Source organism: Ambystoma mexicanum, chromosome 9 (assembly GCF_040938575.1).
Source record: "Ambystoma mexicanum isolate Mex_15411 chromosome 9, UKY_AmexF1_1, whole genome shotgun sequence".
Classification (NCBI taxonomy): domain Eukaryota; kingdom Metazoa; phylum Chordata; class Amphibia; order Caudata; family Ambystomatidae; genus Ambystoma; species Ambystoma mexicanum.
This window is the reverse complement of record NC_090931.1, coordinates 370,846,598-371,134,955: the sequence shown is the minus strand read 5'-3', so window position 1 is coordinate 371,134,955 and position 288,358 is coordinate 370,846,598. Positions and strand designations below refer to the sequence as shown.

General features: G+C 46.8%; 2 protein-coding genes across 2 annotated transcripts; both read left to right on the top strand.

Annotated features, from left to right (window-relative positions):
• Positions 1 to 52,147: 52,147 nt before the first annotated feature.
• On the top strand, positions 52,148 to 281,362 carry LOC138488079 (claudin-4-like). The gene is made up of 3 exons (XM_069614824.1): positions 52,148 to 52,229; positions 196,443 to 196,571; positions 268,539 to 281,362. The coding sequence occupies exon 3, from the start codon at positions 268,562 to 268,564 to the stop codon at positions 269,204 to 269,206; it is 645 nt and encodes a 214-aa protein (XP_069470925.1). The 5' UTR covers positions 52,148 to 52,229; positions 196,443 to 196,571; positions 268,539 to 268,561; the 3' UTR covers positions 269,207 to 281,362.
• On the top strand, positions 207,796 to 211,889 carry LOC138488078 (claudin-4-like). The gene has a single exon (XM_069614823.1). It carries the CDS (start codon positions 207,878 to 207,880, stop codon positions 208,505 to 208,507), a length of 630 nt encoding a protein of 209 aa, XP_069470924.1. The 5' UTR covers positions 207,796 to 207,877; the 3' UTR covers positions 208,508 to 211,889.
• Positions 281,363 to 288,358: the final 6,996 nt, after the last annotated feature.

The window sequence follows — 288,358 nt, the reverse complement described above, 5'->3', positions numbered from 1 at the left end:
CTAGATCCATAGACAGAAGATACCAGACAGAATTGAGCAGGTGCGCCAGCACGCATGAGGCTAAGTGGGAACGTAGATCCCTTTATGAGGTATGCTCTTCAGAGTCCAGGCTAGGTGCATAGTCAGAAGATGCCAGACAGAATTGAGCAGCAGCGCCAGCACGCCTGAGGCTAAGTGGGAACGCTGATCCCCAGATCGGGGTGAGCCTCTTCACCCAATCGGCTGATGAACTTCTTGATTTGGATCCAGTTTTTAGGGTGGCCCCTTCATTCGCCCTTAGCCAAGATTCAAATGTTATTCAGCACCTTCATAAAATGGCCTCCCTTTAGATATCATTTTTCAATCCAGAATAAGAGCAAATACATTTAAACTAATGTGCAGTGAGAGAGTGAGCGCATATGGGAGCTGGGGGTGGAGCGTGACTTGCATTGGCAGGCATTGCTGAGGTTTGGCTACTTTTTTTTTTTTATTTTTATTTATTTTATTGGTTTATACAAACCTTTAAAATGCATCCAGTTTGTCAGAACCCAATAGCCAATACAAAGCAAGACAAGACAAAACAAAGCAAAACATAGGCATGAGATAAAGTTCTGTCCTTTTGACAGGGATCAAGCCTTTGGTGCCAAAGGAGCCTTATCGGGGAGTGCCCAATGTGCTTCATCTGAAGGTTAAGCAATGTTGAGCACTACCCTGAAGTCCCTGTACTTCGGCATCAGATAACTCAAGGCTCCTTTCAATCTCATGCAGAAACAAGGTCAACACCCTTGTCAGTTTTGAATTGGAGCCCATAAACATCAAATGCCACCATTCTTCAGCACTCCTCAGTGAGTATTCATTTAACATTTGGCCAAGGTGTTTAGTTCTTAGGGATCTGTGGAAAGGGCAGAATAGGACAAGATGTTTAAGTGTTTCAATGCAGGCTTTACAGATCCTGCATACTGTGTCTGACTTGTCCTTTCCAGCCCAGTTCTTTGTTCGTTCTTTTGTTCTAAACAGATTTAGGCGAAATCTCATGAAGGTGGCCCTCCTCCTGTTGTCTGGGAATAAGACCACGTAATTTTGCAGTTTGTTAAGCGCTCTTGCTTCGCTAGGGGCGTCTCTCATTGTTTTCGAAGACCTTCGGTCTGTGCTGGTTTGAATCCAGTCTAATTCCCAGATCTTTTTCTTTACCAAAAGTGGATTGTCCTGCAGCATTTTGGTATTGGTCTCATACATGGTCAGGAGCTCTTCACATTTTTTTGACCATATGGCTAACCGACAGTCTGGGTTCGCGTTTCCAAGTTTGCTCAATATTTTATATTGTGGAGCGGCGTCTGGCAGCGTGATTTTCCTAAATAGAGCCAGAGCGTTCCACGCAATCCGAGCCTCAATGGATATCAAGCCTAGCTCATATCGTAATCACACTGTTGAAGTGCTGTTTGGTAGATGTAAGGTTTTCACCCAGAAAATGTGTTCTAGGGTTGACCAGAGTTCCGCTGGACACCCAAAAGCATTTTCGGCTCTGTATATGAGAGCTGGGACAACCTTCTGTTGATAAAAGGTTATCACTGGCTTGAGCGAGAACTTCCCATATCTTTTGTTTAGAATCAGGGCTTGGGAAGCAAAGTTTCGGCATTTTGTTTTCGCAGTCTCCACCCAGGGGCTATCGTTTAAGTTTGTGTTAATTTGCATGCCGAGATATATTGTGCTTTCCACCGTGGTTAATTTTTCTTTTCCTAGATGCCAACTAAATTTATTGTTTTTCCGATGGCAGCCCATTTGCAGATTTTGCAGCGTCAGAATTTCACTTTTTGTGTTATTGATATACAGACGTTGTTTTCCACATAGCGTTCTACTGCATTCATTTTACGCTGAAGGCCGATTGGAGTGGTGTCTAGCAAGATTAGGTCATCAGCATACAACATCCAGCTCAGGGCAGAGCCATGTATTTTGGGGGAAAAGGATCGAGGCTCATCAATTGCGATGCCGATGTCCGAGAGGAACAGATTAAATATGATTGCCGCCAGGGGGCAGCCGTGTTTAACTCCACAAAAGGTGTTGATTTCCTCTGTAAGAGTTCCACGTTGGTCAAGGCGCACTCTGATGGTGGTTGCAGTGTGGATTTCTTTAATGGCGGCTAATAAGCTCTCCGGACAGCCCCAGTTTGTCATCTTGGTCCACAGAAGTTCTCGGTCGATGGAATCGAAAGCATGGGAAAAGTCTACCAGGGCTAAGTAGACCTTTTTGCCAGATCTGATTGCTTCCATCTTTAGCAAATTTATTAGCAAAAGGTTTAGGCCGCAGCCGACCCCTTTTACAAAGCCCGTCTGTCGTACGTCAAAATGATTGCTATCTGCAATCCATTGTGACAGTTTCTGTTGGAGCATTGTTGCATACACTTTGCCTAATACGTCCAGGAGCGCTATTGGTCGGTAGTTTTTGGGCTCGAGGCGATTTCCTTTTTTGAAGATGGGGACTATTATTGCAGATTTCCAAGAGTTTGGAGTTGCGCATCTTCTGCTGATTCGGGCGAATAGTTCTTCACAGAACTCTGCCCATTGCTCTGGACTTTGCTTTATAGTAAAGTCAGTGAGGCCATCCGGCCCTGGAGCCCTTGAGGCGCTAACATTCTTAATAATTTGAAGTAAATCCGCTTTGGGGAAAGTGAGGTCCCATTTTGTTAGATTTGATGTCATCGGGGACAATCATTTCCCTTTTTTGCTATACAGATTTTCAAAGTGTGAGGTCCACCCTGCTTCTGAAACCATGTTTGTCATCAGTGCACTTTGAGGAGCGCCTTCGTTGTTAATTAAGCTCCAAAATTCAGACGAGCTTTTGTTTCTCATCTTTTGCAGCATCAGTTCAGCATCGTTTTGGAGCACTAGAGCCTTATGAGATCGAATCCAGTTTTTGTAATTCTGTTTTGCAGCGTGTTTTCCTTGCAAAAAAGTTGTGGGGTCTCTGAATTTTATGTGTCTGATAGTTGCGCGAAGTTCCCTCTTTCTCCTCATAACCTCTACGTCAAATTTGTGTTTGTTTGCGAATCCAGGGTTTCTCGATCCATGTTTTTTTTCCACAAACAGTTTGAGAAGGTGGACATATTCCACTCCAAGGTCAGTCTTGATAAATGTCTCTGAGATTTTGGCGACTTCGTCAGGGTGGAGTGAGAGCCTCACTCGGTTAGGCTCTACCAAGATCCGGTGATTCCAGCATTTGTCAGGTGGTTGTTTCGCGACTCGCAAGATTAGAATTATCATCTCATGATCGCTTTGAGTCATCTGCTTTACTACAAAAGACAGAGTTGATTGTTGGATCTTTTCTGAGACGAAAAAGTAATCCAAGATAGATTTTTGTGCGCGTCGTCTCCATGTTGGTTCGGCAGGTATATCGCAGGCGGTGTTTCCGTTAAGCATTGCCAGGTCTCTGGCTTCCATTTCCACCATCCATTTTGCGGCCAAGTTATTCGGTGCATTAAGGACTTCGTTGTTTTTCCGTCTTATGTCCATGCAGTTGATGTTCAAGTCTCCGCATATAATTATGTTGTGTGACTCATTTTTAAGCATTAGGTCGTCAATTATTGATGAGACTTGATCTATAAAGGGAATTGTGCCGGCCTGAATGTGGTTCCAATATAGATTCAATAGATGGAAATGAATCACATTGTCCGGTTTAGGCCCTGCTGAAGCTATTGTTGTTACTTGAATAAATGGCGACAGATTTGAAGTGTTTATAATACGGCATCCAGAACTTTTTTTAACAAGTGTCAGCAGACCTGCCGTGGGCCTTCCTCTGTTTTTTTTGGAGGCCGGATTAAATGCCACTTCATAGGTGTCCACGGTCAGACAGGTAGTTAGCCATGTTTCCTGGAGACAGACCACATCAAGCTCATCCGGCCAGGGATCTTCAAGGAGGTGGGAGAAGCCCCTGGTGTTCCAGGATCCAATCCTGAACTCCAGTTGCTCCTCTACCACATGGCATTATCTTCTTGAGGATCTGCATAGCGCTTCCGCCAGCCAGGACCAGTCTTTTTGATCAACACTTAAGTTTTTAAGGGTTTTTGAGTCACCACAACTTTGTTCAGTGGCACCAGTACCTTTGATAGTGATCTTGATGTTGTCGTCTTTTGAGAGTTTTCCTGAGTCGTTCCCAGTGAGACTACAGGATGATTGCATTTTCTTATTGTCGGGTCCAAGATGTAATTCGCTCTCACTAAATATTTCTGAATTATGGTACGAAGTGATTTCGGAGTCTCTATTTGCAGAAGACAGTTCTTGGTGCACATTATCCGGTTTAGATTTATGAGTTTCTGGCGTATGGTCCGTTTTGGCATTCTCAGACACTTCTGAAATGTCGTAGCCCATGGACATGAGTGCAGATGCAGCATCCGTGACAATATTCAGGACGATTCTAGATCTAAAATGGAGGATGACTTTATCATTTTGATCCTCGTTCTTAAATTCTACGGTCTTGATGTCGTCGGAACGAATCGTTCTAAGAGATGGCACATGCTGGAATAGGCATAGAACGTTTGTACGATTTAAGATGAGATTGTCGCCATTTTCTATGCGTTCTAACCGGGCTTTGTGAAGTGATAGGCCTTTTTCGCTGCGTCCTTTGTCCATCCTGTTTGTTTGGCACCATTCATTTAGGTCTAAGCCATGACCTAAATCCTTGGTCTCATGTCGGGCCGGTCTTGATCTAGTTTTGTTCTCTTTGTTAGGATCAGGCCCGTCATAAGTTTTTCCTTTTGGGGCGCCATAATTTCTTAGGCCCTCTTCCAGATCTAGAGCCCTTTTCGTCATCAGTTTAGAAGTTGGGTGCAAATGCGCAAGAGCTTTTCGTCTGTCCTCCAAAGTTCTAAAAGTAGGACTCACAGGGACGGCATTCTGCATCTCCTGTACAGTGGACATTTCAGGTAAAGTACATATTCTTGAGGCTCCAATTGGTAGTTGGATGATTTCCAGATCGTATTCATCGTGTGTTTTTTTTTGTGATTCAGGGGCAACTGCCTGGACATCTACTCCTGTGTCAGCAGCTAAGACCTCGGATTCCAGGTCCTCATACACAGAGAGATTAGTGAGGTCAATAGAAGGTTCGTCGGCAGGTTCAGAAGACAATGTCGGGATCTTACTTTTTACAGTTGCATTGTCAGTGGGAAGATCTTTTTTCAGTACAGGGCCTCGCTCATCTGTGAGAGTGTTGTTAACAGTGACGTTGACAGTTTTTAGGTTCCGGAGAAATGTTCTTGAGTTATTTCCAAGTCTCTGGTTTTTAGTTTTTTGATGTTTTGTTTTTTTTTTGTCTGTCCTGGTTTGGAGGCCCTTGGGCCTGAATTCTGAGATGCGGTTCCTTTAAATATGTCAAATATTTGACTTTTTGGCTCATCTGTTTGTGGAATTGAGGATACCCCGGACACACAAAGGACACCCGTGTCCGATGTAGATGCTGATGTCGAGGGTGTTTGTGGGTCCAGCGTCGCAGGGTTATGTGAGCTCTTGCTACTTTCCAAGACAGTAGCAAAGTTCGTTTGTTTGAATACGTCGTCGGTCGGTTTTTCTAGACCGAGGGCAGGGGCCTCCAGCAAGGATTTTGTGGTGTCAGGTGTTGGGCCCTGATTACACCAGATTGTAGGTGCTGAGTCAATCAAACTCCCCGTAGAGCTGGCGGGTTTGTTTGGGACCAAACAGTCAGCGTTTTGTGCTGTTGTTTTTAGAGCTTCTGTTGGCTCGCCAGAGAGCTTTGTAGTTCCCAAGGCTTCTATAATGATTTGCGGCCTCCGAGCTCCAGTGTCCTTATGAAGGTTGCTGGCAGATATGGGGACAGGGAGGTCAGTGAACAATTGCCCATTGTAGTTTTTATGGTGGCATTGGGGCTCCAGTCTCGCTTGTTGGTTCGCATCCTGATGTAAGACCTGCTGGTGTTTTAGCGCGCTTAGTGCTTCTTTGGTGATCTCAGCCAGAAGTTTTCTGTCCAGTTTGTTGTTTTCTTTCTGATCTGTTAGTGTTTGCAAAGCCAAGGTTGTTTTGGCTTTTATAGTCTCGTTTTCCCTTTTTTCAGAGTTCAAATCTTTTTCGATGTTAATTAGTTTTGAGTTCATAAGCGCCACTAACGTCGACAGGTCCTTCACATTATCATCCAGTTGCTCATAGAGCTTTAGAAAGGGGGCAATCGAAATTCCAGTAGATGACATTAATACTGATTGAAGATCTTTTATGCAAATCGCGTCGAGCCTAACGTTTGAGCAGCGATCTTTTTTATGTAGTTGAGCTTTAGATCTTCTGACTTTTGGATAATCACGTTCTATGAGTGAAGAGACAGAAGAGCGGGTCTCAGGCGTGGACGAACTGGAAGGGGAAGAATCACTTGCCACGCCATTTTGTGTACTCATGTGTTTTACACTTCTAGAGTTAATTGGTCGCATTTGCAGAGTGTCCTGCCTTTGAGGGGCCCGTGCTAGAGAGCAAGATAAACTCGGTGAAGCCGGACACACAGATTTTTCTTGGTGAGGCGGTGTGTTATTCAGAGTGAGCATCGAGTTTTGGTATAAGGTGGTCCTGTCTGCCCCTAATTGTGCATCATGAAGGGGCACTGAGGGTGTCCACTGTTTTTCTCGACCAGCTGGAGGGCTGACTCTTCTAGTTGCGAGGTTGCGGGCTCTGTTTATTTGTGAAATTCCCTGTAAGATTTTATTTACCACTTCAAGTGAGTCTCTCCTGTTGTTCATGGGTGCCGGAGAGGCGCATCCTTCATGTGGTGTGCTTAAGGGATGTGGGAGCGTGGCCAGGGGACGAAATACCTCCTCTTCCATTTCGCAGTTTTTCTCAGCATTGCCAAGCTCTAAGTCAATTTGGGCACAGGCTTTCGAAACTGCTTTAAATGGTGCACAGTGTGGGGGGCACATTCGTGACTCAGAAGTCTCTGACCGATTTAGGTCCAGTCCGCCCTCGATTTTATCAGTATTTCCACAGTTTTTCACTGTGTGGGCACGCCAAGCTAATACCATTAGTTTAGGCAAGGTAGCTGTAGGAGGGTTTCCGGCGTGGTGCAATATAGAGGGTGGTGAGTAAAGTGTGTTCAAACTCGTACAGGGAGCACTGGGAGTGGACACAGCTTCCCGTTCCGTGTTGCACACATCCGACATAGGTGCGAACACACGGGATTCCACTCCAGACTTTACCTCCCACTCAGCGTCCGCTGTCGAGTCAGACGCGGACTCCTCCAAGGCAGAGGCAGGGGCAGAGGCAGGCGAACAGCAACGGGGAGCAGCCCCGTCCACGTCCACAGACCCGGCCAAAGGACCGCACTCGTCCAGAGCGACCCCGACAGCCCCGACAGCCCCTCGAGCCAAGCCACATGGCCCAAGGTAAGCGGGGTACGGCGGTCCCGGGTTTTCTGCCGTGTTTTCGGCCTTGAAGCAGTCTACTTGACCGCCGGTCTCCTTCCCCTCACACCCCCCCTCCTTCCCCATACACGGTAACAACACTCGCAATGAGGGGTCTTTGGTACCCTCCACAGAATTGCATAGTGGAGAGCAAGGGAGAGGGGTGGGCAGGGTACCAGGCGATGAAAAATGCTTTGGGTGAGGGTGGACACACGAAGGCATGTCTGCAGATGAAGGCTTGGAAACCAGTGATGAAGTTAGAGGCTGAAGGGCGTGTTTCTTCGCCGTTTGGTTCTTAAGGCATGGCTGAATCGGCTGAATCGAAAGTAGGCCTGCATCTGCATGAACTCCAGTGAGACACACATGGAAGTCTTTTACAGGTTTCGTGACGGTGTCGTTAGAGTGAGTTAGTTTAGTACTTACACGAGATGTGGTCAATACTTCAGTGCAGTTGTGAACCGCCACGGAATTCCAGCGCCGCCGCTGCAATCTAGTGTGGGGGGGGAGGGCAGACGGTTGATGTCAGCTTTCCTGCGGTGGTAGGACAGAGTTTCTACCATCGATGAAGAGCTACCTGCCCCTCACCCTCACCTCCACACCAGAACACCAAAACACACTGTGCACACCGCGCGCTCCGCGTGTGTTGGGGGTTTTGAACTACTTCCTCCTGGAAGCAGTAGCAGTAATGGTAGACAGACTCCAGGTAACAGGTAAGGCAGCAGAAGAAAGAGCCTGGGCAGTCTCAGGCTCACCAAAACACACTGCGCACATCGTGCGCTCCGCGTGTGTTGGGGGTTTTGAACTACTTCCTCCTGGAAGCAGTAGCAGTAATGGTAGACAGACTCCAGGTAACAGGTAAGGCAGCAGAAGAAAGAGCCTGGGCAGTCTCAGGCTCACCAAAACACACTGCGCACACCGCGCGCTCCACGTGTGTTGGGGGTTTTGAACTACTTCCTCCTGGAAGCAGTAGCAGTAATGGTAGACAGACTCCAGGTAACAGGTAAGGCAGCAGAAGAAAGAGCCTGGGCAGTCTCAGGCTCACCAAAACACACCGCGCGGTTTGGCTACTTTACGTCTTTAGGTTATTTAGTGCTGATGGTCTCCTTCCTATTGGTGTATGCCACTGATCTTTAATTTCACACAGGCAGGGCCCCATCAAACCAATTTACTCCCTTTACTCTTTTTTTCTTAGCCTCACACCATTTCTCGCACAGATAGTAAAGAGGGAGTCAGCTGTTTACACATCTTCTCTTGTGGAAGCACCGCCAGGTTCTTTTGTGGTCCGCTGACTTATTAGGGTGATCAGGGCAGGCTTTAGGTATGATTGAGGGGTGCCCCTGCACAGGGGCGCAGGAAGTAAAGGACGCACTGGTGCACTGCATCGCCCCTTAAGCTGTCAAGCTTTCTGAAGTCGGGATGCATGTGCTCCAACTTCAGGAAGAAATGATCTGGCTTCTTTCGGAAGTAGTGAATGCAACCAGACTTCAGAAAGTAACGTTGTACTTTTTTTTCTGAGCATCTATGATAAAGCAAGCATGGTATGCCTTATTACTTGGCTAGACTGGCATTTTGGCGCAGGCAGTCTAGCACGTTCTTACTGTGGCATGACTTTTAATGCACCCAGTCCAGCAGTTTTTTTCTATTGTGGCATGGCATTTTTTTCTATTGTGGCATGGCATTTTTTTTCTATTGTGGCATGGCATTTGTTTCAGGGCCTCCTACGTGCACACCAAAAAATCTCGCACAACGTGTTGGGAGACCACCCTGAGGTTGATGGCCAGGTGCCGGGGGATTTCCGTGGGCATTCTTCACTCTCCTCTCTCTCGCTCTCTCTTTCCAGATGTGGCCAATCTCTCTTCTTGCTGTTGCGTGTCATATTTCTGAACAGTTCTGCTTTTCTCATTACTTTTTGGACGCTTTCCCTGCTGGGATTTTGAAGAATGCACATGTTTTATGGGTTTTGTTTACCTTAGACATCGAGGTTAGTGTCTCTTATTCCCGTGTAGGAGCCTCTTTCCTTTGTATATCAGCCCTTTCTCTGACTACTAGATTATGTCAGAATTGAAAGTGAAATGTTTCTGTATCTCAAAGGCTGCTGTGCCTGGACACCAATGTCTTTGGTTTTGTATTCTCGCTTTGTATTATTTTATTTTGTTTTCATTTTCAATCAAATACACTTGTCATATCATAAAATACATATCTTGCAATACAAGCAATATTTTATATTGAAAAATGCTTTCCTGCAATCCACTTCTAAAAATCAATGATAATATTCATAGCGCTTTCTGTCGGCTCTTACCGCTTCGAAGCACTGGTATTATCGAAGCACTGTAATGATTTGAGCCATTACCATATTTAATGGTTGACAATTTACCCTGTCTGAAGGGTACTGGGCTGTACCTGCCCTGTCGAGATTTGAAGTTGTGACCACAGGACACATATAAATATCCAGAATGTGTGTTAAAAACGTTGATCGTTTTAACCAGTTGTATAGCAGCAATAAACGGGTTAGAATCTCATAGAAAATACTACCACTGTTTTTCAAATAAACGTGTACTTAGAAAAAGATAGTCAAAAACTCTCTATTTCTTTAGTTGAATTGGCGGAATTATAGAATTATTCCAGGGAATTATTAGTAATGCTTTTAACAAGGGCCTCCACGTATGTCCTAAACCTGAGATGTGACATGGGGCAGACCCACTCTGCCCAGTTCTTCTGTCAATAACAAATGTCTCTGAAATGTCACTATTCATACAGAGTATGGCAGTAATTGATTCATATAATGTTTTGATCCAAGAAATACGGGTTCCATGTAATGTCCCCTCAAAATTATCGGCATGCAAAAATATCGCCGAAAAATGGCAGTTTTTTGTGGGTACATTATTACGTGGAACATGCGGGAGACACCCCCGCAACCCTCAAACGCTTTTTTTTCATGGGGAGCGGGGGACACCCCCGCAGCCACCCGCTGCACCTGTCCCTATATATATATGATCACCTATATAATGTTGCCACAACCTTTTCCCGGTGACATTATATACGGCAAACATATACAGGGATAATTTTACCTGATACAAAAATATGTGCATCCCTTGTCCCTAGTTTTTCTGATGGTGTCTGCAAGAAATACAAAGAGACTCTTTCGAAGACCTTTTAAGCGCTTAATACAATAAATGGCAATGCTTTTGCATTACAGTGCTCACCCCTCAGCCCCCCCTTAGTGAATCTGCTTATTAGGGAGTACATCCGCTCCCTTGCAGAGAGAATCATTTTGTGAAGTGAGAGTACACACATGATTGCTTTTGGGGGAAGGTCAAATTATAGGGCGTTTAGAGGCAGCATTGAAGATATTCTGCTCTTGCAGTGTTTGCTGAGTTCAGTTTTCTTTATAAAAAAAAACACATGTGGCACATCTCTCATAATGAGGAAATCAATAAAAACAGAAACTATTTGAAATACCATCTGTTATACCCACACCATCCATAATGGCCTAAGTGAAAACCCCCTACAGCCAGCGAAAAGCACCAGCAAAAAACAAAAGAAGCCCCAACTGAAACCAAAGCCAGTGTAAAGCAGGCCCAGGTGCCCTGCCCAAGCCTCAGCAGCATGCATTCCAAGCAAATGAACAACACAGCAGCAGTCCAGCTCAGCTGCACGAAGAGGAGCCCAGCACACTGAGGCCAGGGAAAGAAAACCTAGTCATGATACAAATGACTGAAGTGCAGATGGAACCCGCGGCCCATCACTGGGAAGACCCTGTGAAACCAGCCCTACTGTGACAAGACCACACAGACCAAGACGAATACTAACCCACGACTACATACTCAACCCGAGAAGATGGAGTAATGAGGCTCAAGCCTCGGTGTCCAAAAATCACGCTGATGGATAAAATCTATCAGCAAGAAGAAGCAGAAGAAGCGAGCGGAACCTGAAAGCGTAGGTGACAGAGAGATACTCGCCCGGCCCTGGGAGTGCCATCCGGAGTGACCTACCTAGCGGCCATCTGCATCAGTTCTTTTGTTCATCTTGTAGAATGGGGAAGTCTGGGATTTCTTTTCAAGATAGAGTCTCAGGAAGTCTTCCTATAGGTTTGTCTTCACAGGATGTCTTTCTACAGGTTTGTCTTCACAATGGAAGCCTCAGCACCCGGACCAATGTCAGTCAGCATGAGAAACGGACAGTCCCATCCCTAATCTGGTAGTTTTTTTGGACTTGATCCCTCCAGAGTCTGGTTCAGGTTGAAGTGCCATCCATTCGCTAGGCCCTAGACCTCCTTCTCCACCTCTAAACATGGGATTACCATGAAAGAACGGAGAAAGAAAATACCTTTTGAGAAATTCCCGATTTTTTTGTGGTTGAATTTCTTTTTAGTAATGCAGGGGGAGACCCCTTGTTTCCTCCCCACTTCCCCCTACCTTCACCTTTACCCTTACCCCACCCCCACATCTATATATTATTAAAAATGTTTAAAAAATACTTAACAAATTCGACCAAAAAATTCGGTCATTTCTCCTTAGGTACTTTTGGATTAAATTATTTCTGCGGATAACGTCAAAATGTTGCTGCATCTGCCATCTTCGTCCCCATGGCAAAGGCCGCCCAACATTTCTCCTTATGACACTTAAGCATTTTTGCCTTAATCCTTTTACAGGCTTGGCAAGTACTCACTTCCTAGTGACTTGAGTATCTTTTATTAATATTCAATATCGCTAGAGTTTACTTCTCTTGTGGGTGTCAGACTTTGGATGTACTCAGCCATTTTTACTATTACATTACATATCTTGAGTGTGTTAGGTTTATTAAGGGGGGGACCTCCTAGTCAATATAGTAATCACATACTACAATACATAGAACACACCTATCGATACATACACCATATCTGTGATATGCATATAGCTATATGTGCATATCATACAGAAAGTATGCATATACAATGCATAACTAATACCTGATCCCAGCAAGGTAGTTTTCCCATAATGTTGATGTTTCACCCACTGCAGGAGATCGATTTCCACTGCAAAACAAGCAATACACCTGCTTAAATGATCAGTTTCAGAGGGTGAAGCTAAGAAAGAAGGGAAATGCGGAGAGTGAAGCTGGAGACAGGACTTCATCATAGACCAGATCTGCCAGCATTTGAAACATAAAAACTTGGAGATTCGTTCCCCTGCCCACGTGCCCCCACACACGAAAGACTCTGTCCACTTGCTCACCCATTACACCCACATATTTTATTTTTAAAAGGGACACACCATGGTTAGATGCCAGATATGCAAAGAATTTCCGCTGGTATACTGTGACTCCGTCCAACACATCCATGTGATTGGCCACTAGCAGTCTGTTTGTAGAAAGTGACATGGAGGTGTGGGCGTAATTGCTGGCGCTACCGGAAATCCCAGAGACTCCAAGCTCTTCCCCGGATTCCCGAGAAGAGCCTGGAAACCCAGAGTCTCCGGGATGAACACGAATACTAGGCAGGTCTTTCATAGACCGAACTCCCATGTTTCGAGTCGTTCCGTCTTACCATTTCTATTTGCCACCATAACCACTCACGTCTGCCAATATGTGATTATTGCTTCAATGCCCTTTCTCCATGGTGGATGTTTAATTACATGGTAATATGTTCCTGCTAGCTTGATGCCCATTGCAGACCCACTGGGGCCCTGCTGGATGCAGGCACATAGAAAAACATCTCAGTATTGCTTTCAAAATCTTCATTGGGCAACCACAGCAAAGAGCAGAGAGAATGTGGGAGGAGCTACTTAATGGTTTGGTACCTTGAGGGTCATTCAAGGGGAAAAAAAGCAAACTCGGCTTTTCCCCCTCTCATATCAGGAACAGCCATTGGTGGAATCAATGATGCGGATACAGTGATGCAGTGATTACAGCTTTGAAGTTCAGATCTCTTAAAATCTCACGGAAATACAACTTTAACAGCGACACCTGTATTTTCCTGCTGAGTTAGGAGGTTAAATTATGCCAAGAAGGAGCATTTCCTAGTATTTATTAGGTACAGTAAGTGCTTCTTTGTTTGGTGGATATTTTCTCCTGATTATTGTCAACATAAGGAAATGTAAATTGAGGCAACTGTATACAAATGGCTTAAATCGAAAAGAGAAATTGAGCATCAGACCCGCCCCCACGCTCCTGCAATTCAGATAAGAACTCAAGACCCACCTCTTCAAGGAGTCTCTCCTCCTCAACGACTAGGCCATCATGTCACCCCATGTGACACCTGACTCGCTAGACGCCATCCGCCCCTCCCCTCCAGCCACCCTGTACATCTGTACCCCTCCTTTGTGCCCCTCTGTATCCTACGTTTGCTGTATATCTGTTCTTTTGTTACCTCTGAAACGCGCTCCGTTATGCATCAGTAGTGTTGTATACCTCTGCAAAGTGATCCATTGCTTCTCGAGGACAGATCTGCACTAGATAGCATACTAATAATAATAATAATAATAATAATAATAATAATAATAATAATAATAATAATAATAATAAATAGAGACCGCTGGGCACACAGGAGGATCATGAGCTTGTACTCCTTTTGACTGACCTAGACTACTGCTTTTGTACTTAATGTATCTTGGACCTGTATTCTGTTCCTACTGCAATTACTGCTCTATGTATTGCTACCTTTATACTGTAACTGATTTCTTGCTTCTGTTGCGCCCGTCTACCTAAGGGCTTGGTGCGCATTAACAAACAAATAAACAAACAAACAAACAAACAAACTGAAGGAGAACCATAAAATATCAAGCTCAGGAAATCCTTCAAGAGAAATGACAGGGTATGAGGTTGGTTAAGCAGCAGCTGCGCAACCAGAACTATTTCTTCCGCACAGCTTCTCTTTGTGCCTATGCCTTAATCCACTTGTCGATCAACTGGCTCTTTGGGATAAGTAATGATAATGATTTGTTTATTCTATGAACAGCCTAAGCGCTGTACATAGAACATATTTGCATACATCATCGTCATCCCAACGGAAGTTGGTACACATTTATCGACCTCGGAAGGATAAAAGGCTGAGTTCGCCTTGCCGGGATTCAAACCTGCGACCTGCAGATCACACATTGATCACAGCAGCAAGTGCTCAACCCGCTCATCTATCTTACCAGCTAAGTACTTTGCCTAATCACTTTTGAACGTTCCAACAATTTATGAATCTGATTCAATTGTATCAATTTTAAGGTCAATTAACTTACACTTTACATTGAAATGATTCTCCTTTGTATTGTGCTTATGCACCGGAACGGTGTTCTTTTTATTTTCTGCTCGTATGGAATCGTATTGAGGTCCATCTGTGTCTGTCACTTCTGAAGGGGACAGATTTGCTCTGTCTGCTGTAAAGAAGGTTGTAATATCAACCGCAAGCAGTGGTGGAAATGGGAATTACCAACTGTGGGATCCCGACAGCGACAGGGGGGATGTAAGGTTCATGAGAGGTAGCGTTATAGGGTATGACTCAGGACATTGGGGGTCATTCCGAGTTGGGCGGTAAGGGTTTACGGGCACCGGTAAGGATGCTGGTGCTGGTAAACCCTTACCACCCTATTCCAAGGTCCCTTAGCGGGTCCCAGCAGGAACGGCTGGTCTGACCACCCGTTCTCTGCGGGTCCCGTCAAGGGACCTTTGAGCTAATAATGGGCCTGCGATTTGCGGTCCCGTTATTAGCGCCTTCCCCATTCCCATTGAGCCCTATGGGGGCTCAAATGGGAATGGGCAATGGTTTACTGAATGGGGACTTACCGGGTCCTCCAAGGTCGGAATGACCCGGTAAGTCCCCATTCAGTCAGACCGGACCCGGGTTTGGAGGCAGCCATGGTGCTAATAGCACCATGGCTACCTCAAAACTCGGAATGACCCCCATAGTTCTCATTCCCCACATAAATAAACATGTATTTATTTATTTATTCACATTTGTGAAGCGCATTTGCAGCCCGGAGGCATCGAGGCGATGTTACAAGAGATTTTACGCAGTTGTGATTAATTTGAAAGACAGCAACCAGAGGTCTTGTGGTTAGAAGTAAACCCTGCATGCAGTACAGGAATGTTAAGGATTACATAGAGTTAATACACTTACATACTAGTAAGGAGGTCATGTACATTTTACCTGGCCCAAAGAATCACCATGCACACCGCCACAAGACCTCTGAGGAAGGGTTACTGCAACTTGATTCTCACCCCCAGGACTCGTAAAGTCCGAGCGGGGGGATCCAGCTTTCCGACACTGGTTGCTACCCATTGGAATGCGTTACCGAGTCACCTAAGAATGATTGAGTCCCACCAAGCAATCAAAACCAAGCTTTTTGTCTGAAAGTAAAATGTAGATGACCTCCTTACTAGTATGTAACTGTATTAACTCTATGTAATCCTTAACATTCCTGTACTGCATGCAGGGTTTACTTGTAACCACAAGACCTCTGGTTGCTGTCTTTCAAATTAATCACAACTGCGTAAAATCTCTTGTAACATCGCCTCGATGCCTCCGGGCTGCAAATGCGCTTCACAAATGTGAATAAATAAATAAATACATGTTTATTTATGTGGGGAATGAGAACTATGGGGGTCATTCCGAGTGATTCTTTGGGCCAGGGTGAGGGGGTGCAAGGTCATGGAGGCATTTGTGGGTGAGTGCAAGGGTTTTGAACACAATTCTCTCTTTGACAGGGAGCCAGAGGGCCTGCCTTCTAATTTCAGAAATGTGATCTTTTCTAGATGTTCCTGTGGCTGCCCGGAGGGCGTTGTTTTGAACCAGTTGGAGTTTTGTGAGATTTTTTCAGGATGTTCCGGCGAGAAGGGCACTACAATAGTCCAACCTTGAACCAATTATTGCCCTAGCAATGGTGAGGCAATTTTGGCACGATAGGAAGGGTCTGGCAGCATTAAGAATCTTAGAGTAATACGCTGACGATGAGGCAATGGCATTCACCTGTCTATCGAGCGTTAGGTCGGAATCAAGGTAGACGCCAAGTGTCTTAACGTAGTTTGAGACTTTGATGGGGATGTTGTCGACAGTAAATGAGGAGTACTGTTGATCGAGGTTGCCCAGGGTGGTGGGTGACCCAATGAGCAGGAGTTCCGTTTTTCCGCGGTTGAGGCAGAGCCAATTGTCTGCCATCCAGGGTTGGATGCTGGAGTAAATGGTGGTGAGTGTGTTCATATCTACTACACAGTCACCCGTAAGAGGGATAAGCACCTGTGTGTCATCTGCGTAATTGGTATACGAGATGGCCATGGAGTCAAGGATTTTGAACAGAGGTCTCGTGAAGAGGTTGTACAGCGTGGGTATTTATGGGGGGAAAATAATAACAGATTACTAACAATTGACTAACCCAAGAAAGGAGAAGCGTTTCCTATAATGTTGCAAGGACATTTTAAAAGGTGCACATTTTTTAATCGTAGAAAAGAGTACAATGATTACAGGCATATTCAGAAAGATTCTTATCAGACATTTCAGTGGTCTAGCTGGTAAGTCAGTGCCACCTTTGGTAGCAAAGACAGATCAATGACAAAAGAGGACACACATTTGCTTCCCGGGTCCGAGATCCGGGAAAACATTTTTTGCAGGATCCCAGACCAGGGAAAATCCGACCCAATGACCAGCGATGATTGCAGGATATAATTTCCCTCTCTCTGCTGGCCAGTTCCAGCCCCTCCTACAGAAGGCTGGGGGGTATGTCCACTAGTTAGTGTTTAATGAGATGGATTTACCATAGAATAGGCAACTTTCTTTGAATCTGTGGAAATAAAATCCAGGCAAATCCGAGTATTTTCTTTATTTGAAACAATGGATGTCAGATTCCTTATGACAGGATAATAAGTATGGGCTGTAAGAGCTTTGGAAACCACCTGAGTTGCCCAGAGGTCTCTAGCTGAGAAGGTGTCAGCTAATATGGCATCTCTTCACCAGTGACGTGGCGTAAAGGACTAGGGAGGGTTGTACTGCAAGATAATCGACAGCAGGACAAGATGGATAATGAGTCAATCTCAGTCCATGAGGTTAATATTGATATTAATGAGGACAATGAAAAGCCAATCCACTGACTGCGAGTCGGTGGCTTGTGCGACCCCTGAAATCTGATTGGCCACCCCAGGTGCCATCCCATTATCCTAATCTATGATCATTATTTTGTGTGTGTACGTGCACACGTTCGTACTTCATGGCACCCCTGCATATGTCAGTGCCCGACTTGGGCCACCAGAGTCAAAATAGTCTGGACACGCACTGCTATGAGTGCACCGCAGCGAGCCCCTACACAGGGATTGCCCACCAGAGGAACCCTACTGTCACGAAGCAGAGGCTGAGGATTGTCTGGGTATACTGACAAATCTAACACAATCAGACCCCATCCCCACTAACAAGAATTATAATTACCAACGCATCTGTGCACCTGGCAACGGCCTGCATGCTCACATGAAGTCCTGCCGGTAAGAACGGATTTCAACCCTTCATGAGAAACGAGGTAATACATCATCAGAGACATATTGGGCTTCATTACGAGTTTCCGGTCTAGAAACAAGGATGCCGGTAAGTTCACCGGCACTCTTGTTTCCGGATCAGAAATTCTGGGTCTGCATGCCGTGGCCGCTGTGCCCGACAGGACTGACCCTGCCGGGTGCAGCGGCCACGGTAGGCAGACTGGTGACGGAAGCACCTGCATCATTAGCAACGGTGCAGGTGCTTCCGTGTCCCCACTCCCATAGAGTCCTACAGGACTCTATGGGAATGGGGACTTACATTTTTACCGGCGCCTGACTTCCCGGCCGCTGGACTCATAATGAGCCTGTGGCACCGGCAGGGTTACCGCCGGACCTGTAATGAAGCCCATTGTATCAAATAATAGCCGTGAGGAAGCGTCTACTGCGCCAAACATGTTTCGGGCTAACCAAAAAGAAAGCATTTATAATTCTAAAATGAAAAAGCCTCAACACAACAGACTGAATGTGCTCATTGACTTTCTGTAACCATATGAAAAGACGGCCACAGCAGGCTTTTGACCAAACACAGCATATAAACTACACAGTTCTTGGGAGGAATTACAGATGGGGCCCTTTGCTCATCTGTACGGATCCAAACTACAGTTCGATAAAGAGCAGCGCCACAAAAGCATCGCCATCCATCAATAAGCACAAAGAAAATCCATAAACTAAGCCTACTCCTTTCTTTTCCTTTCTATTAAGTGCATATTGGATTCATACAAAACCTTCCGCAGTGCAAAAGAAGACAAGAAATTACAAAATACAAATTGTAAGGAAAATCAAGTTACAAAACTAATAAGCTCCAAAAGTACAATGTCAATTTAAAAATGTCAATTTTAAAAACAATTGAAGAAATAAAAGAATAACCTAGCATTCGTTTGTAACTTCCCCAATGAGAATAAGGGCCACCATATGAGCTACACAGCAGCACTGATGACAAGGCTTTCAGCAGAATACACTGCACTCCAGAATTGGTCACTCTCACAGCTCACCTGTGAAATCATGACATTCCCATATCCCTCGCCATATCTTGCGCGCAGTGTCGGGCACAGAGTAAGGATATGCTGGGTGGTCTCAATAGCACAGCAACACAATCGGCAGTGCCTGTCAGCATAACAGACTCGCCCGCCATGCTCCGGTATACTCAAATGTTGGCAATATGTGTAGGCGAAGGTACGGCACAGAGCTCCTGAGGGTGACAGGGCTCAGCTTCAATAAGTGGGAACATGGAGCATTGGGACGGAAGCCTTGTGTGCTGAACTCGATGTACCTACGTTTAGCGCTCATTTTAGCAATATTTTGTGACCTGTCCCAGACCACAGTTTTGGTATTTAGTTCTTGAAAATATTGATAGGGATAAACACCGTCAGGGATTGAAAGGCCAATAGGATTGAGGTGAATGGTGACCGTATACTTCAAAGCGCAATAAGTTTGATTTGAAGAGTTGTTTAACTCGTTAGGTATGGTGGCCCCAAGCAAGGTACTAGTCTCCCTGCTGGCTCAACGCAGTTTAGGAAACAATTTGGTGCGTTGGATCAACGCCTCAAAGCCTACTCGTAGCCAGCTAGACCAGTCTCTGCTGTGGCCCTCGAAGGAGGCAAATGTAAGATGATGCCTAGGAACCTGATACAGGCTACGGAAGGGTCTACCAGCTGCAGGAGCATCTAAAGATCAGAGATGGAACTCTAACATGGTATGTTATGCAAGCTTGTAAAGCACACTCCCACCTAAGAGCATCTTGGCACTAGGACAACCAGAACGAAAACCGAGGCCTATAACCTTGCAGCTAGAATAACAGTGTTTTTACAGAACGTCTAAATTCATAATGATTCTCGATACAACTGAGAGCAAATGGCAGATAATTCCACAATTTGAATGCAGCAATCGAAAATGCACGACCTCCAATCCTGGATAGCCGGAAGCATGGAACAGTAATCAAACAGGCATTACCAGAACAAAGGGTGCACCCAGGGCATTAAGGAACAAGCATATCCTGTAGGTAGTCGGCCCCTTGGCGATAGTAAGCCCGTTATACTAGACACAGAGACTTGAATTCCACCCTCTTGGGTACATGCAACCAGTGCAAAGACCGGAGCACCAGAGTAATGTGGGCCCCAAAGGGAGTGTTATTAGCAACCCGAGCTGCCAACCTTTGGAGTAGCTGCAGCCGATGCAACAAGTAGTGAGGCTGAGCCAAAACAAAAGTATTACAATAGTCCATACGGCTGAGAACCAAAAAGGCAACAACCAAAGGGCGCAGATGACTAGGTAGGAATGGCAGCACCTTGCGAACAATCTTTAAATGGAAGTGGCCTGCTTTACAGGCCAAGCTAACCTAGGCAGCCAAAGAGAGCTATGCTGACAGGTAGATACACAAATTCTCAACCACCATCACTGGAATGGAAGAAACATGCAAAACAGGTGGCCAGAAACAAGACGTCCAGAAAGTAGAAATAGATGGGAAACCCACCACCAGGACCTCTGTCTTGTCCCCATTAAGCTAAAGCCAGTTGCCGTTAAGCCATCCGTCCGCAGCCGCCAGGCACTCACACAACTGCGACAACACCTCAGATTGGTTAAGATCTAATTGAACAACAATCTGGGTGTTGTCGGCATAAGAGTAGCACCGGAAGCCAGAAGAACGGATGAGAGCAACAAGAGGCTGTATATAGATATTAAAGAGCATAGGGGACAAGGCGGAGCCCTGAGAGACTCCACACAAGAGCAGAAAGGAAGAAGAACAGAACGAGGGAAGAGAAAGAGATTGGCCCCTGTAAGTAAAAAAATAAAAAAATAAAACCAGGACAATACTGGCACAGAGATATCTGCCTGGGCCAGGCGAGACAACAGGAGGGAGTGGCCAACAGTGTCAAAAGAGGCCAAAAGATCTAATAATATCAAGGCTCCCACTCCACCCTGCTCGACCAGCCTGGCCAGATCATCCACTACAGAAACCAGGACACTCTCAGTGCCACACCCGGGTGAACCCAGACTGAAGGGGTCCAAGAAACTGGAAGATTCTAGAAAAGAACTGAGAAGAGAGTTAACCAGAAACTCCAATAATTTCATTAAAAAATGGAAGAAGAGGGATAGGATGGAAGATAACAAAACTAGATGGGTCCAGCGTAGGTTTCTTAAGAAAGGGGATAACAAAGGCCTGTTTTAATTGGGCTGAAATAGAGCCAGACTGGCAGGACAAATGAACAGCCTTCCTAACACAGATGACTATATTCGGCATAATGTCAAGGGGATTGGGTCTGAGGGGTCTGCTGATTTGAATACTAACTCAGAAGAAAATACTGGGAAATGGGACCAAAGAGGCAAATGAGCTGCTTCTAGAACTGCTAGGACTGGATCGCCATGGTCCCGACTCACCAATCAAATATTATTGTGCATGCCTACAATTTATGAGACAAAGAAATCAGACAAAGAATCGCACAGTACTTGTTTAGGAACAATTCTAGGAGATGCTTGAGCAGTGGATGAAAGTGACCTAACCACAGAGAACAATTATTTTGGTTGGTTCAAAGCAGTTTCAACTTTTTTAGTGAAGAAAACATGCCTCGCTTTAGATATAGATAGATGATATTGTTTGGTGAGCAGACAAAATAGCAGCTTCTCAATAGATCCATGAGATAGACACCAGTTGCGTTCTGCTTGTCTCATTTTCAGGCGCAGAGCTTTAAGGTCAACAGTAAGCCACAGCTCTGAGGACAGCAGAGAGAGGAACTCAGAATCAGACTCAAAGTGTGCTTTGCCTAAGTCATTACTTTGAGAAAGAGCCCAGGGTGCACATAAGCCCATTCTTTTTCTTTGTATCAAACCATCCAGATGGGTTACATTTTCGGTTCATGATCTAAACCCTGCATACAAAAGACCAACATTACGCAAGGCAAGCGCAAAGGTCAACTGCATGCAAGGTCAGTCTTTTGTCTCCCCTTTCCACCCCCTTGTCAATTTTGGGAATTCCATTAGCACCCTTTGCTGCTGTATGGCCCCACCACCACCCCCTCTCCCTGTGAGGAATTCGACCATCCGCACATGGAGTGTGGGCTTGCCTGGGCTTTTTTGATTTTTTTGGTAATAAAAATGAATGATGGGAGATCAACCTCCAAAAATGTGTGAGGCCATTCCGCACACATTTTCCTTACTCACCACACGAAACGCATTTTCACGTGTACTCCGGGAGGACACAGCCTACAGGTGCCATCCTCCCCTGTCATGTTCAGCTGGAATGTGACAGCCACAGGAACATCAAAGAATCTCAAGGAGGGGGAAGGCACACCTTCCTCCGGCCATGGGCAGCCTAATTAAAATGCCAAGGCTACCTGGATCAGCCTTCTTGCTATCCCAACTGCTGATGGCAGCACATACTGATGAGAGTTGATTGAGGCAAGCCGGTTAAAGTCTCTTGGTCGCAGGACAGACACCAGGAAGGCGGGGCTAACACCTCTTTGGTATGCAATGTGTCGACTTGAAGTTAGTTCCCACCCCTCTGTATGAAAGGCATCTTGTCTGGGTCCATTATTTACCATGGGAAACCCATGCAGAGTGGACCCCTTTCAGAGGGAGAGGTATGTGATTTAAGGGAAACAGGAAGTCTGCTCTCATCACAAACTTCAAGGGAGATCTGCCCTTTGATCAAGAGCCAGAGAGGGCTCAGTTAACCAGAGAGACACTTTAATCTACAACAGACAGGAAGATGGGTGGGACTTAGGAATATATGTTATCACTCCTTACCTTTCCTGGTGCAATGCACTCTGGTTCTGACATCACGCATAACAGAAAATTGTTGGTGGGGACCCAGGGTTGGTTCATTAAGGTAGGCTTAGCCTGCACCGATCACTGGGACCCATTTAGCTTTAAAAGAGGACTGAACCCCTAACTTAGCAGATCATCTGAAGACTGTGCAAGGAGTAACAAGAAGGACTCATTTGGATCCTGGCTGAAGGTACAGTCTGCCTTAAATCTTCTGCCAGTGAAGGAAGGTCAGGATTTCCAAGTGGGAAGCAAAATCCCACCCCTTAACATCTCACAGGTAACAGAGGGAGATACCAGACTCAGAGGACCCGTCCAGCAGCTTCAGAACCGGTACCCAGCCAGCACACAGCATGCTCTGCTGGATTCTGCTAGCAAGCTTCCCAGCTGGGAAGTGACACAGAGTCTCTGAACAAAGAACAAGGCTGTTGCCTGCAAACACCATCGTCAGTTTTGGGCTGTCCACCTTGAAAGGACGGCACAAGCCCTGTGAAGAACCTAGGAGGAGTGCCACACAAGCATCAACCAGCGTCCATATTTTAAGGACATTTTCGAGGCATTCAAGCCCTCGAACTGCGGCTGCATCACTGATTGTTGTCACGCTGCAGTCACTAAAGCCATCCGAGACGTCCCGACCAGCGTTCCAGATCCGCCAACCAGCACAGAGACAATGACTCTTGACCCCAAGCCTCCGTGTAGGCCATCTGCAGCCATCCGTCAAGCCTTGCTTGCCGAACTGTCTGCCGCCTGATACCGGCAGCTGTCTCCCATCTTGACCTCTGTCGCAGGAGCTGCAAAGCATCCTGGATCCGACTCAACACTTTCAAGCACCAGGTACATTGTGGTCCAAAGGCCCCTAGTGACATTTACGATCCCTTGCTCCCTTGGTGCTGAAACCAAATAACCTTGAACAGTTAGGACTGATTGCTTTACCGACTACCCTCCTGTCAGTATCCAGAGTGCATCCCTTTCCTTTGTGAAACTGTCTGTCCTCTGTGTTCCTTTGCAGGGTTGGTTGTATTTTGTAGTGGGCTGTGCTAGAACGGTCAGTTGTCATAATAATAAAGTAGATATTTGTATACAACCTTCACTGGACAGTCCCTTTTATGATTGGGTAATAATTGTATTTTCACTGTGTTGCAACTAACCAACGATCCACGACCTTGCAGAGATAGGCCTGCCGTTCTATCCACGTTACCAAAATTGGACAAGGAGGTTTATAATTTACTTGTGTTCCAATCTGTTCAGTTCCCTTCTGGTGTATTAGAGGTATGAGGCTGATTGATGGTTTAGAAACAGATATTCATCCCTGGACCACTGGTGCCCCGGACGTTGATTCGTCACGCTCCCCCGACCCCACTTACCTTCAGCGCTCGGACACATTCTTCCGGCTTACCTCCAGGCCACGTCCTCTGAAGTCCTACGTACAGGAGGCAGCATTCTTTTTGTGGCCTTCTGTACATTGGCCGTTAAGGGGCTTTGCCTAGAGACTGCAATCAACACTGCATCACATGTCAGTCAGGCAATGGGTACTCATATCAACCCTTAGTCTGTTCCCAAATAGTATATGTTGTAATTGATTATCTGGATGCAAGGGAAACATGGGGCTGTGGTGTACAATAGTTTACATGGGTCGTTTAGAGGCTCGGCTAGAAGTAAGAAGCAGTGTTCCTGCCAACACCCGGTAATGTGCTGAAGGCATTGCTCTTAATGGAGCCAACAGTGTCTTTAATTCAGGTAGGGCTTTTATACCAGGCTACATGCAGTTGCAACCACTTCAAAGTGGTAAGAAAAGGGTGAGTAGGAAAGGTAGTGGGAGGGAAAAACATCTGGATGGGGGAGGGGGCATATGAGAGGAACGGGGCGGAAAAAGAATGCAAGGTTTTGTGTGAGCCCAGAGCTGCTGGGGTGAAGGTCGACTACTAGCTGGTAGTTAGGAGTAAAATAATAATGTTCCTCAGTTCCCTTCTCTTGAGTTGAGGGATGTCCTGTGGTCTATGGTGAGGAGAACAAGTGGCCAGGAACCTCTAGTCTCCGCTGGTCTAGAAAAAGCCTGTGATGTGCTCCAGTGGAGTGACCAGATTTCCAATAGAGAAAACCTGGGACAGACCACCAACATAAAGGTAGGACTACAGCCTGTCAGTTCTAGAGTTCAGTACTGGGAAAAGGGGCTACAGGGAGTGTATTGCAAGTATTCCCCTGGATATAACCTGTGGATTTGGCTGTAACTCTAGCCATGTTTTCGCTCTCTTTGCTACTCGGTCCTGGCTGTGAAACGTGTCCCAAGTAGTCTTTGTGGCACAACGGGGCTCATTATATATATGCCGGTCTGGTAACAACAGTGCTGGTAAGCTACCGGCACTGTTGTTACCGGACCGGCATACTCCGAGTTCTGCGAGCGGGTGCCTTTCAGCCCTCCAGGTCTGACCTGGTGGAACAGCACCCGCTCATAGACATTGGCAGATACACCGGCACTCTTGCACACAGTGTCGGTGCATCCGTCCTCCCCATTCCCATTGAGTCCAATGGGACTCGAATGGGAATGGGGAATAATTTTTCCCGGCGCCCGGCAATGGGGAATTACCGGGATGGTTGGGGCTGTAATGCCCCGGTACGTCCCCATTGCCGGGCGTTGGAAACAAAAATGACTCCGGTGGCAGCCGTGTCGTTTTTTCCAGCACTTTTACCGCCAGGGTCATAATGAGGCCCAATGAGTTAGTGCATGTGCCTCTTAACAGAAAGGTCGGTGGTTGGGACCACCCAGGAAAGGTGCAATCGTGTTAAGTGGAACAATCACAGAACCAGTAATATTTACTTGGGTTGTTCTAATTATGTTGGTTGCTATGTAAACGGCGTGCCTGGGGTGAAGATGTGTATTCTCTCAGCTTGGATTCTGTAAAAGCGGGGCAGGGGTTTTAAATTGAAAAAAAACTCTCGGGATTGGGGGGCAGAGGGCCCCATTCCGGGACAGTCACTACATTTAACCAGGACGTCTGGTCAGCCTATGCTCTGACCACGTTCCATGTTTTCTAGATGGAGTGGCACGGACGGGGCTGGAGATATGCAATATTCTTTATATGGGGGTTTCTTTGAAGCAAGTGCTGTGGTTACGGGTGAGGAGTAATGTTTCAGGAGTGAGTATTGGGGATCTGGAGGTGATCATTCTGTTGAATGTGGCCTGGAAATCTGGGATCTCAGTCTGAGCACCTCCAGACAGGCCCATTGTAGCTGTTCTGGTGCCCGTAGAGGAGCATACAGGCTTCTGGGCAGATTGGAGTCAGCCTTCAAGAAGAGCAGAATTCCATAATCCTTCCAGAAAATGATTTTTCTCTGGAGTTACAGGCTCTGAGGGAACTGACAGCATGCCTTGGGACAGCCCACACGTTACCTGATGCCTCCTCCGCGTTTCCACCTGTATGCACAAGAGACACATATTGGATGAACTTAGGTTCATCAGTGTCGAGCACCGTCCCAGTTCCTCTGTTAGCTAGTTGGGTTCTCGCTGCTAATTCCCTGGTGGAACTACATTGTGGAACACTGGAGCTAGCAGCGCCGCCATGAGGCTTGGGCTGCTTCACAAAGGAAAGTATTAAGCAGCCACTTTGCAACATCTAAGGAGTACCTGGTGGATGAGGAGACGTTCATGGGTCGACTATTGTACTGAATTAGCTAGTGGTTGTCCTGCATTTTCTGCAAGATGCCTTCTGGTGTAGTGGATGCCTCAATTCTAAAATGGTGGCCATTGTGACAAGGTCATGGGCCAATTCAGGAGGGTTCAGAAGGTACAGCTCCCAGAATAAGCTCTGGAAAACATAGATGGTCAAGAGGTGCTGGAACATCTCATCTCGGAGGCCTTCTCGAGAGACTACACAGTCTCCTGCCTCAGCTGTGGGCCACAGAGGGGTGTAAGGTCAGAGCTTGAGAGAGGAAAGGGTTCTTGCAATGAGGACTCTGAAGAGGATGTTTTTAGACAGCCTTAGGAGTCCTGCGCCAGCAGAGGCCCAAGAGTGGGGTGCAGCTCTTAGCGTGTTTGGAGTCTACTAGCGGCATGGTTTGCTGGATAGTGAATGATCACAGAGTCCTGCATGGGATGTTGGGAGCCCTCCTACCAGGGAGCAGTGGCGAGAAGATCCCTACAGAATGAAAACGGACCCTATTGGGGTCTTATTTAGGCATATAAAGAGATGATCAGGTGGGTAGTACCTATACTGCTAAGCTACCCCTGAAGGCAGAATCTCCCACAGCATAGACCTATTCTTGTTACCTAGTCCAGAGTGAGCAGTGGTGGGTATCACTGCCCCAGGACATTTTAAAGATCACCATTTGATGTTGGAGGTGCCCCTAGTGGCACTGGACTTACTATTAACGCAGAGAAGTTATGTGTGCACCCTGATTGCCAAACCTTTGCATCCCAAGGGTGCACATGAGAAATCATACAGGAGTACCGCGCAATAGCGCTTACTGGAAAGACAGTGGTTGGTGGTAGGTGTATGTCATTAAAGGGCATATCAATCCACACACCTCAAATGTTAAGGTGTTGGCAGGACACAAATCCTAAAAAGTACATTGGGGGTTAATTAGCATACAGATTGTGCAACAGCAAAGGAAGTGATGTCAGCAGACATGAAGTCACAGCACGGCACTGTAGTGAATGTGAGGGTGGTGTCGACCCGGGGGGAAATGCTCACTTAATAGACAGTAGAATATATGCATGGAAATCAGCTAATGGGCACATCCCAGCGCACCTAGCAATGTTGGCAAACTACTGCACACTCTTCTCTACTGTCACTACTTGGTCATTCACATATATATTTAAAATTATGCGGAACCTAAAAGCGAGGCTCTAACAGCCTACGTTTTTAGCTTTTGTAATTTTCAATTCCTGTAATATACCTTTATAAAGGTAGGGCTGTAAGCACTATCATCGATAGTGATGAGACCTTTATAAGCAAGACTAGCTGATCAACTTGCACCTGGCAAGGGACAACTTGACATCTGTGTCAACTCTGAAATCACTTCAAAGACTTAAAGGCACACTCCAAGGAACCTGTCCGAAAGCCCCCGCTTTTAGGCATATGGCTTGCTTTTAGGCACAATGAGATTCAACGTAGAGCTCAATGGAGCAAATATGTTTTTGTGCGTTAAGCAAGCAGTCACCACGGCCCTGGAATTCTGAACAGCTAACTGATTTTATTTTGTGTTTGTTTTCATGAATGCAGGTAAATATTGAGCAGCCAGGTGTGAGCAATGTGGGAGTTAGGCTTGCAGATGTGGACGTGAAGACAACAACCACTGTTCAAAACAAGCACACAGGGCATGGTAACAAGAACTTGCAGCCCAGCATGAGACCCTGCTGGGGTGCATGGGACCACAGGCTGACACTTACAAGGGACTCGTTCCCTCCATACACGGTTGGCCTGAGTGGCAACTGAATACCCTCTCTAAAATAGTAGGAGGACACACAGTTCACTCATGTGTACCCTGCACTTGTGCACAAAAATAAGGTCATGGCCTAGTAAATGAATAGTTATCAGACTGAAAGATCCAACGGCTTTCAGGATCCCCCTGGACCGAGTTGGTAACCGATAACAAATTGTGCATGAGAAAAAGTAGTGTCTTGCAGGGGTTAGAAATGGCCATTTACATTCCTTGACTCACCTATGGTACCAATGGTCACACAGGGCCTCATTACGACCCTGGCGGAGTGGGTTTACGCCAGCGGTATTCGCGGCAGACCCTTCCGCCCTACTACGAGTTCCCGTAGCGCCATGGAGCCGTTTTCCGCCTGGTTTTTCCGGGCGGAGAAATCCATGGCGCTACGGGACCTTGTTGTTAATTACGCCACCGTATTTTATGGTGGCGTAATTAACGCCTTCCCCACTCCCATTATACCCTATGGGGCAAAAATGGGAATGGGGAAGGGTAAAATGGGGATTGGGGATTTACCGCCCCGCCAAGGTCGGAATGGGGCGGTAAATCCGCCAACCCCCATGGCGGTATTGGCAGATTTCCGCCGTGCTCCATGGTGCATATTGCACCACGATTTCCACCAGGGTCGTAATGAGGGCCACAGTCAAGACCGAAACTATATTGAAGGAGTGTCAGCTGCACTAAATACAGTTCTACAAAGTTGTTACCCTGGCCATAAAGCTGAATGAGCAGTCAGCATTAGACACGTTATTTATTTATTTATTGTGATTTTTGGTTTACCTCAAAAGCGTACACAAGTAAAACCTAAAACACAAAAAGGGAAAGGAAAAGAAAAAATAGATGACAATACAAATTCATTTTCTTTAAAACAGTAATCTTTAAACATTGCTTTACAAGCATTACATCTTGTCTAAAGCTTAAATAAATTATCCAGCACAAGCCTACGATAAGAATATCTGTCTTTCTGCCCTAAGGGAGCCCAAAAAGACTCTGCATAGCTCATCATTTCATTATATACACATCGTTTAAAATCTTTGATTGTGAAATCCTACAAATAGACACAGTGAATGCAGAGATGGTTTAATGTTTCGGTTTTGTTAACATCTCTACATATGAACGAAAGAAGTATTGAGACATTGCAAAATCACTATACGATACGATCCTAAAATTGCACATGTATGAAGACGACACAACCTAAAAAGTAAAACCAGCCTAGCACAAGGTCTGCAAGGAAACATTCCTCTTGGAAGCTTGATGGCAATGGCATTTGGAGAAATGACTAACATATTCATAAAACACACATTTTTACCGATAATTCTATTTTATAATTAAAACCAATTGAATTCATAAACTTTTCAAATTCTTCCCCAAACTTTGAAGACAAATTAAAATCAGGATTAAAAACCTCTAATTTACTTAGTGCAAGGGAAGTATTTTCATATGCCTGAAATAAAATGAGCAATGCCTTATCATGGCAATAACGCACAGCGATGTTCAGCTCGATTCCGCCTTAATCGCCTGGTTTGGAAGAGCAGGAGGTGTATCCAACAAATACTTCCAAATTCTACCTTCAAGCCTATTTCACCAAGTTTGATTAATTCTGGAGTACACTTCGATAACATAAAATAATTGGCAGGATTTTCTGTTCATGTGACAGTTTAGCCATTGCATCAGGAAACCTCCAAACCTGTCATAAAACCTATGAACCTTAGCGAATAACGGCCATGGTTTTATCTTTATTCATTCATATAATTTTTTGTCAGATCTTTTATTAAACTAGAAACAAAAATACATCGATTCAGGTTTCTCCTCCGAGCGGGACAGCAGTGAGATGGCAGTGATACATTTTGTATTGAACAAGTGCTCCAGTGGACCTCATGATGTCATTTCTTTTTACCGTTGGTAGGTTATTTGTCAAACTCTATTTAGCACTCTAGTTAAACGTCTTTGTAAACCAATAGGAGTTTGAGTCTAGGATTACCAGTTCATTAGCATAAGCAAGCCAACTTTAATACCTTAAAAGAAATTTAGTTGGAAAATGTCTCACTTCCTTCAGTGTATTGGGCCTCATTACAAGTTTGCCGATCCGGGAACTACGGTACCAATAAGCTTGCCGGTACTGTAGTTCCTGGACCGGCAAAATACAAGTTGTGCTCGCAGGTGCCTTTCAGCCCGCCAGGTCGGACCTGGCGGGCAGGGCAGCACCCGCTAGCACAGCATGTCGGATGCACCGGCACCATTCTGAATGGTGCCGGTGCCTCCGACCCCCCCATTCCTATTGAGCCCAATGGGGCTCAAATGGGAATGGGGAGTAATGGATTCCGGCCCCTGGCAATGAGGACATACAGGGTCCGCCAAGTTTGTAATGGCCCTCTATGTCCCCATTGCCAGATGCCGGAAAAGAATGCAAGTTTGGCGGCAGCCTGCCAGTTTTACCAGCAAGGCTACCACCAAACTTGTAATGAGGCCCATTCTCTTTATCGTACATATATGGGTAAGAAGACAGGGAGCAAGGATTCACCCCTGTTTCAGTCCTCTATTTTTATCTCTATCACTGGTATAGTTTACATCATCTGATTCTTATAGTTAGTTTGCAAATGGATTAGCACATTTAAAAAAAAACATGGATATAACCCAACCATGTAACTTATAAAAGAGATGATTCCTATCAACAGAGTCAAACGCTGAGGCGTAATCTAGAACGCTGCATACCGGGCATAATTAGAAATTGGCATAGCTCGAGATTCTACAATGCAGGGCATGAAACCATTCAAAAAAGTGAGTAGCCATACCATGCCTGAAGCCTGTCTTGGCTAAAGCCAGTATATTGTTTTCTACATCGCAGGTTTCAAGCTTCTTTAATATCAATGATGCAAATACCTTTCCAGTAACATCAAGCAGGGTGATTGGACGGTAATTACTTGGATTATTTTTGGATTATCTTTTTTAATAAATGGAAACCATGTCAGCCTTGCTCCAGGAAGAAGGCAGCATATTTGTGATCAAAACACTGCCATACAAAATATAGAGGATATCGGACAATAGAAGAGGGTCTGCTTTCAACATTACATTAGCCAGGCCATCAGAGCCAGGTGCACACAACTCTTACATTTGTAATTACTTCCACATTATTCTCTTTTCCAAACTGGCCTTTCAGAGACTATGGGCCTCATTACAACTCCGGCGGTAGCCGTGCTGTTAAAATCGACACGGCTGCCGCCGGAGTAGCATTTTTTCCGGCACCCGCGAATGGGCAAGAACCGGGTCATGCCGAGCTCGGAGGACCCAGTAATTGCCCATTTGCGGGTGCCGGAATCAAGGGCCTCCCGATCCCCATTCTGCCCCGTAGGGCTGAATGGAGATGGGGAGGTCGGATGCACCGGCACATTCAGAGTTGTGCCGGTGCATCCGACGTGCTCTGCTTGCGGGTGCCGTTACACCCGCCAGGTAAAACCTGGCGGGTGAGACGGCACCCGCGAGCAGAGCTGATAGTATGGCGGTACGGGAACTACGGTGCCGGCATGCTTACCGGTACCGTAGTTCCCAGACCGCCATGCTCGTAATGAGGCCCTATGTGTAGTTCCCAGCCTCCGGTGTTCCTTCCTCAGACTGAGGGGCCCTGCTCTTAAGAATGCTTTCAGAATTACATTTTTGACAAAATTGATTCATTACAAATGTAGCCCTTCTGGCCTCACAAGTTGGATTGAAATCTGGCTGCGCACAGTTACTTTCTTCCTCATACAGTAGCGTCTAAGTCTACTAGCACCCTCAGAAGAGGTAGTAGATATCGCGTCTTGCCAGTAGTAACTTACAGTCCTCTTTTTATGGGTAATCTTCCAGTTTTTAAAATGTTGATTTAGAATGCATTTTTGCCTCATGATATTCTTCCCAGGTTAGGTCCTTGATCAATAGGGATCTACAGAATTTTGAAAATACACTTTTTTCGCTTAAGAACTTCTTGATCAAAATAACACCTTGTCCGAGTGCGATGAACTGGGGCAGGATCACTTCAAAACGACTATAAATAGTTGTCCAAGTAAATAGCATTTCCGTAGAATAGCTAAGGGGCAACCTGCTCGCCTTGGAAGCAAGAGACAAGGAGCACCACCGGTTCGAGACCCGGGTCCGCGCTTAGAAACCTCTGGGTGTCTTGCATTATAATTAACCAATTATATCATAATATTCACTCAGAACAATTGAGCCGATGTAGCTACGAAGATGGCAGAAACCAGTCGCGAATTGAAGAAGGAAAAGATGTCTGAATTGACCGTCATTTCCACCTACACCCTCTTTTGACCCCTGGGATATCGCCCTTTGCTTGAACAGGGATCGTGATTAATCCCCAAGTCCAAGTCAGGCTTGATCACATTCAGAACACATCAAGATCATGTACAAAAAAAAAGAAGTGTCCAGGAAGAAAGTTATAGGTCTCTAGCCAGTGGTCGAAGTGTACAAAAAGAAGTAGTGGAATTATGTTCGCTGCTGGCCGGCCACGCTCCCCACACACCCCATCGCTGCGCCCCCCCCCACACACAATTCAAACCCCCAAACAAACACACCTGCTTTTTAAATAAATGTTCAGTGCACTGCACTGAAGTGCAAGCTTCAACTTCTTCCTACACTTTTATTTTTAAACTAAACCATTCCAGAACGGTTTAGTTTTAAAATAAAAGTATCGGAACAGTGAAACTTAAAAATAAAAAGTATAGGAGCAGCGCTCCCGACCGCTCCCGCCCACTTCGACCTCTGTCTCTAGCCCTGCCCATTACAAGATCCTGAACCCAAAGAGGCGTGGCTGCAGCCCGCTTAGAAAGGCCCGTGGCTACTGTTGCGCTAATGCTTTTTTGTTGCACATCTGGGGCAGAGCGCTCGTGGGTGATGGAATATGCCCCTTTCTGATTTCTGTGCTGCGGAAATTGACTTTTGGGTTGTTTGTGGGCAGAGGCGTTGCTGGGGTGGAGGCTGGGGGAGGGGCTGAGGGGGCTATAACCCCGGGCCTTTTGGTTGCAGTCCCTGATAGAAGGTCAGGGGTTACAACCAAAAAGGCTAGCTGGCCCCCAGTCACGACAGTCCCAAAATTAGCATAGCCCTGGGTCTTTTCCAGACATAGCAACACCCCTGTTTGTGGGCTTTGAGTAATAGCTCCCTCGGTCTAGAAAGGATGGGGTATCTATGGGTGCAGTTCTCTGTTGCTTCTTAGTACTTTGCTGTTTTGGCTTCTTATGTCCCTCATTCGGGTTACACATGGTTGCAGTTCTTTGCTGCATCTTAGTAGTTTATTCAGGCACAGCAATGACCTTGCTGTTATGGTTTCTAGTGTCCCTCATAAGGGGTACTCGTCGTTGCAGTTCTCTGGTGCTTCTTAGAAGTTTGTACCGGCACAGCAATGACCTTGCTGTTATGGTTTCTGGTGTCCCTCATAAGGGTTACTCGTGGTTGCAGCTCTATGGTGGTTCTTGGTAGGTTATTAAAGGTGCAGCAGGAACCATGCACTTATGGTTCTTGTGTCCCTTGTTAGGAGTACTCATGGTTACAGTTCTCTGGTGCTTAGTAGTTTATATAGGCACATCAGGAACATTGTTGCTATTGTTTCTGGGATCCCTCATTAGGGTTATTCATGGTGGCAGCTCACAGGGACTTTTAGTGCCTTACAATTATGGCTGCTCTGGTATCCCTCATTAGGGGTACTCATGGCTGCAGTTCTCTGTTGCTTCTTAGTTTATTCCGGCTCAGCAGTAACCATCCTGTTATGGTTTCTGGTGTCCCTCATTAGGGGAACACAAGGTTTTAGTTCACTCTTGCTTCCTGGTAGTTTATACAGGCACAGCAGGGACGATGCTGTTCTTAATAGTTTATACAATGCAGCAGGATCCTTGCTCATAGTTTATACTCATGGTTGCAGATCTCTGTCACTTCCTGGTAGTTTATACAGGCACAGCAGGATCCTTGCTCATAGTGTATACTCATGGTTGCAGATCTCTGTCACTTCCTGGTAGTTTATACAGGTGCAGCAGCAACCTTGTTGCTATGGTTTCTGGTGTCCCTCATTTAGGTTACTCATGGTTGAGGTTCTCTGGTGCTGCCAAGTTGTTTAGACAGGCGCACCAATGTTATGGTTTCTGGTGTCCCTCAATAGGGGTACTCATGGTTGAAGTTCTCTGGTTCTTCTTAGCAGTTTATAGAGGCGCAGAAGGAACCTTGTTGCTATGGTTTCTACTGTCTCCCACTAGGAGTACTAATGGTTGCGGATCGCTGGTATTTCTCAGTACCTTGCTGTTACGGCTACTGGTGCCCCTGGTTTGTGTTACTCGTGGTTGCAGTTCTCTAGTGCATCTAAGTAGTTTATACAGGCAGGACAAGAACATTTCTGTTATGGTTTCAGGTGTCCCTCAGTAAGGCTACTCATGGTTGCAGTTCTCTGTTGCTTCCTGGTAGTTTATACAGGCATAGTAGGAACCTTGCTGTTGTAAATAGTCTTTACAGGTGCAGCAGGACCCTTCCTCACAGTTTATACTCATGGTTGCAGTTCTTTGTTGTTTCTTGGTGGTTTATGGGATGTGCAGCGGGAACTTTGTTGCTATGGATTCTGGTGTCCCTCAATATGCGTACTCATGGTTGTATCACTCTGGTACTTCTTAGTTGATTAAGTCACAGCAGAAACCTTGGTGGTATGGTTTCTGGTGTCCCTCATTAGAGGTACTCATGGTTGCAGTTTTCTGGTGCTTCCTAGTAGTTTATGTGCATATGAAGCAAGAACTTTGCTCATTGCTTATACTCATGGTTGTATCTGTTGCTTCTTAGTAGTGTATGTGCATGTGCTGCAGGAACCTTATTCCTATGGTTTTCTGGTGTCCCTCCATGCGCAGGCTCATGGTTGTATCACTCTTGTGCTTCTTAGTAGTGTATTCAGTCGCATCAAGGACCTTGCTGTTATGGTTTCTGGTCTCCATCGTCAGAGGTACTCATGCAGTTCTCTGATGCTTCTTAGTAGTTTATACTGGCACATAGGGAACAGTGCTGTTATGGTTTCTTATATCCCTCATTAGGGGTACTGATGGGTACAGTTATCTGTTGCTTCCTGAAGTTTATAAAAGCGCTGCAGCAACCTTGTTGCTATATCCCTCATTTGGGGTACTCATGGTTGAGGTTCTCTGGTGCTGCTTAGTAGTTTAGACAGGCGCACAATGGCCTTGTTGTTATATTTTCTGGTGTCCTTGATTAGGCTTACTCATGGTTGCAGCTCTCTGGTGCTTCTTAGTAGTTTATAAAGGTGCAGCAGGAACCTTGGTACTGTGGTTTCTGGTGTTGCTCATTTGAGGTACTCATTGTTGCAGTGCTCTACTGCTTTAACTACCTTGCTGTTATGGTTTCTGATGTCCCTCATTAGTGATACTCATGGTTGGAGTTGCCTGATGCTTCTTAGTATCTTGCTGTTATGTAACTCATGGTTACAATTCTCTGTTGCTGTGACGAATCAACTTCTGGGGCACCAGTGGTCCAGGGATGAATATTGGTTTCTAAACCATCAATCAGCCCCACACCTTTAGTGCACTAGAAGGGATCCGAGCAGATTGGAAACACAAGTAAATTATAAACCACCTTGTCCAATTTTGGTAACATGGACGGAACGACAGGCTTATCTCTGTAAGGTTGTGGATCGTTGCTCAGTTGCAACACAGCAAAAATACAATTATTACCCAATGATAAAAGGGACTGTCCAGTCAACGTTGTATACAAATAACTACTTTATTATTATCACAACAGAAAGTTCTAGCGCACTACAAAATACAACCCACCCTGTAAAGGAATGCAGAGGACAGTTTCAAGAAGGAAAAGGGATGCACTGTAGATACTGACAGGAGGATAGTTGGTAAAGTAATTAATCTCAAAAGTTCAAGGATACTTGATTTCAGCACAAAGGGAGCAATGGGTCGTAAAATGTCACTAGGGGCCTTCGGGTACAGTGTTGAGTCGGTTTCAGGGTGCTTTGCAGCTTCCGTGACTTTGCAGTTCAAGACGGGAGACAGCGGAGGGTATCAGGTGGCAGGCATTTCGGTGAGCATGGCTGGACAGACAGCTGCAGGCTGGCCTACACGACAGCTCAAGGTCAGGAATTGTTGTCTCAATGCTGGCCGGCAGGTCTGAAGCACTGGTCAAGGTGTCTCGGACGGCGTGAGCGACTGTAGCATGAAAACAGTCAGTGGTGGAGTCAGTTGCAGCTCGAGGGGCTCGACTGACTTGAAAAAATGTCCTTAAAGCGGACACAGGTTGATGCTTGTCAATGCACTCCTACTAGCTTTTTCACTGGGCTTGTGACGTCCTTTAAGCCGGATGTCCCAAAGATGAGGAGAGTGTTTCAGTTAACAGCCTTGTCCTTGTTTTGGTTCAGAGACTCTCTGGCACTTCCCACTTAGGAGGCTTGCTTGCAGAGGCTAGCAGGGCACACTCTGTGCTCGCTGGGTACCGGTTCTGGAGTGGCTGGAGCCTCTTGGTGGGTCTTCTGGATTCAGTATCGCCCTCTGTTCCCTGGGAGATGTTTAGGTGAGGGTTCTTGCTTCCCTCTTGGAAATCCTGGCCTTCCTTCACTGGCAGAAGCTGTAAGGCAGACTGTACCTTCAGCCAGAGTCCAAATGAGTTCTACTTGTTACTCCATGCAAAGTCTTCAGATGATCTGCTAACAGAGGGGTTCAGCCCTCTTTTAAATTCAAATGGATTGATCAAAGAGCAGGTTTCCCTTGAAGTTGTGGCGAGAACTGACTTTCTGTCTCCATCAAATCACATACTTCTACCCTCTCAAACGGGGTCACCCTGCAGGGGTTGCCTACTGTAAACAGTTATCCCGGACATAACATTTCACTGCCCTTGATACTGATGGGAAGGGTGTATCCATGGAGTCCTTGATATTTAATTAGGCTGGCCATGGCAGGAGGAAGGTTTTGCCCTCCCCCTTTTAAGATGCCTTCATGTTCTCCTGGGGGTCACATTTCAACTAAATATGACAGGGAGGACTGCGACTGTAGGCTGTGTCAAACCATAGTAGACAGGTCTATGGGTCTGTTGGCGGTGAGCATAGGAAAATGTGTGAGGATTAGCCCCACACATTTTCCGAGGTTTATCTCCCATCATTCAATTTCTTAAAAAACATCAAAAAATCTTGAGCAACACACCGGAGCTTCTAAGCATGAAGAGTTATCCATAGTCGTCCAGAGAAGCCAGGCAGAGAAATACGACTCCTTATCTGATCATGGCCATATTACTGTTGGAAAACAGGCCATCTTAATATGATCTCATACATTCTTCATGGAAAACATGGCTTCATTGTTTAGGCATCCTGGATTGTAATGGGGTGGCCTGCAGTCATCACCCCTGTGTATAGCAACCAGAATGTACCCACATTTTAGGAAGTGCCACCAACCAGGTAACAGTCATGCACATAGGCAGATGAGGGTACTTGCCTTCGGAAAATGCGGTACATAATATGTAATGGCTGCAGACACATCAGTGAGCTGGTACTGGGAAGTGGGCGGCTATCGTCATAGGGAGGTCAGTTAAGAAGTGTAAAATGTGGGTGATTAGCCATGGGGGTGCATAAAGGTGCATGCTGTGGCAAACAATGACAACGAGCAGGTGATTATACCATGCATTTTCTTCCACTTCATTTCTTTCAGGCTTGATATTATAGTTTAAAACCCAGAGGATATTGTTTTAGGCTCACGATGCATTCCGTGCTGGTACGTTCAGGCTTCCATTCCGGACAGTCAAAAAACAAAGCGACAGTCATACTATTTCCCATCAACATGTTATGTTAACACTGTATATATTTTTGTGTCTATTTATTATATGATTTGTTAATGTCTCAAATCATCACAATAAAACAGTGTTATTTTACTTCTGTGCTTTTTTACACTTTTTAAAAGAGCATCACTTGGCTGCCATGACTCTACTCCCAGCCTGACAATCGCTCCAGTCACTTTGCAGCCCCCGAGGAGGTGGATTTCCAGAGTGTTTTTCCATTTACATCGCTGTCTCACAACGAGGCGGAGTCACCTAGAGGTTATATTTGATAAACTGTGTGTCGTGGGCGCAGCAGAGATCAATAAACCGTTTTTTACCACCCTGTCCAGCATGTAAATAGGTTTGGTACACAAACGAAATCACTTAGAGTAAAAGGAAGTGGTTTAGAGTAAAGCAGTAAATTACAGTGGCATATGTGTATACAGGTCACCAGAAGTCACACGGTGCATACAACAACAGAGTCATTGAGACTGCAATGATTACTGCTGGAACAAAAGGTATTCTTTTATGCACCTTGGGTATTTGCTTTGGCAGCACCTGCCGAATTTGTCGTGCAGATAAAGAACCTTGTGTGCTATTGTATGGGCAACAGTATAGGAGTAGGATCAGAAGAGAATGCACTCGGAAAGGACGAAAGCAAACGGCCGGGAAAGGAGGGCCGGGGGGCAGGAAGGGGACATAGATACCAGTGAGGGCCAGGCAGCAGGACACGGTGAGGGGAGGATGAGAGGGGAAGAGAAGAAAGGGAGAAAGGGTGAGAGGGGAGGGGATTAACAGAGAACTAAGTGCACAACCCACATCTGGGCCACAGATCCATGCGGTCTCACGTCCATCAGAGTGCCCACTCTAATTAAACAACATAGGAAAAAGCAAGCAGACATGTTCTCAGACCTCGACAGATCCTCCTAGGGGAAACATTATGCCTCTAACCACAGGTGCCCCTGTAGAATCTGGGGGGTACTCAGGCATGAGCAAGTAAGCAGAGCAATAAGTAGCTGGTGGACCTAGAACGTGTTGCCCATCAGTCACACATTGAGGCATCCTTTAGTTCCTCAGACTCATACGAAACACGAATGCACACCTCATGCCAACAAGAAGGACACCAAGGCAGACTACACAGGACAGAGCAACACTGCCCTTTACCAACACACCCTGGAAACCCCCAACAGAAGCTTATTTCCCCTCACTTATTTCAGAGGGCTAATTTCTGGGGACACTGCATTCAATTGGCATGTTAATGAGCTCCCCACACTTCCTTTTTCAGGATTTCAGCAGGGCTTGATCCCTGCTCTAGACCCACATCGAAGAGCACCAAACAACTCACAACACATATACCACTGCCAACCTCCAGTACCCAGAATCCATTCCCCTAAAAAATTCAGAATCCTGTGGAAAAGCACATTATTCTTAGCCGACCGTGCAACATGGCATTGCCAACAGTCGATGTATGATACAGAAATACCAGCAGGGCTTTCAGTGGGCCGGAGCTAACGGGCAAGTCCAGGCAACCTCCAGTAACTGGCCACAAGCCGGGGTCTTCCTCAGTGACCTAGCATGCTTTTTCTTGACTGCGAGTCAATTGTCTGAAAGGCCTCGTAGGAGACTGGCGCTGGTTTATAATGGAACAAGTTGTGACCATCCTCCCCTCCACGGTGAAAGGGAAACCTACATGGAAAGCAGAAGCCATTTTCCGCTCCCGCCAGACAGTGAACCCCTCACGCTCAAAATGAGTACATGTGACTCGCGCTTTGCAACCATTTTACTATTAAGTTGTTATCATAAATGATTTAAGCAGGCAGGCCAGTGTGCAATCTGCAGGGCTTTAAGTGGGGTGGGGCTAACGTGGTCCGAGACTTGTCAGTCTCCAAAAACGACTCCAGAGCCAGGGCTCCCACAGTCCCCCGCGATAACCATCTCAAGTGATATTACCTACTCACACCTGTTAGAGGTCTGAAAGCGCAACGGGGTGATTTACAGCAGAATATTTACAAACAGTGAAAGGAACGCGTTTAGGGCCGTTACAAATGTGACAGCGCAAATGAAAAATCATTTACAAGCAGTAAAAGAAACACATTCAGACAAATGTGGACTAGCCTTCTACTCACGCACAACAACCCAAGCCCAACCCAAGCCTCTCATACAGACACGGAGGCTGAATAAGTACGCATATATGGCTCATAGTTCGCAAAGGGTGAGTTTTTTGACAAATGAAATCAGTGCCAAGACCAATGTGCAGAATGAAAACAGAAGGGTTGCATGCTTGAATCCCTTTCACACACAGTTGTCAAATATGAACATATAAGTACTTATTCTTATGCTCCCCGAATGCTCTTTGATTTTATGCAAATGAGCAGGGCCCCCATATTTTTTTTTTGCCCTGTTCTCTTCCTGAAAAGAGATGCATTTACAGAATTAGAGTGATTTCCTCACTGAACTAATTGTTTTGATACTGAGTGATAGAGGTTTATTTACAGACAGCGATTTATTTACAAACTATGCCAGAGGCGGATTCATTTAGAAGATGCAGACTGGATGCAAAGAAGACCACCTGCAGCTGATTAACAAATCTGCAGGTTCTCAAGTTGCAGCTCACAGGCCTGGACATCTGCAAATGTGATGACGCCCACCCAATCAGTGGGGGTGACCACATTCAAAGTTCATGGGCTGCTTCCTGGCCTCTGTCTCAGGCGTGGACAGAGACTTGATTTGCCCAGAGATGGCAGCTGTTTCTGGCGCGTGCAGCCCTTGCTCCCAGAGGCAATCAGCATAAATGACCATGTATGGCCACATACCTATCCCACTCACTCATTTGTAGAAAAGGTGTGCAGTGGATTTGCACTGTATTCACAAGTGTCATGGGTAATGGATAATCCCTGTGAGATAGACTGCACCCCACAAATCCTATAAAGGCTTTTGCTAACCAGTAGGGCTCGGACGCCAGCCAAGTGAGGACACTAGAACAGACAAGTACCCCGATTTTCTCAGGGGCATATGCTGTATTTACATCTCTGGTGACGTCTCAGAGAAGGGTTCATAAAGGAAAACGTTGGTAGGAAGTGCAGCGAATACACAGGGCCCCTGCGCCAGAGTGGCAGGGTGTCATTTTTAGGATCCTACTTTGACCATGGCACACCAGCGGCACTACCACAAAGGGTACTGCTGAATGCCATTGCAGGTGCCTTCTCAGATGTCTCGAGAGACTATGTCTCAAAACTCCCTCACTTTCTAACCAAACCTCTTACTTCTCTTACCACGCTATCTACGACTCTTGTCTGACCTCCGCTAAATCCTCTTACTACTCTAACCTACTGCAATCTCAAGCAACTCACCCTCGCCGTATCTTCCAAACTCTCTCTCGACTCCTCTCTCCCCCTACTCCTGATCCCTCCTCCAATTCTTCACTCTCTCCTTCTGACTTTGCTAACTTCTTCTCCTCTAAGATTGTTACCCTTGGGCAAAAAATACCCCCCCCCCTTTGATTTCCCTTCTTCTCCTCCCCCTCCCTCTTCCTGCATGTCCATCTTCTCTCCAGTCTCCCCTTCTGAAGTCTCCACCCTCCTATCCAAAGCCCACCCCATGTCTGCCCCAACTGACCCTCTCCCTTCCCTTCTCATCCCTAAGATTTACCCTCTTCTTATCCTCTACCTCACCTCCTTCTTCAACATCTGTCTCTCCTCAGATACCTTTCCCTCTGCCTTTAAACATGCCACGATCATCCCTATTCTAAAGAAACCTTCTGCTGCTCCACTTCTCACCTCGAATTTCAGACCTATCTCTTTCTCCCATTCCTCTCCAAGCTTCTCGAACGCCTTGCCTACTCTCAACTCTCATCCTTTGTCACTAATTCCTCTCTCTTACCACCCTTCCAATCAGGCTTCCATTCTAAACACTCCACTGAAACTTCTCTCACCTCTATTCTTAACTTCCTTCTTACTGCTCACCATGCCAAACAATCCTCTATCCTTATTCTCCTTGATCTCTCTGCAGCCTTTGACACTGTTGATCACCCCTCCTCCTTCATACTCTCTCCTCCTTTGGCTTCAAAAGCTCTGTACTCAACTGGTTATCCTCTTACCTCTCTTCCTACTCCTTTACTGTCTCCTGGGTTGGCCGGTCCTCTCCTAACTATCCCCTTGAATATGGCGTACCCCAAGGCTCGGTACTCAGCACTTTCCTCTTTTCTCTATACTCCTCCCTCATTGCTTCTGTTATCTCCTCGTTTGGCATTTCCCACCACTTTTATGCCGACGACACTCAACTCCTTCTCCTCCTTCTCAACTGACCTCCACCTACAACTCTCTTCCTGCCTTACTGCCATTAAGAACTGGATGTCTTCCCGCTTTCTCTCTCTCAACACTGACAAGACAGAAGTCGTATTCTTTCCCTCTAACTCTCTCCTCTCCCTCTCCTCCCCCTTTCATTCACTTTCCTCCCTCCAACCTTCCTATCTCTCTTCAAGCTTGTAATTTAGGCGTTCTCTTTGACTCCTCTCTCTCCTTCTCCCAACACATCTCCCTCTCTTCTCGCACCTGTCGCTTCCACCTCTTCAACATTCGCAAAATCCGTCCCTCTCTCACTTTCCACGCTACCAAACTCTTAATCTCCTCTCTCATCTTCTCCCGCCTCTTCTACTGCTCTTCCTTACTCTTTGGACTTCCTACTTCTCACCTTGATCCTCTTAAATCCATCTACCACTCTGCTGTTCACACCCTTTGTCTCCTTACCTCCCGTGACTCCACCTCTACCTCTCTCTCCTACCTTGGCTGGCTTCCTTTTCACTCCCAACTTAAATTTCAATTCCTCTGCCTTTTCTTCAAATATCTCCATGGTCTTGCCTCCCCTTATCTCTCCCCCCTTCTCTCCTTCTACTAACCCTCCCATTCCCTTCGGTCCGCTGACCATTTCCTTCTCACTGCACCCCCACCCCTGTTCCTCCTCCCGTTTTCGCTCCTTCCAACTCCTAGCACCTCTACACTGGAACTCCCTTCCTCTTGCTATCAGTTCTTCCCCCACCTTCACTTCATTCCGCACTTCCCTTAAATCTCTCCTTCTCCATTCTCCTCCTTGAAACCTCTTCCCCCTTCTGCTTCCCCCTCCTCACTCTTTTCCCTGGCTTTCTCCCCTCCCCTCTCCTGCCTCCCCTCTTCCACGCTCCCCTTTCCTCCTCCCACCCTTCTCCTCCACTCCCCCCATCCTGTCCCATCTCCCTTTCCTCCCTATCCGCTTCAGTTAATTGCTCTTCTCACTGTTTTATTGTTTGATTGATTCATATTGTAATTGCTTCAACTGTTATATCGTTTATGTTTTATGTATTATGTTGTTCCATGTACAGCGCTTTGGCGTAAGGCGCTTTATAAATCAATAAATACAAAATACAAATACACTGCTACTGGCAAAGCCGCCGTTTCAAATGTGCCACCGCTACTTTGCTTGCGACACCTATAAGCCAAAACCATTGCACTAGACTAGAGAGAGGGAGAAATGGCATATGAGGAGGGACACACAGCTTCTAGGTGTTTGGGTATTTTCCTACGCATGGCCATGTTAATCCCTGTAGCCACCCAAAACGCCTCCTCATGGGAACTCTTTGAGTTTGCTTTATTCAAGCCTTAGCATCAAACTTTGCACTCAAAGTGCTAGTCAATGTTCTTGGAGATGTTAACCCGCTACTGGTGTAATAAAAAGGCCTTCACCAGGTCTGGCTTCAGCCACTCGATTTATCAGCACTATGCTTGTCATTCCATGAAGACCTGCTAAAAGCAAGCATTGGCAAAGCCATCCGTTTTGGCTTGTGCATAAGTATTAACCATTTGCCAGGCACTGCTAATAGATACCCAGGTACACATACCGTTTTGCAGCTGCTACCATTAATGGGCAGTTAATACCACTAGGGCTGTGCGTGGCAAATGCTTTTACCATACCCACACAAACGCCCAAACTGTTGGCATTGCCAGTGCTCGTTTTCCTTTTGAATGGCACCACACCCCATTTGGAAGCACAGTAATAGACTTTTTTTGGGGAATGATTTAAAGGATGCATGATGTTGCTTTTCTTCATTCTAAACGTGGTGCTTGATGAGGGGACCTCTATGTTACTATATCTTCTTTGCAAATGGACTTTTCTACTAAACAAGAGTAACTTTGCACTATACTGTTTGAACCGAGGAGCCCAATTACGGCTGTGAATGCGCATGTGCAGTGTATCCTGACTTCAGATATTATGTATACACAAACAGGTGTTTTAAAGGTGGAGTAAATAAAGAATAAAGTAATTATGTCATACCACTTGATGTTCGTAACCTGAACATATGTTTTCAACAACACAGATAACACACTTTTCACAGTGGTCTCGAGAGTCACTTGTGCAGTGCCCATCCTCCCAAAATGTGCTTATATGGATAATTTGCACAACCCCACCCACCACTCTGAAGGGACACACTGCACTATGAATGCACCCCATTGAGAGAGCTTGCTTTGGAGACAGAAGCAAGGAGAGTTCCCAATTATGTACCCTTATGCACCCTTATGTAATAGAGTTCATAGTGCAGAGCAGTGCATTTCCATCAACAGAATGACAGTTCCTTAATTTACCATCAGTTTGACAGACAAGACTTCATCTTATTGCGTCACTCAAGGGCTGTTCTGCCTTGTAATTCCGAGTTACTTTTTAATCAAGGTTGCGACGTGGTGAGATTGCAATGGAGCGCTGTGTGATCCTGGGCAAAACGGTTCCAGAACCTTGCGTGCATGATCAATACCTTCCTTGACATGTGGAAACAAGATGTATAATCATGTAGAAAACACATCGGACTGTACTTACAAGCAACCAAATGCTTAACTATTGCATACCTGGTTCTATACTGTTCAGAAATGTGCTTTGTTTTCAAATAGGCTCCCCTCCCCCGACAATAACCTGTGAACAGGACTGCATGACACTTCATTTGCTTGTTTACTTTCGTTAATGAGACGAGTGATAAGATGCACTTTGGGTTGTGAAAGCTGTCAAAGCCCTCTCTGACTGTTTCGAGTAAAGCAGGCCTCAGTGAAGCCAGCGTATGCAGAAGAAAAGCTCGCTTTGCATAGAGGAGGATTATCATGTTAGCAATGTGATGACCTGGTTGCTCAGCCTGCCCAGCTCGCGTGCTCTGTCTGTTGTCTTGTTGTGGGCAAACCCGTCATTTGGCAGCCATTCCACAACAGTACGCCAACTTCCCGACACGCCAGGCGCTCTGGGCGTTGCTTGTGGCACTGGGGGCGGGGCGTTTAGGGGAGGGGGACTAAGGGGGATATATCCCAGGGTCTTTTGGTTGTAGCCCCGGTTAGAAGCTCAGGGGCTACAACGAAAAGACCAGCTAGCCCCGAGTCCAGTCAGTCACGACATTAGCGTTGCCCCGGATCTTTTCCAGACATCGAGGTGGTGAGAGAGCACAGTTTAAAAGCCTTGCAACATCACCCAACACGTGGCTGATGCCAGCAAATCATTTTTCACATAGCACACTTCTTTGTGGTGTCTCTCCTTTAATAATTTCCGATGACCAACTTATGCTGTATTCTACGTTGCACAAACAGCACTGCCTACCGCAAAACCAGCACATTGCAGTGCACTGCCCTGTAATCAAAAATGGAGTCACAGACCCAGCTGCCTCAATATGTCACTGTAGCCCTGAGAACCATGGAGGGCACACTGGATAGACTGCCTGCACCGAGGGTCGACCTCAGGACCTTTTAACATTTTGGGCCTCATTACGACCCTGGCGGTAAGGGGTTAGCGCCAGCGTTAGCTGCGCCGACCCCTTACCGCCAATTACGGGGTCCCTTAGCGCCATGGCGCTTTTAACACCTGCTTTTAGCGGGTGTTAAAATCCATGGCGCTAAGGGACCATGGAGTTAATTACGCCACCGTAATTTACGGTGGCGTAATTAACGCCTTCCCCACTCCCATTATGCCCTATGGGGCAAAAATGGGAATGGGGAAGGGTAAATGGGGATTGGGGACTTACCGCCCCGCCGACCTCGGAATGGGGCGGTAAGTCCGCCAACCACCATGGCGTAAACGTAGTTTACGCCATGGTGGTAAAGTCACGGCCCAGGCGGTAACTTACCGCCTGGGTCGTAATGAGGCCCTTTCAGTTTAAATGGGCCCCCGAGCCTCAGGGGGCCCCTCAGAAGCCCCCTCCCCCATGTTGGCAGTGTTATGAACCAGCAACATCTCAGCTAAATAAGGACATTAAATGTGCTATACAGAGCCATGTTTACAGCTCTGCTGTTGCTGCCACCCTCTGGGAGTCCCATCAGCCTCTTGTAGCAACGTTCTTATCACCTTGGTGCCTTTTTCCGTTGCTTCGTCTGCATAATTGCACTTTGGTAGCACGACGCAAACTAGCTTTTTAGCAGGCATTTTGGGCTGCATTATGAGTTTGGTGGCGTGGCCAAAAATTGTGGTAATGCAGTTGTGTGCCAGAGTTGCCACTGCATTTCTGCCGTATTACTGCACCACCGAAGTATGGGTTTGGAGGTAAGGTGGAGAGAAATTGTACCATCTTGCCAACAAAAAACTGCCATTTTGGCAGAATTAATGCCATTGGTAATTAGCCAAAATCCCCAGACTAACACTGGCACACCACCACTGCTTATTGTGAGAAACCCAAAGGTGTCTCACCCGCTAGTCCCTGGGGATCTATCATCCAGGTGATCAGGAAGTGGCCATCATGTTTGGATCCAGTTCCTGGGGGTGGACCAGTGTGGGAGAGTCACCTGGATGAGGGGTCTTCTGGGAGTGGGATGCCGGATGACGGGACGCGTTATCGTCTTCCCTGTAACACCTTCACCCCATCCAACCAGGTAAGATACTTAGGAACTCAACCCCCTCCCCCAATTCACAACACAAACACTTTCTCCCAAACAGCTCACTATGAGAGAAAACAACTAACACCCGAGCAGTATACCTGACATGTCCCAATACAATGGTCAGGTAGGGTCAGGAAATTACTGAGCATCAATCATGCACACCTGACTTCCATTACACTTCCCCACACGCATAAAAGGCAGAGCAGGAGAGCACAATCTGAGCGAGGCAGAGCACACGAGGAAGCAGCAGTTGCAAGATGGCAGTTTAACACGAGGAGAAAGACGACAAAACAGAAGGGGACCGCAAGGAGGGAAGTTCCCTTGACCATTTCGACAAGGAACCATTACTTTCACGAAACCTTGGGAATAGAAAGCGTAAGACACCGGAAACCAGGTTGAAGAATCCTGCACTGTGTGGTGGAGGTACCTGGGGCCCTTCTGTGTTGATAATCAAGGCGGGCAGAATCGCCTGCTGCCATGGTACTGTCCTTGGCTCCTACAACGAAGCAGCGCCAGTGAAATCAACACAGTGGGTGAGTTGGGGAGACCTATACCAGACCAGTCTGTGTTGAAGCTAAGGTTGAAAGTGGCAACATTGTATGGTGAGTGCTGAAGGAAACCATGTATGAAACACATGTGATAACCAACACAAGAAAACTTGAGCAACAGATGAGTGATTGAACTTTGAAACCAAGATACAATACCTTTAACACGTGCATGCTCATTCAAAGTTCTCTCTAAGGCATCCAACTGAGAGTTGACAAAGGTGAAAGAGTGGCGAAGAACTGTGCATCGAAGTGGTCCTGCAACGGGTCAAGCAAAATCCTGTGCACAATCGAAAGTCTTCGATGTTGATACTGCCAAGTAGATGTCAAAGTAGATAAAGTTGGTCTGAGCCCGAACTAGGGAGATCAATTGAAAGCTTTGGGTTGAAGCAAGTTTGTGTTAGAGTGAATCAAATTGGTCAGAGCCCGGCAGAGGGGGGCTGATTGAACATTGTGTTAAAACGGATCTGAGCCCGGCTAAGGGGGATCCGGGGTGAACCATGAATCACCTGAGAAATTGGATACATGAACATCCTACGAGTATTGTGTTAAAGCGTATCTGAGCCCAGCTGAGGGGGATCCGAGGTGAATAGTGAATCACCTGAGAAATTGAGTATGTGTGAAATCCTAAGAGGAAAATAACGTATTGTTTGTGCCCTTTAAAAGAAGAGACTTTGAAAGGCAAAGAGACTTGGGCACGGAAGACCCTGGTGCTATTGTTTGAACTGCATCCTCATGCTAGAGAAGCCAGAGAATGTGCTAAGCTTCAGTGTGCCACTTTGCCCCGTGCTGAAAATGTGGGGAAAGGAGGCAAACAGCCTGAATGTCCTGACATAATTTCTTGAACACTTTTTTCTTTTACAGAACATTGTTTCCCACACTATTTGTATTAAGAAGTAAGGATTGGCAATAGGTTTTTTAGTATGGGCCATTTTGTTATTGAAAGATTAAAATAATATCGAGGCTTAATAACACACAATAGAAATACGCCAGTCATGAGTACTAAGGTACAAGTACACTTTATTTTAGAAGAACAGCTGTCTGGCTCTCAACACTCAGCAATGTGTGCTAGCAGACACCGTGAGATGAGAGAGTGCTGGACATTTCAAAAACATGGGTATTTATACATTTTTCTCACAATTCCAGAAACATCATCGAGCCCCTCTTCATGTAACACATTTACCTAGGGTACATAGCCTTTCCACATAACTAATACATGTTAAAACATTCTTGAACAACTGGTTGTTTTCTGTTAAACACTTCATATGTTTTTCAAACTTTGGACACAAAGGTAACCGTCCTTGTTTCATTTACTTATATTTTTCTACCATTTGTTCTTAAGTTTAAAGTCAGATTAGTTTCAAGGAGCGAAAACAAAGATTTCTGCAAAAGCACATGTTCGGCTATTCATCATTCTGTTTCGCTATTTGAATGGGGAAGACACTGTTGGTACAGATGGCATCTAAATTACTGATTAGCACGGCTCTTGTTTAACTCCAAGGTTTCCTTATTGCAGGACAAACAATCCACTTTAGCAGCTTCAGCATGTTTATCTACGTTGACACAGTACAAAGTTCATTTTGTTCTGCTGGAGCCGAAAACACAATTTCTAACATGGGACAGAAAGCAGGAGTTAATCAAAATGGCGGCTAACTTAAAACGGCGGCGTAGTCAGCCTATTTCAGGTTCATTCAAATGCGATTTACAGTGCAATGCGAATGTGCTTAGGTCAATGTTTACTATCAGATGGTATTCATGCAAAATACACTTTTACATTTTGACAAGACACCTGTAGGACTGCGTTATTATTATTATTTGATGGCCGTAGCTTGCTCCCATCTGTAGATTAAGGATTAGATAGGTGTTTTTTAAACCCAATTTGAAGTTCAATAAACACCATTGAACTGTGGTCACTTGTGTCTGTTTTACTGTTAATACCATGCCTTCCTTACATAATCTGGCGTTAATTCCGCCAGACCAATTGACGGTAACAGTAAATCTGTTTGGCGGTAGAGATACCACCGAACTTGTAATGAGGCCCTTAGTGTTTTTGCTCTCTACTGGCAGCCTATCCCAGAGAAAATCAGCAACTATTAACCCATTGCTGCTTTTCTCGCTATGTTATAATGTAAACACCCCACAGGGTGCCGCACACTGTTTGACCCAGCTATAGGCAGGGGTCTCCATACATAAGGTTGAGATGAGCCCCCCCACAAGCCCTGACAGATCTTCTGTCGGCCTTGGACATGCCACTTCTACACAAAGCCAAGAGATAATACCTATACAACTCATTCGTGGAAAGGCTAACCCTATGTGTCCTTTGATGGGTGGCAGCTTTTGTTCTCAAGCGTTGCAGTAAGAAAAGATAACTTTTGGCATCAGACCAGCCTGGTAACCCTTTACAAATAGAAGACCACAGGATACAAAGCTGCATTGCTTCCTCCCCATGGTCATTTGCTTGGCAGAGCTATTGAGCATTTACAGTACCCCTAAATTAGTCTTCATGGCCGAGTTGTTGGGTGTCACTCTCTGTTGGGACTTTGATTGCTGAGAGGAGAGTAACTCCTCTGGGTGGGGGCCACAGTAATGCGGCTCAGGTTACATCCTGTTGCTGGAAATGGATGCCAGTGAGGGGGCGTAGATTTCAGAGATTTCCCAGCCTGCATCGCTTCTCTCAAAGCCAGCAATCCTACCTCTCCCTGATCACATATGGACTGGGTGGTGGCACTCAAGGTTTTGTGTGTTATGCATCCTCATTCCTGAAAACGAGGAAAAGGGTGCTTTTTGAGTGATAAAGGTATTTTGTTTTGTTGCTGTTGTTGCAGATATCTTTGAAGTCTTATCTTTTATTACCTGGCCGGGGCAGACATAAGTGTGAAATGGAGAATGCTAAAGGCCGCTTTCGTTGACAAGTCACGGCTCACTGGGAAGGGGCCATTAGCATTCCAAAGCCCCTCATTCTGTGTGTACTCCACAGTAAGCACTTGCACCACATTAACCTGATTTTTGGTTTTAGCATTATTTTGTAGCACTTTAGCACCCCCTAATACCAAAACATTGCTATTGTAAGAGGAGTTTCGGAGCAGTCTTGTGTTGGTATGGCATTGGCCGTCACTTACGGTATGAAACGGCTGAAGCACCAGCAGTGCCTTCATTTGTTTCCAGGAGGGCTGTGCTTCTGCGATTTCATACCGTAAGCGTCGATGGTGTCGAGATTCACAGCATTGAAGAAACATCTGTCTTGTTTTCTCTCTCTGCTGGAACCGACACTGGTTGGCTTAGCTGTGCACCATCCAAAGGATCCCCTCTCTTGCTCATTCCTTGCGTGCTTGCTAGTTTCATGCTTAATAACACCCTATGCAAACCTGCATACAACTCAACTTCTCTCATGTACTCAGTCAAAGCATTATGCCCCACTTGTAAGACCCTTAATCCGAGGGTCTTGTTATATGCGATAAAAAGCAATGGGCCCTTTTCCTTGATACAAAACTAGTCTACTGTTCCTAGGCACTCCCCCCCACCCATGTTGTAATGAATGCAGAAGTGGAGAGCCGGGCTGGAGTGATGGCAATTACCAGAAATCGGTTATTTTGTTTATCTCTACAATAGCCTTCTAAGGCTAGTAATGTACATCTGCTGGAATCGTACAAAGCAGGCATTTCAGGATTGCATTCACATTTGTCAGTGAGAAGGTGGCTGAAATCGTATCACCGGCAGTGCTCTTGCAAGTACACTTGTCCATCATTTGATGGGAAAGGTCAACCAATAGCTGTGTTAAACCTTAACAGAGGTGCTGTAACTCGAACAAACATCAAACACACGTCCGCGAAGCGATAACCTGCTGTATTGCTGTCTTCCTTCTTCTTGCTGATAGATTTTATCCATCAGCAGTGATTATTGGATACCGAGGCTTGAGCCTCATTACTCCATCTTCTCGGGTTGAGTATATACTCGTGGGTTAGGATTCTTCATGGTCTGTGCGGACTTCTCAAAGGAGGCCTGGTTTCACAGGGTGTTCGCCGTGGGTAGCGGTCTACACTGATGTATTGCCTTTACAATGCCACCTTGCATCCTTGCACCGTAGAGCTCTCCTCTACCCCGGCCACATGAGGAGAGCATGGGCACAGCAGCTGCAGAGAGCGAGACTGTGAGCAGCCGGGATTTACTGTTGACTTTAATATGTAACAATCAAGTGGCCCACAGTTGCAAACGGCAATTCATTCCTTTTGTGAGAGACTGAATAGTACCCAAAGGGTAGGTTTTGACGAAAGGTGATGCAAATTGTGTAATTTAAAGAATATTCAGCACAAATTGTCAAAACTACTAGCCGCATAGTGAAGTAACTCATCAACTTGGCCCGCGTAGGACAAAAAAGTGGCCCATTTTGACAAAGAAAATGTCCCACAGTAGCATTTTGCTTTTTTCGTTCAGACATTGGCCTATTGCCCTCTAGGCCAGTCCGAGCCTGCACACACAGAATATTCTATTAATTGGAAAGGCTCATAAAACAAATGTCATAATGGCGAGCGAGCATCTGAACGCACGGAGAACTCTAACTTGTGAATGACTACCACCTCTTAACATGTAGCGCTTTTATTGTAAGTGGCGGCAGTAACTTAGCACTGCTCCTCAAAATTCACCCAAGATACAGCAATTTACTGTAGAGGGAATCATGCCATCCAACTTTGCATTGAATAGGTCTATCTGCTGGCCTGCTTGCTTCACTTGGGTGCTGTGAATGGTGTGTGTAGGTTCAAGACTTGCTGATATTTCAAGTGCGCTGAAGTGTATACATAGCCTAGCGCCTGTTATTTGGGGCTTTATCCCTTTTCTAGTCGCTAGCACTATGCAAATAGGGGAACTTGGGCACATGGTGCGTCGGAGCTAGCGCATTGCAGCAGATCACACAGTTTATCATCATCTTTTCCTTTGCAGGAAGCTTTGAAGGCTACAGAAGCATTGGCTCAGGATCAAAAGTGGATGCACCACATACGGAAGCTCCTTGAGGCACAGGTACTCCACCTAACTGTCGTTGCATGTCTACTTGCAATACCAAATGCTTTAAGATGCACAATTTTCAGACAGATTTTACCCCCGAAAAAACTCCTCTTTGGGTACTTCTCAAACTGCTAGTCACTTAAGGAACGATTGGACATTTACAACTGTGGGCCACTTTTTCATTGGTGCCCGAGCCAATTTTATGCCTCTGTCCCACCCTAATGTTAAAGGCTAAAAGTGTTCTCACCGCTGGAATTAATTAAGCAGGAAACTCTGTGCAATTGTTTGATGTTGCAATAGTGTTGATAAGTGCTGCGTTTAGTCATTGTGAACAGAGAGTGGGATTGTTTCAATTTGGGGGATTTTGTTTTGATCACGCATAAAAACCAGTGCTTAGCTTCCGTTGGCCTTTTTCAGTTTCAGCTATTAGGTTGCACTAAAGCGCCACCTATAAGTTCCCCCCCTGCCCGCGATCTGAATGACACCTGGCCTAGTAGGATCGTTGTCTGTCTCCCCTTGTTCGCCCCCTGCCTCATCGCGCCTTGAAACACTTGTGTATAGGCGCGTTACAAATGCCATATCATATCATAAATGCCATATCATATCATAACGATTGTATTACCGTACAGCTAGAGAGAAATGGCATATGAGGAAGGACACAAAGCTTGTAGGTGTTGTTTGTTTATTTACCCACTCATTGACTGCCCATGGCTATGCTAATCCCTATGGTCATTCCCACCCACTTCCTCCTCCTACCTCTTCCCACTCACATCAGATCATCCTGGAATCTCTTTGAGCTAGCCTAATCAAGCCTTACCACCAAACGTTGTGTCTGCCAGTGACTTTTCAAAACAGTCTTCTCGTGTTAATAACTTAACTGGAGCTGTAAACGTGCCCCTGGTTTAATACACATTTCTTAACAAGTCTGCCTTCAGCCACTCGATTTATAAGCACCATGTGTGTCCTTCACTGAAGTCCTGTTAAAAACAAGCATTGGCAAAGAGAACAGTTTTGGGTTATGTATACATGTCAGGCATTTGCCAGGACCTGTTATTATAGCTATCAGGTAATAGTATCCCCATAAATAATGTCGGCATACATATAGTCACCGGGAAACGGCATAGGTGACATTATTTAGGGGGATAATATATGGGGTAAATGAAATGAGGGTTGCAGGGGTGTCACCCGCTCCATTTTAAAAAATGTGGGGGTTGCTGGGGTGTCCCCGCAGGTTCCATGGGGTAATATTGATGCAAAAAAAGGTGCCATTCTTGTATGGTGACGGGGGACATTATCACATGGAACCGTATTGTATGCACAGGCACTGGCACCATTTTGCAACGATGGTCAGTTAATAGCACTGCGGCATTGACTGACGTATGAGTTTCCCATGCCTACACCAAAGCCAAAACTGTTGGCATTGCCAATGCTTGTTTCAAACGGATGTATACAAATTGTTCGAACTACAATTGTTCGAATCACAATTGACCTTTGCACAATTGACCGAATTGTGAAGGTCAATTGTTACATATCTGCGGGGGGAAACCCCCCGCATCCCCCCTTTATATATATATATATATATATATATATATATATATATATATATATATATATATATATATATATATATATATAACCAAAGCAAAATATATATATATATATAACCAAAGCAAAATATATATATATATATATATATATATATATATATATATATATATATATATATATATATATATATACGGTCAATTGTGCAAAGGTCAATTCGGACCCTTGACTTTCGATCAATTGGGTCATTTGAACAATTGTGTTCGACCAATTTGGGTAATACCTTTCAAACTAGTCTGCGACGTGTCTAAGTTGACATGGAAACAGCGAGGTAATAATGCATACACACTTGCACATTTTATTCAGAAGATGCGTGTGCCAAACAATTCCGGGAGTGAAGTAGGGCAATACACAGAGCTGTCTGGTTGTCCTGTTCAGGTTAGTAAATGTCACACATCAGGGTGTTGCAATTATTTTACGGACTCTTTGATTTCGGAAATAAGGGGTGTTTAAAATGAACGTTGAAAACAAGTAAAGGGAGTGTTTTAAAAAATTGGAGAGGCACAACTTTAGACTGAGGGTGCCAGCACCGGGCATATGGACCACAGGAAGAAGAGCACTCCAGCTCCCCATTCTGACCAGCTTGCTGGTCTGCCGGCAGAATAGGGAACACGTGACAGTTTTGAACGAAGGTGCACAGTGTGTGATTGTTTCGTTGAAATGAGCTGTGCCTGGCTCTCTGTCCAAAAATTGCCTGTCTGCTGTCTTATACCTGCCAAAAAGGCAAGTGTGTCTAGACCGCCTTGAATGTCCATTTGTGCTCATTTCATTGTTTTGCTGGCCCGCACACATGCTAATTTAGTATGTTCTTTAATTATTTTGTAGACTTTCCCTGAAGGATCCTACCTTTGCTTTTAATTGATCACCCCTCTCTGTCTCCCTCTACTGCTTCTAGTGGCATCAGAGTTTGACGGCCACCATCTTGGTTGGGCTGGATCAACGCAGGAGGTGACTTCCTGCTTACGGCCTTTGTGGCATGTTCCGCCCCGCCACTATGCACCTGGATTCCCTGTTGTGTGATGAAGGGAAGCCCAAGGCAGCGAGTCTCAGCCATTTCTAGACGAGGGAAGATAGCTGGATATCCAGAGTTGTTCCTCACCAACTCATCCACCTTCCTCATCCTCTCATTTCCACTCACGCCGTGCTCCTGTCCTGTCCCCATCCCACCAGGTACCCTGTTACTTATAGAATCTCTAGGAATCCCTTATCCCTCTAATCCTCCAATCCCATATTTCTATCCTTCTGATGCCACTGCATCACATTCCCCGCCATCTTGTTTCATGATTCACTGCCACTCCCTTGTGTAATTCTAGATAGATGTGCATGACTTAATTCCTAATTACCATCTGGATTCGGTTTTCTTAACAGAGCGTTGGCCACTCTCCTTGGTTCATGCTATCCCCAACAAATATTGCATTTTTTAACTTAGTTACCTATCTGCTTTTTCTGTGCTGTGATTGTTTGCAAAGATAGCCTGTGTCTTTAATTGCTTCCCCTTTCTTTAGGTGCATATATGGAGTCAATGGGGCTCATTACGAGTTTGGAGGTAGCCATGCCATTTTTAGCGGCATGGCTACCTCCAAACTCGGGTCCGGATCCCACAAAAGGCGACTTCCCTTTTGCGGTACCTGGACCCGGTACATCCCCATTCCCATTTGAGACCCTATCGGGCTCAATGGGAATGGGGTGATGCTAACAACGGGCCTGTTAATGACGGGCCCGTTGTTAGCATCCTGGTCTGCTAGCATGTCCCGCTAAGGACGTCTGGTCTGGCCAGGTGTCAAAGCGGGACCTGCTGCAGACCTCATAATGTGGCGGCCCGGAATGAATGGTGCCGGTCCCTTACCAATATCATCTTCCTTGCATCACCTTCAGTCAACTTTCATCATCCCTTCCCCCCTGAAGCACTCCCTTGTGCACCCTCTTCTAAAGAAACCCTCTGCAGACCCTTCCTGCCCGGCTAACTATCGCCCAATCTCCATAACTCCCTTCCTGGGCAAGCTCCTGGAGAAACTGGCCATCTCCCACCTTAATCTCCACACTGAATCTGTTGGTTCTCTTCATGACCATCAGTCTGGCTTCAGAGCTGCCAGAAGCACGGAAATTGCTCTCTTGAACATCCGTGAAGACCTGCTCACCAACCTTGACTCTAATACCCCGTGCGTTCTCATCTTGCTTGACCTCTCTTCTGCCTTTGACACTGTCAACCATGCATCCTGTTCAACCGTCTCTGTGATAACCTGGGTATCACTGGTCAGGCTCTGGCGTGGCTGACTTCTTTCCTCTCCAACCGACTCTCCCAGGTCCAACCTGGGTCCTTCCTGTCCGACATCTTTTTCTCCACCTGTGCTGTCCCCCAGGAATCTAACCTCTCTCCCTGGCTGTTCAACCAATACCTGGCACTCCTTGCCCACTGCATCGACGCTCTCTGTCCCAAATTTCAGTGCTATGCGGATGATACCCAGCTCATTTTCAGGCTACCGTCGGCCTCCTCCTCTCCTTCCCTCTTCTCTGACTGTCTGTCTGCCATCCAGCAATGGTGTGCCGCCAACGACCTCTGTCTTAAGGCCAGTAAGACTGAGATTCTACTCATCGGCACACACACTCCCTCCTTCAATGCAGCTCTCTGGCCGGCCTCCCTTGGCCCTCTTCCTACTCCCACCTGCAAGGCTAAAAACCTCAGTCATCTTCAACTCTACACTCTCCTTCTCTCCTCACATCTCTGATGTCTCTAAGAAGTCACACTACCAGATGCACCTCCTTAAAGGTATTCTCCCTTTCCTCTCCTTCCCCCAGAAGCTCACTGTCTCCAGAGTCCTGGTCCTCTCTAAGCTGGACTATTGTAACAGCCTCTATCTAAATCTGCCTGCCTCTACTCTCCACCCTCTGCAACTTATCCAGAACAGGACTGCAAGACTTGTCCTTGGCCTCAAGCCCAGTGATCGTATCTCTCCAGGACTGAAAACTCTGCACTGGCTCCTAGTAGCTGCGAGGATTAAGTTCAAAACCCTCTGCATTGTCCACAAGGCCTTCTGGGGTCTGGGGCCACAATACCTTCAACTCTCTCTTCTTAAATATCTTCCTTCTCGATCTCTTCGGTCATCCGCCTCCAACTCCCCAGTGTCAGTCGCTTCTCCAAGCTCGGCTTTCTCTCCCCCTCTCCCCTGCTCTTTTCTTGACTGAAACTGCTCGGGTTACCTGGCCACCCTTTCTGATCTCTGGCCCAGGCCCCGTCAACTGCCCACTTTCACTGCCTCCCTGGCAACCCCTGCACCTGGGGACCATTGTTCTGTATCCCTACAGTCCCCTACAGTCCCCCTACCAGCACTTTTGTCTGCACTTCCTTGCACTTGCCACCAGCTTGCCATTTATTTATTTTCTTATTTATTCCACTTTTTCCCCATGTACTGCACTTTCCCCTCTCCCTACACCCGCGCACTTTTCCTTTTCCCCCCTTCCCATGCACTTGCGTGATCTGAATGACACTTGGCCTAGTAGGATTGTTGTCTGTCCTCCTTTTGTCCCCCCCACTTGCCTTGTCGCGCCTTGAAACACTTGTATATAGGACCTCCCCTCGCTTGATGCTTGCCAAACTATTTTCCACAATGATGACCTGTTAAGACTCTTAATACCTACCAGTCTGCTATGTCCTTATTTTCACAGCTATGCCAACACAGGTTTCGGCTCTAGGGACATTTTCAAAGATTAAATTGTTTCTGCCAGTATGCTAGCATGCTACAGGATTGAAAAAAGAAAGAAAATTAAGTATATATGAGGTGTTTGTGGTATTCCATCATAGAATTCATAGATAAAGTTGTCTACTGTAATACATTGTTCATATAATAATTAGGTTAAGTCCAAAACCTTACCCTTAAATATCTCGGTTGTGAAGTCACCGCTTGCATAGAAAAAGCATGTTCAGCTCCGTGTCACACTAACGCTATGTCTATTGCTTCATTTCAACTAGTCCAACTACAATGGCAATGCAGGGCACACAGTGCCCGCGCCGAAGACTGCAGTACGAAAAACAAACTCACACAAAAAAACCACCTGTTGGCTCCATGGTGGCCCTTTATGAAAGCCACCTCCATGATCTAATGAGTGGGGTTGATAAACTCCTTCCTACCCGCTTCACATGTGTGATTAGAACGCGGATCCAACCAGAATCGAGTGCACATGTGTTAGAACAGCAACAACATAATTGTTCGGTCTCACGTTATGTATCCCTTTCCCAGTTCATGAAAGCCTCATCAGCATACATTAGTTGGTATGGGGTTTCCGAAGGATATCCTGTGATCGCTCTCGGATTACCCACAAATAGGCATTTTTCGTGGATCGGTTGTCTCTTTGTAAGCTGATCATCATTCTTGGTTCTTACAAAACGTTAGGACACATGTAGTAATTAAACTTTTGCTAAATTATTTGAAGTCAAAAAATATTACATTGTTTGTTTATAGTATTCATCCAGGTCAGTCCTTCATGAAACATTTCAACCATCACGTATATATCAAAGTAAAACAACTATATATTTTTCATTGACGAACCCAATTCTTATTGAGGTGTTGGGTTCCAGTATATCGTGATGTAGGTTTTTGTGGGAAGCATAGGTGCCTTGCATGGCCCCCATAGTTCAATGCAATTCAATCACCGGGCAATAGAGACGCATCAGTTTACAGGAATCCGCCACCCAGATTGAACGGTGCAGAAAGGGGGCGCAGGCAATGATGCCTCAACAAGAGAACCAGCTGCAAAAGATTGGAATTCAATACCCTGGCATTTGAAATAAAATTAGCGGCACCCTGCATTTAAATGATGGAGATTCACAAGCAATGCCCAGAAACGTGCGCTCGCCATAATAACCTCATAATATTCAGACTACCCGAGGGCATTGAGGGTCTGGTGATTGACCATTAATAGCTTAGTACCCGTTTGTTCTCAGAGCCTCTTTCAGATACTGTTTTTGGTCCCAACCTAAGATAGTGTCTTCAGGTTTTCCACGGTTAAGGTAAAATGCAGAGTGAAGCCTCACTATATTATTCTGAACTTTTGACATACCTTACTAAAGACAAGTGTTTTGCAATATGTAGGGAGAGAACGAATATTGCTTTGAGGACCAACTCCTGCCAACTAATGCCAGAGTCTCACAGAGTCTCACAGGTCTCTGACACCTCGCCAGTCCTCTTGCACTTCCCTCCGGGCCTGCACTTGCCTCATTGCTACTGCACTTGTTCAATGACCCATGAGAATGGTCATTCTCTCAGCAATTACCCAGATTCTTTCTGACCCCTTAGTGCACTTGATTCCCCCCATAACCCTCCTCCCCTCTCCTGTACTGTCTGCGCGTTGCATGATCTGATCTTACCATGCCTCGAAGATCGTCCATCCTCCCTGTCTTCCCTCCTTGCATGGTGGCGCCACAATGCACTTGGAAAAACTGCAGAATTGTCATCAGACTTATTTGCTGTTATCTACATTGTTGAACTATATGCACTTACTCTGCCTGTGCAGACTTGTATCGTTCAGAAATTCAAGGGCACTGAATGGCTGTTGTTTTATCCCCTTGTTCCCTCCCTCCTTGTGCGCTTAGAAACACTGCCTTGTGTATAGGTGCTCTACAAATAAAAATTACCATACCATACCAGATGAACGTCCTGGAGCCACCAAGCATAGAAGGGAACTCAAGTGTTTAATTGCAGGATTTGTGAAGATTGTTGCTGAGGTCTTTCGTCAGTGCTCCATCAGACTCAAGGTCAAGGGTAGAAACGATACTTAGATTTGACCAAAGAAGAGGTGGGTGGGTGCCACGCGTGTTAAGTTGAAGCATACAGAGGTGGTTATCAGGCTGAATCTGCACAGTAGGAGACTCATTCCCTGAATGCAAGAACACATGTTTTCCCTTGGTAGGGTGACCAGATTTCGAGAAAAAAAAAGGACAAGCCACTGACATAGACGTAGGACTACAGCTTCAGCAGTGAAACTGTAGTCCTACTTCTATGTGGGTGGCCTGTCCCGTGTCATGTTGCAGCGTGGGTGGTGTGGGGCTAGTTAATATTAGAGGAAATGATGGCATTGTACCTCATTTAAGGCAAGACCTTCAGGAGCATAAAGCATCGAAAAACAAAAGTATGAATATCTTTGTCTGATCTAGTTCATGGTCACCACCTGCTGGATGTCCCACACTCTCTTTTCACATACAGAAGAGAGTAGTCATTCCATTCAAGTCCTCATCAGCAAAAATCTTGGATTGACTTTACTTTGTGAGTAGGGATTGGGAACAATTTGCTGTAACGTCTTATTTGGGTGTTCCTTTCTCTCATCACTTGCCTTGGTCTAACTCTCTTTGCTGAAGGTGTAAGGCTTATACTAACCGACAGTGGATGTTCAATCGAAACATTCCTAAAAGGTTAACTTTTGCCCGTAGGTGGTTAACTCTTTTGCTGACTATGTTTTACTTAATTGGAGCACAGCCTGCTGCATTATAATCCGGGATGCCCTTGAGCATAACAAAAGAGGTGATGTCTGGAAGCTTTAGAATTAATCTTAACCTCTGGCATTGCTCTGGGCAACCCTCCAGACCATTGTTCTTTGCCTGCCAAGCTTTTTCAAAAGGGGAAAGACCATATGTGATTTAGGGTTGGTCCCACCCCAAAAGGCGCAGTCCAACCCGAACTTCTTGGTCGCATCCCTTCTACATGAGACCGCAAGCATCCCCAAATATGCTTCGGCCTCATTGGTCCCCATCAGTGTGGAGTACCTTGGGTCTCTAGGCCCAGCAGGCACGGGACCCACATCTGGGGATGCCCGTCCCACTCTGGCGATGACAGCAAAACAAAAGAGTTGATGGCTGGAAGGTTTAGAATTAATCTTAAAGTCAGGTATTGCTCTGGGAAACCCTACAGACCATCATTCTTCACCTGAGCAATGCCAGAGTTTAAGATTAATTATAAACCTTCCAGCCATCAACTCTTTTGTTTTTCTCTGGGGTGCCCTCAAGGCATGCATTAGAGGTTTTGTAATATCTAATGTCACCCGACTGGGTAAAACAATGACCAACTCATTAAGTCCATTAGGAAATTAAAGCAAGATCATAGCATGTTGCTGTGTACTGGCTGGTGTGACAACTTTATAGTTCAGCATTTAAACTGACATTGGCTAAGAGCATTGATAAGTATTGAGGCCGAACTTTTTTTTACGATCATCTAGAAGTATAAGGTTTGAGGCTGGAGAGAAGATACTTGCCTCACTTGCAAAATATCGAGCTTCTGAGAATACAACCCCTAACATTATAACTTAATCTCATAGATGAAAAAAAACAGAAATATGTTTTTCCAATGTTATAGTCAATTGAAATCATCCAATTCAAATCCTCCATGCCTTGAACTGAACAGTTTATCTCTAGCAACATTATTCTCACAGGGTCAAATGCCAGAAATGGAAATGACGTATGCGTTTAAAGTATCTCTCAGTGTCAACGCTGCAGGTCAAGGTGGACTCCTGCCAGAATTTGCCTGGATTTTGCTGCCAATATTCTTAAAGGTTACATCATGAATAATATGAGAAAGATCATAGCAACAAGCCAATGGCCCTCATTAGGACTCCGGCGGAAAACCATGGTGCTATTAGCACCATGGTCGATGCCGGAGTCTGCCATGGCGGAATGGGGAATTACCACCCCATTCCAAGGTTGGCTGGGCGGTAATTCCCCATGCAACCATGGCCCTTCCCCATTCCCATTTTTGCCCCATAGGACATAATGGGAATGGGGAAGGCCGTAAGTACGGTACCACAAATTGCGGTACCGTACTTACCTCGAGAGTCCCTTTGCGGGCCCCTACTTTAACGGCTGGTCTAGACCAGCCGTTAAGGTCGGGTCCCGCAAAGGGACCTCGTAGTAAGGCGTTAAGGGTTTAACGGCGCCGACACCTTTTACGGCGCTGTTAACCCCTTAACGCCAGGGTCCTAATGAGGGCCAATATTGTCATTTTCCCCAATAGAGCAGGAGTCCTATGTTAGTTTCCTCATACCATCCTATCTCGTGGTTAAATGTGGACAAAATCTACTTCAGGTTATTCCCCAACTCTTAAACCACGTTTTCTTAAAGGTGATTAAGGAAGATCAACATGGCTTCATTCCTCCTTTGGTCAACAACTAAGCATACAAATGTGGCTTTCCTGATTACCTAAGGGACTACCAGATGAACTTCCCTCTCTCATGCAACTTTATAGACACAGAAATGGGACGTTCTTCTGGGCAGCCATTTTCACCAGTAGTTTTTCTGATAATTTTACTCACATGATTCGAAACTCCTATCATGAACTGGGCACTGTTGCTGTTGAGAACATACAGGTAGATTTCTTCCCTGTCTCCTCTGGAACCTGACAGGGGTGTCCAATATCTCCACTCTGTTTCACCTAAATATAGAGACCTATCCCTAGAGAATTTTCCAGATCTTCGTGAAGAAACCGAAAAAAAATAATGAGGCCGAAAAAAGCAAGGGTTTTTTGGTCGAATAGTGAAAAAGTTTTTTGGGATCCTATCACTTTTTTTTAATAATGCAGAGGGAGGCACCCACACCCCTCCACTTCCCCCTACCTTAATGTATACCCTTACCCCACCCCCATATATTTTTTTATAAAAACGTGCAAAAATCCTGCAAATATTCGACTAAAATAACTTGATCTTTTCAGCCTCGTTTTCTGATTCGGTTTTTCTGGACATTGCCAATTTTGCCAAGAGCATGTATTTTAAAGAGGCAGGACTGTCAGCTCCGGTATGGAGAGCGTTAGAAAATATTAACTATCTGCGAACAAGGCAATCTGACATTCCTGCCTCTGTACCCCGGAGTGTGCCGGTCCGGTAACAGCAGTGCCGCTAGGCTTCCCAGCACCATTGTTACCGGACCGGCACACTAGTAATGAGGCCCATATGTCTTTTCCAAGGTCTACTATACGCTGTCAATTTCAGTCTGCAACATGAAATTGGCATTCTAATTGTTTGCAATATCTATGCGCACCTGCTTCTTTGTAATGCTTACTAGCTTTAATTTGTGAGTGTTGAAGCTATTATACTTGCACTTCTGTTTTCTGTTAAAGATTCCACTCCGCCACTCCGGAATGTGCGGTATGCGGAACTCATGCACGTAATCTTCTAGAGGCAGGGGTTATGTTGGCTACTGCTCACAGAAAGCAGGTCTGCCGGTCCTGGTGATCTTCTACAAATATTTGAGTTTAATGATAAGAGCCCGCCCCCTTCCCTTGTTCACGTGAAGCTTCATAGATCTTCTAAGATAGCGACTCGATTATCCTTGTTCTTCTTTTTGCTTTCTTTCTGTGAGCGTTTATTGACACCGGCATGTGAAAAAGTACAAACAGAAAATGTAGAATGTATTTTTGTTTTTACAAAGAAAAATTGGAGTTTCTACAAGGTTCTCTGCATGGCCCGATGTGCCCTTAACAGCATGGGTCCTGTTTTCATGAGAAGACATTTCTCCTGCATCATTTCTTCTGTTCATCTACCAATAGTGGCAGACAGGCACTACACCAGACCACTTATATTACATTACATTACATCACCAAGCCCGCCATCCGCCACCTGGCTCGCTGTGGTGGAGTCCAGCGCATCTTAGGCCTCACCTACGAAGAGACCCGGGGCGTGCCGAAGGTCTTCCTGAAGAACATGATCCGGGACGCCGTCACCTACACCGAGCACGCCAAGGGGAAGACGGTCACCGCCATGGATGTGGTCAATGCCCTGAAGCGCAGGGACGCACCCTGTACGGATTCGGGTGTTGAAGCTCTTTGACGCACTCCACCTGTGCATAAGAGATGTATAAATGAACAATAAATAAATAAAATAAAAATCTTCCCTTAACCTACGATCTGTACCCCACTTTTGGTGGAACCAAAGGTGGATGGTCCTAATGGGTCCTGAACCCACACATTGGAACTCTCTCTTCCACTGATTTAAGCCATTGAGTATCGCATAACATTTCCCTGAAGCTACAAAGGCCCAGCAATTCAATATTTTATGATCCCACCCCTTCTGTACCAGGGCTACCATATTAGTTCTATCTTTGTGCTATGAGAACCCTCTTTTCTGTGCCATGGTTTGTTTGGGAGGGATTCCATGCACACTTCATTGTGCATCCCCAATAGGAAGTGTGTCTGGATTTCATGCACACTGCTCTGCTGTATGCAGTGACTGTACGCTGCTTCGGTGTACCCCATGCAAGGAACTCTGGCGTGGCTGGCTCTCGCTGGTTTATGAATTCATACCACAGAGGGTCCCGCTCATTACGCAATCATTGCAGCATGGACTTGAAATGGAGTGTGTTAAGCAGATTGAAGTAATCAAATGGAGAACAAGTAACATGAGAGAAACACATTGTAAATGAGCATTGGCGATGCTAACAGGTCAGGCTTTTGTGTAGGCAAGGAAAAGGCACTTGCCGGAAATTGGCGTAGTGGTAGTAACTGGCCATTGATAGTGCAATAGTGCAAAATGGTGCGAGTACCTGGGTATCTAATAGTGGTGCATGCCAAATGCCTAATATGTATAGACAAGCCAAAACTGTTTGCTTTGCCAATGCTTGTTTTAACAGGACTTCAGTGAAGGACATGCATAGTGCTTATAAATCGAGTGGCTGAAGGCAGATCTGGTTAAGACATTTTTATTACACCAGTAGCGGTTTACTGATCCAATTAAGTCATTAACTCTCAGAAGACTGCTTTGAAAAACACTGACAGGCACGCTGAGCGCAAAGTTTGATGTTAAGGCTTGAATAAAGCGAGCTCAAAGAGTTCTCAGGAGGAGATGTTTTGAGGAGGAGGGACAGGAATTGGTGTGAATGGCCATAGGGAGAAGCAAGCCATGGGCAGTCAAAAAAAACAAACAACAGCCACAAGCTTTGTGTCCATCCTCATATGCCATTTTCCTCTATTTGAATTTTAATGGAATAGTTTTGGCTTACAGGTGGCGCAAGCACCACTTAATAGTGCAACTAAAAAATAGCCACTGTGCAAGTGAAAATCTGTGGTCTTCGAGCTGTGTGGCTGGCTACTCTAGGTGTTCCTGGAGGATGTCTAGGGGGCACAAAGTTCTTTCAAAGAACAGCAGGGTGCCTGCTTTTAATAGTATATATACACGTCTTTCATTTCGGAAGGCCACCAACATTCTTTGTACTCAGGAGTAGGCTAGGTATACAATGTAACCAAGTATAATTACAAGTAACAGCGCCGCGATGCCTAGGGACTGCTTTGTGCGCTATACAATTGTAAGATAAATAAATAAATACATGTTTGGGAAGCACTCCTGGTCACTGCATAGAGAGATGCAGGTTTAATGAGCAGTAGAATGCAAAAACAAACCTTCTGGGCGTTTTTCGCCCAGTCCATAAAAGCTTACACTAGAAAGTTGAGAAACGGGAGCAATGCAGCGCGATGCAAGGCAAGTACAAAGTGCGTTTTTGCACGTGTGAGCTGTGTTCAGGTGTGAGGAATGTGAGGCGAGGAAAAACGGTCAGATAATATCCTCAGAAGGTACGAGACCCTGCTCTCCCACCCCTGACCTGTCGCCGGGTAGTGATCATGCTGCTAGTCTTTTGTACCAGGGTCAGCCGTGCTCATCAGACTCGAGGTGCAGCTCGCTCTTGCTGTCAAACCCTTCAAGAGTGTCTGCTCTTCCACAGCGCCCTCCTTTCCGTGTTCTTTTCTAGGTTTCGGGTTCAGCAGTTCAGGGGCTGTGGTTATTTCCACTGCTGGCTTTGCAATGCATCTGCCCTTTTCATGTAAAGGTTGCAAACAACACGCGGTGCAGTGACTCTGAGGGAGGCCAGGCGAGCGAGTTTTCAAGTGAGCATAGACAAAAGTGGAGCTCAAACAGGCCTTAATTGAATACATCGGCCTCCCCTTGATAAAGAGCTCCCGGGAGGTAGCTGGAAGATTGCTCCAGAAGCAGGCTTAATCTGAAAGCAGAAGTGCAGTGTCAGAGTAGGAAACACAACTCTGGAGGATAGCTCGGGGGGCAACGTGCTCGCCTTGGAAGCAAGAAAACATGTAACAACACAAGTTCGATCCCAGGGTCCGCCCTAGAAACCTCTGGGTGTTAAGCGCATTATAAATAACCAATCATGTCATGCCAATACTGGCTCGGTGCCAATGAAAAAGTGGCAAATGGCAATTCTTTTTTTACAGACTGTTTGAGTAATACCCATTTGTGTTTTGTTGGTAAAATGTGTTGAAAATTGTGTATTTTAAAGAACATTTGTTCAGTAACATTGGTCAAAACTAGGAGCTGCACAGCAGAGTGGCTCATCAAACTGATCCACTTGTGCCAACAAACTGGACAGGTGTTGGGGCTGCACTTCAGACTTTATCCTCTCCCGAGCCTTCAGAGGGGACACCGTGCCAGGAATGAAACACTTGTGACACAGTGCCTACCCGAACCGAGAAGCTATATGGCAAACAATCTCACATCTGACGCAGCACCAAGATGTTCTCCCAACCTGGAGGACTTCAGCCTCTGCTGTCAGCCTCTCGCTCCTCCATCTTCCCACTCTGAGAAAACCCCCAGGCAAATCAGTTGCAAAAGCCAAACCAGAGGGAACATGGCAAAGGCAATCATGGGCCGGGGAGCTGCATGAAACACTTGTGTATAGGCGCGTTATAAATGCCATATCATATCATATCATGTGTCGGCCACCCGCGTGCTTGCTAGTGGTGCAACTCCCATCACCTCTCCACCCCAACTGAGCTTCACCTTCATCCAGGGGCTGCGTAGCCTGCTGTGGCCCTCACTGAGATATGAAACCACTGAGCAGAATGCCCTGTGCACCTCAGACCTGAGCTTTCTGTGGGAATCTGCATAGTCTGCATTGCCACACTAACTCCAAGACATCCTAAACTGTGCAGCTCTTCCAGGCAAAACTGGCCCAAAGGCGCTGTGCAATTTTGATCCTTTCCCAGGCTCAAGATCCATGTTGTGTCATGTTTATATGCTTTTATACTGTGCTACACCACCTCCATTGAAGTATCTGAGTTCCTAGGCCCGGCCATGGGTGGCGCTCTGCACCTCCAACCAGGGGATCCAGACCTTGGTCTGCTGGAGGAAGGACAATGGCAAAGGGGAAGATAAGAGGATGGGAAAGCAGGAAATAGAGGCTGCAACATAGAGACAGGGGATGCAGCGAGGGCAGAATGTTTTATTATAACATGATGAAATTGTCTGGAAGTTCGTTTCTACCCCTTCCTACAAAGCAACCCATTTCCTTCAACCCACCTTGTTGCAGAATCCTATTCCTGACCTAAGCCAACCTTGTCGCACGACTGCGTGAAGGATCCGTGACAGAACCAAACCCCCCTGAGTCGCGTTGCATGTGTATTCATGCTCACGAGCCTGCACGCGGATTCCCCCAAACTAGGAGGAACTCTTGTTTGCAGATGATGCGGTCCTTGTTTCTTAAGTGAACTGCGCGGGCAGGTGAAAGCGTTTCACAAGGGTTGTATTGATAGTGGGCTATTGAGTAAGCATGACAAGCTATGGTAGTTCACCCACCCCACACAAGAGGCCACCAAAAACTCAGTCTAGAGATTTAGGGGCATACCATTGAGCAAGTGAAATGTTTTGACTACCATGACATTGTAGCGAAACGCCTCAGTGCTCACACCAGAATAAATACAACCCACTAGGGAAAAAGACCCAGTACACCTCTTTCAAGGACACATTTTTATTTCCACAAAAATAGAAATGTTCCAGCAAAGTGCTATGGTGACACGGAACGTTCTGGCAAAATCAGAATGAGCAACACGTTATGAAAGCACGTAGCATCATCAGTGATGTAAATTACATAATGTACAAATCCAAATGTCTGGTTGGTGCGACCCTATAGATAGGCTAGCTGCTCCATAGGGGATACCAGGCCATTGGTTCCAGCCCCTTTCGTCCATCTTCTTCCATGTGGGCTCCTCCTTGTGCATCATCAGACATGAAGCAACATTTAATTGGCTATTAGGCAAAGAAAAACAATGCGGGCTCTATCTGTAACCTGATGTGCACCTGGTACTGCAGACAAAGGCTGAGAGGATACTTCGAGGCCATTGCATTGTACACACTAACTCGATTCCAGACAGGTCGGTGCCCATCCAATGCTTCCCACCCTCATTTAGCTATGTTGCTTTACCCCTCCTGGCAACTCACAGCACAAATCCAGTGCCCTAGGGTGAAGGCAACTGGTCCCTGTTTTCTGATCTTTCCTGATCGATTGAGGGTCTAACAGTTTTATAGTTGGTGGTCTGGGACTGACTGGTACCTTGGAGGTCTGTGACTGACTGGTACCTTGGAATGCTGGGGGTCTTGGGACGTGGGCTTTGGATGCTATTACTTGGTGCTAGGACAGGGAAGATTAGAGGCTCGTGCCCTCCTTCTCATGGGATCGCTATTCTCAGAGAGCTCTCAACCCTCTCGTGGCCTTGCAAGGTGCATTCCTTCTAGGATACGAAATGTTGGCAAGATGAAACAATGAACGTTCTATGAATCGCTGTAGCTCTGGCCTTTCTCACCAGTGCCCGAACTACACCATATTCCTGCATGCATGCACTTATCTCCATGTGTGTGGCTCTGGCCTGTAGTCCTGGCTGCAGTGCAAAGCTAGACCTCGATTCCAATATGGCTGCTACTATCTCAGATGGTGCTTGGGTCCCCATATTCGCTAGAATAAAAACATCCTCCATACTCCCCATACCATGGCCCTGGACACCACCCCCTTCGGCCCCCGTTCCTCTTCCAGTCTCCCTACAGCACACTTCCAGACCTCTGCCTCATCCGAAAACCCTGGAGGGCCTGGGACGATCGTCCCCCCATTCCAGCAGCATCCGGTTTGCAAGTAATGGCAGCTGGTCTAGCCAGGTGGACAAAGCCCTACTAACTCTTGGAGAGCATAGTAATACCATATTGAAATGTACCCATGATCATGGGAAGGGTGCATTTTCACAAGACTTTCAGCTCTACAACCTGCAGGCCCGAGCCCCTTCAATGTTCAGGCTACTCGAATACTACTAAGCTGGTCACCATTGAAAATGTGTTTCTGCAAAAAGCATTGGGCCTCATTACGAGTGTGATGGCCAGAACATAAGGGTGCTGGTAAGCTTACTGGCACCGCTATTTCTGGGCTGCCACACTACAAGTCTGCCTGGAGGGTCCGTTGCACCCGGTAGGTCTGACACTGCTGTGTGCAACGGTCCCGGTAGGCAGAGTTGTCATGGAAGCACCGGCACCATTGCTATGGGACTCCACGGGAATGGGGACTTACCAAATCCAACGCCTGACTTCCTGCACCACCGGGACTTGTAAAGTCCTGGTGGTACCGGGAAGTCAGGGGCTGGAAACAATGTTTCGGGGTTCCCGCCGCCCTCGTAGTGAGGCCCATTGTCTTTACCTCCTAGTACACCCAACACTGCACTTCGCCTAGAGTTGCACTAGAGGCAAATATCTGATGTGATCGCCATGAGTCCAATCTGTTACTGACTGAGGTTATGGACCTCATCCCTCTTAAGCAAATATAAAGAGGCGCTGTCAGATCCCATATTCCAAATTGGTGGGCTTGACTTTAAATGGTGTCGCCATGTCAGGTCCCAGTTGATATCAATGGGTCTTGAAGATCTTAGGCACAATCTGCATTCCATAAACAGGCAGTCAAAGTCTATCCTTTCCCCAGGCATTTAAGACCACATTACGAACCAAGCAAAGTATTGCCTACTGCCAGTCCACCATGGCAGCCATGTACTGCAGCATGAAACAGTGCTTTGGGTACAGAAACAACCTAGACTTCATTTCCCCAGGTTATGCGCAATCCCTTTATATTAATTTTGCCTAGGCACTTTGCCATTGTGTTCCTAACAGCTTGCATGGCACACGTGTACTTCAGACCTGTGCCCATCATGTCTGGATGCCAAAGAAGACACTATTCATTTTATCTTCTTCTGTGCACAGAGGAGTTAGGGGATTGAGGAAACAAGCCCTATTTCAGAGGTTTTTCGTGCAACACCCCAGGGCAGCCCTATCTTTATGCATGTCCACCTTGAGTGTCCTAGTCGTTTGCACTGTTTCCTCATGCATACATAGGGCTTGGCAGATTGGGAAAAAACATCTCTTGCCAACCACCCAACCCCATCCCGCTGACGTCATCCAGTCGTTTCTTAGTTCATATAGTTTTGCACCCACATTGAGGGCATTCTTGGTTGAGAATAGTAGCCCTATAAATATTTTTAGTAATGCTTTAATTGTTTTTTGAGATTTTATTGTATATTGTGACTACATGCACTTTGCACAGGCACTTTACATTTTCTCTATTTGATGATTCAAATCCTCTCCATAGAAGCTGGCGAGTTCGATAGTTTTATGCAAGCTCGTCTTCCACGTTTACTGGTTGCTCATCCACATTTGCACTTTAAGCACTTGCACTTTCAAAGAACTAGCTATACATCATGGAAGAACGATTATTTATTCCACCAACGCTTTGGCAGATTTTCAAGGAGATTTATCAAAGGAAGCAGAATGTTGTGGCTGCAATGTTCGATTAAGTAGCAGTCATAACAACAGTACATTAGGAAGTACATTCATGTTTATTTAATGATTGTTGTTTTGATGAACTGGTACCTTTATGGCCGATGGCGAATACATTTAATACTTAGTGAATTCATGCTATGCTATTGAAAATTTTCTTTAAATTTCTGTCACAGGGGTAACTTTTCTTTATAACCCATTTGAACATTGAACATTTTTTGTTCTATAGATAGGGCCCGATTCATGGAAATGTGCGTCTTTTTCCCACAAGTGCCATGCACCGAGATTGACACTGCGCAAACCTGCGTGCAGAAAAGAAAATGTGTGCCTCGTGTATTCATGGAATTTACTGCGCAAAGTAACTGTATTCACAAGTCGCAACCGGAACGCTTCCGGCACGCCCTCACGCAAAGCATAACCAGCCAGAACAGCTACATTTGCATACTCAACCGGGCACAATTATACACTTCTTTCAAACAGTGCATTGGGGCCCCCGCAAGCAGGCCTGCATCTCGGGAATCATGCACAGGGTCCCCCGTAACTATTGCCGGCGCCCGACAACATGTGTATGATACTTCGCAACTCAGGTAAAAATCCGAAAATCTATGTGCAAAACCACATAAACCGTATCTGCACTCCGCTCCACTGCGTACGCGCACCCCTAAATTAGATCAGAACCCTGTCTGCATGCACGCACCCCTAAATCCAACATGCGATCCCACCTTTACACAGTGATTCCTATGCGCAAGTGTCTGTACGCCCGCCTTTGCGTGGCATGGAGATTGAGGTATTTGCAGGCCATTTTCACTGTCGAGAGACTGTACGGGTGGTTCTGTGAAAACGTGTCATTAGGCGCAACTGGGGTCGTGCGAGGGACTGACTGTGGGCTGTCCCTCGTAATGCCCACTTTTTTGCAGGTTCTTCCCCATTTTCTTTATTCCGCGCCCTTCCCAGCCCCCTGCGCAAGCCACTCCCACGCTCTGCATGGTCCCTCGCGCAAGGCACTCGACGACTCACCGAGACGTGCAAAGCCTGCGCAAACTCCACGCAAGTCCTGGATTAGTCCTGTGAAGTCGATTCCATGAATCGACGGACAGGGATTTGCATGCTGAATGGCGTGCAAATCCCTGATTTTCCATGAAATAATTCCATGAATTGGCCGCATAGTCTCACCATAAGTGTAGATCAGAGGTATCCACATAGCACCAAATCTATCCGCCGTACTACCTGGTGGGGACTGTTTTGGATTTATATAGAGTAAAGATCTGATGAACTGGGTAAAGATGCACATTTTTAGCAAATCACAAAACTCCTCCAATACTCTGGGCCATGCTAGCAGTATATTGTCCGTCCAATGCAATCTACCTTTAATTCTTGAGTTTATACTCAGTTAGGATCCCCATTATCTGTGTTGGCACTTTCTCACTGTTGTGAGAAGATCCAATCTGGTTTACAAGCTTTTACATATCAGTTTCTATGATTTTTCTCGGGTAGTGTCTTTTTTAAAAACCTTTTTGCTACTTCTATACTTTCTTGCTGGAAAACAAATGTCCCTTGAGCAGTTGGGGCTTAATCTGAAATCTGAAATCTGAAAAGGGTAATCAATGTACAACTCTTTGGATGCCTGCTATTCGACATGATGCACAGTAGGTTTGCTGGTTTCTTTCCTGAAAAGAAGAATTTCAAGTTTGTCAATCATTGTTAACCAAACATCCAGAAAAAGAAATGCTTTCTTTGCTACATTCAGATGTGACTGTCAGATTTAAAATATGCTCATTAAGGCTAGATTGTTTATTTCAGAGCCACTTTTTTACAAAATGATAATCTATGTATCTGACCCAAATGATTATCTTCTCTGTCATTTCGCAATTGACGATCATCGATATATCTTATAACTCCCAATGCCTTTGAGCCCGTCCTCCCCGGCTCCTATTGGTGCAAGTTAGGGTCACGTGACCTGGAACCAACTACATAACTGCACCTTCAGGTGTAGCCGGCGACCGGCAGATGCTTAGGGTACCGCCTGTTTAGCTGTTCGCCTCGTCCCCAAGCCTTATGCCGACTTCTAGTACATAATCTACTGAAATTAGATAAGGCCGGTGACAACTTTTCTCTACACCTGTCACACTCTCATTCTTCTAAAGCTCCTCAACCTTTTCAGCATGTCCCCCAACTAAGATCACCTCTAGGGCTTCAAGGGCAAGGGACACTTTTCTGTTTCTACATTGTGTCATACATGGGGCTCACATGCTAGTAATGAGAAATTGCTGTATATTGTGCTAACTCGTACTTATCCCTGGGTATAAAACATGCACTATTGGGCTCACACCCAGTTATCCCCAAGAATCTGGTTGCCCTATTTTTAGCTCTATTTGGCTCTCATCTAGGTATCTCTAAAAAAGTACACTGTTTCACTTTATATTGTGTTCACATGTAGATATCACTAAGGCATAGCTCTCAACTTATTGTGTTTGCCAAGGCGGGTGAAAATACCTGATTTCGTTTTTGGCGGGTGAGAGCCCATTGAAATGAATGGGCATGCAGGAGGCTTGGCGGGGGAATCAGTTCTTTACAAGGTGGGTGACACCTGCCCAAAGCATGGGAGTTGAGAGCTATGCTAAGGCAGTGCATTGCTTCATTCTTTATGGTGCTCTGCTGTGTTTCACGTTGGTGTATCTCTGTGAAAGCACACTGCGGTGTTCTGTATTGTGCCTCACTTCTAGGTATGCCTAAGAAAGCAGATCACATTGGGCCTCATTACAAGGTCGGAGGTAACCCTCTGGTGCTACCGGCAAGTTGACGTCGAACTCATAACACTTTTCCGCCGCCTGATATCCCGGTGCCACCGAGACATTACAAGTCTAGACGGCCAGGATGTTAGGTGGCGGAAAGTGTAAGTCCTCATTTCCGTGAATAGGAATCCACTGGAATTGGGACAAGGAAGCATTGGCACCGTTGCTAACAGTGCCAGTGCTTCCGTGAAAAGCATGTCTGCAGTCAGACCTGCTGGGTGCACTGGCCCCTGCAGGCATACACGTAGTCTGGTGGTCCAGAAAGGGTGCCAGTACGTTGCTACCAGCCCCCTTTTTTCCAGACCGCCAGACTTGGAATAAGGCCCATTGTTCTACATTGTGATCAAATCTAGGTATCCCTTAGAAAGCACACTGGATTTTTCTACCCAGCGAACAGTTCGGTATCTGTAACAAAGTGCATTGTATAGTTCTACATAGTGTCTTACACATAGGCATCCCGAGGAAGGAATATTGCAATGTTTTACATAGTGTCTCACAGCTAGCTATTGCTAACGAAGCCCTTTATATTCTTTCTATTAAATACTCTACTGTGTTCAACTAGGTATCCATAGGAAATCGGCTAACAACCTCAAATTCAACCACCCTCACTCACCACATGCTCACCAACCAGACCAACACAAATGGCTAGACAAAAGCCTCTTCCTGTACCAAAACACTCACAGCTCCACATCTGTACAATCAGCTTCAAACCTCACCAAACAGCTCAAGCATGCTGATAAATCAAGCACTCGCAGTCCCCCATCTAGAAACAAAACAACTCTGGTGTATGAATCAAAACTGACCTAGAAAACACAGACACCAGTTGCTCCTGGTTATACACAGACTAATAGCTAGGCACAGCTCCTTGCCTGTCCCTTCTTCTCCCATAGCAAACCATCCCCCACTTTCCCTTTCTGATCCACGAGCGCCTGGAGAACCTGCTGATGGGATTGGTGCATAGTATGAATCCTAATACATAACATGATAATAAAATAGCTTATGTTATTGTTTTTAAACTTAAGCAAGACATTCTTTACTAGAACCAGTGGTGCTTGGTGTGGTACTGTATCTCACCCACTCTACCTCCTACTAAAGAGGTTCAGGTTGATGCTGGACCGCGCTACCAAAGGTAAGCAAATTAGGTGTAGGGAACATAGTCTGCCTCTGACTCTGAGTGGTTCAAATCACAGAGTCATCAGCAAGTTCGAGTAGTGCCCCTGAGGAGGCGTCTAGCTCCCTTGTTGCACCAACCTAGCCCACTCTTGACAAAGTGCGCTGAATATTAATAGATAACCAATAGAGGATTATGTCCCAAAAAATCGAAAGCACATGCATGTTCTTTAGACTTTCAAGAAGTAGTTAAATCAATTTGGCACACAGGATGGGCCACGCAACTCCTCAAAGTGATACAGAGACAAAGAATTGCTTAGTTTAGTTTAGTTTATTTGCTTATGTAGCGCGTTGAACCCAAAGGTAACTAGGTGCTCCCACTCCCATATAGAGTGCAGTGTGAACAAAATACGACCTACTCTTTCAAACAGGGTCATCCAGTGCTTCAGCATAGTTCTAGTGGTCCCATGTACAAACCACCTGCCAAACATATTGGGGAAATCAGCTGTCCTGGAAGAAATCTCTTAGAAAGGAACAAAGATGGCCTTGTCCTCTTGTCCCAAAAATAAAGAAGCTAAAAGAAAAGTGCAAACTATATAACCTAAAAACATGCAAAAGAGACAGAAGTTGGTTTCACAGAAACAATACAGAGCAGGAAACAAGCATTACCCACTTAAGATCCATGGAAAGAATACTGCGCACCCAACTATTTGGGGATAAAACTCAGTGACTCACAAAACTTGAACTAATAAGTTAAATTCTTCCAAGAAAGGTTCATGGAAGCAGCAATCTACTATAAACACCAAGGACCATATGATCACATCTTGGCTTGGAGCAAATAATTTAGCACCAATGGTGCTGCTCAGAGAATACAGCGTTAGCCCTAATCCTTATTTTCTAAAACAATTTCACAAATGCGAAAATGAAGCAGGCTACGTCATTTCCTGTATTTGCTTCGCAGCATGAAAAGTAATGCAGTCAACACATTGTTTATTTATTTTGTCCCCTTTTCTTCTCTTCCAACCCCTCCCCTTTTCCTCGCGGACTATGGTCCGGAATAAACAGGTGGGGTACAGTGCACCACGTTTTCGAAAACACCTAGTTGCTCTGAGACTACTACCTTGCTGATATATCATAGTATAAAACATTATAGAATAACATAACATAATGTCAGAGGCATTGTCAAATGTCCAAGTTGTGAAGTGCACAACTGTGGTACTGTCCATTGAATGGTAACAGCTGATGTCATTTTCTGGCTCATCACACATGGAAAGTATCCGATTCTTGAACACTTCTCCAGAAGATACACATTTCAACAGGAAAAATAAAGGCTGTTCTTCATGATAGTGATGACCTTCCATCATCAGGACTCCACCAAAAATTGGAATTCCCCAGAGTTCCTTTTCCTGTTTTGCATAATTGCATAATGTATGCACTACTCTATGCTTTCATGGTTCCATAAGTACTATTGGATACTAAAAACCCATCTTAAACATAGCAACAATTGAAGGACTTTCACATTAAGACTATGATCAGAGAGAATTGTGAAGTCACACTTTGGTCACGTGGTGCATGAGGACACTGTTGTTTTCGGATGGTGCGCACGCCCTGTCCTAACATCTTTTGCACCTAGGAGCCTGCTTTCCTCATCCTGGTCTTGTCAGGATTTAACTTCATCCATTTCTTCATATCCACCTGGTCAAGGTGAGTCAAGCCAACTGGAAAGTCACAGTGCTGTGCATGTACTCATGCAATTTTACATGCTTAGACCTGTGTGGCATCACCATACTGATGGGCCATATCACCCCATGACAGCACGACCTTTTCACAAACTCATCACATACAAACTCAATACTACGAAAAGAGCAGAAACGTTCAGAACACTTGGGGCTCCGAAGCCCCTGCTAGGGATTTGTCTGCTGGAAAGCTGAGTCCCAGGGACATGGTGTGGAATAAAAAAGTGGGAAGGGACACATGCATGGAGGGGAGCGAGGGGAGTTCAAACACAAAAGCAACAATGTGTGATCACAAAACAACGGAGTATGGTCTGTAGGATACTCATGGACACATACAAGGACGTGACAGAGGCCAAGGGTACAGGGTTGAGGGGCACCACCTGAATTCAACTCTTGGTATGCACAGACTCGACAACTATGGTGAGCGATTAGACAATCTCCTCTCCTGCTCCACCAGATAATATCGAAAATCCACCTAGCACATTACCAGCTACACCAAACTACTACTAAACTAAAATGCATTCTCTCTTCATCCTTCTCAACCTTACCGTCCTATTCTCGCCTCCTGCTCGCTCCAATCATGCTACATCCCCACCTTTCGTATCTCTAATAAAACGACTCGCCACTCGCACTACATCATCTCCATATCAACCCCACTTCTGACCAACAAGGCCAGCCAACAGACCACTGCGCTCCTATCAACTATCCACCCTACCTCTCTGACTCTGAAACTAAACTCCCTACTCCTCACTGCCACATTAACTGAACATTCCACTCTGGAACGCCCAGTCAGCTCGCAAAAAGACTTCCTTCATCACTGACTACTTTCACTCTAGCTCTCCTTGCTATCACTGAAACCTGGATCTCTCCCTCCCACACTGATACCCTGCGAGCCCTTCACGACTCCAAACGTTCCTTCTCTCAAACTCCTCAGTTGACAAGCAAAGGCAGTGGTCTCAGGCGTCTATTTTCTTCTTGTCTTAACATCTCTCACCCCCCAATGGCACATCTCCTCCTACCTTCTTTGAATTAAACTCAACTGTTGCCTTCCCTCACTCTACTCACTTAATTTCCATCTCCCTCCTGGCCCAACTGGGCCATTATTCAATTAGCTTGAGCAGCTCCTTGATTCTCTCTCCCTGTCACAGCACCTCATCCTCTTAGGTGACTTTAACCTTCCTTCTAATTTATTTTATTTTATTGAGTATTTCTAAAGACCTTCAATCTTTTCGCAATAATCACGCTATCCACTCAATTCATAACCTAATCACTGATTCTGCGGGTAACTCTCTGGACCTCCGTTCATCTCCAACTCTTTCTCAGCAACTAACACTACTGTCACGCCATCTCTTTTGGATCGCTCCATTGAATTCACCACCATTATCTTTCCCCCCTCTAACCTTTCCTCCCCACCTACCACTCCCATTTTCAAGACAAAATATAAACCTTCTGCTATTCCTATCTTCCTCTCTGACCTTCAACTCTCACTTTCTGCCTTCTCCCCAGATCCTTCCTCCACTATCACTGCTTTCTCCACCTTCCAGACCCTACATCACAACTCCATCTCTTCTCATTGCTATCTTTCACCCCTAAATCCCAGAGTCTGCAACCTTGCGTCTCCCCATTCATACGTGGTCTCTGTAATGACTCCTGCGCAGAGGGTGGCACTCCCACTCTCAAGAGGACCTGCAACTATACCTCTCTGTCCTTGACTCTCTCAAGTCTTCTCTACATAGTGCTAAACGGGATTTCTAACATTCTCTAATTGATAGGCACTACAAACATCCTAACTGACTCCAAGGCACCCTATACTCTACTATTAACTCTTTCAGCTAGTGACCGTGCTGAATACTTTGCTTCCATAAACAGGGAATCCCTCCTCACCCTCCTCCTACTTTCTTCACTCCACCTACCCTACCATCTGTCACTGCCTCTATCTCACACTTCAGTAATACCAACACCGAGGACGTCTTTGCACTGCTGATGCAGGTTAACACCTCCTGTGCTCCATGAAATCCTCGTATGCCTCAGCTTGTCAAACTTATTGTCCCTCTAGTGGCCTCTCCTCTCACTAATCTCTTAGTGATATCTAATCAACCTGTTTTTCGACTCTGCTTACTTTCCCCATACTTTCAAAATGGCCATGGTCAGCCCTATCCTGAAAAAGCAAAGTGCTGAACCAAACCTGCCAACCAACTTTCAACCTGTGTCACTTCTTCATCACTACTCTAGGGTGTTGGAAAGAGTTGTATTGAACTGCCTTACTAACTTTGACGCGCACAACCTTCGTGACTGTTCTACAAAATGTCTTGGGGGCGCTGGGTGCCTGTCCTTCGTGGTGATTGCTGTGAGGAAGACTCCAGTCTGTCATGAAATGTTGAAAGGATGAACTTGCAACACGGGGCACCAACTCAACACCTCCCTGATAGGAACAAGCAGGCACTGGATCAGCTCCCAACGACACGAGGTGGCACTTCCCTGATTTACATGGCATCAGAAGGGAAGACCACGATGAATGTCCAGTTGGAAGTAGCTGATAAACAGGTGGTGTTGTCCAGAAAGGAGCATTAACAAGTTGAAGTTCCAGAATGCAGGGAATCCAGGCAGAGACAAGAGGCAGAGACAAGCACAAGAGGTAGCAGAATTAGTAAGTCTGGAAGCCCTAAAAGGAAAAAGGATAACAGGAGACCAGGACCTAGCGGGCAGGGCAGGAGCACATAGCCACTGAGGGCTGAAGAGGGGGACAAGGGAAATGTCAAGGCCAGGAGAAGGGGAAGGCAGGCATGAGGTTACAGGGAGCGCAGGAGGTGGCAAAGGCAAGAATCTGGGCCAGGACATGATCAACATATTAACCACGTTGAGAAGAGGAGCAGAACTTCCTTGTGAGCCCTAAAATACCCTTATGAGCAGAACGAGGCTTGCACAACAAGCGGACGCCCATGCAACACCAGGAGGACTACGCATGCTCGGAACGTTGAACATGCGCAGACCCAAAACAATGGCACGCACAGGGAGAAAGAGATTGGGACAGAATGCGCCTGTGAAAGGCGCCAACGAGGCTAGACCCTCCATGACGGGGCCGCTAGACCGGAGACCATGTCTCCATAGAAGGGTATGTGGGGTGACAGTGACCCGCTCCAAGCTGGTTCCCGTACTTGCCACTCAACTGAAACTGCTCTCTTGAAGGTCTCCAATTATATTGCCTCAGATAAACATTCCCAACTTCATTGCCTCTACTAAACATTCCCACCTATTCCTCATCCTAATCCTCCTCTACTTATCTGTTGTCTTTGATACCGTCGATCACTCTGAGCTCCTAAGTACTCTCTTTCCCTGCTGGGTATTCATTATCAAGCACTTGCTTGTATCGAGTCCTACCTGGCACCTCATCAATTTTCGATTTCCTGGTATAATAACACCTTTCAACTCACTCCTCTTACTGTTGGTTTTTCCGCCAGGTTCTGGCTCCTGCTGTTCACACTGTACAGTTCTGATTTTGAGGCACTTAACTCCTCGTTTGGGTTCTCGTACCAACTCTACACAGATGACACCCAAATCTTTTTCTCCTTTTCTGAACTCTCCACTAATCTATCTACCAAAACCTCTTACTGTCTTTCTGCTTTTAAATACAGGATGGCCTCACACACTGTTATGTAGAACTGCTCCAAAACACAGGCGCTTTTCTTTCCTAACAAATCCTCTGTCTCTTCTCCTCCCCTGCCTCTCCAGTTCCCACCTCACACTCTTCCTTGCTGCTCTTCAGCCAAAAAGCTTGGTGTCATCTACAACACTTCACACATTCTATACCTTCTTCTCTAAAACATGGAATGGTGGCTCGCCCCACCCTCCTAAATATCAGGAAAATCAGACACCTCATTCCCTACAAAATCACCAAACATCTCCTAACCACCTCTTCGCTAAACTGGACTGTGCCAGTATACTCTTTGGTCTTCCAAACTATGCATTCTTTTCCCTTGACAAGATGATTAACTTTGGGACAAGGACTCTCTTTGAGCGCCCTTGCTTCCCCCCTACTTCCTGATCTTCCCAGCAGTAGGCTGGCTGGCTAATAAGGCAAAACAGGGCAAAATTCCAATTTCTCCTACTAGTGCATAAATCCATGCACAGTAAGGCACAGTCATATACATCCTCTTCTATCAAGCCCTACAGCCTTTGCTTTGCATCCTCCCCCACCCTTGTGGCACCTCACCCACCCTGTGCATCCACTCGCTTATGCTCTTTTACTCTTCTTGCTCCTTGTACTTGGAACTCCCTGCCCTCTGAAATTTGATACATGGTCCGCATGGATGCAATCAAAAGAAAATTGAAAGGCCATCTCCTCAATTCTGAGATAGCCTCTTGACTCTTGGCACTCCTATCCAACCTTACTACTTACACCTTCCCTCCCCACTAACTGGACTCTTCCCTCCCTTTTACCCACCACACGGTATCCAGTGATAAAGTCGCTGAGGAAAAGGTCATCAGGGGGCGATACTTTCCCAAATTTGCGCTCCCAAGAAAATGAAGCACTTTCCCCAAATATTCTAGGACTGTAAGTAATACCAGTCCTAAAATGTGTTGGAGAAGGCTTTTAGTGGTGCAGGAATAAATAAATAAATATCCTTCTTGATGACCTTTTACCTATCGAGATTATCACATAGAACCTCACCATACTAGCACCCAATAGTTTTAGGTCAGAGCTCATCCTTAGCAGGCTAGACTGCCTGCCCGCTGACACTTTTTTAAGTTTGTCCACAGTATTGTGTTCCCGGTATCTGTCCAACCTACTCCTTCTTAAACCCGATCACAATGCCACTCAAACTCTCCCCATTATGAGAGGCTTACTGCCTCTCGTGTATCTGCTATACTACCTTTTGTATGCTCCTTTGCTATCAAAGGAGCTTGTTTCCATGTATGTATGTGTGTAGGTATGAAAATAAATAATGAATTCTGGAAAAATATATAAAGAAATAACTCTTGCCCAAACCCCCAAAAGTATTTACAAAGCACCCGTTGGCCACATTTGGTCACCACGTAGCTAAATCTTATTTAGAGATGGAATTTCAAAATATTTCCTCTTTCTATCTTTGTCTATGAGCGTCCGAAATGCAGACAGACAAGCTCTGTAAAGTCCCTTTGCTCTCTACACCAGAGGACCGACCTGTCCAACAGGTTGGAAATGAGGCTCATGAAACCTGATGCCAGAGGTTCCATCACGGAGAAGGGTGGCTTGAAGCAGTTCTTCGTTATAAGAGCTGGAAGACGGTAGCGAGCCAAGAGTCTTCTACCAGACGATGTCTTGGAAGGGATAAGATCAATCACCTTTCACAATCAGACCAGCTCGACCAATCAAATTGTAATTGTAATTGGTTATTTATAATGCGCTTAATACCCAGAGGTTTCTAAGCGCAGACCTGGGGATGGAACCTGTGTTGCTCCACGTTGTCTTGCTTCCAAAGCGAGCGCGTTGCCCCTGGGCTATCCTCCCAAGACCAAAGGGTTAATCATATTCTGCAAGTAACACCAGTTCTAGCAACCAGGAAGTTCATCCTATTCTCTCACCCAGATTCGACCTATAATACATGTGTAGTGACCACCTCCCACGTCTATCAAGCCCGGGGATTAATCACCTCTCCCTACTCAGAGGAGTGAACTAACTACTCACGCTTAGTCCAGTGCTAGCGAATAGGGCGTGTAACACACAACGTACAAATGACAAACACAACCAACTCTCGGCTGAGGGGATGTATTAGATTTGTCAGTACGGTTGGCACTGGTTGTATGGGAAGCTCCTACCGTCTCCTGTTTTGTAAAACAGTCTGGGGAAGCTTCTGTTCTTCTCCCATATTCAGTGTACAGACTCTCCTCCTCGTTTACTCCACCCGGTGTTAGCCCCTGGTGACTCTTCCAACTTCTCTCTTATCGGGATCCTTTCCAGGTGACTCTTCCCGCTTGTGTTCCCTCTTGGGTAAGGTCTCTTCCTTTTCCTATCTTTCCCATTTGCTCACCTTTTCCCTGGTTTTGTGCTTCGCTCTTTGTTGTGTTTTAGACCTCCCTTGTCCAAATCTCAGCCTTTGCTTTCTCTGTATTTTTTGTGGCCAAATCGACTTCAGCCTCTTTCTCCTCCTCTTTGTTGGGCTAGACCTCAGGCCGTTCCTCTCTGTGTCCTTCACTGGACCCCAGATTCAGATTGGGTCTATACCATTTTTTCTTGGCTGGCAGATTCTGCCAGTTTGCTAGGGACAGCTTCTGACTTCCTGGACAGGGGTTACACAACCACACCACCTATCTTCTCCTATTAAGGGGAGAGGTCATGGTCCACTGCCTTCCCTCTTTCTGGTTTTATCTTCTTCTACATTCCTTCTCCCCCCACGCTTCCCTTTTTCCATCACCCTAATCCAGTCCCTTGACTGTCCCCCGAGAGATGTCTTCCTTTTCATTTATGTCTCCAGAGATTTCACCTTCTGAAAATGCACTCCTCTTTCTTTTGCTTTCTAACATAGTTGTTTCCCAGGACTAGGTCAGGGTCTTTCTGGACCTTTTCTTTCGCAACCTTCCTTTGTCCCTCCTCCTGCACTCGGCTATTTCATTCTGTCCTCCTAAAGGCCGCCCTCGTCACCTGCACAATCTTCTCTTTTGCTCTTTCCTGTCTAGTTTCTGTCCCTGCCAGGCCTTTCATCTCTCCCTCCTCGGGGGGCCATGATGGGTTGTTGTTCTGTCTTCTCTTTCCCTCTGGTCTCATCCTTCTTACTCCAGTGTCTCCTTGAAAATCCTCTCCTTGGTCCCACTTTCCTAACCCCATTAGCTGGCGGATTTGTCGCATTCCTTGTTCTTCGCTCTTTTCTTTCACTGATATTGCCTATGTCTTTCGCCTAGTTCATAATCTCTTGGTCGTCCTCCACCTTTCTCCTTCTCTGCCCCTCGAGCTGCCTTGCTAGTAACCCATGTCTTATCCTTACTTCAGCTCACCATTTGGTATCATCTTCAGATTCCTCTTTCAATTTCTTTCTTTCTTCCACTCCACAGATGCACTGCGGGTCACTGCCTCCTTCCCACTATTTCACCATTGTTGGCACCAATTCTTTTTCAAATCCCTCATCTCCCCAACCCAGGCATGTATTCCTCCTGCAGTCCAGTGACGATTCCAATTTTGCTGCAGACCTTTTTTTCCATCAACCCATTGGTTAACAAGGCCATACCTCCTCTCTTTACATAAAGCTCTGTAGGCTCTGGCGACCTGGAAGATGACAAGTCTAATTACGGAGAGTTGCTCTAGGTCGTCTTTGTCAACACTAAGTCAACAACCCTCAGGGTCATCTTCGACTCATCGGCACTCCAGCACCTTCCTTTCCTGCCACTCTCTGGCTGGCCTCCCTTGGCCCTTTCCCTGCTCCCACTTGCGAGGCTAAGAACCTCGGGTCATATTTGACTCCACGCTTTCCTTTTCTCCACACATCTCAGATGTCGCTAAGAAGTCAAACTATGAACTGCACCTCTTCAGAGGTATTCTTCCTTTCCTCTCCTTCCCCCAGAAGCTCACTGTCTCTAGAACTCTGGTTCTGTCTAGGGTGGACTACTGCAACAACCTTTTTCTAATTCTGCCTGCCACTACTCTCCGCCCTCTACAACTCATCCAGAACAGGACTGTGAGACTTGTCCTTGGCCTCAAGCCCAGGGATTGTATCTCTCCAGCCCTGAAATATCTTAATTGGATCCCAGTGGCTGCAAGGATTATGTTCAAGACCCTTTGCATTGGTCACAAGGCCTTCTGGGACCTGGGTCCTCAATACCTCCAACTCTCCCTTTGGAAATACCTTCCTACTCGGGCTCTTCGCTCCTACACCACCAACTCCCTCAGGGTCAGTCGCTTCTCCAAGCAACGAGTTGGTGGTAGATCTCTTTCTTTGGCTGGGGCCTCCCTCTGGAACAGCCTCCCTGCCTCTCTGAAACTTGAGGAGAACCATCTTCGGTTCCGGAAGCAGCTCAAGACCTTCCTTTGCTTCTGCCTTTGCTCTTACTCCCCCCTGCTGATCTGTCTACTTCGGCACTGGGCACCTGGCTACCCTCTGATCTCGGGGCCAGATTCCTGCCCACCCAGCCACAATCCCACACTGCCTCCTGGCAACCCCTACACTTGGGTCTGTATCTGCAACTCTACAGTCCCCTTCGTGCACTTATTAAACTCCCATTGTCTGTGCCTTATTCTTGCACTTGACTCCTGCTGGCCGCACTACTTGTTGTTTCAATCACGTGTTCAACACTTTCCATTCTTCCCTTGCCCCTTGCACTTTTCCCCTTCCGTCTCCCCCTGTACTTGCCCGTTCTCAATGTCACTGGGCCTAGTAAAATTGTTGTCTTTTCCTCCCTTTGCACCCATCCCTTGCCAAGTGTTTCACGGCACAATATAAATAAAATATCCTATCATAAGTGGGCGATGATTGGCTGATTTCTGCAATAATTCCTTTGCCACTGGATCTTTCCCGTCACTCCTCAAGCACCCCCTTGTCCAACCTCTTCTCAAAATGTCTTCTGACGACCCTTCCTGTCCATCTAACTACCTCCCTGTCTCCATTACCCCTTTCCTGGCCCAACACTTGGAGAAACTGTCCATCTTCCAGTTTATCCACCACACTGAATCTGTTGGATCTCTCCAAAGCCACCAGTCTGGCTTCAGAGCTGCCAGAGGCACGGAAACTGCACTCCTGAACACCTGTGAAGACTTTCTCTCTAATCTCCAGTCCAACTCTCTTTTGGTTCTCATCCTTCTTGACTTTTCCTCTGCCTTTGATACGGTCAATCACTCCACCCTTATAAATCGGCTCTGTGATACCCTTGGCATCACAGACCTGGCTCTGGACTGACTGACCGCCTTCCTCTCTGAACGACCTTCCCAGGTACAACTGGGCCCTTTCCTCTCCTCCATCTCACTCTCGACCAGTGGTGTCACTGAGGGCTCAATTCTTTCACTTTCGCTTTTCAACATCTACTTTGCCCCCCTCGCCCACTTGATCTCTGCCTTCCCTCCTAACTTCCAGTGTTATACGGACGACACGCAACTCTCCTTCAAGCTTACCTCGTCTTCCTCCTCCTCCTCTCTCATTCCTGACTGTCTGTATGCTATTCAAGCATGGTTCTCTGCTAATGATCTCTGCCTTAATGCCAGTAAGATGGAGATCCTTCTCATTGGGACTCCAGCTTCCTCCTAGACTCTGGCTGCCCTCCGTGGACCACATCCCCTCACCCTTCTGTTAGGCTAAAAACGTTGGTGTCATCTTCAACTCCTCTCTCTCTTTCTCTCCTCACCTCATGGACGTCGCCAGGAAGGGCCTCTTTCAGCTGCACCTCCTCGCAGGCATTCTTCCTTTCCTCGCCTTCTCTCAGAAACTCAATGTTTCCAGAGCTACGGGCCTCTCCTGGCTGGATTACTGTAACAGCCCCTTCCTCAACCTACCTAACTCCTCCCTTCACTGCCTGCAACTAATCCACAATAGGACTGCAAGACTTATCTTTGGCCTCAAGCCAAGGTACCACATCTCCCCAACACTAAAATCTCTCCACTGGCTCCCAGTTGCTGCGAGGACCAAGTTAAAAGACCCTCTGCATCATCCGAAAGTCTTTCTGGGGCCTGGTATCTCCCTGTAATCAAAACTCTCTCCCTAAATACGTCCCAGCTAGAGCCCTTCTGTGTTGTAACTCCAACTCTTTGCAGATCATACGCTTCTCTAAGCAGAACGTGCGGTATAGATCTCCTCCGCAGGTGCCACCCTCTGGAATGGTCTCTCTGCCCCTCTCAGGCTTGAGCCATATCTCCTCCCTCCTTTTCTCTTCTTGTTTGCACTCACCTAGCCCCTGAAGCACACTTCCCTCCCCCTCCTCCACCACCTCTTTTCACTTGCCCTGCCTTCCCTTTCCACCCAAGCACTTCGCATTTGCGCATATGGTTACTCCCTTCCACTCTCCCTTGCACAACTTGTTACTGCACTTGCACGATCTGAATGTCACAAGGCCTAATAGAACCGTTATTCTTATCTTTCTCCCTTGTACCCCCGCCCCCTTTTTGCCTTGTGGCACCTTGAAACACTATTTGTTGTATAGGTGTCTTACAAATATCCCAAAAATAAACAAACAGGTAAATACACATAGGGCCTCATTACGAGTATTGATGTAGCCATGCCCTCAATAAGATTAACCTCTGCCTCTGACATATGAGATGAATATGGTTTGAGTTTTTTGACTAAGCATCACTTTTCCCTTACAATTATAGTTTGTCTGACCCATTTGGAAAAAGTGGATTTTTGAAAATAACTCAGCCTCTTTGTCATTTATGTAAATTTCACAACTCACTGAATAATTTAAAGGTAACATCACTCATCTTTTTACATTGCTTACAGGAAGGGACTCATTTTGGGACCCTAGATAGAATGGTCATTCTACAGAGTTTTAACGTGCTATTGTTACACTCGCCTGGTATCCACGGGACGCCACCCAGCCCTGGTTGGATGATCAAACCCTCTCCCGGTCCCTTGGTAAGGCCTCTGGTTAAACATGGGTCTTAATATTGTAAAAGGTGTATTCTCCGTCCTGCTCCTCGTGGCAGGGGCGCGTAGATGTGGGGGGCGAGCAGCGACCAAGTTACTTCACTGGTGCAAGCTCCCCTGTGGGAATCCAGGCCTGCTGCGACTCCGTAGGTTTGCTGCTTTACAGTCTTTATATGCAGTTCTTATGTTCCTCTTAGTTCGAATAATAATGCCTTGCTTCTTTCCTTTTAGGTATGGAAAGGTATTTTGGTGTTGCCATGCAGTTTGAAGATGAGCATGGGCTGGTAGGCGAAAGCGCGGAATGCGCGATGCTGTCTGGTGAGTAATGCGCGATGTGCAGCGCTGTTTAGCCTTTCATATTGCTAACCTGTGTCTTTTCTCTCCCTGCAGGTTGCGATGTTCCTCGCCGAGCGCCGTAATGTTCCAGCAATGGTACTGACCAGGCAATGACTACCCAGGTAAGAATTGTGTGGCTTTCTTCATTCGGGAGGAAACGTGAGTAAACGCTTACTAATGCTGTCTTTCTTTCTCCTCTTTCCAGGTTATGGTATTCCAAGATGCATGCAGTGCCGGAGGATGGAGTTCGTACCTTCAGGTGAGTGGAAATGAAGTCGGTAATGGATTGAAGACAGGATACTGTTCCAGGTAAGTTTCGTAGTGTTCTTTCTCTCTCTGCAGGTCCTTGGTTTCAGGTAAGCTGACATCAAAGAACTGGACACGGTGAGCGTTACGCTTCCCACAGCAGAATAACGCAAAGCATGTTCTGCTGTTTGGGTGTGGTTTAAATAGTCTCAGGTAAAGTAGTCCAGGTAAAATAGTCCCAGGCCTGCCACACCCAAAATAGTCCAGGTAAAGTAGTCCCAGGCCTGCCACACCCAAAAGATTACACCGCATAGCTCAGTTCCTTGTAACTGACTTATGTGTGTGCCTCCATGTTGGCTGAACTCTCCCAAGTTAAATAGTCCCAAGTAAATAGTCCCATTCTAATGTTGGTCTTCATGATGGTTATGAGCCTGGCGCAAAGGCGCCAGGACTGACTCCTAGAGAGTCTTGGATGAGGTTTTAAGGCCTTTGACCTGGCCCTAACTGGAAGGCTGACTTGCCAGTGAGGGCCAGGGGCAAGGGTCATGACAGCACTCACCCCCGAGGCCCCTTTCACGGTGGCACTTCTGCCTGGTCCTGGTCTTGCTAGGTAATTCTGATGGAACTTTTTAATTAAGCGAGATGCATGGATGTATTCACTAGGTTCCCATGATCTGCCTTAAGGGCCGTATCCCTTCCAATCAACTAAGCAGTATAGTTTGGATCTGGTGTATTTTGAGTCTAGGATATCCTTTACTTCAAACTCTGGTTCTCCGTTAACTAATACTGGTTTTGGTGGTATTGTAACTCGAGTATTAGGTTGTACCGGTTTCAGGAGTGATACCTGAAACACAGGATGAATCTGCATAGTGGGTGGTAGGGCTAATTTAACTGCCACTGGATTTATTATGGATTCAATAGAATAAGGTCCCAGATATCGGGGCCGAAAGGTCCGAGTCCCTTTTATGGGCACATATTTTGATGCTAACCAGACCTTGTCTCCAATTTGATAGACAGGGCTTTATTACGATGTTGGTCAGCAAATTTCTTTTGTCTGTTCTTGGCTTGGAGTAAATGTTCTGCTGCTTCTTTGAAGGCCTGGGAAATAGTCGTATGTAGGGTTTTAACCGCTGGCATTTCCAAAGGGGTTGGGAGATCCAATTCTGAAGTACGTTGATGTCTGCCATATATAGTGTAGAAAGGGGTTTGTCCAGTGCTGGTGTGTAATGAATTATAATATGCATATTCAGCTATCCATAACAAGTCCTTCCAATTTCTTTCCACTTGATGTAACATGCAACGTAAGTATTGTTCGAGGGTTTGGTTTGTTCTTTCTGTTTGGCCATCTGTTTGAGGATGGTGACTTGTGGATAGTCGAATGTCAATTTGGGCCATTGAACAGCATTTTCTCCAGAAGTTGGATACAAACTGACTACCTCGATCTGAGATCAAGACCGATGGAAAGCCATGTAGCCGTACGATTTCCTCCAGGAATACTTTTGCTAAATTGGATGCATTTGGAAGACCCTTAAAAGGAATTAAGTGTGCCATTTTAGAGAACAAGTCTACAACTACTAAGATGGTGTTGAATCCTTGACTGGGAGGTAGATCTGTAATGAAATCAAGGGACAGTGTGTGCCATGGTGCGGGAGGAATTGCCAATGGTTGGAGAAGACCAGCTGTTTTCTGCTTTTGGGACTTGTTTTGTGCACACACACCGCAAGATTGGATAAATTGTATGATGTGTTTCCGCCATGTGGGCCACCAATAGTTTTGTTTTACTTTAGCTAGAGTTTTGGCAATTCCAGGATGAGCTTAAATCAGGGAGTCGTGATAACCCAAAATAACCTGCTCTTGTAAATCTTTACTTGGCAAGTATAGACGGTTCCTAAAATATGGTAATGTTCTCCTTGAGTACACCACTCTTGTGAGAAAGTGGGATCCATTAAGAGTTGGGTCTTGTTTTGGAGTTCACCCTGTGTCAATGTTGTCGTAAGACCCAGGAGTTTGTCTTCTGGAATGATGGCTACTGGCTCTGGAGTTATGTATACTTTTTCTTCAACACCCATGCGGGACAAGGCATCAGCCTTTCCGTTTCGGACTCCTGGCCGGTAGGTGATCACATAGTCATATTCAGCAAAGAAAAGAGACCACCGCAGTTGATGGGATGTTTGAGCCTTTGCTGTTTTTAGGTATTGCTGGTTTCGATGATCAGTTATGACCATGACAGTATATCTAGCACCAAGGAGATAGTGTTGCCATGCCTTGAAAGCTGATTTTATAGCCAAGAGTTCTTTGTCTGTGATAGCATAGTTGAGTTCGGAGGTGAGAATTTTCGTGACTAGAAGGCCACATGGTTTAACTGGCCTGTTCCTGTGTCCCTTTGTGAGAGAACAGCTCCCAAGGGAGGTCTGGGCGAGGATGCCGTAGAACTGGAGATGAAGTGAATTTTTTCTTAAGTTCTTGAAAGGCCTTCTCTGCTTCTTCGTTCCAATGGAACTTTGTATTGTTTTTTTCTCAATAGTGATGTAATTGGATGCACTATTTGGGAAAAATCTGGGATGAATCGGCGGTAAAAGTTTGCAAAGCCCAACATACTCTGGATTCCTTTAAATGAAGTTGGTGACGGCCAGTTAAGAATGGCATCTACCTTGTGCCTATCCATTCGGATACCTTTTGCTGTGAGGATAAAACCGAGGAACTCCACTTCGGTGACATGAAAAGAGAATTTTTCAAGTTTAGCATACAGTTTATGTTGGCAGAGTTTAGAAGGGTGGAGCAGACATGCCTGACATGGTCTTCTTTTGTAGCAGAATACACTAAGATGTCATCAATGTAAACCAGGGCGCAAACGTCGATTAATTCCTGCAAAACATCATTCATAAAGTACTGGAATGCAGCAGGAGCATTGCCAAGTCCAAAAGGCATTACCTGGTATTCATACAAGCCATATTTGGTACGAAAGGTGGTTTTCCATTCGTCTCCTTTCTTTAATCGAACCAGATGGTACGCCCCCATAAGGTCCAGTTTGGTATAGATTTGGGCGTCTTTGACTTGATACAATAATTCAGGAATAAGGGGCAGTGGATAACGTTTTTCTACTGTTATCTGGTCTAATGCGCGATAGTCGATGCAAGTCCTCAAATCTCCTTCCTTCTTTGGTACGAAGAATAAGGGACTGGCTGCCGGTGATTTAGATGGGTGGATAAATCCATTTGCCAGGTACTGATCAATGTAAGATTTCAAATGGAGGTTTTCTGGTTCAGTAAGTGCATAGATTCGACCACAAGGAATTTGCGCACCAGGTATGAGGTCGATCTGACAATCGTAGGGCCTGTGCGGGGGTTGCGGGGGTAGAGTATTGGCTTGTTCTTTCTGGAACACGTCTTGAAAATCTTGGTATTCATTTGGTAGAGTACTCGTCTCACCTAGTACAATCACCGCCGTACTGGGAGTAGCAGATGTACATAAGTCTGTTTTCCCCTTTTCTTGGTAATAACAGGTGTGAGCACAATCATCCGAAAAGGCCAACTTCTTGGCATGACAATCTATTAGAGGGTTGTGAGCTACCAGCCATGGCATCCCTAAGATGAGTCAAAACTGAGGAGCTTTGATGAGGTCGAATGCAATAGATTCTCGGTGTCCATCCTGGCACAGTAGGGTTAGTGCTGCTGTGCATTGGGTTACTGGTCCGGAAGCTATTTCTGTCCCATCAACTGTAGTAACTTTTTCAGTAGTCGACTTAGAGCATAAGGGAAGCCCCATCTCTGCTGCCAGATCTTGGTCTACATAATTCCCAACTGCTCCGCTGTCTATGTATGCTTCGACAGCATGCATCTGAGAAGGTTGTTGGTGATTGATCAAAATTACTGGTAATGCAAAGTGTGAGGTCTGTGGCTCATCCTTCTCGCTCGACAAGCGGACCTCTACGCTTGCTGGGCTTGGTAGTTTTCTGACTCCTTGTTATTATCTTCCTTCCCTGTGGCTCCAACAGTTCTCCTTGGTAGTTTCACTGGACATTCTTTGAGGATGTGGCCTGATTTTCCGCAATATAAGCATAATTGCTGTTGCCTTCTCTTGTCTCTTTCAGTTTTAGTTAAAGGGGGCCGTACACCTCCGATTTGCATGGGTTCTACCGTGTTTTCCAATGTACGTGGAACATTATCCTTTGACCGGACATACACAGCTTGAGTGTCTAACCTTATCCGGTCCGTTTTTCGGTCTTGCAATCTGCGATCTAATTGCACCACAAGGTTGATGAATTCTCCACAGTCTTTAGGTAGGTTAACCACTTGACAAGGACATCCTTTAGTTCCCCTCATAGACCCCGATGAAATAATGTGGTCCTTTTTTCCTCAGGCCACCCACCTTCAACGACTAGTCTGTTAAATGTTGCTATCTATGTAAGCAAGTCTTGACTTCCTTGACGGAGTGACAAAAGTTTGGGTATGACGAGCAAAGAGTTTTTCCATTTCCATCTGGAAACCCCCAAAGTCATGTAACAATGGGTTATCCTGACTTACCAATGGTACCGATCAATCCGCAGCACTGCCACTCAGATATGACAAGACAAAAGCAACCCGCGCTTGGTCGTTAGGAAAAGCCCCAGGTGGGAATCCAGGCCTGCTTTGACTCTGTAGGTTTGCTGCTTTACAGTCTTTATATGCAGTTTTTATGTTCCTCTTAGTTCGAATAGTAATGCCTTGCTTCTTTCCTTTTAGGTATGGAAAGGTATTTTGGTGTTGTCATGCAGTTTGAAGATGAGCATGGGCTGGTAGGTGAAAGAGCGGTATGCGCGATGCTGTCTGGTGAGAAATGCGCGATGCGCAGCACTATTCAGCCTTTTATATTGCTAACCTGTGTCTTTTCTCTCCTTGCAGGTTGCGATGTTCCTCGCCGAGCGCCGTAATGTTCCAGCAATGATACTGACCAGGAGATGACTACCCGGGTAAGAACTGTGTGGCTTTCTTCATTCGGGAGGAAACGTGACTAAATGCTTACTAATGTTGTCTTTCTTTCTCCTCTTTCCAGGTTATGGTATTCCAGGATGCATGCGGTGCCGGATGATGGAGTTTGTACCTTCAGGTGAGTGGAAATGAAGTCGGCGATGGATTGAAGACAGGATACTGTTCCAGGTAAGTTTCGTAGTGTTCTTTCTCTCTCTGCAGGTCCTTGGTTTCAGGTAAACTGGCATCAAAGAACTGGACACGGTGAGCGTTACGCTGCCCACAGCAGAATTACAAAAAGCATGTTCTGCTGTTTGGGTGCGGTTTAAATAGTCTCAGGTAAAGTAGTCCAGGTAAAATAGTCCCAGGCCTGCCACACTCAAAGTAGTCCAGGTAGGGTAGTCCCAGGCCTGCCGCATCCAAAAGACTAGACTGCATAGCTCAGTTCCTTGTAACTGAGCTATGTGTGTGCCTCCATGTTGGCTGAACACCCCCCCAAGTTAAATAGTCCCAAGTAAATAGTCCCATTCTAATGTTGGTCTTCATGATGATTATGAGCATGGCGCCAAAGGCGCCAGGACTGACTCCAAGAGAGTCTTGGATGAGGTTTTAAGGCCTTTGACCTGGCCCTAACTGGAAGGCTGACTTGCCAGTGAGGGCCAGGGGCAAGGGTCATGACAGCTATCTATGTTACTCAGCTTTTAATGTAAATTTCAAACTTGTGCGAATCACATTTTAAGTGATAATTTGCTGATATTGATGGGCTATGTTCAGACCTCTTGAGTGTCATCTTATAGAGTTTATCATGCTCTTTATGTTATTTTATGTTGTGCTATGTTAATTATCGTTTCATGCAATTTGTTAACCGAATCACACTTCTAAGGTTTCCTTCCTGGCGGATACATTTCACTGATAGTAAGGGGCTACTTTTGGAACTATAGAATATCATATGGAAATGTAATGTTACATTACTCTGCCTTTATGCTAATTAAGAACTTGCCTGAATCACACTTCTAAGGTTTCCTTCCTCGTCGGTATACTTTGCTGATAGTGAGAAGTACCTTTGGACCTCTAGAATGTCACCTCAGAATTGTATGCATTGTTTATGTTATCTTACATCACTTAGCTTTGTGTGCTACTTATGAACATCACTGAATCACAATTTTAAAGTGTGCTTCTTCACCCTGTGTACTTTGTTGATAGTGGAGCACTACCTGTGGACCTCTAAATTGTTACTCTACAGAGTTGCATGAGCTGTTTATGTTAAATCTCTCAACTTTTAATGTGAATTTTGAATCTCACCAAATCACGCTTTTAAGGAATCCTTTCTGATCAGTAAACTTGATAATTGGGGGCTACTTTTTTTACCCCTAAAATGACATCTTATCGAGATGTATGTGCTGTTTATGTAATGTTATATTAATTACATTTTAAAGCAAGTTTCGAATGTTCTGTTGCTCACACTTTTAAGGTGACCTTTGCACCCAGTAAACGTCACTGATAGTGAGGGGCTACTTTTAAAATGTCACTGCATAGAGTTTAGTGTGCTGTTGATGCTAGCTAGTTATCTCTCATCTGTCTGTCTTCTCTCTCTCTGGTGCAACAAGGATCTGGCGATAGGCAGATGAGTTGAGGGGGCAGCATGAAGACTCCACTCATTAGCATAATCAAAGTGCTAAGGGTTATGGGAGGAAGGAACGTTTGGTTCAGAGAAAGGGCTGCCTGAGAAATGTAGACCTCAGGCACGAGCTTTACACTGCCTACTATACTGGTTGGCAACCTGAGGGCCATCGCAAACCTCACTCTAACTTGCTCAGGTGCTTTGCCGCGTGGGCTGCCGGGACTTCCCCCTACCCCCGGTCAGTACCATGAGCAGTGTTGGTCAGCCATTTGTCATCGAAGTGCACCCGCGTGTTTCCAAAAAAGCCTCAAAATACTCTGACACAGTAATAAGCCGCTAAAGAATTTGCCCCGCCCCCAACCGCTCTCCACACCGATAGAGGGCAGTGGTGTAACTTGGGTTTTAGAATGACAGAGTTCTTTCCTGTGTCTAATCTTCATGAAAGAATGTACACTGAGCACAAATGCTGGCACATTTTTTTTAACATGGTTGCTACATGTACCGAAGCAAGTGTGGGATATGACAGTATGGCTCTACAGTCACTTCTTGCAGCGGGCGCGCAACGCCATTGAGCTAACTGGGCTTCAACGCTCATCCCCCCAAAATGTGAGCTGAAGGGAGAGGCTTACTTACATAGCTTTTTATTAGTGTAGAGAAGCCTTTCCTGAAACCGGCGCTTAAAGCAGAGGTCCTTTTTTCAAAACCCTGAAACTCCCAGTCCTTTGCAGGAGCTTTAGTATTTTTTTTTAAAAAGGCCTCTGCTTCCAGCGGTCTCACGTTTCTCTCCATAATGGTGGCACGGCGCCGGCCCACGGGCATCTCTTGCTTGAAAGGATGCCTCGCTGGTGCCGGCCCCACCATTATGGATGAAAGGTATTTTTTTCTGAAGTCTGAAGCTCTTGCACATGAGCGAGAGCAACAGGCTTTAGAAAAAAAGCCTTGTGCTCTAGCGGCTGGGGCTGCCAGGGGTGATTAGTGAGCCCCAGCAGGGCCCCGCCTCAGAATGAGATTTTTGAGCCTGCCGGGGCTCGGACCCTGCTAGCCCCGGCCCACTTAAAGCCCTGCTGGTAGATCCCTGGAAAAGTGTACATTTCGAACTGAGAAAATGTGGCAGGCGGAACTGCTGCCAAATGCTCTATCACACTTTTAAAAGTTTTGAGTGTCACATGTATGTGCAGTTTTTAAAATTCACAAGTTGGCAATCGGATTACTGCCCTTCCGTTCCTACCAGTGAGGCGTAAAGGTGGAAAACGTTCAATCTGAGCTCCGAACGTTCAATCTTTTCTTCAGGCTTTGCTGTGCCTCTGTGAAGCTTTGGCGGTTGAAAGTCAGAGGGGCGACAGCTCCTAAAGTTCAATCTTTTTTTTCAGCCTTTTCTGTGCCTCGGTGAAGCTTTGGCGGTTGAAAGTCAGAGGGACAACAGCTCCGAACGTTCAATTTTTTTTGTCTGGCAACAAAGCTGGCACGGATGTTGACATGGGTTTTGGCAGGCTCTAGAGGCACGAACAAAGGTGCGTAGTATGAGGCTGGCCCAGAAACCCCTGACACTTCAGGCCCGACTCTTCAAGGAGGTTGGCGCAGAGGACTGGCAACGAGGCTCGCTTGCGCCACAGGTATTGAAGCAATCGAGACTGGCAGAGAAGGCCAGTCCCGCTTCAGATCATCTGGAATATCAAGATAACCGCTGACTGGATTACAAAGCTGGCTAGTGAGGCAAATAGACCAATGCTTTATGCCTGAAGATAACTCAGCCTTTCTATTTACAAAAAGTACATTAAAAAACAAGTTCCTGCTATCACTCTATGTAACTCAGGGGGTCAATCTGATTTGTGGTTTCCATGCACAGAAGTGGGGGAGTGTCCACATTTCTCTAGGTGGGTGTTTCAGCTGGGATGTTAAATTCTGACAGAGAGCCTGGTACACTCATCACAAATAAGAAATCCTCGTTGCTACGTATAGTAAGTGGAAGGACATGCAATGTTTATATGTATATTAATTCATGCAAGCAAGCCTTCTTAACAGCGCGGCGATGCCCGAGGGCAGTTATGCGCTTAACACATGCAAATAAACAAATAAATAGAGAATAAAGACCTCTGCCTTCTTCCTTCTGCTCCGCTCGCCACAAATGCCACACCTACTCGTTCAGGAAGTTGGGCTCCTGAGCTTGAGATAATGGCATAGGATTCACCCAGGACTGCAGACTCGAGCCAGGGGCTTTTCAGGGACTTTCAGGGAGCGTGGCCTGGTAGGGAGTCAGCGTCTCAGTTAAGGGGCAACACTTCCCTCACCTGATTGCTGCCTGTTAAGCCACACCCCCGTAAGAGTCCTGGCTCGATTTTGAAAAATGGCCTGGGCCATGGCTTAACTGCCAGCATTCAGGTCAGGTAAGCATTGCCTTGGCTTTTAATTGCAGCGCTGACCCCCTGCCATGCACCCATTTCACTAGAAATGGGGGGATGATTACCTGAGGGACATCATTTAGGGGTCGCCAGAGGTCGCAACTGCGACCTCTGAGGTCTCCTTTGCTACTCCTGTGGTCTCCCTTGCTACCCCTAAAAAAAGTGTCTTTTTTTGTTTTGTTGTTTTTTTGGGGGAATGCAAGCTCCTGGCCTGTGGCCAGCACCATGTGGCTCTTTACTGCTGGAGTGGCTGGCTTTCTTGTTCAGGCCTCTTAAAAAAAGAAAAGAAAAAACTAACACGTTCAGCACTGACCCTAAATAAGAAAGAATAGGAATACCAAATAATGTGTCTTTCTGGAATTCTATACAATAATTGCTAGACTCATTAAAGGTTTATTTCAGGCACACTTCAGGGGGTGAGTCACTGATTTAGTCTGTTCTTAAACACCTGAACTCTTTCATTCTTCCGAGGTTGATAAATGAGTACAAACACAGTTGGATTTTTTCTATATAAAGTGCAACACTTCATTATCATTTGGCCATGGACATCTGCTTGCATTTACAGTAATTTAGTAATATGGGTCTATACACACTGATCCTAACGATACATATGGTGATCCATTCTTGTATGAAATGAACATCACATTACAGTGATATCGTAACCATATTTTTCGTAATGTACTTAGGAACAATGCTATGTGATACCATTTCCTGTTTTGTCAAGGGGTGAAAGGTCGTGTTCCATCGCTATCACTTTGGGGTGGGGTCAAATGACATCACTTCCTGTGATGTCATCAGAGTTCAAGGGTCGTGTGAAGTCACTTCCGCTACCCCTGGCATTTTGGTGAAATGACGTCCCTGGATCACCCTGTCACCTGGGCTGCTGGGTGATGATTCCTGCATCTTAAGGAAAAGGGGGTCAGTGACACAATCAAAAAGCAAAGCTTTCTTTTTTATAAAGGCTGAAATTCTTGCAGGAGAGTTTCAGGCATTACAAAAAAGTCTCACATTTCCACAGAGTCGCTGACCCCCTGCCAGTCACCCCTTTCATTAGAGATCCAAGGATCATCAGCCCTGCATCTCTGATGAAAGGTGTTCTGGGATCACAGTGGGCACGACAAACGAAAGGTGAGTTTTTTTTATTTCTAAAGCCTGAAGTTCTCGCTTACACGTGATTCCAGTCTTCCTGGCAGAATAGAGCCCAGGGAGTTTCGAGGCAGGACCCCAAAATGTTGAACAGACTCTCTGTAATACCCCTCTGGATGACATCCAACTCTTTTACGACAGCAAAGTGCTGTTGTTCCACAAACCATACATTAGTGAGAGACATTCAACATCATGCTGTTCATCCATTCTAGCAAATTCTGAGGCCTCATGTTTCCTTTTGAAATACTTATGTATTTATTTATTAATATCTGTACATCACTTCACGACCTCATATGGAATTTTCGGAGTTATAGGGGGTGCAAAGAGGAAGGTGGAGGTCTGCCATGTATAGCACACATTACACAGCGTCTGAGTAAAAGTTTGTGGGATTAACACGTCCTTAATGAGTACTACAGAGCCAACTACCTATATAGGTTATGCTAGGATGGCCTTAACTAGTAAGGAGGGATAAGGAGAAGTATTTTGTCAATATCAGGGGCGCCTGGAGCAATAGCCAATGTGGGCTTCATCCCCAAATGTTATGCCAAATTGAGGAAGCGTGCCTCTACGTGCATGTGTGGTGGGAGGATTCCTCTTCTTATGTATGTAATATGTCACAGGGATTGGTGCAAAGTAAGCCTGCTGTAGGGGGTCCAATCCAGGTGGCTGTAACAAGTACTCCTTGCATTCTGACATCATACCCGAGTGCCTTGTATACAGGAAATGGGGGAACAGGGAGAGGGAGAGAGCAGCAACAGAACACAAGACAGTGGCCTCGTTCTCTCAGACCACTTTTCCCTCCTGCTACTCTAACTCTTCCCCCTTCTCAAGCCTGCTGACTTCAAGTGGACCCCAGCGGTCAGCACCCTGGTTTGAAAGCAGCATGTGTCATGTCAGTGCTGCCTTTGAAGCACCAGTTCCCAGGAGACCTCTTGGGGGACACTGTCGTGCATTAGGAGGAAGGCGGTGGCCTTGCCCTGGGGAATGAAAGATGCACCGTCCTGGCCATTGTTCCACATGAAGACCGCTGAATTATACACATTGCAAATGTTTTTGAGGAACCCCCAGATTGGTGGACCAGCGAGTGTAAAGAAGCGTGTGCTGCACGCCACCAGATAGAGGGATCTGGGAGAAGGCGGGTGTAATACCGCGCAGGAGAATACTAAGTTAAAATAATATGGTGACGATCCAATACTGGAACAGAGGCTACACAATGGATTGTGAATCTGACTCTGCATTTCAGCAACCCATTTGGATTTGGTTTTGGCAGATCTAACGTATGTGGCTGTGCCAGTTATCTTCCCAAATTGGCGCGAAGGATTTAGCTAATAGAAGGTAGGTGCTACCTCACTATGCTGGGTAATGGTGGCAATGGCAAGGAGAATTGCTGCGGCCAGTTGGAGACACTTAGGCGCTGATTGGATTATTTAAGAGTCACAAGCACTGCCCGCTGCAATTTAAGGTAGTGTATACAACCCAATACTACTATAACAAAACAACGTAGTTTTGAGCGATAAGTATATACTAATGCCAATGTATTTTATTGTGTTACTCGCAGGTCTAATATGAAGAATTGAGCAACCAGAAAATCTGCTGAACAAAGACAACATGTATTTCTTTAATACATTTGGTGCAAGTCACTCCGTATGTCTGTTTTTTTTATTTTTTATAATTGGATGCTTTTCACAATAGGTAATTATTTTAAGCCGGTCCTCCTGAAGAAGGGTTCAGTACTGCTGACATCTAGGAACTGAAACATGTTGAGACGGCAATAGGCAGCATATTGATTCTGTTGTTGGAATTTGTTTCGATATGGGGGAAGTATATTGACTATATTTTGGAATAACATTTTGTTGGATAACACACCTTTTTTAGATTTGATTTCTCTGTGTTTTATGACATATGTTTTTTTTTATCATTTTCTATTTTTTGTAATGTAAGACCAATTGTGTTTTTATTTAACAAACATTGGCTCAAAAAGATAATTAAAAAGTTTCATAATCATTTAAAAATGGTCAGCTTGAGTCAAGTTGTAATGGACCTGAGAGTTCTAATCTGTAGCGTGAACTGTGGTTATGTAAATGTTTGATTTGTCTGGGGTATTCACACCAGAGTATAATATATCCCAGTTCTTCCATTTTGTATTATATACATTTCTGCACATGGCAATAATGGAGACAGTCAGACGAGACGGCAATGCAAATCAGTCCAGTCATAACCGTGCCCACTCACAGAGTTGACACTACAGTGATAGAAAATTGCTGTGAAATTGTATGCTCTTTGCAGCAACCATTCACCAAGCAGGCATGACTTCATATTTAAAGACGTGTGTGCCATCAGACTGACTAAGGTTTACAATTTGTATAATTTAGATCTGAGGTTAACACAGTTAAAAAGCCACCTCTGCCCGCAGGAACTTTGTCTTTCAGTAGCTGTCAGGAATGCACATGTGACCTTTGCGCTGGTTCTGTGCCACTACAGAGCTGCGGCTGAGGGGGCCTACAGCTGATCCCAGCAAAGGCACGTTTGGCTGAATTTGGCATGGAGAATTTTTCAAAGAGGTGTCTGGTTAGTAGACCACCATTTCAGAAACAGATTTTCCTGCATCATTTTTTGTTAATACAAATAATAAAGGCAAGGCTTCCACAACCTCAAAGATTACAATCCGTCACAATACACCTCTCTCTGCCAGCACCCTTCATTCAAACTCTACCTCTCACTTTCTGTCCATGCCCCTCGCCCCACCCTGTATAATATCTTTCCTACAGCTCCATGTATAAAAACTTCCCTAATTGCCTTGTATCCATAGCATCATCCCCTGTCTTGCTGTTTACATGCCTCTCTCTCTCTAATCATCCCAAATCCATGACAATCATTCTATCTATCACCTTGCATACACACAAACAGCTTTCCTCGATCAGAGGATATCCATTACTTCACTCCTTTCAATCACCTCTATTCATGAGGCTGAACCATTGCACTATATCCATTACTGTCTCCCATCACCCTACTGCCACACATCTTCCAAATCGCACTACACCGATGACCCTTTGCTATCAACCTGTGTCCATGACTCTCCCTGCTCTCCATGAATATATCCCATCACACTATATGTATTGCTTTTACTCCTATTAGCCTGCATCCACACCACCATCACCCTGAAGCAGCAATGTTCTCGTTTCACCGCTATCTATGACTTCCCAATCAACCTGTGTCCGCACAAAGCATCTTTGAGAAACAAATGTCCTTCTTCAATTGCCAACATTTCAACCATCCAGTTAAACATGAAATCAGATCCACACATTGGTGCAGCCGCTGACACCCACAATTTTTTGATTTCACTCATGATAAAAAAAATAGAAATATCCAAGACCCTTTCTTTCTCCAAGAAAGCCAGCTGTAAGTGGAGACATAGATAGTCTGAGCAGTTAGTTTGGGACTAATATTGTTGCAGAATAAAAAGTGTGCCCTTCGCCCCGTCATCACAAGGCTTATTAGCTCCTTTCTGGTAGTTGTGGAGGTTTGGCAAAAATCAAGCGACCTGAAAGGTTTTGTTGATCTTAGTTTAATTAGGTTACACAGGATAGGATTTGGATAAAAGCCAAAAAGGGAATGGATCTTCAGTGGAACAAGAAGACTCTTCCTGGACCTGGTCTAAACAAACGAGGTCAGGATTGGATAAACTATTATGTTTTTGGGTTATTCCTATCTTGGGGATACCGGTCTCCCCCAGGAGCTCCAAAGCATACCAGTTTCTGGTGCAGATCACCCAGCTGTCCCCTGGCTTATAGTTTCACAGATTTGGCCCCCAGCCACTTCATGGCGTCCAGTCTCATGGATATCAAACCCTCCAGATTTTTGGCTCAGTCCACAATCGAAGGGATATCTCCACTTTACAAAGCGATAGTGCTCTGCTTGCCCTTTGTCTTCCACTCCAATAGGACAGTGTCTGCACTTTGGTCCCTGATCCAGGGTTAAAGTGTCCCAGTTCTCTAGGCGGGAAGAGACGACCTCAGTCGGATTACCATCTGGACATGATGCCCCTCTGCCATCCCTCAAACTAACACTCTCACCTATCCAGAAGTGATATAGGGTCTTTACCATTATCATTGGATCCCCCCCACACTTTATCCCAAGGGATACAGTGCCCCTCTCTCTCATGATAGAACTGATGCCCTTTACACCAATTCATGCTACTCATATTCTCACTATCTCTCTCGTAACAGTTATAATGCCATTCCTTCTCACTAAGTGGAGGGATGGGGTTGACCACAACAGCAACGATGCCTAGGGTTCAGGAGTTTGGGCCTCAGCTCCAGGTGTACATACCCAGGGATTTCATGATTCAATGCCCTTGGCTCCCTCTGAGATTCCAGGCTCTCCACAATCATTCATGATAGTGGGTACTGTGAGGAATTCGACTATCCGCACGTGGAGTGTGCAGTCGCCTGGGCTTTCTTGATTAAAAAGAAAATGAAAATGAATGATGGTAGATCAACCTCCGAAAATGTATGGGGCTAATCTGCACACATTTTCTAATGCTCGTCGCACAACAAACACACAGTCCTCCCGGTCACATTTATTTGACAGGTGACAGCGAGGGGTGCACAAAAACATCCAGAGGAGAAGGGCAACACCTTCCTCCTCCCATGGCCAGCCTAATTAAATATCAAAGACTCCATGGAACCGGTCTGTTCTATTGTCTAAGTTCTGTGTGGTGGTGGCACATACTGATTAGAGTTAATTGAAGCAGGCCTACAAATAGGCCTGGTCACAGAACCTAACCATGGGCAGGAAAACGAACACCTCTTTGATATGCAATGTGTCACCTTCAAGCTAGCTCCCATCCCTCTGTATGCAGGACAATGAATGGCATGTCTGGGTCGACTATTTACTGTAGGCCACCCCTGCAGAGCTGACCCCTTTCAGTGGGACGAAGTATGTGATTTCGGGGAGACAGAAGTCTGTTCTCACCACACACTTCAAGGGAGACCTGCACTTTGATCAAGATCCACAGAGGGCTCAGTTAACCAGAGAGACACTTTGATCTACAATAGACAGGAAGATGGGTGGGATTTAGGAGTACACCTTGTCACCTCTTTCCTTTCCTGGTGCAAAGCACTCTGGTCCTGACCTCAAGCATAACAGAGGATTGTTGACGGGGACCCCGTGTGGATGATTGGATTCCTCACATGCCCCCAGCCTCAACATGTGGACCACCACCCTACTGAGGGTCTGGTTCATCATCCAGGCGAAAGTACCGGACGAGGCCATCTGTATTTCCATGTTGGGAGCCTGGCTTGTGCTGGATGTCCATATCTAATCCCTGTAGGGATATGGCCCAACGCAAAAGTTTAGGGTTCTCCCTTTGCATGTCCATTAACCTTGCAGAGGCGGTCGTCTGTCTGGATCGTAAAGTGAGGCCCAAAGATATAGGGTTTCAGCTTCTTTACAGCCCACATGACCGTGTACGCCTCTTTTTCTATGACAACCCAGTTCCTTTCCCTTTTGGTCAACCACCTGCTAATGTAGGTGACAGGTTGCTCTACCCCTTCAGAGTTCAGCTGCGCTAACACTGCTCCAATCCCCAAATCACTGGCGTCTGTCTGGATAATTAACTCCTGACCATAGTCTGGCACTTTCAGATATGGGGCCCTACACAATCAATCCTTTAAATCAGTGGTCTTAAAACTTTTTATGCCAAGGCCCCCCTGAGCAAACCATAAATTGTTTGGGACCCCCCTGCCTCACCCCTCTGTGCTGGTGTTAATTTTTTTATAGCGATGGCTGCGAAATGCGTGATGTCCATACACAAGCACACTGGAATGTTTTGTATATGAGACTCTGACGAGCATGCCAATCAAAGAAGTTGCCTCACATTGTAAATCCACTAGGTCAAGCGCCCTTTCTACGCTGGCACTCCATGATTTTCACTAGCTGCAGGCCAGCACTAATAAGAGATGCTAATGCCAGCTCTGTTAGATAAAGCATGCCCCTCCTCTTTTTTGCCGAAATAACCCCTGAGGCCTGTGTAATATTGAGGCGGTAGTGGCCGAGGATCTGTGGACCCTCTACCATGCATTAGAAGACGGTTTTCTTTAAAACACTCCATCAGCTTATTACTGGTCAGGATAAAGTTTAAAGGTGGTACAATCCTTTCTGTGTAGCCTTTCTGTGCATTGTTTATTGGGTCTATCTTGTGCTGTATCCTACCCTGTCTGTAGATATAATTCCCTAAAGATGTTTCTATATTGGGGTTGGGCAAGCCCAACTGAGACCCAGCCCTTCCTCCTCTAAAATTCTTCAGAAACAAGAAGCAAAAGAAACCTTGTGCCCCATTTGTGTGGCTGATGTTGCAGCCATTTTATACTTCCATCCAAAAATGTAAGCTGTCCAAATGAGCATGCATGGCTCATGGTTCCTAACATTTTAATGTTAGGGTGAGTATTGTGAACCGTGATGTGAGCACCAAGCCATGCATCAGTTATGAATTTAGAGATTCACACATACAATCCTTTTATCACAGACTTGTTTATCAAATGTAGTGATCTCTGATCACTGGTATAGTCCTGAAATGCTCTGTGATTTAATGCAAAGCATACAGGAATCCTCATTGGTGCTATTTGTACGCCTTCCCACTCTCAGAGAGGTATTTTGTACAATAAGAGTGTACCAGACTGTCTATTTTGGAATGATAACCTTTTATCAGAAAATAATTCATATGGTTAGTCTAGTATTGCCCCTTGTGAAATACAAGTGAGGTGGTACAAACAGAACATCTGCAACACAGGGCTAGGCTAGTGGGCCCTCAGACCCCGGTAGGCTGGTCACTCTGCAGTGTGCCAGTACGGACAGTTTGAAACTGCATTCAGGCAAACATTTACTTGGGCAGCAACAGCTGTGTTTTCACATTAGAATTCTTCTGTAAACTACTTGAATTACAAAATGATGAAACTAGCTTAATTTATATAGCAATTATTTATTCACATTGAGGATGGGTTTTGTCACACGACAGAGGTGTAGTTTGAGAGTGGTGTGTGCCATTTGGGGGGGTCGCATTCTGGGCACTAATTTGGCTAGAAACTGCCCTGACGTTGAGCAGGAGGTCACCAGAAAGGCTGTTAAAGAAAAAGCACACACCATCTTTTGCCGAGATCACTGGTCATCGCAGCAAAAGAAGGTGTGTGCTTTTTCTTTTGTCTATATAAATAGGCTCTTAATGGAGCCGGAGGCCGCACAAATGCCTGGCCCCTGTACTTAGTGCAACAGGGGCTGGGCCTTTCTGTGGCCTCAGGATCCATTAGGAGCCTTTCCATGAAGACAAAAGAAAAAGTACACACCTTCTTTTGCCGCGTTGACTGGTCATCATGGCAAAAGAAGGTGTGTGCTTTTTTCTTTTGTCTTTCTAAATAGGCTCTTAATGGAGCCTGAGGCCGCACAAAGGCCCGGCCCCTGTCACACTAAGCATGTGTGACAGGGGCCGTGCATCGGGCTGCTGCTTGATGAAGCAACAGCCTGATCCTTTTGTGTCCTGTTTTTTTTTTCTTCGGGCTATGGGTGCGCGCTTCCCTGAGCATGAGGCTGCGGCCCACCAAGGGGCGCACCCCACAGTTTAAATACTGCTGCTTTAAATCCTGAAAGGAGGTTTGACAGGCAGGGATCCAAGTTACTTTTTTCTGCATCTTCTTGGAAGTTACATCATTCAGGGGCATGGCAATGGTCCCATACTGTTGAACGACCAGTAGTACCCGGTGAGACCTAGAAAGGCTCTCATCTGATCTGTGTGATGGGGATGTCCCAATCCTTCAAAGCCTGTACCTTTGCTTCGAGATGTTGTTTCTTACCTCTACCGACCAGGTGGCCTAGGTAAGTTACTGTGCACTGCGCTATCTGGTACTTCATGGCCTTGATAGTCAGACCTGCATTCTGCAGTGCCTGAAGCACTTCTTTCAGGTGGGATACGTGACCCTACCACGTGTGGCTGAAGACAGCAATTTCGTCTAAATAGGTGACACTGAAATTCCCCATACCCGAAAAACCTGGTTAACCATACCCTGAAAAGTGGCTGGGGCATTCTTCAATCCGAAGGGCATCACAGTGAACTGATAATATCCTTCCGGGGTTGAGAATGCTGACCTCTCTCTCTCTCCATTTGTCAAGCCAACCTGCCAATACCCTGCTGTGAGGTCAAAGGTACTCAAGTACTTGGCAGCACTGAGCTTGTCAATGAGCTCATCTGCCCGAGGAATGGGGTGAGCATCTGTCTTCATGACAGAATTGAGCCCGCTGTGGTCCACACAAAAGCAAACTTCAGTCTTCGCACCATTGGTCTTTTTAGGGGCCAGTACCACTGGGCTATCCCAGGGGCTGTGGGATGGCTCTATCACACCATGGGACAGCATTTTGGAAACTTCCTCCTTGAAGGTGTCCCTGACCTTATCGGACATCCCGTGAATCCTACTCTTCACTGGCTTTCTGTCCACATCATGGGTGCATCAATCTGTGCAACCGGCAGTCAGAGAAAATAGACCGGCAAACTGTTCCAGTAACCAGCGACAGTCTGTAAGTTGCTGTTCCGACAGGTCAGTTGCAAGGTTGACACCTGCAACTGACCCATCTGTGGCTTCTGTCTGCAAGAGGTCTGGGCGGGGATCGGTCTCCTCCTCAGTTTTTCTGTATGTCACTAATGCCATGACAAAGTCATCCCGGCTATAATGGGGTTTTAGCCGGTTGACGTGAAAGACCCGGCACATCTGTTTAGGTCCTTTCACGTCAATGAGATAATTCACTTCACTGACCTTTTCTAGCACACAGTAAGGTCAAGTCCACTTGTCCTGAAGGGCACTGGGTTTTTGATGCTGCATAATTCACACCCACTGGCCTGGAGAATTTGCTGTCACTGTGGCCTTCTGGTGTACTAGAGGTGTGGGGCTAATTGATGGTTTAGAAACTGATATTCATCCCTGGAACACTGGTTCCCTGGATGTTGATTCGTCAGGGGTACACCTGCCGCAGCAGCTCTCCTTCTTCTTGCAGTTCTCTCTGCTCCTGGACTAGATCAGGAGTTAGCTGTCCCCGCTCTTTGTTTTGTGATGCTGTTGGCTCTCTGGCTCCCACACCTGTCTCTGTCTCTCCCTCTCCCCTTCACCCTCCCCATTACGAGGTTGCCCATACTTTTTATAGATCCTGAATCCTCAGAGGGTTTCCAACCCTTTCCTGTAGTCAGGCTTTGTCCCACTCCATTAAATGTATTCCTACTTCACCTTCTGCTGATCGGACAAAAGAACCAGTGGCCACTTTCGAACCGGACAGATGTTATGCCTCTATGGCTTTTTGTCAGTCCCCTGGCCTCTCTGCTTCAGGCCACCGATGGTATTCCAAACTCCTTGACATTGCTTACCCATTACTCTTGTCCATGCAGCTTCACAATCACTCACTAAGTCCCCCTTCTCTGACTTACCTTCAGTGTGCCATGAGTGAGCATGCATTTGTCTGGCTGTTCCATAGGATGTTTTGCTGTGGAGACCACTACCCCCCCCCGTCCTCCTTTCTCACAGGGATCCAAGAACCTCTGTCAGATCTTGGCACTAGAGTTGGTATGTGGAAGCATGGTAGCTCTGCCGCAAGGAGATTCCATCCGCAACCTAAGCACGGGTGTCGGACTGCACGCTTCCCTTCTTCCTCCATCTGCAGGTCAATATTGAGATATCTTCCAGGTAGTGCGGGGCTCATAGGGAAGGCCGAGGACATCACTTGGACCTGGGCACAGACCGTACATGGGTGGGATGGGCGTTCTTCAGATCCTCCAGATACAACTCCCGGACGCTCGTGGATTTTGCTATTAAGCACCGGAAGTCCATCTTTCTCTTCCTCCATTTCAAATTCTTCAAATAAACCCCCCCACTGTACCGCTGCTCCTTCACATCATCTCCATTTCCAAGAGCTACGAAAGGGCTGGAAACTGTCAAGAACCACAACAAACACGAAGTAGTACTCTCTGCTATTGCCCCATTTCAGGTTCAATCTGTATTCATAGATCTCTGCAAAACATTTAATTGGACATATTCCATCACCCTGCATTCATTACTTTCATTTCCATCACTCTTCATTGATGATCCTCTTCCAGTGCCCTCTAGCAGTTCGTTTCTTGAATCACTCTTCATGTAAGGCTATCCTCCTGTTGCTTTGCAGATATGATTGTCTCCCACCATCAATTAGCACGTGTCCATAACTCTTTGTAATCACCCTGTATCCATGTCTCTCCTCTTAACTTTTATCAATGACTCTCCCTGGGATCCTGTTTCCATCCCTCCCTCCCACCGTCCTGACTCTATACTCATCGTCTGTTCGTGGCTCGATCTCATCGCCGTACCATCTCTACTTTCATGCCCATGACTTCTCTCCTGATGCACTGCTTGTATACCTCTCCCCATCGCCCTGCACCCATGGCTCTATTTCATTACCCTAACTCCATCTCCATGTGCCATCAACATGTATGTATGCCCCACACCCAACACCCTAGATTCATGTCCTTCGACCGCCTATTTACATTACTCATATCTATCACCTTATATATGGTTCTCTTCTAAAAAGATGAATCGACCACTCTCCTTGCATAATGATGCATTCATACCTCTCTACCATTTCCCCACCTGAATGACTATCTCTTCCCCCCCTGTATAACTGACTACCACTCTCATCATCATACAGCAGGAACGAAGATCTCCAACCTCTGTCTGGATATGGCTCACTCCCGTCAACATGTGTCCATAGTTCACCGCCTATGACCCTGTACCCATGGCACCCCAATGAGGTGGCATCAATGGATCTCTCCCATCACCCAGTACCCACAACTCTCCTACTCCTGGCTGTATCCATTACTGTCTCCCAATGGCCTGTATATATGACTCTCTCTACCATTGCACGGTATTCAAGATTCTCCTCTTATCATCGGACGTCCATCACTCTCCCGTCAACTCATATCCAAGATTTCCGAGATCTCTCTCTGAATCTGTGCGCTTTTGTCGGTTCAGGAACATTTTACAGATCCTCGTGTACCAGGCCCCACTGAACATCACTGAAGCATCCCCCTACTCCTGTGTCTGTAACTTTACACCATCGTCTGTATGTACGTCCCAACAGTTCAGAAACCAGCCTGCCAAGGTGGAGGCATAGTTTATTTTTTCTTTTGGAGGACACACCTAGGCGGTGGAGTTTCAGGAGTGGAATTACACATGTTTACAGGAACACTTGTAGAGGAACTCCCTGAACAGGTGAGTCCAGGCTGTGTCCTGAACCTTAGCAGCGTAAGAGCAAATTTGCTTTTGACGTGGAAGCTGTACCGCCGTCTGGGAACGTGGACTGAGATTTTGCAAGTCTACTGTAGTAGGTGGGAGTAAGAGTCACTTCTGGTGTTGTGATGGCTGCTGAAATCTGTGAGTTTCCCAGAGTGACTTGCTGGTGATTCTGTCATTACTGCTTTAATGGTGATGCTGCACGTTGCTTGATATGTGTAAAGCAAGGGCCTTTCATTCTCATAAACTTGAAGTGCTTTGGGTTGTCTAGTAGCTCATCAGACCTTAGCCTGGGCATTCATGATAGAAAGTTCAGCATTGCAGGAAAAGACAATTACTTGCTATTACACAATGATTGTAAGTAAAGGACTGTTTGGCAGAGGTGACTAGTACTGCAACAATATATTCAGCGGTTTTATGTTTTGGGTGTCGTGTGCTGTGTCATTGGCTGTGTCAGTGAATGGACTGAATTAGTGGGATGCAATACAAAGAAAAGGTAAAAAAAGCACTGTGTTTGCATGCAACTATCTCACCCTAGTGCAACAGATCACAGTTGTGGGTTCTCCATTTACATTTAGGACATTACTTTACATTACATGCATACTTAGCGCTCGCTGCTGCGATCTGAGCATGATCTGCAGGTAGCAGGTTCGAATCCCGGCAAGGCCAACTCAGCCTTTCATCCTTCCGAGGTCGATAAATGAGTACCAATTTCGGTTAGGTGATATTGTATGTAAATATGTGCTCTGTAAAGCGCTTTGGATTAAGGCGCCATACAAATAACACATCATTATCATTACATTCACTGCTGCAGGCAAAAGACAATTCTGGCAATGGTGGCTAGTAAAGTACCATTATATTTAGCAGGTTTAGGTATTGGGTGCGATGCACTGTGTGATTTTGCTATGCCACTGAACGTGTATTTGCAGTATTTGGAATGGGACTCAGCCAGCTAATAATGGACACTTCACTAAAAGGTGAACCAAGCAGCGTGTACAGAAAACACTATTCATTGCTTGGGCACCTGATTACAGTTGAGGGCTCGGCAATTACATGTTGGGCAATAGTTCATATTACATTTATCTTTGGCTAATGAGTACATTACAATACGGCCACGTCAGGTAGACAGATGCATGGTTATACAGTTGCAGGAAACTTGTTGAGTTTAGGTAACTTTTTACCTGTTAGATTCCAATCCATTTCGGTTCATTGAATGACATGGCCGTGCATTGGTAACCAGTTAATTGAGATCAGTATGTGTGTGACAGAACCTGCATTCACCTTTATTGGCGCGTGCTGCAGTATGAAACAAGCATTGACAATGCCAATAGTTTGGGCTTTTGTGTAGGCATGGCAAAGGCACTTGCCAGGCACAGTCGTAGTAGTGTTAACTGCCCATTGATGGTAGCAGGTGCAAAATCGTGTGAATACCTGTGTATCTTATAGCAGTGCCTGGCAAATGCCTTATACTTGTACACAAGCATCTGTTGGCTTTGCCAATGCTCGTTTTTAACAGGGCTTCAGTGAATGACAGGCGGAGTGCTTATAAATCAAAGGAGACTGAAAAGAAAGCATTTTCTGTGTGTTTCCATCAGGTTTTTGCTTTCGAAAATGTGGTCCCCCCTGTGTGGATTGTGCTGCTCATGACAGCAGCAGAGGAGAAATGTTTTCAAAGTATTGCAATGATTTTGAAGACACAAGGATTCCGCGCCATTTTAATACATTAATATTCTAGTACTGGAACAAATTGAAGAACTCAACCTTGTCCGAGACAGCATCTTCAAAAGCTGCTTCATGTTACTGCCCAGCTTCTCCCGCCTTGCAAGGCCGTTTGCCCACCTGTAATTCTTAATGCTCGTCATGATGAAAGAACAAAAAAACACAAAAGCACTCGCAAAGTCTCGGAAACTTTCACTGGAACTGATCAAGCAACGCAACGATGCACCTGCACTCTTCCATAAAACCTGCCTCCTTCTTTCCCCAACCCGAACAAAATAAAACCAGCAGGCTGGCGCCTGACGTCAGTACGCCGCATGAACGGAAAGGCTTCATTAAAGCGAGCTTGCAAGCTCAGAGGTCCCATGAGGGGGACATTTGGGCGGGGTGAGGCAAGAATGGGTGGGAATGGCCATAGGGATTAGCATGGCTATGGCCAGGCAATGGGTGGGCTCATAACCAAACAACGACCATACAATGCGTGTCCCTGCTTACATGTCATTCCTCTGTGTCTCGACATATGCCACTCCTCCCAATCTGTACTTGAATCAGCACTCCAATGCAACAGTCTGTGCTTTATAGGTGTCACAAGCGCAAAGCACAAACTAAAAAGGACCAGGTGAGCCAGAGAAGACTGGGATATGCAGCAGAAGCCAGAATATTCTCAATCTAGCAGAAACAGGAAGAGGGTGTGCGTGGTTGCTTGCAAGTTCAATTGTGGAGGCAATGCTTGGTTTTGGGTAGCATGCCCAGCTGGTACTAAGCATTTTCTTGTGTGTGATGTGTGTTTGAAGAGGATGTGGCTGTCCATTTTAGAAATGTGTCACGTGGGGTCAGGTAGAAGAGGCTGCGCATTTGGGCACAGTCCCCTTCTTTCCGTGTAGGGCTTCTGTCTTGTTTGTTTACTGTGTTAGGGGATAGTTCATTGGTAATTTGTCCAGACAGTGATTTCCTCCTCTTTGCCCTTGACCCGTGAGGATTAGAATCCTGAGGGGTGCGGGGGTTGGGGGGTCCGAGGGATGGGGGGACTAGTAAGATCCACTCATCTGTCCACTTAGCCGTCTTCCTCTCGAAGTCTCTTTATTTGCTGTGAAACGCCAACTGGCACTCATCAGGAGGCTTTTAAACACCCTCGTACTTTGAAAGTGCTGTGGCCCAGGGGCAAGGTGAACCCAGGATTGGTACTTTCAGAGTGTATGGGGACGCACCACTTACGTAGCCCCACTGTCCTTTACATTTTTAGGGTTTTAGAAAGATCAAAGAAAGTTTTCTTGGAAGAAACAGCTTTGAACAAGGAGCTGAACTGAGTTGCGGATGTTTATAGAAGATTCCAATGCATGCTGTTACAGTGCTACCGAAAGAAAGGAGGTAGGCTTCCCGAGAAGGGTCCTGGTGGAAAATCTGGGGCCCCCTTCATCCCCTCTGTTCTCCAGATCAAGGACTAGAATGCAAAATGTCAGTGGGCATCCCTTATGCACAGATCAGCCTTTTGCCACATGCAGGCCAGCTTTCCGGGCAGAGAACATTTTCTATTCCCGAGATATTGGCATCACCCATATTGTAGCTCAAGGGGCTCTGTGGATGTCGAGCACTACCACAATATAAATCCCAACATTTGGGAACTCCCATCCCCTGTACACTATCACAGGCCTAATAACAGCCAAAACATTAATATACAAATCTTCTTATATGGGAAATCGGACGAAGTGCAAAATGGCTGCCATATGTATAAACAATGTGTGCGAGATGTGATGACGTCATCACGCACGTTGCTTGATGTCACTAATGTAAATAAACATTGTTAGCTGCTACAAATGCGATCAGAATTAAGCTTCCTGGTATCACGTGGGATACAATATCTCCAGTTGACCTAAGGAATAGTATTCTACTGTGTACATTTGTAAGAAACAATATATATAACAATAAACAAAGGCATGTATATTTTGTATATATGTTTTTTTTACTGTGCACTTAGTTTATTACAAACTTTAGACATATTTAAGAAAATACAATCACAGCAAATAAAAAGTTAAATAAAATATGCACACAATGCAATTAATAAAATAAAATTCACATTTGATCAGCGACCTCACTACATTTCATTTCACCCCAAGGTCTTGTTATGGACAATAAAATTGCTGCACAAGTATATCAGTTTATGCATTTCTACAAAACTTCTTTCCATATATTAAAAGCAGCAACCGTAATTACTATTGATGATGCACCCAGTATGGCAGACCAAAATTGGTCTCCGACACAGTTATCAATATTTGTGAGAAATTCATTATATCCACGAGAATAGAGAATATGCATTTTCAAGTGATTTGCATATAAACAAGTCGTCATATGTAGCGACTTGTCTCTTTTTCCATGTGGCATAATCGGCAAAGACGTTCTTCATGTGGATTTTTTTGCTGAGCTCTAAGAAGATCTGCAGTAGGGAGCAAGTTAAAACGTAAATACAGAATAAAAAGTTTAAATTCATTAGTACAAAGCTTTAACAAATATGTGGATGGTGAGTGTTTATGAAAACCTAATCTTGAAAAGTCAGAATATCTAGTTTTAACATGTAATTTATTTACATTACTTGCCATATCCCAGTATCTACCTTTTCTTTTATTTTTTTCTGCGTAGTTAGGATCGGATGTCAATACGTCAGCAGCCAAACTCAATGCAGAATTAAAAGTCATTGTGATATTCACGAGTTCCACAAAGAAACTATTTTTAGCACCATAATTTGTCTCTTTGCCCATGAGTAAAAATACATTATTTGAGATCATTTTACTGCCCAAAAACTTTGCGTATAAAAGATTTCTTTCTATGTACCATGAAGTTTTCAGTGAGGTGGCCAGGTACTATAATCGCAAAACTTCTACAGGGATACAATTAGGGACGTTTATGACCATCTCAAAATGTTGCCTTCCACCTGTTCTAACCAAGCGACCTGTTTGTTGTTCAGTATCACCATACCGTATAGTATAATGGGCGCCATACGCCATACTAGTACGATACACTTCCAGTAATCTTTCGATGTTGTACCCACCCCGATTCTTAGTAAAATATTTAAGGGCTTGCCATGTTCTCCATGCTTTCAGAGTGATTTTTTCTTAATAATAAAAGTCCCCAGGATTTGAAGTGATTGGGAAGCCCAAATAATTGTATTCGATCACTCTGTCCAAGTGGGTATCGTCTATATACCAAGTGTAATTGCCCTTATCTGTGCCTTTTTTGCTTATACACAGTATTTTGGATTTAGACATATTAATCACCATGGCGTTCTTTTTAGAATAAGCTGCCAATGCTTTGACTGGGGTGATGTCAAGCATCACAATATCGTTGGCATATGATAGCCACGGTATCTTAATGCCATTTATACTAGGGGTGGGGGGGAGTTGTTTAGGGGTGAGAAAACTGTACTCAAGTCCGCAGTGAACAAATTATACAGAATCGGTCCCAACACACAGCCTTGCTTAAGGCCATTGTTAGTTTGTATGTATTTAGTGCAAGTACCCTTCGAATTCAAGCGAACTGTAATTGAGGTATTAGTGTACAGTTGCTGTATATAGTAAAAAAAGTCACCATCTATACCTCAAGCTATGAGTTTGTCCCAGAGTAACGCTCGTGGGATAATGTCAAAGGCCTTACTAAAATCTAAATAGCAGCAGTATAGATGCCGTCTATTGAGCTTCTTTGTTTCCCCAGCTAAGAATTGCAAGGCACTTATATTAGTTATGGTGTCGTTTTGTCTAAAGCCTGTTTGGAATGGGCTCAGTATGTTATCTTCATAACTCCATCTAGTAAGTTTATCTAAAAGAATAGTGGTAAATATGTTTTGACTCGTGTCCATCATGGATAGTAATCTGTCATTTTGAGGATTGAGTCTGTCAATATACATTTCTTATTTACCTAATTGTCTTGTGCATGTACATGAGATTACTTCAAGCATTCTATTGACCATATTCCTTATCAGAAGATTTGTATATTAATGTTTTAGCTGCTATAAGGCCTTTGACAGTGTGCAGGGGATGGGAGTTCCCAAATTCTGGGATCTTCACTGTCATATTGCATATATATATATATACACAGTCCATATGCCTGGACCAGGTTTTCTCCCCGGCACCTTAAGTTTTATACTTCACTAATTTAATTTCACTAACAGTTATCTAGAATTTATCAGTAAATGGTCTACATATAGGAGTGTGTTGTCAGTAACCTTTTATGATGTCAAGCACTGCACAGGAACCCTGAGGGAGACATCTCTGTCCCATCACCTTCTGGCTCTAGACAACTCTCCCATTGTGTGACTTAGCAAGAAATAGAAATCACCTGTTTATTTCAAAAGCCTGGCAGACACGTCTATTGAATCCAGACACCAGCTGAGAAAGGCTGATTGAAGTTGCAGTCTTGCTCGGATGCCTTGTGCTCACCTTGGCATATGTAAGGTATTACCTAAATTAGCCATGATTGACTGACTGAATTTCTTTTCTTCAACCGGGGATCTGAAAAGTGTGAATCGCCCGGTGTGTTGGAGTGCAGGTCCCGCCGTCCTTAGCTGGCATAGTCACTGGTGAGGGATGATAGCAGCATAGGTCCACAGCATCTTGAGAGACACTGGCAGCAGAACCTTCCTCAGAAACAGCGGGAGCATAGTGCTCATTAGCAGTAGTAAAAGATCCCACCGGGCACCTTCTGCATTACGCACTGCACTTTCTCAAGCAGGCGCCATACATATGTGAGGGGCAGATACGTTCCTTCAAACTTAACCTACAAACAGGTTCTTTGGTGATCTCAGAATCGAGACATAGCACAAGAAATGCATGTTCAAGCTTGTGTTTACATGTTTCACTTTGTCAAGACTGTGTGCCTTGTTCTGCCACGAGGCTTGTTGGAGACTTCTGTCTCTAGCATGTACAGAGCTCTCAATGTTCCCCAGGCCTTGCACAAGGCAATGCAGTCCTGTTTTTGCTCCGAATTCTGGTACTTTTGGTTTTGCTAGAATTCAAAGGGAAAAGAAATACAGGAATGGATGGCCTTCTCATGCAAGGCTAGGGGAACTTGAAATCTCTGCAGTTATCAATTCTGGACTGATAGGGTCTTTAACTCGTGGCTGCACAATGTTTCACAAATCTGTGTTTTCAGTGACCTCCCCTTTATACTCCAGACCTCCCGCCTCCTCTCCCCCTCTTCCATGTTCCTGTATTCAGCATATCACTGATGCCTACATACTCTTCAGGACTTTTCTCCGCTGGTTCCTGTATCTTGGTGCATTATTTATGGCATATATTCCAACATTGTCCATTCCATCCGGGAGACACTAGTCCAGTCCAGGTTTTACCTTTGCATTCTTGGACTTGCAGTCCAGGGTTTGTAATGAGGGAATGCAAAGTTAAAACCAGGCTGGGCGTGTGTTTACAGAATGGAATGGATATGCTAGCAGATATGCTATAATTTCAACATGCCTTAACTCTCTAAGTCACTGGGCCTCATTACGACCCTGGCGGAAGACCATGGTGCTAATAGCACCATGGTCCATGCCGGTAACTTACCGACTCCGCCATGGAGAAAGGGGGAATTACCACCCCAATACAAGGTTGGCGGGTCGGTAATTCCCCCTTCCTCCATGGCTCTTCCCCATTCCCATTTTTGCCCCATAAGGCATAATGGGAATGGGGAAGGCGGTAATTACGGTACCACAAATTGCGGTACCGTAATTAGCACCAAGGTCCCTTTGCGGGTCTATTCCTTAACGGCTGGAAAGCCGTTAAGGGGGGAACCCGCAAAGGGACCTGGTAATCAGGTGCTAAGGGATTACCGGTACGGGTACCCTTACCGGTACCGGTAATCCCTTAGCGCCAGGGTCGTAATGAGGCCCACTGTCTGGTACATTCACTGCAAGTTTCAGCATAGGTTATTCGCTGGATCACAGTACCCTGCGGGCAATGTTCCCTGCATGTTCGATCATGCCTTACGGTTTAATTTCAATGTTACAATTAAACGTTTTTCTTCGGCGCACTACAAGTCCCAGAATGCCTCAGTTTCAGTATCACAATCCATCGATTTGTTAGGTTCACATGTTCTCGGCAGGCTTTGGAGTCACAATCACAATTCACTGTTCTGTTAGATTTATTACCAGCCCCTGCAAATTGCATTCATTCATTCTCTCCCTCCATCTCTCCCCTTCTCCTCTTCTCCACTTTAACTTTCAATAGCTGCTCCCTTGGAAAACATTATCCCCCCCACCCCCCGCCCTCTACAAGATGTACAAATAAACAGCGATACACAGTACACAATTTCAAAGCAGAAATATATATATAATTATCAAAATGTAGTTGCATATTTAGAAATTACAATGACATTTGAAACACGTTTTTTAATGAAAACATGAAAATGTACCCATTGCACAACAGCTTTCTTTTTATGTGTGTCGATTTTTTACAACATTTCTAATTTGAACATTAGAAAATGGGAGGAATTGGGAAGGGTAAATGAGGCATACGAAGACGACCCCACAAACACCTCATCACCCTAATAAAACGCAGCTAGCTGAGCACATTCCGGCTAGCTTAGGCGTTCCTCAGGCCTAACGCAGACAGAAACCAGTCTGGGTGTCCACCCTCCAGGCTGCTGAACACATCCAAATGATTTCATCAACACCACACCTATCGCTATAAAGCAGCTATCATCCAACATCCAACAACCACACCAGCTGCACACATATCCGGTGCACCCACGCACCATACGACACTCCTTCTCTCTACTGACTTGAACTACGGTTCCCGAGGGCGTTCAACCTACCAGCGCTTTGAAGTCATACCAGTGATACATAAGGCGCTATATAAATGCCAAGTAACATAACATAACCTATGTGTACTGAGCCCATGAAACAGGAAGAGGGTCTTGTGAGCATTATAAAAAAAAGAACTGGGGGAGGAGTGCCCGCGGCTTATATGCAGGAAGCAAATGAAAAGGGAAAACATACAGTTTTTTAGTCAGTGGGTGAACCTAAAATGCTCACAATTCCAATGACCTCACTCATTGGCTCTGGATTCCACATTTTCTGCCCATTAATGACTGGCTGCAGTCTGTTTTCCCGGCTTTACCCGCTGAAACGTAGGTATTCGTCGGTACGTCATGCATCGTTGCTTCCTCGCCCCTCCTTTCACCCATGTCACCATTTACCTTTCCTCTGACATGTCCAGAAACCTTCAACATTGGATTAAAGTCCCACTGGTTTTCAGTCTCACTGCTTAGAGTACAGTCTCACGCAATTTGAGTGAGTTTCACAGCTTGCATCACACTTTCACTCAAAGGGGGTGAGTCTCTGAGCTAGGAGCGGAATCACGCCCTGGGTGTGACCTTCCCAGTGTGGAGTACATCTTCGCTCATGGGGCTTGAGTAGAACAGCCTGGAGGGCAGACTCAATGAGCAATGCGGAAGTCACAGTGCCATACTGTGGAATCAGAAAAAATACAATATTACGGCTGTCAGACCGAGCAAAGGAAAATACACCGACACAGGCTTATAAAGATTCCCAGAATCTTTATTACAAAACTGAACCGTATTCAACAAAGTACACAAATAGCTATTTGGCCGTCAATACATCACAGAGACCATCAGCAGGGTTCAATGTAAGCAGTGACAGAATTTCCTAGATGGACATCGACGCATTTATACAATTTGTAAAATGATGTCCAGCCCCTTTACAGGTTAATCATGCACTGGGCTAGGGTCACGCCAGGTTCACTTTCCTAATTTACATATCCCGTGCTTGTGGTTTACTTCTTTCAATACATTTACTAACACACTCCATTATTCTTCAATTTAACATTTACACTCTTTATATATTGCTTTAATACAGACCAAACAATGTTTCGCATATTATATTCGGATAGCATTACTGTTCTTGTTTGCTTGTAGTTTAACATTGCTAATTCAAGTAATCCCCTGCTCCTGAGGTCAACAAAGGACAAGATCTACATGACCATAACATGTAGCCTGAGGGCAGGTTGGACATTAACTCCCCTACAGAGGTTGGAGAGGTTAAGGCAAGAACAAGGACACACGAGACAACCATTTTAGATTACAGGGTGACTTTGTATAAAACCCCAAAATGGCGGTTTCTAACCTAAAATGGAGGCTTGATTCAAGATGGCAGCTTACATCAATTTCTAAGGTCAAGACCTTGCCGCAGAGAGTTATTCGCGTACAATTTTTAAGCAACTTGTCATAGGCCAATATACATACAAATCGTTTGTAATAAGAGGCATAATTTAATATCCGGTTTGACAATACATGGCCGCGTGTCGTGTTCCATTTGCGAGATGCTGCTGGCTGAGTCCATTTGTCTGCATTATGGTACTTGAAGTCCTGGATTTAAAATGGTCAATCTGGGACCATGATTGCCAGCAGGGGTGGACTGGCCTACAGGGAACTCTGGAGACTGGCCTGTAGGCCTCTGCACCCTGGGCCACTTTTGTGTAGGTGTTTCCAAACGTGACCATAGGAAAAGGGGTGGGCTTGCTCAAAATTTGGAATTGGGTCCACTTTCAGAATTATTTCCATGGCCTCTTTTGGTTCCTAATCCATCTCTGAGTGCCAGAATTTTAAGTAAATAACAGGACTAAACCACCAGAGTGGGGGATGCCGGTAGGTGGTCACAGCTCGGAGCAAATTCTCACTGCACACAGACCTCTGGAATTTCCCAGTTCCACGTGTGAAAAAGAAAAAACACTCCCGTTTCTTTCTTGAAATTCGGGAACTTTTTAATTTGTCAATTTCATTATAAATGGAAGGGTACAAATCCCAAAATTCAAATGTTTTTTTTATTTTTAAAGATATAGACAATCTGTTGGGAAATGTGAGCGTTCTGTGCACATTTAGTCACACAGGGTGGAGCAAATCCTCACTCATGCGGCGTGAGTTGCACCGCTTGGGCGCACACACTGCAGAACGAGTCTCACTGCTTGGAGCACGATCTTGTTCACTATGTCGGAGTCATAGATTCGAGCACAGGCTCCTTTAGCAGGAGTCTAGCAGTGTGATGCATAATATCGCGCATTGGGTCTGTTTCACAGCAAAATCACTCACTGTGCAGTCAGAGCTCTCACGGTTACTGCTGACGTGCGCGAGAAGGCCACCCAGCCCTATGTGTTACCTTTGGATTCTAGTACCTGTTGCTTTTTCTTTACCATTTGAAATTCAGTAAAACTCCCAGTATTCAAAGCAAAAACAGGACTGTGTGGCTTTCTCACGCATGGCCATGGGAAACCTGCGAGCTCTGTGTTCGTGTCACGGCTTGCAGCACTGTGTCACAGCTTTCAGCACCGTTCTCGCTGCTCGATCTGTGTGCGTGTCACAGCTTTCGGCACCGTCTCGCTGAAAGGGCATGAGTCTCGTTGCTCGATCTGTGTGCGTGTCACAGCTTTCGGCACCGTCTCGCTGAAAGGGCGTGAGTCTCACTGCTCGATCTGTGAACGTGTCGCAGCTTTCAGCACAGTCTCGCTGCTCGATCTGTGTGTGTGTCACAGCTTTCAGCAACGTCTCACAGAAAGGGCGCGAGTCTCGCTGCTCGAAGCACGATTTTGCTCAATATGGATGAGAAATAGATTGAAACACAGTCACCCTCATTAAGTCCCACATCTTGGGGCAGTCACTGCACAGTCTCGTTGGGTGTGGGTCTCACAGCATGGAACACAGCCACCGCTTGGAGCACAGTCTCACTCAAAGGGCGTGAGTCTCGCTGCTCGTGGCATACTACTGTATCACACCATGTAAACTGTTTCGCCCAAGCAAGTATCCTGTAACAGCTCCGCGATGCCCCAGGGCCGCTGCACGCTTTATAAATTCAAATAAATAAATAAATAAAATAAAAAATGATTTTGCTCAATATGGATGAGACATGGATTGGAGCTCAGTCATGCTCATTTAGCTTAAGTCCCACATATTGGGGCAGAGTCACTCACTGCACAGTGTCACTCATTGGGTGTGGGTCTCACAGCATGGAACACAGCCACCGCTTGGAGCACAGTCTCACTCAAAGGGCGTGTGTCTAGCTGCTCGTAGCATACTACTGTATCACACCATGTAAACTGTTTCGCCTAAGCAAGTATCCTGTAATAGCGTCACGATGCCCCAGGGCTTCTGGGCGCTCTATATATTTAAATAAATAAAAAAATAAAAAATGATCTTGCTCAATATGGATGAGACATGGATTGGAGCTCAGTCATGCTCATTTAGCTTAAGTCCCACATATTGGGGCAGAGTCACTCACTGCACAGTGTCACTCATTGGGTGTGGGTCTCACAGCACGGAACACAGCCACTGCTTGGAGCACAGTCTCACTCAAAGGGCGTGAGTCTCGCTGCTCGAAGCACGATCTTGCTCAATGAGACGTAGGTTGGAACACAGTCACACTCATTTAGAATAAATCCCACATCTTGGGGCAGTCACTGCACAGTCTCACTCATTGGGTGTGGGTCTCACAGCATGGAACACAGCCACCGCTTGGAGCACAGTCTCACTCAAAGGGCGTGTGTCTAGCTGCTCGTAGCATACTACTGTATCACACCATGTAAACTGTTTCGCCTAAGCAAGTATCCTGTAATAGCGTCACGATGCCCCAGGGCTTCTGGGCGCTTTATATATTTAAATAAATAAAAAATTAAAAAATGATCTTGCTCAATATGGATGAGACATGGATTGGATCTCAGTCGCACTCATTTAGCTTAGGTCCCACATTTTGGGGCAGAGTCACTCATTGCACAGGTTCACTCGTTGGGTGTGGGTCTCACAGCACGGAACACAGCCTCCTCACTGGATATAACTTCCACAGGCTGGACACGTTTTTACAGATTGGAGCTCCTTCTCACACGTGTCAATCTCATAGCTTCCAGCCTATTCTCAGAGCGCTCACATTTCCCATGGCCGTGATTGAGAAGGCCACCCCGTCCTATTTTTGCTTGGAATTCTGCAACTTTAAATTTCAAATGGGAAAGAGAAAAACAAGTCCCAGAATCAAAAGGCGAAAAAACGGGTCTTAATGGCTTTGTAACGCATTGCAAGGGGACACTCCAGAGCTCTGTAATCTCACTCGCATAGCACAGGAGTCACTCAGCTTGAAACACAGTCTCACGCTTGGTCTTTGCAGTCTCACACCTACTACAATAATTTCTTCATAACATAATGTAACAGCCTGTAACCATCAATCATTGGTTAAAGCATTAGAGTGTGCACAGCTCTCATGCTTCCTGTGGCCATGGGTGAGAAAGCCAATCGGTCCTGTTTTTGCTTGGAATTCTGGCACCTGTAGTTTTACTAAATGTCAAATGGCAAAGGGAACTGGAGGGCCTTCTCAAGGATGGCAATGGCAAACTTGAGTGCACTGCTTGCGACCTACAATCCTCGCACCTCCCTCGAGTGGGCCAAATGATCTTGAGACCTCTGATTCGAGCACGGCCCGTGCACAGGAGAAATGCTGCGGGTGAGACTTCTCGACGAGTTTCGGCCTGCGCGCCGTGTTTACTGCACCAGAAACCAGTTCCACAAGTCCCAGCCCTGCGTCAGGATCATACGCTGTTCCCAAGAGTAACCTTTGCTGTTACTAATAACAGCGCGGGGGCAGGGGGGACAGGGCTAGCTTTCAAGACCTGCCAGCTGTAGAAATGGGTGAAGGAGAACAGGTGGGGGGAGGCGTGGAGACGCGCAAGATACCAAGGGTAAATAGTAATGTCAGTGGTCCAAGTGTACGAAAAGAAGTAGTGGAACTATGTTCCCTGCTGGCCTGCCCTCCTCCCCCACAAACCCCATCACCACACCCTCCGACACGCAATCCAAACCCCCAAACAAACACACCTGCTGTTTAATGGAATGATCAGTACAGTGCACTGAAGTGCAAGCTTCGCCATCTTCCAACACTTTTATTTGAAAACGAAACTGTTCCGGAACGGTTTCTTTTTCAGATAAAGCATAAGAACAGTAAACCCTAAAAAAAAAAAAAAGTAGAGGAGCACCACTCCCAACCGACCCCGCTCACTTCGAACACTGAGTAATGTATAATATATGTTTGTGTGCTTCTGTAGTGTATCCAGGGCTCCAGATATGAGTTTGAGGGGAAGCGTTTTACCCCTTACTTTTGGAAATTTGGGGTATAGGGATTTTTCAGGGTGTAAACAGAGCAGTTCTCATTGTCAATTGGGGTCTTTTTAGGCAAGTAAAACATGCATTTAACATAGCTTCCAAGTTGCTTGATGTCCCGTGTGACACCTCAAACTTGTTCTGGTTCTTCCCACTGCATTCTGGGATTTGCAGTTTTGTTTTCCCATTGTAAGTGCAGAGCTCTCAAGTTTCTAGTGGCCGCCTGTATAAGGCCATCAAGTCCTATTTTTATTCCTTTTGGATTCTGGCAGGTGTAGCTTTGTCTTTCCCATTTGAAAGATGGGGAAAACTACAAGTCCCAGAATTCCAAGCAAAATAAGGCTTTATAGCGTGCTCAGGCATGGTCACAGGAAACTTAAGGGCTCTGTAAGTATGTGCCTGCAAGTCACAGCATGTTCTTGGGAAAATCCCAGACGGATATGATACATATCAACTTTAGAACTATTATTTAAATTTGAAACATAGGTATTATTGGTATTATTGTTGTAACTCTTAATTTCTGTATGCCCGGGAATTACCATAAATGAATCGCTTAAAAAGAATCTTCGCGACCATTTCAGAACAGTAAACGCAACAGTAGAGCTCTCCCGTGTTAGATGCACTTCTGATGGCTCTGGTCTAACTTAACACATGAAAAGACATGCCTGCCTTCAATGTATCAGTCATTAGTCCATGGGTTTCATGCCTGCCATCAATGTATCAATAAGCAGTGTATGGGTTACATGCACTATGTATCAGTAATCAGTGAATGGGTTTCATGCAGTGCCATCAATGTATCAGTAATCAGTGCATAGGTTTCATGCACTGCCGTCAATGTATCAGTAAACGGTGCATCGATTTCATACACTGCCATCAATGTATCAGTAAACGGTGCATAGTTTCATGCACTGCCATCAATGTATCAGTAAACAGTTCATGGGCTTCATGGCTGCCGTCAATGTATCAATAATCAGTGCATGGGTTTAATGCCGGCCATCAATGTATCAATAATCAGTGCATGGGTTCCATTGGCAGGTGTGAAGTGTGCATGAATGGTGCTATTACACACATTGCTCAGCCGTACTGGCCAGTATGGCCTGCTGACCTGGGTGTTATCGCCTAAATATTCCTGTATACAACAAGGGATTCTTCTAAAACCTTCTTTAGCCTGTCAGTTCCATCAATTTTTTTAGACCGTTAGCCCTTGGTACTAATATTTTTTTTCAGTTGCGAGACGCATTGCGTTTCGCAGGCAGATTTTTTTTTTTTAAATGCCCGCTACAGACAGGAAAACATAGTCTGTTTTCTATTTCCGTGGCGCCATAGTAAACAAAAAAATGGCTGCCATGAAAGGAGAGAAGGGACTACACGTAGTCCCTTCTCCCTTTCCATTGCGGGCATTATACCAAAGGTGAAAAAAGTAAACAAATAAATGGCCACCATGGAACAGGGCTCCCTTTCCATGGCGGCCTCATCGGAAAGACGAAGATGCGGCACATTGTGACCGGGCTTACCATAAGGTAAGGCTCGGAAAAGCACCTTAGATTACAATGAAAGTTTGGCACGCCGGGTACTAATGCCAATGAGGTGCTTTTTTATTTTACTAACCCGTTTGTGGACTGAGCACAACCCTCTATGTAGGGTAACAAGTTATACAAATGATACAAAATATGGCTTGCGGCTAAAATAAAAATAGAAAAGCTCTTTAAACACAGAAAGAGCCCCATTTCAATTTCCATGGTGGGCAAATTGTGACCCAGCAAAACCATTGAAGCAGAAAGAAGGAGAAAGACACCAGTCATAATCAAGGTAAGTCAAACTAGCATTGCCAAAGCCAACAGTTTTGGCATTCATGAAGACATGGGATAGGCATTTGCTGGGCCCTCTCAGAAGAGTACTACCTGGTCATAAGATGGCAAAAGTTTGAAAAAATGTGTTATTACCTCGACATATGATAGCAGTGCCTGTCAAAAGCCTATACACAAGCAAAAACTGCTAGCTTCCTTAAAGGCTTCTTTTTATTAGGACTTCAGTACACAGAAAGGGTATACATTGAGTGGCTGAAGGCACACTTGGTAAAGACATTTTTTATTACAGCCATAGCACATCATTTTAAACAGACTTTTTATGCTTGTAGAATTGAGGAAATGCCAATTGAATTGATACGAATATAAGGTTTTCCTTGATAAACGTAAAGTGGAGCCCCCCCTTTGCATGGCATCAGCATTTTATGTACACGTCACTTTATGTTTCATTGTACTGTTTAACTCGGCACTTTCCAATTAGCAAATTTGACTAATTCCATCTATTTTGATGTTTGAGTTATTGGACTACTTTATACTATCTATTTTACTCATTAGCAGCCATGGTGGGGGAGCCAACCAATCAGGTTGCTCGGAGCGTGGGCTGAATCCCATAATCTCTGGCATATTCCTAACAGCCTGACAGCTGCTTCTCCACCCCGCCATCTTCCCCCGCACTCCTATACCCTGCGGAGCAGAGCCCCGGCTTCCAGAGCCACGGCAGCCATCTTAAGTAAGTATTTTGTTTGAATGAATGGGAAAATGAGAGCCGTTCATTAAAACAAAATACATTGCTGTTAGTACCCCGGGTTTCCAGATTTAAAACCCAAGGTTCTAGTAACAATAACACCTGATCCGGTGGATCGGGTGGTAACTGTGCCGAGGGCCATCCATAAAGGGCATTAATGATGGGCCCTGGCACCCTTACCACCCAATCCGGCGTGCCGGATTTAGCGTTATTGCTAAATTGTTTTTCTGCATAGTACCAGCCACACATTTACTGACTGGGCCGTGTTAATGTATAGTTATTTTAGCAAACATTCTCTTTTAATATTACTGAATGAAGGTTTTTCCTAAATGTTATAGTTGTGATTGAACGATAATTGCATGTTGTTATAAAATGTGAAAGGGTACATTCACAAACCAAATCGCAATAAAAAAATAAAAAAAAAGAATGTGGGCTTTTATCAGTAGATAAGGCCCGTGTTCTGAGTTCTCTGCTATAATGCAGCAGCTGGGCGCTATTTCGCTAGCACTGTAAATTCATCTTCATCCTTTTTGTGTATTGTTAGAGTGCAGATTGGATCAAAGTTAGGTCGGATGTGAATCCGCTGCCTTAGTACTTAGTTATTAGGGTTTCTGACCAGGGAATATTCAAGAAATTCTCAAGAACGTGCAAAGAAAAACTTCAACGTGGCCCTAATCTATTGGTAAAGGTGTCTGGAAGGGTCAAAAGGTCCAAAGTAAATGTTTTCAGTTCTTGTTCGGGGCGCTGGCCCTTCCAGACTGCCTTTAAAAAAAAACAGAACCACATGTGGGAGTAAGTACCCAAATAAAGCATCATGAATTCCAAAAAAGGCTGTCACATCCGTGCTGCTTCAGTCTGTAAGTAACGGTGTGTGCAGCCACCCCAGCGGCGTTCCTAGGCAGCTAGAGGTGTCTGGGGGGCCCACTACCCCCAAGTATCAAGCCTGCAATGTAGCCTGTTGTGTACTCTGCAGTGGGTGTCACCCTCCAGCTGGCCTTACACTAAGCCCTGGAGCAGCCGGTGGAGAAGAGGCCATGCTAAGGTCTTTACAGGACCCGTCCTAGGCCTCTCCCAACCCCTCCCTCAACAACCTGGTTCTACCGCCTCCCAGCCCAACCTTTCTCTCCTCCTCGATGTTCTATCCTGTGCTCGTACCTAGCACACTGTCTCTTATTCCTTCCCTCCTATTCCTCTTCGTCCATGTGCTTCTCCTGCACCTGCTTGATGTGTTGCCTCCTCCCTCTCCTGTTCTTCTATTGCCCCCTGAAGGTCACCTCCTCCTCTTCCTCTCCCCTCCTCCTGGGGATTCCCTAATTCCTGCCTCCGTCACTCTCTTTCACCCTCTGCTTACTGTTCACCACCTTCTATCCAGGCACCTCATCATTAGGCACTTTTCAATTAAGGGCAGGCCTTTTTACTCCCCTCCTCTGTGGTTCCTGTCACCAACGCACCTTAACTTCTCTCACCAACTCCATTGCTTCTCTCAGGAACTCCTTTGCTTCTTTCACCAACTCCTCCTTAGAAACCTTTGTAACCAGAGCTAAATGTGTAATCCCTTTCGTCCAACTTCCTGAGTCCTTTTCTTTCCACTCTCCTGGCTCTATCTCGCCCTGCAGTGCCCTGGGTCTCTCTCTCCCCCCAGTTATCTGGGTTCTACATCGCCAGACTACTCAGTATATTCCCCTCCTGCCCCCCAACCTCTTGTTTTTTCTTTCTTTATTTTTATTTGTTTCTTTGTTTCCTTTTATCACTCTCTTTCTCTCTCTTGCTTTCTCTCTCAGTTCCTAGGTTTCTCTCTCTCCCTGTCCTAGCTCTCCTCCAACCCCTAGCATCCTGGGCCTCTTTCCAGTTTCTGTTCTCCCAATTGACACTGTCTCCTAGTTCCTACTTTCCTCAGACTTCTGGGTCTCACCTCTGGCCTCCTGTTACCTTTCCCTGCTCTTTCTGCACCCATATGTGAATGAACTCCTTCTCCAGACACCCATAGCCTTCTGCCACATGCCCTTCCTTATAAAAGGTCACAACCCTCTCCTCCCAGCCTCTCTCTCTGGCCCAAGGGGACGCAGACGTTCCCCTCCATGTAGCTTGTATGTGGATTAGCTGATGGGCTCTCCACCTGGCAATGGCTTAGACATCTGATGTGGGACGTGGCATTGCTCACTACCTCCATATGTGTGCCACTCTCTGCTTCCACACTCTGGTCCTCCCCACAGGAACGACTCGTTCAGCCCAATTGTTCAGAGTTGTATGGGTATGGAGACATGATGTGACTGGCTGAGAGCTTGAGGTTTCCACATTAGTTCAGGCCCTGCCCTTTCTCTGTGTGGAAGTCACTCCACTCTCAAAGATTGTCCCCAGCTCTTCGCCATAGATACCAGTCAGCATTTTTAGATCTGACTAGCAATAGACATCCCCGGCCAGATGCAATCTACTTTGGTAATTCCTTGCGGCTGTCAGATGGTAAGTTTCAGCAGCTCTTTCTCTCTCTCTTTCTCATAGTGCATCCACCTTCTTTAGCAGTGATGACACCATCAAGTTTACAATCTAGGGGAGCACCCTGCAAGAGTTCTCACAAATAGCATTGGACAGTTAGCCTTCTCTATACGTCCAAATCCAGCCCATCTGTAAGGACTGGTTTAGGAGTCTGGAGCAGAAATATCGCAACTGCCATAATATGTGTATATTCTGATTCAGCTAATCAGGGGAAATGCAATAAAACAACAGGCCAGGTTTGCAACATTTAGCATGGTCGTTTGGCAATTTTAGGCCATTTTTACAAAAAGCATAACAGTTAGGAACATGTAAATTATTACCCATATTCCTAACTTTACGCTCCACCCAGTCACCAACTATCAAATTTGGAAAATTTTCAGATCAGCCAGAAACCCATTTTAGAAGGCCATTACAGTTCCCTGAGTTGCAGGTGGATGCATTTTCTATCACCAAAATCACCTGGAAATTACCTAAAGATTGAAACATATATCAAGAAAGTACAACGTATGGTTGCTCAGGAGAAGGCCTAAATGATAATTGTTCTTTTAAATTTATGGTAAATATTTGGGATATGCAGATTGGAGCTTTACTTCCTTCAAGCCATTTGTCATTTGCCACTCTGAGCCAGCCTGTGACCAGAGATTTGTATTAGTCTCTTTGAAGGTGGTTGTTTGTAGATCATAAATGGGGGATGCATTTGCTACACAGAAATCCCGCACTGCAGACACCTGGCATATGGTCTTCTTTTCTGAAGGGAACCACTTTTTGATCCGAAAAGCTTCTATTTTATTGTATTATTTTTCTTTTCAGAGTTCAGCTTTGATTATAGCCTCTGTGTTCACCTCCCACGTACATTCTGGACATGCACCCGCCAGAGCATTTGGCCTGCTCAGAACTGCCCTTTCAAAGACACAAGTTCAGGGAAAGTCTGTTTTCAACATCTCTTAGCAGCCACACTTTATTGCAGTTGTAAATAGGTGGTGGATGTAAAAATCAGTCTTGCAGTGGAGAGTTCTTTGTGAAGTTTGCCCAACAACAAGCCAAAAGGGTCTGCCTTGGGGGTAAATGAAATCTTCATGTGATCCAGGTATTTTGCATGTGAAGCATAATATTCTTGTCTTGTCTTGTTAAGGCCCAATGTGCGTGTGAACATCTTGTTTACACGCACATTGGGCCTCAATACGGGTCTGGTGGTAACCGTGCCTGTACTACCGGTGGGTTGCCACCAGACCCGTAAATATTTACCAGTGCCTCACTTCCCTGTGCCACCGGGAGATTACAACCTCGGCGTCCCGGAAAGTCAGGGGCAGGTGAAAAATGTTGTTCCCCATGCCCATAGGAATCTATGGGCATGGGGAACACAGAAGCACCGGCACCGTTGTTAAAGGCGCCGGTGCTTCCATGACGGTCTGCCTACCATGGCCACGGTGTCCGGCAGGGTCAGTGCAGTCAGGCACGGAGGCTCTGGCAGGCAGACCGGCATACGTATGAGGCCCCATGTCTTTTCCATGGCCCTTCAGTTTCATGGTTTGGGGCCTGTGATTGCACCCCACATATTTAAGTACCCCGAACAGGCAACCATTGGTTGTGTTAATGCTCACTCTTGATCTGAATGTTCCTTAGCTGCATTAGGCTCATTTGTTTACAGTGCCACAACCTGCTATGAAGCAAATAAATGGCAGCGTGCTTAGCGCTACATGAGAACACTGCAAAAAATATCCTATTATGCAGATGAAGAAAATCATTTTAGTACTGTGAAGTGCCTAGATGGATTGTGTTAAACTTTATCAATCTCCTAAAGTGTCTGCACACTTTGGGCCTCATCACTAGTTGGGCTGTAGCCCTTGAATGAGGCAGTAACGGCATTACTGCTGCATGTAAGGGCTGGACCTATCACGAGTTGGGCACTAAATGGGCTGTTTTACCTTCATCTTTCATTTAGAGCCCTGTTTTCAGCAGTATTACCGCTGCCTGTATTAGCGCACAGTATTAGCTCTGCAAAAGGCCCCATTGGATCCAATGGACCCAATGGGGAATGGGGATTTATCGTTAATGCCCAACTCGTGATCCAGCTGTAATACCACCAGACCGGTGCGTGCTAACATTATTACAGTCAGGCGGTATTACAGCCGGGATACTGTCCAACTCATAATGAGGCCCTTTCTCTGCTGATCTCAACCATGCATGGCAATTGTTCTTTTCTTAAATCCTCTCCCTCTGCTCGAGACCAATGGACCGGCGAAAGATGGCTAAACAAGCATCACACTGACACAGAGTTTCTTCCAATACCAGTGGATGGAAGTCCCCGGACACGGACACTCTCTGTATGTGCAAAGGTGGCAGTTTGCTGATACCCCTGCTACCCCTGCATCCCCAACACCTAATCTGAAGCCAAACAAGGGGCTACCAGGGGAACCTTGTTCACGTTTGTTAGCACTGCTGAAGTCTCAGGTTGCACATTGTAGGATGCAGTTAGGGGGGCTTAGATTACAATACAGCACATAGATGGAATTGTAATATGTTTAATAAACAACATTCAGCTTTTCAATAACTGTAATCATTATTGGTATTATGTCAAATACATACTTCAGAAGTGAAGGGTCATCTCTAACTGGGCAGAGTGCCATTTTGGCACGTTACCACCTTAATCCAGTGTCCACTGTTACACCTTAATCCAGTGGTCTTCAACCTTTTGCTCTCCATATGTTTTGTACTACAATTCCTACACTTTTTAGCCACTGACTATAATGGCTAGGGTTTATGGGAGCTGTAGTCCAAAACATAGTCAGAGCCAAAGGTTGCAGACCTCTGGTCTAGACAATGTCAAATAACTAAACTGTCTTCACCACAAGACGAGCGTCGAAATGGCTGCTATCCCAAGACAATGCTTTAAGCAACAGCCAGAGTGCGAGAAGCACCACTTCATGGTGCTGCTAAGAGACATCTGGTACCAAACAAAAACTAAAGGTGGATGATCTGCAAAGGTAGGCCTTTGTACATTGTGGCAGACCTTTGTGTATAGGGGTCACAGACTCTTCTGTTGGTCTCTGACGGGAAAACACTTTAAGGGGTTTCACTCTGCACAATTTCAAAGGATTTGCAGGATCTCATTGACAAGACAGACATCTGTCCATGGGGCGCCTGGTTCAATTCTTGCAAGTTGGCAGGCTGTGGAGCCTCCCCGGGGCCAGATAGCCAAGATCAGAGGACTGGTCCTGCCTCTCGGTCAGAGCGCTGACACTGGCTGCCCAACAGTGGAACAAGACTGTTAGCCCTTAGTGGGGGCGCACAAAGAAAAGTGAGAGGGTTCACAACCCAATGAGGGCCAACATTGGGGAGGAAGAATAGCGTAGGACAATGTGTTTGGCTTGGAAGCACGACAACGCAGCGCAACACACGTTTGAATCCCGATCGCGCGTTACAAAAGAACAATTATAATTATAATTCATTATAACATTCCAAATGGATTTAAGTAAGCATATATTTTAAAATTGTGTTGTATTTATGAAGATGACATCCAATTTCAGAATAAGGTAAAGACAAGGAAATGTCTACATCAAGTTAGTGAAAAGGCAAGCAGGTTAAGTTACTATCACAGCTGCAAAAGGGTCAGCAAAGAAAGTTTCAAAGAAAAAGGGATAATCTCCCTTAAAACCCCAAATGGACCCATTCATGAATTTAAGAGGGAAAATTCTTGATTTCAATGTATGTAAGAATAATTTAAATTTTATAATGGATGTTTGCTTGATACCTTGAAAAAGCACATAATAGCAATACACGTGTGTCAAACAATAAGCCAGTCCTGTGTTTGGCTCAAATTAGAATTTGAAAAAGTTGATTACAGAGTGAGTAAGCAAAATAGTAAAGAGATTTCGAATAACAACGATTCTTACACACATTCATTTGAGAATTGAATCCCTTTGGTTCACAAATGGGCCCCATTTGATATCCAAGGGAAGTTTTGCCCTCGACAAAACATCACAAAAAGCACAGACCGGTGGTGTCTTATTCTTCACCGCACAATAAAATGAATCTTGAATGAGAGCAGACCTGCCTCTGGTAGCAGTTCTCCCCGCATTGCTGTCCCCCTAAAGGAATACTTATTTGGAAAAGTGTGATGGTCCTGTGTCTCATCACGCTTCCTGTCATTAGGTTCAGCTGCACTAGCAGATTCTCTCCAATGGCAGCTTCCTGTCCATAATATTTGGGGCTCATGTGGCATTTTTCATTGCAATGTATCATGACATGACATAATATGTCATATCATAACATTGCATATCATGAGACGGGTGCTACATTGACGCTATTGCTCATTTCAGTGCTAATATTGATGTACATGCTGATATTTGCCATGGTTAGGACCAGCCATAGTTGGTCATTGTTCTGGGGCTTAAATCGCAATGCAGGTGTGATAAACCCATTTTACATTTGTGAGCATTTTACGCTTAAACTTCAAATAGATTCTAACACAACTATCTGGGTTTTGGTTGCATATTGAACCCCAGGCAGCACCCCTCTTTTTGAGGAACAATTTTGGACGATGTTAGGAGATTTTCTTAAATTATCCACCCATATGATCATCCTCATAGTGGTTTTAATCTCTGGGCCCATAACCACACTGACCACGATGCTGAAACACTTCTTTCCTCTCTCTATGCCATGCGGTTCATCTTAAATATTGATCGCCCCACTCACGAAGAGGGCAATGTCCTCGATTGGATGGTAACTCACAACCTTTTTGGTTAACTCCCTTCCTATTTCATCATGCCCATCGTCAGACCACTGATCGATTTCCTTCCTCCGTCTTCTCCCTGGTTCTTGCAATAAAGTGAATTCCCACCGCAGAGTTGTCACTAGGGGTGAGAAGCCTTAGAAAGGCCTCACTGGAGGCTTTTGCTAAACTCGCTCAGCCTATGCTTTCTAAGAGGGTACCTTCTAATGATATGAATGCTTTAGTCCACCAGTTTATTGACACCGCTTCGAGCATCGTTAACACCCTAGCCCCTGTTCATGTCAACCCTAGCCCGTCAAGATCGCTAAGAGTGAAGTTCTCTGCAAGACATGGTTCACCGCTGATGTTGTTATGCACAGAAACATTAAAAGACAATGCGAGAGACTCTGGAGGAATGATCCTTGCCAGGAAATATTATCGACATATTGGCACGTGGCTTCAAGTTAACAAAAGGTTATTCTTTTCTCTAAGAAGAACAACTGTAACAGAAGCATAGCTGCGCTAAGTCTAGTCAGAGTGAATTGTTTTCCATCGTCAAAGTACTGGAAGGTAAAAAGGTGGCTGGTGCTACGGACAACAAAGTGATTCTTGGTGCATAAACATCAAGAATTAATTTTCTAGGAAAATCGAGTTACACCAGGTTGCTATTAAGACGCGGCAAACAGGATTACACGCCCTTTTGACCTCTCCTTTACCTGATCACAATGGACTGGTTTTCTGTTCCCCTGTTCCATCTAAATTTCCATTGCATCAAGTTACGGAAGTTGAGATTGTTAAGATAGTTCAGGGACTGAAACCACATACTGTGCTGGTGATTCTTGTCCTGCCAGCATTATTAAAACCTTGATAGGTTTGCGTAGCCCCTCTTGTTACTAATAGTTGTACTGCCTCCTTCTCTTCTGGGGTTGTTCCATCTTACCTGAAGGATGTGTTAATAACGCCCATTCTCAAGAAGGAGTCCCTTGATCTGGAGGCTACAGGCAACTAGTGTCCAATCACAAATGTCCAGATTCTTTTAAAAATTCTTCAGAGGACTGCATATCTGCAATTACACCAATCATCTGCTCGGCAATCAGGCTTTCACTCCCGGCATGGTAGAGAGACTGCCATATTAGACTTACGGGCTAATTTGGTTGAGATCGTTGACGGGGCAGCGCTGCTAGTTGCTTCTCGGCCTTTTGGCCGCAATCAATTAGCTGACCATTCTGTGTTGTTGGAAAGGCTAAATGAGATTGCCAACTGTTCAGAATCCTTCATATCTTGGATGGCTTCTTTCCTCGACCCCTGGACTGGACAGGTATCCGTCGGCGAATTTAAGCCACCCACTGAGCTATTGTCTTGCGGCGTACCCCAGGGTGCTTGTCTCTCTTCTACCCTCTTTAACATATGCACATGCCCTCTTTTCGATCTATTGCATAATGTCAGAGTCAAACATACCAACTACGCCAACGATATCCAACTGATCTTCGAGCTCACAGGGAAATATGACTTGGAGACCACCTATAGCAATCACACATATGGATTGATTCAAAACTGGATGGCCATTAACTCCCTAGCCCTTAATAACAAACCAGACCGAGCTGATGCTTGGGGGCTCGGTTCACCATATGCATAAACAGGACGCTAATTATGGCCAGTTTAAAATAGCCAATTGTGTTATCACAGTTGATCCATTTGTGAAAACATTACAAGTCTATCTGGAGTCTTGTCTCGTAATGAAAAAACATGTTGCACATGTTAAAGCCTCCTGTGCCTACACCACAAAACTGCTTTGACAAATTAAGCCGAAGCTGTCAAAAACCAACATGTCACTCTTGGAATACGCCCTAATCGAATCAAAAATCGATGACTGTAACAGCCTACTGGTGGGCACCGCGAAAGCCAGTCTGAAAACCTTGCAGGTCGCTCAAAATGGAGTGATTAGAGTCTTTTGTGGGTTGGGGAGGAATTATCATGTTTTAGTGGCTAGAAGATCGCTCCAATGGTTGCGTGTCCGCCATCGGATATCCCCTAAAATGTTATCTCTTACTCATAGATGTCTATCTGGAAAAGCACCTAATTATTTGTCGAAAGAGCTGCGCAAAGCTAATGTCATCAGAACCCTTTGCTCTAACGGTAGCAATAAACATTTTCCCCCTCGGATCAAGCTGAAAAAACATTGGTGGCACAGGCTTTGGTGCTTGTGCACCAGGCTTGTGGAGCTTGCGTGCCTCTGATATACGGGCCATCTCATGCCTCATCAGCTTTAAACAGGCCATAACACCCCACTTCTTTAACTCCAAGGACTAGCCTGCCCCTTTTACATTCGGTCTCTTGGTTTGGGACTCTTGTATTGGTTCTATGATGGTCTGTCTTCTTTGTGTGCACTGAGGCCTATGGGCATGTTGCGCGTTAAAAGTAATATGAAGTAATAATTAATAACGTGTCATATCTGTGGGGAAGATAGGAAGTACGCTACTGATTTTACCATTGCAAATTGAAAAATGGTGTCTTCCACAAACCTAGGCATTTCACAGGTTGGGAAATGGGGTTTGGGTTTGCTGGACGCCAGGAATGGGTTTTGTGTTGCAATGTGTGGGGAGACATGATGCCAGGCACAGGTCTTGGATAGAAGGGGGTGAGGGTGCTGTGCGCATACCAAATTACATAAAAGTGTACACATTAGAACACAAATTAGTCAACCCCAGCTTACTTCAGAAAGGTGCTGCCTCTCTCTTTTCGTCTCCCATTTGTAGGGCAAGCAGCTTTGAATGGATGAGGCAATACCTTGCAGGAGATTACCAGTGGGGACACCTCACACCTTGTCTATATCATAATCCCTGACTGCACCCCCTGATCTTGGGAAGGACAGCCCCTCAAATCAGATGAAATCTGCAGATGTTCCCCTGCCCTGGTTTCAATATTTAGCTGCTGCACAAAGCTCTCCAAGAAGTTGTGGCAGAGATCATTACCAAGCAAGGTGCCAGAGATACTGCATTGGCACTGCGGTTATATCCTTTCCTCCCCGCCCAGGCGCCCTTTCTTTCACTATGATTATACTTCCCTTCACTTTCCTATGGCCGTTGCACCACCTTTTGGCCAAGGGATGGTAGACCCAGCTTTGTGGGGCACTTTGAGGAATCTCCAGTCCCCCTTTTATCTTTGATGCTATTCACTTAATCCTCAACCCTCTACAGCATTTCAGCATCATTATGAAATTGGAGATATGGAGCAGCAGCAACACCAGGCCAGTGTGCATTTCTGGTGGTGGTGGGGATGTCCCTTTGGCCTGTGGCCATGTGCACTGTGTGAGAGGAGTTTAAGGCTTGTGGGAGACACTTGGATTGACCTTTGGAAGAAATGACCGGGGATTCTGCTGCTTGTCCTGATCACCTCATAAATACCTGCCAAACGCTATTCGATTCCCCAAAAGGCTTTGTCCCAACAGGAAAGGGTCCCAGAGGCCACACAGCACAACACACAAGGCGTTAGAGTGAGGTTTGAGGCAGCTTTCAGCCAGCCAACTAATATGGTAAGGAAGATTAAATGGGTGCATGGAGTCCTCATGTTTCAAGCAGCCCTTCCTCTGAACCCAAACCCTTTCCTTCCCATAAACTCTAGCCTGTAGCTTATGGTAATAGTGGAGTCTCCATACTGTTATCTTCCCTCATCTTCTCGTCTGCCCATGTTCAAATACTTGTTGCACATGGTGTAGAATAATCCAAGATATATATACACACATATATGTGTGTGTGTTTTTATAAATAAATATATATATATATACACACACACACACATTGGCAATGTGAGAAAATCAACAGGACGTTTTACACGATAGCACTGGTAAGAGTGCACGGAGTAGACAGTGTTGTTCTGCCTTGTAAGGCCAAATGCCCTCTTCCCCTCGACTCACCGACTCCCCTCTAAGATCTTTCACCACCTTACACCACCCCCACAAATGAACATCACACAGCTGTCATCACATCAACACTAATCGCGCTATGAGCTGTGTCAGAGCATGTCTCCACTTTAGCCATCACACTCCACAACATCAGCAACTAGTAACTAGACCCAAAGCCTTGTAGTCTATCAGATCTCGGGCTCTCCCATTCGGTTTACACACTCCCAAGAGGCTGTGCCAAGTCCATAGAAGCAGAATAGCACTTGTGTCTCAAATACTTATGTAGGAGGAAATCTAATTGAGAACTCGAATCTCAGGTGAATATTTGATCGCAGTAATGCCGAGTGAACATAGAAACAGAAAACACAAATTGTGTTATCCACCACCCCATCCAACTTACACTGGGCCTCATTACGAGTTGGGCCGTGTCCCGGCATTAAATCTGCTGGAATACCACCCACATGAATTACTGCTAAAGCCACAAGGCCCGATGGAATTTGCTCTGGATTACAACTGGTGGTGGTGGTATAATTCTCCATTTAATTTGAGTCCATTGAACTCAAAGGAGCTTTTTTTGTCAGAATTACTGTGGCAGAATTAACACTGTGATAATTCCACGGATGATTTTTTGGCGGTGAGTTGGAGAGTTCACCTCCAGGAGTTTCCTGGAGGCAAATCTTCTTCAGCTGTACCACTTACCGCCAAACTCGTAATGAGGCCCATAGATTTTTCAAGACATGCAGCCAGCAGAAAATGTTATGACTTGATGAGGGAAAATTGTACTCCTTCCAATTCGTACAATGGCCCTCTTTGCGGAGGGGGACATGCCTTGGTCTTCCAAGGTTACTCCTGGCGCCTTCACGAGATACCAGCACAGATGTGCATTCATTATTCAATTAAAGCACATACTTTCTTATCACTAGCCATTTGAAGTGGTTTCACTCGATACATCACCATCCCCTTGGCAGAATGAGCGAGGTTACATAAACGTGTGCTGAGGCGCACCTAGGTGGCATGCTGGTAAAACACTGCCTTTGCAAGCCAAGTTTCCAAGTATTTATGTAGCTCAAAATGGAGTCTGTCTTTTGTATTGTTTATTTATTTATAGACTATACCAGGCCGGTGAACTGAATATAAGGCCCAGTTTGTTTGAATCAGTGTGCTTTCTCAGTTTTATTTGAATTCATGGACAACTACATTTCAATCAACATCCTTTTAAACTTTTATTACATGCAACTACATTTTCCTCCACATTGCCTAGCTGCACCCATCAGCACAACACGTTTTGCATCTACCTCTCCCGCTATCCCATCAATATCCTCCCCTCCTTGCTTCAACCGCCACCCATAGCGAGGCCAACCGACATGAAAGAAGGGGACTCCATAAGAGCACCTTAACCCCTTAAGTATCAGGCTATTATGCAAGTCTATGCAAAAAGGACGAGCATGGTAAACCATGTACGTGTGAGGTTTCTTGTAAAGTACAAACTTAGTTGATTCGCTTCTGATCTCCATTTTCACAGTCAGGGAAAATAAGGTTTATTAAGGTTAGGTAGAGTAATTTGCAAAAGTCCCTCGGATGACAGATTGGGCATCTGGAGACCCAGGCTTTAAGCCCAATTGTGTTTGGGTTTCATGTTTTTAAATGTTTAGACTTTCAGCTATTCACACTATTAGACTTGCACCGACATACTACATTTCTGCACAGCTGTCATTGGCTAAACTAGAGCTCTGTGCGTGGGTTTCAAATGCCATATTTTCTGCATGGAGAGGTGGGTGGACATCCAAGAGCCCAACATTTGATGAAGCCCGAAGTGATGCTTATTTACACTTCTGTTTTAAAATACACAATAAAATATACAGACACAAAGATCTTAAGTTATTCCATGGACGGGTTTAGAAGTTCAAGCATTGAGTTTTTGGCAAACTCTGTTCTAGATTCTTGCACAGAATTTTGAGTTTTATATTCACAGTATAAAGTCCGGACAGCAGGAGCCTATATATCAACACTGTGGACTGCCTCATCACGAGTTTGGCAGTAACCCTTAAATGCGGCGGTAACGCTATTACGCCGCATTTAAGGGTCCGCCAAATCATGGGCTCGGCGGATTTACCCCCAGCTCTAAGCTGGGGGCAAATCTGCGGCGATTTTGCTGATTTTCTGTGCTATTACCGCCAGAGGTAATAGCGCCGAACATTCCCCATTGGGCCCAATGGGGAATAGGGAATTCCCGAATGGGCCCATTGGGGAATGGGAAGTTACCGTTCCACCAAACCCGTGATCCGTCGCCAATAGCGCCGGGGGGTTGGCGGTAATGCTATTACCGCCGGGGTTACAGCCCAACTCATGATGAGGCCCGGTCAGCATCTCACGCCTGACATGGGCCCACTTGCGATATCTGTTATCTGCTATCTCGGTTATACATGGATGATAAAGACTCTTGCTTGTAGTCATTGTTTGATGCAGACCTGCAGCTTATTATGCATGTTGGAAATACTAGGACGGGACAATGTACCTCCACGAGATCCGTTTCACAGTCCAACCACCTAATAGTTTGCACGCTGCAAGAGACATCACTCACTGCTCTAATTCACAATGATATATATCTGCAAGAGAAGGTGGTTGAATAGCAGAGAGCTCCCCCAATGCTCATCTCCCTAATGTACAGCCAGCACCACCGAGGCGGTCAGCTGAAATTGATCCGTTTGACACACCAGGAAGACCTGTGGCAATGCAGAATGTGAGAGCTAGTGCTCAGAAGAAGATGGCGTATATATGCTGGGTATACTACAAATAAAATGTAACACACATTGGCCCTCATTACGACCCTGGCGGAAAGGGGTTTACGCCGGCGTAAACCATGGCGCCCCTTTCCGCCAGAGTACGAGTTCCCGTAGCGCCATGGTGATTTTTACGCCTGCTTTTTGCAGGCGGAAAAATCCATGGCGCTACGGGACTTGTTGTTAATTACGCCACCGTAATTTACGGTGGCGTAATTAACGCCTTCCCCACTCCCATTATACCCTATGGGGCAAAAATGGGAATGGGGAAGGGTAAATGGGGATTGGGGACTTACCGCCCCGCCAAGGTCGGTATGGGGCGGTAAGTCCGCCAACCACCATGGCGGAGTTGGCAGCTTAGCGCCATGGACCATGGTGCAAATTGCACCATGGTTCTCCGCCAGGGTCGTAATGAGGGCCATTATGTTTAAGAAACATTGTTAATTTAGTAACGCAGTGCATTTGTTTGTAATCTAATTGTGATTGCTTGCAATAGGCTACAGATTGCTTTCTCGTGTGAGATGTCTGCTTTAAAGATCCATTGAGCCTGCAGCCCAATTGCACAGTGGCCCTCATTACGACCCTGGCGGAGGACCATGGTGCAATTTGCACCATGGTCCATGGCGCAAAGCTGCCAACTCCGCCATGGGGGTTGGCGGACTTACCGCCCCATTCCGACCTTGGCGGGGCGGTAAGTCCCCAATCCCCATTTACCCTTCCCCATTCCCATTTTTGCCCCATAGGGTATAATGGGAGTGGGGAAGGCGTTAATTACGCCACCGTAAATTACGGTGGCGTAATTAACAACAAGTCCTGTAGCGCCATGGATTTTTCCGCCTGCAAAAAGCAGGCGTAAAAATCACCATGGCGCTACGGGAACTCGTAGTCTGGCGGAAAGGTACGCCATGCTTTACGCCGGCGTAAACCCCTTTCCGCCAGGGTCCTAATGAGGGCCAGTGACTGCAGGGTGCGCTGCTTGTAGCAGAGAAAACAATCCAGGAACATTGTAATTGAGATCTCTCCAGAGACCCCGTGTTCTGATGGCTCTGCGGTCGCCCTAGCTACAGGGCGCGCACAGCACAAAGGTGAGAGGCATTTGGCCCCTCCTGCCCCCAGTTCCTCCTACCATTCCAGTGTGTCCACGTATGTATGACACTGGCTTCTTCCCGGCTGCCCCATGGATACTAGGACAGCCTGGGGTGTATTTGAGAGGGCAGTGAGGAGGGGGATCTTGGGGGAGGGCGGTGCAGGTGGCCCTGCTAGTCCATCTGTGAAACCTCGAACCACACACCCTGGAATCCGGTCAGACTGGCAGGACAAGGGTGGAGGCCGGTTAGTTCACCCTTGGGTGAGCCAATCTGTTTAGCCGATCCACTGGTAAAGCTTGTGCCCCCTCCCACCCTCCTGTAGGCCCCAATGAAAATGCCTGCATGTCTGTGGGGCATTCGAGTTGCATTGGTGACAAGCCACACCTTACAAGAGCCAAACACCCACTTGGAGCCATTATGAGTCCATGCCTCTGGCTCTCCAGATGTGTTCACTGCAGTGCTTAATTTGTGGGGGTGTTTGCCAGGACTCAGCCCTGGCACCTATTTCTGAGCCCGGCACTTATTGTCTCAGACTCAGCTTGATTATGAAGTGAAGATAGCCAAGCATCCATCATCCCCAATGAATAGGTGCCAGCTCTAGTTTAACCCCTTATGTGTCAACACTGTGGGGAGCAGCGGTGGGTGCTAGCAGCAATGGTGGGGAACTGCTTGCCCACAGTTTCACAAGCGTGCTAGGAAATATGTGGGTCCTAGCACTTTTTTTCTTACAAATTAAGCACTGGTTCACTGTATTTTATATGAATTTACAGGTCTCATAAGACATATGCAAGAGTGAGGAGCTCCATTCCTTAGGGTGACCAGATGGCCTGGTTTTGCCGGGACTGTCCCGGAATTCGGAGCTCTGTCCCCCTTTGTGAAGATTATGCTCCCATTGGAAACTGCAGTCGCCCCGGTTTTCGGTAGTAGGTCTTCATAGCTGGCAGGCACAGCTCGCACATAAGAAATGCTGCATTTTACAACTTAAGATATGTTAGTTTGTGAAAAATGAATGTTAAATTGATTATAATATGTGTTTATTTGAACAGTAACACTTAAACCCCCTTCTCCAACCGCTAATTCAGTGTAGTGCCTTGACAGCCACTTTCAAGCGTTAGTCCTACTTTTATGTTAGTTGACCTGTCCCGTTTTTTTTACTTTTAAATCTGGTAACCCTATCATTCCTCCTTCTTGTCCTAGTCTGGTGCACACCCTGTGGCAGTTACCACCACATGGCTACCAGCCCTTCCCAAAGGTTTCCACCCATGAGCTAAATGCAGGAGCAGAATATGGGGGCATTGTTCCCATAAAAGACTCCATCAACTGCCTCTTGGTGTTCGCCATCGATAGTCAACGGAGCCCGCTCAATACAGTTTATGTTGCTAATGGCAATACACATCTCAAGACAGGCATTGCAGAGTACATCACCGCTGCCCACATCAATGACAACGGACACCCTAGAGCCAGTCTCTTTCCTGAATATCATCCAAGGGATCAGAATTTGAGAATGTTTTATGGGACTGCATAGACTTTACCCACGCAACGTGGAGGCAAAAGAATTTTGAGATTGATACAGTCCCACTTCTGCTGGATTCTGTGTTGACAAGGGTCTTAACTCAGAGAAATGAAAACCTTCCTTCCATAACTAGACCCGTGAGTAGCTGCAGTCTCTTCTGCTTTTGTGCTTCTGTCCCTTCATCTTTGAGGGCTGTCTCACCTCCCTTCTTTCCTCCCCTTCCTCTCCCTACACCTCAATGTGTCCTCCCTAGACACTCTTCCTTCTCTTGTTCCTCCCTCACTCTTCTCTCCCCGTATCCCCTTTTATCTTTTCTCCCTGACTGCCAGGCACAAACCAACTACAGGAATAGGTCAACTACACGTTAATGGGCACTTTTTTTTCACAAACTTCATTAGGAACTATGAGACTTGTTCTACTGAGGCAAGTTACTCAATTCCAGAAGCTTCCACCATCCATGCTTATTGTTTCTCTCTTGACTTTGCTTCTTTTAGTCCTCATTTTTCTCTATATTCCCTTCTTTGCACTTCGCAGGCATTGCCCTAGGTCAGAAGTCTTCGACTTTTGGCTCTCAAGACGTTGTGGACTACAACTCCCATCAGCCCTAGCCAGCAGTCAATGGGGAAGGATCATGGGAGTCCGAGTCCAAAACATCTGGCGAGCCGCAGGTTGCAGGCCACAGCCATAGGGTTCATTTCTGCTCTGGTAGCACACTACCCAGGCTTCTTCCAGGTTTTTTAGGGATCTGTTTTTACTTTTCATCTCTACTTTTGCACTGTCTTCTAGATTTGAATGTGATAATAACTCATATTTACCCCATGCTGTTATTTCCATTTACCCTAAATACTTCATGATTAGTGGTCATTTAAAACACCTTGTTTTAACCTTACTACCGTGCCCATGACGCGGTCCCAAATGTTTCCACTGTTCAAAGATAATTATGAAGCCTTATATGCGTCTGCTGTTCATGATTCAGTTACATACACTCATGACTCTATCAGCGGCACATCAGCCCCAGGTACCCACCAGCGATAACATGACGATGAGCACTGATGCAAGAGCAGGTTTTGCACACAACGTGCAAAGGGTGCATTTCTGAAAATTGAGGGTGCACGTTTTCAGATCTGCACCAGCATTAACACAGACATCCCCATTTGCAAAGGAAGGGCGGCGGAGGGGGCTGCATGCCCATGCCCAGGTGCAGCATGTACCCTGTTACCAAAGGGAAATTCCACCATTGCGTGCCCTCTTCTGCTGCTAGCTCGAACTCTGACTGAAGCGAGGACACGCTTATTTTGTACCACTGGGTGCAGCGCATGCTACGAAAGCCGCCACAATCATGTACAGAGGTAGGTGTGTGGAAAAATAACACGTGCAGTCCGAAAATCAGGAAGGCAGGCCCTTTAATGCCGCCTCAAGATTTAGGGAGCCACGCATCATAGGCAGTGGCCACCCGGCTGCCACCATCTGACCACCATCCATGGTCCATAGAAGCTCTGCTTCCGTGCATACCTCAATGGACCAGCAGCATCAATATGGGCCCATCAGGCATACCCACCTCATTGCTGCAACATGGAGCTGGGCCCAGAGTTCTATGAACTGAGACCACAGTTTAATTAATTCCTACTCAATTGATTAGGCAGGCTCCCTCGACATCCTTACAGGCCTCACTTTTCTATTATTGGTCCTCGTAAGACGATGTGGGATACACAGTCACATTACTTAGAATGCAGTCCATAACTACTGGTATTGTAATGCTTTGGCATCTACCTCAACACACATAGATTACATTCATAACACTGACCGTTACCACCGTTAACTTTGTCTTTGGAGGATAGCTCAAGAAGCAAGCTGGAAGCAAAATGATGAGGAGCAACACAGGTTCGATCCCGGGAACATCATTTGTGATGTCATCTTTGATGTCCTGGGTGTTAGTCTTAGCAGTGCACAGTGCTGGTGCACGTTATGGTTGCTTAGCTTAACATAACTGGCGAATTTCTGAGGTTTTTTGGTTTACTTATAACCATAACGTCCCTTTAACAAAGGTTTTTCAGTGAATGTCATGGGTTTTTACCAGTGCATGCTAATTTCCTATAACTTAATAATATCATACTTAACCCAATATAGCAATATTTTTGCCCACTTTACAAAGTTTCATCTTAAAACTCTGCCATTTCCCACTGTCTAGCATATTTTTTAACACTTCTATACACTTTTTTGCAACTTTTTGCACTGTTTTTGCATTCGTCGACATCCGCAAAAAATCTGACATCATCGCTGACTTTTCAGTCACATGACAAATAAAAGGTTCCTTTAGTAACCAAGTTTCACAGTTAAAAAATAGAACTAAAAAAGCGAATCTTATAGACTCTGTCTACTTTACATTTCTCAGTAAAATATATAGGGCCTCATTACGACCCTGGCGGATGGACCATGGTGCTAATAGCACCATGGTCCATGCCGGTAACTCTCCGACTCCGCCATGGCGGAATGGGGAATTACCACCCCATTCCGAGGTTGGTGGAGTGGTAATTCCCCCTTCCGCCATGGCCCTTCCCCATTCCCATTTTTGCCCCATAGGGCATAATGGGAATGGGGAAGGCGCTAAGTACGGTGCCGCAAATTGCGGCACCGTACTTAGCACCAAGGTCCCTTTGCGGCATGGTTTTTAACACCTGCAAAAAGCAGGCGTTAAAATCACCATCCCGCAAAGGGACCTTGTAATCAGGCGTTAAGGGTCGGCGCCGTTTACGGCGCCGTAAAACCCTTAACGCCTGACTCGTAATGAGGCCAATAGACTCAATAATATTATCCACCATTTCCATTAGCATTTTGCGTTAGTCTAATGGGAATAATGTGGCGGTAATCCTCCGTTTCAAGGGTCTGGATTGGGGGATAACGGCCCGGCAGCCCAAGTTATCGACCAAAGCAAAGCGAGGGCGGATAACAAAGGCTCAGGAACGTTATCCCCCGTTCCATCCCCTGAAATGGGAGATGAAGGCCATTAGCACCCCGGGTTGCAAAAGTGCTAACCCATGGTGTTAAAAAAAAAGGATTTTCCTTCCGACATCCATGTGCCCTTGAACTTTGGCTATTGAATGGAAACAATGCTATTACGTATGATCAATATATTCAAAATAAAGATGAAAAATCCATATAGGTTGTGCAATGGTGAATGGACAAACAGGATGAGACACAGAAAACCTCGAATGCATTACATGCTCGATGAATTTGGTTGAACTTAGTTGCTTTACACTCTTCCGCACACAAAACATAATCATGACTTGCTTAAGTCTTGTAAAAAATAGTTCAATAACTTCTTTGGATGCAACAGCCAGTTGAAGGCCTCTCCCAGGGTGGAACATCTCTGCTTATTAAGTCAAATGGTTTAACTCTAAGATGCTGGTGACCAACATACATGATATATGAGTGTGGTGCCTCGGCACGGGTCATGACACCGAGGGGTGTTTGTCATGCGCTAAGATGAAGCCGAAATCGGTGAGCCAGCGGGCAGCTAAACTCGTGATAGGCTGACCGCCTTTGAAGTCTCCTGCTTGGTTGACCGTCCAGTCCTCTGAGACCGAGGGGCCTACTCCTGAAAACAAAAAAGAGAAACATTGGCATAAGACGGAGAAGCAGTCCCACTCGAGGAGCAACTCGGCAGGAGTGGGAAGACTTTAATGTCCAAATTCTGGAATTGTTTCAAAAACATGCCACTCCAGGTGCGGGTGCACCCTCCAAGCAGCAGGCCTCGGAGGCAGCAGCCGTGCTTGGTACACCCGACCCCAAGCAAGCTCTGTTGGTGACCCCATTGGGGTCTAAGAAGCTTTCGGGCTCGACAATGAAAAAGGCACTGAAACCCTTGATGCTGGGCCTTCCCACCAGCCGCAGGTTTCGGGCATCCCTGCTGCCTCCTTTGTGCAAAACCCCCGTTCGACACCAACAGTCACCTTATCGGCACCAAAGTATGAGCCCTCGGTGCCGGCAATCGCCGAAAGATCTTTTGCCCCGCTCTCCTGATTCTTCTGTTCCATGGTGTCCATCTTTGGCGCCGATGGCAGAGATGATCAAGGGGACATCGATCCTGTGTACACATGGATGAGTGGCATCGACTATTTAGTCAACCAAGCTGACCTTTTGGCATTGGCACAAGGGCTCCAGGACGCCAGTGGGATGGATGCAAGCCCAATGTTACACCGACACCCATGCCAAGTTTGGCTCAGGGTGCACTCGACCATAGGGTCTCTGCATCGACGGCCTTGCAAAGGAGTTCCCAGTTAGGGATATTTGTTGTATGACAACATGGTCGTCACTACATACATTTACCAGACACTACAGTCTGGACTTTACCTGTGGGGCTGATGTGCATTTCGGCAGAGCAGTGCTTCAAAATCTGTTACTGTAACTTTCGGCCCGTCTCCTTTGTCTCACTGCTTGGGGAGTCTATCAGATGAGGACTCTGCAGGAGAAAGACAACCCATTAAAGGAGAAATTACTTACCACAATGTTCTCCCATAGATTCCTCATCTCCCCTCCCATCTGTCCTGCTCAGAAAGTGTTGGCGGTTAGTGCGCGTCTATTTTGGTGAGTGGACACCAGGGTATGGTCCTAGAGTAACCGTTTATTTGTCTGATATGCTGCATGCTTTCTCAACCATAAAAAAAACCTATCCACAAGGTTCTTTCTTCACATCGGGAAGTTTGTTGTTATTTTTAACCTCTTATGGGCTGTTCAGCCCTTTTCTCTCACGGTTTTCCTCTGCAGCGGTCGAGCATGGGAAAAAAGGGGGGAACTCTGAGGTATGGAGTGTAGTGACATGGTCTACATACAATGCCAGACATCACGTGTGGAACTGATGATCGAGCACCGAGCGAGATGGATCAACGCCCGAGTCGAGGTCCACTATGCCCCTGTTGAAGAGTTTTCCGAGCAGCAGAGCTGGATGGGTGGGAGGGGAGATGAGGACTCTGCGGGAAAAGAATCCATAGAAAGAACATTATGGTAAGTGATTTCTCTGTCAATGGATTGCCTTTCTCCTGAAGATTCCTCATCTGATAGACTCCCCAGTCACTGCCTCAATGCCAACAACAGTCTGCCCGCAAACCGAATATTGCTCTCATCAATCACCAATGCTGACAGGCTACACTTCTGCCTGTTTTTATTATCCCCTTGCTTAATTTTCGAGTGTTAGTCCAGAAAACCACTGTTTATCTCCAACTTCCTGCCACTCCTGCATCTCTGCTGCCCCCCCGTCCTCCACTTAACCTACCCCTCAGGGCACACTTACCTGTTTAGGGTCATGGAATGCCCCCTTGGCTTTGCCACGTCTTGTTGCCCGATGGGGTACAGGCAGAGTTTCCACATTTGCATAGTCACGTATGCCAACATCCTCCAACCGCCCCTCACTGTGAGGAAGTCTGGCCATCGGTGCACCTTGCCAGTCAGGGCCGGCCTTAGGGCAGGGCAGCCTGGGCGACTGCCTGGGGCGTCATTAGCACCACGCCATGCCAGCTCAAGGTCTCCCCCAAACTGGCATGGTGGGAGAAGGAGTGGCAGGCGCCCTATTGAAATTAAATGCACCCCGCTCTTGTGCTGGCACCAGGCTTTTCAGCGCGGTAGCGGGGTGCATTTAATAACATTAGGGTGCTGATGTTTCACATCAGTGCCTATTATTAACTACCCGCTCTTTTGATGGGTTTTTCATTAGAATAGGGCGCTAATGCATTAGCGAATTGGGATAGGTGGGGTGCCAACTGTTTGTTTTACTGCCCGGGGTGCTGCTGCCACTAATTTCGGCCCTATTCCCAGTGCACTAGTTACAGAGCAAGCAAAATGACTGCCTTTGGAATAATTTCAGGCCACTTCTGCTTGTTAGATGTAGCTGCTGTCACCAAATACATCTTAGATACTATTTAGCCGTGTAATTAGATAGACATTGGGCCTCATTACGAGTATGGCGGTAAGGCAACAACACGCCGGTATCGCTACCGGCACTGTTGGTACTGTACTGCCATACTAGGGGTTCTGCACGCGGGTGCCCTTGCAGCCACCAGGTCTGACCTGGTGGCCGTACCGGCACCCGTGAGCAGAACCTGATGGTAGCAATGGTACCATTATTGTCTGTACCGTTGCTACCACCCTCCCTATTACCATTGAGCCCTATGGGGGCTCAAATGGGAATTGGGATCTACCGGGCCCGGCACCTGCGCAAGGTGAATTACCGGGTCCGCCAAGCTCGGAAAGACCCTGTGATTCCCCTTTTGCGGGTGCCGGACCCGGATGCGAGTTTGGAGGTAGCCATGCCGGTATAACCAGCAAGGCTACCTCCAACCTCGTAATGAGGCCCATTCTCTTTGTGATGGGTCCCAAGCCCTATCACAATGCTTGTTATTATGTTCGGTGGGGCCTAGAGATATATGTTGTGTCTTTTCTGTTTGAGTGCACAGACTGAGGGTTTTCAGTGGCATCTTGGCCTCAATGATATCTGAGGCTGATATCTGAATAGTCCATATTGTACACTGGTGTATTCAAACTTCAAGTACACCGGGATTGCGCAAGCTAGGAAGCGACTGGAATTTCAAAAGAGAATATACCAAGGTGTGCAGAACTGGCTGGCGATGTACTACTTGAATTCTTAAAACATTGACTGGGATTTTGTGAAATGGGTGTATTAGTGGTATTGTCAGTCTGGGAATACCCTGGGATTGTGTAGAATCATATTGCTATTTTACAAATTTGGGCTATGCTGCACTTGAATAAAAGTGCAATTGGAGTATACTGGAATTGTGTAATAATAATCTAAGAATACTAGAATTCTGTATTTGTAAACGGCGAGTAAGCTGAAACGGTGTATACTGAAAACAAAAAAGGAAACTACCTTGAATGTACAATTTGCATAATTCTGGCCTAGTGCACACTGTGAGCATACTATATTTCTGAAAAATGTGTTGTAAAACTGTGAGCATGCTAGATTTGTTCAATCTGGGAATATACCTGAATCGTACACACTCGAGTAAACTGGTATTTCCAAGCTAGCAATACACGGATATTGTGAAACTGAAAAAATAAGAATGTGTAAGTGCAAGCGCTTGAGATTGTGCAAACTGGAACGTCATACTAGGAGCATAGTGCTCTTTCTGGCAATAGAAATCTGGGAATGTACTTGCGTGACGAAAACTAGAAATATGCCGCGTTTGCAGAAAATTGGAGGATTACTGGGATTGTGCAGACAGTGAATATACTGGAAATGGGCAAACTGTGAGTACTTTGGGATGGTCACATTGGGAATATACTAGAGCAGTGATTTGACTAACTGGAAATGTACTTTGTTATTCAATCATACTAGGACTATAATGAGATTGTGAAAAACTGAACTGCCAAACTGCATTCTACTTTCATTGCGAGTATACTGGTATTGTACAGGCAGGACATATACTGGTACTTTGTAAACTGGGAGCATACTGGAATGATGAAACGTTATACTGGGAATCTGAAAAAAGGACTGAAAGAACTACATGAACTGGAATTGAACAGTCTAGTAATATATTAGGAGTGCACATGCTGGAGAACATTGCATAAAATATACTAGGGCTAGCAAACTGGAAGACACTGGAATTGTTAAACGGCTAATGTGCTCAACATGTACAAATTGCGAGTACATAGCAGGGTTCTGTGTCATATAATATAATGCAAACTAGTCTTAAATAGTGCATCTTTTACACATGTGTGGCCTCTTGGCACATACAAAATGTGATGTACTGGGTATTTCAAACTAGGAGTATACTAGAATTGCCACACTGCACGAATACTGGTATTGCACAAACTGGATGTAGTCCCCAGATTTTGAAACTGGACATAGTCTGGAATTTATAATTTTGAGTACACCGGGATAATGCTGGCTGAAATTCTGCATTCGTGCACTGGGAGAATTATATTTCAAGTACACTTCCAGTGTAACACCTCAACAAAATTCCCCCATTTTCCAGAATTTCAACAAACTGGAAGATACAAGTGTTGTAAAATTTGAGATGATGCTGACATTTGCATTTTATAACATACTGGGATTTACAAACTAAGTATACTAGCACAATCAAATTGGATAAAATAGGTGCCTAATATTGGGATTATAGGATTGGCATCCTCAGAATGTATTATGGTTGGGCATGTTGGGACATTATCTGAATGGGAGTGCACTGGGATTGAACCCTCATGTTCTTGCCACACTGGAAGAATACTGCTTTAGTCAAATTGGGAGTAAAATAGATTTAGAAAAAAATTATAAACTGGGATTGTTAAATGAGAAGCCCGCTTGCGGTGTGTATCTTGCATTGTATACACTCACTCTTAGTGTACAAGGACATTGTCAAATTGGCAATGTACTGGCTGGAAAGGTGCAAACTTGGAATATTTTGGGGTTGTCAAAATAGGAATATAAAAAGAGTGTCAAAATGAATATGCTGAGATTATCAAATTGGTATATACATGGAGTTTCCAACTGGGAATGTACTGACATTGTGAACTCTGGGAATTTTGTGAAGGGATCTTATTTTTGTGAAGGGTGCAACATTTCCCCAATACAGGCATCCTGGCACAGGGAAGGGGGAAACAGAAAAAGGACATTATTCACAACAAGACATATATAAAACACGGCTACTCAGAGTCGGTCCAGCCATAATTTTCAATCAATCGTGCATATTTGTTCAGTTTTCATTTGTAGTGTATTCTTGTGCGGTGTCTATTTTGGACTAACTGCACCTATCCACCAATCTTCCTACCTCCCTTAAGTGAAGCTTGTATGCTCTACCTAACTCCCTTAAGTGAAGCTTGTATGCTCTACCTAACTCCCTTAAGTGAAGCTTGTATGCTCTACCTAACTCCCTTAAGTGAAGCTTGTATGCTCTGCCTCCCTCGCTTAGGTGAATCTTGTATACTCTGCCATAGCTACTCATAAAGGTAGTTTGGTCTGTATTTTGCTTGGGTCGCTGTGTACCCTTGGAATAGACGGTTTCACAGCCTTCACCAGAGGGCTGTGCAGAAATGCCCCCAACAGTTAGCATTTACAAGTGTAGATTTTACAGTAATCCAGCTCCAGTGTTTTGCTTTAGCTCACGCACAAGGGGTTTATCAAAGCAATTGGGACAGTTAGCGATACTAACTAGATGCAGGCATCACGCTTCTGAACAATGGTTGAAATATTACAAATATTTGAAAGGGAATCCCAAGTCTCTAGAATTGTGAATGAAAGTGTGTAGAGGAGGTCCCAGACATGGCCAGCACCCCAGCCCCCCATTTGGAGGTGGCTGAAGCATACTCGCCAAGGTATGTGACGTATAAGGAGAAAATAAACCAACAGAGAGCCACAGTGGGGCTCTGTCCAGTACCCATCAGAAGGACCTGTATACCTGTGGAAGCACCAATCACCAGACAACCGTGGGCAGCACAGTATCCATTGAGACAACCATACCAGCAGCTGACATGAAGTGAAGGCTACTTACAGACGGTCCCCGAAGAGGCACACAGAGCCTTAATGGAAGGCAATTGGTGACAACATAAGAGCCAGACAGACGTACAGATAAACATAAACGATGATCGAAAGATGACACACAAGGGTGAAAATGCAAAGAATGATGATGTAATAGACTTATAAGAAGATACAATGGTGCGGCACGAAGAACGTAACCATGATCGAATTATGCAACTGGCTGAATGCATGTAATAGGCTCAGAACGCAAGATGCTAAGTAAACGGTACTGCTTGCAATGCTTAGTAGAAGAATAGAGCGGCATGCGCCAATTTTATATCTACCTCAATGATGGCCAAACTCGATGGTCAACGCCTATAATGACTCCATGGCTAAAGCTATCGACACCATTGCCCCACTGAAAATGCGTAAAGGGAAACCCAAAGCGCACCTGAATACATGGTACACCCCAGAGCTCAAACTTCTCCGACTACAAAAAAGCAAACTCGAATTACTATGGAATTCGGTGCCTTCAGTAGACAATAGAACTAACCTCACCAACAGCTCCACCCACTACAAAAATGAGATCACACGTGCCAAGAAAGAATCTCTTAATTCCAGGATTTCACAGGCAGGCTCAAGCACAAAAGAGCTCTTTAACATCTTAAAGGAATTAGAAAACCCCACTCCTCCCGAAGATACCTGCACAAAGGATAAACCGTGGTGCACAGGGATCCAGAACGCCCTGGCCAACAAAATCTCAGGGCTCCAAACTAAAATTGGAAACAAACGGCAACAGCTCACTCATGACCCCACCTCCAGACCCACCCATCCCCCACCCACCGCCACTAGCTCAGGCTTCACCTTCAAAAAGGTCACCACACCTGAAGTACAAAAAATTATAGCATCCTTGAAACCCTCGAACTGCAAGGGGGACAGTTGCCCCGGACAGATTATCAAGGATGCTGCCAGGGATCTCTCCCCTTTCATCACCAAATTAATAAATTTGTCGTTTTCCAACAACATGGTCCCAAGTAATCTGAAACAATCCTGGGTCCTACCCTTGCTAAAAAAACAGACCCTCGACCCAGACATACCCACAAATTATAGACCCATTACCACTGTCCCATTTTTACTAAAGATTCTTGACAGAGTGGCCTATCTACAAATTCAGGATTACCTTGAAACTAACCTATTACTAGGTACTCGCCAATCTGGCTTTCGTCCCCAACATGGGACGGAAACAGCCCTTGTTGATCTCAAGAGCCAGATAGACGAAATTAAAGATAAAGGGAGGGCTGCCATCCTGCTTCTCCTCGACCTCTCCGCTGCCTTTGACCTGGTTGACCACAAAATTCTGTGCAACCACTTATCATCGGCAGCACACTTCTCCCACTCAGCGGTCACATGGATCCAATCCTTCCTGGACAATGGGACCATGCGAGTCTTCTCACCCATAGCAGCAGCCGACCCTATTCCCATTACCTGCGGTGTCCCACAAGGATCGTGTGTTTCACCCACTTTGTATAATATATTTACAAAGCCCCTATTCGATAAACTGGACCATCTGGGTGTCACCTACACCAACTACGCAGATGACACCCAGATACTCCTCACTTTATCAGGCAACTACAACGCGGACGCCAACAGGATCGGCGAAGTCTTCTCCATCGTTCAGGCATGGATGGCCACACATGGCCTCTGCCTGAACGATGACAAGACTGAACTGCTCCTTGTCGGCTCACCCAACACTATCCGGAATCTCAGCCCGAGCTACTCTAGCTTCATCATCGACGGCAACACTATTCCCACTGCCAAAAGTGTAAAAACTCTTGGTTTCTATCTCGACACTAACACCAACCTCGCCAAACAAATTAATATGACTGCCTCAGCCACTGCTTACACTGGGAAACTAATTAGAGCCTGCAGACCTCTGATATCCCCTAACAATTGCCTTACTCTAGCCAGAGCACTTATACAATCCAAACTGGATTATTGCAACAGCCTGTATGTAGGTGCCAATAAAACGGTTGTCAACAAACTGCAAGTCCCACAAAACAACGCACTCCGTGCCGCCCTTAATATTCCCAGAAGAGAACATATCTCAGCCACAAGAATCACATGCAAATGGCTCTCCATCCAACAAAAAATAGACCTAAAAACTATCTGCCTCACCTACAAAGCTCTTAACCACCTGGCCCCACCTTATCTAACCGATAAATTCATCTTAAGACAGAATATTAGAACCACCAGATCCTCTAATACACTACAACTGACAGTGCCCAAATACTCCCTCAAAAGAGCCGGTGGCTCCAGTTTCCCAGTTCTAGCCTCACAATTATGGAACACTATTCCACTGGACATCAAATCTACCCCTACATTTCAACCTTTCAGAACTAAGATCATCACCTGGTTACTTAACAATTAACTAGCACTGTATGTATGCATGTCACTAATTCTACTATAACTGCTCTCATAACTGATTTTGTAACTATACTTATGCTGCACAATTGTACAAATGTTCCTACCTATGCCTGTAACCTGATGCTTAAGCGCCCATATACCTCTGGGTCAGGAGCGCTATACAAATAAATAAACAAACAAACAAACAATGAAGCACAGTATACAAGTGCGACTCCATTTTGTAAAGCAGAATTAAGCCCATGTTGCAAAGGACTAACAAGGCCAAGAATAACATTCCAGCCAAAGCCAAAGGAAAGAGCCGAATCGAAACTCAGTAAGAAGCAGCTCATGCCTGGGTATTCTAGGTCAACCTAAGGAGGGGAGGAGAGCAGCAACCTCGGAGAATTGAAACTTCATAGCATACCAGCCAGCCAGTGAAAGTCGAGATAAAGAGGCCCCAGGCAGGTGGCGAGGCCGAAGGAGAATTAAATACACGAAAAGAAGGAAAATGAAGCAGATTCACGATGAACAGAAACGTGACCAGCCAAGGGCAAAGAGGTACCAACGTCTGATGTCACCAAGAACCCGAGGATGCCATAACTTTTCCTGATAAGAAGCTACCGTTTTGAGGCCATCCTCAGCCAACTAATTGACACATAGCCCTAAAGGTACTGATTGATGGAAGGGAGGCAGGGTGAATCTTGGGGCATTCCGCATCTGGGTGTCCATTCTGCATGCTGCTAATTAAAGTGGAGATGTATGCCTAGGGGTGTAACCCACCCAATCACAATGGACCAAATAATCTGGGGTCCTATAGCTTGTAAAACCAATTAGATGTTGTGCATGTAGTGACGTCTATCATGAGTGATGTAGTGGGATGGGCGTAGACGGCCACCCGATAAGAATTATCCAATCCTCACGCTCTGTTACCATATACAGATATAGCACCTTTACTTAAGTTACCTTTTCCAACCAATAGAATTGCATGACAAACTTATGAGTGTTACACGTCAATGATGACGAGAATTCAGTATAGCTATTGCTGTCTGAATGAAGAAGTAGGGAGTTGAAGCGAGACAGGCGATCGCAACACTGCTGATTTCCATTTGTTTCCCCATTTTTTTGTACTTATCATTAAACGGACTTCCCTTTGCCAAACCATTGAGTTGTCCTTATTGATTGGTGTTGGAGTAAGAGAATCCTGCACCCCATTCTCCTCAAGGTGCAGCACATCTCGTTTTAAGGTGCTGGAGGGCAAGCTCTGAATCTCAATTGGCCCGTTCAGAGGTCGCTCCGCCCTCCAGTACACTTGGTAGCAGAGGATGGTTCTGACCATCAACTACTGATTAATTATTACTAAGACACCTATTGACCCGTCGACACGAAGTAACTCTAGGTCTTCGGCAATATCACAAGTCCTTCGCTATCCAGCTGAGTAGACTGACAAGCTTCCCGTGGACAATGATAGTATAAAGAACATAAAGGAAAAAATGCAGTAAGTCTGAAGGAACCTGCCTTTCAAAGCATAACCCTTCTCATTCCTACGGGCAGCTGATCGGACAAAACAACCAGAAGAGGCAGTAAAGGAGGGGCGGTGATCCCGAAGATCGAGAGAGGAAACATGCGAGCGGTGAGTGAACTAAGAAATTGAACACTTTGGCAAACGTATTACAGACATTAGAACAAGTCAGGGAAAAGGCAACAGAGGGTGGCAGAAAATAAAATAGCTAGAAGCAGAGAAGACTATATATATATTTAAGGGGATAATGACTCGAGCATAACAGAGAAAATAGTGGTTACTGGGAGGACACCCGAGAGAAAATAGTGGTTACCGGGAGGAAAACCGAGAGAAAACAGTGGTTACCATAGGGGCACCCAAGAGAAAAACAGAGGATACCAGGAAGGAAACCTGAGATAAAAAAGTGAGAGGATTCGCCTTGTTCCTGCGCTTTAATATAGTGGTCAGAAGAAACGTGAACTCAGAGCCCATATAATAGGGGACGATTAGGCTACTGTGACGATTAAAGACGTCACAAAAGGGGCTCGTTTAAACTCCATGTCGGGGTATTGATTAGAAGGCAGAGATATATGTGTCCAGTTGGTGTCTGTCTAGTCTGTCAAATGTCTGTTGTACATGTTCCGTTGTATGTCACATGTAAAAAATAGTGTAATCATTGATTGTTTGAAATTAAGTGTTTGGGTTTTATGCAATTCTGTAACTGAGTGGGAATCACACACAGATTGATGTTCTTGAAGTAAATTAATGGTATAAAATTTTGACGAGAAAATACTGGATTGGAGCTTGCGGTATTGGTGCTTGCTCATATTGTTGGGAGTGGGGAAAGTGCATGAAAGTATTGCTAGAACCAGAGTACAAGCATGGAAGAGGTAACCCTACTCGCCCACTTATGTAAGCAATTGCCTAAACATGCACTCAAGCTTAGGAAGTATAGTGCAGAGTGGATTAAGGGTACCGCCCACAAAATGTTTATGCCGTAGCCACAGAACGGGTCTTTATCCAAAGCTGTTTTACAGCACATGACGACTTATTTACATGCCACATATACAGGTAAAAAACAAGAGAAACGTGTTGCTGTTCTTGAAATTTGGAAAATGTTTGAGCAGCCGAAGGAGGAAGAGCCACCCGCAGACTGGATATTAAATGTATGCACGGAGGGGGGTGAGATGCATACCGCACCACCAGCCCCTCCTGAGCCAGAGATCGAGGGAAGTAAGTCAGAGGGTCTCTACTCGCAAAGAGAGCTAAAGGCAGCTGCGGGGTATATCAACCCCGCATATGAGTCACCTACATACAGTAGTGACAAAATCAAGGGGAAGGATCAGGAAATTAACCTTACCTTCACAGTCCCGAGGGACAAGGAGAGACGAGATGATGAAAGGAAGGATCAGGCACAGATTGGTGCACCTCTCGATAAAGAGAGAGAAGGAAAGAAGTGGAAACGAAGTGAAGACAGAACTGATGAGATAGCATTCGCAAAAGACGAATGGATGGGAGGATAGATATTATTGAAACTCGATGGTAAAGGAAGTGATGATGTGAGACAGAGAGAGAGGTCTGATGAGGCACAGAGAAGGGAAAAGGAAATAAGGGACGAGAGAATAAGAAAGAAAGATAGGCTAAGGCGAGAACAGCTATATCGCGAAGAGCAAGAAAAACAGCTCAATCGCAAACAGAAGGCAGCCTATGACCAGTATAGACAGAATCAGAAAAGGTTGGAAGAAGTATGTGAGAAAAGGATAAAAAGGCGAAAGGATGAGGAAAATGAAAGGGCAGATGAACGTAGAAATGAAAAGAGAAGATAAGAAGATAAGGACAGAGAAGAAGCGAGGAAGCGCAAAGAATTTGACCATGACATAGAACGTAAGCGTAGACAGAGGGCACGAGATATTGAATATTTGGAGCGGGAAGTTAAAAAAAACAATCCTGTTGTAGAATGGGAAGCTATCAAAGAATTCTTCCCTGAAAATGAGTCAGTATCAAGCACGAATGGGGCCGATATCGAAGATGACTTCGACACCAGAAGCATCAGCAAAACGATCGATAAGACATATGATGAAATGGGGTTAGAGAGAATATCTCAAGGAGAGGGGGAAGACGAGCGCTTGGAAAGCACTCAGCTGTATGACACCGAGGATATCACTCAAAGTAGCGGGAGCAGGAGACTGTTTTTGGAAAGACTAGAAATCAGTAAAACTGATGATGATGCAAGGAGTTGTGTGAACTGGGAACAATCAGCATCCGACTCCGGTGAGGAGATGGAGGACGAGGCACATGAAGAAGGGAGATGGCTCGAGAAACGGCTCCCAAGGGACAAAGGGGTACGATGGTCAGATGCCAGTGAGTCTGCCTCTAGGGCATCAGAGTATGCCGCACAGCCTGGCCGACATGAAGGAACACCCCAAGGTCAGAGGGCGGTGTCACCACCTGCCTATGTAGACAGATTGAGGACATTGCCAGGTAGACAGCATTGCAGGAATGCTACTCCAGCAACGGACAGGAGAGCCATGGGGAAAGAGAAGGCGGTCTGCACATTCCAATTCCCGCTGCTAGACAAGGGGGGACTAAGACCACAATATATTCCATGGCCACACATGGACAGAGAAAACCTGAAAAACAAGCTTCCAATGTTGACATCGGGAGCCAGGAAGTGAAAGAGCAGACAATGTATGGAAACGAGCTGGGTACCCTGGTGTAACCATAATTAACACTACTCATGACAGAGCACCATTTAATAATTGTAGAGCAGCGGTGTGGAAAGCACTACGAGTATAGTACCCAGACACTTCTGATATGGGAGCTATAATGACTCAAAAAATGAAAGAGTCAGAGGATCCGTTGATTTATATCCAGAATTTTCAAGATGCATGGGTGCTTGAAACGCATGAATCTTGGATGAAATCTATCCCTGTATTCTATCATATATTGTGCCATGGGTTGCCGGAACCGGTACAAAAACAGCTCAAGAAATTGTAGGAGTAGAAGCTGAACCTTGGGCCAAAATACATTTGACAATTGCACATTACTGTAGATTGTTGCAAGAAAAGAAAAGAATCGAAATAAGGAGGCAATTCGTAAGGGTGAGGAAGCGAAGCTGGTGCAAAAGAAACTCTCAAAGTATGCTCTTGAAGGAGCCCAGCTGAATCGAATATACAACAGGCGACTAACCCATCACAGAATAACCAGAGTAACACGGGATTCTACTCGAGGGGTAGGGGATTTAGAGGAAGAGGATGGCAGAGTAATCAGGGAGGTTTCCAGAATAATCAAGGAGGCTTTCAAAACGTGCAGATGGGCAATCCAGATATGTCATATGGACAGATAGCCCGGCCACCACCAGTTTGTTGGCTGTGTAGTATGACAGGGCATGTGGCACGTGCGTGCAGAAGCCAAAGCACGTGGCAAAAGGGACAAGCAATCGGAGCATGCACGGTGAATCCGCCTGCTATCCCACAACAGGGCGGTGCACAAAATCACACAGTGCAGCAGCAAGAACCAGGCTGGCAGCAAGGTGCTCAGCAAGGGGTTCAACCCTTGAACATGGGGAACCTGCCACAAGGGCAATCCCAACAGACACCACTGCAAATGTCTCAGGGCAAAACTCCGGAAGGGGAGGCAACCCTCGGAATGGAGAAAATACACAAGCATACAGAGGACCGAACTATACATGAAATATGACAGCTCGCTGGGAACCCTGATGTGTTCTATCCTGTCAGTGACACCAGTCCCTAACAGGGAACCAAGGGTACATGTCGTCATATGGGGGAAAGAATATTCCTTCTTAGTTGACACGGGTGCAACACGCTCATGCATACGAGAAGACAGGTTTTCCTTGTCCGGCCAGGCCATAGATACTCAGAGTTTTACAGGAGCACACAGCAGAGTTCCCTTTACGGACAATCTCCCAGTCTCTGTAGGAGATTGTGAGATGAATGTGCCTTTACTATATTCATGTCAGACCCCAGTTAACATTTTGGGTCGAGACCTAATGACAAAGTTGAATATGACTATATCGTTCACAGAGGAGGGTATAGTATGCTCCACTCCAGGAATACATTATTCTAATGTGTGCGAAATGATCAGAGCATACTCCAGACGCATAGCCATGAGAGCTATACTATTAGAACCAGAAGTCTTTGCATATGGCGTGCGGGTGCTTATGGCAGGATTGGCAGGCCTCGCAGATAGAACTATGAGAACCCCTGACGAGTTCTTATTCAGGCCAAGAATACCTATGCATGAAGAAGAGGGACAAGTATTTCCCTTAACGATACATATTGCAGCAGTACGAGGGAAAGTAGTAATGGTCGAAGGGTTCGACAACGAAGGCAGACAATGGTGTGGGATTATCGACATTGAAGAAGGGTACTGAGTGACTGATGTCACAGATGACGATCTGTTCGAAGGGCACCCTGACTTAGAAGAGACCAGGGTGGAAGTAAGTCTCATATTCTGGGTCATAATGATCAAACGAGAAGTGCCTGAGAGAATGATGTTGGCGCTGATCCGCCCCGCATACTTTGACGATGATATGGCCCAGGTGCCTGTCTTAGTATGGACTACAGGACCCTGTGACGTAGGCCTCCTAAAGGGGGTGGGAGAAGTGAAAATCAAACTGAAACCAGGAGCAATTTTACCAAGAGCGCAACAATATCCCATGTCCAGAAAAGCAGATGAAGGGATCGCAAAGATAATTTCCGCCATGATGGATCAGAGCATCCTAGTGATGTCAGAATCACCCTGTAATATGGTGATTTACCCCGTCAAGAAATCAAAGGGAGGGTCGTGGTATTTAATCCAAGATTTAAGAGCATTAAACGATATTGTCGAAGTCGAGTTCCCTTTAGTCCCTAATCCCTCTATGATCTTGTGCAACATACCGATCGAGGCAAACTACTTCACGGTGATTAATTTGAAAAATGTCTTTTTCTCAATCCCATTACACCGTGACTCGCAAGATCTGACGTCATTCACATTCAGACAAATGCATCTGAAGAGCATGAGATTGCCACAGGGGTCCCCATCCATTTTTAACAGAGTCCTGCAAATGGACCTAAGCAACATTGCAGTAGATAGTGTTGTTTTGCAGTATGTGGATGACATTCTGATCTGCAGCACCACTGAAGAGCAATGCAGGCACGATTCAATCCAGCTATTGACTATACTGGCAGAGAAAGGATATAAGGTTGACAAGGAAAAGTTACAATACTGTCAAGAAGAGGTACTGTACATAGACCAGTTAATCTCACACGAAGGGAAAAAGGTTACCCCAGAAAGGGCTGAAGCTATCATGAACACGGCTAAGCCGCTCACGATAAAGCAAATGCAGAGCTTCCTAGGCCTGTGCAATTATGTTAGAGCATGGGTCTTCGACTACAGCTCATATACAAAGCCCTTGCTCCAGGCCCTGAAGAAGACCCAGGCGACAAAGGAAAACATTTAATGGGCTGAGGTAATGCAAAAAGGGTTTACTGAACTCAAGAGAGCAATTTGCACGGCTCCATTTCTCAGGATTCCTAACTATGCAGAGGAATTTTACCTGTTCTCGCACACAGATGGCAGAGTTATGACGGCAGTGCTCGCCCAAAGAACCTCATTGGGGTACACGCCCCTGGCGTACTACAGTGGGAACCTGGACCCAGTAATGAAAGGCCATTTCGCAATGCGAACAAAGCTTAGCTGCCGCGGCGTTCGCCATAGGGAAGGCAACAACTATTGTAATGGGATGCTCCATGACGTTATACGTCGAGCACTCATTAGTCTCCATCTTGGAGAAACCAAAAGGTACACTGACATCTCAAAGGGCCTATGCCTATGAGGTGATCATATCAAATCAATTGATTAAAATAGTTCGATGTCAAACAGTAAACCCAGCCACGTTCATAGCTGAACCAGTCACTGAAGGTGAGCCGATACATGACTGCGCAAACTAAGAAGAATTCTATGATGAATTCCCCAGGGTGAAAGAAAATGCCCTGGCGGGTGGTGAGATTGTTTTTATTGACGGTTCTTCGAGAATTCGACCAAGAAGACGGACAAAGATATACAGGCGTTGCCGTAATGAAACACATAGAAAACAGAGAATTTCGGATACTCGTCAGTGCACGGATAATATCTCATTATTCAGCACAGGCTGCAGAGTTATTGGTGTTGATACTCGCCATTGAGAATCATGCAGACCAGGAAGTAACTGTATACAGTGACTCCGCCTATGTGATCTCAACAGTGGACACAGGCTTGGCGCACTGGAAAAGGAGGGGCTACCTCCAAGCAGACGGCACGCCAGTGCAGCATGCAGCCTTATTAGACAGGCTGATCAAGGCACTACAGCTGCCGTTGGGCATAGTGGTCGTGAAATGCGCCGCCCATACTCACAGGACAGATTTTGTGTCACGCGGAAATCACGCAGCAGACATGGAAGCCAAGCGTATGGCATCCAAAAATGAGATGATCATGGAAGGAGAAGTGGCACACAATCCTGAATGAATGATGGTAGCTCTAGCCACACCAGAGACCTACAGTAATATGGGGCAGACTCAACTGATGGAGCTTCAAGGGGAGGCACCGCAGGACGAAAAGAACCTGTGGAAGCGTCGAGGGTGTTCTTTAAACCCCTCAGATGGGTTATGGTGGCAAGTCAGCACTGGTAAACCAGTCATGCCGGTAGCCCTATTGAAGATAGCACAAAAGAAAATCTTGCTGCAACGCTTGCAGAAGACTTGTTTATACCAGATTTTGCGGAGCACGTTGCATTCTTCATGGTGAACTGCATAGTCTGCCAGCAATTCACCACTGGGCACACATTAAAAGTAGTGAGAGGAGTCATCCCCCAGCCAAATGGGCCTTTTTAGCACTTGCATGTCGATTATGTCGTCATGATTCAAGTTTGTAACTGGTACAGGTACCTAATTGTAGTGGTGTGCCCATTTTCTAGATGGATAGAAGAAGGTCCCTGTACATACCCAGACCCAACCTGTGCTGCCAAATTCCTGGTGAGAGAAGTGTTCCCTAGATGGGGGGTGTGTGAGGTGATGAGGTCAGATAATGGGGCTCATTTTGTTAACACAGTCTTCGAACAGATCAGCTTGTTGCTTGGTATAAAGCACAAGTTCTCATTGGCTTTTCATCTGGAAGGTAACAGTGTTTGCAAGAGGCTCAACGGCTTGTTAAAGGAGAGGATAGAAAAGTTGAAGCTTACTCTAAAGAAGGGATGGCTGCACTGTCTACCACTGGCATTGTATGCTCTTCGGAACCAACCAGGCTCCGACCATCACCTTACGCCGCACGAGATAGTCATGGGAAGGAGAATGAGGACCCCCCTTACCCCTCGAGATAGAGCTAGATGTAATGCCCAGCCAACCCGAGAGGTCCTGGGAACCAAATTGTCGGACTATCTGAACTGCATGACATCAAGCCTTCTTATCGTTACAGACCAAGTACAGCGACAACGAAAAGGGTGCAGCACAGCACAAGACACAGCAGGAGGCACTGAGACATATGCAGTTCAAGGTCTATGTGCGCCAATCATCTTCCCTGGTGATGCCGTGTTGGTGAGAAACCACAAAAGAAAAAGGTGGGATGAGCCAAGATTGAACGGCCCGTTCATCATAGAAGACTGCACTCCCTCAGCCGTCAAATTACAAGGCACGAGAGCATGGATCTTCCGTAATGACATTAAACCCTATATTGGAAAGATCCCTCTAGCTGCATCTCACCGCAAAGAACCTACAGACAACGGGGAAGAACCTCAGCACGTGCAGACGAGATCGATGATGAAGAATAAGGACGCTTCAGCAGCAAAGCCAAGACAAATGAACTCTGGTTGAAAAGTGTGGCTTTAAACTGGACATTTCCTCTAAGCAAAAAAGGGGATAAGGACATAATGGACACTCAGCGCATCTTAGTTGCAGGGTGAAGAAGAGAATTGCGCATCTAAGCCACAACGCATTTACAATACGAACTTTTGAACCAAGCCACACTTAGGCATGTTGAAGAAACAAGACTCTGATAGACTGTACACAAGGACTTTTCATTAAGAGCTTATCACAGTAACCTGAAGCAACCAGCACCAAGCCGTTGTTTGCAGAATTCATGGTATCTCCCAGCAGAAATCTCACATGGGATGTACTCACCTACTTCCAGTTAGTGGTAATATCATACCTGTCACTTGTAGGGAGGGTCACCACTGTCACAGACTTTATTCAAGATCCTGCCAACAAGAAAGTAATCTGGCAACTACTGACTGTCATCACGGAAGTCTTCACAGAATTACCCGAACACAGTGATAAAGACACAAATGCTTCCACCACAGGTAATCATTGATGAACTCAATTATACGCTTTTCTTTCGAATCATAGAGGAGTGCCCAGGACTAGTCCGGAGAACCACGGACACACTAACCTACATTAGAGACCCAAGAAACACTGAACATTTGAATCAACTGTGGATCAAGCTCAACTACGTAGTGGCAATCCACGCAGCAGGAAAGTGTAAAGACTGTTCACACCAAAAGAAAGGCCTATGATTTCGAAACCAGCAAAGCAGGACAATGTCCCTGTCACCCGAGGACAGCAGGCTGGCTGACAATGTCCTATTCCGTCTAGTCACTGACTATCCTGAAATGGTGGGGAGACCTGCCGAGGTTGACGTCATCACCTTCATCAGAGATCCAGCTAATGTTGCACAGATGGGAACACTCCTCCATGGGATCATGCTCCAGGTGGAGCTGTCCAACTTTCAGCGAGAATATCTATGGAGATTCCAGTGAAACCTTCCGCCAAAGGACAGATCCAAGAGACAGTGACACTGTTCTTCATCTTTCCGCTAAGGGACAGATCGAGAGACAGAGACACTGTTCTTCATCTTTCCGCTGAGGGACAGATCGAGGGGACAGAGACACAGTTCTTCGTCTTTCCGCCGTGGGACGGATCGAGAAGAGCCGAGAAGAGAACTACACTGTTTTGTTTATTTTTAATTTTATTTTATTTTTATGTTTATTTTACTTTCAAGTGATACCACTTTTCCATTTTTCCGCATTCTAGAAGGTTCCAGCATGTCCTCAGGAGTGAAGCAGATTCAGGGAGTACATTGGGAACTCACCTTTTTTGAATATGCGTAATGAATGTAATTTACCAAAGGTGTTAGTCTATTCTTTTTCCATAGTCCAGTATGAGAACTATTTCACATAACCAGAGACAATCGTCAACCACAAGAGAGGCACACTCGAGAAGCACTTGACACTTTATGATACAAATCTTTTGAGAACCAAGAACGGAGAAAGCAAAAAGAATTAAAACACTGACAATTGACTCATGATTGAAATGGGGGCCCGGAACAGTAACTTGGTCCTCCCACAAATAGAGGGGCGACCCCGCTTCCCTGGAAGGAAATGCTGCAAACTGTCATATCGGTCGATCATGTGTATATGCATAGTAATTGTCATTGTTTATCTGTTATTAACAATCAGAACTGCATTTTTCATTGGTGCACGAAGCATCCCAATTTAATTGCACCCACCCGACAAGGTACGTATGAGTCCCACAAAAGCCCCTAGACCCTATATAGTAATCCCAGTCCCAAGAAAATCTGATGGTAAGGTAAACAAAATAAAATTGAATGTAATTAGTAGCGATTCATACACACTTGAGGTAACGAATGAAGAAAAAAGCTGGAGACAGGGTCAGCGTGGAATGAATGAATGAATGAATGAATGAATGAAAATGTAGCACTGACCACTACATGCGCGCATACACTGAATGCACATGAGCAAGGGCAAGTGTCAATGGCTGCAGAACCTCGAACGATGGCAAGAGAAATTACGAGACTGCCCACCAAACAACCAGTCCCTGAAAATAATAAAGGCGACCGAGAAGAAGCAAATGAAAGACCAACTAAAGAAGATATCGCAAAAGCCCTCAAGAAGACAGAAGCGGCTACGAGATAATTCACTGCAAAGACACAAATGCTGGTAGATCATTTATTCCCATTTATAGCTAAAGCAAAGAAACTACACGAGGAGCTGAAAAATAAAACTACAGAGACTAGAGTGACGAGCATGCCAGTTCCAACACAAGAAACAAGCACCAGGCCCAAGACGCAGCCATACGAGGGACAGATGATACACAGGTGGTGGTTGAAGGAGCTCCACGAAAGGACACAAGAGGAGAGGAAGAAAATTGCAAAACCGCCTCTTATCACAGCGATACAGACAATGAAATCTGCCTCACCGACAAGCATGGCTGAGAGTCCTCCAGCAAGGAAAAGTCACACTGACGCGTTTAGAGATGTAGTTATGGCAAACTACAGAAAGACACTAAGAATGAAGAGAAGCCCACACAAAGACAATAATGAACTGAACGATTACCTGGACAGCACTGCACATCTAAGAAATAACATTTGTACGGACACATGAAAGAGGTCGGAAGAAGAAAAGCTGAAGGAGAATGCTACGTCTGTGCACTCCTACCGTACAGCATGGGAAAATCCAAGATCTTCGCAGCTGTAGAAATTGATGTTCCGACAGCACACTGCTTGTCACACGTAGCAATGTGTAACACCTGAGGACAGTTTATGGGAAGAGATGCCTCACTAATATGGGCAACAGAAACAGCATATCCCGATGAAGATGATTATGTCCAGGACATTAAGACAAGAAACAGAGCCCATACCAGGAATCACGTGATCAGGTATGCAAGGCCAGAAGTGAAAGGAGCAGGCACGAGATGGGAAATTAACCCGAGACTGAACATCCAAGGTAAAACTCCAGAGGAAGCCCACATTTGGAAGAATAGAGGCCAGATGCAGATTTGGGGAACAGTGCTTTCTCCGGCCGGATGGATGGGAAGAAGGAGTAGTGATATGCCGAGCATGGATGGTCCTTGGAGCCTGCAAGGAAGCAATAGAAAACTCACAAAAACTGTGCAAGCCTCCATGGCCAAAGTTGGTGAAGTTGCTAACATGGGTTGAGAACAGAGGAGGACCCCTACAGATAGTAGCACTGTAGAGCCCAAAATTATGCTTCAGAAACAATGGTACGAGAAAAATGGGGGAGAATCAGAACTGCGGACGAATTTTCGAAGCTCCAGGAATGACGCAAGGAACTGCAGTAATTATGGATCATTACTGGGCTTGTGGATCCAAAGCATACATAAGGCTGCCGAAAAACTGGGGAGGCATTTGCACGATAGTGAATGTCCACGTTCCTGCACTAGTGATCCCAAAAAGTGACCTGAGTATTGACAACTTACCAAAAGCAGATGCTCACCTAAGGAAAAGGAAGTCTGCGGAAGTGATATCCCGTATGAAGAGGGAGAATTACTTTTCTGCAAAATCAGAAGAAGCATTTTATGTGATACCTTACGAGCACAGGCTGTTCAGCCTCACCTCATCAGTATTCACAACAATGCTATTGCCACACATCCAAATTGGAGTAAATACTAAATGGTTGCAGATAACCAAATGGGAGTTATTGCAGACCATCAACCCCACCATAAAAGGATTTAAACGCAATCAAAGAAGAACTAAGAGCAAAACGATTGATGACCCTCCAGAACAGATATGTACTTGACATGGTCACAGCGATGGATGAAGGTGTCTGTGCAAAAATCGGAGAATCATGTTGCACATTTATACCTTCGCATGATGAAGAAAATGGAACCTTAACAGATGCTATAAGTATGCTGACAAACCTGCAGAACCAGATGACTGATGAAAATGATGGAGTAGATAAAGACAGCTGGTTCAGAGCATTATTCTCTTCGGTCCCACAATGGATGGCGGACATATTCAAGTTTCTGGGAGCCGTGCTATTGATGATACTGCTAGGATTCTATGTTATCAAGATAATCATCACACAATGCCAGAAAACTGCGAAGAAAGCCATTGGGATGAAAATCATGGTCAATGTTGAACCAGGATAGAAGCCCATAGACCTGACTGATGAAGAAATAAGAAACTTTGTGAAGGCCAGAAAATTTGTGCCAGAAGGAACAAAGTTTGCGTACCCTAGAAATCGATGAAGATACGAAGGAAAATGGATCTATTGCAGCCCAAATGGACAATGTCAACTCATGACCTGGAACAAAGACGAACATGTAAAAGCAGCAAGGAAGCTTGAAGGGAGTGATAAAAATATGGACCCCAAAGAAACGCACATTCACACCATCATGCACAAACCCAGAAGACGATGAACAAGATACAGAAGAGCCATGTAAAATGAATCCAAAGGAAGAAGCAGAAGTGGTCGATGAAACGACCAGAGGGGGCAGTGTAGAGGAGGTCCCAGACATGGCCAGCACCCCAGCCCCACATTTTGAGGTGCCTGAAGCATACTCACCAAGGTATGTGACGTACAAGGAGCAAATAAACCAACAGAGAGCCACAGTGGAGCCCTGTCCAGTACCCATCAGAAGGACCTGTATACCTATTGAAGCACCAATCACCAGACAACCGTGGGCAGCACAGTATCCATTGAGACAACCATACCAGCAGCTGACATGAAGTGAAGACTACTTACAGACGGTCCCCGAAGAGGCACACAGAGCCTTAATGGAAGGCAATTGGTGATGACATAAGAGCCAGACAGACGTACAGATAAACATAAACGACGATCGAAAGATGACACACAAGGGTGAAAATGCAAAGAATGATGATGTAAAAGACTTATAAGAAGATACAATGGTGCGGCATGAAGAACGTAACCATGATCGAATTATGCAACTGGCTGAATGCATGTAAATAGGCTCAGCACACAAGATGCTAAGTAAACGGTACTGCTTGCAATGCTTAGTAGAAGAATAGAGCGGCATGCGCCAATTATATATCTACCTCAATGAAGCACAGAATACAAGTGCGACTCCATTTTGTAAAGCAGAATTAAGCCCATGCTGCTAAGGACTAACAAGGCCAAGATTCACATTCCAGCCAAAGCCAAAGGAAAGAGCAGAATCGAAACTCAGTAAGAAGCAGCTCATGCCTGGAAATTCGAGGTCAAACTAAGGAGGGGAGGAGAGCAGCAACCTCGGAGAATCGAAACTTCAGAGCATACCAGCCAGCCAGTGAAGGTCGAGATAAAGAGGCCCCAGGCAGGTGGCGAGGCCGAAGGAGAATTAAATACACGAAAAGAAGGAAAATGAAGCAGATTCATGGTGAACAGACACGTGACCAGCCAAGGGCAAAGCAGTACCAACGTCTGATGTCACCCAGAACCCGAGGATGCCATAACTTTTCCTGATAAGAAGCTACAGTTTTGAGGACATCCTCAGACAACTAATTGGCACATAGCCCTAAAGGTACTGATTTATGGAAGGGAGGCAGGGTGAATCTTGGGGCACTCCGCATCTGGGTGTCCATTCTGCATGCTGCTAATTTAAGTGGAGATTTATGCCTAGGGGTGTAACCCACCCAATCACAATGGACCAAATACTCTAGAGTCCTATAGCTTGTAGAACCAATTAGACGTGTGCGTGTAGTGACGTCTATCACGAGTGATGTAGTGGGATCGGCGTAGACACCCACCCTATAAGAGTTATCCAATCCTCACGCTCTGTTACCATATACAGATATAGCACTTATACTTAAGTTACCTATTCCAACCAATAGAATTGCATGACAATCTTATGAGTGTTACACGTCAATGATGACGAGAATTCGGTATAACTATTGCTGTTTGAATGAAGAAGTAGGGAGTTGAAGCGAGACAGACGATCGCAACACTGCTGATTTCCATTTGTTTCCCCGTTTTTTGTACTTCATCATTAAAGGGACTTCCCTTTACCAAATCATTGAGTTGTCCTTATTGATTGGTGTTGGAGTAAGATAATTCTGCACCCCATCCTCCTCAAGGTGCATCTATCTCGTTTAAAGGTGCCAGAGGGCGAGCTCTGAATCTCAATTGGCCCGTTCAGAGGTCGCTCCGCCCTCCAGTACAAGTGTTCTTCTTTTGGTGGAGAGAATTGAACTCTTTATATTTTTCAAAATATTCAAAAGATTTAAGGAACACCTCTATATCAGAGGTCTGACACGGCAGTTATGAGTTAGGCTTCAGCAGTTTCTCACTTGTTTGATACAAAAAGGGCACAGATTGCGCCGAGCGAAAGTCAAGGCTTAGACCTAGTGTGACTAGACGTCTCGGTTTTGCCGGCACAGACCCAGAATTTGCCCCTCCGACCTGGTGTTAAAAAAAAACCCAGCCACAGGATTTGAGGGTTGGGTGGAGACTGTCCTGGTTTTTTGAGAGACCTGATTGAAAAATCCGAGATCAGGCTATCTACCGCTCTCCCTACTCGATTTTCACCCCCATACCTTCTCTCTTCCACCAGGTCCTCTCTCCTCTAATCAGTGTTCTGCGCCTTTAAAATGCACAGACAGGCCACTGACATAGAGGTAGGACTACAGTTTAATCAGCATCCTGTTTGTGCTTTTGTCCTTTTTTTTAATCAAGATCTGGTCATCGTAGTTCAGAGGTGTTGAAACTGTGGGGCATGCCAGACCTCAGCCTAAAAGGTAAACCAAAAAGAATGATAAATAAAGAATATAATTTGTTTTGTTTTGCTTTTTTAGGGAGGTTAGAATAGGCGGGGCGGTGTAGGTGTAGCTCATTGATAATGGGCGAGGGGTGCTGACCCAGTGGGCCACTCACCCATTATGGAGGAGCCGGGGAGCCAGCCCAGTGAAACACTGAGCGCTCCCTCAGCTGCTTTTACCAGCTGAGGGAGTTCTCCTGAGCTGGCTGAACTGTCAAAGAAAACCACCATTTTTCTTTGACAGTTCAGTTCCCCAGCGACACATGCTCAATGAGCCATGCAAGGCTCAAGGCGCTTTGCTTCATCAGCCTTGCATAGCTCATTGGAAATGCTGGCTCGGGACTGCATGTCTGTATGTGCGATGGGGAGCTCCTGCGCCGCCTCGCACATGCAGACCAGGCGTTTCAGCACCCAGACTCAGGCCCCTGCACACATGTGCAGGCACCAGGTAGCTTTTGCTTCCCGATTCCTGTTCATGATGCAGGTGCTGGAGCAATGGGGAGGAAACTTCAGAACAGGGGCAAAAGGTACATTTATGTTCACTTATTTTTTATTTTTTATGTGTATGGATGTGTGCATGCTTGTGTTATGAGTGAGTGTATGATGATGGGTTGCTCGTGTGATAGAATGCTTGATGTGTGAATGGGTGGGTGTATGTTTGTGTTGGATTGTAGGGCTGATTTTGGCGAGTTGTGGATGCAAATTCACTTTATAAATCACTATGAGCACAAGTTCACCATATATCTGACATTAAGCAAAGAATGTATCTTTTCTATGATGAATGTGGAACAATTTGAACAAAACATAACAGTGTATAAACACTAACAAGTGTGTACCTCACAATCTCTATAGGATTGGGAACCTGTGAGGAAGACAATTTTTGAATGCGCATAGGCTTACATAGGATATCCCTCCTCCCTCTTGTAACCCACATAACAGGCCGACAGGTGAATATCAGTCTCTAAAGAGCCATGCAGCCTCTGACCTCCAATTAACTTGGACCAGTCAGCTATTAAATAAATACTGGAACACAAAATAACACTAACAGACAAAGAGTGGGTAGAGCGCACAGACTGATATTTTTCACCAGAAACAACAAAACGGTTCTGATATGCGTGTTGCGTGTATAGAGTTTTATGCCACAGGAAGGTCACCTCATAGCACTGACACGCAAATGTGTGCACTGGAAGGCCCCTCAGCCACAAACCACCTGCTCTGTAGAAGGGATAAGTGGGTGAGCCTGAAGACACTTCCATGGTAGGGTGGCCTTCAGTATGTAGGTTTCCTCCTGAGAATACAGCCTTAGGACTGTTGCCCAAGCAGTCATTCTGCCTTGCCAGCAAGCCTGGGAGGACTCCAGGCACTGGGCGTCGCATAGACAGTTGCTGCGCTCCTATAGGATCAATCAGCATATATACCACTGCTTTCCAACCACATCCCTGAGCTGCAATTGCCTAGATAAGTTAACAAAGAGGCGTAGGGGGCACCCAGATAACTTCACGAAAACCGTTCAGTTTAATGGGCGACCTACTCTTTGTACAGGACCAAACTGGACCAATCAAATAGCAGAAGTGAGTGAGAGGAAGAGGGTAAGCATAGTACAGGGAGGTGGATGGGGTGCAACATCTGTATCCAAACCTACTTGCCCACCATCAGGAAATGGACTGTTCCCCTGGGAGTGGCTATGGTATATTCCACAGAAAGACTGCACAGGGAATGCTCTGCGTGTGGTGGGATGTTCAGGTGTGCTGTGCACTGGCGTAACAAGGGCCCCCACAGCCCCCGCAGTGTGAGGGGCCCCGCTAGCACATGTCCTGGGAGGGGCCCCACTTGGAAAAATGTTTTTAAAAAATATTGTTTCTAAATTATTTATTTTTTCTTTTTGAAATCACTTTGCCTTCATAAAGAAATTATTTCTGTAACAGAAATAATGTATTTATGAAGACAGAGTGACTACAAAAAGAGAAGTCCGAGGGCTGCACCTACCCCATGACATGGAAGACGCCAGGCTGGAGGCATCCATGTCATGGGGTGGGGGAGCCCTATGACTTCAAAAAGAAATAGTTTATTTTTGAAGTCACTCTGCCTTCATAAAGAAATGATTTCCGCTATGGTTCGGTCCTTAACAGAAATAATCTCTTTATGAAGTCAGAGTGATTTAAAAAAAAACAATCAGCCTCATTACAAATTTTGCAGTAGCCTTGCCGGTAAAACCGTCAGGCTGCCGCCAAACCTCTGCTTGTTTCGGCACCCACGAATGGCCAATTACCGGGTCATTACAGCCCCGCCGGACCCAGTAATTGCCCATTCGCGGGCGCCGGAATAAAATGTTCCTCATCCCCATTTCATCCCCATACGGTTCAATGGGAATGGGGAGCTTGGATGCACGGGCACCATTCAGAATGGTGCCGGTGCATCCGACATGCTCTGCTCGCGGGTGCCGGTACGCCCGCCAGGTCAGACCTGGCAGGTGGGAAGGCACCCGCGAGCAGAACTCGTAGTTTGCCAGTCTGGTAACAACAGTACCAGCAAGCTTACCGGTACTGTTGTTACCGGACTAGCAAACTTATACTGAGGCCCAATACTGTTTGAAGAAATAGGGCTCCCCTCAACCCAATGACATGTGCGAGTGTTGTGAAAGGGTGTACACTTAAATGTGAAGGTGGCTGGCTGTGTGAGTGTATGATGAAAGGGTGCACACAAATGTATGGGTGACTGGGTGTGCGTGTGTGTGTGTACGGTGAAAGGGTGTACACTTAAATGTATGGGTGGCTGCCTGGTGTGCCTGCATGGTGAAAGGGTGCACACTTGAATCTAAGGATGGCTGGGTGTGCATGCGTGTATATGGTGTTTGTGCTTGTGTTCAGGGGCGTAACAAAACCTACATTTTGGGGGGCCGATCCTTCAAATGTTGGGAGAGGCGCTAACTTCACGGGTGGTGGGGGAGGCAAACTTATTTGTGTGGAGGCATCTAAATTCTTTATGCATTTTAAAGAGACTATTCTAGTGCAGCTTCAATGTTTTTTTTTTTTTAATTGTAACAATTAGTTTATAAAATAAACTTCAATTACAAAAGAAGAATCCAATTTTCACATATACAACAAAGCAAGAAGAAAGGCAACAATACAACCAAAGCGAAACAACACATTCTAAGAATTCGCAGGAAGGAGAGTAAAAGAGTAAAAGAATAATTGAGTAAATGAATATTTCCAACATATTGCCCACATATTGCCAACATAATCCCGGTTAGAGCATATCCTCAGTCAAAATGTTTTCCACAAACTCACATACTGCACATGTGAGCGAAACATTTGAACCAGATAGGATCCAAAACCACCATCTGTCTATATCTTCATCAGCTGGGGCAAAAGGCCCAAGGTAGCGAGTTCGTTGCTGTGATATGTTGGAGCACTCACTGATCAGATGTTTTACTGATTCAATTGAGTTTCCACAGAACCTACAGAGGTTATTCTCGATCTTAGTAGTATTATTTCTTCGTCGCCATTGGATCTCCTTAGTTGTAATGACGTTCAACCGAAGTCTCATAAATTGATTACGATGTTTTCTTGATGGAAATTTTTGGAGATATCTAGGTAGTTGATCTAGACGATTTGTTAATGGCCCTAAGTCGATTGATGAAGACAGAAGATTTCTATGTTCTAAGTTTTGGATCCAGTTCCACTTCCTTAGTTTCTGTTTCGCAAGTTGGGGAGTTGCTATTAATGTTTCCCACTTTATATCTGCACAGTCTAGAATCTTTTTTAAACTGCTGCACCACGATAACATGATACCACAAGATTGCTGTTTGGTTGCATTTGCAAAGATTTGATAAGCCGGAGCCTTGTCTGTCATTGACATTTTCCGCAACAAGGCCAGCGATTTCCAGACAACTATGTTGTACATTGATTCGATTCCAAGTTCATGTCTTATAGAAATCATTGAGGTGCCCTTTGGAAGCTTAAGGATGCGTCTCCAAAATAAGCCTTCGAGGGTCGGCCACAGATGATAGTCAAGGTTCCAGCCGGCCTCGGCTCCAAAGGTGATTGAAGGGATCACCTTTTGAATATAGAAGGTTAGTACTGGTTTTAGGGTAAATTTCCCGTATTCAGCATGAAGCTTTGCCCCTTGTAGCGCAAAGGTCAACATACGTTGTTTGAGATCAGATATCCAATCATGTTCTCTGATTGAGGTATTAAACCTGATGCCTAGATACCGAACAGATGGTACAAGTTGTAGCTGTAATGCGTCGAGTTTCCATCCGAAGTTTTTAATTTGTCTTTTGGAGGAATTTCCAATCGCCATGATCTTGGTTTTCTCCACATTGATATGTAGCGAGTTGTCACTCAAGTAATTTTCAAGGGCTAATAAGAGTCTCTGAAGACCAATTGGGGTTGCGTCCATTAGAACAATGTCGTCTGCATAAATTGTCCAACTGATACAATTACTGTCGATGTTTGGGGGAAAGCATCGAATCTGGGAGAATGCTTCAGATATATCAGCTATGAATAGTTTAAATAATAAGGCGGCAAGGGGGCATCCCTGTTTTACTCCTTTGTTCGTACTTATTCTCTCAGTGAGTTCACCAGCCTCATTAATTCGTACTCGGATTGATGTTTTATTGTGGAGGGCCATAATGGGGCACAATAATTCAAGCGGACACAACCAGGTAATCAGTTTTTTACACAATTTTGTGCGGTCCAGAGAATCAAACGCTTGTTTCATGTCAATGAATGCGATATACAGGTTTTTGCCTTGATGAAGTGCTTTTAATTTCAATAGATTCAGAATGGTTAGATTTACCTCAGTTCCCACACCCTTTGTAAAACCAGACTGTCTTATATCAGAGTGTCCTGAGCTAATAGCCCACTTTGCCAGCTTCTGTTGTAAGAAGGACGCAAATATCTTACCCAAGATGTCTAACAGAGCAATTGGGCGATAATTCGCCGGATCGTCTCGGCAACCCTTTTTAAAAATAGGAACTATGATAGCCGAGTTCCAGGTATCAGGAATTAGCTTTGTGATAGCTATCGCTTGGAATAGATGGTAAATAAAAGTTGTCCAATGCTCAATGTTGGCTTTTAGAGTGACATTGGAGAGGCCGTCAGGGCCAGCTGCTCGAGAGTTTTTTAACCTTTTAATTGCAGATGATATGTCCTCTCTTGTTTCAATTACATCCCAAGACTGGACAACTTCACACCTTTGGTCTGTTGGCCGATTTACCACAGTTCCAAAGACCTTGGCAAAGTATGATTCCCAACTGGACTTGGAAATACCATGATGCAACTTTGCTTGATGGAAAATTGCTTTGTGGTTTATGATGTTCCATAGGTCCTTTGTCTGATGACAGATGATGATCTTCAGAATACGTTCTCCTCGTTCTTGATCTCTCATAGTTTTGAAACATTTCAACCAATTTCGGTACTTCACCTTCAGATGTTTCATTTGCACCATAGCCTTGGGGTCTAAGTTTTTCTTTAATTTCCTTAATTCACGTTGCAGTTGTTTTTTTTTTTAGAGATACCAATGGACTAAATTCATATTTTTTTAAATATGAACATCTATTTGAATGATTAGATTTTATTTGAAAGTCTACCAGCAAGGCAGTGTAATTTAATTTATCATGTGGAGCTATTTCTTCAGAGGACATCATTTCGTTTAGATTTCTCAATTGCTTAGTGTTTATTTTTAGTCGATTTCCTCCTTGATTTACTTCGATCGGCTGGTTGAAAAGCTCTTCATTTTGTGGCGAAAATGCCCTTAGAGTTAATTCGAGCGGATAGTGATCGCTCAATTTTGACTTCAGAACCGTCAACTGGACGATGTCGTGAGACATAGTTTTTGATGCCCAAACATAGTCAATAATAGTTCCAATTCCACCACGCTGCCATGTAAAGTTTGGGGGACAATCTCCTTTTGTATGACCATTGAGCATATAACAGTTCCTAGCATTCATTGCTGACTGAAATTGATAACCTCTACACGAGGTTTGTGGTTTCTGCTTAAATTTTATCGTTTTCAGGGTATCATTAAACCACGAAAAGTTCAAGTCACCACATACAAGTACTTGTAGGTCAGACAGCAATTCCATGGAATCATCAATCAGTTTTGTTATCGATTGGATAAAATGGCATGAGGAAATCATTGCTGTGTTCCAATAGATGTTAATGAGCAAAAGATGCTTGAATGTTAAGCTCGGTCTACAACTGTTTTGAAGAATTGTTCCCTGTACAAACAAATTTGGAGAAAAAGAATGCAAAATCTCCCATCCGGAGGCGTTATTTATCATGGTCAGGAGCCCAGAGAATGGTCGACCAAACTGTTTTTTCCCAGCTGGATTTAGGACGATGGAATACCCGTCTCTGTGCGGCGACTCCCTCAACCATGTTTCCTGGAGGCATAGTGCAAAACAATTTTCTAAAGATGGTTCAAAATTTTCGAACAGATGCCGGAATCCTCTGGTGTTCCATGATAAAAGGACATTCACGTCGTCCTTAATGTTTTGCGATAGCTAAGTCCTGTTCGAATGAATCTGTGAGGTACGATTGAAGACGGCATTTTGATGTCCGACTGATCTCTGTCTGATATTAAATTGTTGTCGTAAGACTTCACGACGTTGTTCGTGAGTTTGCTCTTGATCGTGAGGCACATCATTGCCTCTTCTTTCTCTTTGTGGGTTGGTTTCTAATGTCAAATCGAAGCCATACGACAGTAGCTCGTCTTTTGCTGCCAGCAAGGCATTTTCAACTGCCTGAGAGGTGATATGCAGATAGACCATATCCAGAGAGTCTTCATTGATGTATTCCACGATGGTTATATCGTTGGACGTTATCGTTCTTAGGGATGGAAAATTATGTAGTAATCGCATCACATTTCTACGGTTTAAGTTGACCTCATTTGAGTCTGAGAAAATATTCTCGAGTCTTAATCTCCATAGATTTTGTTCCTGTGCAGTTTTCACAGGTGCAGTTGCTATTGGATGACGTTGCTTTTGCTTTTCCCATTGTGCAGCTGTCATCCTGGGATTTAGCTTTGTAGTGAATAGTTTTTTTTGATGTTGTGCAGCAGCCTTTTCGCGTTCTCGATTTTGGGATTGTGAGGCTGCACCAGAGGTGCTGGCATTTGCACACGTGGGGGTCTTCTTTGTTTCAACAATTTTAGATCTGGACACCTGATCAATTTTTCCCGGACCTTGGGAAGATATTAGAACAGGGCGAGGAGTTTCAACTGCCTGTTCTGATTGCATCAATTCGACCGATTTGTCTGAGTATATCGAAAGATCGCATAAATCAGTGACACTTAGATCGGAATTCTTTGAACCAGAATCAGATTCACATCTTCGTCTTTTGTTTGGATTTGATGGTTTGGCTGCTTTTATTTTAGCGGTTTCTTTCGACGCAAGATTTCTTGAGAGAACAACATCTCGCTCACCCTGCTGAACATTTAATGGATTGCGAGAGAAAAGTCCTAGCTTTTGTGGTGTCGAAAGATTTCTCACAAACTGTTTCGTTTTTATTCGAGCATTGCTCATCTTAGTTTGCCGCTTATTTACTATCAGTTTGTTGGCAGGGGTTTTTGTGGATTTTGCACAGGATTTGGATGGAAACGAAGGAACAAAGAGTTTTGCAGCTCCACTGAAAATGTCGAAGGTGTTTACAGGTCCTTTTGAGAGTGGTGCAGGAGGGTTTTGTGTAGTTTGAACTTCATCTACAACAACCGCAGACAAGTTGGAATTTTGTGGTAATGCGTCTGGTTTCGATTGTTCTTTATTCGAATGAATACGGTCAAGCTGGTCACCCAAAGGCGGTGCTACTTGTGGTTCCAACGACACAACAATTTCGGTGTTCACGTTGTCGAGTTGCGATGTACCAGGACTCTTGTCCAAGACGGTACTGGAATTGGGAATGTTATTTGGACCGCTTTGCTCTTCTTTTCTTCTTGAGATGGTGTTTGGTCTTTCTGAGTGGTGAGGAAGTCTCTCTTTCAATGGACCTTCAAATGCGATATTGTTCAGGGGGCGAGAGTGCCGACACCACTTCATTATCTCTAGGATCGCATCCATTTGATCATTTTTCTCTGTGTGGTCTTTCATTGCGAGGTCTCCTAGTCGGTTTTGCCATTGAAAGGAGATCTCCGCTTCACGTTCCACTCTAGTCATTAGATGAGTGTTATTTTCTTCCAATGATGAAACTTTGTTTAAGAGATTATGCAATAAAGCATTTTGATCTTTTACAGACTCGTTTAAAGTTTCAAAAAGTTTGATGAATGGAATCAAGGCTAAAGATGAGGCCGCCAAAACATTATTGTGTATCTGGATCCCAGCTGCAACAGATAGATTTTCTTTGTTGCAAGGAATTGACTCAAATTCGGAAATTGAAGGTTCATCATTTTTGCTAGAGCTCCTTTCAGTTCTTAGTGAATCAGAGGCTGCTTTAGAACTATGATGAAAACGCAGGTTTTCCATCGGGTCCTTTGAGGAGCACAGTTGAGATTTTCTTGTCGTAGGGGTGCCTGAGTTACGAGTACTTGGTACGTCTTTTTGCTGAGGTGTGCTTGTGCAGGATTTAAACATGCTATTTGACTTTTGAGTGATCTTTGCGTCTTTCACACTATGAATTGGCGACTTTACTTTAGTTGTTGATGTGATTTGCGGAGCCATCGAGAAACTGTGAATTAGTTTGTTTTTTACGGCCTGATAGTCCGCTGTCAGCCGCTCCGTCAGCCGCGCTTCTCGTCCCGCTAAGTCCACTTCTTGACTTTTTTTATGAGTAGGCATAAGCAGAGGAGGTAAAAGGGGTCGAGATACTGTGGTTTCTGATAGACGTGAGATTTCACGTCTTTGTAAATCCGATTCGAATGCAGGAGCCGTCGGAGCAGTGGCAGTGCTACTGACTATAGAGTCACATGAGATATCATTATTTATAGGCGGAATGAAAGAAAAATTTGTTTGAGTTTCGGGTCCATTTGGTATCTTCAGGGCCAGTAGTTCTGTGTCCGTTACGTCAAACGGCGAAAGAAAGGAAGCAGTATCGATTTCGATCATCACGTTTGACTTTGGAGGATGATGCTCATTTACCATGTTTGTCATTGTGAGTGAGTTTGATTCGGCCAAAACTGTTTGCGTTTTCATAATGTTTTGGCACACGTTGTCTAACTCACTAGAGTGAAGGACTTGTGTCGAGTTGTCAGCCAACACGACTTGATTGATTTTATTATTTTCATCACCGTCTGCTTCAGGCGGCAGGTGAGATTCCATATCGGAAACAACAAGTGGCGCAGTATTTTCAGACAGCGAACTCGCTGTGTTTACCGCGGCACTTTCAAGAATTAAGGTCTCGTCGTTGGACGTGAAGGTAGGTTGAGCTTGCGCTATGTGAGTATGTACAGCTATTACGTCGACCACAGACACAGCTTGATTGATAGAAACGAGGGATGTTTTTGTTTCAAAGTTTACTTCAAAGTCGCTAGTGCTGGCAGCGTGAAGTTGTGTTGAACGGTGTGGAAGGCTTTCAACCCCAGCTTGATCTAGGTAAGGGGGGGGCGAAGGGGGTGGAAGAGGAAGAGGAGCACAAGCTGTGATGGGGGGGAGGGAAGAGGAAGACGGGATGGGTAGGGAAAAGGGAGGGAAAAAGAGAGGTGCGGACGCGTTTGTAGAAGCACCGGCACCCACAGCTGGCAGCACAGGTTCGGTTGAGTAAGAGCACGCACCACGGTTCCGAGCATTTAATGTTGATTGGCGCGTCTGGGGACGAATGTCAGTTACCATGGTATCTCTTACCGGTGGTTGTCAGACTCGAGTTGCAACTCGGCGCGTCCTCAGCGATGTAGGCAGACTGGAGGCAGACTGGACTCTGCACCGGACTCCGTGCCGCGCTCCGCGCGCTGGAGGGGTTTTTAAACAGTTAGCCCAGTGAAGAAAGAAAGAGGACTGAACACGTAGTGCAGCTCCTCAATGTAGCACAATACAGCAAGGACTGGAGGCAGACTGGACTCTGCACCGGCTTCAATGTTACAAGCAGTTAACTCTCTCCTTTAAGTGTGAAAGCACCCACTTATGAACTGTTGTGAGAATGAACGGTCTCCTGTTCCCTTTCTACCCTTCCAATCACTTCCCTGGCATGAAAGTACTAAACCCACATCACAATTGCCTAAAAAATGTGGCATTTGAATGCAGGTACTAACAGTGAAATGCTTTACGTTAGTAACTGCTGGGCCCTTGTTAACAGCGAAACCCAGGTGTCATTTAACATCTGTGTCCTGTTCTGTCCGCAACTGCCCTGAAGGTCAGCCAGGTGAGTCAACATAGCCCAAAACGTCTGGGTGTGATTGCTGCAGCCCAGTCAACTGAATACTGTTAAACCCCTACTTGTGTTTAATGCCTTAATTACTTTTTGGTAATCGTCATTACTCCTATCCCTATTCTTCCTTGTCCCCGTACTTGTGTATGAGGCAGTACTTTTGTATGAGGCTGTATGCCTCATACACAAGCACTGGGATGAGGTAGAGGTACATGGAGGTAATGCCTGATTTAGCTACCTGTTTATTCATTACTCGTAATCCCACTCTTCCTCATCCCATTACTTACCTATGAGGCAAGGAGCCTCAAATGTAAGCTCTGGGACAAGGAATAGGGATGTGAAGGTAATTCTGGGCCAAGGAGCTGATTTTGGAGGTTGGGGCAGGGCATGGGAGGGAGAGGGGATGTGGGGGTGGTGGGATTGTGGGATAAATCATTATGGTTGTCCATGTCCAGGCTAAGCAGGAATGATATATGGTATTAGTGGCTAGAGAGGCATTTTGGTGCAGCCAGTCTAGTTATTCCTCAGTTTGGTATGACTTTTTTTTACTGCGCATTTCTGATAAAGCACTCCTGCTAAATGTAATTACCTGGCTAGATTGGCATTTAGGTGCTGCCAGTCTAGCCATTTCTCACTGCAGCATTTGAGCATCTATGATAAAATGATATGATAAGTCTATTATAAGACGCCTGTCCACAAGTGTTTCTTGGTGCGACAAGCAATGGAGTGAAGATAGAGGGTGGACAAGACAAATGATCTTAGTAGGTCTTGTGTCATTCAAATCGTGCAAGTGCAAGAATGAGAAATGCAAGAGGAAAGGGAGGAGGAAGTGCAAGGAAGAAGGGAGGTGAAAACGGGGCTGTAATGCTCTGAGTAAGTGCAGCCAGGACAGTGCGGCTCTCAGTAGTGCAAGGAGAACAATGGACTGTAGGGTTACAGTTACAGTCCCTAAGTGCGTGGTGGCCCGGAGGCAATGAAAGGGAGACTGATCAAGAAAGAGCCTGGACATAGTGAGACTCTGAGGGTAGCCAAGCAACCAGTCGGTGCAGCAGACAGGTAGGTCAGCAGGGGAGGGGGCGAGCAAAAGCAGGAGAAGTGGAACATTTTGAGCTGCTTCCGGAACATCAGGTGCTCTGCTAAAGCTTGACAGGGGCAGGGAGGCCATTCCAGAGGGAAGAATCTGCAGAGGAAAGAGATCTAGCCCCCACTCTCTGCCCGGGGAAGCGTCTTGCCTTTAGAGAGTTGATTGATTGATTGATTGATTGATTTATAGAGCGCTTTACACCAAGGCACTGTACAATGGAACAACATAATACAAAATAACAACAACAAATAACATTGGGAGCAAACATTTACATCTTGAATTATTCAACAAAACAGTGCAAAGAGCAATTAACTGAAGGGGGGGAGTGGGAATAGGTGTGGGTGTAGGAGATGGATTGGACGAGGGAAAATGGACGTGAGAGAGAGAGGAGTAGGAGAGGGGAGAGAGGAATCAGATGAAGGGAAAGTGGGGAAGTAGAGAGGGCAGAGGGGGAGTTTTCAAGGAGGAGAATAGAGGAGTAGGGATTTAAGGGAAGTGCGAAATGAGGTAAAGGTTGTGGTAGAGCAGATTGTGAGAGGGTGCGAGTTCCAGCGCAGAGGTGCAAGGAGTTGGAAGGAGGGGAAACGGGAGGAAGCGCAGGGAGATGGAGGTACAGTGAGAAGGAAATGGTCTGCGGAACAAAGGGAACGGGAGGGGAGTAGAAGGAGAGAAGGGAGGAGAGATAAGGAGGAGTAAGACCATGGAGGGATTTGAAGACAAGGCAGAGAAAGTACAATTTTAGCTGTAAGTGGAAAGGTAGCCAGCCAAGGTGAGAAAGAGATGGAGTCACGGGAGGTAAGGAGGCAAAGGGTACAAACAGCAGAGTGGTATATGGATTTAAGAGGGGCAAGCTAAGATATGATATGATATTTTATTTGTATCGCGCTCGTAGAAGAGCAGTAGAAGAGGAGGGAAAAGATGAGAGAGGAAATTAGGAGTTTGGTGGCGTGGAATGTGAGGGAGGGACGAATTTTGCAAATATTGTAGAGGTGGTATCGGCAGGTGCGGGAGGTGAGTGAAATGTGTTATGAGAAGGTGAGAGAGGAGTCAAAGAGAATGCCTAAATTACGAGCTTGGGGGGAGATAGGGAGATTGGAGGGAGGAAAGTGAATGAAAGGGGGAGGAGACGGAGGGGGAAGAGAATTAGAGGGGAAGAAAAGTTGGAGGTAGCCGGGGGAAGGGCTCGAGAAAAAAGGTATTTTGGTATAGAGCGTTGGATGTAGTGTGGGCTCAACCCCAGAAAGCCTTGTGGACAATGCAAAGGGTCTTGAACTTGATTCTTGCAACCACCGGGAGCCAGTGGAGAGATTTCAGGGCAGTAGATATATGTTATGTTATGTTACCTGAAATTATAGAGTGCACAGTCGCCCAGAGGCATCATGGCGCTGGTGAGGAAGCTACTGACCAGGAAGTACAGTGAAAAGCCGGAGAACTAGAATAGAGTGGTTTTCAAAAATTTCCTGAAGGCCAGATGGTTAGATGTAGATTTGAGTGGCAGTGGGAGCGTGTTCCAAAGCTTGGCCGCAGCAATGGAGAAGGCTCTGCCGCCAAGTCTTTCCTGGTTATACCTGGGAACAGCAAGTAAGTTGGTGGCCGAGGAGCGGAGATTGCGTTCCGGGATATATCGGGAGAATTCGGATTGAAGGAACTCAGCTCCTAAACCATGAATGGCCCGGTGGACAATACATAGTGACTTGAACTTAACTCGCTGGGCCACTGGAAGCCAGTGGAGTCGGCGAAGCACTGGCGAGATATGTGCACCATAAGGAGAGCCAGTGGCTAGTCTGGCTGCCAGGTTCTGCATACGTTGGAGTCGTTGGAGGAGGCCCACCAGTTGAGAAAGGTACAGAGAATTACAATAGTCCAACCGTGAGAGGACTAGCGCAGCCACCACGGGAGGACGCATAGCTACCGGGATCATAGGGAGTACCCTCTTTAGTACCCTGATCTGGTGGTGGGCGACTGGCAAATGGCTGTTACCTGATTTGACATGGATAGGGAAGCAGAGAGAAAACCCCCCAGATTCTTCACTTTGTTGACTGGGCAAGGCAGAGGACCCAATGACGTAGGCCAGAAAGCGGGAGTCCATAATGAGGGGCTGGGGGGGGAACCCACCAGCAACACCTCCGTTTTGTCGCCATTGAGCTTCAGCCAGTTTTGATCCATCCAGGCACCGGCCAATATGATCCCTGGCCTTGTGGCCAAGGATAAGTCTTGCTGTCCTGTTCTGGATTAGTTGCAGAGGGCGGAAAGTAGAGGAAGGCAGCTTGAGAAAGAGGCTGTTGCAGTAGTCCAGCCTACAGAGAAACAGGGCTCTGGAGACAGTGAGCTTCTTGGGGAAAGTGAGAAAGGGAAGAGTCCCTTTGAGGAGGAGCAGCTGGTAGGTAGTGGGACTTCTTGGCAACGTCCGAGATTCAAAGAGAGAAAGAGAGAGTGGAGTCGAAGATGACGCAAAATGTTTTTTGCCTCGCAGGAAGGCAAAGGAAGAAGGTGGGTGGCCAGAGTGAGAGAGGGAAAGCTGGGGCAGGGGCCCCAATGACAAGCATCTCCATCATAATGGCACTAAGGTAGATATTGTTGGAGGTGCACCAATCCTGAATCACGGGTATGCAGTCAGGAATGAGCAAGAGATGAGAGGAGCCTGAAGGAAAGCTGAGTGCCATCCGCCTAACACTGAAATTTAGAGGAGAAGGTAGAGATCAGGTGGGCTAAAGGGGCCAGGTAGAGGTTGAAAAACAACGGTGAGAGGATAGAGCCCTGGGAAATGCCACAGGTAGAGGGACAGGTGGCAGAGAGAAAGCAACCAAGTTGGGCCTGGGAGGAGCAGTCCAAGAGGAAGGAGGTCAGCCACTGCAGGGCCTGATCTGTGATGCCCAGGTTCTCACGTAGTTGATTGATAAGGATGGCGTGGTTGACTGTGTCAAAAGTAGAGAAAAGATCAAGGATGATTAGGACAGAAGGAATGCTGGAATCAAGGTTAGAGAGCAGATCTTCACGGGTGTTCGGGAGAGAAGTTTCCATGCCTCTGGCAGCTCTGACTCCAGACTGATGGTCATGGAGACAATCAACAGATTTAATGTGGAGAGTAAGCTGGGAGATGGCCAGCTTTTTTCCAAGAGTTTGCCCAGGAATGGTGTGATGGAGATTGGGTGATAGTTTGCCGGACAGGTAGGATCAGCAGACGGCTTCTTGAGGAGTGGGTGCACAAGGGAGTGCTTAAGGGGAGAGGGGAACGTTCCAGTGGTGAAAGAGCGATTACAGAAATCGGCCAAGGTGCAGCGAGGGTGTCAATATGGTCCTTGATGGTTCTGGAGGAGCTGGGGAGCACCTGTTTGGACGACACTTTCATGGATAGAACTTGTCTAGAAACCTTGTCAGGTGCTGTCAGAGAGAAAGAGGAGAAAGTAGGAGGAGCGGTAGAGATGGCCAAAGGGGGGCCAAGAGAGGAAGAAGCAGAGGAAGAGGAGATAGTGGACCAGATGTCCTGAGTTTTTGCAGAGAAGTGAGAGGTCAGAGCCATACCGAGGGCCTGGGAGGGAACAGGAGAGGTGAAGACCGCAGCAGGGGTGACCAATTCTGTGCAGATTTTAAAGAGTTTGGCAGTCTTGTTAGAGGCAGCAGAGACGCAGGCTTCAATGTGAGATCTCTTCTTGATGAGTGTTACTGCTTCGACTGCCATTTTGGTGCAACCAGTCTAGGTATGTCTAAATGTGGCCTGGCATGCTTTACTGTAATGTTATAATGTGTCTACAGTGGTCTACATTGTGCAGCCAGTGGGACATGTTTTCATTGTGGCATGGCATTTTTAATAGCAAAGCATTAATGTTCCTATGCACTGTTGGTGACTTGCATGTATTGGAATGGTGTTACCCTACAAACCCTTTGAAAAAAACAGGCAGAATTGTATTAAAACCTATCAAAAAAACAAATGAATTGGCTCAAGCGGACTCTGAGAGCAGGCCCTTTCACAGAAACAGGATAAACATAAATAATATGCATTTGGCTATTCAACACGTTTGCAAAACAACCAGAATCCCTTTAAAAACACATGCATTTAAATTTAAAGCAGTGGAGCCCACACTAATTTGCTCCAAAGGGAACTCCCAAACTAGGCCCGTTTTCAGCGGCAAGAGAAATTAAGATTTGGGCAGTTGATGCACTTGTAAATCTGCAATGCATTAGAAACTCTCAAAACGCAAAAAAAAAAAACTCTCTAAAGACTAGCTCATGAACAAGGCACATTCCGCAGCAGAAGGAGAGATCTTATGTGTAGTTAGGAAGCATTTCAAGAGCTCTTCACTGCCATTCCTATGGCAGTGAAGTGCTTGTGCAGTCTGACATTGCATTACACAATCACGCAGCACATTGCATAATATGGGTGAGGAGTTGCACATGAGCAGTGAAACTAGTGATGCTGTGTGAAAGAAAGGCGCATGCATGGCCAGTTCAGACGACGGCCAGTTATCCAGGTCCAGCTCGTTGATATAGATCGCTATATCTGGTGTGTGGGTCTGCAGCTAGCATAAGATGGCAGTGACTTGTAATGTATGGCTGTGCTGGCATAGGAGAAGGCTGCACTTCCATAGGAGAGCGGAACCACTCCCTATGATTTGCTGGGTACCGCTAGCATCGTGTGACTACACCCATCAAATATTAAGGAAGCACCCAATTTAAAATATGGTTAGTAACTAAAATAAATGTGACTTATCGCAGCCATTTAATGTATGAATCCTTACATGTATTGTAACTTGTAAACATCCGTGATGTCACTTCATGTGATGTCATCAGGGTCAGACAGAGGTCATGTGATGCCACTTCTTGTAATAACACCATATCCAAAGGTCATGTGATGTTACTTTCTTTTTAATGTATTTATTGTGTTATACAGTTGAAAATGTTAACTTTTTACAGAACTAACACACTAAGAATCATAGAGAACAATTTCATACAAATCATCCAGAACAATATCCTAAAATGTATTTTAGGAACTCAATGGGCCTCATTACGAGATAGGAGGTAGCCATGGTGCTCTTAGCACCATGGCTACCCTCTTACCACATACCGGGTCCGGGTTCTCGGAATGGGTACTTACCGGGTCATTCCAACTTTGGAGGACCCGGTAAGTCCCCATTCTGAGAGCCATTCCCCATTCCCATTTGAGCCCCCTTTGGGCTCAATGGGAATGGGGAAGTAGCTAATAATGGTACCGCAATTTGCGGTACCGTTATTAGCTCTGAAGTCCCTTAATGGGTCCCGTCCTTAACACCTGGTCAGACAAGGCGTTAAGGAAGGGACCCGCTAAGGGACCTCGGAATAGGGCGAAAAGGGATTACCGGCACCGATGTCCTTAACGGTGCCCAGTATCCCTTTGCGCCCACCTCGTAATGAGGCCCAATGACAGCAATCGTCAGAGAGATCTCAATCATTGACATTTAAAATTCAAACCCAAAATCGATCCGAGGAAATATCTTCAATAGGTGCAAAAATCAACTATATTTCTTCCTACAGATTTCAACTATAGCGCATTACGCAACACATAACCTCTGAATTGCAATATCGACACAGTGGGCCTCATTACGAGGTTGGAGGTAGCCATGGCGCTATTTGCGCCATGGCTGCCTCCAAAATCATTCCGACTCCGGTCTGGTGGATGGAGCAATTACCGGTCCATTCCGAGGTCGGCGGGACCGGCAATTCCCCATTCACCAGAGCCATTCCCCCATTCCAATTTTAGCCCCTATAGGGCTCAATGGGAAGGGGGAAGGTGGCAATAATGGTACCGCAAAACCAGGCGTTAAGGAAGGACCCGCAAAGGGAACTCGTCGTAGGGCGGTAAGGGATTACCGGCAGCGGTGCCCTTACCGGTGCCGGTAATGCCTTACCGCCCACCTCTTAATGAGGCCCACTCTTTTCCTTTTCCTTTCTATGATGTCACCTGTCCCTTGATGCCAGCTCTGCTATTCCTTTTAATTTGGTGAGTCGATGTCCCTTGGAGGAACGTCCCTGTTCTGTTGCCAAGTGAATGTAACTCACAGCAATGCTTTTCTAGAGAACCAATCGTGTCGAGCCCGCTAAGCCAGGTTTGGCAAGTCATTTTCACAACTATATTTTTGAGGCCGTTGTCGCTTTTCCCACTTAGCCTGCGAAAGCTCATGGGGAGGGCAGGGATGAATTTTGGCGCCAATACACCACCACAAAAATGCACAAACATCACTACGACTCACGGGACAGCTAAGACAAATTCCAAATAAAGGCTTTGATAGCAACAAGCTACAGCAATAAAAGGCGTAGTCACTTGCCCCAGGGCTGGTGATGTCAGTAGCGAACACAAAATGAGACGAAGTGCAGTTTGCAGTTTCACTGAGTGAGGTAATCAAATAAGTGATGCTTATTAGAAACACTGCATGCAGAAGTGACAGTCAAGATGTATGCAGTTTTCGCTTGTCTTTTCTGGTTTCAGGAGTCTTCAAATAAGAAAGAAAGAAATCAATTGGCAAGCAGCAGCAGGCAGTGGCTAGAGACAGCCAGGGGTGGACTGGGAAACAAAAGAGGCCCGGGAAATAATTTTCAAAGTGGACCCATATTAGACATTTTCAGCCAGCCCAACCCTTTTCCTATGGGAACAATTGGCAATACCACACAGAAGAGGCCTGGCGTGTAGAGGCCTACTGGGAAATCTCCAGAATCCCCTAAAGGCCAGTCCACCCGCTGACCACAGCAGTGTGAGCTTCTGCAACACATGCCTGCTTCTGGGGCGTGATCAACGCTCTGCCCACGCGACCCACGAATATTCACGGGTCTTCGCTTCAAAAAGGGGGGTGGTGGCCCACGAATTTTCACAGACCATGCAGGTGGCAGATTAACTTCCTCGTAACGCCCTAGCCCTAGCCACAGGGCTCCCCCGACCCCTACGTAACGCCCTAGCAACATAGGGCTCCCCCCTCCCTCTCCTGAAGCACCATCAAAGTTCTGGTCATTCTCCTCTGGTAATTCCCCACCTGCTTATGTCCCCCCTTAGATATGCTCCAGCCTTACTAACGGCTTGACAGGAACTTGTGGAACACTGCTATTTCAGGGTAGGTTGGCCCACACGCCTTACAGACAGAAAAGTATGTTTTCTATTTCTAGTGTGATCGGGCCTGTTTGCTCTGAATGTAGCAAGCCGTATTTCCTTTTGTGAGGAAGCCGGCTCGTGTTATTAGAACGCACATTCGGAAAAACAACATTTATGTGTCATTGTCAACCTAGCGGGTGTTGTACAAAACATGCCCCTAAGTGCTTTGGCCCTACGGTGGCCTGCTAGCCCCGGAAGGGCAGTAGGTCATGTTCTTATTGCCCCTAGTGGGTGGCAGATTGCTCTGTTTTGCAGTCCTCGTTTTGGATGAACCCACGATGTTTTTGCTGCTTCCCCAAAATAGTTAAAACGTGCACGACCCAGGTCTACCCAAAAAGTGGGAGGTTTAGCCTGGTTCACTCAAGACTAATTGCCAGGAGGTTTACACTCCTAGGTGTTACATCACAGAAATGCTCCTGTTGGATAAAGCTTGGTCCTAGGTACTGCCATGGCTCTGTGAGAGGGAGCTCACTCACCTGATGAAAGGCTGAAGGCCAGCGTAATGTCCCCTTTCTATGCCCATCTGTCTCAGGACATAAGGACAGGCATTTCACCTGTCCCCTTTTTACTCCTGTTGTGGGTTGCAGCCCGCCATGCAAACCTAGAGGCGGGTTTACCACCTAACGTGCAGTTCAGAGTTGGATATTAAAGAAGGTTGACCTACACTCCTGGCTCCTGTGTTTTATTTGCTACGTAGTTTCCTTTCTGCCTGTTTAGTTGCATCTGCTGCTGCGGATTTAATATTGGCGACGAGGCTGAACCACTGTGCATCTCATATGTTGGCGGCCTCTGGTTGCCGCCATCCGTGAGCCCCCCACCCCCCGTGACAGAGAGACACGGAGACAGGAGTGCTTCCAGTGTGGGCTCCCCGGTGATTGTGATGTCACCGGGAACGCCCCGTTTATTTAACAGCGCACGCGACGGAGTGCACGTCACTCCGTCGCGTGCGTACCCTTAAAGGGCAACGCCACACTCCTCCTTTTCCATAACAACAAATTGGAAACAGGAGGGACTAAACTATCACACATTTATAAACACACCACTCTATCAGTTCCCCAAACGAACCCCCATTTATTCACAGCCACCCTGGATCCCCCGCGGGTACCTGTCTTTACCTGACCATTTAACCCCGGTCAGCCATGCCAGCTCAGTCCGTAATATAGTCTGTGAGACGGGCAGGTTTCCCACGCCCTGTTCTCAGCGGGTACCTCCTGCCAGCGTCCCTGGCCGGTGTCTCTTGACCGGGTCTGCCTCGAGCTGGAGAATCCACAGCGGGTCCTTCTCCCCCACCTTCATCCAAGACACCTTCACCCTCTCGGTTGTCCGGGCTGTCCACCCTGGGGTCGCCAATTCTCCTGAAGAACGAGGCATTCCTGGTTACAGACGATGTCCCGTCAGAGGCTGTTACCATAGAACCCTTGACCGCCACGACATCTAAGGGAGCGGGTTCATACGTGAGGGACAGCTTTCCATGTGGGTGGCGATTCCTCACCAGCACCTCATCTCCCAGTGCGATGTGTGGGGGTCTGAGGCCCCTCCGGATGTTTTCCATCTGTGTCCTGATTCGTCTTTCCTCTTCGACCTGTTCATTGTCAATGACGGCAGGGTCCCTGTCCCCCACCTCCGGTATGACGTCTCTCGGGCACCTCTGGAACAGCGCCTCCGCCGGGGCCACACCAGTGGACGTGTGAGGTGTGGTCCGGTATCCCCGCAGGAAAACGTATAGGGCCCTCTGCAAGCACTCGCCCTTGCCATGAGCGATCCTGAATACCTTGTTGAGGGTGCGCATCATGCGCTCGGCCTCCCCGTTGGCCCGAGGCCACAGTGGGGTGACCCGCCGGTGTTGAATGCCATATTCCCTCATGAGCTCGGCGAAGCTCTCGCCCTGGAATGGTGCCCCGTTGTCAGAGCACAGCACAGAGGGTAGGCCATGGGTGGCAAAGATCTTCTCCAGCGCCACCACCACGTTCTCAAACGCGACAGACTCTATGAACCCGACCTCTGGGTATCGAGACCACTCGTCCACCACAACCAGGAAGTGAGTGCCCCTCGACGTGGACCCGGAGTCTGCGTGCACCACTTCCCATGGCCGAGTCCCCCTGGGCATCGCTTCGATGGATGGTTCTCGTTGGGCCGGTGCTGCAGCCTGACACCATACGCACGACGCCACAAACGCTTCCACCTTCCGTTCGAGTTCCGGGAACCACACTTTCTGACGGAGGCGAGCTTTGGTTTTGGGCGCGCCTTGGTGACCCTGGTGCGCCAGTGCGATGACCTGTGCATCTTTGGCCTGGGGTATCACGATTCTCTCACCCCTCAGTAGCAGCCCCGACTCCGAGAATGTCAGTTCTTCTCTCACTCTCCACAACTGCTCGAGGGCCACTCTGGCTTCACATGTCCTGCGTTCCACAGCCTCCAGCACCGTCTTCCAGGTGCCCCTCTGCATGGCTTCCTTCAGGATGGCGAAACATTCGTCGCCTTTTGATGCGACCTCGAGCTCCTCCACCTGCATGGAGTTTGGGGTGGCCGTCTCCACGACTAGGCGGACGTGCTCGTCGGCCTCCTCCGCGGATGCAGAGTCCTGCGAGTCCCCTCTGGGGTGTCGAGAGAGGTAGTCCGCCGCGTTGTTAGCCCCGGGACGATATATCAATGACACTCCATACTCGAGCAAAGCGAGCATCCAGCGCTCAATTCTCACTGGTGGACGGGATGATGAGCCCGCCATGATCGGCAACAATGGCTTGTGGTCCGTGACCACAGTCACTGGGCGCCCCAGAATGTAGAGGCGGAAATGTCTGCAACCCCACAGCACCGCCAGGGCTTCCCTCTCAATCTGAGAGTATCTTTGCTCGGTGTCGGAAAGCGCTTTACTGGCATATGCTATGGGTCGAACTTCCTGATCATTCCCCACTTGTGTGAGAACCGCCCCCAGTCCGTACGGGCTGGCGTCCACCACGATCTCCGTCTGCAGGCTCGGGTCGAAGAACGCCATGGTGTCTTCCGCCGCCAACGCCCCTTTTATGTCGTCGAATGCCGCCTGCTCAAGGGGGCCCCAGTGCCAGGTGACGTCCTTCTTCGTGAGCGATCTCAATGGCTCTGAGCGGGATGCCAGGTTCCTAATGAAACGGCCACAGTAAGTAACCATGCCCAGAAAACTCCTCACCTCTGCGACATTCTCTGGAGGACGCGCCTCTTTTATGTCCTTCACTTTGCGGGGATCCGGCGACACCCCATCCACCTTGAAAACGAACCCAAAGAATTCGATCGTTGTTTTCAGAAACTCGCACTTGTCCTTGTGCAGGGTGAGGCCCAGCGAGCGTAGTCGTTCAAAGGTCTTGGCCAGGCGTGCCAGATGCTCCGTTTCCGATTTTGCATACACCAAAATGTCGTCACTGATGTTAAGGACTCCATCCAGATCCGCTAATGCCCCTCTTATGATGTTTTGGAAGACCTCCGCCGCGGAGGACACTCCGAAACTCAACCTCTTGTAGCGGTAAAGCCCCCGATGAGTAGTAAATGTTGTTATGTAGCGGGTCTCGGGGTGCAGGACCACCTGATGATAGCCCGCTCTCAAGTCTAGTTTGGAAAAGAACTTCGCCCCTTGCAGTTCCGCTATAATGTCATCGATGGTAGGGGTTAGGTGTCGCTCCCTCTTTATGGCCTTATTGGGAAGCCGCATGTCCACACAGATCCTCACCGCCTCTGGCTGTTTGGGCTTGCGCGCAATGACAATGGGAGACACCCACGGGGTGGGGCCCTCAACCTTTTCAATGATGTCTAGCCCCACCAGACTGTCCAACTCTCGATCCACCAGATCCCGCAGGTGAAACGGCACTCGTCGGTGTTTCAGCGCCACAGGTTGGATCGATTCATCGATGTGGAGTCGTACCGGCTCACCCACCAGCTGACCAATGCCTTCAAACAGTGCGCCATGTTTGGCCAAGAGTACCTGAATGTCTTCTAAGTATACTGAGTAGGCGAATGTGACGATTCCCAGTGCCTCAGCCGCGGCACAGCAAAGCAAGGTGTTGTCGCTCACCGGTGTGACATAGAATCTGGCCCGAATGTCTGAGTCACCATACTGAACATCAGCCACGAATACTCCATCCAGAGGCAAGGGCTGATCCCCGCCGAATGCGAATATGCGTGCTCTCGGCGCGGTCAGCGTGGGTGGGGCCTGCATGGTATCATAATGCTGTCTGGCCATCACGTTCACGGACGCACCAGTGTCCACTAGCATCGGGACAGAGTCTCCATTGACAAGTACATTGCACCTGGGCTGTCTCTTGGAGCGGGATTTCAGCATGCTCACACTGGACACGAAAAACACGTTTTCCTCGTCCTCTTCCTCTTCCTCTCCTTCCTGAGGAGCCCCTTCTCCACCCTGGTCTACCTGAGCAACGTTGGACGTCCTTTGGGGTCGGAAGAAGTCGGCTCGAACTGGCCCCCTCGGCACTATCTTGGGAGCTGCCGACCTGCACATTCTGGCGAAGTGGTCAGCGCCTCCGCATCTACCGCACTTCACCCCAGCCGCCGGGCATTCAGCTGGGTGCGGGAGATCATATCCACAGTTTGGGCACGAGGAATTAGTCCCTGGCAGGCGCGGGCTCTGAGTATTCATGGGGCGCCTCGATCCGCGGCCTCTGCCGACCGCGCAGACCTCTTCCACCCTGCCTGGGCGGGCACTAGCTTCCATCCTGGTCGCCCGCAGTTCCGATACTTCGTGGCACCTTCCCAATTCTAGGATGCGGGGAAGGGTGATACCAGGCTCACGCAGTATCTGGCGCCTCAGTTTCCCAGAGACACACCCCTGAATGAGTTGGTTGCGAATCATCACCTCAGGGTCGTTCCACGCACATGGCGCTGCCAATCTCCGCAGCCGCCCATAGAACACATCCAGAGTCTCATCATCCTTTTGTCGAGCCGTTCCCATGAGAAAACGTTCATAGTCCGCATTGGCCATTGGCAGAAAATGATTATGGAGAGCCTCCTTAGCCGCCGCAAACGACCCATCCACCGGCTGCAGGGACAGAAACACCTCATGCACTGCTGGACCAGCGGAGTACAGGAGAGTGGCCAGCTTGCCGTCATCACTTGTCTCCATCGTGGCCCTGAAGTACATCTCCAGTCTATCCATCCACATCTTCCACCTCTGTCCCAGACTTGAAGGAGCACCCGAGATATCAAACTCAGGCATTGGCTGTAGGGACCCAGGTGGTTTCGGCGAGGGTACAGGCGGAGGCGCAGGAGCAGCAGCAGCAGCTGCAGCTTGACTCATGGTGGACAGCGCACAGGCACCCCAGAAGTTATAATGAATGGGGCCGCAACTCACCACCAGCAGTCAGGTTCGAAGTCTGCCTCTCACCAGGCGCGCTCTCCGCAGAATTTTCCACTCCAGCCAGCCCACAGACCATGAAGTGTCCAAAAATTGAGCAGGGGAAAAGTCCCCCAGTACGTTCAGCAGGTTTCCCATGGAGTCTCACCCATCTTCTCGGTGAGAAACAGTGAAAGTGTCAATGATTCATTCTGAAAATGACATTTATTGTCTCCAGCGATCGTCCGCCGCTGGAATTTCCAAAAATTGAGTCCGGATGGCTCACCGACGCTTCGTTATGAAGCCGTGAGTCTCCGAGGCCTATTTATCAAAATCGCCGCCGGCCGCGTGTGTTACTTCCTTCTCCGCGGTCAGAATTCGCTGGGGCGGTCACGTATGATCATCTACGCTCCCAACGAACGTCTCCGCCTGTTCCAGGAAGCGATCCCACCTTCGTCGCCACTGTTGGCGGCCTCCGGTTGCCGCCGTCCGTGAGCCCCCCACCCCCCGTGACAGAGAGACACAGAGACAGGAGTGCTTCCAGTGTGGGCTCCCCGGTGATTGTGATGTCACCGGGAACGCCCGGTTTATTTAACAGCGCACGCGACGGAGTGCACGTCACTCCGTCGCGTGCGTACCCTTAAAGGGCAACGCCACATCATACTGGGAAGAACAACATAGCCCGCCGAGACCGTGTCGCCGATCTCCAACTTCCACAGACTTGACGGAAGCCCAGGACGCCCCAGGGGCACGCAGTGCCTGCACCGTGAGTGCTCTTCCCCATCCGACTCGGGAACCAGTGCCTCGGCTCCACACAGCACCGGGCGCTCAAGAAGAATACTTACATCGCGTCGGCAGGCCTGGCAGCGCCGTGAGTCCATTTGGATAATTTTGCATGGTGCTGCGTGCACGCAGCAACAAGAGGCCCTGCCCTATGCCGAAGCACGATCTCGTCGGCACGCGCGGTGTACTCAACATTTGTGTTCCACGTTTCACTGCATCACCACAGAGGAAATTATATTCATTTTGAACACAGCTTGTGTTGCACATTTCAGTTGCATTGCCACAGAGGAAATTAGGAAATTAAAGTTATCAGCACAGTCAGAAAGGAGAGAGCACGTGACCCGGAAGACCCTGTGGTCAATTGCCTATACAAACAGTGCTGCCTACAGGAACACTCACGTGTGGCCCACGAGATGTCAATAAAAGGCAGCTTCAAGGTGAGCTTTTGCCTAAATCTTCTGCATTAGAACCATGTCAGACAATGAGGGAGTCAGCAGCTCACGAAGCCCATCAGCAAGCTCTTCCCCTCGCAACCCAGTGCCCAGAGAGGAGTGAGGACATGAGTCCCTACAACCAGTGGTCGAAGTGAACAAAAAGAAGTAGCGGAGCTATGTTCCCTACTTGTCTGCTCCGCTCCTCGCAAACCACATCGCCACACTCCTTCCCATGCACAATATAACTCCCCAAATGCATGTGCCTTCAGTTTAAGGGAATGTTCAGTCAGTGCACTGCACTGGAAGTGCACGTTTCAACTGCTTTCTACACTTTTATTTTGAAGCAAAACCATTCCGGAACTGATTCTTTTTAAAGTAAAAGTATAGGAACAGTAAAACTTAATTAAAAGAAGTAGAGGAGCACCGCTCCCGACTGCTCCCGCCCACTTCGACCACTGCCTGTTTAATTGCATCCACTGCTGTGGATTTAATAGCCAGGCTGCTCATTCTGCTGCAGTTCTAGGGCTGTGCTGAGGCACTACTGTGGAACCCTCAAACATTGCCTGCATAGTTTTTGTTTAAGTACAGTTTTGTGTTGCATTGTAAAGAAGCCGCACAGGCATTTACACATGAAGCAATACAAATTAACTGCTATTGAACTTTCTACACGCTCTTTGTAAATTGCCTTAACGTGAGTCATACTGCCCATAGCAAACACTGAAAAGAAAGGACCTAATCCGGTGAGTGCTACTGGAAGTACGGTTTCAAAGACCAGTGTATATCATTTCTGACCTAACAACATGAATGCTACTGTGTACCAACATCTACAAGCCTGTGTATTGCAGTTGCCGGGCAAAAACATAGCAGCCGCCATTCCTATCCGTAAACATCCACGCCTCCATGCGTGGTAACATTAAAGTGACCTCTTCATGTCTTACACATTCCTCAGATGTTCCATATATATTACAATGTATATATAACTTCTGCTGCCATTTTGAATATTTGTATTATATGCTATGGTGCCATATCTTCCCCTCTTCCTTTCTTCTCTTGTTTGTTAAGTGTCCGATGTCTGTCTTCCCCCTATTTAATCAATCTTAATGTAGTATCTTTCAATGCTAAGTTGTTCATAATATATAGTTCCATATGTTGCATCTTTATGTATTAGATATCATTGTCAAAGCAATATACCAGCAAAATAAGATGACAGTGCATTCTTTTACCTGTTCTTTAGAATGTTTCCTTATCTTGTTACTTTCTGTTAACGCATTAACTAATGGATTACTACATTATGTTTCTAAACATTGACTGTAGTATTGTTCCAAAGATCTCAATAAAAATTATTAAAATAAAAAAAAAAGATGAGGCGGGTGGAGACACTTGCGTTGTTCCCTGCATGGAGCTGGAATATGCATCGAGGAGATTATCCAATCCAAGTTCCGCTTCAGGCATGGACCCCTTAACACAGGGCTCTGCCATCTTGGTCTCTCCAGATGTTTTGGACTACAACTACCAGCAGTCCCCGTCAACAGTCAATGGTGCAGGATCATGGGAGGCATTGTCCAAAATATCTGGAGATCCAAAAGTTGTGGACCCTGCCTTATGAAAATGAGAAGGATGGGCACACACATGTGGGTTCTACGCATCAGTACCATTGTCCACGATGATCAAAATGAGCATGTTAGCCACCAATCACAACTTCAAAAGGTAATAGTGGCAGCCTGCTGAATTGTCTCCAAATGGGCACCAGAGAGGAAAACTGATTACAATTGGATCTTTTCCTAAATTGCCTACATTTTAACTAAATAAGCATTCAAATCTCACTTCATTCCAGCCCCATGGTGGAATGCATTTAGGGCCCTCTCGAAATTCCAGTTAGAAATACCTACTCTTTCTTTGCCCCCCCTGCACCCAGGCAACCCCCACCTTTTTTCTAATGCGGCTGGTTTGCTAACCCTCCATTAACAGGGGAAGAAGTGTGCTATTGTGTGAGCATATGCTAATGATGGGTTGTCCGGTCACCTGGCAACAGCCTATCAGGAGACCTATTTCGCTACTATCTAATTAAGTTTTTTTCATCCTCCCAACAGAAAGAAGACCTACTGCAAGCGAGGCTTCTACGCCCAGACTTCTAGTCACCCTTATCGATGGCCAGGAACTAGATTTCAAGATTTGGAGGCAACTGCTCAAGACTGTCTGAAGCCCTTTCGCTGCAAAAGGTGAGTGCCCATCTTATGCTAAGGTCACACACGATTCCTTAACTGAATAGTCTTGGAATTCAGCCATCTACACAGCCAGAATTCCCCGTGTAATGTTAAGCTTAGGTGCTGCTCTCTGGATCAGCCAGAGGGTTATTGCCTTCAGGAGACCTTGTCGACCCTTTGCTCCTGCCAAAAGAAGGCTGTTCTGATTATGATGTCCTCAAAGAGTTAATGAAAAGTTTGCAGAGTTCCGGAATATCAGCCTCCTGATCGGTCTCGAGAGTGCCCGTCTGCTCAGTACACTGCCACTATTGGGCCCACCATGGCCTGTTTATTTATTTATACATATATATCGCGCACTGAACCCACGGGTATCAAGGCAGGGATGATGAGCAAAGTTAAAAATTTAATTGGAGAACAAGGTTAGATGGTGGAAAGTCAAGTGTCACGTGCTCTACGCGAAGAGCCAGGTTTTCAGCAATTTACGGAAGGTCCAGTGTGATTGTTCAGCTCTCAGAGCAGGGGGTAGAGCATTCCATTGTTTTTTTTTGCGATGACGGTTTGAACACAAATGCCATAGGATGCCCTGGCGACCCTGAAAATGTGCACCCCCGCTACGGTGTCCCCATGATACTGGTATTAGGACATGGAGTCAGTTGCACACTGAGATCCAAAGAGACGGCATTAAAGGGTGCTGCTGTATGCAATTCCAGATATAGCCCCAGGGTCACGGTCTAGCTGTCCGTCTCAGCAGCGGTCTCGTTTGTGGGCTCCTGCTGCTAGAGGCCATTGAAGCTGCTTAGGGCAGTACAAGAAACATTGGAGTGGTGAGCATTGGACCTAAAGACCTGCTGAGCCCAGGATCTGAATACCATTCATGGGCCAACCAACACAGCTCGCCCTTCCCAACCCGAACCGTGCTCTAAATACAGCAGAAAGGACCGACAGGGGAACCGCCTGGGACCCTGATTCTAGACTGCCATACACTTGAGCAAAGATTTTTAGGGGTCCCTTTCTTCCTGTTTGCAGTGCTATCTATTGAAGAGGGTAGTGCTCTCACCCATTTTCGCTCCCATTCATGTCTATGTTATTTTGTTCCATTTTTTACATAGTATTGTTTGAGCCTTAGGTTAATCATTTTTTTAACTGGGTCAGAGACCTGCCACAGGGGACAACATCAATCAACCTTGTGGGGTTGCAGCAGCCCGCACTTTCATCTCCCTTTTCTCTGGCCTCTACAGTTTTGCTATTAAGGTGCCCGAAGTCTGTGGCTATTGAAAGGCGAGGCCTTCTGCTCACTGAATGGCCCCCGAACTACATGTGACCATCCCCCTTTGCCCTGATGCACTTGCAGGTTTGAGGGCGGGAGAGGTCAAGATTATCTGTTCTTTGACTCTGTTGGGCCTACAGAGCTTTGGCCGTATTCCATGTTCCTGTGTTTGTTCTCTCGTGGCAGAGTAGGCACCACCCGCTTGTGAACCCTCAGGTCCCCTTTTCCCAACCACTATCTTCCTAAAATCCCACCATGCGCCGCCCCCCCCCCGGCCCCATCCCATTACTTCGCATGACTGTTATTTCTCTTGCTCTCTATCTGGGCAAGTGCATACTTTTGTGAAACATATCACCACTCCACCGTATTCCTTCCCTCTTTCTCTCTATCCATCCCCGTCCTCCACTTACTTGTCAAATGACACATTGTCACAATGTCCTTGCCTCTTCCCCTGCACACTAGGACCTCATTTATTCCACTCATCTTGACTAGAGCTCCTCCCATCCCTCCGACTGAACTCACTCTGGGCCTCTGGAATGCCCAATCTCGCTGAGTGAAAACCACCTTCCTCCTTAATTACTTCGACTCCCATCACCCTAAACTCCCTGTGATGGCAAAATCAGGACCTTGGATCTTTTCTCCCTGCTGATCATCTGGGGGCCCTTAACCTCACCAACATGACCAAGGCCCAGCGACTGCAGCTTACTGGCCACTCTCTGGTAACTAACGGCACCTTTCTCCCCACACTCATGGCAAATCGCTGGATCGCGTCTTCCTGTTTTCCTCTCCGAAAGTCTCTGCTTTCTCTCTTGATGCTTCATACTCTGACCACTTACTAATACTCTTCACCAACTCCCAGTGATGCCCCTGCCTCATTTATCACCAAAGGAAAATGGAAGCATGAGTCAATCCTCTGCGATCTTGACGATGACTGGAACATGCTCCAAGTTCTCGCTCCCCACTTGCTCACTCTATCAAGCTTACCTTTGTTGAGTTCAACATTGCATTGGCGAGCCCCTTTAACTACCACTCTCCAGCACACTCCTTTGCCTACTCCTGTCCCCGGGCATCCAACAGCAGGGGGAACATGTGTGCCCTCACTTATGCACCTGGCAGAAATCTCTCTGCTTACAAAGACTCTTCCAGGGTCCTCACCACTCCTGTTGACTCTGCCAAAGCTTACTTCTTCATTGATCTAATATCTTGGTACTCATCACACACTTGCAATCTGTTGATTGCCCTCCAAGCCATGTTCACCTCACCTAAACCTTACTCTATATACTCCTCTCTCTCTGCACTAATGACTTTGCCTCCTACTTCTGATCTAAAATCATTAAATATGAGAACACTTTTGCCCCCAGAGGCGTCGCTGGGTGGGTTTGGGGGGCTATAGCCCTGGGTCTTTTGGTTGCAGCCCCAAATAGAAGATCGGGGGCTACGCCCAAAAGACTAGCTAGCCCTGAGTCCCGACATTAGCATAGCCCCAGATATTTTCCAGACCTAGCAACACTCCAGGTTGCCACTTTTATTCTGCCCCCTTCCTTCTCTCTGCCAAGCTCCACTACAACCCTTTGTACTTTCTTGCTTCGCCTGCCGAGCCTAAGCTCAGCAATTTCTCAGAAAACCCCCTTCTGCTCCTATCGATCCCTCTGCACCGAAGCAATAAAAGCGCTTCCACCTGTAACGTGCTCTCCCCTTCCTCCCTTTTCATCTCTGTTAACTGGCATCAATGCCTACTAGACCGTGGCCACAGTCGGACCCATCTTGCAAGACACACTGCTCTTTCTACAGACCTGTCTCTTATCTGCCTCGCGGCTTCAACATTTTCGAGCAAGTCATCTTCTACTTTATCCTGAACTACTTTGAGGCAAATGCTCTTTGTGGCCCCTGTCAATTTGGGTTATGCAGCAGTGGCTCTAAAGAAACTGCTTCGGTTCGTGTTGCTGAGTGAGTTTTTTTTTTATTTTTACCACGCCACATCACCCACACTCCATCCGCATTCTACTCAATCTCTGCCACATTAGATACTTTGGATCGTGCCTTCACCTCCAACCTCTCTCTTCCATTGGCTTCAAACACACTGGGGGCCTCATTATGAGTTTGCTGGTAACTGCGGTAAATCCACAGAGATACCTCCAAATGGATTTACTGTTACCACTGCTTGGTCTAGCGGAATTACCGCCAGATTACAAGTGGTGGTATCGCAGTGTTAGTCCCCATTTATGGAAACCATTGGACTCCATGGATGGACTCCATGGGGATCTCTGCAGAATTACCACCAAAATACCTCCAAACTTATAATGAGACCCAATGATGTCTGGTATTTGAAGACCCTGTAGCAGTCCCAAGTCATTAACCCCTTCGTACATGGTGTCTGTCTTTATATGTGCCGGGAAGCAATGCCTCTCTGCACGCCCTGTGCAGTCATCAAAGGTGTTGTAAGACAGCATACACTGTGGACCGGGTGCCCTTCACTCTGTCCCTGCAGTCTGCGGTCTGCTTACCTCTGTCTTCCATGTATCTGCTGACGCAGCCCGCCCACGTGGCAGAATGGCTGGGGCACGATCTCTCCGCCCTGTAGAATAGGCCAGAGAGTATTGTCCCTGGCCTGCCACATGACCACTATACAATGTGCAGAACTGTCGGTTTCTGCATACTATACATTTCACTGCCCCCCGCAGACCGGGCACGTGACCTCTGTATACTGTACACACCCCTACTCTTCCGCCCACCTGCAGAATCCTCTTCACGCTCGGCCATGGATGACCGTGTCTTGTGTACAACCCATTCTCTTCCATCCTTCCACCTACAGGGCCATTTCCCCAGTGGGACAGGGGCTGCCTCCATGCTTTACACGTCCCTTACTACTGCCAAAATTGTCCCCTTAACACTGGGACATGGATGCGTGGATACTGTGTACAACCCTTACCGGCCAGCGCCTGCAGAACCTTTAAAGGGCATGAATGTCTTTGTACAGTCTGCAACCCTAACTGGCCAGCACCTGCAGTGTTCCCTTCACGTGGGCATGGGTGTCAATATACTGTGGACAACCCTTACTGGTGAGCACCTGCAGTTCACTTAAAGAGCGTGGATCCTTCAGTGCTGGTCAATGGGCCGGCTCCCGCTGGATCTGAGATCCTGCACCTGATGTGTAGCCAGATCTCAGGATCCGGCCAGAGTCAGCCTCCGCAAACCCCAAATCCATGCTCTGTGCTGGGTTACTTCGAAGAAAAAAACATTGAAAAAATAAAAACACATGTGACGCACGGAGTAGAGGGGCGGCACAGCTCATTGTCACCATGAGGGCTCCGCTGGCTCTGCCCCCTATGTGCACACAGCAGGACTTTGATACAGTTCACAGCTGCAGGACATGCAAATTCTAACTTCCTCTGGTGACCCCATGTAAGGGGTCACCAGCGGAAGTTGCAGTCCTCAGCCACGACATGGTTTATTTGTTTATATATGCAAAGTTTGTCGGATACACGAACCCAGATTATTTATTTATTTATGTAATGTTGGTCGGATACTTGTATCCGACAAAGATTGCATAAATAAAGAAATATACAGGTGTCTGACAAATATTGCAAGAATAAATAAATACCCCTATTAACATTGAACCTATCCCACAAGATGCAGTCACCCAACTGCTTTCAGAGGGGAGCTGCAGATGCTGTGCCGGGTCTGCTTCAAGTAAAAGAAAACATTGCTTATGGCGAACAGAAATCACCTTGTTTCAATAGTACCCAAGGGGGATTTTTTTTTTTAATAAAATGGGATGCAAATTGTGTGTTTTAAATAATATTTACTGAGCAACAATGGTCAAAACTATTATCTGCATAGTGAAGTAACTCATCACCATTGCCATGAAGTAGTTTAAAGTGGAATTGATATATAGTTTGGAAAAGAAGAAGCATGAACGAAATTGCGACGTTTTAAACTACTATTTTGGACATTTCCTTTGATCGGAGGTCAACTGCCATCTCTGCCCCCCCAAACCCTGCCTCCTCGGGAAATGCCATCGCCCCCTCCCAAACTCCGCCCCCCACCCCGGGTCTTGTGGGATGCCCCACCAAATTGTTTCCATTTACACCACTGCAAGCCTAACTGGCCAGCACATGCAGTTCCCTTAAAGGGCATGGATGTCTGGATACCGTGCACAACCCTTCTGGCGAGCACCTGCAGTTCCCTTAAAGAGCATGGGTGGCTCGATACTGTGTACCAACCTTACTGGCCTGCACCGTAGTGTTTCCTTCACACATACATAGATGTCTGGACACTGTGCATTACCCTACCTGGGCAGCACCTGCAGTGTTCCCTTTACACAAGCATGGATGTCTGTGTATTGTCTACATTACTTAATGGCCAGCACATGTAGTTCCCTTAAAGGGCATGGATGTCTGGATACTGTGTACCACCCTTACTGGCCTGCACCATAGTTTTTCCTTCACACAGACATAGATGTCTGGACACTGTGCATAACCCTTACTGGCCAGCACGTGCAGTGTTCCCTTCCACGGGCAAGGATGTCTGGACACTGTGCACATTCGAATGGGGTTGCACCCACCCGCAGCGCCCCCTGCATCCTGGGGAAGAGATTTCTTCATGCTGTCCCTGCGTGCATCTCTCCATGGCTCGGCTCAGGCCGGATATTCAAGCACTGCCAGTTTCACAAGGCTCAGCTCGACAGACACACACACAGCACCAGTGGCTCTGCAGGTCGTTAAGGTGCTAGGGTTTCTTTTATCAGTGGCAGAGCCTTTCATATGCATGATGGGGCATTTTCAACTCAAAGAGCTCGCAAAGCACTAGTTACCTTGCAAATCTGTGGTAGTTAACGTGGGAAACTCAAAGCACCCATTTAAAAATGTGTTTATATCCATGATGACTACTATCTTGACATACAAAAAAATAAAGTTGCTTAAGCCACTAATCAAATGTTTTGAGCATCATGAATAACAACGAGCTGGAGATGTGTTGCAAAGAACTACCATGTCTATCTTTGTTTATTACACGACTTCTTTTATTACATGTCTTAAATCTCTGAAAATACAGTGGGGTTAACTAGATTTTTCAGGTTGCCATTATCTTGCATTCTGGGACTTATAGTTTATATATATTATTTTGGCCTTAGATGTTGCTATAAGGATTTACATGTAATGTGGCTTTATTATGCAATGTGTGTTTTTCTAAGTAAATTCTAGAAGACATTATTACTGTAGACCTTGAAATCCAACAATTTCAGCCAAAGTGTGTGATCCTGGTCGCTCCCCCACCACCACATGACACCTGTACCCTGCCGATCCCCCTCCAAAACCTCACCCCTGCCACCAGCCATCCGTCTCACCGTGCCATTTCCTCTTTTTTGGATGCATCCAGAGTACCACTAGTTCCCTTTTTCCACTTCCACCACTGCCCAGAGCACTATTGCGGGAGGGTTGGATAAGGTAATTTTTAATCTCCCCCAATGGGGATACAAACCCGTGTCCGGCAGGTAATGTACTGGTGTCACAGGCCACTGCGCTATGTGGCTAAGACACCTCTTCTACACTTTATTTGCATTACCTGCCTGGGGCATAAAGCCAATTTCTGAACTACCAACCAAACCTGCACCTCCAGTGTTTTTGCCGTCTCCAATGAAACACGATTATTGTTAGACTGCTGCAGGCACAGCTGTGTGTGGGTAATGGGGTGGTTATGAAGTTTACCATTTTCCTCGAGGTGCGTGCGGTGGGTGGTTAGAAAGGGTGTATGAAGTGTCATGATGCTGGGAACATGACTCGAAGTAATGCTGTCCATAAGAGGCATTTTCTTTCACTGAGTTTCTTTCACCCCTGACACTACAGTTGATAATCAGTTTTGGGGTGGGGTGGAGGAGAGACAGGACGCCAGGTCGATGTTTGTATTAGGGAGGAGAGTAGGCAGGGTGCATAGGGTGGTATGTGAGTGATACAAAGGTGGGTGCCTGAAAGGGCTCATAATTACACTGCTTTTCCTGCATACTTTGATCACTGCCTGTGCACTGTGTAAATGCCCCATTTCTATCCACCTGCAGTGTCCTTGCACACTGGGTCATGGATTTCTGTACACTGGGTAATCTCTCACTACTCTGTCCCCCTGCAGTGTGCTCGCGCATTGTGTCAGGGATTTCTGCACATTGGGTGATCTCTCATTGACATGTGCACCTTCATTGTCCCTGCACATTGGGCCAGGGATATCTGTACACTAGGTGATCACTCACTGCTCTGTCCACCTGCAGTGCCCCAGCACAGTGTGTCAGGGATTTCTGTACACTGGGTGATCTATACCTGCTCTATCCACCTGCAGTGCCCCGGCTGTGAGGAATCAACTTCCGGGGCACCAGTGGTCCAGGGATGATGAATATCGGTTTCTAAACCATCAATCAACCCCACACCTCTAGTACACCAGAAGGGATCCTAACAGATTGGAATACGAGTGAATTATAAGACCTCCTTGTCCAATTTTGGTAACGTGGACGGAACAGCAGGCTTATCTCTGCAAGGTCGTGGATCGTTGGTTAGTTGCAACACAGCGAAAATACAATTATTACCCAATGATAAAAAGGGACTGTCCAGTCAAGGTTGTATACAAATATTGACTTTATTATTACTACAACAGACAGTTCTACCACACTACAAAATACAACATACCCTGCAAAGGAACACAGAGGACACACAGGTTCATGAAGGAAGGGGATGCACTCCGGATACTGACAGGAGGATACTCGGTGAAGCAATCAGTCTTAACTGTTCATCGTCATTTGGTTTCAGCAGCAAGGGAGCAAGGTGTTGTAAATGTCACTAGGGGCCTTCGGAGAAGGACCAGGGAGCCAGAACCACAATGCACCTGCTGCTTGAGAGGTTATTGATGCTCGACAGCGTTGAGTTGGTTCCAGGATACTTTTCAGCTTCTGTGACAGAGTTCAAGACAGGAGACAGCTGCGAGTATCAGGCGGCAGGAAGTTCGGCAAGCGAGGCTGGACGGACGGCTATAGGAAGGCCTACACGGTGGCTCTGAGCCAAGAATCATTGTCTCTGTGCTGGTTGGCGGATCTGGAATGCTGGTCGAGGCATTTCAGGTGGCTCTGGTGACTGCGGCTTGACAACAGTCAGCGGTGCAGCGGGATGCAGTACGAGGGCTCAACTTTCTCGAAAATGTCCTTAAAAGATGGATGCTGGATGATGCTTGGGTGGCACTCCTCCTAGCTTCTTCTCCGGGCTTGTGTCCTTTCAAGGCAGACAGCCCAAAGCTCAGGAGAATGATTGCAGTCAATGGACTTGTCCTTTGTCCAGAGAATCTCTGGCACTTCCCTCTTAGGAAGCTTGCTGGCTGAACCCAGCAGGGCACACTGTGTGCTGGCTGGGTACCGGTTCTGGAGCTGCTGGACAGGTCCTCTGAGTCCGGCATCTCCCTCTGTTCCCTGGGAGATGTTTAGGGGAGAGATCTTGCTTCCCTCTTGTAATTCCTTGCCTTCTTTCACTGGCGGAAGATGTAAGGTCGACAGTATCTTCAAATCAGGTCCACATGAGTCCTTCTACTTACTCCTTTTGAAGTCTTCAGATGATCTGCTAAGTGAGGGGTTCAGCCCTCTTTTAAAGCCAAATGGGCCCAAGTGATTGCTGCAGGCTAAGCCCAACTTAATGAACCAATCCTGGGTCCCCACCAACAATATTTTGTTATGCATAAGGTCAGGACCAGAGCGCTCGGCAACAGGACAGACAAGAGGTGATGACATATACCTAAGTCCCACCCAGCTTCCTGTCTGTTGTAGATCAAATTGTCTCTCTGGTTAACTGAGCCCTCTGTGACTCTTGATTAAAGAGCATGGTTCCCTTGTAGTTTGTGCTGAGAGCAGACGTACTGTATGCCCCATCCCACATACTTCTCCCCTCTGAAAGGGGTCTGCTTGGCAGGGACACCTGTGGTAACTGCTGGATGCAGACAGGCCATTTGCTGTCTTTCATAGAGACAGGTGGGAACTATCTTTAAGTTGACACATTGCATACCAAAGGGGTGTTAGCCCCGCCTTTCCTGTTGTCCATTCTGGCAACCAAGCCCCTTCATACTTGCTTCAATGATCTTGTTAGTATGTACTGCCACCAGCCAGAGGAAAAATGGAATGCAGATCCATGGAGCCCTTGATATTAAAATGAGGCTGCCCAGGCTGGAGGAAGGTGGGCTGTCACATTGCAGCTGAATTTGACAGGGGAAGACGCCACCTGTAGGCAGTGTCTTACCGCAGTACATGTGACTATGCGTTTGGTGCAGGAAGTAGAAGAAATGTGCGCGGAATGGCCTCACACATTTCTCAGAGGTTGGTCTCCCATCATTCATTTTCATTATTAAAAAATCAAAACAAAAAAGCCCAGGCAAGCGCACTCTCGCCATGCGGATGGTCAAATTCCTCACACTTGCACACTGTGTCAGTGTTATCTGTACACTGGGTGATCTCTACCTGTTCTATCCACTTGCAGTGTCCTGCACACTGGGTCAGGGATTTCTGTACACTGGGTGATCTCTACCTGCTCTGTCCACCTGGTGTGTCCCTGCACATTGGATCAGGGATATCTGTACACTGGGTGATCTCTCACTGCTCTATCCACCTGCAGCAGGGCCGGCCTTAGTTGCAACAGCGCGCATGCCGAATTAGCGCACTCCCCGTGCACCCCTGGTCAACAGGTGGAAGGGCGGCGGGAGCAGGATGCGTCACATTTTTTTCTTCCTCCTCGCTCCGGCGCCTCGAAGGGAGCTAATCATTGGAATAGGACGCTCATGCTAGTGCATGAGCGTCTTATAACTCCTATTCCAAATCAAACCGACTCGCTCCCGCGTCAGAGCAAGGAGGTAATCATGTGAATAGGGCGCTGATGAAAAGCATCAGCATCCTATTGTTATAAAATATGTCGCGCCGCTGCGGGCGCATTTGATAACAAAAGGGCGCCTCCATGCCTTCTCCCACTACACTAGCTCGGGGGAGCCCTTGAAAGACTCCCCCGTGCTGGCGTGGAAGGTTGATAATGGTGTCCCGTGGAGCATGGCGCCCCGGGTGGTCGCCCAGCCCGCCCTGCCCTAAGGCCGACTCTGACCTGCAGTGCCCCTGCACACTGGGTCAGGGATTTCTGTACACTGGGTGATCTCTCAATGCTCTGTCCACCTGCAGTGCCTCCGCACACTGGGTCAGGGATTTCTGTACACTGGGTGATCTGCCACCGCCCCTCCACCCATCTGCAGCGGCCACCCTCAGACTCGAGAGAAAATGCGCTCGTATAAGATCCGTAACCATAATATAACACCCCCCGGCCCTGCCGACTGGCTCGTGGGGTCTCTGTATGCTGTAGGCACACATCTCACACTGTTGCATCCCTCTGCTGTGCCCCGCGCAGGCAGGGGGTCGACTTGCTGTGTGTGATGCTCACAGGCTCACTCTGAGACAGTCCTTGCTCCTCTTTCTTCAGGCTAGGGCGTGCTACGCCTGTCTTGCCTCCATTTGGGCTCCGCTCGCCCGCCCCTCGCCCTACTTCCTGACTGCCTGAGTGGGCCTTTCTGGCATTTGTGGTAGCCAGTTTGACTCTCCAGCTGCCATTCGGTGCTTCGTGTGGGACACGACGCGATGCAACAGGGGCAGGCCCGTGACGTAACGATAGGTGTATCGCTAAATGGCGCTACTGATTCGACCTCCCCAAATCTGAAACTACACTGGCAGAGAAAGGGGACAAGGACCTACTTTTGAAAGTAGGCAGCCTTTGATGAAGGAGGGGCCCTTGAGAAATGCAAATGTCCTCCGCAGCCTGAGCTGAGTTAAGTGAGACAATCTCCTGTTGTGTGAAAAACAAAGGCTTGACAGGAATGTGGGGGAACTGGTTCTGTTCTCCGAGATGAGTTTCTGCCGTTGGAGGGGGCCGCTATGCCCGGGGAGACTCCTCCCCATTTGGAGGGTTATATTAAGCGTGGGGCACTTCCGTGCCAGCGTTTCGTTCACAGCTTTCCAAGTGCAAGAGAGGTGCCCGTCTGCAAGTGACCTACAGCGATCCGCACGATGGCTTCCATGGGGCTGCAAGTCCTGGGCATCGCCCTGGCGGTGATCGGCTGGGTGGGCGCCATCGTCATCTGCGCGCTGCCCATGTGGCGGGTCACGGCCTTCATCGGGAACAGCATCGTGACGGCCCAGATCATGTGGGAAGGGCTGTGGATGAACTGCGTGGTGCAGAGCACCGGGCAGATGCAGTGCAAAATATACGACTCCCTGCTGGCGCTGCCCCAGGACCTGCAAGCGGCCCGCGCCCTGGTGGTCATTGGCATCGTGGTGGGCATCCTGGGCCTCATGATGTCCATCATGGGCGGGAAATGCACCAACTGCGTGGAGGGCGAGAGCACCAAAGCGAAGGTCATGATCGTGTCGGGCGTCATCTTCCTCCTGGCCGGCCTCCTCATCCTCGTGCCCGTGTGCTGGTCGGCCAACAACATCATCCGCGACTTCTACAACCCGCTGGTGGTGGAGGCTCAGAAGAGGGAGCTGGGGGCCTCGCTCTACATCGGGTGGGCGTCGGCGGCTCTTCTGCTCCTGGGCGGGGCCTTGCTCTGCTGCAACTGCCCCCCGAAAGACCCCAAAGCCTATTCCGCCAAGTACACGGTCGCCCGCTCCCAGGCGACCAGCAACTACGTCTAAAGGCCGGGCACTGCTTCAGACAGTCGGCCCGTCTCTGGGAGACGCACGTCATGGACCATGGACACAAACTCTCGAAAGAGCCAGCCAGAGCATGGGGGCCAGCCACTATACAACTTTACTCTGTTTCAAAGATGTCTCTTAAGAAGGCCTCTCCGGACCCTGCCCTGCAAGACTCTCTTGGAACTCTAGTTTTCAACCTAACTGGAGCCTGCAAGAAGCAGCCGAACTGAAGTAGCGCCGCGTAACCAAGGCATGGCCTAGCGCTGCATCTTAGAAGAGGGCGTGGGGAGGGGTGTTTGGTTTGGATGCTGGGATGAAGTTTGGGACATTGATGAGGAAAAGCAAAGCGGCCCGGGGCAGGTGTCAGTTACAGCAGCGAACAGGTGCGGCGGTGGGGAAGGGCTGAGCAGGTGCCGCGGCGGCGGTGGGAAAGGGCTGAGCAGGTGCAGAGGAGAGGGAGAGGCCCCGAGCAGCGCAGCCTGGGTGTGCCGACTGCCTGACTCAGCCCCAAGCGTGAGAGCGAAGGAGTTGCGCCTCCACCCCGCCGAGAGCAAGGAAGCAGCAGACACACCCTTGGCAGATCCTTGAACGGGACTGGAAACAACAACAACCAGGACAGCGCCGAGCTGATGCAAACAGCAGGTGCATCACGGGAGCAGAATATTCCCCACGTGCTGCGATCCCCCACGCCCAGGGCTGACTCCACGCCTGATACAAATGGCCACGTCCAGTGACGGCCCTTCTGCCTGCTGTAATCGCAAAGCCGAGTGCAAAGCCCACCTGCTGCAATCACCGTGTCCAGTGACAGCCCCCATCTGCTTCAGTCACCATGGGCACCGACAATGCCCCACCTGCTGCAATCACCGTGTCCAGTGACACCAATCTGCTTCAGTCACCATGGGCACCGACAATGCCCCACCTGCTGCAATCACCGTGTCCAGTGACAGCCCCCCACGCCCACCCCAATCTGCTTCAGTCACCATGGCCACCGACAATGCCCCACCTGCGGCAATCACCGTGTCCAGTGACACCAATCTGCTTCAGTCACCATGGGCACCGACAATGCCCCACCTGCTGCAATCACCGTGTCCAGTGACAGCCCCCCACGCCCACCCCAATCTGCTTCAGTCACCATGGGCACCGACAATGCCCCACCTGCTGCAATCACCGTGTCCAGTGACAGCCCCCCACGCCCACCCCAATCTGCTTCAGTCACCATGGGCACCGACAATGCCCCACCTGCTGCAATCACCGTGTCCAGTGACAGCCCCCCACGCCCACCCCAATCTGCTTCAGTCACCATGGGCACCAACAATGCCCCACCTGCGGCAATCACCGTGTCCAGTGACAGCCCCCATCTGCTGCAGCCACCCTGGGCACCGACAATGCCCCCCCCGCCCCCAACTGCAGAAATCGACATGTCCAGTGACTGTCCCCCATGTACTGGGATGCCATACCTGCTGTAATTGACAATTCTCTATATTCTGAAAACACCGTGTCCTGGGACAGTGCTGACCTTCTTCCAGGGGTGTGTAAAAAAAAGTGAAGGGTGGGGGAGGGGTCGGTGTGATCTCCGTGCCAGTTTATCACCGGGAAATGTTAAATCAATTCTAATGCACCAAATATTGCTGTACATTTTTCGCAGTAAATTCAATGCTAAGTATTACGGGATAAACAGAAGGTTAATTTGGGAGGGGGGGGCACTGGAGGGATGGGCACGGCACTTAGGCGAGAGTGAGTGGGACGAGGGAGGATTCCCGGGAGTCGAAATGAAACAGGAGGATTTGAAGGGGCAGCAAAGGGTATGTTGCAGCTACTAGAAGGGTCCTGGGGGCTGCGACTGACGTGTCGAGTTCTAAAGGCCTCGTAATCCTTTCGTGACCATCCCAAAGGATGTGCGATTACCCTCCCCAGATCTGAATTGCATGTATTGTTTACCCACGCGGTGATAGTGTTTGTTGTCCAGGAAGTGCCTTCTTTCGGTCTCTTTCCCGTGTTTCCGTGTCTCTTGGTACACCCCCCACTCCCCACCACAACGTTCTTCTTCCTTTCGCCCCTCTGCTCTGTTTTCTCTTCTCTAAGTTCAAATCTTACTTTTAATCTCTCTTGTCCCTTTTCCGTGCAGTTTATCGCGGGCCTTTTCTTCTGCGTTCCCGCCTTTTCCTGCTCTCCCTGTGTCTTTAGCCCGGCTTTATTGTATATAGTGTACATTTGATGCTAGAATAGGGATATGTAGAATTAGTCACCGTGTACACCGTCTCCGTTGAATTGCCCCGTTGTGGTTCCCCTGTGTCCCAGCAGGCTTCCGTTAGCAAGGCCCATAGTGTTGGCACTTTGCAGCCAGTATGCGCTGGTTTCAGAGGCTGCTGGAAGCGGACACCAGAGACGGGTGTTCTTGGGAAACATATCTAGACACAGGCTGAGTGTGGTCACTCGTTAGCTAGACAGCGCCCCCCAGTGGCAGAGATGAGCGGCGCAGTCCGTCTACAGAGACACGCCACTTTTCCTCAGAGCCGGAAGCGCGCCCTACTCACCTTTCTGGTTTGGGTACTGGTTTTGGTCGGCTGGAACAGCTTGTACCACACGCTGGAACAAAGTTCTGCACTTTTAGGCAAGGGCGGGGACTCGGCCCGAGGCCTAAGGGAGACAATGCGTATTCAAGCACCGTTTCGATGTTCAGACTCGGCTCGCCAAGTATCATGGCGTTACAAGCCTACTCCACAAAGAGAGAATCGGGCATGGTTTATACTACAGGCATAAAAACGCTGCTGTCAGTTTGAAAACCAGGAGTTAATCGATAGGAGACCATGTGTTGACCATAACGCAGGTGCCTTACTCCCCCCATTAAAAAAAAACCATACCCCATGTAGTATCCAGGCAGAAACGTTGCTAGAGGGGGCTATAGCCCCAGATCCTTTGGTTGTAGCCCTGGGTAGAAGTTTAGGGGATACAACCAAAAGGCTAGCTAGCCCCGAGTCCCGACAATAACTTAGCCCAAATTGTTTCCAGATCTAGCAACACCCCTGTATCAAGGGCTTTAAGTGGGTGGGGGCCCATCGTCCTGGTTCAGGATCCAGGGTGGCTGATGCGCATTTTTCGACCTGCCACATGAAGTATGGTTTGCAATTTATATAAGGGGTAACCTATACCTGTCTGGGGGCGCCAAATCCACCCCCTTGACTGCATTGAGCGGGGCCGGTACCCTCTCAAGGAGTGCATGAAAAGTGAGTGTGCGAAATTCTGGGATAAGGGGAGGCCATGGGAAATAAACCTGACAGTGCACTCGATGCTCCTGAAACCTACTTTTGTAATAACCATTTTGGTAATATTCTGTTGGAAAAGTGATGCTATTTTGTAAAATAAAATCTTGATTTTAGCTGCCGATTTGTCTCTTTATTAAACACACGTATCCTCTGGGAGAAGGGGGGGGGCGGGTGTGGTTGTACGGGGGACGCATTGACTGGGCTGCCTGGCAGGGAGGGTACCGTATGGCAGTCAGGTAAGTGAAATGCTACAGGGTCAACCGTTATGTGGGGATCCGAGGAGGGCAGGGTGGGCACGATCTTCATTGAAACTATGCCTTCCCATTCCAGTATCTGTATCTATACCCTATCCCCTTCCCCTCCTTAGTGCCCCCCCCCTGAACCCATCCCCCTTTTGTTGCCGCGCTACTGGCCTATTCCATATTCCTTCCACAAACGTTACGCCATGAGTTCTCCTTGGTGCCTCATTCCTTGTTTGTTGTCCTGCGAATGAAAGTCGCTGTTACGGTGCTTTGTTTATATATTTATTTTTTACATTTGTATCGCGCACTAAACACACAGGCATCAAGGTGCTGTTGCAGAACACGTTACACGACGTAACAGTCATGAGTGAACAGTGGGCTGCATTTGAGTGAAGAGCCATGGTTTTAGCAATTTGCAGAAGGTCCCGTAATAATATTCAACGCTCTTAGAAGACTGCTTACATTACCTAAAATCTACCCTCCCGTACTGTCCCTCGACAGCCCTTTCTCCAGTATCTCAGCTTGATCCTCAGAGCCCTGGGCCATCCTGAGTCTCCCTTTCCACTGACCCTACCACCTCCCTCGAGGCTCTGTGTAATCTCCCACTGAGAGGCCTATCCCACGTGTGTCCTTGGGCCCCATCTCCCTTTTGCCATTTTAGAATCTCATCGTATATTCCCTGTGGGAGTCCAGCACCCTCTTTCGATGTCTATGCAATCGCCACAGTTTTCCCATCGTCTCCTGCAACCCCATCCTGTTTGCACCTAACCATAGAAGCGTGTTTGAAGGATCTTGGACAGCAGCAGGTGGTGGCTTACCTGTCAAGAGGGGGTACACCTATCCTTTGCCTCCTCACTGATGGGAGACTTGACGCCATGCTGAGTCTTGGTCCATGCCACCCAGTCTTTAGCCAGTGCTCGAAGTGTACCAAAAGAAGTAGTGGAATTATGTTCCCTGCTGGCCTGCACCGCTCCCCACAAACCCCATCACCACGCTCCCTCCCATGCACAATACTTACCCCAAAACACATGCACCTGCTGTTTAAGGGAACGTCCAGTGTAGTGCATTGAAAGTGCAAGTTTCAACTGCTTCCTACACTTTTATTTTAAAACGAAACCATTCCGGAATGGTTTCTTTTTAAAATAAAAGTAAAATAAAAGTATAGGAACGTTAACACTTAATTAAAAGACGTAGTGGAGCACCGCTCCCACCCACTCCGACCACTGTCTTTAGCAGGGGTGTTCTACCTTCCTACAGCCCCTGTGGAAGATGCTATTTAATTTGTACCGCGCACTGCTGCTGTTTTCATGGCCTCCAGGTGCTCGAGAAAGGGCAGCTGGCAATTCTGATCAGTACTGGTGGGTACCACAGGTCCAGGGGCATGCTAACGTGTCCGAAAGCTTCCTTGGCTCACATAGGGCCGACGTGGTGGAGCAATCCAGGCCTAGGTTTAAGGGGGGTGTGCAGGGCGACACCAGATCAAGGGTAACCTGATCATTATCTATGGAAGTAAAGAGCGATGTTCAGTTTTGACTGGTGCATTTTTTAACTGTTGGGTGTAAATGTTGTCTAATTTAGGGGTTTGGTATTTCGCTTTCACCCAATAAAATAGATAACAATTGTGCCTTTTAGGGTTGCATTTTTAGAGGAGGTTAGATTTAAAATTCATGGGTTTTATATGCAGTCCGCTTGGGGAACACACAAACTATTCCCAAAATTCAGATCTCGGGAACCATTTCCCAGTGCCATTCTCATCGCCGCTGTTCTGCTACACATGTTGCTCATTGCCTAGGTTCTGCCCAATGTGGTTCTCACTGCTGGCGTTCTGCTCATGTGATTCCCACTTCTGCAGCGTGGTCCATGTGGCCCTCATTGCCACAGTTCTGCTCTATGTGGCCTTCATTGCCACAGTTCTGCTCCCTGTGGCCCTCATTGCCTCAGTTCTGCTCCATGTGGCCCTCCTTGCCAAAGTTCTGCCTCATGGAGCTCTCATTGCCACAGTTTTGCTCCATGTGGCCCTCGTTGCCACAGTCCTGCTCCACGTGGCCCTCATTGCCTAGGTTCTGCCCAATGTGGCCCTCATTGCCACAGTTCTGTTCCATGTGGCCCTCATTGCCACAGTTCTGCTCCATGAGGCCCTCATTGCCTCAGTTCTGATCCATGTGGCCCTCATTGCCACAGTTCTGCTACACTTGTTCCTCATTGCCTAGGTTCTGTCCAATATGGCTCTCACTGCTGGCGTTCTGCCCATGTGGTCTTCACTGCCCTATATGGCTCTCACTGGCTCATTTCTGCCCCATGTGATTCCCACTTCTGCAGCTCGGTCCTTGTGACCCTCATTGCCACAGTTCTGCTCCATGTGGCCCTCATTGCCACCGTTCTGCTCCATGTGGCCCTCATTGCCTCAGTTCTGCTCCATGTGGCCCTCATTGCCACAGTTCTGATCTATGTGGCCCTCATTGTCACAGTTCTGCTCCGTGTGGCCGTCATTGTCTGAGTTCTGCTTCACGTCGCCCTCATTGCCACAGTGCTGCTCCAGGTGGCCCTCATTGCCACAGTTCTGCTCCATGTGGCCCTCATTGCCATAGTTCTGCTCAGTGTGGCCCTCATTGCCTAGGTTCTGTTCCATGTGGCCCTCCTTGCCACAGTTCTGCACCATGTGGCCCTCGTTGCCTAGGTTCTGTCCAATGTGGCCTTACTGACGCAGTTCTGTCCCAACGGTTCTCCCAGTACCCAGTTCTGCCCCACAGCCACTCGCAGTGTCCAGCGTCTGCATGTGTGACTCCCAGCGATCACAGTTTTCCAGGGTCACTCGCAGTGCCCCGTTATCCCCCAGTGTCACTTCCAATTACTATTCCCCCCAAATGTCACCCTAAATTCCCATTTCAGCTAAGATGATGCGCTCTGTTTCCTAGTTTGACAGCCACCTCCTGTCCCAGGTTCTGCCTCATGCGCTTCCCTGCAGAGGGCTGCTTCAGTGCCACTCTTAGTGCCCAGTTCTACTCCAAATTTTAAAAGTTCACCCACGGCTCATCGTACAGTAGGTCTAATGAGTTTGTATGTAACACGCTGCGAAAGTACATTTTAAAACACCTTCGTGATGACCATACTATTACGGGTGTGCAATCAGTGGCCACACCCGGGCGTGGTCTTTAGAGTTGAGGGGTGTGTTCTACCCATGCTCAAATAGCTGCTTTACTACTGAGGCAGGACTTGTGCTGCTTGGCGCGCTCAGAGGTGGCAGAACTAATATGGCAGCCTAGCCCTGCGTCATTGTCACTTGGGGTGCCCAGTTCTGCTCTACGTGTCTCCGCGTGCCTATGTTCTTCCCGGCTTCTCCCTCGCTTCCACAGTTTCCCCAAATATCACTCTCAGCGCCTGCGTTCTGCCTTATCTCATAGGTGCCAACATGACCCATTCCATTCTGTAGGTGCTTGCCCAGTCCTGTTTTTTTCATTTGCATCCAGGGACGTTTAGCTCCACTTTTCGCTTTATAAAACTCAGACTACATGTTCCAGAATGCAAAGAAAAACCAGGACTGGATAAGTGCCTACAGAGTGGAATGGTTAATGTTGGAAACTGTTATTTGTCTCCCACTGCCCCAGTTCGGCTCTGTTGTTGCTCTTAGTCCACATTACGCCCCCATTTTCTTTCACGGTGCCCAGTTCTTCCCCAATGTGGCTCTCAGTACTGGGCACTGTCTGTGTGTATTTGTGTATATGTGCATAGCAGGTGTGTGGGGACAAAGGAACCGTTTTATGGCAGTAACATTTTCAAAGGGCAGAATTTAGCACGGAGAGTGAAATTGGGGCATGCGTTCTACTGCCGTGGGACTCTCAGTGCCACAGTCTTTCCCTATATCGTCTTCCTTCCCAAACTCTAAGCCATCTTGCTGTTACTGCCCTGAAACTGCTCTGGTGCCCTCTCACAACTCAACACACATACGCTCTCTCTCTCTCTCTCTCTCTCTCTCTCAGACGCACTCACAAACACTCACACTCATAAACACTCACACTCATTAACACTCACACTCTTTAAAAGCCAAGCATGACTTTATTTCTGCCCTGATCCTCTCTTCCACTCCCAGATTTGGGTCCTCTTTGGCCTCTTGCCTGGGACTAGGAAGCAGAGAGGAAATTGACTGACAACTCCCCTCTCTGCTGCGTCCTGCCCCTTTGTTGCCCGTAGGGAGACGTGATACTTTCTACATTGGACACGTGATTGACAGAATCACGTGCCTCCAGAATGACAAGACAACACTGAAGAGTGGCAGGTCACAGAGCAGTGTCTGGATCTGGCACCGGATGTTCCCAGGGATGTGGTGGTGACAGGGGTGTCCTGGACTCCATTGCTTTGGGTGGGGTCACTTTGCAGAATTAAGGCTGCCTGCTTGATGCAAGGGACTCATGGGGCAAAAGAGACGGGAAAAGCACCCTTGGCGCACCCTGGTCTCTTTAATGCTGCTTCAGGTGTAGTGCTCAGCCAGTTATGGGGGCCTGCGTTATAGTAAGGAGACTCTCCTTTCATGATGTGGTCTCATAGTCGAGCAGAGCCCCAAATGTCCAGTCAGGGTTCTCCTATGTCCTTGCCAAGTATCCGATGGGAAACACAGGAGAGTACTCGGGAGGATAACTCAGGGGCAACGTGCTTGCCTTGGAAGCAAAACGACACGGAGCACCACAAGTTCGATCCCCGGGTCAGCCCTTAGAAACCTCTGGGTATTAACGTTATAAATAACCTATCATACTCACCCTGGAACTCTTTCTAGTGACGCTTCGGAAAAGACCTTTATGGCTTGTTCACGAGAGTCCTCTGTCGCTTCTTGTGCGGCACTTTGCCTCCTAGCAACCCATGTCCGGTTCTTTTCCTTACAAGGAAAAGTCCTAATGTTTTTTCCAAAGACTGGTGCAAAGCCTCAAGAACCTGTGAGATACATGCTGAGGTCAGGTCTCAGGCTCCAGTCAGAGAGTTGCGTTCATTCAAACACACAGCAAGGTGGCCAGCCAGAGCCAGGCATCATCATTCTGACTCTGCGGGCATTCTCTTGGAGACTTTTTTTCGGCTGCATTGGCATTTAGTTTCACCGGAGGAAGCCATCAAATTAAAGACAATCCCATAGTATGTCAGGGCTGGTTCTATCATGGGCTGCTCAGCTCCAGGACCATGTATGGCTACATATATATCTGCATGCAGTATACATGTGAAACAATGTCCAGCTTCTAATGGCAACATCCTTATATGCGTGCAGTATACATAGGAAACAATGTCCAGCTCCTGAGGGCAAAATCCTTATCTGCGCGCAGTATACATAGGAAACAATGTGCAGCTCCTGAGGGCAACATCCTTATGTGTGTGCAGTATACATAGGAAACAATGTCCAGCTCCTGAGGGCAACATCCATATCTGTGTGCAGTATACATGGGAAACAATGTCCAGCTTCTAATGGCAACATCCTTATCTGCCTGCAGTATACATATGAAACAATGTCCAGCTCCTGAGGGCAACATCCTTATCTGTGTGCAGTATACATAGGAAACAATGACAAGCTCCTGAGGGCAAAATCCTTATCTGCGCGCAGTATACATAGGAAGCAATGTGCAGCTCCTGAGGGCAACATCCTTATGTGTGTGCAGTATACATGGGAAACAATGTCCAGCTCCTGAGGGCAACATCCTTATGTGTGTGCAGTATACATAGGAAACAATGTCCAGCTCCTGAGGGCAACATCCTTATGTGTGTGCAGTATACATAGGAAACAATGTCCAGCTCCTGAGGGCAACATCCATATCTGTGTGCAGTATACATGGGAAACAATGTCCAGCTTCTAATGGCAACATCCTTATCTGCCTGCAGTATACATATGAAACAATGTCCAGCTCCTGAGGGCAACATCCTTATCTGTGTGCAGTATACATAGGAAACAATGACAAGCTCCTGAGGGCAACATCCTTATCTGTGCGCAGTATACATAGGAAACAATGTCCAGCTCCTGAGGGCAACATCCTTATCCGTGCAGTATACATAGGAAACAATGTCCAGCTCCTGGGGGCAACATCCTTATCCGCGCACAGTATACATATGAAACAATGTCCAGCTCCTGAGGGCAACATCCTTATCTGTGCGCAGTATACATAGGAAACAATGTTCAGCTCCTGAGGGCAACATCCTTATCTGCGCGCAGTATACACAGGAAAAAATGTTCAGCTCCTGAGGGCAACATCCTTATCTGTGCACAGTATACATAGGAAACATCTTCAACTCTTGCAGGCAACTGGATATTTGAAGGGGGCGTCATACAAGGGGAAAGCCATGGTTGCACCCCAGAAACCTAGAAATACTTCCACTGCCAGGTACGCTCACATAGCCAGACTGTCAAGTTTAATCTCCTCCTTCAGATAAACACAGTGGCGGCTGGTGAATTTGTTAAATGGCAGGTGTATAAATATTTCTCCCAGATACGCCCTAGCGTCTGAGTGTCGCAGGTGAGCTAGATCCAATCAGGGATTCGGGGTAGGAGGCGGATGCCCCCCCCCAAGATTTTTTTTTTAAAAAGTGTTTTTTAGATATTTTTCGAAAAATTGGCTAAAAAGCCAAACGGTATGCAATTGGATTCGTAGGGCAAACACAATTTACTTGATGTATAAGCACCTTACAAATGCCCAATACAAGAAAATAAATAAATAAATAAATAAAATAGATGCAAGTCACTAACAGTGTACAGAAGCATTTCTCCAACACATTTTCATGGTGCATTTGCCCACAATATGTGTCAGTGTAAAGCATTTTCACACTAGCTGTGCCCATACATTTCCATGCTGATTGCACCAATATATGCTAGTATTCCTGTATAAGAAGATATGCATGTTTGTTTTGCGCATAATGCCAGTAATGAAACTATAAGAAAAGATGTACATGCTTGTTCTGTCAATATATGGAAGTGTCCCCACGTAGGACTATGCTCCAGTTGTCTGCACCATTAAAATGCATGCCAAAGTATGAAAAACTGTCCAAACTGGCTGCACCAAAAAGCTAGCCCGGCTACATAACACTTATCATGCTTGCTTTATCAAAGATGCCCAATACAATGTATCATGCCATAGTAAGAATAATGCCACTGGTCATGCCTGCTTTTTCAAAGATGCCCAATACAAATTGTCACGCCACAGTAAGGAATGGCCAAACGGGTTGCATAACGATTCCAGTCTAGCTTCATATTAATATTTATTATGCTTGCTTTATCAAAGCTGCCCAAAACAAAATGGCATACCACAATAAGAAATTACTAGAACGGCTGCATTATACTGACAGTCTAGCCACTTGCTAACACTTCTCATGCCTGCTTTATCATCCATACCCAGTAAAAAAAATGCCATAGCTACCCCTTGGTGCGCAAGCGCATCGCACTCAGACATAATCACATTTATTATGAATGGATGACTTGTAGGTGCTCATCTTAACTGTCTCCCAATCAGCGTTGTCCATTTCAGACAAACAGACCTCCAAATAGAGACGCCAAAGAATGCATTACTTTGTTGCCATTAAACCAAAACCTGCCAACTTACTGGCCCAATATATACCTACCCTCCACAATTCTTGCTGTGTTTGGTGCCATTTCCATAATATCACAATCTCCTTTCCTGCTTGCTTCCCTCAGCCTCCTGCCCCCCCCCCCCTGCAGTCCCATCCAGAGCAAAGCGACCATTAATTGGGCCGGAAAGGCACGGGCCAGACCTGCAGTAACCACCGAGCTCTTAGACCAAAAGGGCCATAGGGGACATGCAACCGCTGCGTGCCCTATGCCAGGCTAATGCCCCCAAAACTAGAAGCAGGCATCCCCATCTATTTCTCCCATATACTGCCTGCTCTTGTCACTTTCCCCCTTTGCACCTACTCCCCAGTCTTCATTTGTAAACATAAGCCCAAAACTGTATGATCACCCCAAATCTCAACTCCCCTTCTTTATCCAGTTCCTCCACCTTCTTGACAACCAGAGCTCAACAATGCCCCTTCTTGATCCCTCCTCTCCTGCTGCCAACCTTCCTTGCCTGATCAACCTAACTGCATAACTGGTCTTCTTATGGGTTAAGCAACGTAACCATAACTACATGGCCGCTACTGCACGCCGTGTAATAAGTAGCAAAGTCCATTTGAGCCAAGTCACACAATCCACAGCACCACCTAGTAGCCATCGCTGGTAGTTCACCCGTTCGCTTTCCCCACACACCAAAACACCTTCCCTTCAATTCCCAGCTCACCTCACACCTACTGGAGCACCATTCCCTCCGAGCCGCTCATCTTGACCCCATCTTTCTCCGTCTAACGCCTCCCTCAGTGCTGTGCAAGAAAGAAAAAAATGTCTCTCTCTACCCTCCGTCCCGTCGCAGCATGGGGCACACACCCATTGCTGTTGAAGTCGCGGCTGGGAGGAGCCTTCCAAACTCCCTCTCAGATACTCTGGGGGTGAAGGTGTCATGCCCCTCTCCCCTCACCGTGGTATCCATCCCAAGAAACCTCCCGTTCCCTTTCTGCTACCGCTGTATGGGGGACCGCCTTGGTCCCTCCTTAGGCTTCTGCTCGCTGTGGGTTATGGCGTCCCTCCATTCCCCTCGCCCTTGTAGACAAACTTGGAGCCGTACTGAGCCCACGTACAACACCACCGGGGGGGGGGGGTGGGGGAGGGTGGGGGAGGACGTCTATTTCTCCCGTGGACCTTCTTAGGTTGCGCCCACCCTGACATCCCCACTCGCTGCCCCATAACCCACTACCAATACCGAGGCCCCTGCACTGCCACCTAGGGGTCCTGAGAGCGCACTGCGCACCCCCACACGGACACCCCCAGTGGATGTTGCCCTCTGCAATGGACAGTCTCACGCTGACAATTGGGGCAAACATGCAATGCCCGAATGACCAGCCCTAGTGTGTTTTTTGTTATAGTCTAAGAGGTGAAGTGTTTTGATAAAGTGGGCCAGATTGGTCAGTTGCTCCACTTAGCAGCTGGTAGTTTTGACACAAAATTACTGAGCAAATATGCTCTGAAATGCCCTTTTTGCCAAGCATTTGAACACAAAACTCTTTCTTAGGTAGTGTTCCAAAAGGCTGCCCTGGAAAGTGAATTGTGGGCCACTTTTCCCATTGGTGCCTGCGCCGATTCTGTGTCCCAGTCTGACCCTGGGCAAAGAAGGTATGAGACCTCAAAACAGACTAAATCACTCTGAAGGGTTAATTATGCATGGGGTGCACGTAATCTTACTGAAATGCCTTAAAGAATGAAGCTGAAAGCTCCCCGTTTACTGGATGTTTGCGAGCGTTGGTGTGAGAGGAAAACTGGCCTATTTTCAGTTCTAAAGAATTAGTTGAGAGGCTCGGCAAACAGACACTGATGCCTGTCACCCTGCTAGCCACCTTAAGGAAATGCGCCACCTTTATTTCATGCCTAATACCTCGATGCCCCAACTACTGACACCCAAGAGCACAGCATGGGCACCACCACCCACCCACTAAGCGCCCACAGACATGCTCAGTGCTTTAAGTGGGATAGGAAATCGAGGGGGGGGCTCTCGTTAGGGGGTGTGGCCTAAGGACACGCCCCCTAACGAGAGCCCCCCCCCCTCGATTAAGGGTGGGGGGGCGGCTGGTAAAAGAAGTGTAGCTGGGGCACACTGGCATTATTACCTTTGATGCACCCAACCCCTCCTTTTAAACAATAAAAGGGGCTGGGCGCACCAAAAGGTGTGGCACCAGTGTGCCCCAGCTCTCACACAGCAGGCAGCCCTTTCATTCAAGGACCCGCTTTAACCACGGACTCCTTGAATGAAAAGTCTGCCTGCTGATGATGGCTCTGTACTCAGAAACAGGAGGAGGGCGGGAGCGCCCAGTATCTGCTTTTGTTTCTGAGTAACTAGTCATCACCCAGCATGATGCCAAGGGCTTCATGCTGGGTGATGACTATTTACGCGGAAACAAAAGGAGAGCTGGGCAGTCCTGCCCTTCTCCTGTTTGGAGTACATAGACACCAGGCAGCCCGCACTGCACTGTTACACCTGCTGCTTGCAGGTGTCAGTACTGCGGTTTAGAAAAAAGAAATGCAGTCTCTATACGGGCTGGCTGAGGTGTTGGCTGGCTGGGGCTAGTGGGGTGGCCCCGGCTCTGGAGCCCTTTCTGGAGACTGCAAGGGCTCGGCCCCGGCTATCTGCGGCACACTTAAAGCCCTGCTCAGCTTATTGTCAGGTCCTCCCATTCTCTGCCCATCCTGCGGAAATGGAGCCTGTTTGGCCTCTTACAACAGCATTTTATAAAACTGTGCACGCTTTGCCTGCTCTTTACTGGCATTATTTGCGGCTGATGGGCAGCGGGCAATAGCATCAATGCAGGCAGCAATCTCGCGAGATAAAACGGTGCACTTGCTGAGGCCCTCACTGCCGAGTCACCTGATGCAGAGTTCGGTTCCCTGCAAAAGGCTACAAATTAATTGCGCGCATATTACACACACGATCTATTTACTTGTGCTCACCGGAATCTGTCCCCACTGACAACGGTAGGTCCTGCATTTATGTTTATGTCAGCGCCTCTGACCCGTCCCGTCCTGTGACAGCTTAGATATTTCAGGCGCAAGACGGGGCTGCCCTCTCCCTGCAGAGTAACCCGACCTCCCAACCACCACCCCAGTCCCAAACTGGGACACCCACTACCCACCATCATGCCAGATCCCTTACTCCAGCCCTAGCCCACCATGACTGACTGCTCACGTTTGCCAAGCCGCCACTGGCTACCACAGCAGTGTCCAGGCAACACGGAACGGCAAATGTTCCTGGATCTTCCCCGCCCCCCCCTATGAATAGAGTATGAGGTGCTCTACCCCCCTCCCCACATGGCTCGCTGACTGGGGTGCAGCACTCTAATCTCCCTGGGGAGCAATGTGTACCGCGTGCTCCCCGGGGGGCCCCCATTTTATGCTACTGGTACTGATACATTACCATCACAGCTCGTGAAAAGCATTTTTGTCTGCTTTAGTTGCACCATTGTGTAGTATGACTAATACTTTGAGTGTCCCATGGATGTATATATGCCTGGAAAAACCTTATTTTTTTTGCCCTAGGGCCCATATACATCTTAAATTGGGTGTAGGATTATCTGTGTCCCCGCCTCCCCCATACAAAGTCCCAGGGACAGCTGCCAAAACAATTGTATTTGTCGAAGGCAGTCTCGACCTCCAACCTCTTGGGTGGCAGCGTTAGCAGACAAAGGGTTAATGCCTCAGTATCCAAGTTATTTTCATAAAGAAGTAATTCTTCAACACCAGCCTCCTGACAGATTTGGGGTTGTTTTATCGCGACGGAAATGACACATGAGAAATGTACATAATACAAAATTGTTCATACATATCCTATTCAGTCATCCAATGTAAAACAACCCCAAATCTGTGGAAGCCCTGCTGATCAGCTTCTGAACCCCATACCAGTCTGGCGAGCTGGTAGCAGCACCAAACCGAAACCCACCCTGCAGGTTTTGGATGGCATGCTTTGCATGCTGGACGGCAGGGGGTGCCTGTATTTGGGATTTGCAGGATCTCTCTGCGGCCTCCAACCTGGTTGATCATGGAGCTTTGTTCAAAATCCTTGAACATCAGTCTTCGTGCTGCCTGATCCCACTCATGCCACCCCTCTTTGCCTCTTCCCCTTGTTAGGCAGAATCCAGGGCAGTTCCCTTAGGGAGCACTACCCCAGATTAGGACTACAGTTGAGAGCAATAAATCCCCTTTGGTATCAGTCTGTACCACAAAGATTTAGTTGGTAGCTGTGGCTGACCAGTCAGACTTATCTCAAGAGGGAGATGAGCAGTATTCAGGGTTGACACAATAGGTAGTACAGTACTATGAAGCAAGGAAACACTGACCAAAGTTTTGTGTTAAAAAGAGAATATATATTTCTTTTATACACTTCTAAGTTAACACATAGATCACAGTTAATAAAGTAAGTTAAGTTTAGTCAAAAGAAAAGCATATAAAACTCCCTATTCAATTGTAGACAAGTTTGCGGTATAGTGAAAACTGAGCAAAACGGCACAGTGAAAACCTACTACAAATGGCACTCTACCAATTCAACAAAAGGGAGGGAAAGTACAAGTTAAACCGAAATATCTTCAGACACCCCCTAGCAAGACTTCCCTGAAGTTTTGTGAATAAGTAATGCACAGTAACACTTTAACCAAAAGACAAGTGAATGAAAACTGAGCAAAATGGCACTCCACAAGTTAAAACAGTAGGAAGGAAGAGGGGTTTAGAAGATTTAGGTGCATCAACACATTTCTCATTGAAAACTAATCTAGTGAGAGCAGATCTAACAAATCAGCCAGAGTCAATAGGCGTGAGCCAGAGTCAGTGGTACAGGACCAAGAGCTTATGAACAAAAATGTTCTTGTAGCTGCAGTCAAGTCTTTAGTAGAAAACTTTTGAAGAGGTAGATGCAAGGCGAAAGACACTGTTAAGAGAGAGGGCGGCCGACCCCTTAAGTAGTTAAAGGATTTAAAACACCTTTAGGGCTACCACGGAGAAAGGGCGGCCTGGCGGAACAATGTACCTTAAACGTGGAGAAGTGGCTTCTGCAGTGGTGGTTGTTCCTGGTAGTTCCTGCAGGTCGAGGGGTCCAACAGAGGAAGAGAGGCTCTCGTCATGGAGGAAGGTTCGAGTCACTGCACTACCCAGGGATGAAACCAGCCGCAGTGCTGCCAAACGAAGTTTAAAATGTATGCTCCTTTTAATCGCGGTCCGGGTCGATAGCTGCCTGGCTATCCGGTCTTCAAGTGCGGGGCACTGTTGAGTCGACCAAGGCAGGTCCGAGGGTGCGATAGATGAACTGGTTGACCCCACCAGCTCAAGCGAAGGAAGCTCCTTTGCTGAAGATCTCCTTCGTCGTGTGGAAGAAAAGTGGTGAGACGATCCGGCAGGGCTTCACTGGTGGTGTAGATGCTGAAGATGTCTCTGGCTTCTCTTCCCTTTAGTTCCGTAGTTCCAGTGGCGACGTCTTGCTCTTCCAGTCCTCAGGGCCCTGCTTTTATGCAGAAAGAGACCCATTCATACTGTCATGACCGCAGCCTCCAAGGAGTCAGGTTTAGCCCAACTGCCTCGGAAGCTGGGTCACAACTTCATTTTCAGGCACCCATCGGCTCCCATAGGGGCCTTATGGACCTTGTCCTGGCGCCAGCGGCGCCAGGCTCATAAGGGGACCCAGTCCCGGCACAGGACGTGCCGGGCTCATGATGTAAGGAATGGTGCTTGGGTGGACCTACCGGCTGCAGACCATGCTGCTCACTCACCTGCAGGATGAAATCCTCATCCATCCATGGCTGGAACTACTTTACCTTCTGGGTGTGGCCAGCACCACTCCCTGGGACTGGATACTGGAACTATTCTGGAAGCTGGGACTTCTTACCTGGGCGAGGCTGCTGTGGAAGGAGACACCTACGCACTCCAGTAGGACTATTTAAACCACGCCCGATCAGAGCAACGTGCTTCGCGTTATTCTGCAATAGCAGCAGGACGCTCACCGTGTCAGCTCCAGAGAATCTTCAACTTCTGCATCTAGGGAAGAGAAATCCGTAATCTTACCTTCTGAAATACCATCTTCGTCTTCTGCAGCATCTGAGAAGGGAAAAGAACACCAGGTTAGCACGAGATAAAAACCAGCGCAGCACTTACCCAATCCATCGGTGCATCTCAAGCCACCGGCTGCAGCTTTCCATTTTTCGGCACCCTGTGGAAGCAAGGACATTGGTTAGTAACCACCGTGAAACTTTCCTTACCTGCGCTGCATTCTTCTCGCCTCCGCCGACGCTGCTACTCGCATCTGCAAAACAAAAGGACATCATTAAGAAATACAAAACTCCATCTATACGCACGTGTTTTGGGCAGCTCTCATCTTTCTCACTCCTCGGCGCATTCCTCGACATCTATTTTTCTACCCAGCTGCTTCTGCAACCTGAAAAAGGAAAAGAGACATTAAGAAGTGCTTTAAACTTCGAATTGACATTTTCTACTTACTTGCCTGCAATACCTTCGCCATTCCATCGCTCTCCGGACCTCCATATTCAAGTAACCGCCGTTCGTGCTGCTAACGACGGCCTAGCTCCAAATCTTCATCCTCTGCAACCAAGAGGCTGGACAATTAACCAGTGAAGTAACTGGCTTCGGCGCCCCTGCACAGACGCAGGATGGAGAGCTCCGCTTTCACCTATATAAGGTGAGCACATTTAGCCTACGAACTACTTGGGGAGTACCAGGAAGGGGAGTCAGCTTGCCCAGTCAGGCTTATATATCCTTATTAACCCCTTGCTCTCCTAATTGCAGACACCTCACCCTTCAGATCAAGATCTCAGTGAGGAAAGGGCCTTTCCAGGGTGGCATTCGAGGCCTGCGCGTGACCCTAGAAGACTCCGAGAACCCCCAGCCCAGACCTGCGCCTCCGAGGGATTCAGGTGAGCGTTACAGAACGCGAAGCCTACCGCAATATTCCCACCCAGGCGCAATGGAAACCTCGGACACGGATCAACTGGCTCAATTGCTTGGGGAACTAAGGGCAGAAGTACACGCATCTCGCCAAGAAACAAACGCTTTACGAAGGGAGTTGATCATTGCCAAGGAACGGACGGATGATCTGGCCAGACAGTTGCTACAGGCTCAAGCGGGACAGACGCCACTGCCTCCCTATGGAGGGGGCGGCACTCCTACAACCTCAAGTAATCCGGTGCAAATTAATCTGCCAGGGAATGTGCCTTTGGCCCCGCCCGAACGTTTTTCCGGTGATCCAAAGCGATATGCAGTATTCATCAATCAATGCCGCTTGCACTTTCTGTGTAGACCCGCCGCATTCCCAACGGACCAAGCCAAGGTAGCGTTTGTACTTTCCTATCTTAGCGGTAGTGCTGCAGATTGGTCCATTCCTCTCGTGACACAGGATGACCTGCTCCTCTATAACTTTCAAGACTTTCAGACCAGTATGGAAAAGTTGTTCGCAAGACATTCACAGGGGCAGGCCTTGGACAATGAACTCCTGTCACTCAGACAAGGTAATCAGGATCTCCTGGCTTACATAGCGTCCTTTAATAGACTGGTGGTTGAGACCAGGTGGCCTGAAGATAAGAGAATCACGCTCTTCTACAGAGGTCTACGTGGGGAACTTAAAGACGTTTTAGCTCAGGTGGTGAATCCGCCGCAAGACTGTTCAGATTATATCGACCTAGTGGTCCAATTAGATCATCGGCTACAGAACAGGAAGACCGATCGATCCAGATTTGAAACCCGAGTACTTTCAAGACCTCAGAGCTCCGCTAAAGGGAATGACTCTGTGGAACCAATGCAAATAGGAGTAGTAAAAGGACCATTAACTCAGAAAGAACGGGAAAGAAGAAGGCAATTACAGCTGTGCCTATACTGTGGGAATTCTGGACATTTCCTTCGTGATTGCTCAGTGAAACCGGTCAAGAAGACCGTAGGAGCTTCTGATAAAAATGCTGAGAAACTGGAATCGGGAAACGACCTCGCCCGACAAGCGTAGAGGTCCGCTTGCCGAGCGTTAGAACCAGTTCCTTGACCTCGCATTTGGTAATGCCTATGGTCCTCATAAGTCCCAATAGACCAGATCGCATGCATGCTATCAAAGTATACATTGATAGCGGAGCAATCGGTAATTATGTGGACCACGACTTGGCTACCAGGATGGGTCTTCCCCTACGTCCCAAGATGGTAAAGGACGTAATCACTACAGTGGATGGTACTGAAATAGCTTCCGGACCAGTTTCTCATACCACCATGGAGGTAACGTTGTTATGTCAAGGCGGACATCGGGAGAAGATCGTGTTTGATGTAATCAAGGCCCCGCAGTTTCAGGTGATTCTGGGAATGCCTTGGTTGGAAAAGCACAATCCTCAGATAAACTGGCGAGCCAAGGTGATTCGGTTTCCAGAATGCGCTTCAACCTGTTATCCTCAGCCCGAAATCAAGCTAGCAGCCATCACTTCCGAGGACCCCCGATTACCTCTGGAATACCAAGAGTTCAGCGACGTCTTTCAGAAAGATCAAGCCAACACCCTGCCTCCGCATCGGTCATACGACTGCCAGATAGACCTGATACCTGGGTCCACCCCTCCGTGCAGTAGAATATATGCCCTCACTGAACCAGAAAACCTCCATCTCAGGCAATACTTGGACCAGTACTTGGCTAACGGATTCATCCGCCCCTCGAAATCCCCGGCTTCCTCAGCTTTGTTCTTCGTCCCGAAAAAGGAAGGTGACCTAAGAACGTGTATCGATTATCGCGCCCTGAACCAGATTACAGTCAAAAACCGATACCCGTTGCCCTTGATTCCTGAATTATTGGACCAGGTAAAAGGCGCCTGCATATACACAAAGTTAGACCTCAGAGGAGCTTACCATTTGGTACGCATTAAGGAGGGCGACGAATGGAAGACGGCCTTTCGCACTAAATATGGATTATTTGAGTATCAAGTAATGCCCTTCGGACTATGTAAAGCACCGGCCGCTTTCCAGTTTTTCATGAATGATGTCCTCAGAGAACTTATTGATGTGTGCGTAGTCGTTTATATTGACGACATCCTGGTATACTCAGCCTCAGAAACTGATCATCGTAGACACGTCACAGCGGTTTTACAGAGACTTCGCCAACACCGCTTGTTTGCTAAACTGGAGAAGTGCACCTTTCACGCAAAGGAAGTGGAATTTTTAGGGTTCATCTTATCACCCAACGGAGTTCACATGGACTCAAGAAAAGTGGATGCTATCACCAAATGGCCTTCCCCAACTTCCGTGAAAGGTGTGCAGAGCATGCTGGGCTTCGCTAATTTTTACCGAAGGTTCATTCCTGAATTCTCTCGGGTAGTCCAACCTATCACGGCTCTTCTGAAAAAGAATAAAAAATTCGAGTGGACTCCAGAAGCCGAACAAGCCTTCCAAGAATTAAAAGCCAAATTTATCTCTGCTCCAGTCTTAAGGCATCCCCGTCCAGAACTTCCCTACATCGTCGAGACAGACGCTTCCAGTCTTGCAATGGGGGCGGTGCTGTCACAAAGAGACCCCGAAACGCACCAGTTACACCCTGTAGCCTTTTGGTCTCGCAAATTTTCGGCTCCTGAGATCAACTACACAATTACGGACAAAGAACTCTTGGCAATTAAGTCCGCCTTTAAGGCCTGGCGGCATTATCTTTTGGGAGCCCGGCACACAGTAACTGTAATCACGGATCACCGTAACCTCCAGTACCTGAAGTCAGCTAAAGCTCAATCTTCGAGGCAACTACGCTGGGCTTTATTCTTCGCAGAATTCGATTTTGTAATCACATTTCGACCAGGCGTTAGGAACGGAAAAGCAGACGCCCTTTCCCGGATAGGGGTAGACGAATTTACAGCTAATCCGGAGCCGGTGCCAATAATTCCTGAACAAAAGATACTAGGAGTAATCAACACATTATCCCTCGAAGAGATTAAAGCAAGGGTCAATCAACTCATAACTCCCGAAGATTCATCGAATTGGCAATTGAAAGGAAAGGATTTTACAATAGATCAGAACCTATTGTATTTCCAAGGAAGACTATTCTTACCCTGCGCTGACTTACAAAAACAGGTCATCACCTGCTACCATGATTCTCTAATGGAAGGACATCCTGGAGTTGCCAAAACCTCAGAGAAAATTAAAAGGCATTTTTGGTGGCCATCTTGGAGGAAAGATGTTAAGGAGTTTGTGGCTTCTTGTGGTATCTGCGCACAAAACAAGAGTCAGAAGGAAAAACCAGCAGGATTATTACGTCCAATAGACATTCCACCAGGCCCTTGGCACACGCTCTCGATGGATTTTATCACGGATTTACCCCCTTGCTCCGGATACAACACAATTCTAGTGATCGTGGACCTTTTTTCAAAAATGGCTCATTTTATCCCACTGAAGGGTTTACCTACAGCTTCCATTCTAGCCCGAGAATTTCTTGAAAACATTGTCCGGTGCACGGTTTCCCTTCAGTACTAATCTCTGACCGAGGGAGCCAATTCATTTCCCATTTTTGGCGGAGTTGTTGTCGTTTAGCACAAATTGATGTATGACTTTCCACCAGCCATCATCCTCAAACCGATGGGCAGACTGAGAGAACTAACCAGACTCTAGAACAATATCTGCGCTGCATGTTGCATCAATCCGAGGGTACTTGGAAGGATGTCCTTTGGATTGCTGAATACGCTTACAATAATTCAATCCATTCTGGGACGGGAAAAACCCCATTTTTCCTGCTGTATGGAAGTCATCCTCGAACCTCAAATCTGGACCCACCTCAAGCTCTCGGAACACCTGCTGTTGACCATCTGCATTCGACGATAACTCAAGCATTTAAAGAAGCCACAGCTCATCTTCAACGAGCTAAAGAATCATACAAAAAAGGAGCAGACCAACATCGAAAAGAGGCTCCTCAATATCAAAAAGGAGATCAAGTCTGGCTGTCCACTAAACATTTATCTTTAAAAGGGCCACGCACCTTCAACCCAAGATATTTAGGACCCTACTCGATCACGGCCGTGATAAACCCAGTGGCTGTCAAACTAGAATTACCTACTCGAATGAAGATACATCCGGTCTTCCATGTTTCTCTCCTGAAACCTGTGCAACCCGGAACCCGTTTGACTAAACCCCCTGAGCCAATCCAAGTTGACGGAGAATCCGAATTTGAAATTCGAGACATCTTGGACTCCAAGATTTCCAAATCAAAACTATACTACCTGATTGATTGGAAGGGATATGGACCCCAGGAGAGATCTTGGGAACCCTCAGAATATGTACATGCACCTCGTTTAGTCCGAAAATTTCATCGGGCTTTTCCCAACAAGCCAAAACCTCCGGAAAAGACAAGCTTGGGAGGGGCCTTGAGGGGGGGGTGCTGTCATGACCGCAGCCTCCAAGGAGTCAGGTTTAGCCCAACTGCCTCGGAAGCTGGGTCACAACTTCATTTTCAGGCACCCATCGGCTCCCATAGGGGCCTTATGGACCTTGTCCTGGCGCCAGTGGCGCCAGGCTCATAAGGGGACCCAGTCCCGGCACAGGACGTGCCGGGCTCATGATGTAAGGAATGGTGCTTGGGTGGACCTACCGGCTGCAGACCATGCTGCTCACTCACCTGCAGGATGAAATCCTCATCCATCCATGGCTGGAACTACTTTACCTTCTGGGTGTGGCCAGCACCACTCCCTGGGACTGGATACTGGAACTATTCTGGAAGCTGGGACTTCTTACCTGGGCGAGGCTGCTGTGGAAGGAGACACCTAAGCACTCCAGTAGGACTATTTAAACCACGCCCGATCAGAGCAACGTGCTTCGCGTTATTCTGCAATAGCAGCAGGACGCTCACCGTGTCAGCTCCAGAGAATCTTCAACTAATGCATCTAGGGAAGAGAAATCCGTAATCTTACCTTCTGAAATACCATCTTCGTCTTCTGCAGCATCTGAGAAGGGAAAAGAACACCAGGTTAGCACGAGATAAAAACCAGCGCAGCACTTACCCAATCCATCGGTGCATCTCAAGCCACGGGCTGCAGCTTTCCATTTTTCGGCACCCTGTGGAAGCAAGGACATTGGTTAGTAACCACCGTGAAACTTTCCTTACCTGCGCTGCATTCTTCTCGCCTCCGCCGACGCTGCTACTCGCATCTGCAAAACAAAAGGACATCATTAAGAAATACAAAACTCCATCTATACGCACGTGTTTTGGGCAGCTCTCATCTTTCTCACTCCTCGGCGCATTCCTCGACATCTATTTTTCTACCCAGCTGCTTCTGCAACCTGAAAAAGGAAAAGAGACATTAAGAAGTGCTTTAAACTTCGAATTGACATTTTCTACTTACTTGCCTGCAATACCTTCGCCATTCCATCGCTCTCCGGACCTCCATATTCAAGTAACCGCCGTTCGTGCTGCTAACGACGGCCTAGCTCCAAATCTTCATCCTCTGCAACCAAGAGGCTGGACAATTAACCAGTGAAGTAACTGGCTTCGGCGCCCCTGCACAGACGCAGGATGGAGAGCTCCGCTTTCACCTATATAAGGTGAGCACATTTAGCCTACGAACTACTTGGGGAGTACCAGGAAGGGGAGTCAGCTTGCCCAGTCAGGCTTATATATCCTTATTAACCCCTTGCTCTCCTAATTGCAGACACCTCACCCTTCAGATCAAGATCTCAGTGAGGAAAGGGCCTTTCCAGGGTGGCATTCGAGGCCTGCGCGTGACCCTAGAAGACTCCGAGAACCCCCAGCCCAGACCTGCGCCTCCGAGGGATTCAGGTGAGCGTTACACATACAGCCTAGCTGTCACTCACACAGTGGAGTGGTCTTCTTGGCGGGAGACCCTCCAGCCTATCAGGTTAGAGTGCAACCTGAGTTGCTGTGGCAATTCTGTCTGGGGGTTCTACTCCCCCTCCCAAACAACAGATCCACCCCAGACTCAGTGGCGCTGAAAGGAGGGCTTCTTGGCAGAAGCCCGCAAAAAGGACGAACAAAGGATCCCCGACCTGCGTTAGGAAAATGGAGTAAGACTCGAGAAAGAAGTTTTATCAAAGTTCTGGCAAATAAAACCTACCGGAGTAAAGTTAATAATAAAATAAACCTGCGGTATGTTAGAGGCTGTCTGTAAAAGTGGTAGCCTCGAACAATGGGAAAATCCCATAGAGAAATATTTGCGATAGAATATAAAAGGTAGTAACCACTGCCACCAGCCAGAAACATTGTAGAGGGGGACTTTAAGGTACCCTCTCGAAAATGAACATAGGGGAAAATCTATTAACCCCTTCCACTACTTCCATATTAAGATGGGGTGTACTGGCTAGGTTCATAAAAATCGACTAGTAAAGTCAATGGGGACTTTACATGCCCTGGGAGACAGCAGTCAGTCCCAGGGTATGGAGTCTATGTTTGGGGGTCGCTACGACACCCCTGTGTCATGGCACAGAGGGTGCTGTGGGACACATGTGCATTAAGATGGTTCCTATGGGTGAGAGAAAAGATCCCATAGGCATTAAACACAAAAATAGCCTAGAACACACATAGCAAAAATGCCTAAGAGTGGGAAAAAGAGTCTCACTCTTAGCAGGTAAAAAGAAATAAACCCTTCAAATCCAGCAAAGCTGCTGGGGGACTCTATAGGTAATGGAAATTAGCCATAAAATGAGAATTCTCCCTAATACCCCTTTCTTTTTAATACCAATGATCCGGGTCTTGGTCGCAGGCAATCCACAATGCGTCGTTCTCTGGACTAGCCTCCACCCTGGGAGACGACTATGTTGGCAACTTGCACTGTGCCAATGTATTACATGTAAGGATACCATAATCCCATCAGCATCATCGATTGCCTTGTGAAGGGTTTTCAAAAGATCTAAGTGACGGCAGGCCTCGAATTCTAGGGAGAAGCATTGTATTGTCAGATGCTCAGATGAAGAGCTGTTCCAGCTGACCTTCCCTCCAAGCTAATGTAGGAAATACCCAACTCCTCCCATAGTACAACAGTCGGAAGACCTGGCTGCGGGACGGCAGGCACAGTTGACCACTGAGGCCTATCTATGCCTCAACCACTCTTATAACCCAGAGTTGAGTCTCCTCCCCCGGGCTCAGCACGTTCTACCCGCGTTCAGCTACAGCAGAAACACTCTCCAGTGTTGCTTCAGATATCTTCCCTAACAACATCTCCCCACTCCACTTTACTGGTTTTGACACTTTTGTGGCGTAAACCACCTAATCGCGAAACCATTGGGACTGTAAATGTAAAAAAGAAAAAGGAGAAAGGGGAGCTCGGGAGCAGTGTATAGCATTGGCATGGCAACTTGCCGATGCTTGGCTATGAAATGGCAGAAGCACCAGCCAGGCCTTGACCCTCTCGCTCGCGTCTGCAGGCCATAGCTGCACCAGGGATTTACCAAACTCCACCTGTGTCCGGTTCAGACAAGTAAACCGTGTGATAAAAGGCCCAGCCTGATAAAGTGGCACTCGCCTCGGCGCCTTCTGTGTGCCTTTTACACTTTAGCGAGGGGAGTGCAGCGAGCCGCCCTACCCCAATTCTCTAACTAAAGCACCAGCAATGCCACGTGGCCTATCTGGGTATATATGCATGTCATTTATAAAATGGGAGCCCAGCTGGGGGACATCAGAGTGCTGTATGGAGGTGGGGGCATTTAAACAGCTCTTCCACACAGGCCCAGAAAAGCTGTAAAGTGCATAACAGTGCAACATGCTATTCTCAATTGCATTGCACAACTGAAAACAGTGGCAGCACCTGCTATATTATGCACAGTATGTGTGTCAATATTCATTATAGTATGCAGGTGCCTTGCTACTGGTACTCTCCTTTTCATTTGTTTCACATTTTCCTCTAAATGTGATGTTCAAAGCAACTACTTGGCCCTTTGGCCCGTTCACACAAAGCGTTGCTCTGCTTTCAGCCATAAAACCACTGCATAGAGCAGAGAAAACAACGCTATGACATGCTTGTATTCTTACAGTTAAAACTGTGCCGAACCGTACAGCGCAAAGAACATGATGGATGGCTTAGGAATTCATGGAAGGTGGAGTACATGATGACTTGAAGTAATCATGAGGTCTGCGTTCAATGTCCCTTTCGCATCCCCTAGTAGAAAATATACCTATGCCCCTTTCTAGGCCCCAGCGCGCGACAGTGCTGGAACGAGGGCCACAGAGCCAAAGAGAACGGGATGCTTATCTTTATTAATGCTTTCACTTTCTGTCTGAACACGGCAAAGTTCTTTTGCGCGAAGCATGTGCTAGCCCCATTCGCCGGGTTAACTGTCTCTGTGCCGGACATGACACCCCCCCTCTCGGGCAAAACAAAATCACATTACTCACAGTTAGCCTCACATTTCCTCAATCAGTCTCACCGGCCTTGTAATGCATCACCTGGGTCTCGTCGACATCTCCACAGGCTGCCCATTCTCTTGCTGCATCTCCATTCTCAGTCCTTTTCCGACGATCGTTCTGAACACTCTCCTTGTCCTCATGCTCCTTCTTTCCCTCTCGGTAGGGCCTGAACTATGACACAATTCGTGTGATCACCCTGTCCAGGGATCGAGCTATCATCATAGATCCCTTGATTTGCGTGATAACTAAATTACCAGGATCAAAACTTGACTCAGACTTCCATTCTTGCTTTCGACACACAAGAACTTTGTCCCCAGGTTGCAGTGTTGACGACCTTGCTCCCTGTTTTTCATCAGCATATCTGTTCATCTCCTATTTCCTAGCTGCGTCCTCGGCCTATAGTGTTGTAAGGTCAATTTCCTGGAGCTCTTCTCTGTGGGGTAGTCTCGTCTTCACCTTTCTTTGGAACACCAACTCTGATGGGCATCTTCCTATTGTTCCACATGGTAAATTTTGGTAATCCGGGAGCAAGGTGCACACCGCTTGGTTTAGCGACATCTGACTCAGCTCGTTCTGTTGCAATATTTTCTTTAAGCTCCACATTAATTTCTCAATCATTCCGTTAGCTTGCAGCCTCAACAGTGTGATTTTCCGATGGCGTGTACCCATGTGGCTCATGAAGCGAGCAAATTCCAGATTGCTAAATGGAGGCCCATTATCTGGCTTCAGCGTCTCAGGAATGCCCCACGCAGAGAATATAATGTCCAACTCCAGGATAATGGTGCTGGCTGATGTAGACGAGATCATCTGTACAAGCGAGAACCGAGAGTATTCATTCATTAGCACCATTCAGTATTTCCCCTGCTGATCAGTCACTACTGTGAACGGTTTTCCCAATGGGAACATGTGAAAATGCTTGCATACCCAAAAAACTGCCTGCCCCACTTTTTGCAGCCGTGAGTTCTTTCTTTGGATATCTGTCAGACTTTTGGATGCCTAAGTGACGATGGCCCTTGGACTGTCTCTGCTAGGCTTGTGCTGTGCCAGGATGGCTGCCAGACCTACCGGGCCTGCGTCCACCGTCAGTTCAGTGCATTTAGCCAGGTCGAAGTAGGCATGCACTCCGCAGATCCAATATCTTTCTTATTCTGTGCGAATGCCTTTCTGCAGGATTGGTCCCACTGAAACTCGCCCCCCTTGCTTGGTTAATTCTATTAGCGGTGCGCTGATGGTAGTGAAATCTTTCAGGTATCTGCTGCAAAAGCTGGCCATACCCAGAAATGACCGTACAAGGCTCACATCTTGTGGGGGCGAAATGTTTTCAATCGCGCTAGATCATGTTGTTCAAGATTGACTCCGAAAATCAAAATCTTGTCGCTGTAGTTGAAGCAATTCTTTATGTGCCTAATTACCCTCCCCAATGCTTTCCTATAAAATTTCAGCAGCCGACGATATCCCAAAGCTTAGCAGCTTATACCAAAATAGCCCTGTGTGTGTTGCAAACATAGTTATGTAGCATGATTGTTCATCTAGCTGTATCTGCTGGTACCCTTTGTATAGATCAAGTGAATACCCTGGCTCCGTTTAGCATGCTAATCATGTCATCCAGATGCATGCTGGGGTATCTCTCTCGTTGAATTGCTTTGTTGGTCTGGTGCATGTCCATGCGCAAGCAAATATTTTCAAATGATCCTTGCTTGGGTACTGCCACCACATGCAAGACCCACAGGGTGGGGCCACACGCCAGTTCTATGATGTCCTCCCTTAACAGGCACTGAACGTCTTTCTCTACTAGCGGTTGCAGGTGACTAGGTATCCACTGGAGGTTGCGCCACAGGAGGTATTGATCCATCGATGTGAAGGGTGACTGGATCTCTCTTCAAGCACCCAATACCTTGGAATAGTTCTGGAAATCGTTGCATAACTGAGACTCCTTGTTGCATTGTGTACATTACGGCAGTGATCTTCATTTCAAGGGTCATGAGTTGGGCTAGCAAATTATTTCCCGGCACTTCTCCTTGAAGAACATGCAGCTCTGCCATGGCCCGTCTCCCTTTAGTTCAGTTGCATCGAGAACTTTCCATGATTCCGAACATGCCCTTGGGCGGCACACTGAAATACATTCAGTTCCGATGGTTCCAACTCTGGCGGATGTGCCATCTTGCAAAATTCTGATATGCACATGATATTCAGTGTGGCTGCTGTGTCGATCACAGACTTGACAGGGCGTTAACCCACTTGAACGTCGGTGTCTCCTTCCGGTACAGTCACTACATCAGTCATCATGTAAGAATATTCGTGTTGACTTCTCTCTTGCTCCGGTGGAGGTGACGGTCACCGTCCAGTGATCTGCTTAACGTGGCTGACCAAGTCCCTTCACGCATAAGTGTCTCTCCTGGGCCCTTGATCATGTGTGTTGTACTCTTGTCTAGTCCCACTAGAACCGCCGCCTTGTGTCCTGTTCAGCGGCGCATTGCATACTCTCGCCATGTGATTTTCCCGCCCGTAGTTGGCGCACTTCTGTCAAAAGGCAGGGCATTGTGTTCCTTCCTCATGGGGAAAAGGCAGAACACACTTGTAACACTTCCCAGCTGTGGCATATCTTCTTTGTGGGGCATTCCCCAAGTTGTTACTTCTCCCACTTTGGCTAATGTAATACACTTGCCCTTTCACTTGTCCCTTGCTTGTTTCCATCTGCGTAGCTTGTGAGTCTGCTCTAGCTTCTTCTTAAAGGTGGACGATAAACACCCTCTGATGATCCTTAACCTGATGGCCTCATCATTTGATAATTTATGAAACTCACAATGAGCCCCCAACTTGCGCAATCAAGTCACAAATGCATCCATGGACTCACCAGTCATTTCACAGGCTGTGTTGAAGGCGTGTCTTTCTTGGTTTATGTTGCAGTGAGGGTCGAAGTATGTACATAGAGCCTCCTTGAGCCCCTCACATGTCTTGACTTCTTCAGGTGGGAACATAGGGATGAGATCTTCAACATCGTCACCAACCGGGTTGATAAGTAATATCCTGGCAAATTTGTCTGGAGCCTTTTCATCATAGGCGGCCTTGTAGTTCTTAAATTTATGTAGCCGTCGCTCCCATCTCCGTCCCAGGGCTTGTTTATCACCCATATCGAAAGGGCCTGGTCGACGAAATGCATCTGCACTGGACCCTTCTTCATCGGATGCCTCACTTGTCCGCCTCTGACTGTCTCTCTTTTAATTTGCCGACATCTTGCTACAGTCAGACACTCCTCAGTTGTGTACGTCTGTTGAAAGTCCCCAGGGTGCTCACCAGATACTGTATTTTCTTTCTTTTTTGAAAAATGTTATATGAGGAGGTGTAGAAATCCCATCTTAATAAACAGATTCCGCATCCCCATGCAGGAAATATACAAAAATGCCCCTTTCTAGGTCACAGCGCGTGGCAGCGCTGGAATGAGGGAGACAGAGACAAAGAGAATGGGATACTTTTCTTTATTAATGCTTTCACGTTCTGCCTGAACACGGCAAAGATCCTTTGCGCATGTGCAAGCATTCGTGAGCTCCATTCGCTGTGTTCGGCATGACAAGGCTTCTTGTCATGCCTGGTTAACTGCGTCCATGGCAGTTCCCAGGGGAATTAAGCCCACTCTCAACACCCCCAAACCCAGCCATCCCCACAGACACCTAAGCATCAGGGTTGTAGCGCACCTCAAGCAGTGTGCCATGGGCAGATGTTGCCCAGTGTAGCCTCGGTCCTGCAACACTGCAACTGCACCATGCACGCTACCCCCTTCTCTAGAGACCCACCAACCCTACATCCTTAATTGCACCACCCACATTACCTTCTCTCCACATTATCCTCTATCCCTATCCCCTCTCATCCTTCCTCTCACACTCTCGCTTTGTTACCCTCTCACTCCCACCCATTCTCGCTCATATTTCTGCATACTCGTTATCAATAGCACCCTCTCCCAATGGCTTCCTCCCTTGCTGTATTCCCCTTGTCATTCTACTTCACACCTGCACCACTTATTGCATCCTCCTTTAAACTTTGCACTCTCCTCCTTGCACCCTGGTGCTATAAATGCAAAATGCAAACAACATCAATAAACACCAAAACTATTGGCTCTGCCAATGCTTGTTTTTATAGGGGTGGAACATTTTTCTGCCCAAGCCATTTGGCTGCACAGCACGGCTGGAAATCCCTGCCTTCCTCTATCCGTCAAAAAGCACCAAAAACGCACCTTTTTACATTATATGCTACGTTATGTTACATGGTCAAGATGCTCCAAGTAAAAATATCAACACAACGCAAAGCCCCTCCCGGTCTAGGCTCCTCACCCTCATCCACTCCACCCATCCTGATCGACCAAACCCCTCTTTTCCTATTTAGGAACGTCACCGAGATAGAAGTCACAGACCTCCTCAAACACATTAAAACCTCTACATGTAAAGGGGACATCTGTCCCCCAACCATCATTAAATAATGTGCAGATTCTCTGTTCCCTATCATCACAGCATTCATTAAAGCCTAATTCACTTCCGGGATTGTCCCACAAAGCCTAAAAGAAGCCTGGGTTTGCCCACTCATAAAAAAAACCTACTCGGGACCCTGCCTGCCCTAACAACTACCGTCCAATCACCACCGTCCCCTTTCTCCTCAAAATTCTTGACAAAGCCGCCCACATCCAAATCCAGCAATACCTGGAATCCTATGCCATCCTAGGCAGGAGACAATCAGGCTTCCGCAAAGGACATGGCACAGAAACTGCACCCCTAGACTTAAAAAAACAAATCACTAAAATAATGGATAAAGGCAATCCAGCGCTCCTGCTCCTCTTCGATCTCTCTGCAGCATTTGATCTCGTTGACCATGACATCCTCACATCCCATATATGTAATGCGGCCCACTTCCCTGATAAAGTTTCCTCCTGGATATCCTCCTTCCTAGAAGGAAGGGCCATGAAGGTGTACTCAGATCTTGCCAATGCAGCCCCCACCACCATCAACTGTGGAGTCCCCGAGGGCTCATGTACCGCACCCACACTCTGCAACCTGTTCACCAAGCCTCTCTTTGACCTACTGGACGTGCTCGGCATAGTCTACACAAACTATGCTGACGACACTCAAGTCCTCCTCCCCCTCACTGGCGATTATGACAAAGATACTGAATCCCTTTCCCAGATATATGCCACCATACAAACCTGGATGGCAATTAACGGTCTCTGCCTTAACGGGGACTAAACCGAGATCATCATCCTAGGCCCCAAGGAAACCCTCTCCAAACTTAATCAAAAATACTCCCAGTTCACCATCGACAATACAAGCATATCAGTTTCCACAGCAGTAAAAACCCTTGGAGTCTACTTAGACTCCACACTCTCAATGACAAAACAGGATAGCGCCATCTCATCTGCCTCCGCCCTAACAACCAAACTGATATATGCTATAAAGCCTTTTCTAACCACCCAAAACTGCCTCTCCGTCGCTAGGGCCACCATAGGAGCAAGACTCGACTACTGCAATGCCCTTCTGGCAGGCACCTCTAATAAAAACATAAACAGGCTACAAACAGTTTAAAACAATGCGCTCTGCGCCGCCTTACACATCCCCAAATTTGAACACATAACACAGGCCAGACAGGACGCACATTGGCTCCCAGTCAAAGAAAGGATCAACTTCAAAATCCTCACCCTCACACACAAGTGCATCAATCTCTCCGCTCCATCCTACCTATCAGAAACCATATCCAAGAATATCTCTACCAGCCCCAAAAGGAGCCATCACACCAACCAACTCCGCATACTCTTCATAAAAAGAGCCAAAGCCGGAGGCATCGGCTTCCCCTACATAGTGCCCAAACTCTGGAATGCCCTACCCAATAAACTCAGAGCTGCACTCTCTCTACTTTCTTTTCGCAACTCCCTCAAAACCACGCTATTCACATAGCCACCCCTCTGCCCTAGAGACCCCAGCATCACACTGCTTGCAACCTTGTACTCAAACAGAAAATGCAACTTCTATGTAATTGTAAGAACCAAAATGTATAAAATTCATGTAACTGCTAAGATTTCCTCCTATGTAATCAATAATGAATACATGTAACAGCGCCACAATGCCTAAGGTCTGCTGTGCGCTTTAAAAATACAAATATTTAAATAAATAAATAAATAAATAAATAAATAAATAAATAAATAAATACATGTTACTATGTAAGTTAATTTTGTCTACTGATATTTTTGTATTGTTTCTGTTTTTCACAAATAATTTGAGCAAATGTTAATCTTTTTCATTTTCATAAATAGTATTCATTTGTCCGTCGCTATAGAAATGTTCTAGAGCACCCCGATAGCTTTGGGGGAGGCGTGCCCTGTAGACATTTTTCAAATAAATCATTCAAAACATCTTCGATTCATTTTGGCTAAATTACTTCAGAGCCTCTTGTGTAATCTTGTCTGTGGGAAGAGTTAAGGGAATATGGGTTAGAAGATCGGTGGAGGGTTGGAGGGGGAGAGGGTGGGTGTTGGGGTAAAGAGCAAACTGTTATCCCTGCATTTTGCAGCAAAAAATTGCAAAACATCGGCAGCAAAAAAGCAGAGAAGCGTTTCCCCCTGGGGTTGTTTTGGGCGCTGCACAGGCTGGCCTGCGCATAGAGCGCCGCAGGGATTATTTAAGGGGGGAGGGAAGGTTCAAGAGCAGGCGACGGTTAGGACAAGCGTTTGTCCTGGTCGCCTGCTCCCGAGCCTTCCCTGGTGTGGTGCCTATAGTGTAGCGACAGCTGAGGTGAGGCAAGGTTTAGTAGCAGGGTTTAGTTGGTGGTTGGGTAGTGTTAGCTCGGGTGTTAGTACAATTATATAAAAAAATTAAAAAATAAGGAAAGGGGAAAAATTTCACATAGACGGGTGCACTATAAATAAGGTACACCCTCTTACTGTGTGTGTGGCTCCCCGCCGCTGGGCTGTTTTGGTGGTTGGTGTCCAAGAGGAGCAAGGTTGCAGCATCAGATTTTCGCTGGGGGGTCTGGGTAGTTGGCTGCCGGCTCCCATGCTGCGGGAGAGCAGTTAAGAGTGTGTTTTCACCCTGTTACCGGGACCGGGCGGGTCCTTAGTGGGGGGTTGGTGCAGGCAGTTTGTGTCCGGGTTTCGTTTTTCGGGCTCTGCGTGCACTGGGCCTGCGGGGTTGCAGGTGCCAGGTTGCAGGGCCATTTGTTGGGGGAATTTTGTGGGAAAGTCGCCGTAGGAGGGAGCTCCATTGAGGCTTCCCGTCGGCCGGGCGGTTAAGCTGCAGTGTTGTAAATACATGCAGTGATGTCCCACGTCCACCATGGGGCACTGCAGAGCCCTCAAAGGGGCCGCACTCATATTAGTAGGTAGAAAGACGCATTATTGTCTGCAGGTGGTTTTCTTGATAGGGTGGAGGCTTGGGCAATTAAAAAAAAAAGAAAAAGAAGGTTTAGCAATAAAAGAAAGTTACAGATACAATTAAATAGGAGCAAGTATAAGAAGAGACACCCAGTTTTTTTACACATAACCTGGTGAATAAAGTTTATTAAGGTCAATTTTAGTTGGTTTACTGCTGGCTGTGGCGTGGGGGGGTTCCTGGGCTTCAGATAACAAAGCTCCCCCCCTCCCCCTTGTTCGTTGGTTCATTCAGGGAATAAGTTGGCTCGGGGCCAGCTTTTTAAGTGGGTCATTAGGGCGGTGCGCACATTTAAGCAGCGCTGCTGGGGCAGGATGGTGGGACAGGGGGCAAGGAAGAAGGGTTTGATTGATGCCCAGGCACTGAAGAAGGCCCGGGCTATTATCAGCAGGGCAACTAAGACCCAGATTGAGGGGGTGGTGGGGGAAGTTGCGGGGGAAAAGCAGGATGGTAGAGGGAGGCCACAGCGGAGAGCTGTGGCAGATGGGGCTCTTGCGGCAGTGGTAGCTTGCAGTCCGGCAGCCGGTAGAGGGGAGGTTTGGCAGAAAGCGGGCAGGAGGGAGATGCCCAGGAGAGCAGCCGAAGGGGTAGGTGAGGGGACGGGAGGGGATTTGGGGGATGGGAGATTGCAAAAGGATGCAGGGCAGGCAGGGGGTGAGGATAGTGGTGCCCGGGTGTGGAAGGAGGCGGTGGTGAGGAGGGGTAAGGGAGGAAAATACCTGCAGAAGAGTGCAAGAGGGAGGAGGAGAGAGCGACCCCCTTTGAGTAGTGAGGAAATGGTGAGTTGTGGAACAGCCTACCTGGCTAGGAGGACTTCAGGTGGAGGGCACAGTACGGCCCACGCTGTTCCAGAGGAAGAGACGGGAGAGGGCTTAAGAACGGCCCCTCTGCAAGATTTATGAAGACAGTCTAGAGGGTGCAGCATGGGCCCTAGCATGGAGGGTCAAAGGGTGGAGGAGAGGCCCCCTCGCCCGAAAGAAGAGGACCAGGAAGGGGTTCCCATGGCCCCGCCGAGAAGACACCGAAGGAGTAGCGGGCGGACACCCTTGGCTCACAAGAGGATGATCTGCATGGCCCGAGCATGTGCTCACAATAGCCATGGTATTACATGGGGGATGATGAAGGGGTGGAGGAATATGTGAGGCAGTGGGAGGATGAAGGGTACAGTGTTGTAAGGATAAGGGATAGGGCGAGAAGGGGTTTAAGGTGGGAAGGTGAAAGGAGCAAGGGGGCTGGGAGGCAAAAGGTCAGGGGGAAACTGGCTGGGTGAGACTGTTGACTTGTTTTGTCCCTGCAGCAGGAGCCCAGTAAGGAAGGAGATGAGGAGCTTTGGATCGGAGGCCAGGCTACAGACGGGCGACAGCAGGGCAGAGGTGCAGACAGACAGGGCGATTGAGCCCTTAGCACCCGAGGTACAGGTACCAAAGGAGAAGGACGTAGAGGGAAAGGGAAAGGAGAAAAGTTGCTATACATGGGCATTACGAAACCATTTGGAGCGCACTTGATGACTTCAACAAAGGATAAGATATGGGCAGGGGAATTTGTGTATGTGTTCAATCTATTACATAGGGTGGTCAGAGCCAAGGAGGGTTCTAAGGAGGAGGAGAGGGAGTTGGCCTCACGTCGAAGGGTGCCGGTGACAATCGAGAATTGGACATTAGCTTTTATCATCTATGCAAGTGTCTGTTGTGAGAAATTCCCAGAGAGATGTGTGGCTCTGTTCAAGTATATGGGCGTGATTAGGAAGACTTTCATGAGTTTTGGAGGTTTCTCGTCGGTACGTTATGACGAGGAGTTTAGAGCAAGGTTGGCGTAGGACAGCCAGGCGGTCTGGGGGGAGATTGACATGGATCTCTGGTTGCAATTGATGGCGCCGACGAGGCCCGCTCCAACAGTACACACAGCAAGTGGCTTACCCGTGCCTTACCGGCCCTTTCTTGGTCGTCCCGCCCCAGAAGGGACGTGGGGAGGAGGCAGAGGTCAGCCTTCAGCAGCATGTTGGGCTTTCAATAAAAAAGGCTGCACGAGGATGATGTGCAAATTTAAACACGAATGCAGCATATGCGCGGGTCGGCATCCGATTACACATTGTTTTCAGACAGGGGACAGACGTAAAGGGCGAGGAGCGGGGCAAGGAGATGGGGGGCAAGGACCATATGCCATTTACAGCGGGGGTTTCTGTAGATGGGGTTTGAGTTTATCAGAAAGGGTGGGGGGGAGCAAAGTTTGAGCAAAGGTTTTGGGGGCGATCCCAAAGGAGTAGAAGGTGGGTGAGGAGGAAGATGTTTAGGTAGGGCGGGGGAAGGTCACAGAGGGGATGTAACTGGAAAACTAATAGGAGGTTGTAGCCACCATTGGGAGGGTGTGGAAGACGGTAGTGAAGCCCTCACACTTGCCGCACGACAAGGTGAGCAAGCTTTGGGGGACATGAGAGGGCTATAGCGGCACAGAGTCAATAGGGAGAGACTCACAGAGGTTAAGAGGATATCGCAACTTCGAGCATACGGTAGTAGCCCCGCTTCACATGATAGGCAGGAGACAGGGCACGCGCTATGGTGGGAATTCAGTACTCACAGCACGGGAGGAACTTGGCTCGTTTGGCCCTTGGTGCAGTGGGTGGAATGAGGAGAGGTGACTGTATGGACGGGGGTGCAGGAGCGCCCCTGTTGCAGTGGTGGGGGAGTGATGAGAGGTGACTGCATGGACGGGGTGCACAAGGGCCCCTGGTGCAGGTGGGAAACAGGGTGACGAAAGGTGCTTGAAGAGCAAGTTAGGTGGATTTGACTGCATAGACGGGGCGCAGGTTTGGCCCCTGGTGCAGTGGCGGAGAGAAGTAATGAGGAGATGGGCCTGCATGGACGGGGGTGCACGTCGGCCCCTGGTGCAGGGTGGGTAACACAGTGCAATAGTATTAAGGTGATGAAGGGTGGGGGGCAAGTGTGAACAGGAGGGTAATAGGATAGAGGAGGAAGGAGGTCTAAGTGGGGATAGGTGCATTGTTTAGAAGATGGGTGTTAAAGGTGCAAATTATAGGCGGGCCAGGATGGAAAGGGCCGGGGGTGTTTCCGTAGTGGGAGTAAGGAGTTGTTCAGGTGAGGATGGGTTGTCTTGGGGGAGACAGACGGGGGTAAATGAAGGGTGGTTTTTTAGGAGTTAAGTTTGGGTCTGCAGCGCTGGCAGCAAATGTATTAGGGGGTCACGAGGAGGGTTTTGAGGCAGTGGGGGGGTGAGCAGAGGTGGGGAATGTTGCCTGAAGGAGGTTGGCGCAAGGCATGGGAAGGCAGTTGGACGGGGACTAACAGAGGAAGGGGGAGCAGGAGGGTGCTGGGATAAGGGAAGTTCAGGGGATATAAGTAGAGATTTCCGGGAATTGGGGGCAGATTGGGAACGAGGGCAGGAGCAAGGGGGTGGTTTGGCAATGGAGAAGAGAGACTCATAACTAGTTTCTTTTGCAGATGGGGGCTTGAAGGAGAGGTGAGTTGCCGTGGACATGGAATTGCAGCCAGCAAATGGTTATTGGTGCGGGGTATGTGGGGAGAGAGATTGGATTGTTTGGACGCAAGGGAGGATGCAGGTATAAGTGTGTTTTAGGGAGATAAGGGGCTTAGAGGGGTCTATTTTCTGCCCATGTTGGCGGTGGGAAGGGAGTGTCATGGGGTTTTGGAGGAATTTATAGTACACGCAGGAGGTATGGCGTAGTAAATTAATGAGGAGTAGCTTTGCTACAGAAATAACAGGGGACCTAGCTAGTTTTCGGGAGTGGGGCTCAATGTAAGGTGGTTGGACAAAGTTGCCACCGAGGAGGGTTGCAGGGGGATGGTATTTGAAGGGGCAGCAGGTAGGTCTAGGAGGAAGTTTTACGGGTAGTTGGGGATGTTGTTGGGGCAGTGGGGGGCACAAGCGCTGTTTCTCAGGGACACAGCTGTGTGAGGATTGCGTTTTAAGAGGAGGGAGGGCATCTATCGGTTTTTGGGAATAGTTAGTGAATTGGGGGGGGGGCGACGTGGTCCTTCCAAGACATAATACAAATTTGAAGAAGAGGTAAATTAAGAGGGATGGGGCACAAAGAACACCTCAGGGGAGGGTTTTTCTGGTGCCGGAGATATGGACCCTTTAGATGAGGGGGGAGGGAAGCACAATGGGGGAATAGCATGGGAAAGCATGGGGGTGATGCTGTTTGCATGAACGGACTACTCCGGGGGTGCAAAGAGGGGGAACAGGTATTGAAGATTGAGGGGCATGGCCCCGGGGATAAGATGGGAGAAAGCGGGAAGGAAGGCTGGAGAAAATGGTAAGGAGATGGTAGGGAGCAAGGGATAGGTAGGGAGGAATTTAAACTGACTTATTTATTGAATTGTTGGGGGAATTGAAATGTTTAATTATTAATTTGTTTGTGGAGTTGTTAAAAACAGATTTGCTAATCTGTAAGGCCAGGGGTCAGGTTAGCGTTCATTTGTGAGCTTTGGCCTGTCACATTAAAGCGACCTTTTCCAATAAAAGCGAGTCTGGGTGTTTTGTGCAGTAATCCCAAATGCACTGTGGCAAGTTTCCTGCCTGGGTCTCAGGGTCAGGGATAGAGTGATCATGAGGGCCGGGCAGCTAAACCTGCTAATTTATGCAGGACGCGGTAGCAGTATAGCGAGGATTCCCTGCTCTACTCCAATATTCACTAGCAGCATGGCAGGGACCTGTCACTGGCCACCACCAATGAATAGTGTTCCTTCAATGGACTGGGAAAACAATGTAAATCAAATATTGAGGAACTGAGAATCTTCTGAGGAACTGCCAAGATGGCAGAACACCACACAGGGAAAAAGAAAACAGAACGTGGTTTATACAACAGAGGGTTGTGGAACCTGCTCTCCAGGAATTTCACCCGCAAACACACGGACATGCAAAAAAGAGACACTCGCAGTTAGCGCTGTGCCGCTCTGCAAAGCTGATGGCAAGCATTCATTAACAACCGTTACAAGAAGATGTCTGCCTCCCATTGTTCAGACCTCTAAATGGTGGGTTGGAGCCCACAACAGTGAATTGCCTAGGAGTTCAAAGAGCCAATCACTTTTACTCAGTAATTATCCCACACACCTGCAAATAATCCCATTGGGCAGTGCTGAAGGCAGTATGGGAGGACACTGTAAAAGGGAGCATGTGGTGAATCAACTTCCGGGGCACCAGTTGTCCAGTGATGATGAATATCGTTTTCTAAACCTTCAATCAGCCCCACACCTCTAGTACACCAGAAGGGATCTGAACAGATTGGATACACAAGTCAATTATAAACCTCTTTGTCCAATTATGGTAAGGTGGATGGAACAGCAGGCTTATCTCCGCAAGGTCATGGGTCGTTGGTTAGTTGCAACACAGCGAAAATACAATTATTACCCATTGATAAAAAGGGACTGTCCAGTCAAGGTTAAATAACAAATATATAGTTTATTATTATCATAACAGAGAGTTCTAGCACACTACAAAATACAACCCACCCCAGTAAAGGAATGCCGAGCACAGACAGTTTCAAATAAGGAAAAGGATGCACTCTGGATATTGACAGGAGTGTCGTCGGTAAAGTAATTAATTGCAATAGTTGAAGGAGATACTTGGTTTCAACACAAAGAGAGCAATGGGTCGTAAACTATCACTCAGGGCCTTCTGAGAAGGACCAAGGGGAGAGAACCATAATGTACCTTGAGCTTGTAAAAGTTCTTGCTGCTCGACAGTGTAGAGTCGGTTTCAGGGTGCTTTGCAACTTCTGCAACAGAGTTCATGATGGGAGACAGCTGCGGGTACCAAACGAGTGAGGCTGGACAGACGGGTGCAGGCTGGCCTGCACAGCGGCTCGGGGTCAGGAATCATTGTCTCAGTGCTGGTCGGCAGTTCTGAAGCACTGGTCAAGGCATCTTGGATGACTTGAGCGACTGCAGCATAACAACAGTCATTGGTGCCGTCGGTTGCAACTCAATGGGCTCGACTGGCTTGAAAATGTCCTTTAAGGCAGACGTCGGGAGATGCTTGTCGATGCACTCCTCCTTGATTCTTCACTTGGTTTGTGTCATCCTTTAAAGTGGAAGGCCCAAACCTGAAGAGAGTGTTGCAGGTAGCTGCCTTCTCTTTGGTTTGGTTCAGAGACTCTCTGGCAGTTCCCACCTAGGAGCTTGCTGCAGAGCATGGCAGGGCATGCTGTGTGCTGGCTGGGTACCGGTTCTAGAGCTGCCGAGGGTCCCCTGGATTTGGTATCTCCCTCAGTTACCTGGGATATGTATAGGGGAGGGATCTTGCTTCCCTCTTGGAGGTCCTGGCCTTCCGTCACTGGTGGAAGATGTAATGCAGACAGTACTCGGTCCAGAGTCCAAGGCTGAGTTCTTCTTTCCTGTTACTGGTGAAGCCATCAGATGATCTCCAAAAGAGGGTCTCAACCCTCTTTTAAAGCCATATGGACCACAGTGATTGGTGTGGACTAAGCCTACTTTAATGAACCAATCCTGGGTCCCCACCAATAATCAATGTATGCATGAGGTCATAACGAGAGTGCGTTGCAAGATTGCAACAGAAAATGTAAGGGGTGAAAACATGTAATGCTAAGTCCCACCGATCTTCCTGTCTGTTGTGGATCAAAGGGTCCCAATGGTCAATGGAGCTCTCTGTAGTTCCTGATTAAAGCGGCAGGTCTCACTTGAAGCTGTAGCGAGACCAGAATTTCTGTCACCGTCAATCCACATACTAGCACCTTCTGAATGGGGCCTCCCTGCAGGGATGACTACTGTAATACATGCAGTCCTGGACATGACATTTCACTGTCAGTCGATACTAAGAGCGGGAGCTGGCTTCAGGTTGATTCAGTGCATCTGAAAGGTTGCCTGGGTTTCTTGTCTCCTTTGTTAGCCTCTGCAGCCAGCCCTCATGTGGGACTTTTTGAAGTACACTTTATTAGTATGTTAATTATGTTAACCACCACCACCATCTACAGTGATAAACAAAAGGACATGGCAGATCCATGGGGCCTTTGTTAGTTAATTAGGCTGGCCATGGCAAGAGGAATGTTTTGCCCTCTCCCTTCTGAAGTGACATGGTGTACTCATGATTGTCATATCCCAAATAAATATGACAGGGGGGGCTGTAGGCCGTATCTACCCAGAGTACAAAGGTTTATATGCATGTCATGCGGTGAGCATAGGGAAATGTGTGCGGATTAGTCCCCACACATTTTCTGGAGGGTGATCTACCATCATTCAAATTCATTTAAAATTTCAAAAAAGTCCAGGCAAGCACACTGCCACCGGGCAGATGGTCGAATTCCTCACGGAGGAAGCTTATAAGGTTCCAGAGAGAGTGGAGATTCAGCTAAGGAGTATTGAGGGGTTGAGTGAGGCTCAAGAATAAAGGCTGTTGTAAAAGAGCCTGGAGGAGAGAGGGTTAATTGGATTTAAGGAGATGAGGTGATAGGGAGACAGAAATGTGGCGGTAGGAAACCACTAGTAAATGAGGAGGTGATGAAACAACAGGTGGAAGAGGAGAAGAGGCCACAGGAGGAGGTTGTGAAACAATGGGAGGGAGAGGGGATATCAGGAAAAGGTGGTAGGACAACAGGAAGAGGTGGTAACGTGAGTCAACTGGAGGAGTACAGGGAACACCCCAGGAGGAGGGAGGGAGGGAGAGAGCAGGGGAAGAAGGACAGGAGACCCCAGGAGAAGGAAATAGGGAGAAGAGAGAAGTAGAAAGAAAATCAGAGCAGAAGCTGATCATGGATCAGGTGGGAAGAGTTGGCGGTTTAGGTGACAGCGTGCAAGTACCTGGAAGACTGAGCCAGAAATGGTGGGGTACCCAGAAGGCAAGGTGAGTTTCCAGCCTGGGGGTTGGGTTTGTGCAAGAGAACCCCTAGGTTCCGGCTACCAGAGCCTCCCTCCAGTCTAGAAAACCAGCCAAATCCCAGGTGGACGCCTTCAGGCTGAAGCTTGTTGACCCTCAGCCTCTTCTCAGGGGTCACCCAGAATTGGTCAGTCGTTTTGAGGGACTCCCAGACCCCGATCCTATCAAGAGGGAACCACGAGGAGCCAATGGCCAACGTATAACATGAAAGGAGTGCACGGGACACTTTAAATACCTCCAGGCTGTGAGTGACTAGATTGCTGGGAGGCTATCTACATTTTCAGACCATTGACCTCAAGGGGTTTCCCTTTCTCTTGATATTGATCATGCTGGGATGCATGGGGAAGCCATTCTACTAATTTGATTCCAATTGGATCTTTAATTTGTGTGTCCATGAATAAACCAACAATAAAATGGCAGTACCGGGCTCATGTGCCTCATAGATACCCACTCAGTTTCATGACAGAGCACAACCACGGACACATGTGCCATTCCCAGATTCTTATTCCCATTCTTTCATTAGTGGCTCTTTCCCTTCTCACCTGGACGTGGAAATGTTCCATTCAGAGCCGTACCCACCTCCACCCTGTCAGCAATGAGAAGAATCGTCCACCTTGTGACCCACCACTGGAGGCTCCTGAAAATGGTACCACATTATGACCACACCCATGAACCTTAATTGGTTCCCCCTAAAAGCATGTATCATCTTCAAGAGCAGCTGCTCCTCTACAAAGCAGACACTTTTCATGTTCCCTCCAACCAAGTCAAAAAGGTCTTTGCCAACCAGCGCTCTACAAGAAGGCAATCCCAATCCATGATCTCAGGCTGTTGGACCTCATACCCGTCAACATTAGATTTACACCCACCTTGCATGCAGTTGAGAAAGGAGCTGAAAATCCTTCTCTTTAATAAGCCCCTTTTTCATGCACTGTAGACACCTTTCATCCTACTGGTCGACCCACTCTCACTTCACCCCTAATTACTGTTCCTCTGGCTTAGCTGTAGTGTAGCACAGTTCTACCGTAACCTATGCCCCCTTATATTGTTATAATCCGTCCATTGTTGTGCATTGCCTCACTGCTTCACGAAGCTCGGTGCGCTCTCAATAAATACCCAAAATGAATAAAATAAATGTGGGCTATTCCATTGCAGTCTTTCGTCAATGTCAGTAGTACTGTAGTTACAAGTCCATGGCTGCTGCAAAACTACAGTCCTACTTCTGTGTCGATAAAATGCACCAGTTTTGAAACTGTTGTCACCCACCTTTGCTATCTCTGTTCTTGAAATGATAAGTGCTAAAACAGTATCTTCTGGGAACCCGTCATCTGAAGACCAGAAACATGTACAAATCTTAAACAACGCCTAGGTTAAGATCTTCTTCCTAATACCTGAAGGTGGTGCCAAATATGTACAGTAAAAACAGCTGTGCTCAAGACCAGAGAGCAGGATGGTCCCTTGTAAATACAGCTCCTACAGCTCTAATAGTGCCTGGACTGCCGAGTGACACGTAATAATGTACTCTCTGAGGAGTTTCTATGTTTGGTAGTGGTGTGGTATTTGTCTTGTTTTGGATCGCTCCTAAAATTCATTTGTGGATACAAATATTGTCAACGGGTAGCTGTAGAAATGTAAATCAATTGTACAAATGCAAAGATCTAGTGGACCTGAGAATTAGCAAATCTGGGAAAGTCATAGACGTGCAGATGGATAGATGTAATCCTGACAGAGATGCATAGATAGACAATCCATCACAAACCAGCCACGTGGGGATAATCAAAGACTACCCACACTCTGGTAGCTTTGAGTAGAAATCAAAGTACAGATATTCACAAAGGAAGATTGTGAGCAACAGTGATTAAAATACAATGCAGGCAGTGCTTAATTGCTCTTGTAAATGCTGCCTACCAGACACGCATGCCAGGCAGCGTTTTCAATGGATCTCTATAGAGTTGGCCTCCTTTAGGCAGGTGAATAAAGCCGACGGGCCCCATAGGGTTCCCTAGCATTTGTGTCGACATGAAAATGCATGTGGGTGCACATTCTGGGTCATTTGTATGGCAGAGAGGAAGGGGGACGACAGAAACACAAGTTGCTTGCGCTACCCCTCACTGCCATAAAGATGGATTAAAATGAACCATGACGTTAATACATGATATACAAGCCTCACAAAAGGCTTAAACACCATACATTATTGTTACGTCTCATCAGAAAATGAGCTCTCCCACCAGAGCCACTACTCACACCACTCTATTTTGCACCCCCACGGCCCCAGGTAGGTGACTCATTACGCACACGTTCTGCCATGACAAATTACTTTTCTTTCTCTCACCATACCAGTATTCCCATGTCTGGATGTACATATTACCCCCTACTCACCTGTGCTACTTCTCACTACCACTTTTATAGAGCAGCATCCCCTTTCTCCCACATGCCCCGGTACTCATTGCCCTCTTTTGCACACTACGCCCCCTCCAGCTTGTGCAATCAGCTCCACTCTTTTTTGATGAAACACTGCCTTCCCCCCAACTGGATCACTAGTCCCATGAATGCCACACTACTCCCCCCTGAGCCGTATCACTACTTAATCCTTCCTGCATCTAGCTCCTTTCCAACAGCCCCACAGTTCACACCTGTTTCTATGATACTTTCCTTCCCTCTCCCTTGGCCCACCACTCACCCTTGTCACTTTGGCACATTACCCTCTCACTTGTGACACGACAGACCTCTGTTTTTAAGTCACACTACCTCGCTTTCTCCTGCCCCACTACCCATGCTTGGCTTTATGACACTCCACATCCCAAATGCGCCACTATTCACACCTTTATATATGATACCCAACCTGCCTTCCTCCTTCCTATATAATGTGCCACCATCCAACTGCACTGCTACTCGCACCATTCTCTGTGATGCTCAACCTACCAGGATAGCATACAACCACCCAACTGCACTGCTACTCGCACCTTTCTCTGTGATGCTCAACCTACCAGTATAGCATACAACCACCCAACTGCACTGCTACTCGCACCTCTCTATAATGCTCAACCTACCAGGATAGCATACAACCACCCAACTGCACTGCTACTCGCACCTTTCTCTATGATGCTCAAGCTACCTGTATAGCATACCACCACCCAACTGCACTGCTACTCGCACCTTTCTCTGTGATGCTCAAGCTACCTGTATAGCATACCACCACCCAACTGAACTGCTACTCGCATCTTTCTCTGTGATGCTCAACATACCAGCATAGCATACCACCACCCAAATGCACTGCTACTCGCACCTTTCTCTGTGATGCTCAAGCTACCTGTATAGCATACCACCACCCAACTGCACTGCTACTCGCACCTTTCTCTATGATGCTCAAGCTACCTGTATAGCATACCACCACCCAACTGCACTGCTATTCGCATCTTTCTCTGTGATGCTCAACATACCAGTATAGCATACCACCACCCAACTGCACTGCTACTGGCACCATTCTCTATGATGCTCAAGCTACCTGTATAGCATACCACCAACCAACTGCACTGCTACTCGCACCTTTCTCTATGATGTTCAAGCTACCTGTATACCATACCACCACCCAACTGCACTGCTACTCGCACCTTTCTCTGTGATGCTCAACCTACCAGGATAGCATACAACCACCCAACTGCACTGCTACTCGCACCTTTCTCTGTGATGCTCAACCTACCAGTATAGCATACAACCACCCAACTGCACTGCTACTCGCACCTTTCTCTGTGATGCTCAACCTACCAGTATAGCATACCACCACGCAACTGCACTGCTACTCGCACCTCTCTATAATGCTCAACCTACCAGGATAGCATACAACCACCCAACTGCACTGCTACTCGCACCTCTCTATGATGCTCAACCTACCAGTATAGCATACCACCACGCAACTGCACTGCTACTCGCACCTCTATATAATGCTCAACCTACCAGTATAGCATACCACCACCCAACTGCACTGCTACTCGCACCTTTCTCTATGATGCTCAAGCTACCTCTATCGCATACCACCACCCAACTGCACTGCTACTCGCATCTTTCTCTGTGATGCTCAACATACCAGTATAGTATACCACCACCCAACTGCACTGCTACTCGCACCTTTCTCTGTGATGCTCAACCTACCAGTATAGCATACCACCACCCAACTGCACTGCTAATCGCACCTTTCCTATGATGCTCAAGCTACCTGTATAGCATACCACCACCCAACTGCACTGCTACTCGCACCTTTCTCTGTGATGCTCAACCTACCAGTATAGTATACCACTGCCCAACTGCACTGCTACTCGCACCTTTCTCTATGATGCTCAAGCTACCTGTATAGCATACCACCACCCAACTGCACTGCTACTCGCACCTTTCTCTATGATGCTCAAGCTACCTGTATAGCATACCACCACCCAACTGAACTGCTACTCGCATCTTTCTCTGTGATGCTCAACATACCAGCATAGCATACCACCACCCAAATGCACTGCTACTCGCACCTTTCTCTGTGATGCTCAAGCTACCTGTATAGCATACCACCACCCAACTGCACTGCTACTCGCACCTTTCTCTATGATGCTCAAGCTACCTGTATAGCATACCACCACCCAACTGCACTGCTATTCGCATCTTTCTCTGTGATGCTCAACATACCAGTATAGCATACCACCACCCAACTGCACTGCTACTGGCACCATTCTCTATGATGCTCAAGCTACCTGTATAGCATACCACCAACCAACTGCACTGCTACTCGCACCTTTCTCTGTGATGCTCAAGCTACCTGTATAGCATACCACCACCCAACTGCACTGCTACTTGCACCATTCTCTATGATGCTCAAGATACCTGTATAGCATACCACCATCCAACTGCACTGCTACTCGCACCTTTCTCTGTGATGCTCAACCTACCAGTATAGCATACAACCACCCAACTGCACTGCTACTCGCACCTCTCTATGATGCTCAACCTACCAGTATAGCATACCACCACCCAACGGCACTGCTACTCGCACCTCTCTATGATGCTCAACCTACCAGTATAGCATACCACCACCCAACTGCACTGCTACTCGCACCTTTCTCTATGATGCTCAAGCTACCAGGATAGCATACAACCACCCAACTGCACTGCTACTCGCACCTCTCTATGATGCTCAACCTACCAGTATAGCATACCACCACGCAACTGCACTGCTACTCGCACCTCTCTATAATGCTCAACCTACCAGGATAGCATACAACCACCCAACTGCACTGCTACTCGCACCTCTCTATGATGCTCAACCTACCAGTATAGCATACCACCACGCAACTGCACTGCTACTCGCACCTCTCTATAATGCTCAACCTACCAGGATAGCATACAACCACCCAACTGCACTGCTACTCGCACCGTTCTCTGTGATGCTCAACCTACCAGGATAGCATACAACCACCCAACTGCACTGCTACTCGCACCTCTCTATGATGCTCAACCTACCAGTATAGCATACCACCACGCAACTGCACTGCTACTCGCACCTCTCTATAATGCTCAACCTACCAGGATAGCATACAACCACCCAACTGCACTGCTACTCGCACCTCTCTATGATGCTCAACCTACCAGTATAGCATACCACCACGCAACTGCACTGCTACTCGCACCTCTCTATAATGCTCAACCTACCAGTATAGCATACCACCACCCAACTGCACTGCTACTCGCACCTTTCTCTGTGATGCTCAACCTACCAGGATAGCATACAACCACCCAACTGCACTGCTACTCGCACCTTTCTCTGTGATGCTCAACCTACCAGTATAGCATACAACCACCCAACTGCACTGCTACTCGCACCTTTCTCTGTGATGCTCAACCTACCAGTATAGCATACCACCACGCAACTGCACTGCTACTCGCACCTCTCTATAATGCTCAACCTACCAGGATAGCATACAACCACCCAACTGCACTGCTACTCGCACCTCTCTATGATGCTCAACCTACCAGTATAGCATACCACCACGCAACTGCACTGCTACTCGCACCTCTCTATAATGCTCAACCTACCAGTATAGCATACCACCACCCAACTGCACTGCTACTCGCACCTTTCTCTATGATGCTCAAGCTACCTCTATCGCATACCACCACCCAACTGCACTGCTACTCGCATCTTTCTCTGTGATGCTCAACATACCAGTATAGTATACCACCACCCAACTGCACTGCTACTCGCACCTTTCTCTGTGATGCTCAACCTACCAGTATAGCATACCACCACCCAACTGCACTGCTAATCGCACCTTTCCTATGATGCTCAAGCTACCTGTATAGCATACCACCACCCAACTGCACTGCTACTCGCACCTTTCTCTGTGATGCTCAACCTACCAGTATAGCATACCACTGCCCAACTGCACTGCTACTCGCACCTTTCTCTATGATGCTCAAGCTACCTGTATAGCATACCACCACCCAACTGCACTGCTACTCGCACCTTTCTCTATGATGCTCAAGCTACCTGTATAGCATACCACCACCCAACTGAACTGCTACTCGCATCTTTCTCTGTGATGCTCAACATACCAGCATAGCATACCACCACCCAAATGCACGGCTACTCGCACCTTTCTCTGTGATGCTCAAGCTACCTGTATAGCATACCACCACCCAACTGCACTGCTACTCGCACCTTTCTCTATGATGCTCAAGCTACCTGTATAGCATACCACCACCCAACTGCACTGCTATTCGCATCTTTCTCTGTGATGCTCAACATACCAGTATAGCATACCACCACCCAACTGCACTGCTACTGGCACCATTCTCTATGATGCTCAAGCTACCTGTATAGCATACCACCAACCAACTGCACTGCTACTCGCACCTTTCTCCGTGATGCTCAAGCTACCTGTATAGCATACCACCACCCAACTGCACTGCTACTTGCACCATTCTCTATGATGCTCAAGATACCTGTATAGCATACCACCATCCAACTGCACTGCTACTCGCACCTTTCTCTGTGATGCTCAACCTACCAGTATAGCATACAACCACCCAACTGCACTGCTACTCGCACCTCTCTATGATGCTCAACCTACCAGTATAGCATACCACCACCCAACTGCACTGCTACTCGCACCTCTCTATGATGCTCAACCTACCAGTATAGCATACCACCACCCAACTGCACTGCTACTCGCACCTTTCTCTATGATGCTCAAGCTACCAGGATAGCATACAACCACCCAACTGCACTGCTACTCGCACCTCTCTATGATGCTCAACCTACCAGTATAGCATACCACCACGCAACTGCACTGCTACTCGCACCTCTCTATAATGCTCAACCTACCAGGATAGCATACAACCACCCAACTGCACTGCTACTCGCACCTCTCTATGATGCTCAACCTACCAGTATAGCATACCACCACGCAACTGCACTGCTACTCGCACCTCTCTATAATGCTCAACCTACCAGGATAGCATACAACCACCCAACTGCACTGCTACTCGCACCGTTCTCTGTGATGCTCAACCTACCAGGATAGCATACAACCACCCAACTGCACTGCTACTCGCACCTCTCTATGATGCTCAACCTACCAGTATAGCATACCACCACGCAACTGCATTGCTACTGGCACCTCTCTATAATGCTCAACCTACCAGGATAGCATACAACCACCCAACTGCACTGCTACTCGCACCTCTCTATGATGCTCAACCTACCAGTATAGCATACCACCACGCAACTGCACTGCTACTCGCACCTCTCTATAATGCCCAACCTACCAGTATAGCATACCACCACCCAACTGCACTGCTACTCGCACCTTTCTCTGTGATGCTCAACCTACCAGGATAGCATACAACCACCCAACTGCACTGCTACTCGCACCTTTCTCTGTGATGCTCAACCTACCAGTATAGCATACAACCACCCAACTGCACTGCTACTCGCACCTTTCTCTGTGATGCTCAACCTACCAGTATAGCATACCACCACGCAACTGCACTGCTACTCGCACCTCTCTATAATGCTCAACCTACCAGGATAGCATACAACCACCCAACTGCACTGCTACTCGCACCTCTCTATGATGCTCAACCTACCAGTATAGCATACCACCACGCAACTGCACTGCTACTCGCACCTCTCTATAATGCTCAACCTACCAGTATAGCATACCACCACCCAACTGCACTGCTACTCGCACCTTTCTCTATGATGCTCAAGCTACCTCTATCGCATACCACCACCCAACTGCACTGCTACTCGCATCTTTCTCTGTGATGCTCAACATACCAGTATAGTATACCACCACCCAACTGCACTGCTACTCGCACCTTTCTCTGTGATGCTCAACCTACCAGTATAGCATACCACCACCCAACTGCACTGCTAATCGCACCTTTCCTATGATGCTCAAGCTACCTGTATAGCATACCACCACCCAACTGCACTGCTACTCGCACCTTTCTCTGTGATGCTCAACCTACCAGTATAGCATACCACTGCCCAACTGCACTGCTACTCGCACCTTTCTCTATGATGCTCAAGCTACCTGTATAGCATACCACCACCCAACTGCACTGCTACTCGCACCTTTCTCTATGATGCTCAAGCTACCTGTATAGCATAACACCACCCAACTGAACTGCTACTCGCATCTTTCTCTGTGATGCTCAACATACCAGCATAGCATACCACCACCCAAATGCACGGCTACTCGCACCTTTCTCTGTGATGCTCAAGCTACCTGTATAGCATACCACCACCCAACTGCACTGCTACTCGCAACTTTCTCTATGATGCTCAAGCTACCTGTATAGCATACCACCACCCAACTGCACAGCTATTCGCATCTTTCTCTGTGATGCTCAACATACCAGTATAGCATACCACCACCCAACTGCACTGCTACTGGCACCATTCTCTATGATGCTCAAGCTACCTGTATAGCATACCACCAACCAACTGCACTGCTACTTGCACCATTCTCTATGATGCTCAAGATACCTGTATAGCATACCACCATCCAACTGCACTGCTACTCGCACCTTTCTCTGTGATGCTCAACCTACCAGTATAGCATACAACCACCCAACTGCACTGCTACTCACACCTCTCTATGATGCTCAACCTACCAGTATAGCATACCACCACCCAACTGCACTGCTACTCGCACCTTTCTCTATGATGCTCAAGCTACCTGTATAGCATACCACCACCCAACTGCACTGCTACTCGCATCTTTCTCTGTGATGCTCAGCATACCAGTATAGCATACCACCACCCAACTGCACTGCTACTCGCACCTTTCTCTGTGATGCTCAACCTACCAGTATAGCATACCACCACCCAACTGCACTGATACTTGCACCTTTCTCTATGATGCTCAAGCTACCTATATAGCATACAACCACACAACTGCACTGCTACTCGCACCTTTCTCTGTGATGCTCAACCTACCAGTATAGCATACAACCACCCAACTGCACTGCTACTCGCACCTCTCTATGATGCTCAACCTACCAGTATAGCATACCACCACCCAACTGCACTGCTACTCGCACCTCTCTATGATGCTCAACCTACCAGTATAGCATACCACCACCCAACTGCACTGCTACTCGCACCTTTCTCTATGATGCTCAAGCTACCTGTATAGCATACCACCACCCAACTGCACTGCTACTCGCATCTTTCTCTGTGATGCTCAACATACCAGTATAACATACCACCACCCAACTGCACTGCTACTCGCACCTTTCTCTGTGATGCTCAACCTACCAGTATAGCATACCACCACCCAACTGCACAGCTACTCGCACCTTTCTCTATGATGCTCAAGCTACCTCTATAGCATACCACCACCCAACTGCACTGCTACTCGCACCTTTCTCTGTGATGCTCAACGTACCAGTATAGCATACGACCACCCAACTGCACTGATACTTGCACCTTTCTCTATGATGCTCAAGCTACCTCTATAGCATACCACCACCCAACTGCACTGCTACTCGCACCTTTCTCTATGATGCTCAAGCTACCTGTATAGCATACCACCAACCAACTGTACTGCTACTCGCATCTTTCTACTTTGATGCTCTACATACCAGCATAGCATACCACCGCCCAACTGCACTGCTACTCGCACCTTTCTCTGTGATGCTCAAGCTACCTGTATAGCATACCACCACCCAACTGCACTGCTATTTGCACCATTCTCTATGATGCTCAAGCTACCTGTATAGCATACCACCATCCAACTGCACTGCTACTCGCACCTTTCTCTGTGATGCTCAACCTACCAGTATAGCATACAACCACCTAACTGCACTGCTACTCGCACCTTTTTCTGTGATGCTCAACCTACCAGTATAGCATACAACCACCCAACTGCACTGCTACTCGCACCTCTCTATGATGCTCAACCTACCAGTATTGCATACCACCACCCAACTGCACTGCTACTCGCACCTCTCTATGATGCTCAACCTACCTGTATAGCATACCACCACCCAACTGCACTGCTACTAGCACCTTTCTCTATGATGCTCAAGCTACCTGTATACCATACCACCACCCAACTGCACTGCTACTCGCATCTTTCTCTGTGATGCTCAACATACCAGTATAGCATAACACCACCCAACTGCACTGCTACTCGCACCTTTCTCTGTGATGCTCAACCTACCAGTATAGCATACCACCACCCAACTGCACTGCTACTCGCACCTTTCTCTATGATGCTCAAGCTACCAGTATAGCGTACCACCACCCAACTGCACTGATACTTGCACCTTTCTCTATGATGCTCAAGCTACCTCTATAGCATACCACCACCCAACTGCACTGCTACTCGCACCTTTCTCTATGATGCTGAAGCTACCTCTATAGCATACCAGCACCCAACTGCACTGCTACTCGCACCTTTCTCTATGATGCTCAAGCTACCTGTATAGCATACCACCAACCAACTGTACTGCTACTCGCATCTTTCTACTTTGATGCTCTACATACCAGCATAGCATACCACCACCCAACTGCACTGCTACTCGCACCTTTCTCTGTGATGCTCAAGGTACCTGTATAGCATACCACCACCCAACTGCACTGCTACTCGCACCTTTCTCTATGATGCTCAAGCTACCTGTAGAGCATACCACCACCCAACTGCACTGCTACTCGCATCTTTCTCTGTGATGCTCAACATACCAGTATAGCATACCACCACCCAACTGCACTGCTACTCGCACCATTCTCTATGATGCTCAAGCTACCTGTATAGCATACCACCACCCAACTGCACTGCTACTTGTACCATTCTCTATGATGCTCAAGCTACCTGTATAGCATACCACCATCCAACTGCACTGCTACTCGCACCTTTCTCTGTGATGCTCAACCTACCAGTATAGCATACAACCACCCAACTGCACTGCTACTCGCACCTTTCTCTGTGATGCTCAACCTACCAGTATAGCATACAACCACCCAACTGCACTGCTACTCGCACCTCTCTATGATGCTCAACCTACCAGTATAGCATACCACCACCCAACTGCACTGCTACTCGCACCTCTCTATGATGCTCAACCTACCAGTACAGCATACCACCACCCAACTGCACTACTACTAGCACCTTTCTCTATGATGCTCAAGCTACCTGTATAGCATACCACCATCCAACTGCGCTGCTACTCGCACCTTTCTCTGTGATGCTCAACCTACCAGTATAGCATACAACCACCCAACTGCACTGCTACTTGCACCTTTCTCTGTGATGCTCAACCTACCAGTATAGCATAGCACCACCCAACTGCACTGGTACTCGCACCTTTCTCTGTGATGCTCAACCTACCAGTATAGCATACCACCACCCAACTGCACTGATACTTGCACCTTTCTCTATGATGCTCAAGCTACCTCTATAGCATACCACCACCCAACTGCACTGCTACTCGCACCTTTCTCTATGATGCTCAAGCTACCTGTATAGCATACCACCAACCAACTGTACTGCTACTCGCATCTTTCTACTTTGATGCTCTACATACCAGCATAGCATACCACCACCCAACTGCACTGCTACTCGCACCTTTCTCTGTGATGCTCAAGCTACCTGTATAGCATACCACCACCCAACTGCATTGCTACTTGTACCATTCTCTATGATGCTCAAGCTACCTGTATAGCATACCACCATCCAACTGCACTGCTACTCGCACCTTTCTCTGTGATGCTCAACCTACCAGTATAGCATACAACCACCCAACTGCACTGCTACTCGCACCTTTCTCTGTGATGCTCAACCTACCAGTATAGCATACAACCACCCAACTGCACTGCTACTCGCACCTCTCTATGATGCTCAACCTACCAGTACAGCATTCCACCACCCAACTGCACTGCTACTAGCACCTTTCTCTATGATGCTCAAGCTACCGGTATAGCATACCACCACCCAACTGCACTGCTAGTCGCATCTTTCTCTGTGATGCTCAACATACCAGTATAGCATACCACCACCCAACTGCACTGCTACTCGCACCTTTCTCTGTGATGCTCAACCTACCAGTATAGCATACCACCACCCAACTGCACTGCTACTCGCACCTTTCTCTATGATGCTCAAGCTACCTGTATAGCATACCACCACCCAACTGCACTGCTACTCGCACCTTTCTCTGTGATGCTCAACCTACCAGTATAGCATACCACCACCCAACTGCACTGATACTTGCACCTTTCTCTATGATGCTCAAGCTACCTCTATAGCATACCACCACCCAACTGCACTGCTACTCACACCTTTCTCTATGATGCTCAAGCTACCTGTATAGCATACCACCAACCAACTGTACTGCTACTCGCATCTTTCTACTTTGATGCTCTACATACCAGCATAGCATACCACCACCCAACTGCACTGCTACTCGCACCTTTCTCTGTGATGCTCAAGGTACCTGTATAGCATACCACCACCCAACTGCACTGCTACTCGCACCTTTCTCTATGATGCTCAAGCTACCTGTAGAGCATACCACCACCCAAATGCACTGCTACTCGCATCTTTCTCTGTGATGCTCAACATACCAGTATAGCATACCACCACCCAACTGCACTGCTACTCGCACCTTTCTCTGTGATGCTCAAGGTACCTGTATAGCATACCACCACCCAACTGCACTGCTACTCGCACCATTCTCTATGATGCTCAAGCTACCTGTATAGCATACCACCACCCAACTGCACTGCTACTCGCTACTTTCTCTGTGATGCTCGAGCTATCTGTAGAGCATACCACCACCCAACTGCACTGCTACTCGCATCTTTCTCTGTGATGCTCAACATACCAGTATAGCATACCACCACCCAACTGCACTGCTACTCGCACCATTCTCTATGATGCTCAAGCTACCTGTATAGCATACCACCACCCAACTGCACTGCTACTCGCTACTTTCTCTGTGATGCTCGAGCTATCTGTATAGCATACCACCACCCAACTGCACTGCTACTCGCACCTTTCTCTGTGATGCTCAACCTACCTGTATAGTATACCACTTACCAACTGTGCCACTACTCGCACCTTCCTCTATGATGCCCAACATACCTCTATGGTATGCCACCTTCCAATTGAGCCACTTCTGAGACCTGCCTAAAAGATACTTAACTTCACTCTTGGTGAAGTAAGTATGTAATTGTAACCCCCTATAGTTACAATCCCCCTGTAAATAAATGTGAGGTTAGCTCTGCGCATGCGCCCGCACAGGGGGGCTTTCAAACAACAAAGTGAGAATGTTCCGAGTGGCGCTAACATTGTGGATAGTTTTTAAAAAAAGGACTCACCCTAAGAGTGGATGGTCGAGCCGGCGCACCCCTAAGCGCCAAAAAATACCTGCCAGCCAGGAAAGTGAGCGCTGCGTGATTGGTGTTGGGCATGCCGCCTGCTTATGCAGCACGCAGAGGCGTTGCTGGGGGGGCGGTTTAGGGGGCTGTAGCCCCGGGTCTTTTGGTTGTAGCCCCGGATCGAATCTCAGGTTCTACAACCAAAAGGCTATCTAGCCCCGATTCCCGACAATCCTGACATTAGTGTAGCCCCCGATTTTTTCCAGACCTAGCAACATCCCTGCCGGTACGTGAAGACACTGCTGGCAGCAGAGGCCAGGTGGAGAGAAACAATTGGTGGCCCCTGTTGCTGCTATCAACGCCGGGCTGCTCCTGACATACACAGCCCAGACAGGAACCCTTGACAGGGACCCCCCCATTCAGCTGATATTGTGCCAGGCTGCCCCATTCCTAATAAGCCCAGCTAAACAGACATTTGGGGCCCGCCCACAATGCTGCCGCACACCATAGGACCCAAGGCCGTCATCTGGAACACACAAGGACCTGGAGGCAGTCCTGGCCAGGCTGTCTCACAAGTAAGGACGCTTGTATGTAGCTTTGATAATATATAGTGCACTTTATCAGGACTTTTCCTATTTTTGAAGGACACTTTTTAATTTGGACGCAGATGCTTAGGAACACGTATAGTGTTGTATAGTTTATAACCTGATTCCTCGTTTTTATATTTTAAAAAACTTCTGATGTACTGGGGAAGAAGTGAAGCTAAGCTGTATTTATTACAATCAACACTAAAGTACATCTTTGTTCATCCTGATTTCCCATAAGACACCACTCTAGGTTTCCAAGCCATCCTGTAGTTTTATGAGGCGGGTTTACTATCAGTAAGGAAAAGTGTATTCATGTGTCCGCCAACTGCACACGCTCCAACGACCCCCGCCACCCCCCCCCCACACACACAATGTTCTCCTCTTGGTACCTAATGGGAAAGCTCCAGGCCCAGAGGCCCAGACATGATATCGTATTGATATATTTAAATATAGCAATTTGATCTGGATCCCACTCTTCACAAAATTGTTTCACGCAATTGCAGCCAGCAACTTAATCCCAGTTAGATGGGCGGGAGTCCATTATTGTTCATCTCTTTAAGAAGGGCGATAGAATAGACGCATATGCTATCAACTGATTTCACTAATTGAGTGTTCTGCAAAATGGCTCGGGTGGGTCATTTATAATAGAATGAATGAATGGGTCCTAACCAAATGCATTGCTGTGGAAAAGCAGTATGCGTTCAGAGAAGGTGTGGGGACCATCGAACAATCCTTAAACCTCAAACTCATCTTGGCCAAATATATCTTGGGATTTAGGCAGCGCTTTAAGTGGGGTAAGAAAGTGATGGCGGGGGGGTCGTTTGGGGGTGTGGCTTCCATGGTGGGCGTGCCCTAAAAAGTGCACAAATCAGAGTAAGGTGCGCAAACAAATATATAAATGTATGTAAGCATTTATATATTTGTATGTGTACCTTACTATGGTTTGTGTACTTTTCAAGGCATCTTTTATAAACATAGAAATGTTCCATATTTCAATATTTACAAATGGTGGCTTGAAAGTGCACAAACCATCGTACACAATTCAAGGCATCTTTTATAAAGCTTTGCAGACAAAGATGCCTCCATTCCGGTGCTCTGTGCTCTGCAGGGCAGATAGATTATTGAGTCCGAGGCGTCTTTGACCCTCTGCGAACCCAAGGGCCCCGTGATCGAATCTGCAGATTAGATCACAGAGCCCGCAGGCTTCGCTGAGGGCCAGTGACCTGGGGAGGAGAAACAAAGGAACCAGAACTTCCTCTTGTGACCCCTCATGCGAGGGGTCACAAGAGGAAGTTGAAGTGACTGACAAGTGTCAGCCGCTGGCACTTCTGTCAGCTGCCTGATATCAAAATGGTGGGCGCATCTTCCATTGCGGCTATGGCAGGATAATGTGTCCTGCCATGGCGTGGCGGGACCAGGAGGGGGGCCCGGCAGGGCCCCAGATCTGCCCCACTTTTTGGAGACTGCCGGGGTCCGCCCCTGACTGGCCCCAGCCCAGTTAAAGCACAGGATTTAGGTGTCCAACCTATATGGGGTTTACAGATTTGAGATTGGCCTTTGATGGTGTGAATCCTCGGTTTGACAGTGTCACTTTTAAATGTGCTAATTGCATAACACAGCAATCTTTCTGCAGGGACCTGACTGAATAATCAGGGCAATGTTTATTCATCTTCTAATGTATTAGGCGGGGGTCAGAAAGGTGTGTCTGACTCCCACCTTTGTCTAATCTTTGTTAATTCATTACCAAGGGATTTGAAGAAACTAAGGACACACCAAGAATGACTGCCAGGAACATCTGCGTTCTGGTCTATGCAGATAATATTGTCCTATTGGCTCGTACCCCGGAAGCACCGAAAGCACTGCAAAAACCTGTAAGCAGCAATATTAAATATTAAATTCATGGCTGCTCGAGATCTTGTTCTGAATACCCATAAATCCAATCTAATGTTCGTAGTCAGGCACAAGGGTACATTACGTATTATTGTGGCATCTGGTCGTAGACTGAAACGGGTCAACCATTTTCCCTACCCTGGAATTGATTGTAGTGCCATTTGGGCTGGCCTGATCATGTTAACAGCTCAGCCATTAAGTTTGCACAGGTTAACAGTGCCATTCTTAACTATGCGAGAGATCTTTGTCAGCTCACATTTAATTCCATTTTACTTATTTTTCGTGCAAAGTCAATTGCAACAACAGGTACCTATGGTGCTGAATTTGAAAGTGTCCACGGCCCTGATCCAAGTTAAAGAAACATACATGTTGCGAGTCATTTTTGGGGTGGCGAAGGGTGCACGGACCCACCTGATGTACCGAGATGCTGGTTTAGACTTTATTAGTCTTAAACGTTTACTATTTTGGGTTAGATTGCGCCCACACGTCACTCAATCTTTTATTCGGGACTTCTCAGCTAATGAAACCTGTGCTAAAGGTCACTGGCTACATTATCTTAAATAGGAGTTCAATTTGCCAGTTCTAACCGAATTCTTTGTTCCCTCTTCGGGTGCTTTGAAACAGTATATTCTTATTGTATATGTGCCCAAGAAGCAAACAATAAATACATATCAAAGCAGCTAAAGTAGACACTGAAGTGACACGTTAAAGCTCTAGATTTCTTGAACTGAACAAAAAAAAACGCGTCATGACGTGGAGGTGCGCAGGATCTGAGTGGCACACAATTTGAATGTTGACCTACATTTCGCAAACCACAATGATGTGTGCTGGTGGGAGGATTGGCGTAAGCGCTGTCTGCTGTTCAGTCTTAGGGCTAATTGTCTTCTAAACGCCCGCCCGTGTAAACATGTCGGTCCACAGACTTGTATCTTGTTTTTTGATGGTATGACGGTGGGAGATCTTATGCTCTTTTTAATGTTTTGTCCTTTACTAAAGGTATTGAGGAAAAAGCACTTAATCCCATTATTAGGGGAGGCTCTTTGCAAGACTGTTATTGATGCCAAAAACATGTATATTTGCTACCTAGCAAACAAGTTGCTAATTGTATATTCTTAGATTGAAATAACATTTGTATCCGGCGAGGGTCAACCAGAATGTAACAACCATTCTGATTGGCCCTCGCCAGAGCTTTGCCCAGCTGGGAATCCCTCAGCCGGAATTCCACTCCTTTGTTCCAGTTGGGGGGCGTGGCATCCCCTCACCCAATGAGGAGGCTCAAAGCACGGCCATCCCCACTCCGAGCCGCCACTTGGCTGGAGGCCTCCATCGTCCTCTCGCCGGGGATTCAGGTAAGATTTTGGAACAAAAACAATGCTATTAGTACCCCAGACTGGCGGGCTGAGGTACTAATAGCGATAAACACCTTGCCGCGAGGGCATTACTGAGTCAGGTAATGCCCCGGGGCCTTCGTTAAGGCCCTTGCTTCGCTCAAAATGCCCCCACGGCTCAGGGTTTATTGCTTAATTAATACTGTTGGATAATTGTGCTCCTAATTAACTAGCTAAATAGTGTTCATAGCTAGTTACGTTTTTTAATGGTTTTATGTATTTAAGTTTGTCTCATTTGCATCTATTAAGTTCTTCACTGATTTACTATCTTGTATTGTGTCTGTTGTTCTTTTAGGAAGGTCTTTTGAAATACATGTAAAACCTACCTACCTGCCAACTTGAATTACCATTCACTTGCTTCTATGATATGCCACCCTTCAACTCTGCAACTATTTACGCCTTCCTTTGCTGTACACACCACCCTCACCTTCCCAGGGAAAACCTAATTCCTTCCGACCTGACACACTACTCAAACACATTGCACGCTACGTCCCTCTAACCTGATCCCCAAATTCTCAGGCCACTTACTCTTCTCGTCCCCATAACCTCCTACATTGCTGCTATTTGTGCCAACACGTCCATCTTCTAACAGCTCCCCCTTTGTTTCTTCCCCTTCTATAGGCATCCGGCGATACCTCACAGCCATGGCTGTCAAGGCTCTGCAGTTGGCTGGATTGGCTCTTGGTGTGTTGGGCCTGGTATTCACCGTCGTGAGCTGCACTATGCCCATGTGGAAGGTCACGGCCTTCATTGGCTCAAACATCATCACCGCGCAGGTCTTCTGGGAGGGGCTCTGGATGAACTGCGTCTTTGAGTCCACCGGGGAGATGCAGTGCAAGATATATGACTCCCTGCTGGAGCTCCCCTCAGACCTCCAGGCGGCAAGGGCACTGGTCTTAGTTGCCGTTGCCATGGCATTCTTGGCCATCATGGTGGCCATCATGGGGGCAGAGTGCACCAAGTGTGTCGAGGACGAAAGCGCCAAAGCCAAAATCTCCATTGCTGCTGGTATCGTCTTCCTCTTGGCCGGGATTGTGATTCTCATTCCGGTGTCATGGACAGCCAATAACATCATCCGCGACTTCTACAACCCACTGGTGCCCGACGCCATGAAGAGGGAGCTGGGGGCCTCACTATACATAGGCTGGTTGGCCGCTGGCCTGCTGCTGTTTGGTGGTGCCCTCCTCTGCTGTTCATGCCCACCCAAAGAAAGCAAGCCATACCCTGTTTCATACAGGGCAGGGAAGCCCTCCACCATAGGGAGCCACGCGCTCAAGAATTATGTGTGAGCCAAAAAACGCAGACCAAGTCCCATGATGCCATCCATGGACAGGGCACTATGCATCCCTGCTTGCCACAAAGCTACAGGTTGATGGGAATTGGCACAATGGGTCTAACAGAATGGAAGTAGCTGTGCACACCCCAAACTCCCATCAACACTGAACATTTCACCTTGACTTTCTCTTGAACGGGCTCCATCCACATTGGTTCAGACTATGAAGGAAACTGCACCGACTACAAGGAAACACAGAAATATCAAGATGCACAAACACACACGTACTCCCAGTCTCATGCAGTGGGCTGACTGCAGCCTTCCAGAAACCCTTTCTCCTAAGGAGTGACCATCTACTAGGTGCCACTCCCTGCTGCGTCTTTTTACTCCCTGCCAATCTCTGTCAAGATTATCTTCTCCCTCAGCCAGGTACCAGCTGTGACTCCATGCCCTGTCAATCTATTTCCTTTGCCAGGTAATAGATGCCACTCTCTGATGTGTTTATCTTCTCCCTCGGCCAGGTACTAGCTGCCATTCCATGTCCTGTCCATCTACTTCCTCTGCCAGGTACTAGGTGCCACTCCCTGTCGTGAGTATCTACTCCTTTGGCCACATACTAGGTGCCACGCTAAATCCTGTCGATCTACTTACTCACTCAGCCAGATACCAAGTGCCACTTCATGTCGTGATTATGTACCCCCTAAGCCAAGTACTATATGGCACTCCTCCCTGTCGTGCCCATCTACTCTCTTGGCCAGGTACTGAGCGTCACTCTTGGTGTGCTCATCTACTCTCTTGGCCAGGTACTGAGCGTTATTCTTGGTGTGCCCATCTACTCCCTCGACCAGGTACTGAACGTCACTCTCCGCGTGCCCATCTACTCTCTTGGCCAGGTACTGAGTGTCACTCTTGGCGTGCCCATCTACTACCTCGACCAGGTACTGAGCGTCACTCTTGACGTGCCCATCTACTCTCTTGGCTGGGTACTGAGCGTCACTCTTGGTGTTCCCATCTACTCTCTTGGCCAGGTACTGAGCATCACTCTTGGCGTGCCCATCTACTCCCTCGACCAGGTACTGAGCGTCACTCTTGTCGTGCCCATCTACTCTCTTGGCCAGGTACTGAGCGTCACTCTTGGCATGCCCATCTACTCTCTTGGCCAGGTACTGACCGTCCCTCTTGGCGTGCCCATCTACTCTCTTGGCCAGGTACTGAGGGCTATTCTTAGCATGGCCATCTACTCTTTTGGCCAGGTACTGAGTGTCACTCTTGGCGTGCTCATCTACTCTCTTGGCCAGGTACTGAGCGTCCCTCTTGGTGTGCCCATCTACTCTCCTGGCCAGGTACTGAGCGTCACTCTTGTCGTGCCCATCTACTCTCTTGTCCATGTACTGAGCGTCACTCTGAGCGTGGCCATCTACTCTCTTGACCAGTTACTGAACGTCTCCCTTGGCATGACCATCTACTCTCTTGGCTAGGTACTGAGCGTCACTCTTGGCATGCCCATCTACTCTCTTGGCCAGGTACTGAGTGCCACTCTTGGTGTGCCCATCTAATCCCTCGACCAGGTACTGATTGTCACTCTTGGTGTGCCCATCTACTCTCTTGGCCAGGTACTGAGCGTCCCTCTTGGTGTGCCCATCTACTCCCTCAACGAGGTACTGACCGTCACCATTGGCATGCCCATCTACTCTCTTGGTCAGGTACTGAGAGTCACTCTTGGTGTGCCCATCTACTCCCTCGACCAGGTACTGAGCGTCACTCTTGGCGTGCCCATCTACTCTCTTGGCTAGGTACAGAGCATCACTCTTGGCGGGCCCATCTACTCCCTCGACTAGGTACTGAGCGTCACTCTTGGCTTGCCCATCTACTCTCTTGGCCAGGTACTGAGCGTCACTCTTGGCATGCACATCTACTCTCTTGGCCAGGTACTGAGCGTCACTTTTGGCGTGCCCATCTACTTTCTTGGCCAGGCACTGAGCGTCACTCTTGGCGTGCCCATCTACTCTCTTGGCCAGGTACTGCATGTCAGTCCACCTCTCGTCTATCCACTTGCTCAGCCAGGCAGTAGGTTTCATTCCCTGGAATATTCATCTACTCTCTCAACCCGCTACTATGTCTCACTCCTTGTAGTGTCTGTCTACCCCCTCCCAGGTACTGGTTCTTAGCTGCTAGCATGCTTTTCTTCTCCCTTGACCCAGCAGTAATGCAGGAAGGAACAAGACATCAAGAAATGCACAGCACACCCTCTGCTGCCCAGGGTGAAGCCAACTGGAGCCACACTGGCAAAAGAAGCTCCCATCCTTTGCTAGCCCGGATGCAGCCAACTGGAGCCACCATGGCAGAAGAACCTCACGTCATCTGCTGCCCAGGATGAAGCCAACTGGAGCTACCATGGCAGAAGAACCTTGCGTCCTCTGCTGGCCCGGATGAAGCCAATTGGAGCCACCATGGCAGAAGAACCTTCCGTCCTCTGCTGCCCAGGATGAAGCCAACTGGAGCCCCCATGGCAGAAGAACCTTCCATCCTCTGCTGCCCAGGATGAAGCCAACTGGAGCCACCATGGCAGAAGAACCTTCCGTCCTCTGCTGCCCAAGATGAAGCCAACTGGAGCCACCATGGCAGAAGACCTTCCGTCCTCTGCTGCCCAAGATGAAGCCAACTGGAGACACCATGGCAGAAGAACCTCACGTCATCTGCTGCCCAGGATGAAGCCAACTGGAGCCACCATGGCAGAAGAACCTTGCGTCCTCTGCTGGCCCAGATGAAGCCAACTGGAGCCCCCATGGCAGAAGAACCTTCCGTCCTCTGCTGCCCAGGATGAAGCCAACTGGAGCCACCATGGCAGAAGAACCTTCCGTCCTCTGCTGGCCCGGATGAAGCCAACTGGAGCCACCATGGCAGAAGACCTTCCGTCCTCTGCTGCCCAAGATGAAGCCAACTGGAGACACCATGGCAGAAGAACCTTCCATCCTCTGCTGGCCCAGATGAAGCCAACTGGAGCCACCATGGCAGAAGACCTTCCGTCCTCTGCTGGCCCGGATGAAGCCAACTGGAGCCACCATGGCAGAAGAACCTTCCATCCTCTGCTGGCCCAGATGAAGCCAACTGGAGACACCATGGCAGAAAAACCTTCCATCCTCTGCTGCCCAGGATGAAGCCAACTGGAGCCACCATGCAGAAGAACCTCCCATCCTCTGCTGGCCCGGATGAATTCCCTTCTCATTTCCTGGAGTGGCTAAAAAGCTTTATGTTGAAAATAGACACGGTGTGTTTGCATGAGTGCATTATGTGCCCTTTCCATGATCAACCACGTACCACCATTTTAGGAGTAACGTGTTCATACAGTAGTGATGCTACCATTGGAAGAGTTAATTGCTCATGCCTTCTTTTGACAGCACTGTGTCTGCCAAGGGTTATGGAGAAACAATACATGTACCAGTTGGGCACCACTCCCTTCATTGTTGATAATGGACACCGCTCGTCCCTGTCTGCAGCCAGACCCGGAAGGTCCAATTCTCCAAGGGACAATCTGGACATCACATGGAAGGTCAACTGGTCCCTAGTCTCTCGTCCAACCGGTTTGAATGACATTAGAAAGAAGATGGACACCCAGTGCCAACCAACTTGAAGTGCTGTGGAGCTGTGCATGAGACTAAGCATGTTCAGAGTTTGGTGCTGTTGATCCCAAAGGTCATTGCACCTTTTCAACAGCTACCTGTGTGTAACAGTGATCCCATAATGAACCCCAAAGACTAGCGCAACTTCAGACAACTTGCGTGCCAATGAGCATGTGGCGGCATGGATTGCGAAATATCGTAGCACGTGCTCTGTGTCCATAATGCAAACCCGGGCACAGAGGCGGGGACTGTAGAAGGATTCTCCCCACATAAGAGAGGGGCACCTGCCACCCTAGGCATGGCCTTCACCACATGAGAGACAGGCATTGGTCAGCCCAGGCATGGACATCATCACCACATGAGAGGGAGGCAACTGTTAGCCCAGGCAGATGCATTATTACCACGTGGGAGGGGGCATCTGTCAGCCCAAGCAGGGGCATCATTGCCTCATGAGAGGGGGCATATGCTAACTCCGGCAGGGGTATTATCGCTACATGAGAGAGACATCAGCTGGCCCAGGCAGGGACATTCTCATCACATGAGAGGCGGGCATCTTGTGCTGGAACTGGTAGAGCACAGGACAGTCTGTAGAGGCACAGTGCCAGTGCCTTATGGCCATGTGAAAGATAAGCACCGTGGCAGTACCACTGATAGGGAACATGGTGGTGACAGAGAAATTGCATCATGATAGGGCCAACCACTGACATATACCCGGAAGTGTCAGAGATGAACATACCTTTTTTTGTTTCATATCGTCTTGATGCCAGCGAATAAAATCATGGATGTGGCCTGGGGTAGAATTGAATGATGCTGGCAGTGACCGAATAAATAGCATGGCTGTGCCAGAGATACAAACACGGGCATGTGCACAATATTACAGTGGTTGTATCACAGATAAGACGTTCTGATGTTGCAGACAAATAACAGAAGATTTTTGGCTGTGGCAGAGATAGAAGAGAATGGCTGTGCCAAATATATTACAAGCTTGGCTATGCCCAAAGTGGAGCAGAGATAGAAACCCATTGCTCCACTAATGGTAGAACAGCATGCCTATGTCAATAACTGTGCCAGATGTGGAACCAAATAATGACTGTGCAAATGATAGAACATGTTAACTGTGTCAAAGATCAACAAGAAGGGTTATTCCAATAGCCAAAGACAGAATAGCAGCACAGTGCCAATGATAAAACAGCATGGCTGTGCCACAGAGAAAAGCCATGTCAGACAAAAGGATTATCACGGCTGGGCAACAGATAAAACATCACACTGGTGTGCATACATAGACAATTATAGTGGTGGCGCACATCTTGGAGGTGCCAAACATAGAAAATTATGTTGGTGAGCTGCATCACAGTGGTGCCAGATGTAGAGTATTATTGTGGTGCTGCACATCACAGTGGTTCCATACCTATACCATTACTGTAGTGCCACACATTATGGTGGTGCCAGACATAGACTATGATTGCGGTGCTGCACATCTCTGTGGTTCCAGACCTGTGGTGCCACACACCATGGTGGTGCCAGATATAGACTATGATTGTGGTGCTGCACATCACAGTGGTTCCAGACCTATACCATTACTGTGGTGCCACACATCATGGTGGTGCCAGACATAGACTATGATTGCGGTGCTGCACATCACAGTGGTTCCAGACCTGTGGTGCCACACACCATGGTGGTGCCAGATATAGACTATGATTGTGGTGCTGCACATCATGGTGGTGCCAGACATAGACTATGATTGTGGTGCTGTACATCATGATGCTACAAGTGGTTAGGTCAACCTCAACAAGCTTCTAAATAGTCAGCCCACAAGGCCAGAAAGTATCACATCACAGATGGGAGTGCATGTTTAGATGAGCATAGTTGTGTAAAGCCTGCCTGCACAATGCAACACACGTACATTCCTGAACTGTCTCAAAGTTAACGAAATATATAATGACATTTAAGTTACTCCGGGAAACACCTCCTGTAACCTTCTATCGAATCATATCTAATCAACACTGAAACTGAATCAAAAGATTGTAAAACAAAATATAAGAAAAAGTATTAAAAATCTAGGAGCGAAAGCCTAAGGGTGGGGAAAAATGGATCGGGAAGTAACAGCTCAGCAAATAAATTGAGACCTGGAAACGGGTCTGAGGAAAGAGACAGGAAAGATATGATGGGCAGAAGTGAGACAGAAGCATTGTGGGATTGAAGGGGGGCGAAGGTAAAACAGCATAAGAGAGGGGCGACAAGTCATAAACTGTACAGAAGAGGGTGGAAATATGGGACTTATTACTAGGAAGAGCAAAAGAATCGAGTTTGAGCAGGCCAGTGGCACATCCAAGGAATGGCCTGCGGTGGCAGGTGCTACCCCTTGAATCTGATTGGCTAGCCCAGGTGCCACCCCATTATCCTAAACTATGATCACTGTGTGTGTGTGTGTGCTCGTACTTCATGCCACCCCTGCATAAGTCAGCGCCCCACTTTGGCCATCCCAGTCAAAAGAGTCTGGGACGCCACTGGAGCAGGCAGCAGCCGCCTCCAATCCCAGCAGAGATCGAGAGTGTTATTGGGGGGCAGCCATGCCTGGTCCTCCTACCCAGCTCACGTGACGCAGGGAGGCTACTTGTGGGGCCTTATTACAGCATAAAGTACCATCCTTGAGCACTCTCGTGCTTTGATTCTGGACATTGTGCACTTTTGTACCGGGAAACAGGGTATCTTTATTATCAGGGTAAATACTGATTTCTGCAACTAATTTAAGTAATCTACTTCAATTACAGAATTTCAGATAAGTAAACATTTAGCACAATAATAACAATATGTTAATCAATACGTTATCAGAGGCGTATGACTAAGGTACTCCAATATATAGCCCATTACTTCCTTGTACACTAGGTTGTCTTAGAGGCCTTTAAGTCTCTTAAACAAACACCGAGTATCCACGAAGCCCCATTGTTTACAGAAAATGTCCTTTATCAGATCAGATTTTTTTATTACAAGATGTATAAAGCAGTCCATTCACGTATCTAATAGAGAGTGGGTGACAAACACCCCATTAGTTGGAATGAAACCAGGTGTGGGTGTTAGTTTCAGCAGCATTAGCTGTCTCTGAGAGAAAGCAGTAGCACAGCAACCACATTGCCTTCTAGTGGTAAAAGTGGATGCTTTCAACTAATTGCTACCTACATTCTTAGCCTTTAATGTCTACACATTGATGCACTGTTATTACCAGTCACATGCAAAATCCTCCTAGATTTCTTGAAGGTGATATCCCTGATTAGTTCCCGGCGAGGGACAATGAGCTTGCTAAAAGTAAGCTCATTGGCCCACGCCATGTTGTTACCAGCCCTGATAAAGCCTTTGTCAGGCCAGTCACAGCTGCTTCCTGGCCACCATGGAAAGGGAGAAGGGGCAATGTGTAGTCCCTTCTCCCCGTTTCCTGGAGGCCATCTTTTTTGTTTACTTTTTTTTCAATGGCGGCCATAGGAAGGTAGAAGGGACAACAGGTAGTCCCTTCTCCCTGTTCTGTGGCAACCATTATTTTTGTTTTCACTTGCTAGACACTGCAGGCGTCTTGCAACTTATAAAATACACTATTAGTACCCCAGTCTAATAGCAATAAGCCCGGAAAGTGGCAAGGCCGCCATTGCTCGGGCTTATTGCTTAAGCAATACCAATTAGTCTGCCTTATAGCTGGGGAATATGGCTTGGTGTGTCCTGGTCCAGATTCTATATTTTTATCATATTAGTGACAAACAACCAATGAAAGACTCTAAGCTGTTCAGAGAACATTTGTATGCTTCTGCTCCTTGCGATTCTGTTTTGTTTTGTTTTGATTTGATGGCTTCTGCCACTTTCCCGCTCACACCTTTAGTTTTGGCCACTCGGGCCACCGCAAAATCCCTTCTTATTTTAGCAAGCGGGTTCAGTCTTCCATATGGCAGGCCTTGTAAGGCTGCGGATTCCACTGTCAGCCCCAAAGCCCACCCAAGGCTAGCCATTTGCCACACATTCTTGCAGGAATGAGCAAAGGTGCCAGACTTGAAATCACTGCTCAAGAAACTAGGGCTTCACACATCAATACTCATTACATTCTATGCATCTCCCCATGAAGAAAGCAGTGGTTAACCACTTAAGTTCTCCATACTTCAAATCACACTGATCTGCTACCATGTTAATGCGTGCTCGGTACATATAACACCTTAGCGATGGCGCTAACTGGACTTCCTCTGATTAACTATCTTGTTGGCTCACCCTCCTTGATACAAGGCCATTTAAAAAAATGCCCAGATGTGATAGGGGTTAGATCGGTCTTCATACTGCGAGCCATACTCGCGACTGCTTCAACGTCTTTCAGCGTACACACATCCCTGCACGGCCCACCTTACCTCCCGCCTGCTACCACCTGCAGAGCGCTGTGGTCAGTAGACTGGTTCCTTGGTGAACGTGGAAACGCAGCTCTGCAACGTCAGAACCATGCCCGCCTCAGGCACCATGGAAAAGTCTTCCTAGCCGACACAGATTTCCATGTGCCCCGGAGACTGCAGAGGATCTCTCTGGATTGCATGCATACTGAAGTGCTTTTACAACATGCCCAGTCGGCTCTGAACATTCTTAACATCCTACTGCCCAGCTCCTAGCGGGACACCTATTCTCATTAGACCACCGGTATTTTCTGCCTGGCTACAAGGATCTGCAGAATCTTTACCTGTCCAGTTATATCCTCCTTTCTAACCTTTGCTACTATGTCAGAAGACGCAGTATCTTCTACCAGTCCTGTCACAACAGCAAGACCTATGCATTATGTTCAAACGGACGCTCTTTCATTGCAAGCGCTCTGCTGACTCCAGCTAGGTTTCTGCTTTATTAATGTAATAATAGAAATGAAAAAAAAACCTACCCTTTCCTACAACAGACACTCGCAATTTAGGGCCCAGGTTAAACGAGAAGGATGCCTTCTTTCTGGCGTGTATACATCAATCACATTGGGTCACAATATGATGAGCTCAAAAAGATAATTTTCTATTTCTATGTATTTATAGAGCGCCAAAGCCCTCAGGCAGCCATTGACAGTGTTTGCAGCGGCATCTGCTCCAGATATGATCTATGATTTCCCGGATGAAATGATCACCATAGTTGATGATCTCCGTTAGATCTTGAACGACAATTTCACCTCTGCTCCATACTAGCAAGCAAGCCAATGGTGAGACAATGGAGAATTTCACAATTCACATAATGTCAAAAATAGTTGCCATTGATATTTTTATGAGGGAGCTCAGATATCTCATATAATCACAACGTTCCAGAAGAAACGTCTGCAACAATTCTACACCTTTGAGGAGATATTGCTCATGATCCAAACTGCCATAGCCATCGACTTACAGATGCAAGGAGTGGACAAGGGGTATGGTCATTGGCTGTGGCACCCTTACATCAATTAACAACAGCACCAAATCAAATCAGGCACCTGGGAAAGACCTGCTACACATGTAGCTACAATTTCCCACATGAGGGCTCGAAACCTGCAACGGGCCAGTCTTGCACTACGTATGAACGCGAAAATCATTTCAAGGGAGTATGTCATGCTTCCAGGTCGTCTAGACCTCCAACTTTCTCCTAAAAAATCCTTCTCATAGAAATCCATGTGCTTTCCACAAAGTGAAATGGATAGAATATGCTCACTAGAATGCAATAAACAATCTTCACAATGTCATCACTACACGCTAAATCGCAAACCTATACAGAAACACTGTTGAAGACTACATTATCTCTCTTCGAAGACACCTTCCGACAGTGATTAAAGTTCTTCATCTTTGGAGACCGTAAAAAAGGATGCGTGTTCACACTTGAAAACTAGCCAGCTGTCGGACACAGTCCCATATTGCTGCCCAATATCGCGATCAACCCAATTGAATTTTCGATACAATCAGGAGCCAGGGTCAGCTTCATATGGGAAAAGGAATGTGCTAACCTGCCACAACCACCAAGACTACAATTCTCAGCAGCACATGCCACTGACATTTTGCTGCATGTTGTCTGCCACATGCTCATGTAAAAACCACACTGCAAAGGTACAACTCTGCATTACCAAGACCGCGGCACATAGTGCCTGCATCCTCAGCTTCAAAACCGCTCTGCAAATGGGCCTTGTCCACATCCACGACCACATGATGACAAAACATTTGATTGATTCCATAGACAAAATGTACAGACTCTTCCCTTCTTTATTTTGAGGTTTAGGAAAGTTACAAACAACTGCCATATTCCGATACATATTGACATTTCCTCCAAACCCTTAGCACAACACTACAGAGGCATAGCTTTCAACATCCCACCATCAGGAGCAAGATGAAGATGAACCATGGCCATTGTGCGAACAAGACATCATTCAGCCAACTAGAGGGCCTACACCTTGGGTCTCTTCCATTGTTCACGTCCCCAAAAAGAGTTCAAAAAAACTTTCTAGGGAAATAAGTGGCTCGGCTTTGGCATATTTTCTGCTGCTGAAATCTTTCAAGAAGAGATCAACAAAGTAATCTGACACATTCCCAATGGCTTCAATTACACTGATGACATGCTTGTATTCGGGAAATCACAAGAGACACATCACATCGCACAGCATAGAGTTTGCCTGGCTCTTGAAAACGCTAATCTAACCTTGAATTGCGTAAAATGTGAATTTGGAAAACACATTTTAACATTTTTCAGCCACAGGAAAAAGAAGTTTAACCAGACCCTGAAAAATGAATAGCCTTGATGACCACCCCCAACCTGCAGCATCTGACTGCACTACTCTTTTTCAGTTACATGTCTTTATACCGAATATTTTATATTGAATTAACATATCTTGAATATTTTATAATGAAAAATGTTATAGTGAATGCACTTTTTTTTGTTTTTGTTGGGGGGTCCCCCCTGAACTCCTGTTCCCACCCCTAAAAACACAACCCAACCATTTGCCAAAAATAGTTAACCCTTTACCCCACCCCTAAATGCATTCTATATAAAATGTTTTGTTATACAAGTTTCGATATATAATCATTCAATATAAAATATTTCAATATAAAGACTGCATACCCTCTTTTTCCTGGGCATGACCAGCTAATATGCCAGAAACGTTCAAGTTTTGCTTCGATCAATGCCACCTTTGAGTAATTAACCAGAAAAAGGCATGATTTTGTCCAGTCCCGTGACTGTCAATCTTTCCTCAGTGACATTCAGTGATACATTGCATCTTCTGTTTGCATGTCCAGTTTTGATGTGAACCTCAACACAGAAGTGACCATGGATGCCAGCCCGGCAGGGCTTCTCGCGATCCTTGCACTATGTGAATATGACTCCAACTCTCCCAGGTGTGCTGTGCCTTGTGTCAGTAGGATGTTACCATCCACTGAACAACCAAACTCGCAATCTGAGAAGGAAAGCCTTGCATTTGTGTGGGCGTGTGAATGTTTCCACCTGGGTACCAGTGCCTAGCTCTTACCATTGTCCCCATGGTGTGGTGGTGCCCCTACTTCTGCCCTCCTGTGGTGTGTGGCTTTTCACAGGGAACACCACGTGACCCCTATTTTGGCACAGGGACGTCCTTGTGATGTCTTGGGAGTGCTTGTTGGCTGGTCCTCCTGTTTCACTTACCCTTCTCCCTCCCTCTTGAGTTAGCTACCCCTTCCCATTGACCACCCTTACCAATGTGGAGTCCCGTACCGTGGAACCCACACCACAATACCATGCGCCAAGCCCATGAGGTGGGTGAGGGACCTCTCCTGAACCCAAACAGAGGAGGGTACGGAATCTGACAGTTGGAGAGTGAGAAGAGGTGAACGGCATAAGGAAAACGCCAGAGGGAGAGGGGGATTGTGAGGGAGAAAAGAACAGAGGCTTGTAAGGTGGAAAAGTGAGATAGGAATGGGGTGTCAAAAGGAGGATAGGCAGACTGAAGAAAGAGGCCGAGGGAAGAATTAATGGGAGGTCGAAAGGAAGTAATGCGCTGTACAAAACGGCAAACCCAATACTGACACCCTCCTATTGTAAACACTATGCTGCTCTCGAGCTCGCTTCGCGCTTTAAGCAAGAAAAGAAAAGAAAATAGAATAAGAAAAGTACAAAGTAGGATAAGATTGGGAGGAGGGGAGAAAGAGAGTATACAAAGGTGATAAAGATCAGAAAGGGAGATGGAGTGCAAGAAAGAAAGACAGAAGGAGAAACAACGAGGGGATCAGGAACAGCGGGTTCAAGGAGGAAGGCTCACCAGTTTTCTTAAACACATTACCATGACAGACTCATTTTCACAAGAACATCGTGTAATGTCGCTATGGCCGTGTGAGGGTAATAATTGCTTTTGGCCTCATGTTGCTTCATCTCTTGAAAGAAGGGCGTGCCTGAAGTGCATCACAATTCTTTACACAACTTGATATATCTGATATATACATTATATATCCCTGGCAGTGACTGCTCGTGCAGGCTCTGTTAAATGATATCCGAGGCATGTGACTTGCTATTTCAGTATGTCTTGGAACGCTAAGCTAAATGACCAAAATGACCAATAAACGCATTACATAGCTTATTATTGTTTTATTCTTGTATGGTAGACATGTAAACGGTTCATGTTTTATCTCTGTTTTAATTACTTCATGTATGATCATGTATGTGTGTTATTCTTTATTGGCAGATGATCAAGGTTCTGAAATGAGATTAAATAGTATTGCGTTCTATAAATCTTCCTTGTTGCCTGGGTTTGTGTCAATGCTGTGACGATGTCGGTGATTGGGGGAGACTGATATGTTTGGGATATTTCTTCTAAAGAAAAGCTGTGAAAGATAGATAGTTACTCTGGGTAAGTCTCTCGTAACCAGGACTAATGTCTGGCAGAGGGACTCCCAGGACCCCCATTGGTAATTTGGTGAGCGGGGGAGGGACAGTGTGTGTGCAGGGTACAGACATGAAGTGAATACTGTTAAGCTCCCTCTTCTACTGGAGCCAAGGATTTCGACATAGGATAAAGAAATGAATGCTGCCAGCGGATGCCCGCGTTGCCTATGTGGAGTCAGCCACGGTCTGGTCTTGGGTGGTGATTCCTGTTCTGGCTCTCAGGTTCCAGAGCCGGAGGTGTCTGAGTGTTAAACGATAGAGAAGGAACAGCACATTGCATCCATAAGAAAGAGTTTTATTCGCAGTGATCCAAAATTACTGTGTTTCGCCCAGGACAGCACTTTCTCAAGGCTACAGTACATAAACATACAACCAATCTGTAAAATGTGATTTCACTCATAACAAATGGAGCTGGAAAAATGTGGCACTGCCATGGGTGCAAAATGAGTGTTATCTTTTGCTAACTTGTTTATGGGTGCTTTTGAGAACCAACATTTTCCAATGATACACAGAGAATTTTCATGCTTAATATCACACTGTGGGCCTGCTACATTAATGCAATACTGATTATTTGGGAAGGGAGGCTAGCACAGGCATGCTGGTGTTGGAAGCAAGACAACGCATAGCAACAGAGGTTCGAATCCCGGATCTATGCTTAGAAACCGCACTCGGGTATTAAGCAAGTTATAAAAAAACAATTAAAATAAAACAAATAAAAGGGAGGAAAAAAGCACCAATGACACATACCAACCACCTCAACTATAATCTGCATTATTTAGGAATTAAAAATCCTTAGCACCTGAAAGGCACCCTTTTTTTCCAGGACAGGTACCCAGGAAGTGTGAGGCTAGGACCCGGATGGAGTTGAAAAACGAGGAGAAGAAATGTGTGAAGGGAGTGATTCTGCAAAGTGAGCCACCCAGCATGATGATGGTAAGCCCAGGTGGGGGAAGATCTAGGTAGGTTGTGGAAGGTGTTTGTGTAAAAGAGCAATACATAAACATGCTTGAACAGTAGTCTAGTCTACTGAGAACCAGAATAAGAGTTTGGCAAAGCGGCATGCAGGTGTGTGCTGACACACCTGACATTTGGAAGGTTGTTCCTGGTTACAGTGATAAAGTTTGAGTTTTCTGTCAAAGAGAACCCATACATTTGTGAGCTTTGTGTGATGGTGTGAGGAGGACAGGAGGAAAGCAGAGTGTTGTTGGCGTAAGAAAATGCAGTGCCATATGAATCAACTTCCGGGGAACCAGTGGTCCAGGGATGAATATCAGTTTCTAAACCATCAATCAGCCCCACACCTCTAGTACACTAGAAGGGATCCTAACAGATTGGAAACACAAGTCAATTATAAACCTCCTTGTCCAATTTTGGTAACGTGGACGGAACGGCAGGCTTATCTCTGCAAGGTCGTGGATCGTTGGTAGTTGCAACAAAGCGGAAATACAATTATTACTGAATGATAAAAGGGACTGTCCAGTCCAGGTTGTATAAAAATATCTACTTTATTATTACTACACCAGACAGTTCTAGTGCACTACAAAATACAGCCCACCCTGTTAAGGAACACAGAGGACAGACAGTTTCAAGAAGGAAAGGGATGCACTCTGGGTACTGACAGGATGGTAGTTGGCAAAGCAATCAGTCTTAACTGTTCAAGGTTATTTGGTATCAGCACCAAGGGAGCAACGGGTCATACATGTCACTACGGGCCTTTTGGAGAAGGACCAGGGAGACAGAACCACAATGTACCTGGTGCTTGACAGGTTCTTGATGCTATGAGCGAAACTCCCCGACTGGCAGAACACCTAAGATCCTACATAATGCAGTAGTTATCAACATTAATAGTTTTACTGACCTAAAAATGTTGTTACTGAGTAGTTATTTTGAATGCAGAGGACTAGTGCGAGGCCAAATATTCCAGGTTATACCTTAAAATACAAACAATAAAAACAAGGTTCTCTGGGCAGGGTCGGCCTGGGGCATAAAATTGTCTCGGACAGCAACGAAAAAGTGACCCACAGTTGCAAATGGGAAATAATTCCTTTTGTGACAGACTGTTTTAGCAGTACCCAAGCAGGAGTTTCTGATAAAACGTGATGCAATTTGTGCCTTGCAAAGAATATTTATTCAGCAACACAGGTCAAAACTATTAGCCCAATAGTGAAGTAACCCATCAAACTTTCCTCCTCCAGCTGAGGCAGGCGTGGAGGGATGTCAGAGGTGTAGCTTGGACATCATGGTATGGTAGGCCTTTAAGTGAGATCCTAAATTGAGGGTGGGCGTGGCCTAAGTATGTGTGTACTTAGGCCACCCCCCTAACAAGAGAACCCCCCTCACCTACAGGCGGGGGGCTGGTGAAAGCAGGGGAGCTGGGGCGCACTGGCATTACTACCTTTGGTGTGCCCAGCCCCTCCTTTTAAGCAAAAAAAGGAGGGGCTGGGCACTCCAAATGTGTGACACCAATGCGCCCTAGCTCTCAGACGCAGCAGGCGGCCCTTTCATTCAAGGAAGGAGCCGCATAGTTAAAAACCATGGGCTCCTTCAGTGAAAGGTGTGTCTGCCGCATGATGACTCTGTACTCAGAAACAGGAGGAGAGCCGGTCCCTCCTGCCCTCCTCCTGTTTCCGAGTACAGTCATCAGGCACCTGTGAAGGGAAAGCAACCGTTATATGGGCTGTCTGCAAGTGTCACTGCTTCAGTTTACCTTTTCTTTTTTTCTAATCCTAAGTGCTGGCACCAGCAGGCAGCCCTTGTAGCCATGCAGCTTTTGCCTGCTCAGGCTGCCCCGAGGTGTCGATTTGGCTGGGGCTAGTCGGGGGTTGGCTCTGGCAGGCACCCGGCTTGGTGGTCTTTTCTGTAGACTGCCCCGGGCCACTTAATGCCCGGGCCTATACATTCTACTCCTGGGCGCCTGGCCTTTACCTTCTACTCCTGGGCGCCTGTGGAAGCAGTCTCTGTATGTGTTGTTCCAGTGGTCAGCCAGAACCACCACAAGCATGAATATGTGTCATGGCCTGGCTGAACACAAGAGAGTTCTTGCCCTCATACCACACATTGTCTACAACAAAGGATTTCGTACGCATTTTTGGGGGAGTTTTGTGCAGTGTCACAGACAGTGGTAACCACTTCTGAACAATAATGAAAGGGGACCCCTAGAAGCCGGTAGTGGGCTTTAGAAATGGCAAGTGCGTGAGGACCCTATGTGTGTGAGGGGGGCTGGAGGGTGTGAGGTGCATGGTCCTGGGGCGGTCACGGGAGGGCGGGGGAGTGGTACATTTGACACTGTGGCCAGAAGGGTGTGCAGGGGTGTCACTAGGGGGGGGCTAGAGGGGCTATAGCCCCAGATCCTTTGCTTGTAGCCCCGGATGAAGATCACGGGGCTACAAGCAAAGGCTAGCCCCGAACATTATGATGCAGGCTAGGAGGCAGCACTCACTGCAATATATTATAAGGCACACAGGTATTGAGGCCTTTTTTTAGCCGAATGTTGAGTGGGGGGGTCTTTACTGGGATTGGTTAATCTTTATATGAGATAAGCAAATCGGGTATTCTACGCTATGCTAACTTAGCTTGAGGCTCCTAAATAAGGAGTATTTTTGTTTGTTTTGCCTCACTTGTTTTCGCCACCACCGTTTACCAGATGTTGACCGGTCCACCGTAGAGGGTTATGCATTCTATTGCACAAAGCACTGTGTCCTAACCGTTCCATACTGTGTGCATCCTGTCCCATCAAAAGTAGTCCTTAGTAATGTCTGGAGTATCCTTTTGCAGAGTGTGCAGATGTGGGGTCCAGGGGCAGTAGGGTATGCTGTTTTAGCATAAATGTGCATGCACTGCAGATAAACAAACTGATTTTTTCATTACTCAGTTTACGTGGTTAGTCTCCTTCAGAACATTCTCCACCTCGATACTGGCAGAGAAAGTTGGGTGTTACTCTGCCTACAAAGGGAAGAGGTTTGTAGGGCTGGATTGAATGCAATTTTCCTACCTCCCTCATTGTACACTTGTTGATTTAGATCTAGCAATTCCACCATTTCCCATGCATGCCTCTACATAGATGCCAAGTTGCCCTTTGTCATGCGTGACACCTCAATCCAGTCCATGTTTTTCCCATTCTATGCTGGGACTTGTAGACCTTTAACCTCAATGGTAAAAACAAAACCACAAATCCCAGCGTGCAGTTTGTCCTTATTTGTTCTATGCCCTGCCAGGCTGCCTATTGGCTGTGCTTAGTACCAGTGGGGATTGTTTATTTAGTGCTGTGCGGGTCAGTGTGGCAGCAAGATGTGGGTTCATGTTATGGCCTGCACACACCCGCCCCCCCTCAATCCTACTGAAATAGCTACAAAGAGGAGCATTTATTTACGAAATTCTACCTTGTGTGTTTAAAGTACAGGTGTGAAAGGGCACAATGGGGAATGTAGCACATGAAAGCAAAGGTTCTGACTGTGGCTACCACCTGCTGGAACTCTGCAGGTGGTTTTCTTGCGCACGTGGAAACCCACAGTGGTAAACGTAATAAACGGTTAGCAGCACTAGATCTGAGTAAATGAGTTTTAACACTGGTAGCTTCTGAAAAACGTATTTAGTGTCCACTCTAACATTTCAGTGGAACCTTCCTACCTAGGCAGAGGCGCCCAAATACTAATCAGCACCCGCATTCTTATGCTGGGCACTTTACAAAATAAGATGCGCTTTAAAAACAATCTTCTTACAAATGTAGGGGCGTATGGTTAAACTAAGCTTTAAACAACATGGCCATGAGCACCCCCCCCGTCCAATTTCACATTTGGGGTTCCCCATCGGCCTTGTACAATTCATGAATACAATCCCATGTAAGTTTGGAAGAGGTGTGAAGGCAGTGTAGCAAAGTAGCAAAGTTAGACCTCCATGCAGCACCTCCACCCCAAAGGCCACGCACCTCCTTTATTCTGCCTCCCTTGTCCCGGCTTGGAAAAGAACCATGAAACATCATTCAATGTGTGTGTGTGTGTGTGTGTGTGTGTGTGTGTGTGTTTGTTCATTTTATTCATTTTTAAATTCATATACATAAATTAGTAATTGAGGCAGAAAGTACAAGCGTATTTAAACCAAACCGATTTTTTGTTGGGTAATGTTAACAAACTGTGTAAGAAGACAGACATATTTGTAAAAACTGCTCCCCCACTTGACCATGTTGTGTGAACGTGGGCAATACTTTCCTGCACTTGCTTTAGTTCCCAAATCTTCAAAAACTGGAATCTCTTAAAAACAGCCAACAGCTAGCATTGAACCCCTTTATTGAAACTATATATTTGCATAATTAGTTCCGTAAACTGCTTTTGCCCCAAAAAATGGTTTCTATTTGTCCTAGCCACCGTAACACGTATTTGACAGACTCAACTGTTTAACGCAGACTTGTAGAACTAAATCCTTTGACGTTTTCTTTATTTTGATTGTGTACTTTGTTAATTAGCTGTCTATCCAATAAGATCATTGCGACTCTGGTGAATCAATGCTTATTTTGGCCGCGTCCATTTGCTTGCACAGTGTTCTGCTTTGGCAGCACAGCCTCTTGAAGGTTTTTTGGGATTCATCAGGTTTGGTTGGACATGTGTTACTACTGACTTCTGCAATTGTATTTGCTCTCCCCTCTTGCTTCTCCACTCTTTTTGACTGCTTACTCTCTCTGTAGTCTCCTCCTCTCCCTTTCTTCCTTTTCCTATCTCCTCCCTTCCCCCCTTACTTTCTTCTATGCACTTCTCTATCAGAATTTTTCCTGGACCTAGTATGATAGCAACCTCGTCTGTCTCCTCCCCCTTTTCTTACTTGTCCCCCCCGCCAGCACTATCTGAAATGTCGTCAGGCCTAGTATGATATTAGCTTGTTTTGTTCCTCCCGTCCCTTTCTGCTCCCTCTCCATCACCCTTTGTTTTTTTTTCAGCTCTACTAGAAATGTCATCAGGCCTAGTATGGTAGTCGCCTGCCTGTTTCCATTTCCTACCGACTCTCCCCCTCCCGTCCCCCCACCCCGTACCAGCCTGGTCAAGTTGAGGCTCGCTACATTGGATAATTACATTAATTATGTCGCACCACTTTGTAAGCCCACTAGCTACCCCCTGTCAGTGCAACAACCAGCAGTAAGTGACTGTATGGTTAAGGTAGCAAACAGATATTTCTCCAGTTGCTGCTTAAATACAATTTCTCAATCCACGCCAAGTCTTTGACTGTCCTGTCCAAAGGCTTTTCTTTGATTTATATAACCTCATAAAGTATTACATAGCACTACTGGATGAATGTTCAGGTTTTGGAGTGGCAAATCTTTCAAATGAGAATGAGCACTTTGAGCATTATAGTTTGCAATAATAACGCATGAAATCGCAACGCGGCGCGTTCGTTCATATCATGTAGTTATGTGACGTCCAAGCTTACAACGGGCTCTAGCCCCGGATCTTTTACAAACCTAGCAACGCCCCTGTGGGTGGGGCTAGGGGGAAGTGGGCAACTAGGGAAGCTGTTGGGTTATGGATCATGTGTGGGCAAGGGGTAGACAGAACCAAAAGAGGCCCTTGAAATAATTAGCAAAGTGGTCCCAAATTGCACATTTTCAGCAAGCCCAACGCTTTTCCTATAAGGACATTTGGAAATAAAATAGGTAACACACACAAGAGGCCCAGGGGCCAGAGGCCTACCGGGAAATCTCCAGT

Coding starts and splice junctions, on each gene's coding strand:
- LOC138488078 (XM_069614823.1), top strand. CDS start 207,878: ATGGCTTCCATGGGGCTGCAAGTCCTGGGCATCGCCCTGGCGGTGATC.
- LOC138488079 (XM_069614824.1), top strand. CDS start 268,562: ATGGCTGTCAAGGCTCTGCAGTTGGCTGGATTGGCTCTTGGTGTGTTG.